Below are 288,358 nucleotides of genomic sequence, written 5' to 3' on the forward strand. Positions count from 1 at the left end.
GGTCCGATGTTGTGGTGGGGTTTGTATGCATGAGTGAGGAGCTTGAAGGTTATTCTTCTTTCGATGTGGAGCCAGTGCAGATTGCGGAGGTGTTGTGTGATGTGGTCTTGATGGGGATGTCAGGATCAGTCTGTCTTCTGCGTTTTGGATTGTCTGGAGTTTGTGAAGTAGTTTCTTGTTGATTCTGGTGTGGAGAGCGTTGCTGTAGTCCAGTCTGCTACTGATGAAGGCATGCGTGATGTTTTTCTGGATTTGAGTGGGATCCATCTGAAAGTCTTTCTGAGAATGTGGATGCTGTTGAAGCAGGCCAAGGACACGGTGTTGATCTGGTGGTTCATCGTGAGCGATGAGTCTATTGTGATGCCGAGGTTTTGTGCATGGTCTGTGGGGAATGGGGGAGATTTCCGAGAGAAAGGGGCCACCAGGTGTCGTCCAATGTGGAGGGGGTGGAGCCAAGGATGACGACTTCTGTTTTCTCTGAGTTGAGTTTCAGGCACCTCTTCTTCATCCAGGTGGCAACGGCTTTCATCCATTCTTGGAAGATGTGCCTGGTGATGTTGGTTTCTTTGGTGAGGGAGAGGATGAACTGGGGGTCGTCGGCATAGGAGATGATGTTAAGCCTGTGGTTTTTGATGATGGTTGCGAGGGGGGCCATGTAGATGATGAAGAGGGTGGGGCTGGGGGAGGATCCCTGGGACACTCCGCATCTGGTCTCTGTTGGTTCTGAGAGGTAGGGTGGGAGTCTGACTTGCTGAGTTCTGCCTGTTAGAAATTAGCAATTCCAGCCAAGTGCCTTTCCGTGGATACCGGTGTCGTGGAGTCTGGAGGCTAGTGTGCAGTGGGAGACGGTGTCGAAGGTGGCCGAGAGGTTCAGGAGGATGTGGGCTGCAGTTTGGCCTTGGTCGAGGAGGGAGCAGATGCCAGTGAGTAGGGCGATCTCAGTGGTGTGGTTGCTACGGAATCCGGATTGGGAGATGTCCAGGACGTTGCTGGCTTTGATTAAGTTAGCCAGCTGGGTGTTGACGGCCTTTTCCATTACCTTGGCTGCAAAAGGGAGCAGAGAGATGGGCCTGAAGTCCTTGAGGTCCGTCGGGTCTGCTGTGGGTTTTTTCAGGAGGGAGTTGACTTCAGTGTGTTTCCAGTCATCAGGAATGTGGCAGTTTCGAGGGAGCAGTTCATCATCCAGCGTAGTTCGGGTGTGATGGCCGTGGCAGCTCAGTGGAGTATGGCCAGGTATGGCCGAGTCCCCTTCCATCAGGTTGACCGCCACCTCCTGTCCAGAGACCACAGGCTATTTCACCCATCTCCCCCTTTCCCCCAAGGCACGGGTAATAAATCAACATCCACACAGATCTTGGAATAGGGGTCGGATAACCCGGCCATATTTAAATAAAATTGAAAAAATCATATTTAAAAATGTTGGGTATTTCTTAATACGCAGAAAAACAACACATATTCATAACTTTATACATTTCCATATCCAACGTATTTACACTTCTTTATGGCTAACCTTAACACGTATCTAATACATATCCATACCTAACATAAAACTGAGATATGACCAATTTGTTTTCTGGGTATCCCGGATGAACCTATGTGCAGGGTCATGACTGGTCCCAAATACTTGCTAGGTCCCCCTTCTTACCGGAGCGACCTTGCGCAGGAGGCCCGGTTGCCCATCAGATTCCTTCCCTCAGTCACCCCCTACACCCTCCAATACTACTTCCAAGGGACTGCTGTTATGCCAACTTGGCGCCCATACTCCTGTGCGGGGATTGGCCCAAAGGCCTGCCGGAAGTGGAACCCTTTAGCCTACCGTCCGTAAACGCATCCTGGAGTGTGATGAGAGAACACTGTCCCCCCCCCCCCCACCCCCAGCGTCCCCATTATCAATGGGATGCCTACTGAAAGATGGAAAAAATTGACCGATCAATCATGACCTTACCGTAGACCAAGGATACTTAAACGTAAATTACGACAAAGCAAAATGACGTCACCCTGTAATATAAAATATACCGATATGACTAATTTGGCAAAACATTGCAATACCTGGAAAGAAAAAAACAGCAAAATTCAAATCTGCAAGAGAAACCATTAAAAAAAAGCCTACACATGAACATTTACTGAAATTGCTGCCTCAGGGGATGGTGGGTGGGTAAACAAAAAGAGAAAGGGGTTAAAATGGACCTCTGTCACGTGGGCAGAGGTGTGCAGAATTTCCAGCAGAACGGCGAGGAAGATACCATGCTGCTGCTCCACGCTCCTTTTTAAAAGGGAGGGGGAAGCCCAGAACCAGTTCCAACAGGTCCCGCCAGGATCCGGGACCTGTTCTTCCTAAATTGCCCCAGAAGCGCTTGTAAGCTTCGGGCATTCTTGCCAGCAACCATTTACCAACTGGGGTAGGGGGGGCGGGCGCCGGCCGCCTCTTCGCCTGTGCAAACCCCCGCCCCCCACCCACAGGAGAAGCCTCCCAGGGACTGGCACAAACCGCCATATTTGCAGCGTGCCCGAGTTCCTGGTGGCGCCTATTGGGATGTGGGGGGGGGGGGGGCAGGGATCAGAGGGTGCTCCGGAGTGGACGCTCTTCATGGTCTTCAAGGTGTCTTCAGTCATGAGCGGGGTCCAAGTGAGCGGGGTCTGGTGGGTGACTTCGCTGGGGGTAGGAGCTGGGGTGGTGTGGAAGTCTTGGTTGTTGAAGTTGTCGTAGATCATCTTAATCTTGAGGTGAAGGAAGGTGCTGAGTCTGTTTCGGAGTCTTGGGAGGATGGGACGTCTGTTGTTTTGCTGCAGGGTTTGATAAATTCCTTGATGATGGAAAAGAGTTCTTTGGAGTTGTGGGCGTTGGTGAGGATTCTGTCTCGGAGTGGGAATGCACACCTTGGGAAGAGAAGGCAGAGTACAGCACTGAGCCCTTACCTACAGCTCCTAAGAGCCTAGAGGATGGAGGGCACTGTCATGGAGTGGTACAACCGTACAAGGAACATTACAGGCTACTACCTATAACTATTAAGTGTAGTGCACAGCTGTGTTGAGGAGAGGGGTGGCAGAGCACAGTGTGTAGTGCATGCCGTGTTGAAGGGAGGGGTGACAGAGCACAGTGTGCAGTGCATGCCATGTTGAGGGGAAGAGTGGCAGAGCACAGTGTGTAGTGCACAGCCATGTTGAGGGGAGGGGTGGCAGAGCACAGTGTGTAGTTCATGCCGTGTTGAGGGGAGGGGTGGCAGAGCACAGTGCAGAAGAGGTTTGGGGCACAGCTCGCCGGGCATCCTACAGTTCCCTTTTCCAAGTACTGGGGGCCCAATTCACTAAACACTTAGGCCTTTTTGGTCTAAACTTAAACCAGACGTCTAAGTTTACGACTTTGGGAAGTCACAAAGTGCATTTATCAGTAGTGTAACAGTTAGCGCACCAGCGTTTACCGCTGGCACGCCCTGGCAATTCCCCGCTCCTGGCGGCCGGCGTGAGCGCGTACATAAAGAAAGATGGGCGGAGCTGCAACGGCAGTCCGTGCCTTGCATCCACATAGCGTGTGAGTGTATTTATTTTCGGTGCGCAGCGAGGCCTCAGCCCGCAGCCATCGGTGGGAGGGTGGCCCCCTCAAATATGCTACACTGGCGACGAGGAGCGGAAGCTACTCACACCTGCTCCTGCCCGGCTGAGCAGCACCTCCATAAGCTGAGGCCACGTGGGCATTACTGGCAGACTGAAGTCCCTGTCAGGCAACACCTTAGTGATACCTACTGTGCCTCAACTTCATATCAGACAGCTGCTAAAGGGCAGCAGAACATGGCAACCCCTGTCGTGCTCCTGCATCCACCAGTCAAGGCGATCGGCACCACGCAGGCTTGGTGAGTCTTGCACAGTGCAGAGAAGGCCCCACAAGCATGCCTCGTCCCAGGCCAGCCCGACTATGTGCCACTTGACCAAGTGCACGCAGGCACACGCTACACCCAGTGTCCTCGCACGACACCACCTGGTGCATCAAGGCCCACTACTAGTGTGCCACCTCTCTGTGCACACGCCTACCACCATGGGGGATCAGGACAGCGCTGCCCAGGTCCCCGCACCAGCACCCTTGCACCACCCCCCCTCGGGTGTCTTACCTCCATTCAGTGAGTCTGCAGACCCCACCACGGCAGCACCAAGGTGGCAGACCCACCTTGGCCGCCTGGAGAACTATTTCATCACCACAGGGGAAAAAGATGGGGCAGTGAAATGCTTGCTGCTGCTCCATTATGCAGGGAAAGAGATCTGTCTGCTATTTAGGCAGTGATACATATCACATAAAGTAAGAAAAAATATTACAAGTATATACAACATGTACAATCTGAACGTGTCGAGCCGGGTCCTGTGGTGAGTTGCGAAACGTGTCCTATGGACCCGGCTCAACATTCTGCTTGTACACGTTTCGCAACTCGTGATGGCCTTATGGCAAGTAATTAAGTTACTTTGTACCACAGCCCGAATCGGGTTGCCCTAAACAAGGGAACATAGTCCGGTGAGTTTGTAATTGACTAGCGGACCAGCTTTATTACCCACTTACACCCGATTGAAACAATTGGATTTACCTTGCCATCTGGCTAAGACGTGGCGCCATGCGTACATGCCACAGATTGATTCTAACCGACTACAATTGAATTGACATCTGCCTTGGAATACCTGCATCCGTGTGCACTCTGTTTCTAATATGTCCCCAGCACTCCCATCCTGAAGAGACCCCGTATCCCAAGAGAGTCGAAACGTCGTCGACTGCATAAAGAGAGAACCCATAAAAAATACTTATACAATCCGATGTATCATAAACTCTAAAGGCTCCGATTCCCTAATGACTGTGATAGTGCAGCCAGAAGGCAATGAGATCACCATCGACATCCACGTCATAAACCAGAAAGTGGACACACTGCTCAGCCGCCATGCGGCTGAAGACCTAGGGCTGGTGATGTTTGTCAGGAGGGTACAGGCAGACCAGATGGAAGAGTTACTGAGCCAGTTTGGAGACCTTTTCAAAGGACTAGGGAAGATAAAAAGAGCCCCCATCCGACTACACATAGAACCGGCCGTCTCACCAACGGCCCTAAGACACCGGAGGATCCCTTTTCATCTCCGACCACTGGTAGAGGAAGAATTACAAAAGCTCGAAGACCAAGGGGTCATAGAGAAAGTGTCAGGACCTACACCGTGGGTATCACCCATGGTAATCGCAGAAAAGCCTTTTCAACCAGAGAAGATCAGACTCTGCATTGACATGCGCCTCCCAAAGAAGGCCATTCAGCGTGACCATCACATAACGCTGACTATGGACGACATAGTGGCCAATCTTATGGGATCCAGATGGTTCTCGAAGCTGAATCTGAACACGGGCTATCACCAACTAGCCCTCGCTAAAGACAGTCGATACATAACCACGTTCAGTACACACCTAGGCCTCTGGAGGTACAAGCGGCTGAACTCCGGCATATCCTCTGCTGCCGAAATATTCCAAAATGCCGTCAAGGAGAACCTGGTTGGGCTACCTAGCGTCCTAAATGTGAATGATGATATCCTCATCCACTTGAAGACAGCGGAAGAACATTACCAGCACGTGAGAGCCACCCTGAAGAGACTCCTGGACCATGGAGTCACCCTACACAAAGAAAAGTGCCTGCTGTCCCAACAAAGGATAGAGTTCTTCGGCTAAACGTTTACTCAAGAGGGCATATAGGTAAATCCACAGAAGTCCCAAGCCATCGAGACCGCATCTCCCCCCCCTTACCGTGACGGAAGTACGCAGTTTCCTAGGAATGGCCACGTACTGTGACCGCTTCATTCCGGACCTAGCTACACTTGCGTAACCCCTCCGAAATCTCACTCGGGCTGATGCCATGTGGCAGTGGGGCCCAGCCGAAGAGACAGCGTTTCAAGTTGTTAAGAGGGCACTCCTCGACCACACCACGCTGGTGTACTTTGACCCCGTGAAGAGGACAGAAATCCTTGGAGACGCCAGCCCCGTAGGCCTAGGGACAGTTCTCACCCAAGAACAGGAGCCCGGCCGATGGGCGGCCCTAGCGTATGCCAGCAAAGCACTATCTCCAACAGAGAAACAATACTCTCAAATTGAGAGAGAAGCCCTAGCTTTCCGGTGGGGCTGCAGGCACTTCCATTTATACATTTGCGGACACCCGTTCACCGTTGTCACGGATCACCAACCTCTGGTGCCACTATTCAGATGGTCAGCACCTCACCCGCCGCCACGAATTAAAAGGTGGGCCATCGAGCTCCAACACTATGACATGGACGTGATCTACCGGCCCGACGCCAGGAACCCAGCCAACTTCCTATAAAGGCACCCAGACACAAACGGGGAAGGAAGTGAAGAACCCAGCAGTGAAGACAACAAGGCACACCTAGACATGATCGCAGCACTGACGTGCCCTCGAGCACTGACGTTCAAAGAGGTATCCAACACAGCTGAGCACGACCCAGTCATGATCAAAGTGCGGGACACTATCCAAGAAGGGCTGTGGCGTCAATTCCTACAATCAGCAAACACATGGTCGGGCCCAGGTAAGGAAAACCTGATGAATATGTGGAGGGTCAGGAACGAGCTAAGCCTCACCCGAGGCATTCTTCTCCGAGGACCCCGAATCGTCATCCCGGCATCCCTGCAGCTACGGGCAACACAACCCGCCCATGAAGGGCATCAAGGAGGGGAAAAAATGAAGGCCCGCATTAGGGAAAAGGTCTGGTTCCCAGGGATGGATGCCCGGGTAGAAGAGACTGTCCGAAAATGCCCATCCTGCCAAATAACGAGCGGGCCCGAGAGACCAGCGCCCATCCACACAGAGGAACACGGCCAAAGCCCATGGGAAAAGGTGAGCGTGGACTTTGGGAGCTTCCCTGATGGGCATGTCACGCTAGCCCTCATCAACGATAGCTACTCCAAGTACCCAGTGGTAGAAGCTGTGAACTCAACAGCCTTCATGCACATTGGCCCTGCCCTGGAGAAGATGTTCAGAATGTTTGGATGTCCGGAGGAGCTCCACAGCGACAATGGTCCCCCGTTCCAAGGACATGAGCTCCGCGAGTTCATGCACCACCATGGCATCCGGCACCAGCACATCACCCCGCAGTGGCCCCAAGCCAACGGGGAGATTGAATGTCTCATGAGAACGATAAACAAGACTCTTCGCATTGCAGTGGCGGACCAAAGCGATCCAGAACAAGAGCTGCAGAGATTCCTGAGGGAGTTTCGGAGCACACCGCACTGCTCAACGCGCCAAGCACCCTGGGCGCTAATGTTCAACGGCCCCCGACGGGATGGGCATCCCACTGGTCCAGGGTGGTCTCCCCCTCCATTTGATGAAGAGTGTTCCCTCAGGAGGAGAGAGAAGCGCAATAACACCGCTAGCCAATCTTGGAGAGTGGTATCCCGCCAACTACAGCAAGGAGACACCACCATCATGAAGGACCGGAGGCCTGGGGGAAAGTTCCAGACTCAGTACGAGCAGGGGTACTGGACAGGGATGAACCGACAAGGAACCCTGGTGACTGTCGAGAAAGAGGGAGAAACAGTGACTCGCAACATCTCGTGGTTGCAACAAGTGGACAGGCCTACTCCTCTTACTGACATCATGAACCACACTGGGGAGACGGAGGTCAGCCAGGGGGAGCTCCAAGGTCTACTCCTCCCACTGACATCATGAACCACGCTGGGGAGACGGAGGTCAGCCAGGGGGAGCTCCAAGGTCTACTCCTCCCACTGACATCATGAACCACGCTGGGGAGACGGAGGTCAGCCAGGGGGAGCTCCAAGGTCTACTCCTCCCACTGACATCATGAACCACGCTGGGGAGACGGAGGTCAGCCAGGGGGAGCTGCAAGGTCTACTCCTCCCACTGACATCACGAACCACGCTGGGGAGACGGAGGTCAGCCAGGGGGAGCTCCAAGGTCTACTCCTCCCACTGACATCATGAACCACGCTGGGGAGACGGAGGTCAGCCAGGGGGAGCTCCAAGGTCTACTCCTCCCACTGACATCATGAACCACGCTGGGGAGACGGAGGTCAGCCAGGGGGAGCTCCAAGGTCTACTCCTCCCACTGACATCATGAACCACGCTGGGGAGACGGAGGTCAGCCAGGGGGAGCTCCAAGGTCTACTCCTCCCACTGACATCATGAACCACGCTGGGGAGACGGAGGTCAGCCAGGGGGAGCTGCAAGGTCTACTCCTCCCACCGACATCACGAACCACGCTGGGGAGACGGAGGTCAGCCAGGGGGAGCTCCAAGTGGCTGCCGACCACCATCCAGAAGCGACCCCCTTGCCGGCAAGTCCAGAGGCCGCCCATGAAACTCCCGACCTGCTTCCAGCACCCAGCACCCTGGTCCCTGCCTCAACCACCGGCCGGGGCCCTTCCAGGAATGCCCTGAGAGAGAATCCTCCGCCAAGCACCCGCCTGAGGGACTTTGCCTGTCAAGTAAGTGAACTCTGAGAGTCTTCCAGTCAAGGACTGAATTAAGATGGGATGTCACAGTTGGCGCACCAGTTCCCCACCCCTACGCTCACGTCTGCCGGCGTGAGCGCGTACATAAATAAAGATGGGCGGAGCTGCTACGGCAGTCCACGCCTTGCATCCACACAGCGAGAGTGTATATATTTTCGGCGCACAGCGAGGCCTCAGCGCGCAGCCATCGGCGGGTGGGTGGCCCCCCCACATATGCTACAAGTAGCATCTTTCTGTCCCCACTCGGCCGTAGATTCGTCGTGAGTGTGGACGTAAAGATACTACTCACAAAAGCCCTTTGAGAATTCCCTAAGTCGTAAACTTAGACGTTTGGTCTGAGTTTAGGCCAAACGTCTAGGTTTGCCTTGATGAATCGGCCCTGGGTCTCCACTGCTCTCGAGGCTGACCTGACGAGGGATAAAAGGCGGAGCCGGAGTAGAACACACTTTTGCTTGGTTTAAATTCGGCCTGAAGAGTGAAATCGGTTTATGTTCTCACGGGACTAAAAGGGAAACCGTGGAAAACCCAGCGCGGTCCATGCTGGGGCGAAACACGGCCATAAATATGTGTATGTTTTATCCGTTTAATTGTTTCCTAAATGCAATTTATGTTGGACGTTTTAATAAATGCAGTAGTTACATTTGAAAATTATGCTTTGCATCGTATAAACCGTGCGATAAAATGTAGAATAACAAATAATAACAACAGCAATAAAGGTGCAGAGCAGCTGGCGGCGCGTGACCCCGGCGCGAGGAGCTGCTGCTGGGTGGCCGCGTGGGCCCTTCCTCTAAAGGGTGACGATGGCAAGGACTCGGTAACAGAGGAGCAAGGTAAAGGGGAGGAGGATGAGGGTAAAGAGAAATAGGAGGAGAGTAAAGGGACAAAGGAAGAGGGTAAAGGGGCGGAGGAGGGTGAAGAGGATCGAAGGTGTAAAGAAACAGATCAAAAGGGTAAAGAGACAGAGAAGGGTAAAGAGACAGAGGAAAAGGGCGAAAAGTCGGAGATGGATAGTAAAGGGGCAGAGGAAGAGGTTAAAGGGGCAACGGAAGCGGGTAAGAGGGGAGAAGAGGTGGGTGAAGAGTTAAAGGGCAGAGTGGGGAGGGTGGAAAACAGCTGGACTGCGCATTCTGGCACGAGGTACTGGGACCAGAGTCTGACATTAATAATGCAGACCCCTCTCGGTGGATTCCGGGGGGAGCGGGGGGCTGGGGTGTGTGTCTGTGTCTGTGTGTGTCGGTGGATTTCGGGTGTGTGTGTCTCCTTATGGGTGGGTATGTGTCGGAGTATATGTGTGTGTCCTTCTGTGTGGGGGTATGTGTCTGTGTGTGTCCCTGTGTGTGTATATCTGAGTGTTTCTGTCTGTATGTGTGTCTGTGTGTGTGTGGGGGGGGGTGTCTTTGTGGGTATGTGTTGGCGTGTGTGCGTCATTCTCTTTGTGTGTGTGTGTGTGTGTGTGTGTGTAAAAATGTGGGATATTATCACAAAATGTAACGACCTTGCTACTTATCTATCTATCTATCTATCTATCTATCTATCTATCTATCTATCTATCTATCTATCTATCTATCTATCTATCGATCGATCGATCTATGTATCTATCTATCTATCTATCGATCGATCCATGTATCTATCTATCTATCTATCTATCTATCGATCTATCTATCCATCTACCCTTATATCTGTCTATAAGTCTCCGAATCTTGAGAACCTTTCATCGCTGTAACAGAATATGGTTTAACAGGTCACAAAGCTAGAATAAATTCCCATAAAAACACTAAGTTCCTTTATTTCGGATACAAAACAATCCATAAAAATGCACAGAAAAGCTGAATTCGATACTCCACGCTCTAACAAACATAAACATACATTGTATTGAAAAGCTTTGGTGTGCTAATAACAACATAAACCTCTCTCGCTGAGTCACAATGTGACGCAAAGCTCCCTTCAAGGATGCACCGTTATGCAGATATAGCACATGCCTTCCTCGGGCACCGAGTCACGATGTGACGCAAAGGTTGTGTCACAAGCTCCCTTCAAGGATGCACCGTTATGCAGATATAGCACATGCCTTCCTCGGGCACCGAGTCACGATGTGACGCAAAGGTTGTGTCACAAGCTCCCTTCAAGGATGCACCGTTATGCAGATATAGCACATGCCTTCCTCGGGCACCGAGTCACGATGTGACGCAAAGGTTGTGTCACAAGCTCCCTTCAAGGATGCACCGTTATGCAGATATAGCACATGCCTTCCTCGGGCACCGAGTCACGATGTGACGCAAAGGTTGTGTCACAAGCTCCCTTCAAGGATGCACCGTTATGCAGATATAGCACATGCCTTCCTCGGGCACCGAGTCACGATGTGACGCAAAGGTTGTGTCACAAGCTCCCTTCAAGGATGCACCGTTATGCAGATATAGCACATGCCTTCCTCGGGCACCGAGTCACGATGTGACGCAAAGGTTGTGTCACAAGCTCCCTTCAAGGATGCACCGTTCTGCAGATATAGCACATGCCTTCCTCGGGCACCGAGTCACGATGTGACGCAAAGGTTGTGTCACAAGCTCCCTTCAAGGATGCACCGTTCTGCAGATATAGCACATGCCTTCCTCGGGCACCGAGTCACGATGTGACGCAAAGGTTGCGTCACAAGCTTCCACCAAGGATGCACCGTTATGCAGATATAACACACGCCTTCCATCCTCGGGACAGGCACCCTCGAGTCTAAAATGTGAACACACGACCATTCATTGTCTGAATGAAAAAGCGCCCAGTGTGGTGAGGTCCAGGAGGGAATGCGCAGGATCTGTTAGGAACTGAGCGTCACAACGAGGTGTCCGTGACGTGTCTGCGGGGTGCTGGCCAAGGGGTGCCTAAGAGGGGGTCTGGTGACGTGCCTACGGGGTGCTGGCCAAGGGGTGCCTAAGAGGGTCCGGTGACGTGTCTGAGGGGTGATGGCCGACGTGTCTGAGGGGTGATGGCCAAGGGTGCCTAAGAGGGTCCGGTGACGTGTCCGCGGGGTGCTAAACGAGGGGTGCCAAAGAGGGTACTGAGGGGTGCCAACGCAGATCCCCAGACTTGGCAGCATGGTGGTGACAGGGGGTACCAAAGAGATGCCTACGGATGGCAAAGAGCAAACCCGAGCGGTGCTTTTCCACCGAGTCATCATCATGGAGCAGGGTGAGGGGCAAGGGGTTGGGGGGGGGGGGGTGGTCTATAGATATGCGGGTGTATTTGATAAATTGATATTAACAGCAAATACACCGCAATGAATTTAGCACGGGCTGTCCTTTGTTAACATACATTAGGTGCAACGTCAAACTGGTCTCTATCTAATGATCTGGGGGAAGGGGATGGGGGGGTGCAGACGCGTGCACGCACAAACACATAAATATAGATGGCGAGAGAATGGAGTTATACACACGCACTCACAGACACACACATATATATGATATATATGTAGGATGTTCTACACACACGTGAACATACGAACACTCGCATGTGTAGAGGAAGGGAGAGGGTGTTATACACACAGACGCACACACATATGATGTAATTGTAAATACATTTGTGTATACAGGGTGTAATACGCACACGAACACACACATATATATGTGATATATATGTAAAGGGAGAGAGAGACAGGGTGTTATACGCACACTAACACATGGCACAGACACAAACACACATGTATAACTATAAGTTTGTATGATATGTACGAAGGGAGAGACGGCGTTGTGCAGACACGCGCACAAGTTAAATTACATGATATTATTAACGAATACATTGGATTGGTTTTAGCCAACATACACCAGTTGCAACGTCAAACTGGTCTCTAAATATCTGTCTATCGAAAGAAAGGGAGAGAGAGTTATCCGCACACGCACGCACAAACACGCACACACAGATATATACAGATATGCAACGAACGCCCTTTTTTCATACTATGATTTTCATGTTCATAAATTCGAAGTGAAATATGCCGCAAAGGCTCGGCCTCGGGGCATCTGATGTCTTCTGACCGCGCTCAACATGTATGGAAAGAAACTGAAAAAATAAAAGATAACATTCCCAGAAAAGATATGGAAAATAAAATTTCGAATGCGCAGAATTACACAGTCCACGCGCTAGCTGTGCCTAAAATACAACGTAACAAAGAGCATCGCTTCCAAACAGAGTCATAATTTAATATATAATTTAATATATGCGCCCCAGTCTGTGTGCAGAGTGCGGTTTCAGCTGCTTACACAGCGCTTAAACAGAAGAACATGATGTGCAGCGCTAACACGACTGTGCACGGATATGAATTGGCGCTCGATGGTTGCTGCTCTCGGGTGTGCGTAGGTGTTACACACGCCGTGTTTAAGAAGGGAATGCTGATGTTGAAGCGGACCTGCAGGGGAAGATTCATTTAGAGGGGTTCCAAATAGTGACCTCATCACTGACGACCTACACCCCCTTCCAATGCGTCTTGCGCTCTGCCCACACTCATGACTGTTGGCAGCATCTATAGGGGGAGAAGCCATGGCACCCGGCAGATATAGATTCAAATGTCCAGGATGCTATGTAGCGCCGAAGATGAATGTTTCATATTTCTAAGTCCACCGAGTCTTAGCACTTACGGTTACACAGAGATAATCTGCCGACGTTCACAGTGGTTAAAATGAGAAGCCGGGATCTGAGATTCGGTTCCACAGCCATCGGGTGGTGCATAGCGCACTGAGGCCAGCCGAGTCCAGGATGTCCGCTGACAGCGCACCGTGAGGTACCCCGAGCGCATTGATGCTCGGATGGGCTAACTTAGCGCCTCGAGGGCCGGTTGATGCCATAGCATTGCTTTCTCCCGCTAGAGCAGCTCGGTCCTCGCCAGACACGATGGCATATAGTCAGATATTCATCTGGGAGATTAAAGGTTCAGTTTAGAGCCCTACTCATGCCTGCCTAGCACGATTAACGCTGCAAATCTTAGGACTTGCAGGACGAGGTTCTAATCCTGGCTCCAGCAAGTGTTCCTAAAAGTGTGATTCTGGACACATCAGCCCTGAGACTGTAAATATGTGCAACAAATATAGTTTAGTGTAACGCAGCTGAATCTGCGATTTGGTCTCAGGGACCCCACTGTTCAGGAACAGAAACTAGTGTTCGAGGTGGCCCCAATGTCATGGAGACAGTGCTCGCTACAAAGCGCCCCGAGCTTCCTTCAGCTTGGTGTGCGCTACATGAAGCACCTTCAGAGAAGCAGGTCTCTTATTTGGAGTGTGGTCCAATCACTCCCTTTGGATGCGCTAAGACAACACACCCAGCATCGTGCGGTTTTCCACACCCCCTTCCCCCCTCACCTGGACCGTTTTGACTTGAAGAAGCCGAGGGCGATGTCACCCATTAGGGCTCCTGGCATCAACCAGGCGGGATCAACCCTACTTGTACCTCTTATAAACGTATTCATGTATTCATTTAACCTTTAAAGCGCTCTGATACCTCCGGGTCCAGCTCGCGCTATATAAAGCTCAATACTAAATACATAAATAAGGAGGCGTTTCGGGTTTATAAGGCGTTAATCTTTAGAGCCAAGCGCCAAGAGGTGGTGTTCTCCGCTTTGGGCACTAGATGTTCTCGCTCTTTCGTCCTCCCACTCCCTGTCACAAAAAATGCAATGACCCATGTTTTCATCATCGACCTTACATCAAAGATGGAGAAACGCCTCACCGCCCCAAATGGAAGATGAAATTCGTGTGTAATAAGTTAGATATTGCGAGTGTCCTGGTGCCGGAGATGCTAAAATCGGGGTGCCAGCAAAAACATTGTGCTGAAACCCCTCCCCAAAACCCCCATCTTCGACACTCACCAGCTTTGACTTTAAGTTGGAGATCTTTGTAAAAACCGACCGCTTCTCCGTGCCCATTCGCCTTTACAGGGCCTCTCTGTAGACCCTAAACTTCACATAGGCACCAGAGCGCCAGTAGACTCACTGCACACGGCGGAGTTATAGGGCACACGGGGCTGCTAAATGAACGTGTTCCGTTCATTTAATCTCCAGGGTCCTTTGCAGGCATGCTGCCAGGGCCGTGGAGCTGCACGGGGCCCGGCTGAAATTAAGCCGGTGCTACTTATATCGCCGTGGTTTGCAATTGAATGGCCTGGTCTCTCGAAAATCTCTCCGGCTTCCTTCGCTGCCCTGCGCGTGAGTTTATTCCTATGACAATATTTAAAACCAAGCCTCTAAGGCGACAGTGTCTCGGGTCCCCCAAGATGCGTCTCTGCGATGCACCCCGTAGCTCTGAACCCTGGTAAAATAAACCAAATAACAAGATGAATTATGCACTTTTTTTACACCCCCAATGAAGGTGCATTTGCTATTTCATTATAGTATTATTGTTGATTTCTTAGAGACTTTTTTTTAGATCAACCCTGGCTCTGGCCTGGTTACTTATTTATAGCCAATATTCAAGATTACGTGCAAAGCATCCATGACATGCGAACAATCTCTGTTTAATTACAAGAACCGTACACGAAAGAGTTAGTGAGATAAATAAACAAATACATTCTGAAAAGCTCAGACCAACAAAACGTGGCCTTATCATTCGGCGGAACAATGCAGATTGGAAAGTGAGTGATACATTGTTTCATTTTGAAATGCCGCGCTATCCTTTTCGGATCTGCAGCCAGGAAATTGCAGTGTATTCGTGCCCGGGCCTGGTGAGCAGGCGGCCCTCGCACCCCGGCCTATCTCCCCTTCTTCCTGACATCTCCACGTCCCTGCTATCGGCGACCATCGCCAGGTGCAAGGGGGGCAGCGCGGCTTTATGGAAGAAAACGACAAGCTGGGCGGGTGGGGGCACTCTCCCGCTGCCATGTGTACCCCCGCCCGTGACAAAAGACATGGCTGGCCCATCAGTTAAAACAATGTCCTTTATCATCGCATTAAAAAAGCGCCTCGAAAATCGGACAAGTTGCAGATAAGCGCATACTTCGCCTTCACGAATCCAGAAATCTTGATTTTGTATTTAAAATATTCTTTTGAGCTCTTCACACAATGACAGTGTGCTCACAGCTGAGCTGATGGCGGATAATTCACGCACGACTGCCTGAAACAAGCAACCGCGGCCCCCGCATTCTTACATGTTGATTTTAGATTACTTTACAGGCGTGGGGAGCGAGAGAGGGTGAAAGTGGTCAATAAGTAATTCGTCATTAAAAATGCAAACACTCCACAAATTGAAGGCCATCTAAAAAGCGACAATAAATGCGAATTGAATTGAATGTAATCATATATCGTACGAGTTATATTTATATATAAGAATTCTTAGAAATGTGGGGGAGATAGTTAATCAAAGATTTATTTTTCTGTTATAATAATAATAATAGAAATGCAATGTATGGAATACCAAATGCAATAAAGGAAACATTAAAATGCAAGACGTACAGACTAAATAGAAACGCATGATATACATCAAAAATACATACCCATCTCTCGCAGGTGTCCAGAAGCAGTTGGAGACCTATACAGAAAAAAATATATAATTTAGAACGTTCGTAAGGTTAACCAGAAATGACTCCAAACATCCAAACAACCTTTTTTTTTTTTTTTTTTTTTGCCCAGGAAGACTGGACCGGGCCGAGATATTTGTTGAAAATATTGGTTCAAGTGTGCAGTTCTCTGACTACGTTTTGTTCTCAGACACATGCCACTGGTGCAGTATTTTTAGGAGGGAGGCAGCCGGCACTGCGCTGTCACGACAGTCTGGAGTCAGATCGGTGCTGTTGGTCGCCCCCGCACCCTTATCTCTTAATCAGCACCCCCGAATATACCTGGCGCCTCTATGGGGTCCGGAGCTCCTGGAAACCTCGCGGCACTACTTGACGGAACGCGTCACTCGCTGCGGAGGGATCCGCCTGAGTTCAAATGTCATCGAGTTTTGGAGGAGGGCGGAGTGAGGAGAAGGGGAGGGTGTATCCCTCCGCCAGGCTCCTGCTCTGAGCTGGAGGGCTCTTCCATGGCACATTCACTCCTCGGCTGCTCTCTGGGAACCCCGCAGCCCCGCCGGCCCTGGATGTGCCCCTCCGACCAAGGCTCGCAGCCCACCCCCTGGAGCCGGCAGCGCGGAGGGACCTGGCACTGCTCGGGGCCCCCAGGCAGGTGGAGGCGCGTCCGGCCCGGTGACCCGCCGGCCTCCAGGCGCTGTGGGATCTGCCCCTGACATTCGGATCCGAAGGCAGCTTCACCCCGCCGCCCCCCATGTGTGATGGACATTGCCCCAGCCCCTGAGTCTCTGGAGAGGTGCTTCCCCAGGCGGCAGTCCGAGGGCAGCAAGATGCTGGAGGGCATTAAACTGGAGGACCACCCGCTGCGCTCCGGAGCCGCCACACTGGGGGTCTTACTGGGTAAGTGACGGCACCCACCCCCGTACCCCCGGACCCCGCAGCCGCCTTCGCCGATCCACTGGCGCGCCGGCTGCAAACTTTCCAAACTTCCAGCCATGCACGCGCGCGCCCGGGTGCAGTGACACGGGACAGTTGTAAACTTATAGCCATGTATTCAAAGATTACGGGGCGACCTTTGATGGGCAGAGTCCTGCAGCCCTGCATCTTTACACCCCCCACCTCCGCACTGCTGCAGCCGAAACTTTGTAAACTTTCAGTGCATGCGCACGTGTGACCTGAGACAGGACACGATTGTAAACTATCCATTTAATCAAAGACTACGGTGTGACCTGTGAGGGTCAGCGTCCTGCAGCCGTGGAACTTTAACCCCCCCCCCCCCCCCCGCAAACGCTGCAGCAACAACCTTTGTAGACATTCAATGCGTGAAGATGGCACTGCTTCTGTACCTAGCATCATTTTTATGTGACATGGTGTATAGACAAAGTCAAAACTGCCCCTCCCCAGCTCGCAGCAGCCAGTGCACAGCACCTAAGGAGACCCCTCCCCGGCCCTATGCCCTGCTGCAGCCGAAGGCTCTAGAAACATTCACTCTGTGCACGGGTTCATGGGATATTGTCACCCTTCACTCATTTCACCAAAGAGAAAAACGTGAGCTGTCACCCGCTGTCTACAATGACTGAAGCCGGAGTCCAGCGCTTTGAAGCGCCCCCACATCACCCCACCCCGGCCCTGTGCAGCGTCCCTCAGAGAGAACACTTTATAAACGGTGAAAGCACGCACGTGTGCACGCGGGTGCATTTTATATGCACTAGACGTGTGACCTTTCACTCACTTTATTAAAGATTGGAGTGAAAAGTGACGTCTCACTGTCCGAGCTGCCTGCAGCCGGGTCCAGCACTTTATAGCGCCACCACCCCTTATCCGTGCTTTAATGAACTATTAATGCGCTCGTGAACTAGAGCGCATCTGTAACAGCTACTATTGCAAACGTCCTATCACGTAATTAAAGAGAAAGTGTAAACGTTCAACGTCACATTCTCCGTTCACTGTAGTGTACGCCCCCCCCCCCCCTCCACAGGGTGCTTGCACTATCGTGCCCAAACAAACCACCTCACAAACTGGTGGTGCGTGCCGCTCTGACATGGTATCGTCCAGTCGAGTGTCAATAAAGTTAGGCTGACAGTTTCCCCTTCTTTAGATGCACAGTATTGCAGCTGGCATGCATTTCCCCCCCCCCCCCCCCCCCAGAATCAGCTGAAAAGCACCTCACGGAACGTGTCTCATAAGGTGACTGCAGTTTGCATTTGTCCTTGGTGCATCAGGGAGAGGAGGGGAGGGGCGAGTTTTATTTGCATTAATGGTCCAAGAGACAGGTGGACGCGGAGTGAGAAAAAACCAAAACCGAAGGAGAAGATTGGAGGGCCAGGAAGTGGCATTTCAAAGCGCCGCTCACACTACAGTGTGCATTTTCATGAGCCGCGAAGCCAGTGGCGGGGAAAGGCTCGTTCCTACGGTGCACCCTGTGGGTACAGTGCACTGCATCTCCGTGTGCCGTTCTTTAGGGTGCGCTCTGTGTTCAGGGCTGCACCTTCCCCGGTGATCGTGTAATAGAGGGGAGTGGTACACCTAAACTTGCTCAGGATCACACATTTATGAGTAGCGTTGAAGCCGAGATTACAAACAGAAAGGTTAAGGTCTGCGTTCGGCAATTTCACCACAGGAACCCATATAATCCATTTTAAATTAAAAAAAATATCAAAATTGTTATACGCAGAACGTGCATTTTAACGTTTTAAGGTGCAACAGACAAGAGTATTTGGAACTGTTAGTTACATAGAAAGCGCGACCAAGACTTTAGAATTTCATTCTGCAATCGATATGAACACTGCGTATTTTTATAAAGTACTTAATTTTGGGATTGGACCAATTTCTAAGCGCTTTTGTCTCTGCTTTTAGCGAATTAAACAACTAGGCCATAGGGCTAAGGTGCTGTCTGCCAAGGATCACGCTATGCACCTAAGAGGGGATGCTGGGATTAGAGGAAATGTGTACTTGTTCCATCGTGGCCAATGTGGTTACTGGACTCACCCTTCATTTAATTCATTTCTTTTAGCGGCTGTTCTCGCCCTACAATATTGTTGTTCTCCGTGCATTTACCTCCGTTTCACATTTTAATAACGCTCCTAAAATACAGCTTCAATATTTGTTATAGAATTATTGCCTGTGCCCTGAGGTTTCCAAGGGTTCCCGAGTTTGATAGATGGGAGGACGGGACGTAAGTTGAGGCGTGATGTGCCCAGGATCACACAATGTATGTCACCGGAGCAGCCGTGATTCTAGTTCTGTGTGGCACACTGGTTGTAGGCTGGGCAGGGGCGTCAGTGGTGGGCCAGGGGCAGGTGGGCATGGGTTGAGCCGCCAGCGCAGGATGCCCATGTGTGCCCGCTTCTCGTCTCATCCATCTGCCTGTTTGCTGTCTCCCAGGGTCCGACTGCCAGAATCCAGCCGTCTGCGAGGGTTGCCAGAGGCCCATCTCGGACCGTTTTCTGATGAGGGTGAACGAGTCGTCCTGGCACGAGGAGTGTTTGCAGTGTGCAGTGTGTCAACAGCCCCTCAGCACCAGCTGCTACTTCCGGGACCGAAAACTCTACTGCAAACAGGACTACCAACAGTAAGGAGCATGCCCCCTCCCCCTTCATTGGTAGCGCTGGCATCAGCCGTAGCCCCATGCCAGCTGCCTGCGCCCGTGCCCACTGTGCCAGAGCTGTGCCGCTGCGCTCTGAACGCCTTCCAGCGTCCACTGCCCACAACACAACCCGCATCACCAGTCATTTATTACACACGGGGCATTCACGACACTTCTGCAACCCGCGCCTCCTTGTGGGTGTGCTTGGAGGTCCCGGTATATTCACTTGTATAGCGCCTAATGCGTTCGCGATGTGCTTTAGCGCTTTACCTCTTGGAGATAGACATTCGTGAAGCAGCCCCTTGCAATAATCTGGAGTTTGCCCATCACGCCTGCTTAAATTGTGGGGTGCAAAATTCACAGCAGTGCATGGCGAGTGTATATGTACCTAGAAGGGTAGCTGTATGCATGCGGTTAGGTTGAGTACGTATACGTTTAAGTTTTGTACACACGGCTACTAGCTAGTGTACATACGGATAGGTTGTGAACGTTTACGGTTAGGTTGTGTATGTATGTAGTTACGTTGTGTACATGCGTTTAGGTTGTGTACGTTTACGGCGAGCTTGTGTACATATTGCTAGCTACTGTACATACGGATAGGTTGTGAACGTTTACGGTTAGGTTGTGTATGTATATATTTAGCTTTGTATATACGGCTAGGTTGTGTACGTATACTGTTAGGTTGTGCACATGCGGGTAGGTTGTGTTCTAGTAGTGAAGGTACTTTTGCTGCAGTCTTGTCAATATAAATATATTTGAAAAATAACGCAGCACTTTCCATATTTCGCCTGCGAGTTGTGTGGAGTACGTGAAGTGTTGTCATCCGCTCACAGAGTGATTGATGATGAAATGTTCGGCGATTTTACTTTACTCAAAGGAAATGTAAAGTTCACAAGTGAATGTGAGCCAGGGAGACACTGGTCGGGCCTGTCTGTGCGGAGCGCACCTTCAGTCGCGCCGACTTCAGTCGGGGCCAAGACTTGTACGGGCCTCTCTCTGCGGGTGTGTTAAACGCCCTCCCCCCCCCCTCTTTCCAACGTGTGTTTGTTCCCCACGTTGTAAGCCACACCAATACGCGTGCAATATATTTTCAATTTTAATATCAGCACTTTATTCTTTGTTATTTAGAAGAAGTTCTGGAAAAATGCAATTGTCTGTCCTCGTGCATGCATATTAAAGCGCGTGTGTATGTGTCTGTGTGCGTGTCTGTGTAGAGAATATTTAAACTTTTACAACGCAACGTTGCACTACGCAGCAGATAGGACAAAGTAGTCCCGTTATGTAAAGTAATTGATATGAATGCCAGTCCGCTGTGTCCTACAAATGCACCAGGGCCGGCCGTCCTCCCTTGACCCCACGGAGCGGGCTCGAAGAAGGCACCGAGGCGTAACTTCCACCCAGATTCCTTTCGGCGGCGAGGCCTAGATACGCCGCCATTAGGCCGGATCACTCTGTACTTCTAAGGTTGGCACCGCCCACCCCAATGCACATATATACACATCACGTGTGCATGCTGGTAGACTGTGGGGCGAGGCGCTGCTCCCACCCGGGCACCAAGCGCTAGATGGACATATTATAAGTGCCCGGGGAGGGTTGCCAACGGTGGGGGGCAGGGGGTACCACAGACCTTAATACTCGGGCAGAGCCCGGCCGCAGTAGTACCCCCGAGAGTGAACACAATAGCAAGGCTTTGTTGTTAGTGGGGAAGGTGCACACAGGACAGGACACATAGGACAGTGCACAGAGGTGGTGCATTCAGGGCAGTGCACGCAGGACCTTGCACACAGGAAGGTACACCGGACGTTGCACACAGGAACGTGCACTCATGACGTTTCACACGTGCCAGTGCACACAGGACAGTAAACACAGGAGAGTGCACACTGGCCGGCTGGTGTGCAGCGCGTGCATGCATGCGAGCTAGGTGTATCACGTCTGACCTTGACTGAGGAAGAGGAGGTGTACAGTGAGAACTGCGCCAAGGTTGTGTGTCTTACACTGAATAACCTTGTTGTCAAGATAAAACATTCTGGCTTTTAATGTGCTAATTACTGACTCACTTCTAAGAGGGAGTGAAAGAAACTGCTCAGTCTGCTGTTGCCAGAAATGTAGAGACTAAAACGGTGCCCCCCATACTCCCCCCCCCCCTCCTCCACCTACACAGACACACACAACGGAAAGGTGGGGCACGCTTACAAAAGTAAAAATAGCAGCGATTAAAATGTGTGGGCACGGAAAACTCTCCATATAAAAGCGACATTGTGTGTGTGTGTGTGGTGGGGGAGGGGGGGTCTGTTTGATGTCAGTCACCCCAAACGCGTTCTCCTGTCCCACTTTGAAACTGTCTGTGGATGACATTAATTTATAAGCAGGCGATGTTCAGACACATTTACCTGTTTTTCAGAGGATAGAGGCACTGTGTTTATAGTACTGTTTTGAGGCACGTAAGATAGCAAAATTAACAAATATATACCTTCGTCACGCGCTTCAGATATTTGCGTTATTCTAAACCATTAGTTTATAGCAATGCTTGTCCGGTGCCGCGGACAATGTATTTTCTGACACGAATAGATCGTGAAATGCAAGGTCGTTTTTAGTAAGAGCGCAGCTAGTCAGTGAAATTTTTATTTTGCTTCCGAATTAATGAACAGACTAATAACTGTGCTATTGTTAAGCGCTCAATTCGACCTATTTAGTTTTACGAGCTTGGTTTATCTTCTTCCACTGCACCAAATCCTGGACCGTATTTCCATAACTCTTCCTGCATTCAGTTTGAATTACTTTGGAAACGTTCATTTCGAGGAACTTGCAAAACCTGAAAAACATCGAAACATTTTTAATTCTCTTAAGAAAAAATGTCCATATTTTGAATAGACGGGGGGGGGGGCATTATTTGATTCTAGTTTCCTACGTGTTCACGACTCATTTATTTTTCTCTCGAGTCGATTTATGGCGTTAGTGCTGGAGCGATTATGAGTTTTGTTTTTGTCCTTTGATAAATGAACTCGTCTCGAAGAAAGAATGAAACAGCGCATATATAACTCTAGTTCGAAGTATTAGAAACCGCCGATAGTTCACCAAAGGTTTATTATAACAATGCTGTGTTCGGGACCCCACACCCACCCGGGTTACATTGCATCTTTCATTTCCTTTCCTTCACGCTGTGTGTATTCTCGGCGAGCACGTCTGTGCGCGTGTTGTGTGTTCGCCCTGTGGTGTCCAGGGCCGGCCGGCCCTGCTGCGACCAGAGGCGCTCAGACCCCGCTTTCAAATAAGCGGTATCCATCTTTATTACATTATAAATAATATTCCTGCATTTATCCCGTGCTCTCACGTCAGATATCGCTGGAGAAATGTTGCTTTTATATATGTCGTTACCTGGTTTCCAGTTCGGACAATCGTCCTCGGTTCAAATGTGAATTGAATGTATGTTTGCGACCCTCACTACGGCGCTATGCGTCGCGCCTCAAGCTGTCCGGGAAGGGGGCAGACGTGTTTCGGAGCTCAAAATGTCTTGGGGGCTTGAAAGAATGCATCAGGTGTTTGTGTGTCGTGTGAACCATCTCCGATCTGAGAGAGGGGGTAGGGTGGAGGGGGCTCGGAGGGTGTTTGAGCTGCTATACCCCAGCCCTTCCAGCATTGGTCAAATCGCCTCTCTAGTGTGCAAGCAGGACGCACAGAACCCAACCCGGGATAGCGCCCACCGGCTCCCAGCCCTCCAATTAAACTCATTCTAGAAACAACACTACAAATAGATGTGGGGGGCTTTGTTGACTTTTTTTTTATTGGGCCCTTCATTTACTTATTTTTCTATCCTTCCCCGTCGCGGGAGACATCCGTCGGTCTGTCCATCATTTCATTGATCGGTACTCCCGTCAGCCAGTCTGCTGGGCACGTGTGCACGCACACTATAGGTTTACACAAACGCACACCTTGTTTATCTGTGAGTGTGTGCACCAGGTACATTGCCGGTCGTGAGATTGCACCATTCCTCCGCGAGAAGGCACGTGCTCACTTTCGCTTCAGTTTGTGCACCTCTCGCCAGGGACCGACACACAGTGGGCGGGGCGAAGTCATTCCTGCTTCTCTGACCCCCTCGTCGCCACCGATAGATACCTCTTTGGGTCCAACTTTGGTGGCATTGCTGAAGTTCTGAGGGATGGGGGTGGAGGGCAGGTGGGCTTTCACAGGGCCAGCTTTTTGCCCCGACCGACAGTAGTGCCACCTTCTTCGGGTTTAGGGTAGGGGGCACACACGAGGCGGGCGTTAGCTCTGGAGGAAGCCCATGGGCGCTCTCTACCCTGGGCAGCAGCGTTTTTGTAGGTCGAGGTCTCTGCATTGGCACGCCAGCAGTGCCCCTTTGACCTCGGGCAGACACCGCCTGCCCTCGGTTTATTTGATGACCCCGGTACAGAGGTGCACGTCCATGAGTTGTATCTGAAGGGTGAAAAGCAGGGCACTCGCGTGCCCTCTGCACACTGGCACACAGAGAGCGGGGGCGAAGTTACACTGGAGGCTCATATCGGGCGCAGAGTTCTGAACGCTACCCAGACGCCGCCCGAGCGTGTGCGTTTATATGAGAGGGGAGAGGGTTGTTAGCCGCATAGCGCCTGCTCTCTTTGCTTCTCGCCTCTGTGAGCTCCCGCGACAGATTTACGCCCGCCCTGCCTCTCACACGCACGCACAGTACAGTTAGGTCGCGCGCATAGCATTAATCAACAAAATCTCGGCTTGACTTCTTCCACAATTACTCCAACGGCTCCCAAGGCGCTACATTCGCTCTTCAAACATGTTGTCCGTCAACTCAGGCAAAACAGCGATTTGTAAACGAGCCGCTGTGTCTTTCCTCGTGGCTCTGGTCGCGGTGATTACTAGCAGAGCCGCCGCAACTCTTTTGTAAATATTATCACACAAATTAAATATATTTCTAACATAACAACGATCAGCAGGTCTAAAACGAAGTTTAACTCTCCGTATCCCGCCTCATCCTCCACGAATTCAGATGTGTATGAAGATAACAGTGATAATTTTAATCAAGTTATGGCCTTTGTCTTATTATGCGCCTCACGCTTACGCACTCTGAGCAAAGGCTTTCTTAGAATACACTTTTTTTGTCCTCTATTTACATATATCGAATGTAATCTAATCCGTAAAATAAATGAAGGATGTATAAAAGCGAGCTCGGTCTTTTTTGTAAAATAAATGAAGGATGTACAAAAGCGAGCTCGGTCTTTTTTGTAAAATAAATGAAGGATGTATTAAAGCGAGCTCGGTCCTTTTTGTAAAATAAATGAAGGATGCTTTAAAGCGAGCTCAGTCTTTGGGTACATGTTTGACCCATGAGTGAAGTTGGGGGCGGATTTTGTTTTGGGGAGTCGGGGGGCATTCAGAAGGGGATTCTGAGCACCAGGCCGCACCAGTTTCTCTCTTGGGTGGAGTCAGTTAACTCTGCTATCTGCCGCCCGTCTGACCCAGGCCAGTGGGCACCGCGTCGTCCCTGCCGAATGCACACTTCACGGCTGTCACTACAATTTAGTGCCCTTTTTGTGCGCCGAGGGGCGTGGACGTGGGCGCTTCAATCGCGGGGCACAAAGGGGCTCGGCCAGGAGTCTAGTAAGGAACAAAGGCGAACAACTGCGGCTCTTCGTCGGCCACTGGGGGCCATTCATCAGGCCCGGGGCAGCCGGTGGCTCCGCATAGCTGGGGCTGCCCACCGTCTCCGAGGAGACAGGCGACCACCGCTGCCACCTCACGCTGGGCACGGCTGAGCCTCCACGGCCCCTGTGGCACGTCTAGGGGGTGGGTGGCGCATGCTCGGACATATACCCCCTCTTTACCGGCAACGGTTTACCGTGTCATTTTTTTTTGGGGGGGGGGGGGGGGGGGGAATGTCCCATTGACCAGCCCGTACTTACCCAACCAGTTCTGAGGTCTGACCCACCACACCCGGAAACTGGGGTCTTGAAGGGGGACCCTGTGAGCCGTCACGAGCAGCAAACACAGTGTTGTGTGCGGTGCGCGCGCGCGCACTCTTCTCTGTATATAGATTAAATTCACGCGTTTTATAATGTATATCTCATGTATAAAATATGTATATATAAAAATAATAACATATATGATATATATAATGAAAACAAACTGTTTTTATGTTACTCAAATATATATGCTCCGAAACAATACGCAGACAGATATATACAGAAATATATACACACCCGCGAAAATATGTATCTATGTGTGCTTTCAATTATAGAAATGCACAAACCTACAAATATTATATGAGAATAAATAGGAAAATATATACTTACGTATATACAATTCTACTCAATAAGTTATCCTGGTTTATATAGACTTTTAACGTTGTTTTGCAACAGGATGAGGAGTTTGTTTTGCATAAGTGCCCGTGCAGTGTGTAAATATTTGGAACAGTTCAAAGCGGTGTGGTGTTTTATGAGGACTGGTTCCGGTTCCTCGGAAAGAGGCCTAGCTCTGTGTGTAAGTGACGGCGCGGAGATGCCCACCCTGGCACCAGAGTGTCACACCCCGCGTTCCCCGGGCTCAGCCCGAGGGTGGCAGCGGCGGACTCTAAAGGAAGCGCACGAGTGCAAATCACAGCGCTCGCAGCCGAAACCACCAGTAAAAAGCGCCTTTACTCCGTAATTTAGCGCCTCCCCATCGGATCAATGGCCCCCACATATCTGCGCCCCTGGTGTGTGACGAGTCGAAGGTGACCCGCTGGATCCCTGCCCTGATCGGTCGCTTCTGCGCTGGCATGCACATACGTGCAGAGCAGATGCAAGCACGCATGCGCAGAACGGACACCTCATTACACCCAGTACTGTCACCTCAGCCTGGCACGTTAGTGAAATGGAGATTTGTTTGTGCGTGCACACGTGAGTGCGTGCGTGCACCTGCGAGTTTCTGTATGTCTTCATGCGTGTATTTGTGTGCAGATGTGTCTGTGAGTGTGGGTGACTCTAGGTGTGTGTTTTGCGTGAGTAGGTTTATATGCTTGCTCTTGTGTCCGTGTGCATGACCCTGTCTGTGTGTACGTTTCTGCGAGTGTGTGCTTGTGGGCCTCTGTCTGTGTTTGTGTATCACTGTGTGTGATTCTACCGGCGTGTTTGCGTGTCAGTGTGGATGGATACGCCTACTCTCGCGTCTGTGTGTATGACACGGTGTGCGTGTGCCGCGGTGTACATCCATGGGGCCGTGTGTCTATATAGTTGTCTTGTTATTGTGTGCGTCTGTGTGTGAGTGTGCGTCTGCCTTAACTTTCTATATGGGCCTGTGTGCGGTTCATCTTTCACGAAATTCAATTCTTTCTTCAGCGGACACAGCCCCCTTTCAATGTATTAATCTGAAATAGTGCAGCGTTTTTTTCCATGTTTCCACGTGGTAACTTAATTGTGTTCTGTATATACTTACCGTGAGAAAGAGCTCCGGTTTAGTAACTGCAATCGGGAAAGAGATGAATTTTACAAAGAAGTACATTTTTCATCCATTCAAAACTAGCAATACACGGCCCGAGTCCTTCTACGTGACATTATAGACATACAGGGCACATGTTATATTTTCTGTCTTTAATTCCCCGTTCATCATGCAGTTCAGATTTATATATTAAGTTTGAATAACGAAAATCACTGCTTATGTTCAATAAATATAGTCCTGTAATATTGGATTTTGGGGTCCTTGGGACCAAGAAGGCATGTGGCATGATATGGTTGGTTCTGTGAGAAGAATATTTATTCTACATGCTATAGGTGTCTTATCACCAGAATACAACATGTAACCAAATATACGCATTTATAATTTACAGTGTTGGTGTCCTCTGTGCAGTCATCTTTCAGGGCAAATTTCCATATTGAAAAGACATTTTTGAGTCGCTTATATTTTTTGTCTTTGACATTATGAGGTAGGGGAGGACGAAATTATATGGCAGAGTTTACTGAATTATAGGGCAAGAAAAGGCAAACTGTGCGGCATTATTCAACGCATTTGAATCAGTTTTTCTTCACTATTTTGTAATTAGTATGCATGTTAACAGTATATGGGCAGAGGCATCACCACATTATTATGATTAACATCAAGTTAACATCTAAACTGGGAAGGCAGTAACTGAGAGGATAACCCCCTCTATTGTGAAAACAGGCCTGCTCTAGAGCTGCGAAATGTGGTAGCGTTTGGGGTAACTTTTCATCTCATTTGATTTTGTTTGAGCAAGAGATATTTTTTTGTGAAAGTCTGAAAATTATGCAGAAGATGATGTATTATGCAGCAAGTGCGGCAGCTGGGTAATTATGTGGAAAATCCTGCAGCTGCAGAATCACATTAGTCCTGTGGCCCTACTTCTATAATGCCGCCCCATGGATGAGTCAGAGTAAACATGTCATTTCCACAGCATATGCGGCGAAGGCCTGGCATGCAAAGCTCCATGTACTTCTCTGTAAGGGAAAATGCTGAAAGGGTGGGTCGAAAAGATGTGTTTTACATTTTAGATCCCATAGCAAATGTTGCTCACATTTATATAAAAATCGACTAAAATATAATTATGGCAAACCTGGCATTAATCTAGAATTGTATTAAAAAAAGTGTGCTATTAGGGTCTAGGGTACATCTGCCCTGTAGCTCTTCCAGAAATTAAAGTTACAAAAAGGGCTTGGGTGGGCTTGAAATGGTAATTGGTCATTCAGAAATTAAACAAATCTTTCCTATTCACGTTTGAATTTTTCTTGACGTGATTGAAACAAGAAGGGCATCCATTTTTATCGGCCATCTTGCAAACCACAATGGCAAAGTTGTAAATATAGCATTGTGGGGGGAAAAAACCAAAGAGCAAAGCCAGGGCACTTTGAGGGGTACTAGACCCACGTGAGTGCCAGGGGCCACCAAAGAGGGGTGGGAAGTGAGAGTAAAACCAGAAAAAAAATCCATGGCAAAATTGTGAATTTAATAAAAAACGTGATCATACATCTGCCATTTTGTGTTTGTGAAAAAAAGCAGCATTTTCCCAAACTCTCAAATTTCAGAAAAATACAATATTTTGAAATTTGCATTTTTAATGGTGGCTTCAGAGTCTGCCCAAAGGCTACTTACTGTCTGTATAAAATATAACCTCCGCTGTGCAGAGCTGAGTGGAGAGCGGGCCGGTCAGTGCAGAGTGGTATGACAGACATACATTCAGAGTAAAAACAATGACATCTGCCAGTTGTGGTATGCAATGCACGGCATACGTCACGCCCTATGCCATGTGTTGCTGCTGGTGGACACACATTTTTTCCACATGCCTTCAGTGAAGGGATGTACTGAACATGGCTTGAGTTCTGATCTGCCCTTTGACCTACATACCATAACTGGAAAATGTCATTGATTTTTAAGGTTTATATTTGCTGAACCACAACTGTTCTACAATTGTAGTTTTCACTGTATGTATTTTTTGCACCAAGTTCACACTCACTGTCATCTATGGAGATATGTAATGCACCTTCGAAAAGCAGGCATTTCATCATCACAATAATAGCCCCCTAACCATTGTGCGCCGCTTTTCTGTTGTCCATTGTTTAATCAACGTTCTATGCAGGAAAGGTAAACAAAGCCTGGACATTGTCATTCCTGCCAGTGTCCACGGTTGGTTGCACCGTGCAACGAGCAGGTTCAGCAGCTTCTCACCTTCATAGACAGGATGCATTTTAACAGAGCAAAGGGTATTTCAGTGAAATTCTATATTCTTTGCTACATAACAGTATTTTCGACATCTTTTTTTTACAGATGACTAAACGGCAGAGCCCACAGCTTCAATGAATATTGTTAGAAAAAAGCTCCTTTTTAAATAACTGCCTCAAAATAAACTCGTAATAAAACTATATATAGATCGGTTAACATGTAACATGATCCTGTATTAATATTTGGGGTTCTGGTGCCTTTTTTAAATCACTGTGCCTTTGTCCCATGTGTTTGATGTCACCAAATCCCCTTGATGGCGATATGGCACCATATTGCATAGTTACACATTATGTACTTTGCTGCATAATTTAGATAACCTCACATAATTCTTGAGTGACACTGGTAAAGCGTTTCAGAGAGGTTTGGGTTTGTCTTTAGGATGAAATCTGCATTTCACAGGGATCAAAGTAATATTTCACGTATTTCACACCACTCAATGGAGTGTGAATTTTTACCCCAATACCTTTAAACATGTTTTAAATATATAATTATATGTGTGTGTGTATATATATATATATATATATATATATATATATATATATATATATATATATATTCATAGGGACCTCTTTAAGTATTGTTTTAATATCACTAGCCTTTAAAACACAAGGTTCCCATTTGTTAAAATAATTAATTCATAGGTAATCAAATGCTACCCATTAAATATATGAAATAATTCACTAGTATCAAGCAGTTCCTGTCAATTACAGGTTTTAAAAGCATCCCTAGGTGTCCATTAAGAAATGACAGGTGAGTTGTATGTTGTGCCCTGATAAACATCTACACAACATGTTTCCCCATTTTAAGTTACATCCTACAGAACTCCCTTACATTACTGGGGGATGAAAGCACAGCTCTGAATCAAGGCGTGGGGAGGAGTTCGACCTATGCATATATTTCATGTGCTAGGACTTCGAGTCCATACACATAAAGGAACTCCATGGGTATATTTGTCAACGACGGGCACGCCCCTCTAGGCGCTGTTCAAATACTACTGATGTCTTTGACGCAACGAGGTAGCTTTAGTGTACCTTCCTCTGGTTGAACGTCAGAATTTACACCCTTTGGGGAATTCACTTGAAGAAGCACCCGTATGAATACCAGTGCTCGGACGTCCTCCAATCAGAGGTGAGATGGTGGGAGGAGGCTGTAGGTAAAGGACAGCATGACTTGGCCAAGAGATGTAACTGAACAAGAGAGGCCTGCAGACAGAGAAACAGAAGATAAACTCTGGCAAATTGAGGGTTGGATGTAGGTCGTGTGGTAGCGACGTGGGGTTCCTAGCGTGAGTCTATGTTCTGAGGATATCCTAGGTCCTAGAGGCTTTCTACTTGAAAAAAGATCTCTTGCATTTCACCAAAAACAAATTAGTCTTTAAACAGGCTCATTCTGAAAGCGTAGAACAATGAACCATGGGTTGCCTTGTGAAGATTGACATGGATACGCCATGTATCTTCAACCATCACCAATTGGCAATGTGTAACATTTATTTTAAGAGAAAAAGTCTCAGTCTACAAAAACTAGATTTAGGAAAAAGTCCAGCTTGAATAACACTATACATGGCATCTATGTGTGAAAAAGAGAACTGTATTTTTGACAAACTAAATTCTCCGAGGGAGATATACCCGTCTATTCATTATTGAATCTTCTAAGGCTATTCACAAAGCAAACTTTCCCATATTTTTGTTTGAGGAATTATTCAGAATGTTATTATCAAGACAATGCTGCTAAAGTGTACGGAGGGGACTCTGCAGGGCTGTGGGCGTCTGATGTAAGGTGGCGTCCTTGGCGTACAGTCGATGTTGAGTTTAGTCAATCACATGTGAGCGTCCCTCATAGGCCTCACAAGCTTTGAGTAAGTCTGGGCAGGGTTGCATTCATCTTTTCAATTTTTTACTCATGAATATGTTTTCATTGAGAGGACTTTGTTATGGACACACACCATATCCCAAGGTTTGAGGTTCATTTGAAGCGGAACAATAGGACCAGATGGAATTCTCCAGACTGAGAGTTCATTCCATAATCTGCTCTTATTACCCTGGTCTAATGCCAGGAGATGATCCATATACAAGAGGTGACGATGATGAAGGACAGCCTTCATCAATCTGATACTCACCACAACAAGAGTTCTAAGAAGCAGTGGGTGGAATTGTCAAAACTATGTAGAATGTCCCACAAATTCAGTGAAATTATGCATCATTACTAGGAATTGGGGTTGGGGATTTCAATTACGCCAGTGTAATTAGTGGGATTTCAGGAATTTTGTGTTACGCGTGTTACATGAAATTCCAGAACTTATGCCGTATCGCGTAATTACGCTGCAGTTCGCTGCAAAATTACAGCGTGAGAGCGCAGAAGCAACTTGAAGGGCCAGAACGTGAGCGGCTGTTGTTCACAGCAGGTTTGTTTTTGTACTACTTGTTACTGAGAAATGCATCCTCCTGTGGTGAAAAAATGTCACAACGGCACTTCTATCTCTAAATGTAGCACTAAATGATGGATTTGCACTTTGCATATTAACATGACATTTTTCATAATTTCTCAAAAAGTTGCACAATAACACAAAAGCAAATGAGGAGAATTTCTCACACTCCTAGTTATAATGGGAAAGGCCAGCTTCATCACTTTGCACTTTTTTAGCGTGAAGAGCGTTTTCATGGCCTTTTTTGGGTCTAGGATGCATTTTACGCTAAAAAACAGCGCAAAGGGGATGTGTGATGCAAACAACAGCTGCTCGCGTTCTGTTCGTTTGAACTGCTCTGCTGTGCCTGCAGTAGGATTTTCACTCAAACTAAGTCTCAATTCCAAGATGTAGCGTGAGGGTGTAATGTCAGGCATTCTGCGCAGCGGTCATAGTCGTAATGTGAAATGCCAGAAATTAAGTAAGATTACACCAGCATAACTGAAATCTCGTCCAGGCCTCATTAAGCCGTGTTCCATGACCCTGGTTGAGGTGTTTTTGAAAGACCTTCAGACTTTCTGGTCAGGGAGGTAATAATACCGTCAGCCATCTTATTTCTTGTGGACTAAAAACATTTTAGCAAAGGTTTGTTGCACTAAATCTACAAGAAGAATTAATCAAATCCATCCAGTATTTCTATTGTTGCTCTCTGCAGTGGGGGGTTATCACCCTAACCCTCTTCGTGTATCAGGGATTGACCAGTGAAGGTGAGGGTCTGGATTGGAAGGGGCGTGGTCATTGGCCACGATGGGAAGGGGCCTTAAAGGGGCCACCCAGTGTAGAGAAGAAACCGTTCTCTTTGTCTGGCCCTATAACACAGACAAACATCCACTACAAGAATCCCAGAACGGTGCTTTGCCTGATGGGGTCTCTTTGGGCTTTGTGGCATCTTGTGAGGAGTTCCCTGATTGGATGCTGTGATAGGACGTATGCTGCTAAGTAATTCTTCTGTTGCTTGCCATGCCCTTGAAGTGGTATGGCTATTTTTGCTTAATAATACATTTAATACGCTTTATGTTTCTCTGCTACTTTATTCTTGAAATGTTCTCTGTGTGCTTCAAAATATCTCTGTCTACTTTTGAAATGATTTTCTTACAATTTGTACTGACTGAAAAAAAAGACAATTTCTCCAATGAACAAAAGTGCTTCAGCTAAGCTGCTTTTTAGATAATTTGTAAAAACCCAACCTTATGTCTGTCACCCTTACAAATGTTTTGTGCCAAGTAGTGGCCTGTTGAGGTATTGGTTTCCATCTAGCCAGGAGTTACACGTAAAATCTGGTTTCCGCTATATCAGAGTTTCTCAATCTAAGGGACTTTGTCCTTATGGGTCTCACCTGAGTTAGATTGGGGTCATGGAAGCATAAATGAAGAGACAATTAAATTCAATGCACAGAGGAAAACAATCACATATTGAGTAATATATTATTGTTCACTATACGTTTCTATTAGGCCTGGGCCAAAATTCCGTTCCGTTCGCGGAAATTGCGATAATTTGGCATTTTCGCTTTCGCGGAAAGCGCGAAAATGTCAAAATTTCCGCATTCCACAGCTTAGCGATAATTTGTTTCTTGCTTGTGCTGTAAAATAATACATTCTCGCGTGTGCGCGATCGCCTTACCTGAATCCCCGCGTTCGCCGACAAGTTTACCCGATCCGGTCGCGTTCTCCACAAGATGTTGGATTGTTGGTAGCCATTTGCGCTGTCTCGCGACAGTTCGCGCCCGCAGTAACGTCATGCGTCGCGCGATCACGTCTTTCTTCTCAAGATCATGCACAGCGAGACAAGTGAAAACAAGATGGCCGCACCCGCGAGCAACCGCATGGGTAAGTTGGCGAGCCGCGACCACACAGAAAATACCGCGAACGGGCGGGAAAAAAACGTCCGCATCTTCGCGATATTTCCGCGTGTTTGCGGAGATTATTAACATTTTCGCAATAATTTGCGAAAGTGAATTTCGCAAATTCCGCCCACCCCTAGTTTCTATGACATTCTCACCCAGGTCGGTCATGCCATTGTTGTGTGGTAGTATGGAGCCCGAGCAGCTGTTGTTATTTGCTGTGCAAGAAAATATATTTATAGAAATACATATTCCAGAAGGCTTAATGGTCCTGGATATTTCTGTGGCTCAGTATGTAAATGCGAAAAGAACTGTGGTGGTGAACTTCCATAACAGATAGGTAGATAGATATATATACATGTGTGTGTGTGTATATATATATATATATATATATATATATATATATACGACCCATGACCAAGGTGCGGCTGCACTGAAACGTCTCGGGCATTTGCTTGCCACATGTTTAAATAAATGACGCTTTATGGATTTGGGCTCGAGCTTCCTTTATGTTTATCGACTAAAGTGCTTTGGATAAATATATATATATATATTCCTGGGATTCCTTCGCCTCTCTTGTGAAGTTTCTCAGCGGAAATCATGGCGAAAGTCACGGCACCACAGCAAGGTATTAGTTTTCAAATATAATTTATTTCCACACCATTGTGCAAAGTGAGCAAATTAGGACGGCCTACGCGTTTCGGCTACAACTAGCCTTCTACTGGACCATATATATATAATATGAAGTGGTGTAATTCTAAAATTCGAAACCCATAGCATGTCAGCCCTGTAGGTCTCCATCCATTCTGCACCCCAGTTAGCTTTCAGCCTTAAGGCGCTTTCTGTCCTGAGAGGTCAGATAGGTGGGAGGCACGGGCGGGGACACGGGGCTTTGCCACCCTGGCGTGGGTCTTAACGCTAGGCCTAGTCTGTAACCTAGCCCCCTACATTTCAGCATGCCCCCGCTAGTTAATTATTCGAGCAACTTCTACAACTCGTGAGTGTGTGAAAATGTACATGGCGCCTAGGGGTGGAATTCTCAGCGCTGTGGTAATGGTGCACTCTCTGCTGGCATCGGTCCGGGCACGGGGCTCACACCTCTCTGTTCAGCGTCAATATTTGCCCTGCGGCTCCTTCCAAAGGAACATGGCCGTTGCTTCGTGCCAGGCACGGTATTTTTACTGCACTTGTTGGGGGTGCACGAGCTGGCACTGGCTTGCCCCCGCACTTCACAGACCTGTGACAGGCCACCTCTGTGAGCCCCACATACCACCCAGAGGTGGAGACATTACTGAGTGTAACTCACGACACACTGAGCGCTACACATAGGCTGTTGTGTTTTAGGGGGTGAGTGATTGGACCCCATCAATAATCTGGTCAGTTTCTGTGTTATTTACTCAGAGGACCCCGTGGTGGACAGTGGTACCCGTAGTGGACCCTCAGCCGTGCATGCACCTGTGCGCGTGCGTTAGCCGCTTGCAAACCCTACTACTGCCTACGGAAAGTTACCACACACTAGTCAGTTTCCTCGGCTTGACATAATGCGCATAAATTACCTTTTTTTTAGTTGTTAGGTGAAAATACAAATGTTTGTTCTAACCCTGACTCAAGAACACGCCCGCACGTATATACCAAACCATTTGCATTAAATTAATTAACGGTAATTTTGTTCACATTAGCTTTTCATTTGCGGTTAGTTACTACCGGTGAAGCAATCTGCGCAGGCGCACCACACCGGCTCCGCATTTCAGCCGGAGAATGGCACCCACAAGCGAATTATTTATTATTGAAAGTAGAGAAAAGTATTGCTTACATTTGAAAGTCCGTATTTCATATGCTGATTAAATCTAAACGAAGCGTGAAAATGTAAAATTGTAGCCAGTGATAGGCAATGTATTTCACTGTAGCAAACATTTCTAAACAGGAGCATCTTTTAAAAATAGGTGTGGCTATTTTTAATGAAAGCATACGTTCACATATTTCAAGCTGTACCATCAGTTCCTGTGCCCATATTTGTTTGTAAGAAATAGGCAATCACACAGCTTAGCGACTGGAGAAACAACTTAAAACAACCATTGGCAAAGCCAATAGGCCAGGTGTTGGCTGGCACGATTTTGGCTTAGTCAATGCTTGTTTTATTTATTCTAAAACGTAATAGTCGCGTGAGCTGCCAGGCCCTAGCCAATATGTAAACAAAATGTTTTTAAAACAAAAATATGTTTGGTCTCAAATAGCACATATTGCCATGGCAGTTCTTAGCATGATGGAAGGAAACTACTTTGTGTGTGGCTGTGTTCATTGTGATAGAGCGGAATGACGTCACTCACAGTGAAGTTAGCTAATGGCTGAAGTGGGTTGCTTCCTTTCAGCATGCTCTTTACTGTGATGGGCAGAAGAAACATGTGAATGACACAACAACATACTAGTGAATAAAGAGGGGTGGCTGAGAGCCAGCATACCTATCTACCTACTTACCTACCTACCTACCAACCAACCTTCTATCTATAACAATATGATGGGGCTAATACTCAATTATAAACTATATGAAGACTTCTCAGTGGGCACCTGTGATACTGTGGCATCAAAAAAAGCCAGGGCATTTATTAAAGTTAGAATATTAAATAGCTGAATTGGAAAGACATAGGCCGGATATAAATCCCAGATTGAGCCAAGAAGAGCAGGGCAGCTGGTTCTCATGGTGGCACCTACAGGTTCTTGACACCATTGCTTGAAATCCAGTTATAGAGTGTGGACTTCATAAGTGGGTCCTAAAGAAAGGATTACACTTAGAACTATCCATTTCTTAATATTACACCCCAGTGGTAGTGGAATAATGCAGTGGACTGAAGCAAGGGGAGTTTATTGTCAAGGCAAACACGGGAATTGCCAACACCGCTTCTGAGTACGGCAAGTCATTCCGGAGCAGCGATGGGCAACCAAAGATGGCTGGCATTTCTAAGGCGTGCCTAGAGGTTGGTGTGTGTTATGACGGAACTGGATGGTATGAGGATGGCCTTCATTAGGGTTGTGCAAAGTTTATATTTTATGAGCCCAGTCTTGCAAAGTTCACAATTATTGGCCAATCATTCATTTGTGGAGTTTCTCGCTTTTGGGGTGCAACACACTCACATAGTTTTCTCTTGCGAGTGTTTGTTGGCATCAGTAACTTACAGGCATTTTGTATGCAAATGCATATATTGTCTAACTTTAGGGGGGCCAAACACCTTGGATTTGCTAATAAAGTATTTGGGCCCGATTCACAGAACTAACTTAAGACAAAATCCTAAACTTACTACCATTTTGGTATTCACAAAAGGCACTTACTCATTTTGGTATTCACAGAAGGCACTTACTTATTTCGGTGTTCACAGAAGTTAGGAGTCCTAACTTTAGGACTCCTAAATGCCTTCTGTTAATACCGAAAGTCTTAAAGTTAGGATTTTTCTCAGTTTAGGAGTCCTAAAGTTAGGAGTCCTAACTTTACTACTCCTAAACTGAGAAAAATCCTAATTTTAAGGCTTTCGGTATTCACAGAAGGCATTTAGGAGTCCTAAAGTTAGGAGTCCTAACTATACTACTACTAAACTGAGAAAAATCCTAATTTTAAGACTTTCGGTATCCACAGAAGGCATTTAGGAGTCCTAAAGTTAAGACTCCTAACTTCTGTGAATACCGAAATGAGTAAGTGCCTTCTGTGAATACCAAAATGAGTAAGTGCCTTCTGTGAATACCAAAATGGTAGTAAGTTGAGGATTTTGTCTTAAGTTAGTTCTGTGAATCGGGCCCTTAGGTTTCCCCTTGTCTGTGCTTTCATGTCTTTGCTTTCTGTTGGCAAGGGCTGTCAATGAAGTCGTTCTATCCACCGTGAACGATGAAACATTGCAGTCCTAATTCTATGTTTATGGAACATCACAATTTTTTGTTTTCATTATCTTGTAATGCTATTTAGCTTTCTCTCATGAGTACTCTACACCACTTTGGATGCAGTGCATACCTCGTTTAGTTATTTTATCACAAGTACTTTGAAACCGGGTCATGCAGGTGACTCAAAAGCATTTTATATACACATACAAACCCTGCTTAGCTTTTCCTTGTGAATGCTCTGAAACCATGTCACATCAGTAAGTTACAAGCGCTTTGTACAGGAGTGTGTACCTTGCTTTCATTTTCCTCGCAAGTGGCTCAACACATAACCCTCACAGGAGGCCAGAATTTCACGCAATAGCTGATCTTGTGTCTAACTTTGTGACCGTCTCTATGTTTTTATAGTTCTTTTATTAAAAACTCAAATTTTGCCCCAGAAATCGACAAGAGACCCTCTGCGTGGAGGATAGGGGCGGGTTCATTACCCCATGACGTGAAGGGCAGAGCTCAAGTTCTTCACTGAATGCAGCCTTAAGTTTAAATCGATTTCTCTCAGCTCATTGAGTGATTCAGTTCCATTGTTAAACTTGTCAACAAAATGCATGGTTTTGTCATGAATTATGCGTTTGCAGTACATTTGTGCCATGAACGGTGGATAATTATGCCAAGTGGTGTAATGTTGAAAATTTCGCATAGCAAGCGTAAAGCAAAATTTCTGATATTAGACAAATTAAGACAATGTCTTTAAACTTCACTGAGGCCTTATTATAAGTATATCTGGTAACACAAATGTACAGGCAAAGCGTTCAAGTTGGTCATCTGTTTTATTGTATTTTGCAACACTCTTGAACAGTTGCTCATGTCCACAGACTAACTCTGAACAGAAGTAATTTCACATAAAAAATGACATTTACATGCTATCTGGATTTCCTTAATTAATGTAAAGGACTGTGTTATTAAAATTTCAATCCAATATTTGCATCCTGCTTGATAATTGTTAATTTAATTAAAGCATTTGTTTTGTTTGTTTAGTTTATGTTCGCACTTCCTGACAAATTGTTTGACATTTAGTATGCCTCACCCAAGTAATTCTTAATTTAGTTGTGGAAAATTCAGATACTGTTAAAGCACTCCTCTTTTTGGCAGAGGTATTAACAGTGAGTGAGGGGGAAGGAATTGAAGTGAGTACCAAGGGAAGAGGATCATATGTAAACAAGAGAATGCAAAACAAACAAGCATTGGCTTAGCCAATAGGTCTCGCCTTTGGGGCCTCATAAGTGTTTAGCCATGTAACAGTTGATGTTGTTGCACCAAGGATATTGTGCTGCATAACTAAACACTGATAAGGTCCCAAAGGCGAGACCTATTGGCTATGCCAATGCTTGTTTTTCCTGCAACTGTGTGATATCGGCTCCTCACCAGGACACCGTATGATTGGAGCTGATATCGTGTGTCATACGGTGGCACTGTGTGAGTTGGCAGCAGGGCTGGACTGGGAGCGCAAACCAGCCCTGGCATTTATGTCGGACCTGCCCCTTCGGGTGGAGAGGTTTGGGAGGTGCTTGTGGGAAACACTGTTGCGCTTTTGTTACAGGGGGCAGATATTGCAGCACTACTGCAAAACCGGCCCCCAGTATCAACAACAGCCTCCACCTTTCCGGCACACCAGGAAAACACCCGGTGCCCGCTACACCCAGTCTGGCCCTGGTTGGCAGATATTGTATTGTATTGCATTCTAATTGCATTTTTATAGCGTTTACTACCCCTCGAAGCACTTTTTCGTCGAGTAGCACGCTATTCCAGAACCCATAAAGGATTAGTGGTGAATTAGTATAGTGAAATATGAAAGTAAATATGACCCCTGCCAAGTTTCCCAGGTCCATACATGGTGCGCTGCTCCAGTCTAGGTTTTATCTCTAAATTCTGGGACTTGAAGGCTTGTTTACTCTATTATAAACGTGGACTACAAGTCCCAGAATTCAAAGAAAAAAACCTGGAGTGGAGCAGCACATCATGCATGGACCTGAGAAACTTGGAAGCTATGCTGGATCTATTGGGAGTGACTTTCCTAATCGTGTTAATTTTTACAATAATAGTTTCCATAATTTTTTTGATAAATAAAAAACAAATAAAAAACAAACATTCCAGATCAGATACGAGTATTCAGGTGTCTTTGGACGTAAAGAAAAGGGGGTCTCTCGTTATGTAAAAAAAAGGGAAAAGGCACACAGCCAAAGAAGAAACAAACTTTCTCACGAGGTTGTCCATTATCTAAAAGAAATGTAAATGTTAGCAATTAACCAGCAAATCCAAAGGCAGAGGACGCAGCGCAGCTCGGCTCAATGCAATAAAAAATACTAGCAAAGCCAGCATTATTTTGGTGGGCCACAGGAAAGGACAGCGCACTAATTCGTTACTGATTTCAATACCGGGAGGCTGCCAATTCAGACTTTCCTCTGTAACATCGACAAAGAAAAAGGACTTAAACCCTTGTCTACCGTACACACAAAAAAAAATTCATTGAGTGGTCAAACAACCTTGTTAAATCGTCATATTTGCCCACACCTAATAAGGCTGCTCTTCATTCCAATTGAATTTGCTATGTCTGCTGTGGCAGTTCTAGTAGCAGTGACGCATTTCCATGACAGCGGCGGAGCACTCAGTTAGCGTCTGGCCTACAGTGTGATCAGTTCCTGTGGCCTGTGCCCGGGTGCTGATCCTGGAGCAGAAAAGATGCCGGGCAGCATGGAGGACCCCAGAAAACGCTTCATTCTTTGCACCGTTCGTAACTACTTCGGTCTTTAAGGAAGCGAGGAGGAGGCTGTGGAGGCACTAGCCACACACGTGGAGATGGACCGCTTTTTGGACGATGGTAAAAAAATCCTGCTGAGTGTACAACGACAGCCGAGGGGTGAGCTGAGCCTCGACAACAAGGTACGGAGTTTAATTCATCTTGCATCGGTCAGGTGCAGGCTAGGTAATCCACTGTACATCCTGTAACCCCAAGTATCTACCCTGACTGCTCTGTAACGTACAGGATCTTCCGATGTACAGAATTTCCTCACCAACACTGCAGCAGAGCACTAGGGCGAGGGAACCGAGTTAAGCAGCCTGGCCATCGAGTCGCAGGAGTACCTGTTGGTCGCTTTCTTTTGATGCGGAGATAAGTGTAGTCCATATAGATAAGCCTTTGATGGAAACAACATGAATTTAGATGGTTGCTTTCCGCACCGACGTGTTCAACATCAACAAGCATTGGCCGCGCAGCAGTGAAAGCAACGTGGCCGCGCAGCCGTGAAAGCGATCGCGCTAAGAAGCAGCGCGAGTGTTCCTGCCCCGAAACAAATGAACAACAAGGGGTGGGGGAGTGCACAGAATAGAAGAGACGCCCTGGGAATGCTTCCGAACACGCGTGCACGCGAAGCAGCAGCTGTTTGCTCTTTTTGGAAGCACATACTCGTGCTTGTGCGTGCCCCTGCGTGCTCCCGCAAGGTGGATGCCGCCACAAGCACAAGTATGTGCTTCGAAAAAGAGCAGAACAACGGCTAAAGGTCCTCCTACGCAGCGCATGCACGCTGCATAGGCGAGACCTAAAAAGTAGAAGGAAGGAACTTGCAGCTAACATCCTTGTCAATGAAAAGTACCAACATGTAGAGGAAAACATGTTGAATTTTTGTACTACAATTGAGAATTTTAAATGTCTAAACTCTAACTTTTCCTCACTTCTTAACCCTAGCTATAACCTAATGGTAACCTTTACTAGCCCAACGAAAGCACCTTCACTTACACATCCTGTACTCTAACCCTAAACCAGCCCCTAAAGTTAACTTAACATTGACCCAATCCCTTACACTATCTCTAACTCTTACTACAGGCCTAATCTTGCCGTACAAGATCCGTAACAGCAGACCTTTATCCAGCCATGTCTTAACTATTCCCAAACACATTGTCTTTACTGTTTCAACTTTGCGTGTACTCTACTTTTTGCTATCCAATTATTCACTTTTATACTTTCTGTCTCTACTTCTAATTTTGCCTTTTCTAATTCAGTGTTTTGTTGCTGCAAACCAGCTTTGAATATTCTACAACATGCTGTACAGACCAGCAGTCTTGTAGAGTGTTGTAATTTGGATGGAGCAGGAGGGGAGCCCTTCCTTCATGAGGCAGATACATTTACTCGCACGCTTCCTCCTACATTTGAAATAAGTCTAGGACCATCTTGTAATTCACGAAGGGTTTCAGAACTCCTTCTGGGAGTCTGTGAAAGTCATAGATTCCCAAGAGTTTTTAAAAAGTCATTGTGAATTCAATGGCACTCACATTTGATACTATGTTAGCCTTATAAATCTACACAGGGCATGATTAACGTGCAATTCTTGCACTGAAATGCATCTGCACTTTTAAACTTTTTTATTCTCCGCAGGGTAATATTTTTCACTGTGCAGAAGCCCTTTCCTTTAAACTCCCACCTATTTTGGAGTTGCCCCCTCTTTCTTCATATCACGAACGCCTCTAGACCTGCAGTTCATCTAGTTTTACATGTTTTCTCGACCAAAAATTCTCTCTCTCTCTTTCCCCCCCACCCTCTTCCTGTCCTTCCCACTCACCCCCTCCATTCCTTTCAGGAAACTCACATCCAGATGAAATGATATCTCAGTGGTGCGATATTACTTGTGAGTAAATGGGTGAATGGCATGGTGAGTGAGGCTCTATGCAGACACAGCGTGAATTTACACTCATACATGTAGGTATTTAAGCACTTGAACTAGACTTGGCGCACAGAAAGCTTTGTGAATTGACTCCACTCAGACTGGCAGCCTGAACCAAGGCTCTCATTCTACAAAGCTTGAAAAATTCCCTGCACTAGAGCAGATACACTTACGTACCTCCTGCCGCCCCCCCACATAGGAGCAAATTTGTGCTCACGCCTCCCAAATTGTATTGTATTTGATGGTAATTGCATTTATATAGCGCTTACTACCCCTGCGAGGCATTGCTGCACTTTTTTTCCGGCGAGTAGCACGCTAGTCCGGAACCCATAAAGGATTAGTGTTGAATTAGTATAGTGAAATATGAAAGTAATTTGAGTGGTGGATAGGTTAGTCAGTTATTTGGATTCAGAGGATAGCGGAGGGATAGAAGAGGGAAAAAAAGGTTTGTATTTATATAGCGCTTGTTATCCCTGATGGGGCGTTCAAGTGCTTTTTTGGCGAGTAGCACGCTACTCCGGATAGTGATTCCCATGCAGCAGAACGCTAATCTTGATTGATTTTCGAATGAAAGAGGAGGATTCTCTGCTCATTGTTTGGCTTCTCTTATTGAACACGTGATGGTTTTTGATTTAATTGTAAAACTCATCAAAAACGTTTCGTCGAAACATTCCAACAAGCGTGTCTGGTGGTTTTTAGTAAGGGTGTGCAAAGTTGAGAAGACACTTGACTTGCAATTTAGCAAAAAAAAATGTTTGTTTAAAATTTTTATTAATGTTTTCAAATTAATTAACAGCAACAATGCAGTTAATACAATGAGAAGGTGAGATCAATAATATGAAAAACAACAGCATTTCTGGAGTTTACAACCAATGAATATGACAAGTTATCTTTACAATTTTGAGATCTTTACGAAGTGCAAAGCTCTTGAAATATTTTTTTTAAGTGAGGGTCAGAATCAGTGGTTCTCTGTTGCTTACGGGATCCTTCGGATGCTCAGGGCAGGACAGTTCAGCGCGCTGACTGAAAACCCTTGACGGCCTTCCATTGGCTCCAGTCTCAGCCGTCACTACTTGTGGGCGAAGTCTCAAGATCGCACCTACTAAACTACCCCCACCACCATCCAACCGTCTTTGCCTCCTACCACCACCATCTGAGCGAACTACCACCAGTGCCCCCACCTGCACAATGGCCACGTCTCGCTTCTTACCATAATAGGGTGGGGATGCAAGAGATGCTGTGGCTGACAGGCTATGGTATGGTATGGTATGGCATGGTCTGGTATGGTATGTTCTGTTCTGTTTATGTTATGTTATGGTATGGTATGGTATGGTATGTTCTGTTCTGTTTATGGTATGGTATAGTATGTTCTGTTCAGTTCTGTTATGTTATGTTATGGTATGGTATCTTATGTTATCATAATTATGCTTGTAGAGCGCACAGTCACCCAGAGATTTCTCATTTTGCGGCACAGGATGCCCCACCCACAGGAGATTCTAGAATAGAACTTTCACTGCTCCAGCGTGGGTGGACGGATGTGACCACATCTCAGGAGAAGTCCTGAAACCTGTGCTTTACATCACTGAAGTGAAGTCTATACATGGCTTTGCGGGTATGGTCAAAACCTTTGCCCACTGGTATTCAGAAATCAATCAATCAATCAATCAGGGAATTGTGAAGCGCGCTACTCACCCGTGAGGGTCCCAAGGTGCTCAAGAAATGGAAAGTGCCAGTTCACACTTAGCTCCACTTTTCTACCGCTGGCAGGTAACTAATCTCAGTTGGGTTTCTGTGTATCCTGTGGCTGTCCCTCACTGTGAATCACCACAAGATGCATTCTTATCAGAGTGAATCTTCTCCGCAGTGAATCTCCTCTGCACAGGCTTTTGCCTACACAATGTACATGATTTAGAGAATGCATTCCTGGCGTCCATTTTACTTTTCATGTTACAATTTGCCCCATTCCCTTCACTCTTCCACTGTATTTTTCTCCCTCTACAAAGAAAGTCAAGCGCTGGCTGCAAACAGTGTCACTCTTATCCGAGCAGCAGGGTTTCATCACCTTGGTCTTGGGGGAGCTTCTCCGGTCCCGTCCGGCTGGAAACACGTCGATCCATTTACAGTTCCGCTAGAGAGGGCGGGCTGCGCTCATCTCATTGGCGTCCTCACGCCCTGAAAGGTTCATTCAGGAAGCGGAGGGAAGTTAAGTGGCAACCATTCGCCATTTCATCAGCCGGGCCTGACGCTCATTCATGTCCGAAATGCCTTGTGTCTTTCGACGCCAAAACTAACACCGTCTTCCTCCATGAAAGGCCTGCGCCTTCTTTCTCTCTTTTTCTTTGCAAAGCATGTTTATTTGTGAATAATATCACTTTAAGCAGCTCTCTCATGGCCTCCAGCCTCCCAAAGAATCCATCGTCTTTCACAAAAACCCTTCCAAGTGTGTGTACATTTTCCCGGAGGTGTCATTGATGTGTTAGTGAACGGTTATGTGTTTGTTTTCACTGCGCCAGCTGCTTGGCTTAACTATTTACAAGGGCCCACTGTGCTGGGAATGACTACTCTTCAGATCTCAAAGCCTGGTTGACAGCACTACCTACTCTTGCTAGTAGGCGCTCCCAGCATTCTGTGCTTTGGGGGTTCACATGGCACCTCCGTTTACGCAAAAGGTTGTTTTTTGTCCGACCCACAAGCCACTGACAGTCAGACAAAAAGGAATGAGTACCGTAACACCCAGCCACAACCACAAGCACCCATGGACAGGAACACACACATGCACAGACAAACACACACACACATGCACTGATGCAGCCGCGCACACACAGGCCCACAAACAAAAAGGTCACACCTACACACACACACACACGTGCACACGAACACGTACACAGACGCTCATGGGCAGCTCACATGCAGATCACACACGTGTGCACACACATACAACTGCTTGCACACAAAAAATATACGCTTACACACACACAAAACATGCACGTTGGAGCCTGTACACAATAGCCACAACACTGAGCGTTTTCCTCATTGCTCAGCTGGTCCAATTTTTGTGTTGTTACTTTTTTTCAGAATGACTTTATGTCGTAGGCTGTAATGTTTATTATTGGTCCAGCAGATGGGGTCTGTAGTTGATTTACCGCTGCATCTATTGCTGTTCCTGTGGCTGCTTGGTGTAGGGCCTTTCATCACCACTGCCATGGTGCCATCTTCCAGCCTTCAACGTACACAGGTCTATGGTAGAAAAGCGAGTCAAAACCTACTTTTTCCAGCATTGGTACTAAAAAAAGGCAAACTTTCCTTCGCGGAAGTGTATTCACGGTACATGATCTGTATGTTGTAACCAACAATGCATTCCGTTTAACTTCACTGAAACCATGAGTTTGAAGATTGCATGACACACCACCTGAAACACTGTGCCACCTTTGTCTTTTTTTGTCCATCAACGAAAATTCAGCGCTGTAAATTTTATCAGGCAGAAAGTTAGCACTATAATTCTTACTGGGCAGAAATTTAGCACTATCAATCTTATCAGGCAGAAATTTAGCACTATATTTCTTACTGGGTAGAAATGTAGCACTATAAATCTTATTAGGCAGAAATGTAGCATTGTAATTCTTATGGGGCAGACATTTAGCTCTATAATTCTTATTGCCAGAAATGTAGCATTAGGATTCTTATTAGGCAGAACTTTAACTCTATAATTCTTATTAGGCAGAAATATTCCACTATAATTCTTATTAGGCAGAACTGTAGCACTATAATTCTTAATAGGCAGACATTTTGCAGTATAATTGTTATTGGGCAGAAATTTTGGGCTATTATTCTCAATGGGCCAATCTTTAGCACTAATATTCTTACTGGGCAGAAATGTAGCACTATAATTCTTTTAAAGGCAGAAATGTAGCACTACTATTCTTACTGGGCAGACATTTTGCACAATAATTCTTATTAGGCAGAACGTTTGCACTATTATTCTTATTGGGCCGACTGTGACATTGAGACATGCGACCCACCAAATTCCTGACAATCAGCAATTTTAAAAAAAAGATTGTAGTACAAGCTAATTGAAAGTAGTTCCTTTTTTTCTCAGTTAAGTTAGTAGTTCTATGAGGGAGGGTTCTGTGACTTATGAAGTGTAGGGTGGGCCTTGGCTATCAAATACTGGGACCAAATAATAGTTGGATCAAAAACCGCAGTAGACGCTTTGGGCATCAGTGGGCTCGACGCAAACGCTGCAGACGCATGTGTGTGCCAAGATGCCCACGTCCATAGGCCACTCTTGCTGAGTCCGCCCCCGCGTCCCTGGCATTGGCATCACAGTAATGAAACGGCTCCTTGCAGATACACGGCTTGATGTGTCCAAGGTGATTTTCCATAACTACAGCACAATCCTGCGCCACACAGAGAGACTACACAGTGCAGTGTGCACGTTGTCTCTCTTGGCAAATACACTGACCCGTGATCCGTAGGTGGGACAGCACTCATTTTATGAATTTATTTTATACTTCTGTAATAGGCCCAGGGTGGCAGGTTTAGGGCCATATTTTCAGTATTAATCCTATATATTTGAGTTCTTGTTAGATTCATTCTATGTAAATTTATCTTCCGTTCATATCCAGGACATCTTATAGAGATCCGGCCCTCCTGGCTGTAGATTGAACACCCCTTATGCCAATAGTAGGACCCAAACCCTCCCAAACCCTCCATACCTTAACCCAGCAGAGAAAACTGCAGAAGGAGTCCCGGGAGGAGCTGGTGAGCCCCCCAAGCAGCGCCCAGGCATTCGCGATTGTGAGTTCGGTTTTTTACTCCACCCCTCTATTAGCGGCTTCACCCCAATCCTTTTTACCTCAATTTTTCTATCTTTATTTGTCAAAACTTGCAAATCTGTAAAGAGATTCCAAGTTTAGTGGGGATGACCTTGAAAAAGTATGAACATGTCGGTGCCAAAAGATGTGCAGACAGTTTCGCATCGGTGCACCACACGGGTGTGTAAAGCTAAACAGTTCAGGGTTAATGTTACTTTTTAAAACTTTCAGCAATCACCAAGCCGAAGTTTTTATTAAAAAGTGAGTGACCAAGGTAACCTTAGTGACAGCGGAAACAGCCCCCATCCCACCCAGGGTGGGAGCCTGTGCTCTGCAGCCACTTTCCTACTTTACGTCATTTTTACGCATAATCACAGACCGCGTCTGACTATGTAGACACCGATGATGCAAGATATGAGTCTGTTATCACCCATCTTCATCAATTGTTTGTCAGATTATACTGTTTCAGCTAGAGCTGCACCTACAGATCATTCCCTGAATATTTAAAACTGTTCCCCCCTGTGCATACAACGACTTTACGGCACACTCAGGGCATAACTGCCCGTATCTCCTGTGAATGAGATTTAGATCTTCAAGCCACCGGCATGATGGAGAAACTGGATTGTGGCATAATATATGGCCATGACCAGTTGTGCCAGTACACACATAAGATACCCCAAAGAAGAAGGCCTTGAGAGAGGACGCGAGGATGCTCATGGCTTCCCGCCGGGTCCCATCTCTTCTATAAATTTGCCTTCAAGTGACGCATGGAGATCAGTGGATGGGTTGCTGTCCATTCACTTTTGAAGGGACTTTCCTAAGCAGTGGCTTTAATCGGAGAGAGTTTTATGGATTTGAGGAGTCTGAGGGAGCACATTCTGACCTCGCATCGTAGTCTAAAAGAACTTCTGTGGGAGCAAAGTCCGACAGAAATGAGGATCTAACATCTTTTGAACTAATACTGTTGTGGAAGATGGTTGACAGGGAAAGCGACCATGCCAACTCTTAACTTTGAGGTCTTTGAGGGCACCAGCGCATCTGGCCTCGGTGCTTTGCTTTTATTGAAGCCAGGGCTGATGATACTGGAAATTTGAAAGTACTCACAATACTATAGGCTGTGGAGGAAGCGTAACCGTGGTGCAGCCTAGATGTAGGAGGCGGTCCTTCATTGCACGGAATGCTGCTGGTGCCTGCTAGGCATGGCCTACATGAAGGTGACAGAGGAACCCTTTGTTCCAAGCACAGCCTCACTTTGGGCCAAGAGGCCTGCTTTGATTTCAGAAGCTGTTATTTCACAAGATGTCTATCTCTTGAAGATCAAGTTTCAAACAAAAGCAGGGAGGGGCCGAGGTGCATTATCCAGAATGAAAGACCGCACCTGGCCCCCGACCTCAAAGCAACCTTTGCCTCAAAACGTGGGAAGGGTCATCCTCAAAGCTATTGCTTTCGTGTGCAGGATAAAGGCATGCTTTACAACTAAACCCAGGGCTGTATCAATGGTTGATCCAACAAACAGAAGGAGGTGTCTTTGGGAAGCATTGTGGTATGCAACACTGCCGTAGCGCCTAGAGGGCTTGTGAGCACCACCAGGAGCTGAAAGGGGCACAGTTTAGGGCATCATAGAGAGTTAGGGGGCAGCTTCAGGGTGTCCGATCCCTCATACATCTAGATTGTGCTCTTATCCGAGAGATGAGGTCCCGTAATCAGGAACACTGATTAGTCTGAGAGCACTGGTCCCCAAAGTCCTCAGCTTGGGGTGCATTAGAGACTTCCCGCTCGTCGGCAGTAGTGTAACAGTGAGCAGACATTCGCGAGTGGCAGCATTTATATGGGAGGATAACGGTCACTCCTCTCGCTGCACAGGTGTATCAATGGAAGGTACAGCGATGTCAACATGATGGACAGAAAATCTGTTTCCTTCCATGGGCTGAAGAGCTCATTTAGCAAAACGTGCCCAAGGACTTAAGACATGGGGCACAGAAGTGTTTCCCACAAAACCTTGCCATTAAACGCAAATATAGAACTTTAGCAGATATGGTGTCATCAGTCTTTGCAAACGCATGCCACCTATTTGCTCACCTTAATGCAATTGCACGCTTTCATTTTTATCCTACGGTTTGTTTTTCAGTTTTTAGTAGGACCTTTTATTTGGGTTGTGTTGAACTATGTTGTTTGATGTCAGAGTCTTCTATAGTTGCCTACCCACATCATCGAGTTTTATTTTTCCATTTTCACTTAGTGGCTTTGTGTGTTTAGGAGCTTAATGTGTCGTTTTTCCGCACTTATTGTATAGCCGGCTAAGAATGACTGGAGTCATGTTAAATGGACCAATGAACAGAAGGGTGAAAAGAATTCCTTCAACAATTAAAAGTAACTTTTTGTTGGAAAAGGGATTTCACTGTTTTTCATCCACTAATGAGATTATGTCAGGAACACAAGTACCTAGACGAAGGCGGATTGACAGGTTCCCCTAGGTTTATCAGAGAGTGTGACACTAAACCGCGCTGTCTTTTGTCCCATCGAGTGAGCTGACGGAAACCTGCCTTACTAATCCCTTTATTCATGCCAGCCTTAGGAAGGAATCTCAGCCCGCTTGGCATCTTACAACCGTCTCACTCCCACCCTTCAGTCCCTGGAGGAGGAGCACGCCGGCACCAGATCACCTCCCGCTCCCTCGATAATCGGTCTAGGAAAAAAAATGCCTGCAGTTCCGTTATGGGGCAGAACATCCCGACAATATGTATTTTTTCCTGCTTTTATTTGTTTGAAAACAAAATGCTGTATTGTACCCTACACTCCATATTTCACACTGAGCTGCACCGCATATGTGGGTGATCTTCCCGCGCCTGTTGGAAAAATTAAACATCGCAAGTGGATGGAAGTATGAAAAGCAATAGCTTTAGGATGCAAAACACATGCCCCATTGCTGCTATAAAAAATAAAGAGATGAAAAATGTAGAAAATGATATATCGGTCAAAAATATAAAGAAAACAGATCAGATCAAATTTCCTATGCAGTTTTATTGTTAAGTGTTCATAGTTTCTTGGCTTAGAATTCCAGTCTTGAAGGTAGAAGGGCCGCAGTACTTATTACACACACAGGCCCGTATCTCCTTCCACATAGCCCCACTTGTAGATTCCAAGCCCTGTTTCTCCTCTCGGTTGTGGAATTTGCTTTGTCCGCAGCCCAGTGGTAGCCCATTCCAAACTATGGTTCCCTGGGGCGCTCTATTTACTTGTCCAACTGTTTGGAAATCTCTTAGCCTGGCCTGAAACCAATCTTATTACTTTCACCAGCCCAGCAAATTTTTCTTTCTCCGTTTTCCTGACTTCTTTTCAGCCTGCACTAATATTCGTGCAGCAGGTGGGCCCAACTCCCTTTCAGTTCAGCCTCTCGGATTTAATCGCGCCCTGATGAACTGGGGCTTTTTCCGGGATACCTTGGGAATGTACATGTATTTTAAAAGCTCTTTCATAGACAAGAAGATTAGTTATGTGTTTGAGAGGGTTGCACAACTGTGAGAAAGAATGAGACATAGGATTGTTGTACGTCTTACAGATACTTCCGTATTTTTAAAGAACTGTGGTGTTCATATATTGAAAAGAAAAACTATACATAAAAGGAATGTATATTGGGAAGCTTTAAAAAGCAAAGGAGTGAAGTTTAAGAAAGGCAAGTGACAAGGGAAGTAAAAAAAAAGGAGGTCATATAAGTATATATACATATAAAAACAAACCCACTTGTAACAGTTTCACACAGGCAGTGTACTTAATATATATATATATACATATATATGTATATATATATACATATATGTATATATATATACTTGTGTGTGAGTATATATATATATTTATGTATGTATGCATGCGTATATATATATATATATTCATTGTATCGAGTGTATATGGACATATTTTTATATATATATGCTTATATAATATGTACACACACATCTATCTATCTATCTATCTATCTATCTATCTATCTATCTATCTATCTATCTATCTATCTATCTATTTTTATTTTATTTATTTTATTTTGAGAGTTTTATATAGCTCTGGCTAGGCCCGGATGTATCAGAGCGCTTTACATAAGGTTCCACAGAAATTACAAAATTACATCAGTTACACATTACTATATTAGTTACTAGAAAAACATTTCAAGAGAGTCGAAGACAAAATAAATGGAGCTTAGAAGGGGAAGGGTGTGGGGTAAAGGGGTAGGAGGTAGATAGGATGGAGAGACAAAGGAGAGTCTGCCCAAAGTCCGGCTGGGTAGGTGACGGCCGAGGGGGAAGTCAACAGCCCATCTCCTCTTTAGCTATTGGGTAGCTCCACCGGGCATCAGCCAAACAGCTAGGTCTCAATGGAAAAAACACTTTAAAGAGCAAAGGGGAGGGATAAATGGAGCGTAAAGGAGAAAGGGGGTGGAGTAAAGGGGTAGGAGGGAGAATACAAAAGAGAGCCGAAGTACGTTTTGTCCAAAGACCGGCTGGGTAGGTGACGGCTGAAGGGGTAGTCTACAGCCCATCTCCTCTTTAGCTATCAAGTAACTCCACCGGGCTTCGCTCAAAAAGCTAGGTCTCCATGGTCAAAGGTAGGTTAACAGATTTCGTATCCTGATGTGATGGGGTCAGGGGCAGCCATTTTGGGGTCAGACGCAGAGTGATGTTCATGCCCCTTGTTGTTGGAGATAAGCCAGTTACAGGATTGGGTTTATGAGCAATAATGAGCTTCCCGGGTGGTGAAGGGGATGGCACTTCAGTTAGAATTGGCTGCCACTGTCCCTCCTATAGCTACATCAGCAGGGGCGCCATGTTGGAGTCAGGCGCAGCCGGGGATCATTAAGTCACCACTGATACTGAGACTGGGTCCCTATGCTCCTTAGGAGCTGTGCACTGCAAGGCGCTCCAATGATGTGTGGAGCGGGAGATTCTCCTCTAGTGCTGAACTGCTGATGTGTAAGGGGACCCAGTGGTCCCAAAAGGCCTGGCGTCCACCGCGGGCGCCATGTTAGAGTCAGGAACAGCTGAATTTAATTCCTCCCCAGGGTAAACTAAGTAGTGCTATCGGGGCTTTAAGGGTGTCTCAGCCAGCAAGGGAAGCCCTCTGCAGCACCTCCCGCTGCCACTAGATGTCCGATTCCTCTCCGCCTCGCCTCTGCTCGCCTCACCAGTTTGCTCCACACTGCCAGGAAATGGCAGCCGCCGCGTCCTCAGCCTCACGCCACATTCACTCCCGCGATTTCCTCGCTCTGCCCAAGGCTTATTTATGGTGCTCTGTGAGCACTCTTTCCCTATTAGGTCTCGAATGGTGGCTTGCTGCAGTACAGGCTTCTGCTTATTACACAGGAAGTGTTACTCTTTAGCAATCGCAGCGCGCCATTCTTTATTTCAGCACAGCGCCGCTTTCACTATCTATCTATCTATCTATCTATCTATCTATCTATCTATCTATCTATCTATCTATCTATCTATCTATCTATCTATCTATCTATCTATCTATCTATCTATCTATCTATCTATCTATCTATCTGTGGCAATAGCAGACTTCTTTTGAAGCTACTGTAGTAATGGACACAGATTCATACATTGGTTATTAGGGCATAAGTCAGATTCCAGTTTAGTGCTCAGCCTCGGCTATATCTCACTGTCATCATAACCTCGCTTTACTTTCGGCATTTTGTGTTAATATCATTGTTGGAATTTTCAGCGATTACACCATTATGCCACGTTGTGCAGCTGAGACATTGTTCGGATAAAATCCTTATGTGGGAGCACGGAATAATGCGAACAAACCTGCTATTCTGTCATCGCAAAATCTGTCCTTGTGCCAAAAATGGACCTGAAGACCCATTTTGGTCTAACTAGTAATATAAAATGCTAAAGCCAACATTTTACAACGTAATGGTTTATTTTGAGCAACTTTTGGGGTATTTGATGTAATTTTCACAAAAGAAACCACATGAGTTTGATCCAGATTAATTTATTAGCTGGGTTCGAACTGGGGTGGCATGGTGAGCAAAAGAATGAGGGATGTAACCCTGATCAGTGACTGGGGTGAGTGTTTGAAAAGTTTCATCACTCCGTCCATCATCTTGTTGTGTTCCTATGTTCACCCTAAGTTGGCAGGGTATGCCCAGATGTGGGTCCCTTGCTCGCTGTGCCACTGGATTCAAGCTAGCCTGGCTGATTGGGGGTGTTGCCCTGAAACCGGTCCCCGGATGCCTGTTTCTGGTCCACGGACCTGGCCTGGTAGTTTGGGCGGGATTGTTCCCATGGGGAGCGGGGTCAAGACTGATTTGCATGTGGCTGGGTCCGAACTGGGGTTGCATAGTGATAACAAGAACGATGGATTTGACCCACATCTGTTCGTAGGGTGAGTGTTTGAAAGGTTTCAGCGCTCCGTCCATTACCTTGTGTTCCCAGATTCATTTATTACCACATATCCCAACTGACGGGAGGAACCTGCTACTGTCTGACAGTTTGCTTGTTACATCATCTCACAGAGCAGCTCTCCTAATAGTCACAGAGTCTCTTCAGTGCAATTTTACTTTATTGTATCAATGTAACCCCTTGCATCCTGCTTTTAGTTTAATATTCTTTTTTGAACAAGTGCAAATTAAAAAGTCTGAATTTAAACCATCTGTGCGGATGCTCAGAATGTTATATGCTGTTACCATTGTTAAAGGAGGGGAGGGTCAGTTTGATCCACTCAAGGTTTCACCTCTTGTGAGTTATGGCCTCTTTTCATCAGAAGAAGAGGTCAAACCAGTGAGTCCACCTCTGGTCCAAGCATGGGAAAGGGCAATTTTACGCAGACTCTCGGGGGTGTTTACTGAGAGCAGTTGTTGCTACTCACTACTTCTGACACCGGGATGTAGAAATGCCCCAGATGTTGCAAGCAGCTGAGGTCATTTAAGGAGAGCACAATTAGAGCACGCATATTAAGGAGAGATAAAGGCGTAGGTTACATACGAAACCATCCCTATGTGTTAAGAGTCTGTGCAGTGACGATGCAACGTTTATACACTTACGTGACCTTGTCCAATCTATTTTTGGAACTCACATCTCCAGCTGTTACAAACTTAAACTTTTAGACATTTTTCAGCTATGAACCTCTCTCTTAGTCTGGAAAGGTAGCTCAGCGAGTTAAACACATGCTACTGTCAGCTTGTGAGACCTGAAAGCAATATGTTCAATGCCTTTCAGAACTCACTCACTATGTGAGTGAATATCGAGTGAGCTTTTCATTCTTCAGAGGTGGATGACTCGAGTGTGATTCAATTGGGTAATCTCAATGTAACTTATTTCATTCAGAAACATCAAACACAGTATTATGAGGCAGTATGTAAAAAGCATCTTAATATTATTGCATGAATGAATGAACGTGGTCCATCAGTTGACAACAGGCTTCCCTTCAAAACTGTACAAGATCACACAAGGGGCTTTGACCATTTTTCATCCTTGCAAATCATCTTGCCTGTTGCCACAGCTCAACAAACACCATTGGTATACTGTTATATTGGCATCCTCATATAATACAAATATTATCACCCAGTAAACCTCAACCCTGAGATAGACCCTGAAGAATCCATCTTCGACGAAGATCGTAAGGCGCTGAGCGTTAATGTGGGCTAACGCTACATGTCTTTTGGATATGTCAGTGTAGGGCTTATATATTTACAGGTATATTGGTGTATTATGGTATGTCCGACTCTCACTGGGCACAACTACACAACTTTTGTCTTCCGATCACTAACAGACAGTATCACTTATAAAGCACTGGAAAAGTTCTGGTGCTGACATCTTGCTGGGGGACTGAGTTAGAGGGAGCTCAGTGCCTCTGTGCAGGCGGAATTTACCCGGATACAGTCAAGAGGAATGTGTGTTTTGGACGGGGAATGTCAGACACTTTATACATTTGGGCTTCCATTCAAGCCATCTTTGACTTGTTGACCTCTGTGGCACAACTTCCCACCCACAATTTCCCCCCCACACGTCTTGCTTTGCTGGATTGTAAGCTAGTGATGAGGTATTACTGGTGGTTTGTACGTGTCTGAGCAACAATCATAAGTGAAAGGGTAACACACCACTTAACTAGCACAACGGCCGAGTCACACAATTGTTTAGAAAGTGAGATTTCAGACTTTTTGAAATTCTGAAAAATAAACAGGGCTGCATACTGAATTGGACACGTCATAGATTTTCACTAGTACTTCCACTTCACTAGACTTACTTCTGCTGCTTGTGTGCATGACTAGTAATCTACAGGAGTACAGATGATACAACTGTACATTAGTACCTTTCATGTTTTCCATTTAATCCAGCAGAAAACATTTTCCAAGTGAAATGATTCCTTCCTCTGAGACCTCAAGACATATTGGTGTATCTGGTGCCCTGTTCCTGCCGGTTTGCACACTTATGTTTTTAGAGTAAATCTCACTGTGCATGTTGGGTGTGAAAAGCTCTGTAAAAGTATTGAATACCCATAGAAGTTTGATTGCACATTCTCCGTAGCGCCCTGAAAACTCATAGAAGTTTGATTGCACATTCTCCGTAGCGCCCTGAAAACTCATAGAAGTTTGATTGCACATTCTCCGTAGTGCCCTGAATACTCATAGAAGTTTGATTGCACATTCTCCATAGCGCCCTGAATACTCATAGAATTTTGATTGCACATTCTCTGTAGCGCCCTGAATACCCATAGAAGCTTGATTGCACATTCTCCGTAGCGCCCTGAATGCCCATAGAAATTTGATTGCACATCCTCCGTAGCGCCCTGAATGCCCTAGAAGTTTGATTGCACATTCTCCGTAGCGCCCTGAATACCCATAGAAGTTTGATTGCACATTCTCCGTACCGCCCTGAATGCCCATAGAAGTTTGATTGCACATTCTCCGTAGCGCCCTGAATGCCCATAGAAATTTAATTGCACATTCTCCGTAGCGCCCTGAATACCCATAGAAGTTTGATTGCACATTCTACGTACCGCCCTGAATGCCCATAGAAGTTTGATTGCACATTCTCCGTAGCGCCCTGAATACCCATAGAAGCTTGATTGCACATTCTCCGTACCGCCCTGAATACCCATAGAAGTTTGTTTGCACATTCTCCGTAGCGCCCTGAATACCCATAGAAGCTTGATTGCACATTCTCCGTAGCGCCCTGAATACCCATAGAAGCTTGATTGCACATTCTCCGTAGCGCCCTGAATACCCATAGAAGTTTGATTGCACATTCTCCGTACCGCCCTGAATGCCCATAGAAGTTTGATTGCACATTCTCCGTACCGCCCTGAATACCCATAGAAGTTTGATTGCACATTCTCCGTACCGCCCTGAATGCCCATAGAAGTTTGATTGCACATTCTCCGTACCGCCCTGAATACCCATAGAAGTTTGATTGCGCATTCTCCGTACCGCCCTGAATACCCATAGAAGCTTGATTGCACATTCTCCGTAGCGCCCTGAATGCCCATAGAAATTTGATTGCACATCCTCCGTAGCGCCCTGAATGCCCTAGAAATTTGATTGCACATTCTCCGTAGCGCCCTGAATACCCATAGAAGTTTGATTGCACATTCTCCGTACCGCCCTGAATGCCCATAGAAGTTTGATTGCACATTCTCCGTAGCGCCCTGAATGCCCATAGAAATTTAATTGCACATTCTCCGTAGCGCCCTGAATACCCATAGAAGTTTGATTGCACATTCTCCGTACCGCCCTGAATGCCCATAGAAGTTTGATTGCACATTCTCCGTAGCGCCCTGAATACCCATAGAAGCTTGATTGCACATTCTCCGTACCGCCCTGAATACCCATAGAAGTTTGATTGCACATTCTCCGTAGCGCCCTGAGTACCCATAGAAGCTTGATTGCACATTCTCCGTAGCGCCCTGAATACCCATAGAAGCTTGATTGCACATTCTCCGTAGCGCCCTGAATACCCATAGAAGTTTGATTGCACATTCTCCGTACCGCCCTGAATGTCCATAGAAGTTTGATTGCACATTCTCCGTACCGCCCTGAATACCCATAGAAGTTTGATTGCACATTCTCCGTACCGCCCTGAATGCCCATAGAAGTTTGATTGCACATTCTCCGTACCGCCCTGAATACCCATAGAAGTTTGATTGCGCATTCTCCGTACCGCCCTGAATACCCATAGAAGTTTGATTGCACATTCTCCGTAGCGCCCTGAATACCCATAGAAGTTTGATTGCGCATTCTCTGTAGCGCCCTGAATACCCATGGAAGCTTGATTGCGCATTCTCCGTACCGCCCTGAATGCCCATAGAAGTTTGATTGCGCATTCTCCGTAGCGCCCTGAATACCCATAGAAGCTTGATTGCGCATTCTCCATAGTGCCCTGAATACCCATAGAAGCTTGATTGCACATTCTCCGTAGCGCCCTGAATACCCATAGAAGCTTGATTGCACATTCTCCGTAGCGCCCTAAATACCCATAGAAGCTTGATTGCACATTCTCCGTAGCACCCTGAATGCTGACACCTTCTACTTGCATGACTCACTTCGCGTCTGGTTGCAGAAATGTCCACAGGTGCCTATGGTTGTGATCTGTGACTCGTATGCGAGCTAACATGTTTCAAATCTACATGTATGCGATCTACATTTATGAGATCTCAGCTAAGATCGTGGACTTAAACTGAAGCAGGAATATAATTTAATGCCACAAACACTCCGGGTCCGATTCACAAAGGTAAAATGAGACGAAAGTCTAAATTTACGACTTTCGGTATTCACAAGGGCATTTACTACTCATGAATGCCCTTTGTGAATACGAAAGTCGTAAAGTTCAACTTTTGGTAATCACAGAGGACATTTATGAGTAGTAAATGTCATTTGTGAATACCAAAAGTCGTAGAGTTAGACTTTTGTCTGGGTTCACTTTTGTGAATTGGGCCCTCTGTGTTTGTATCATAAATGCCATTTCTGGTCCAACCCATATATGTCCTCAAAACGGATATTCCTGAATGATATTGGAATGAGTACACACACAATCTAGAGTAACTTCAAAGCACTCTTTAGTTGATCATATGGAGAAGAGGGGAGGAGAGGACTACTCTTTTGCTGATCATTTGGAGAAGGGAAGAGAAGGGGAGGGGAGAGGGAGGAGAGGGGAGGGGGTAGAGGAGAGGAGAGAAGAGGAGAGAAGCTCTTTTGTGGGAAGGGAAGGGAAGGAAAGGGAAGCACTCTTTTGTGGGAAGGAAAGGGAAGCACTCTTTTGCTGATCATTTGGAGAAGGGAAGAGAAGGGGAGGGGAGAGGGAGGAGAGGGGAGGGGGTAGAGGAGAGGAGAGAAGAGGAGAGAAGCTCTTTTGTGGGAAGGGAAGGGAAGGAAAGGGAAGCACTCTTTTGTGGGAAGGAAAGGGAAGCACTCTTTTGCTGATCATTTGGAGAAGGGAAGAGAAGGGGAGGGGAGAGGGAGGAGAGGGGAGGGGGTAGAGGAGAGGAGAGAAGAGGAGAGAAGCTCTTTTGTGGGAAGGGAAGGGAAGGGAAGGAAAGGGAAGCACTCTTTTGTGGGAAGGAAAGGGAAGCACTCTTTTGCTGATCATTTGGAGAAGGGAAGAGAAGGGGAGGGGAGAGGGAGGAGAGGGGAGGGGGTAGAGAAGAGGAGAGAAGAGGAGAGAAGCTCTTTTGTGGGAAGGGAAGGAAAGGGAAGCACTCTTTTGTGGGAAGGAAAGGGAAGCACTCTTTTGCTGATCATTTGGAGAAGGGAAGAGAAGGGGAGGGGAGAGGGAGGAGAGGGGAGGGGGTAGAGGAGAGGAGAGAAGAGGAGAGAAGCTCTTTTGTGGGAAGGGAAGGAAAGGGAAGCACTCTTTTGTGGGAAGGAAAGGGAAGCACTCTTTTGCTGATCATTTGGAGAAGGGAAGAGAAGGGAATCACCCCTTCGAGAGAAGAGAAGAGAAGAGAGGGGAGGAGAGGGGAGAGGGAGGAGAGGGGAGAGGGAAGAGGAGAGGAGAGAAGAGGAGAGAAGCTCTTTTGTGGGAAGGGAAGGAAAGGGAAGCACTCTTTTGCTGATCATTTGGAGAAGGGGAAAGAAGGGATTCACCCTTTGGAGAGAAGAGAAGAGAAGAGAAGAGAAGAGAAGAGAAGAGAAGAGAAGAGAAGAGAAGAGAAGGGAGGGGAGGGGAGGGGAAAGGGAGGAGAGGTGAGAAGGGAGAGGAGAGGAGAGAAGCTCTTTTGTGGGAAGGGAAGGAAAGGGAAGCACTCTTTTGCTGATCATTTGGAGAAGGGGAAAGAAGGGATTCACCCTTTGGAGAGACGAGAAAAGAAGAGAAGAGAAGAGAAGAGAAGAGAGGGGAGGGGAGGGGAAAGGGAGGAGAGGGGAGAGAGGAGAGGAGAGGAGAGAAGCTCTTTTGTGGGAAGGGAAGGAAAGGGAAGCACTCTTTTGCTGATCATTTGGAGAAGGGGAAAGAAGGGATTCACCCTTTGGAGAGAAGAGAAGAGAAGAGAAGAGAAGAGAAGAGAAGAGAAGAGAAGAGAAGAGAAGAGAAGAGAAGAGAAGCATTCTTTTGTGGGAAGGGAAGGGAAGCGCTCTTTCGTTGATCATTTGGATACTGACCTTGGAACAAGTGAAGAAATAACTTTTTGATCCTGTAGGCCAGGCTTCGGGAAGGTGTATCACTTAAGAGATCGTTGGGGGATGGTGACTTTTTAAAGGTAAAAAACCTCTACTTCCGGTCCATGGCACCTTCTAATGTGTTAATAAGACCCATGTTTTCCCCACGCCCTCTATGGTTTGATCACTGGGGTGTCCAGCATTAATCCAGATCTGTGCCACGTTCTCATGCTAACCATTGAGTATAAACATGAGTATCACATAGAATAAATGAAAATGCATCTCATGAGAGTATCTGGAACATGTGGCATGGGACGGGTCCTTGTGGTCCAACGTTGGACATCTTCCAATGGCTGCTTATCTAATTCCTTTATCGCTGCCTCCAAGCGGTCCCCAGGGGCACCTTGGCCATGCTCGGTGGTCAGAAACTATACTGACTACGTCTGTGAGTTTTCCTGGCACCTGCATTCATTCGCAGCCTCACTCACTCCTCAGAAATCCCAATCCTTCATCCACTTCTGAAATTAGTTCTCACTCTAGGCAGGAGTTCTTTTTGCTTTATTTTTTTTTACCTTGAATTGAAATAGTGCTCAGTCCTTAGGGCTTGGGGGAAATCTACTTCTTCAGACCCCTTAGAAGCCAGGAGTGATTACTAGATTAGAAAAGTGTTTCATCGGCATGGATTTTCAGAGAATACTGGGGAAAATGTTCACATTCGATAGTCAGATGTTGTATAAGTTAAATCTTGTGATGTTTAACAGTTCAAAACTTCCACATTTAGCCTAAAAGTGAGCTGCCTTTGTTTTTAGGATGAGACTTACCTTATTCCCAAGCACTTAACTTAAATACACATATGTTACAGGTCTTAATCGTGCAAGGTGTCAAAACAAATTTATCGCTTTCTCTGCTGTGAAAATTTTGTTTTGCAAACAGAGCCCACATCTACAGTTAACCTGGTTTAGGCTTTCTGTTTGTGTAGCCCAAGGGATCTGCGTCTGTGTTATTGCAAGGAACATAAACCTTGGTGGGAAAAATCTTCAGGGATTCCATTTCAGAGCCTCTGAGCCCTGGCTCCAGCCCCCACTAGAAGCTGAGATGATTTGTGTGCAGGGGTCTGTGACCCAGAGAAGCCTCAAGCTGAATGGTAGGAAAACAATGAGCTTCAGGAGGCAGTGGCTGGAGCAGGGTGGACCCGAGGAAGACCGTACAGATGTTTCAGCTCAGCTGGGGACGATGACAGCATCCTCCACCGGCCATGTACTTGGATTTTTCGCTCTCTGCTCCAACTGATGTGTGGGTTGTGTGAGGCATCCATGTCCTACAACCTCTTAAGGTTTTCTCAACGCTCTTAAAGTAACATCCCTTGTCAGCTACATGGGTTTTTACGAAAAAAACAGGGGGGGGGGGGTGGATGAGGAATATGAAATTAAATGAATATGAAAGTTTATCAACTTTCCAAAACTTCATTGGGGGATTTTAATTTTGCCTAGTTTTAGTTTTTTGTAATACTAGCAATGTGCAAAATTCGCATAGTTTGCTTTTGTGCAAGTATACGAGATTTTAGAAAAATATGTGACTTAGGCATAATTATGCACAATGCACATCGGCATTCGTCGTCATATTTTGGCCTCACCCATATTTGGTACTCACCCATTTTTGATGGGAGTATTCATTTTGTTGGAAATAAATTAGCACTAAAAAACAGACAAGCGCTGCAGCCAGCAGCCACTAGCGCTCTGGCTAATTGCGTTGTTCTCCAAATTTTTGCTGTGATGGCATATGAATATGCGATGTGGCACAATATAATAATTTCAGGAATTTTGCGTTATCAGTGCAACGTCAAAATACTCAAATCACAGAAGATTATGCTGGCACAATGGAAATTTCGCATGGGCCAATCTATTTAATACACAGGAACAATTTTAGAAAATCTTTACTGAAGCTTCATGTGAGCACTGAACATTCTTTCCACGTGTAGAGGACTCAAAGTGCACTGATGGTGACGCCACCTCATCTCCCGGGTACTCACATCCCCTGACTACAGGGGATGTCATCGCCAGGGGTGCTCTGCCATGTCTTTCCCTGAACGAGAAATGCCTTCCAATGTTCACCAAGTGATCTCCAAAGCAACCACAAAGGTACCTTTATCACATGTTCATAGTTCTATCTTTGCTGTGCACACTGCTTGCCCTTTGATTGCCCTTGTTTGCCAGTAAGTAAACCTATTATTCAGAACTGAACAACAGGGATGCGTGTTTGGAATGCTGGTTGACCAGTCATCCATAGTTTCTACTGGTGAACTCGTTTATGGCATCTGTGGGGAAACCTCCACTTGAGCCTTGAAAGCACCTATCTGTTTATTATAAATCAATCAATCAATCAATCAATCAATATAAACTTTATTCGGATAAAAGTACATATCCATAAAAGTACAAAAACATAAAATCAATTACGACATCCATTAGAATTAAAAAAGCACTTATCGGTTTATTATGACGTCTCCTAGTTTTGATCATATTTATTGTAACCTTGGGTTTTTTTTTAGCACGAACTGTGTAATGTAATGCCTTATGCGACCTATTGCAGATGAACCATTTGTACTTGGTCAACTGGAATTACCACCAGAAAACGTGCCTGATATCATTCAGCGTGTGCAGATGGTAAATAGGCCTCCTGATGAAGGCGCAATCCGAGCATCTTGTGTAGCCCTCTTGTAATAAAACATGCCAAGTTGCTGTATTCTGAACAGACTCTATTTTGCTATAAAAGGTTTAGCAGAAGGTACGACAGATGTGTACTCCACTGGGTACATAAATATTCACATGGGGTGAGCGGAACTCACACAGTTTCACTCTGTGGAATTCTGTGGAGTTTCATAAAAGCCCAGTGGCCCAATGATCCTAGGGGGACCCCACAAGGGTCTGATACTGCTGGTGAGGTAGAATTGATTAGTTTGGTTAGGTGAGATCGTTGATTTAGGTATGAGGCAAAACACTGAAGGACAGTACCGTTGATGCCTGTACGCTGCGAGAGGGTGTTTAGTGGAATGTTGTGTTTGACAGTATCGAAGGCAGCAGAGAGGTCCAGGAGGATGAAGAGGCAGGCCTGCCCATCATCTAAGGATCTGTGCAAGCCGTCAGTGATGTTCAGGATAACAGTTTCCTGAGGTCAGATTGGATGGTGACGTATAGGTTGCATTTTTCGATGTGGTCGTTGAGTTGTGAGAGCAAACATTTTTCAATACTTTTGGCAAGGAGAAGGAGGTTGGTTATAGGTCTGTAATTGTTAAGGTCGTTCCGGTGGTATAATGTTAAATACAGCGCATCCCTGCCTCTGCCGTTTTGTGCAGCGCAGCCAGGTGGCTTGCTGCATGAAACTTTTATAAATTTGTCCCTAAATAACTACACACAGATGTCTTTGAAAAACGTAAATTCCAGGTGTACTGTTTGTCCTCTGTGCACACTCCAGTAAATGCTCGAAAGGGTGCACACTGCACATGAATACAACGATGGAAGAGGTTAAAAACACATTCCTTTCTTGTAATTGCTTTTTTGAACACAGATGGTATTTTCCCTCATGGAGATACTCCCAGTTGTGCGCCTCCATGCACGACGGCAGTGTACTCAACGTTCCCAAGCGAGTCTGGGGCACTTTAACGGGATGTCAAACATACAACACATTTTCACACAGAGGACATGATGCAAAGATCTTCCTTCTAAGACTAGGCATCATTTAATCCTAGAAATTTAGGTAGACAGGGAGCATAAATTATTCCTTCCTACAGCAATATTTAGATTAATTAGACCCTTTATATCAAATAAAACTATTTTTTACAGCTGGTGGTAATCCTGGAAATCTCCCATGGATAACAAACTGTCTTGGACCTACTTGTGCCATGCAGGGTTGGATTGATATACAAAGGGGCTGCAGTCTGATGCAAACAGTAGTTATAATATTAATAGCTTTTCTTGGACACAACAGTTCTTGCTGTGCTTCTAAGCTCTGCAAATGCCGTGTTTCACTGTATATTGACAGGATTTCAAAGACTGTCTGTCTCCCTATCATCCAAGGTTTCCTGAAAGTGTTGCATAGCGGCCTTTAGAGTGACATTGTGTGAGTGGTTTAATCATAACTTTGGGTGGCATAGTGGCACACGCTGGCCAGCTGCAGCAGAATGCTGTATCTCTGTGGGTGTTCTCCGTGTGGCAGAGTCCACCGTCCTGACAGAATTGTCTGTGAATGTGTTGAGTTCATTGCTTTCCTGCCCTTGTGCGCCTGTGTGACACTTGTGGAAGGCACCCCTTCGAGGGCATACCTTTGTGCCTGGCTGCTTGTCTCACCTCAGGTTACCTACCACAGCCCTGCCTTCTCCTCTGCCAGGGAGTGCACGGAATCAGTCAAACTACAAGAGACCCTTTATGCCAGGGTGCGTGAAATCTTGCCAGCCTGCCGCCATGCGTGTCCCGGCCCTATTGAGTTGCAAGATTCTGCCCCGAGAACAAGGCAAACATGTTCGGCAGAGGGTCTTGAAAAGTTGATGCAGGCGGGGGTAACTCGATCGTGTCCGCGAGAAGCCTGTCACAGGGCGCACTGGGACTGGGGGTAAAGAGGAGGGAAGGTGAAAACAGTGGGGTGAACAAACCGGCCCAGATGGAGAACGCCTCCTCCTGGTACTCGCTCCATCCTAGGCTCATTTTTTCCTAAACAAAATGTTCTCTCAGTTGGTTTTTCTAAGTTGTGTATTGACTGGGGTATTTTACTGAAAATCTCTCTGAACTCTAGAAATTATTGATCAACACGTATGTTCCTTATGTCCAGCAATATTTTCACAAGCCATTGTCACACTTTGAACCTGGTGCAAAAACTTTTGGGTACTTCTGACCGGTGCAAGGTTTGTTTACTCTGCTCTGTATTACACAAATCTAAAAATATAGCACATTGGGTTTGGCCTGTTTTTGCATCAGTGGAATGTTTCTTTGGTGTATTCCCTGGTCTTCAAAACATATGCCACTGAGGAAATATGCTAGTTGTAACTTTAATTCTAAATGCTATCTTTGCTCGAACCCTCTACTAAGCGTTCAGGCTCCACCAGCCGTGTGCAGACTTCCTTTCAGCCCTCACTGGGGCTTTGAATGTTCCCTCAGTGCTCACCTTACCTGCTGCTTTTATACACTCTCAAATCATGGAGTGGGGTCCTTTGAAGGCAGGACCTCCACCCACGTGCCCCTGAAATCTCTGTATTTAGTGCCACCTATGAAGAAGTGTGCTTTCCAGTGACTCACCTTTCACAAAATGGACTCGATAGTCGATATACTTACATGGAACTTTGTCAAAATCACTGATCTACGGAATGAAATTCCAAGATCTTGAGTCACACCGGCAGGATCAGAGGACATTATGGCTCCCAGATCACAGCAACTGTCAATCCGCCTGTGTGTTGGACTGACCGCAGCGAGACCTTCTGATGCTTAGGTGGGAAAGTGGACATGTTAGGGGCAAGTGGCTCTGTGGCACAAAAGGAGTGGCATAGGTTGTTACCACCCTGAAAAACCCCTTGGAGGGTTGGACAACTGGCCATTTGGTGTCAAGCGACACCCTCTGGACCCTTTGAAGAGTTTTGGCCTGGTAGGACCTTGAGCCACCCAGGTGCCATGGTCTGGTTATGGCCGGGCATGTCTGGGCGAGGCAGACACAAATAAAGTGCAATGCTTTGCTGTCACTCTCCAAAGTACAAGCGGCACAAGATTGTGCGTGATGCGTCAGTGGTTTGTGGGGCGGTCGCACAACACAGTTAGGCAATAGGAGACATCAGATCCCTGAATATAGCAGCCATCTTGCCTGGATACTTACCTTCAGATGAAAAGGCCGCCCTGCTCTCTGGGCAGAGGATTTCTTTACCCTGACACCATAAAAGGGCACAGTTCACCAAGACATTGATGCTCTCTTTAAAGTACAGCACGCGCATCTCCACATCTTTAGGGGCATTGCGGTAGAAGCGGCATTGCAGCACTTTGACTCGACACTTTCATATGTTCATTGAAGACCCTCCTTCGAAGTGATGCTGAGCGAGCAGTGTGGACCAGCCCGTTCCCTCCTTCAAAGTGATGCTGAGGGAGCAGTGTGGACCAGCCCGTTCCCTGCTTCGAAGTGATGCTGAGGGAGCAGTGTGGACCAGCCCGTTCCCTGCTTCGAAGTGATGCTGAGGGAGCAGTGTGGACCAGCCCGTTCCCTCCTTCGAAGTGATGCTGAGGGAGCAGTGTGGACCAGCCTGTTCCCTCCTTCGAAGTAATGCTGAGGGAGCAGTGTGGACCAGCCCGTTCCCTCCTTCGAAGTGATGCTGAGGGAGCAGTGTGGACCAGCCCGTTCCCTCCTTCGTAGTGATGCTGAGGGAGCAGTGTGGATCAGCCCGTTCCCTCCTTCGAAGTGATGCTGAGGGAGCAGTGTGGACCAGCCCGTTCCCTCCTTCGAAGTGATGCTGAGGGAGCAGTGTGGACCAGCCCATTCCCTCCTTCGAAGTGATGCTGAGGGAGCAGTGTGGACCAGCCCGTTCCCTCCTTCGTAGTGATGCTGAGGGAGCAGTGTGGACCAGCCCGTTCCCTGCTTCGAAGTGATGCTTAGGAGCAGTGTGGACCAGCCCGTTCCCTCCTTCGAAGTGATGCTGAGGGAGCAGTGTGGACCAGCCCTCTGGAGCCAGATGCCTCGTGGGCCACAAGCGAATCCAAAACCCATCTGCCCTCCAGATGACACACAAGGCCTGGATACATAGATTTTGGATGCGTTACCTCAGTCAAAAGTATTGGCTAATCTTCACAAACGTTGCAGATATATTTTTAGAAGGGAAGTAATGCAGAGATCAGTGGGAGGAGAGTTTGTCCCATATGTCATGAGTAAGTATAACTTGAACATGCAGCGCTATGAGCTCACGGCAGTCATCCTGACACTAGATCCTGGCAACTATTTTCCTTACAGCAGATCAAATACTCAAAAAAGGCACAGCTTAGAAAGAGCACCAAGATGTCTCCAGCCCATTGGCAATAGCCAGGCAATGGAATGTACTGGAAAAGCAGAAAAGGCGATAGGTGGAATGCCTGAATTAACCTCTTCCGCTGGTTAGACGTGGGAACTGCATTGTAAATTTTGCAAGTTGTTGCAAACTCCTAATACATTTGTAAAAATCTCAGCCGCTGGTAATTACTCAGGCTGCATGCCAGGTGAATGTTCTTTTGCCCACCATGCCACCTCAGACAAGAACAAGCCATAGGCTGGTTCTGGCAGTTTTGGTTAGACGCTTCCTATTGGAGGAGAACCACCGCTGATTTGGCTGAGTCTAATCTGAGGTGGTACGGTGGGCAAAAAAAGGATGGACCAGTGACTTAGATTAATTCAAGCATTTTAAATTTTGTTGTAAGTATGCCTTTAAAAGTCAATGGTGGATTAAACCATCACAACTGGAGTATTAAAGCAATGCCATTTACATATTTAGAAGTTCAGCAGATTTATAAAAAATCAATTTCTGTACTCCTCTTTATTACACCGTTGGAATTGAAATATTTCCCTTAACTTTCTTTGTAGAGCCATCCTGCAGCGTTGGCAGAGATGCTGCTGAAAGAGATGCAGACTGAAAGGACCAATCATACAGACTGAAACCTGATTAGGCCTGGGCAGAGTTTGATGAGTCCCTCTATGCAGAACTCCACAAAGTGACAAAAACTCTGCCAAGCTGCGCGGAGTTCCGTGAGCAGGAGCGTGCGTTGCCTCATTCCGTTTGCATTGATTTTGAACCCCGGGTGATTGTCCCGCACTGTAAAATCAGTGCAAATGGCACCAGGTGCTGCGCAAGAGGGCGCAGCTTCTTTCTGCCACTCGAGAAGAAGTTCTACTCGAGCGGCAGCTTCCTCAACGCGAACAGAAGGTTTCTCATTGCGAGTGGTAGCGACCATCCGCAACCACGGGCCTTGAGAAATCTCGATGAAAAACAGTCTAGCTTTGGACATTCCTCGCGGGTGAGCGCGAGCGAGGAAAAAACTCTGCAAGCTCCATGGAGCATGGAGTGCGAAAAGCTCCGCAAATTCTGCGATCGAGCGGAGTTCACCGCCCAAACCTATACTTGATGTGACTTGTTCATTACTTTCTCACTCTTCCATATAAAAGAGTATATTTATTTACAAACATCATGGACTGTTAAGATTCTTATGTTCTGCTTTGTTAGGACACAGAATTGCTCTATCCAAAAACATTTAAGGAACCAAAGATCTTTGACAGCTCCTGTCACAGTTTTGTCATTCAAGAAAAACCTTTAGGGGCAGATATACTAAATTAAAGCTCAAGTGGGAGAAGGCAGAGCAGGATATATTTTTTCAAATCGCCTGCCGCTGCCCTCTGCCCCTGTGCACAAACAGTCCAGCACCACACACACACCTTTACACCACAGTGCAAAGGTGTGTGTGTGCTGCCAAGTGTATGTTTTGTACTCAAAGTAAACCCTCCCCAAACAAAATACTGTATGTAGACAAAGTTTAAAACTTTGCACACATTGCCTAGGTGCTGCTTGGTCCAGCTCATATTCAATATGGGAAATGTTAGGTGACCCATTTCTCTTCAGATTCATGCCTGAATCAAAGAGGCATTTTTATACCCATAGCTCAGTCTAACAAATTCCGTAGATAGGGCTTTGTGTCAAAAACCACGGGTGGTTGCGATGGAATGCCCAGGTACAACCCACGGAATGCCTCCTTGTTGCAAAGTATTGCAAAGCAACACAAAGCGCTATTTGCATTAGAAAAGGGCAATTTTTAAAGTAAATACTCTGTCCAGACTTTGCACCGCTCTGCACCACTGTTCGTTTCTCTGGTGGTGCAAACTCTTGATAAATCTGGCACTTATTATTTTTAAAAGAGAGCAGCCTCCAGTAGAATTCTAAAATTCACATTTTTGATCTTAATATATGAATAACAGTGTTCTATCTGCTGTATTTTTCCACAGCAGAGATCTAACAAGAAGCTAATTACCGGCATTTGAAGGATTGTTTTGCTGTCGAAGCATGGTTCTAATCCTTATTAGCCTTCTCCAAAGTCATGCATGAAATATGACATTGGCTGCACACTCTCCCGCATATGTTTCTCCTTTTCAGTCTATTTTTCAAGCTCTCTTCATCCCTTTTGCCGGTCATTATTTGAATGTTGGCCTAATGTGTACCATAGCCTTTAAATGATCCTGCGCAAAGCGAATACGGGGGACACATCATTTTCCTCCTTATCACCAATTGTATGTGATTATTCCCTTTAAACGAATTCCCCATGCTGTTCTCATTCTAAACCCAGTATGTTTACTTTTGCCTGGGCTTTCAATGAAGTTAGGACGTTTCTCTTTCGTAACCCAGTAGTATATAAATAAAATAGCTGTTACAATCGTAGTATTACTTTGATAGCAGATTTGATTAATTCCCTCTCCATCTCCTCGCCAGAGCCTTGTGCGCCCCCACATTTTCAGCATTCGACACGTGTGGACTTTAGGCCCCAAGCCTTTTCGCTCATCTGCTCTGCTGCACATTGCACAAGGTCACAAAGGGAATTTGATCGTGTGCAGGATGACATGCCTGTTTGCAAAAGATGTATCCCAGAATTCCATAGTCAGAAATATTGCCTGACCGAAGTAGAGTATACGCACTCCCATGTGTGAGTCTAGATTTCCTCTTATTAACTCCAAGGCAGCCATAGATTTCTAAATGATATTTAGGACACAATATTTATGCCAGACGATATTCTGTCTACATCCTTCTGGAATGACACTGTTTGCAAAGAGTCTTATGCATGCGCACTGTGTGCCTATGGAGAGACTGCACTTGTGGGCATGCCAGGGGTACAGGCGTAGGTTCCAGTGCTTTTATCTTTGTCAGTGAGAGATGTTGCACTGTACCCCCGGCCCACTTCTCGCACTCCTTTAGTAGTGCTGGCCAATCACGGGGATTCTGCACGGAAAGGCACAATGCTGGCACAGGGACAGAACTGCCCTCTGTCCTGCATTGCAGACCACATTGTGCCCCAGTCATGTCATACATGAGCAAGGGGGTACAGATTAAGAGCATCGGCCCCTCGCACAGGTGTAGGAATATAAATCTACGATTTTTTTGTTTTGCGGTTTTACTTAGCGCAAACTCAACCCAAAGGTATTGGAGAGCTTTACATGAGCCCCAGTTACGTTACACAAGGGCACATTAATTTTTTGGTAGGCACAGGAAGATTAAGTGATTTGCCCAGAATCCCAGGATGTTGAGTCAACACCGAGGCTTGAACATGGCTTGCAAGCTCCAAAGTCGGCAACTCTGGCCGTTACGCCACACCCTCTCTCCTAATTGATGCGTACAGGTCTAGTGGGTTAGTGTAGGGGCCTATGTTTGACCTCATGGACACAGGTTCGAATCCAGGCGGGTCCACTCAGCCTTTCACCTTTCTGAGGTCGATAAAATGACTACCATAGAGTTGGGGAACAATAAAAATCTGTTATTCAGCGCCTTGATACCCTTGGGTGATATATGTGCTTTACAAATACACGTTATGTTATATTATGTTACGCCCTTTCAGGCTTGTGTCTGACAGACCTTGTATTTTGAGGGAACCTTTCTGACATCAGCAGGTACCCACAGTCATGCTCCCTGGAATCGTGAGAGCTGGTGCACAACAGTGCATTTATGAGTTTAGGGTGTCTCTCGCGCTTCTGCTCCTCGAGGGTGTTCACTTGCATACTAGTTTCAAGCTCTGCGAGGCCTCCCACTGCTCCCCAGGAATGCACCGCCCAGGCGACCCTCTCCTACCACCCCAGTCACCCAAGGAATATTTCATTTTCTGCACGGCGTGGATCTCTCTAGCCCCGCCCCATTCCTATGCTGGGTCCTCTGCACGAGCACAGATCACGTCATTAGATAAACATTGAGAGTGACACCAGCAAAAAACACGAGGCGCAACGGAAATAAAAAGCAGAACGTGGCAATTTGAGGACAAGGTAGCAACATTCCCCAAAGCCAAAGAAGCTGAAGAGAGGAGCAGGGTAGGGGGGCCCTGGCTGCGCCCCTGTCTGGCAGCACATGTCTGAGATATCAAACAGTATCTCTCTGAAGCTGCGAGCGCTTTGAAGCCAGCGGAGGGAGGGCTGTTTGAAATGTGTCACTTTGAACTGCGCTGGGGCGTCCCGGGGAGATGGCCTGAGCCTCTCCTCGCACAGCCACTCGCCGGGGTACGGTTCCAGCCGGCCGGGTCGCGGAGCCAGGGCCGGGCGTCCCCACTGTGAGATGTCAGGCTGATCAGCGAACACTGAAACATACAAGACAAGATCAAGGCACTACTGTCTTCAGGCAACCGCTGCAGGACTGAAGGACAACACCAAAGACGGGCTGCATAAATCAGCACTGCTGTGGGGCGTGCAAGCCTTCCCTCTGTGGGCTGCATAAACCAGCACTGCTGTGGGGCGTGCAAGCCTTCCCTCTATGGGTGCATAAACCAGCACTGCTATGGGGCATGCAAGCCTTCCCTCTGTGGGCTGCCTGAAGCATCACTGCTGTGGGGCGTGCAAGCCTTCCCTCTGTGGCTATCTAAAGCAGCACTGCTGTTGGGCGTGCAAGCCTTCCCTCTGTGGGCTGCATAAACCAGCACTGCTGTGGGGCGTGCAAGCCTTCCCTCTATGAGCTGCATAAACCAGCACTGCTGTGGGGCGTGCAAGCCTTCCCTCTGTGGGCTGCATTAACCAGCACTGCTGTGGGGCGTGCAAGCCTTCCCTCTGTGGCTATCTAAACCAGCACTGCTGTGGGGTGTGCAAGCCTTCCCTCTGTGGGCTGCAATAACTAGCACTGCTGTGGGGCGTGCAAGCCTTCCCTCTGTGGGCTGCATAAACCAGCACTGCTGTGGGGCGCGCAAGCCTTCCCTCTGTGGGCTGCATAAACCAGCACTGCTGTGGGGCGTGCAAGCCTTCCCTCTGTTGGCTGCAATAACTAGCACCGCTGTGGGGCGTGCAAGCCTTCCCTCTGTGGCTACCTAAACCAGCACTGCTGTGGGGCGTGCAAGCCTTCCCTCTGTTGGCTGCAATAACTAGCACTGCTGTGGGGCGTACAAGCCTTCCCTCTGTGTCTGCCTAAACCAGCACTGCTGTGGGGCGTGCAAGCCTTCCCTCTGTGTCTGCCTAAACCAGCACTGCTGAGGGGCATGCAAGCCTTCCCTCTGTGGGCTGCATAAACCAGCACTGCTGTGGGGCGTGCAAGCCTTCCCTCTGTGGCTACCTAAACCAGCACTGCTGTGGGGCGTGCAAGCCTTCCCTCTGTGTCTGCCTAAACCAGCACTGCTCTGGGGCGTGCAAGCCTTCCCTCTATGGGCTGCCTAACCCAGCACTGCTGTGGGGCGTGCAAGCCTTCCCTCTGTGTCTGCCTAAACCAGCACTGCTGTGGGGCGTGCAAGCCTTCCCTCTGTGGGCTGCATTAACCAGCACTGCTGTGGGGCGCGCAAGCCTTCCCTCTGTGGGCTGCATAAACCAGCACTGCTGTGGGGCGTGCAAGCCTTCCCTCTGTGGACTGCATAAACCAGCACTGCAGTGGGGCGTGCAAGCCATCCCTCAGTGGCTGCATAAACCAGCACTGCTGTGGGGCGTGCAAGCCTTCCCTCTGTGGGCTGCATAAACCAGCACTGCTCTGGGGCGTGCAAGCCATTCCTCTGTGTCTGCCTAAACCAGCACTGCTGTGGGGCGTGCAAGCCTTCCCTCTATGTCTGCCTAAACCAGCACTGCTGTGGAGGCGTGCAAGCCATCCCTCTGTGGCTACCTAAACCAGCACTACTGTGGGACGTGCAAGCCTTCCCTCTGTGGGCTGCATAAACCAGCACTGCTGTGGGGCGTGCAAGCCTTCCCTCTGTGTCTGCCTAAACCAGCACTGCTGTGGAGGCGTGCAAGCCATCCCTCTGTGGCTACCTAAACCAGCACTGCTGTGGGGCGTGCAAGCCTTCCCTCTGTGGCTGCCTAAACCAGCACTGCTGTGGGGCATGCAAGCCTTCCCTTTGTGGGCCGCATGAACCAGCACTGCTGTGGGGCGTGCAGACCTTCCCTCTCTGGGCTGCCTAAACCAGCACTGCTGTGGGGCGTGCAAACCATCCCTCTGTGGCTGCCTAAACCAGCACTGCTGTGGGGCGTGCAAGCCGTCCCTCTGTGACTGCCTAAACCAGCACTGCTGTGGGGAGTGCAAGCCTTCCCTCTGTGGCTGCCTGAACCAGCACTGCTGTGGGGCGTGCAAGCCATCCCTCAGTGGCTGCATAAACCAGCACTGCTGTGGGGCATGCGAGCCTTCCCTCTGTGGCTACCTGAACCAGCACTGCAGTGGGGCGTGCAAGCCATCCCTCAGTGGCTGCATAAACCAGCACTGCTGTGGGGCGTGCAAGCCTTCCCTCTGTGGGCTGCCTAAACCAGCACTGCTGTGGGGCGTGCAAGCCCTCCCTCTGTGGCTGCCTGAACCAGCACTGCTGTGGGGCGTGCAAGCCATCCCTCAGTGGCTGCATAAACCAGCACTGCTGTGGGGCGTGCAAGCTGTCCCTCTGTGTCTGCCTAAACCAGCACTGCTGTGGGGCGTGCAAGCCGTCCCTCTGTGGCTGCCTAAACCAGCACTGCTGTGGGGCGTGTGAGCCTTCCCTCTGTGGGCTGCATGAACCAGCACTGCTGTGGGGCATGCAATCCTTCCCTCTGTGGCTGCCTTAACCAGTCCTGCTGTGGGGCGTGCAAGCCTTCGGTCTGTGGGCTGCCTAACCCAGCACTGCTGTGGGGCGTGCAAGCCATCCCTCTGTTGCTGCCTAAATCAGCCCAGCTGCTGGGCATGTAAGCCTTCCCTCTGTGGGCTGCATGAACCAGCACTGCTGTGGGGCATGCAAGCCTTCCCTCTGTGGGCTGCCTAAACCAGCACTGCTATGGGGCATGCAAGCCTTCTGTCTTTGGGCTGCATGAACCAGCACTTCAGTGGGGCGTGCAGGCCTTCCCTCTGCGGTCTGCATGAACCAGCACTTCGGTGGGGCGTGCAGGCCATCCCTCTGCGGGCTGCATGAACCAGCACTTCGTGGGGCGTGCAAGCCTTCCCCCTGTTGGCTGCATAAACCAGCACTACTGTGTGGCGTGCAAGCCTTCCGTCTTTGGGCTGCATTAACCATCACTCCTGTGGGGCGTGCAAGCCTTCCTCTTTGGGCTGCCTAAACCACTACTGCTGTGGGGCGTGCATTCCTTCCCTCTGTGGCTGCCTTAACCAGTCCTGCTGTGGGGCGTGCAAGCCTTCGGTCTGTGGGCTGCCTAACCCAGCCCTGATGTGGGGCGTGCAAGCCTTCCCTCTGTGGGCTGCAATAACTAGCACTGCTGTGGGGTGTGCAAGCCTTCGGTCTGTGGGCTGCAATAGCTAGCACTGCTGTGGGGCGTGCGAGCCTTCCCTCTGTGGGCTGCATAAACCAGCACTGCTGGGGGCGTGCAAGCCTTCCCTCTGTGGGCTGCCTAAACCAGCACTGCTGTGGGGCGTGCAAGCCTTCCCTCTATGGGCTGCATAAACCAGCACTGCTGTGGGGCGCGCAAGCCTTCCCTCTGTGGGCTGCCTAAACCAGCACTGCTGTGGGGTGTGCAAGCCTTCCCTCTGTGTCTGCCTAAACCAGCACTGCTGTGGGGCGTGCAAGCCTTCCCTCTGTTGGCTGCCTAAAGCAGCACTGCTGTGGGGCGTGCAAGCCTTCCCTCTGTGGGCTGCATAAACCAGCACTGCTGTAGGGCGTGCAAGCCTTCCCTCTGTGGGCAGCATGAACCAGCACTGCTGTGGGGCGTGCAAACCTTCCCTCTGTGGGCTGCCTAAACCAGCACTGCTGTGGGGCGTGCAAGCCTTCCCTCTATGGGCTGCATAAACCAGCACTGCTGTGGGGCGTGCAAGCCTTCCCTCTGTGTCTGCCTAAACCAGCACTGCTGTGGCGCGTGCAAGCCTTCCCTCTGTGGGCTGCATAAACCAGCACTGCTGTGGGGCGTGCAAGCCTTCCCTCTGTGTCTGCCTAAACCAGCACTGCTGTGGGGCGTGCAAGCCTTCCCTCTGTGGGCTGCATAAACCAGCACTGCTGTGGGGCGTGCAAGCCTTCCCTCTGTGGGCTGCCTAAACCAGCACCGCTGTGGGACGTGCAAGCCTTCCCTCTGTGGGCTGCATAAACCAGCACTGCTGTGGGGCGTGCAAGCCTTCCCTCTGTGTCTGCCTAAACCAGCACTGCTGTGGGGCGTGCAAGCCTTCCCTCTGTGGGCTGCATAAACCAGCACTGCTGTGGGGCATGCAAGCCTTCCCTCTGTGGGCTGCATAAACCAGCACTGCTGTGGGGCGTGCAAGCCTTCCCTCTGTGGGCTGCATAAACCAGCACTTCTGTGGGGCATGCAGACCTTCTCTCTATTGCACAAACCAACACTGCTGTGGAGCGTACAGGCCTTCTCTCTGCTGCACAAACCAGCACTGCTGTGGGACGTGCAGACCTTCTCTCTGCTGCACAAACCAGCACTGCTGTGGGGCGTGCAGTCCTTCTCTCTGCTGCACAAACCAGCACTGCTGTGGGGCGTGCAGTCCTTCCCTGGATGGACTGGGTATTGCACTGCAGGGGGCGTGAAAGCATTTCATGGACGGTCCGCAATGCCAACACTGCTTTGGGGCCTGCAAACCTTCCCTGGATTGGCTGCAAAAATTGCTTTTCGACCTTCATTATCTTACTTTTTGTGTTAATTTTATTTAAAAAAAATGTTTCCATTAATTTATCTTTGATGGGGGTTAATATTTCTAAGCTCTGAGAGGTACCGGCATGTGCATTAGGGGAGTGTGAGGCGGCGATGTTTTGCAGTCAGGACTTTCTCTAATTCTTGCAAAGACCAAATTGCCACCAGTAGTTAACGAACTTTTCCGAATGTTGAGTTTTATTTTAAAAGGGAACCGCTTGTGCCACGGTTCAGTTGTTTGACTTCTGCAAGGAGCACAGTTTTATGTTTGGCTCGTGAACCAAGACTAGGGTGGCCTGCAGGTCACAACAAGAACTCTGCAGTGTGAGCTCAACCCACTGTGCTAACTTCTCCCTCAATGGAACTTGGCTGTCCTGCAGACGAATCTGAGAATAGGTTTGATGGTTTCGTTTCCCAACTAGCCGCAGGACCCCAGTCTGGTAATGATGCTGTGGGGCTGTGGGGCAGACAAGCTTTGCCTCTGTGGAAAAGTCTACAATTCTGGTAAAGTTAGTGGAGTTTTCTGAAATAAAATGAGGATTTGCCAAGAGCTGGATCATTGCTGAACCCAGCAATTTGTAATTTTCTAGAAAAGAAATCACACACTGCTTCCTCACTCTTCCACATATGTGTAGCAGAACAGATAGAAAGGAGATATTTTTGCAAAATGATGTTGCATATTTTTGTAGGACCTAGAAGTACCTGTAACTATCTGTTTTGACCTGCTCAAGAGACAGGAGTCGGGGTGACCATACCCCAATCTTTCTACTGGCCACCGCTCTGCATCATCACTGTCTTTCTCCTGGAAACGTCACTCAGTGATTTCAGGGGTTCAAGCGCTCGCTCGAAGGAGGCCGGGCCTCTCTGTGTTCAGACCCATTCTGGCTACCCTACTCTATCAGTCCCTCAGAACCAGGCCCTACACTCTGCCACCCTCCAGTAGACCTCCTTCGGCCTGACAACCCTGGCTTGTGGTCTTCACCCCAAATCACGAATAGAGACAAGGAATGTAGCTCAGTGGGTTAGTGCACCCCATCTTTGGTCTGAGGTCATCTGAAATGGCCAGCTCAGACTGTCACCCTTCCAAGATTGAAACAATTAGTAACAAAAAGATAGTTAGTAATAACAGCTGCTACTGTAGTGCAAACATAAGCCAAAGTTTGGGTGCTGTATTAGTGAAAAAATATATTATATATTTCAAATTCAAGATCCACCTTCGAAAGCCAGGTAGCACCCATGTGGTTCATCTAAGTAATGAATTTTAACAATTTCATCTTTGTGGCTTTAGTGATTGACGCCTCCTCCGTGGAATAAATCTAGCGCTTCTTTGAAAATTAATGTTAAATAATGGCCCGGCTGAGCACGTTCGGCTGGCGACACATTGTGTCAGTACATTTGGGTGTGACCTCTTTTGCATGTTCCCTACAGTAATCCAGGTATTTTAATCTCTTTTCCAATTGTGCCTCCTAACACAGATTTATATTGTATAACCTAAACACACAATAAAACGTCCAGTACAAAGGTGTAAGAAACTGAGACATTAACAGTGTTGCCATGTACGCTTTCTCATTTACTGTACATTGAATATAAAGAAAGTACAATACAATTCTAAAGTCAGCAGAAAACCTTTAGAAACGTATTTAATCCATGTATTGACTGAGAGCTAGGGATACATGGAGTAGAGGGTAAAGAGGAAGACAGAGAGATCACCATGTAGAGATTTGAAGAAAAAGATACTTGGAAGGGTGTTGGCATGTATGGTTGGGTGGATGGGTGGATGGATGGATGGATGGATGGATGATGTGTGTGCAGCGCTCACGTCTCCTCTCATGAATGCATTTCGTTCCTGTTGGTCAGGACTCTGGTACCCAAGATGGGCTCCAAAACATTGTAATACATAATTACATAGACAGCTATATATATGTGGACCCTTCACTACGTTTTTTAAATTTTAACTTCCTCTATGGGTGCGCAGGGATTAGGGTGTTAGGTCAACTTTTAAGAAAAGACTTCTTAAAAAATTGTTTTTTTGCTATTTGTTTTCGATCTGCCCCTTTAAATATGTGGCAAGGACGCTTTTAAAGAGACACCCTTTTCTGTGGCCATCAAAAATGCTTGTCCAGGGCTAACATTTGCCTCTTGATTTCATCAATGGCTTATCAAAACCACGATGCGCCATATCTAAGTTCCCAAAACTTCGTAAAACAATTTTGAAAATGAGTGAAACGTGGTCGCGAGGACCCCTATCCCCCCAGAGCAGATTTCAGGAGAGAAATGAGTCCAGTTCCTCGCTGTTCACAGGTTCAGAAGTCAGAGCTGGTTCCAATTAGGAAGTGAGGCCTAAGAGATAAACAATTCCTGTGGTCTTAGGGCTGGGAGGGGGGCCGGCTTCTGATGGTGCCCCCGTCTGTTTGATCTGTCTCATCCTCCCTGTGCACACTTAGGAGGAGCCGGAAGTCTCTGTTCCTGCCCGTCTGTCAAGTCACACTCAGGTCATTATGTGGCAGCTTTCACCATGGTCTTAATTATCTATTGTGGTGGTGAATATTAGATTGCTGATTAATATAATGTAGACACTTCATCCTAGCAGGATTGTGCTAAACTTGAGGTGCAAAGATGGGGGGTGGGGGCTGCTCCAGATCAGGAGACTCAAAACTCACGCTAGATGCCAGTTCAGAAGCTTGCGTTGAGCAGCAAGCGCCCAAAGGTAGGGCTTTGCAGAGATGCGAAGTTCAGTGCTTTGCAACCATGTTAATTTTTTTCACTTGGCACTTCGCTAAAGTGCAAAGCAGATTAATTAAATAAAAAATGGTGTTAAAATAGAGCCCTGTGTGATCGCAGGGAGACGTTTCAGTTGATGCTCTGGACACCCAGCCGCCCTTCCTCAGGGTTGCCACCAATGCGCGTTTTAAATCCCTGGTGCTCAGTTCCATTGCCCACCTGCAGGAAGTCCCGCCCCCTAGAGTGGGATATACAGCGAATGAAATAAAGGCTTGGGCAACAGAGGCAAAATGCTTCCTTGGCCGGTAAAGGCTGCCAACCGCCCTACTGCAGCCCCGTTGCAGCTTTCCTTTCTCTGGCCTTGCTCCCTGGCTGCTTTCCCCACACACTGGAAGCCTCATGACATAAAGCGGGATTTCCAGTGGGTGGGGAGAGCCAAAAAAGTTGGAAAATAACTTTGCCTCATGGAATTCAGGAGACCTGAGCCTGCCATCACGGTGGTCCCAGGCTTTGTCAGACTTTGTACACAAAGACTTCCGGGTGTCACGTGTGTCTGGTAGCAAGAGGCCTGAGGAGAGAAGCAGTCAACAGGAGAGATTAGAATGGACCGAAAATAATTGATGATTCCCCTATAATGTAGGGGGATGGAATGAATATACGCTATGTCTCCTATAAATAGAATGGGGTGTGTGTGTAACGTTAGTACAGCTCATAAAAACCTGCAGCGTTCAAAGGAATGAAAATGTCCGCTTTGTGACGTCATGCTTACGTTTCAGTAGATAACGTTGCGCCCTTTTTTCAAAGATCCACACTCGGCGTTGGAAGGCTGTAAAGTGACCCGGAAGAGAATGTGTTGGCACTTTACCAAACACGTAAAGGAACACTGGCCGCGGGGTAGACGCCCACTCACTGGGGTTGGCTACCTTGCGTCGGCGTGGATCCTCGGAGGGGAGGCCCTCGTGCAGCCTTAAGACAGTCCGCGCTCTTTACAACTGGAGCGCCTGCCACAGTGCCACAGACAACCGACGCCTGCCCCGAATCTGAGCCCAAAATACTTTGTACAGCCCCCGTATGGTGAGTGGGCCCCCACTCACCGAGGGGCTGCTAAAGGCGGATCATGTAACTGGCCCTAGTTTCATGTCACTACGCCTGAGCTCCTGCAGTGTTATGGACCATGGGCCCACTGACAGCCACATGTCGTGAAAGTAGTCCCCTAAACACGAGGCCCACCCGAGGGCCGGCTGTGGGTGTCTCAAAGGGGTGTGGTTTACTGGAGGTAAGTCACACACCGGTGGCGTGCCGCTGAGTGTAGCATTCTGCCCACGGCCCACCTTTATCCGCCCACCTTTGATAACGTGAGGATGAGGTGGATGGAAAGAGTGGACATGGAGCTGAGGTGCAGATGACCACCAGGGGCCCACACATTGGGACTTTGAGAGTCTGGCAGACACAAGTGGAGGGGGTAAGGTCTGGACATTTGTACAGGACAGTGACGAATGCAGGCGGATGGATCAGACAAGAGTGACAAGTGAGAATAGTACATATGGTGCAGCCGTAGAGTTCAGCGCTCTCTGGAAATATCAAAATTGCAATCAATAATAGTCCACATATGTTTATATATCTTTCTTTCTAAATTAAGGGTATGTAGTTTTGTATAAAAATAAACAAATATTTGAACCTCTTATTTGTATGCATTAATATTGCAGATAGCAAGGGACACTAGAATTGTATGGTTCTGTGGACACAGTGTTGTCTGCAGAATTAAAGATTTGCCACAGTTGCCATATAATTCATGATCTGCTCCATAATTTGCACATTTCAACAAGAAAAAAAAAATTCTCACAAGGATCAAAAGTTATCAAAAGAGCACTACATGTGGTGTCGCGCAGTGGCACACCCTCTGCCAAGGTTAACTGGACACCGTACAGTTGCCACTTACTATCAGTGTTACACTGGTACTGATGCGGCACCTTCACTTAGTCACTGTTGATAGACAATGGACCAGTGAGCCATGGATCCCTCCCCTCAATAGACTCCCAAAAAGATGCACACAACCTAAATAATCCTTTTTTGGAAGGTATGGGCCATATTTATTTACAAAACATTAGTCTATGACAAAACCGACAGGAGAATCTAACATTGACATAAGACTTGACAAATCAGCTTCATCGTTTCATTGGGATCCGCTCCTGCTCTGTTCCCGTCGTATTCGAACAGCCAAATACAGCGGCCGATCCTCTTCCTATCTTGGTCGGCATCATTGGAATAAACTACCTCTACACACCGGTGCCTGTCTTGACTTTGCCCATTTCCAAAAACTTCTCAAAACTTGGCTTTTCTCATTTCTCCTATCCTCCTTTCCCTCTCTTTACTTGGTCTGCGCTCCAGCGCTCAGATACCCCTTCGTGGGTGATTCGCTGCGCTATATTAAGTGTGGGTAACATAACATATTTTTCACAGATTCAATTGTTTGGATTGGTTGCATGCTGAGAAAGTTTCTTAAGTTCTTTCGCACGATGCACAAGTCACTATGGTCAGGGCATTGATTCTCTCTAGGATGGACTATGCCAATGTTCTGTACTTGGGTCTTCCTGAATATCTGGTCCATTGTCTACAAGTGATGCAGAACATGGTGTCCCGCCTACTATACAAAACTCCTAAGTACACATCGGTGTCTCTATTATGGGAGAAACTGCACTGGCTGCCGGACCGGCAACGCATAATGTACACGGCACTGACATCGACACATCAAGAGAGGATGGAGGAATGTAGACCCGGGAGGTCCCTGCGTTCCAGTAGTGCTGGTTCAATCTTAGTCCTTAGATTTAAAAAACAACGCAGAGGAGGCTCCGCTTCTACATGTAAAGCCGCCAGTACGTGGAATCAGCTGCCCGGATCCTGAATCCTCAGGACCTGAGATCCTGAGGATTCAACATTTAGGAAAGAACTGGAAATGTTTCTATTCAAACTTTCGTGATTGTAAGGCTCCTGCTGTTCCTTGTTTCTTTTCCGTCTCTAGTTGCCTACAGTGCTGGGACATACTTTTGAGTAGCTGTGCGCTATAGAAGAACCGCTCATTCATTCATTCATGAATTATATGTACATGTGGCAGGAGCCATTCAAGGCCAGCATTGCTCCAGACCAGCTCATTTCAGTTATTTATTGGGCAAACATAAACACTTGAACACTCGGCAGGTCTAACACACTTGCACAGACAGCCCTTGAAATTATACACTAAGATGATAAACACGTTATGGTGTTTGAGTGCTTGAACCCATTGCAGACACCCACATTTTAGGGTCGATCTCGGATATCCATCACTAGACTCCCTGTCCTGTACCTGGCCCCCCTTTTTGCTCCATGGGTCTCTCAGGTTGAGGACATAGCAGGTCATAGGCATAGGGTTCATATTGCACAAGAGAAGAGGAAGCCAGAAGTTGAAACCACTCAAACACTTATGTGGAAATAAGGCTCCCTCTCCAGCACAGCCTGATTATGTTTTTTAGATTTGTGGTGGGGGGGGCTGCGATGCCATGTTGGTTAAAATAACAAAAGAGTGAAATAAAGGTGTCATAGAATGTGCCGCATTAGGCTGCAAAAATTTGCGTTTTTATGCAATTTAGTCGACTGCCGCATAATTTGGTCTTTCATCGGCACATAATTCCACTGGCTGTAGGTTTAGAGTATTCAACTGTAATGAGCAAATTAGATGTTTAACTTAGTCTTTAATTGTTCAGAATTACCTGTCGCATGGGACATTAAAACACCTCGCTTTCCCCTTCAAGCAATAGGATTGCCCCAGAAATAGTTTAAAAGTAAGATATAAACTGCAAAAGTGCCTGGCTTCAGCGTTTGGTTTGCATGTTAGCCAGCTCTGTAAGGTACCATATATCAGTAGCAGGAGTGTACGCTCTTAATTAAAGTAAATTACCTGGTGGCTCGCGAGCAGGCCATGAGCTATAACAGTAGATTTAAAGTCCATTCATTTTAATATCGAGCTCATTATTGTTTGAGAAAATCAATGTTTATTCGGACTGGGAGCCTTTCTCCTAGTTTGACTATTCGTCTTTCACTTGTCTTTTTTTTATATATATTCTTCCGCTCTTAAGTTATAAAGTGGGTCTAGTCTTTTCCAAACCTTTTCTTACGGATACCGAGGAAACGTGGGCATTGCTTTCAGAAGAAGAGTTTACCGATATTATATTTCTAATTACTTTCGAAAAACAGATCTTGTTTTGTCTGTGGAGAAATACATTTAACATGTCTAAAGCAGCCAATCAACATCAAAGAGTATTCTAATTGGCAGACGATGTTGTACAACTTGAATTCATCCTCTCTGCCAGTAATAACCCACTTCTGTCAGCGATGACCCCAAGTGGGCCTTAAGGGTCCATATGTACCTTTATCATTCAGCGGTCATTGGCCCGAACCCTTGTCCCTTAGAATCCAATACCAAATGGAATGTCAAGTACTGGTGGTGGTACCAGTATGCTGGTGCAGGTGTTATACTATGGTCTTTTGTGTGTACTGGTAAGACCTGACTGATCCCAGCAAGAACCCAGCGCCTGGATACCCCTGCGGGTGATTAGCCACGCGCTACCAATCCGAGTTGATTGACTGATTGGCAGGAGGGACTTGGAGTACTGACTTTGGAACCGCTAGCCCTTCGTTGTTAGATGCTGCAGTGGTGATGTGGTTTGGTATGCGATTGACTCGTGTAGGGATGCCCATACGGATTGACTGTGTGCGTATCATCACATTTCACGCAGACGTGAACCAAATCATGGAATGCGCACGGGAAGGAGGCAGCACTGCTACCCCATGGTTTTAAATGTGCTGGTTTGCCCCCATCTCAAGTGTGGTCCTGTTGGGCTTTGCTTAGTGCGGTGACATTCTACAGAACCCCGTAAATCCATGATGGAACAAGGGACCACCCGCACCCATGGTGCTCACAGGTGTCCTTGTAAACTTCAGCTTTCTTCATTGTCTATGTCTCACTGCCGGTGTCTTCCAAGACAAACCATGCCTTGGAACGCCCCTTCCCACCACAGGCTGGAGTTACTATTGCAGACTTCTCTGCACTAGTAGTGAATAAAAACACAGGTTACGCATGCCAAGAATCCCTTTGTGAACCTCTGGTAGGGTTAAGCGCCTGGAATACCTCTATGAATTACTGGCGTTGTATCTGCGAGAAATGCTTTGACTAAACTCTCATCTGTGTGGTACACACACTTATCCAACTTTCGGTAGGTCTTTAGACTGTACTAAAATATTACAGATATATATGTAAAAGTAGGAAAATACTGCAGCAGGTCCGCAAGACTCATTTCTCAATACTAGAACATTTGTTGAATTTTGTATGATTTGATTACTTTCTAGTCACGCCCATGAACAGGGCGTTGTGAAATTGATGGGCGTCCCTTCTCAGCACCGAACACTGTGGACCAACTGTCTTTGTGTGGGACGGGCAGGACAGGAGACTGAGGTGGCGCGAGACAGAATAGGTCATTTAAATGAAGGGAAAAATGGATCCGAGGAGAGTGGTGCAGACAGTTCCGGATGACCAAATAGGCAAAGTAGACACCGGCCTATGGGCCCCACTCCAATTAGGGTCCCAGCAACAACAGATCAAAATAATATTGATTTGATCCTGAAAGAAAATTACAATCAAGCTCTCTTAAATATTGTTTCCAAAATATTGAAAAAAATGAATCAACTCAAAGAAACGAAAACTTTACATTATAAACACCCTATAGAGAAAATATAGTATTAATGTAATGTACCCATTAACAACTTAAAGTACAGAAACCGGAGACATCAGATCCACATAACAGTTTGTCTCTTAAAAATGAATCTTCTGGCAGCTGTCAGTTTGTTTAAAAATCCGGTGAATTGGGTATTAGGAGATAATTTGCCGGGGGCGGGGGGGGGGCTGAAATTTCGATTGCCTAGGGGCTTCCACAGGGTTCAATCCGGCACTGGGACGTCCAAGGGCTGGAAATCCAAAAGGGGAGACTTCACTCAGACCATGGGTAGGTTAGCTGCCTTGAGGAGCTTTCAGTTCACCAGTTCCAAAGGGTTTCTACTGAGCCAGCTGGTGGCAAATACGGGTTTAAAAACTGTCCTTTATATGTACAAACTGCAGATAAATGAAGAAAAATCCTTTTGGTTAAATTAAAAGAACAGATGAATCTGAGGACAAAAAAGACCAATAACAAATTCAGGGATGCTGTTCTCATCCCTTTTTACCTCCTCTCATCCTCCACAGCGCCTTGCAGCAGACTTGGTGTGGAGTAAAGCGCTAAACAAATCATCAACCCATAACTTGACCATTGCATGCTCACTAATTCAGTGCAAGTAAGAGTCTATGATGGTAGCATTTTTCAGACTGAAAAAAATATTTTTCAAGAGCAAAACAAATGACACGTGACCTACTGGTGAAATAAGATATCCAGTTGAGGGTTGCAGAAAATAGAACTTCGCCCTTGGCATAAATATGGGGGCTTGGATTGCGTTTGAATTTTCCGACAGTCCAATTAAATGAAAAAGATGTTATTTCTGTTCAAGAAATAATTTGGCCGATGGCTCAGACTGTAAAGTATCTGTTAATATGTGTATGTTTTATGTATGTGCCTCATGAGTGTATGTGTGTGTATGCACTTGTGTGTACCATTATGTGAGTGAGAGTATGCACGTATGTGTGTGTGTGATAATGCATGAGTGAGTGTGTGAGGGTGAATGTGTGGCTATGTATGTGGTATGTTGTGAGTGTGAATGTGTGTGTGAGGGGGTAGTGTCTTTATGCATGATTGGATACACGTTACGTTCATGTTGGGGTGTGTTGTGTAGGTGTGTTATGCGTTCTTAGTGAATATGCAGGTCTTTATATGTGCCTGTGTATGCACTCAAATTACTTTCATATTTCACCATACTAATTCAGCACTAATCGTTTATGAGTTTCCGGAGTGGCGTGCTTCAACACCTCATCAGGGGTAACAAGCGCTATATAAATACTAACCTTGTTTTTTTTTCCCTCTTCTATCCTTCTGCTATCCTTTCGAATCCAAATAACTGACTAACCTATCCACCACTTAAAATGTACTTGCATGTTTCACTATACTAATTCAACACTAATCCTCTATGGGTCCCGGAGTAGCGTGCTACTCGCCGAAAAAGCGCTTTCGCCGCCTCATCAGGGGTAGTAAGCGCTATATAAATGCAATTACAATACAATTACAATTAGTGTGTGTCTTCTGTGTGAGTTGAGTATGTGTGTGTACGTTTTATGTGTGCTGCTGGAGTTTTTGTGTGTGGCATTTTATGAATGTATTTGTTTGAGGAGAATATGTGGATGTATGTGGTGTGTTGTGAGTCTGTGAAGGTGTGTTTGGGGATGCATGTGTATGCATGATTGGGTTATGTCGTACTTGTAGGTGTCTACTATGTATGTGTTTTCTTTTCTGTGCTTTGATTGGCTGCGTGAGCAATTTTATTTGTGCTATGTGTGTGTGTAGCCTGTGTATATGTGTGTGTGTTTTATGTATGATAAATGTGTGACTTTTTGAGCGTGTGTGTGTGTGCGTGTATTTTTTTGTGTGTAACATATTATATTGTGATCAGTGCTTTAAATAGAAATATAGAAGTGCAGGTACTTACATTTTAGAGCACCTGTTTGCTCCTGAGAAGTGCTGGTACTCTCCTAATAAATGCATTGCAGCTGTGCTGAGAAGTGCAGGTACTCTCACTTTCAAATTAAAGAAGTGCAGGTACTCAGTACAGAGAGTACTTGCCCGTCTAAAGCACTGTATTGTGTGTTGAGTGAGTGTGTGTGATGAGTAGATGTGGAGTGCAGATGCTCTGAGTGTCTGGTGCGCGTGGAGTGTGTGTATGATTTTCTGTGCACTGTGTGCTGTGTGAGTGTGTGTGGTTGTGGAGTGCTGGTGCTTTGAGTGTGTGCATGGAGTGTGTGTGTAGGATTTTCTGTATGTTTTATGTGCACTGTGTGTTGAGTGAGTACGTGCGGTTGTGGAGTGCCGGTGCCTTGAGTGTGTGCATGGGATGTGTGTGTATGATTTTCTGTGTGTTTTATGTGCACTGTGTGTTAAGTGAGTGCCTGCTGTTGTGGAGTGCCGGTGTTTTGAGTGTGTGGGCGCTTGTGTGAGTGCTTAGGCTCAGAAAAGGAAGCGTAGACAATAACTCAGAGATGTCTTGTGGTGGCTGACAGCCCGGCCAAGTGATTGCCGGCAGAGTTTGGCAGTTTTTAATCATTTTATCTCCGCTCTCCGGCTCTCGGGGGAGAGCGCCAGTGTTTAGCAGTCTGCTCGGGAAGACCTCGGGGCGAGCTGCCGAGGCGGTGGCTCTGAGCTGCGATTATTAGCTGTGCTCTTAGGGGCACTCTGGGACCGTCCCCAAGGGGGTGGTGTGAAAAATTAACACCAGCTTAGAGCAGCCGTGCACCAGCAAGACGTGTAACTGTAATTACTGCATTGATATCCCCCCACACAATAACCCTGTCATCACTCATTTGCATAAAGTTTCTCTATTCCAAGTGGGGGGAGTTCTGTGCGGGTGGGGAGAGCGGCTCAGAGGAGAGAGACTGCATAATGCAACTATATGTGCCCTCATTTCAGGCTATGGGCCTGATATCGAGTGGGGGAGGGGGGAAGGGTCCTAATGTGTAAACAGCTGAACTGCCAAGAGAGAGGGCAGGCAATGCGTTTTCATAGGAAAGGGGAGAAGATGTGGCATAACGATCAGACCTGTCAAATTTGGAGGTAGCCTACCAGGTTCAGGTCTCGGCGTCGGATCAACATCCTGTGATTCTGGGCAAATCTTGACAGACAGATTACTCCTTCACAACGGTGACGAATATCCGGTCTGCTGAAATATAAATCCCATGGCTATAACAGGATTCATGTTTCGGTGGATGGGCGATCCGTCACCGTTGTGACGGAGTAACCCATCCGCCGAGATCTAAATTCCATGCTTCCCACAAATGAATGTGTCCTTGTGTAATGTAACTGGTTTGTGCTATATAAAACTGCAACAACAAAAAAAGAAGAAATTGTCTTACTCCTGTTTCCGGGACACATTTACTGCTGGCTTGTGATTCAGAAATAACTCCAAATGTATTCCTGTTAGTTAGAAGGAGAACGTTGGCGCATCCAATGAGCAACCAACTACATCTATAGCGTGCTACTCGCCGATGAAGCGCTTCAACGCCTCGTCAGGGTTAGTAAGCGCTATATAAATGCAATTACAATGCAATACAATATGTAGATACATGCAAATTCACCAGTTCTATAGCTGCGCTTGCGTACATGCGTTGGGTTAGTGCATTTGCACCAGTGAATTGTGCTTTTTTTTCTCTGTGGGGAAAACATGTTTCCTGTTGTGAAACCCCTTTGCCTAAACAGACGCCAATATTGATGGTGTCCCCTTGCATCCTAAAAATGCATTTACTACTACCTTTCACAAGCAGGGCGGCCACTTGACTAGTATTTTACCGGCTTGGCCATCATTTTACAGTAACAAAGTAGGGAAAGACAGTGAAATCCGATAATTTTTCATTTTGAAATATAAACCTAAAACAAAAGACACATAAATAAATAATTTAAAAAGTATTTGGAAGCTCATTAAATTATTTATAAATGATTATTAAAGAAAAAGAAGGGTGACTGGCGTGCTGCATACATTGCTAAGGTTTTGACCCAGATTATTTTTCACCAACCATCTTTTGGCGGTTCAGACATTACAAAAGGTAAACAAATGACAGGTATTTCTTTCTAAAATAAATAAATAAAAAGGTGGCAACCGTATTTGCAGGAGTAAAACCCAATGCCATGTTAGAGAAGTAATGCACGAGTGAAAGCACTACCCCCCACAAGTCCTCAAAAGACTTGCCTCCACAGTTCCCCGGCTAACGTAGACCTGGATAAGACAGGAACTGTACATTATTTGCCAAGTACCAAGTACCCTGGTATGCCACTTGTTTTTAGTGGCGTTGTGTCACAGCAATTACTGCCTGTGGGGACGCGCCTGTACATATTGCATGGTTGCCTGTGCTGTCACCCATTATTGTCTTACCATTTAGAAGTTTCCAGGCTCAGTTTAAGCGGCGACTCACAGATAATCCGTTTATAAAGGCGTAGGATCCATGGATGAGCAGAAACCTCAGGCCCCAAACCTCCATGTTTAAAAAAAAAAAACGCCCAAACTCTGCCTGATTACAGCAAAGTTACATCACCTCTGTCAAATCATAAAAAAATAACCAAACTCTGGCTGTTCATAGTAAAGGAACCTAGACTCTGGCTGATCATAGCAAAACAACCCAGACTCCAGTTGAACATAATAAAAGAACCCAGACTCTGTTCATAGTAAAACAACACAGACTCTGGATGAGCATAGTAAAACAACCCAGGCTCTGGCTCAGCATAGTAAAACAACCCAGACTCTGTCTGACCATAGAAAAGAACTCAGACTCTGGCTGAGCATAATGAAACAACCCAGACTCTGGCTGAGCATAGCTAAACAACCCAGACTCTGGCTGACTTTAGAAAAGAACCCAGACTCTGGGTGAGCATAGTAAAACAACCCAGACTCTGGTTGTTGAGCATAGTAAAACAACCCAGACTCTGGCTGAGCATAGTAAAACAATCCAGACTCTGGCTGAGTATAGTAAAACTACCCAGACTCAGGCTGATCATAGTAAAACAACCCAGGCTCTGGCTGAGCATAGAAAAGAACCCAGACTCTGGCTGATCATAGTAAAGCAACCCAGACTCTGGCTGAGCATAGTAAAACTACCCAGACTCTGGCTGAGCATAGAAAAGAACCCAGACTCTGGCCGAGCATAGTATAACATCCCAGACTCTGGCTGATCACAGTAAAACAACCCAGACTCTGTCTGACCATAGAAAAGAACCCAGAAGCTGGCTGAGCATCGTAAAACAACCCAGACTCTGGCTGAGTATAGTAAAACTACCCAAACTCAGGCTGATCATGGTAAAACAACCCAGACTCTGGCTGAGCATAGAAAAGAACTCAGACTCTGGATGAGCATAGTAAAACAACCCAGACTCTGGCTGAGTATAGTATAACAACCCAGACTCTGGCTGAGCATAGTAAAACAACCCAGACTCTGGCTGAGCATAGTAAAACAACCCAGACTCTGGCTGAGCATAGTAAAACAATCCAGACTCTGGCTGAGCATAGAAAAGAACCCAGACTCAGGCTAAGCATAGAAAAGAACCCAGACTCAGGCTGATCATAGTAAAACAACCCAGACTCTGGCTGAGCAAAGAAAACAACCCAGACTCTGGCTGAGCATAGAAAAGAACCCTGACTTTGGCTGGTCACCTCATAACAAGTAATCCTGACTATGGCTGATCATAGCAAATACCACAAGTATGGAAGATTATAATAGAAAAAGAACACAGGGGTCTGATTCACAAACGGCCTCCGCACTCGTGGTGGAGGTCCCGTAGTCGTGGGTAGCCTCCGCACTCGGGCCACAAGAGCAGACAGTGGCGTAGCTAGGCCTTTTGCCACCCATACCAGTACCAGAGTTTGCCGCCCCGCAGCGGACGTGAAAGCGCAGGGGGGGCACGGTGATGGGCGATTCCTATGTTGGCTGCACCGTGACAGCTTCAGGTAAGAGTGGGGGGGGGGGCAGGCCAGCACCCCCAAAACTCACCCCCCTTGCTACGCCACTGAGTGCAGAGACTCCCACACGAGTGAGCAGGCAGGCTCTTCGTGAATCAGGTCCACGGTGACTGGCAACGAGTCTGAACCTGGAATGACAAACATACGGTTTATCCCAGATCTAGATCAAGGGGGTTCAACGCTTGAACATAAGAGCTGAAGTCATCCCAGGGTTCACAGATATGCAAATAGAATAGATATATTTACACAAAAGACATCTAAACGAGAATTGTGAACCTATTCATTGTTTATACTTAAACCTTGTGTTACTGGAGAGCTCCGGCTCCACACTTAAGAGTGCACATGCCATGTGCAAGTTTTAGGAAAGAGCACAGATATTGTTTGAAGATATAAACCAAATATGGAATTTCATTGCAATGATCTTATTACATAAATGCATATATGAATTTATGGCACATTTTACTCTTAGCTTTTCAAATGATAGAAATGCACCAGCAGACCCCACTGCTGAGAGCAACGGTGCAAGTGGGAGCGAACTAGAAACATATGTATATGCACCGCACCATCAGATTTCATTTAATTTCTCGATCTGTTGGGCCGCCTAGTTGCGGCACTTGTGTGGTCTGTGAGTGCACAGCACTTTACTCCCCAACATTGTGGGCATGTTGGACATCATAGCATTCTTTCACCGACTGAAGTAAAGTTCCATGAGATTAAATAAAAGTGATCTGGAAATGGAATGTATGTAGTGCTTAGATCTTGTTCACTCCAGTGTGCAGGGTTCAGAGTAGATACCAAACCAAGGAGCCGCTGAAGGACCTGCGGTGACGAGGGCGATATTCAACAGAGCTCCTGAGTGACCAAAGACTGCTCGCCGTCACTCAGTTTTGGGTCTACAAGGACTGCTCTTCTCTCTAGAAGAGGTAACTTAGGTGCAGATCTGTCGACACTGGATTCCTGTCTGAAACTGAAGTTCACATACTTCCTCCTTCCCAATCTTCCAACCACTAAGGGATTTTCTGTGTATGACCTGCTAAATCACCAAGAGATCGGATTGGAACTTCAGAAATGCAGCTCGCTTTCACCTTCACCTTTCATGCCAACACTGGGCTCTTGATCGGAGTTAGGCATTTCCTTATCCGAAGTGTACATTTGCTTGTTTTTATTTATGTTTTCTAGCACTCTATGGGATGCTTGAAAGTTGGGAGGTGTAGAGTGGCAGTGTGGATGTGTACACACAGATAACAGCGTGAATGTAACAAAGGGCGGAGTGTGTCAGTTCCCTGAGGAGAGGACGCAGAAGACATGTCAGAAGCGGCGATTCTTCAGTTATGCCTTGAGTTTGAGAAAGATGGCTTCAGGGCAGCGGGGTGGAGCAAACCAGCTCCAGCCGGAAGGGCCTTGTGTCTGGAGTGGGGCATTTGTCTCTTGCCCATGGACATCTCCAGTAGCATTGAGTACCAGGGCTGTCTGGCCCAAGTAAGGGCCGCTAGGATGGGGCTCAAGGACACCTGCCTCTTCTTCCTCACCACGTGATGGATGAATTAGGAATAAGGGGAAAGTCAGGCCAGCCAGCCTTACACTTCTGGTTAGTAAGGCACAAGTAGTCCGGAGAGGTACTGTGCTTAGGGTACAATGTGTTGGCTTTCTCCACCCCTGGGCAGTGCTGCCTGCAATTAAACGGAAGCGTGTGGATCTTAAAAATCTAGAACCAAAAACACCACCGACCTGTCTAGTGAGTGTGTCCAGAACATTAATATCATTGTAGTGTCTCTTTAATCTATTCAGTGCCCATGACGAGATAGTCTCGTCATGGAGCGCGGTTGCGCTGTGCCCATGACGAGACTATCTCGTCATGAACCCCGCCTGCTAATGAAAGGCCCGGCACAGGGCGGGGAAAGGGCGGGGCACTGAAGAGGTTAAGCATCACATTATTATCTTGCTAGCTCAGCTAAAATATGACATATCTGAAGTGAAATATCCCATGATCGCCCTTGCGACAGCGTTCGACTCGGCTGGAAAAAATAGATCATCACTTCTATTTTACAGAAACCTCTTAAATACTCATAACACAAACATTTGTGCTAATTAGGGAGGATGTTTGTCCTCTTACAGTATGGGTGTTGTGCTTGTTTTCAAATGATGGCTTTTCTGTTTACCTTTTTTACTGATGCAGCCAGACCTCGGCTGTGGTTGTCGCTGATGAATTTTTTGGACGGAATCTCCATCGAGATGAAATATAACTGTTCAGCAGGCTTACCCATGAATGCTGCTCATCTTTTGATGCAGAAAAAGTCACATTTTTATTAGAAAACTACGCTTTAATTACCCAATTAAAGTCTCTGCCATCAACAATCCCTGGGGCAACCGCTAATAACACATCTAGCGGAACAATAGTAATCATGTTTGAGATGCAAAGTAATTATTGGCGAGATGTTTACTAGACAGATCCAGGACACATCCTGCTTGTGCATCCCCTGGCATTGGGGATTACAAAGGTCTGCGGGGCAAGAGTAACGCATATTACTGTCACAGTGCAGAAAAAACCCCAGTTCTGCCGCAGGAGGCGCCGGGGGAGGGACGGGATGCGCGCTCAATAGTCAAATTTCAGTCGCTGAATATTTAATGAAGCCTGCAGTGTTTATTTGGTTTGCCTGTCGATTTTTATCGTTCTGTCAATAGCTTCTCATATGTGGCGTTCGGATGATCTTTAGCAGCTCGTCCCGCAGGAGCCGAGGCGATAAACGCAATTATGGATTTTATACTGCGATGTGTTTGATATTTCCACTGATCTAATTTGCAGTCTGGTAGTTTATTGTTTGGCATTTTAAGCGGCGTTCGAGAGCTATGGCAAATTTGATTTCCGTTTATAATTCGGGGTAACCTCATTAAGGCTCGGCACATGTTGGCATAGATCTTAGATGAACAAAGCATGCTTGCACCAATGTCCAAAGAAGAGATATTCATCTTGTAAATGGTTTGTTAAATGAAATAGATTCATGGGCGGCTTTTGAATATGCATATAGTAATGATTGTGTGAATGTTTGTGATGAAACATTTTTAAATCTAAATTTTTTTAGGAGCAAATGTGCATAACACTGCATTTCACACCATGCCCTATTCCACTGATGCTTGGAAACCTTGGCAACAGACAATCCTAAAGGCTACTTGGAAAAAAAGGTATTTCAGAAATGTTTTGCACTGGGCTGATTGATAGGGGTTAGATTTTCTTATCATTTTGATATCTGTGTCTTCAAATTTCTTCCATACCTCACACTCAAGGATGTTAGTACCAACAAATTTCAATTCAGAATCACACAGGATTCTCTGGTTGTTGCTTGTGGGTATTGTTTTACACTCCCACAACATTTTTATTGTGCGCTGACTCAGGAGTTATAAAAGACTTTTGAAATTGCTCAATAAAATCTTTAATTAGACACCAAGTCAGAAACAATTTAATCTGCTGGGTCTGCCTAATGAACAGCATTCGCTGATGAGCGGCGTGAGATGTATTTCGAAAGTGGCTTTTGTCAGTGGCGCACCTTTGCACACAGAGCAGCATACACAATACATTCTATCACACACAATTCTGATGACTCCAAGCCATTTCTCGGGGTTTGCCTTGATGTTTTTCCTTGAATTCTAATTGTCTATAAATTGTGTTTGTTCTCTGAATTTGGATTCGAACTCCATAAATCCAGGAGTCTTAGGTGATGATATTGCAACACATGGGGCCCGATTCACAGAATTTACTTAAGACAAAATCCTAAACTTACTACTTTTGGTATTCACAGAATGCACTTACTACTTTTGGGGCCTCATGTAGGAAGCCAAATACCGGTCGGTAACGGCCGACTTTCGGTAATTATACCGTTACCGACCGGTATTTTGGCCATTGGTATGTAGGGGGACAAACTTTGCTTTCGGAATTTACCGAATCGGTCAAATTACCGATTCGGTAATAATACCGAATCGGTAATGTTACCGAATCTGTAACTTTTCCGAATCGGTAATTTTACCGATTCGGTAAATTCCGAAAGCAAAATCGAGATGTAGGGGGAGTGTGTGTGTGTGTTTAAGAGTCGGTATTTACCACCAACTTATAGTTGGTGGTAAATAATGAATGTATGTGTAAATGCATTTTTACGCGCGTAGCAGTGTGCAATGTGGCATACATACATGCCCTTAGGGCATGTATGTGTGCCACATGTGCACACATGGCCGAATCAGGGGTGCAACAGGGTGTCAATGTGACACCCTGCCACCCTTGTATGTTTTCCCCCCATTACCGAATCGGTATTTACCGATTCGGTAATGAGGCATACCTTCCCATCAATGGGAAGGTATGCCTCATTACCGAATCGGTAAATACCGATTCGGTAATTACCGACTAGTAACGATTCGGTAAAAAATACCGACTCATTACCTACATACCAGTTACCACTTCTAAAATACCGATTCGGTATCGTTCGGTATTTTAGAAGTGGTAACTGGTATGCTACCTACATGAGGCCCTTGGTATTCACAGAATGGATTTACGACTACTAACTTTACGTCCGCACTCGGGTCGGAAATTCCGGCGCGGAGGCGGAGCTTCCGGCCCGGAGGTGGGGATTCCGCCCCGGAGGTGGGGATTCCGGCCAGTGGCAGAGATTTAGCCATGGCCGAAATCTCCACCTTCGGGCCGGAAGCTCCGCCTCTGGGCCGGAAGCACCGCCTCCGGGCCGGAATTTCCGGCCCGAGTGCGGACGTAAAGTTAGTAGTCGTAAATCCATTCTGTGAATACCAAAAGTAGTAAGTTTAGGATTTTGTCTTAAGTTAATTCTGTGAATCGGGCCCTTGTTGTCTTATTGTGTTCCCCTGTGCAGTCCCTTCCTGCAGTAAGATGAGATGGTGGATCCGGGCTCACCCAGGCAAGCCCAGGGAAGGTCTTCCTGCAGGGACACCTTGGCCCAGTGAGGGCTCCTCTCTGTGAAAGTTTAGCATTAACCCTATCTTTCAACAGAGGTGTGAGCGGAAAGCCAGTTAGGGTAATAAATCTTTCCAAGTGCCAGAGAGTGCGCATTCCTTGTGGTTTGAAGTCGGAGATCCTGTGTAGATAAAAGGCAGAGGGCTTGTTCGTGGAGTTAACAGTTCAGAAAACGTTGATGAAAATGAACAATTTTGAGACCCGACAGCAATAAATCCACTGAGTAATAGATACTTTTAAAAAGATACAAACATGCATTCCATACATTAACTGGTGCACTTTATGTTGTGTTCACATAAATCACCCGACAGGCAATGTAAAGGACGGCTGCAGATGGTGTCTTCCTAAATGGGGGTTCATTATATATAGGTGTTTATTTCCTATTAATCGGCATCCTTACAGCATAGCAATTATGCAAATGTGAATTTTTTCTACTTTAACTAAACGATGCGCCTCTACGCACAGTATTTGTAGGGCGCACATTAGAGGTCGTGGGTGCAGGTTATTGAAAGATATACATTACTGTACATTTCTCTGAGTTTATAATAACTGAACGCGCATTTAAGTGAGCATATTGTCAATTGTGTATGAGTTAAGGTGCATTTTAATCCATTGTGAAGTGGGACAGGTACAACGTGGTTCTTGCATCACTTATACTACACTTGAACTAGTGCATGCTATGCACACCAGTATAGTGAATTGTTCACATCTCTAGGTGTCTAACATAAAGTGGGCCTTTAACGTCCACAAAAAATCATTACATGGAAACATTAAAAAACCTGTAGCGTGTTTCTCTTTCTTCTCAAGAACGCTACCAGTCCAGGCATGTGTTTGCGAAAAGATGGTGGGGCTGCGGAGCTGGATGTCATTTGTGGTAGGCCCACCACTATGGATGCATGAGTCGATGACAGCTCTTACCTCTGGTCCACACGTGGGCGGGGTGACAGGTGTGGGGGGGCAGAAGACTACTTCAGTAGAGTGGACGTATTGTGTGCCCACCCCGCCCCTTAACGCTAGACACCAGACACTACAGTCCTGGCTTGGGTCTTCCTTTCTTCTTGGCTGCCCCTTGTCTGGACAGTCTGAAGATGGGTCTCCTCTTAATGGGTGGTCCAGGGAGGGTTGTGGTTTTGTGACAGTTCTGATACAGACAGTGACAGAACTGGACTTCCCTGCCAAGCCGATGTCATCGCTGAAACCTGTTCTGAGATGCTTTGGCCACCAGAGAACAGGTTGCCCCTAAAAGAGTATTTATAAAAAGTACAGAAAACACAGTATCAAGGCAAAAAAGATTAAATGGATTCACTCATTCAGTGAGACTTGGCACAAATCTAGGAGGGGCACAAGCCCTTCTTCACCACTGAGAACGACAGCTTTCGTCCAAAGAATCTGGTCGTTGTCAAAGAAACGCAAAATTTTCTGGAAATCCGACGTAACCCCCCCTGAAGAAGTGCTAAGGATGGAAAGGAAGACGACAGCCTCTGCGGAAGGAATGCCAGGGCCGGGGAGTCCGCGGCAGAGCGCCACTAATGACACACGGCTTGGACTCCCCGCACTTGGGGGATGATGGATGACTGCTCCTCACACAACCCTCTGCCAGCAGCCTCCTCTGCTTCTTGAGAATTTGTCAAGACGTTAAGTGGACAACCGCAATCAGCAGTGAAATGAGACCTGTGTAATCTGATGTTCCACTTAGAAAAGCAAACATTACTCCCGCCACCTCATGGAAGTCTGAGCCAGTCCACGCTGGAAGGGCCCTCGAGCTGCAGGACATCCAGTCTGCACAGCTATCAGGGGACATGCGTGCTCGAATGTAACCAACCACAGATATTACGGTGCATCGAGCGTGTCTACATTCACACATACGTCTACATATTTATGTATATGTCTATCCACACACACACATATAGATAGATATATGTATATACATATATATATCTATCTATGTGTGTGTTTGTACATACATACATATATATTACATTCATATATACATATAATTCCACGTACACACACATATATGTGTGTGCGTGTGATTGTACATATATATATTTACATTCTAATCTATACATACAAATACATATATATGTGTATATATATATATATATCTGTATCTAGATAGATAGATAGATAGATAGATAGATAGATAGATAGATAGATAGAGAGATAGATAGATAGATAGATAGATAGATAGATAGATAGATAGATAGATAGAGAGATAGATAGATAGATAGATAGATAGATAGATAGATAGATAGATAGATAGATAGATAGATAGATAGATAGATAGATAGATAGATTGATTTTCTGGTGTGTGCAATAGGTAACTGCAGCACATACATTACTATTGTTGTGACTTCTTGGAAATTCGTGATTTATGAATACAAGAACAAAACCACAGATCCCAAGCAGGTAACACTGTGTGGTTCATGGTATAAATTGTGGTTACACCCAAGAATTAATTTCTAATCTCTAATGATAATAATGCAGTGACGATTGAATACATACATAAATATATTTATAGGCAGAGAGGTATCTTCCTCTGCTACTTTGTGACTTAATAGCTAAACTACCAAATTTGTGATACAAAAATCCAACACACTTGAAGTTTGGTGGCTAAGTTCTTTACCCAACTTTAGCAGAGACAACCTAAAAACATGATTCTGCAATCCTTTTTTTCACCTACAAGACAGGTTTTACAAAGTTTGACAATATATATAGCCTTTAAGTTTGCATAATGATAAATCTTTACAGTCAACATTTCTATTTTGCGCACTTCTCGTGTGTATAGACGGATAGTCGGAGACAGACAGACCGACAAATAAACAATATCTTTATATAGATATACCTACAACCAGATGTCTAAATTGGATTTATATTCAGAAGGGCCTTTCCCTAAGTTAATGCTCTGCGCCTGTGAGATAGGGAAAAAGTTGACAAACAGCGCAAACAGCACGTGGTAATATATTCAGCAGGTTTTGAAAGCGGCTTTGAAGGCGGAGACCGTAATAGGTTTTTTACAAGTGTGTAATTTAACCTGTCCCCACCTGATCCACTTCAGCAGAATACTTGGGATGGTTGGGGGGATTATCGGCTGTAATTGAATGCCCTGCATAGCATTGAAAAACACAAAAGCCGCCTCCCAAGAGCCTCTGGCCTCATTAGGACCACAACATAAGATGTTCACTGCTTTCATGCACTGGACAAGATTCCATGGACCACGGCTTGAGGCGAGTGCCAAGAAGCCGAGGTTTGAGCTGCAAGGAGCTCAGGTAGGGATATCATTAATAAGGGAAAGTAAAGTCTAGCTCCAGCCTGGGTCTTTTTCTTTTATCAAAAGACAGCACACTACCTGTTTTGTTTGTTGACTTTGGGATTGATCGGAATTGAGGCTGAAGAAATGTAACTTTCACCAATAAAGTTTTGAGAAGCTCAAACTTCACAAAACTTCACATGCAGTTGATACCTCATCAAACAAAGGTTTTGCATTAAAAATCCTGCAAAATCCTTTGTTTGCACAAAAATTCTCCCACTGCAAGTCCAAGTGAACGTAGGAATGGAATGTCACTCCATAACTGACCTATTGGCGGGTGCCTCTCCTGAGACACTAACTCACAAGCGGGGAGGGGGACAATTCTCATACTTTTTTAGACACATATGTGAGAACTAGTTACACACAAAATTATATGCGATCATAAAATGCATTTTCAAATGTGGAAAGCCCACATATAGGCGGAATTTCCATCATCTTAATTTAGGGATAGGGTTTTGAACTGTGGGCCATCTTGCAGCAGTAGGCGAACACATACAAACTCACAATTGTGTTGACTCACATACACACAAATGTATTCTTGTGAAAGCCAGAAGTAAGTGCTTTTCACAGATGTAAGATGGAATGGGAAACACCCATATCGGTGCATAAAAGTGCAGGACAATTGGTGTCCCCATAAGGAAAATATTTTCACAGTTGACAAAACATATATATATATATATATGTTTTGTGGATCTATAAGACTTTGATATCATTTGCTGTTGCAGTTTTTCAAATTAGTGGTATTTCTGCATGAGTGCGGTTTGTGTATTCGAGTGCGCCTCCAAAATCAATGACTGTTGTAGGTTACCAGCCTAACCACTAGTCCGTAACTAATGCTTGCACGCACTATTTGTACACCACTGAGTTCCAGTGTTCTAGGCCTGGTCAAGAGCAGCGTTATCCGTGTTGTCACCTTAATGTAATCAACAAAATAATAAATACACATAGATAGACATACATAGATGGGCATTGAGTCAGCCACCTACCACCGCTGTTTTGTTCAGCTGTCGCTCACATTTTGCTTCCGCCCACCACAGCATACCTCATATGGCAATGGCTCCACCCACTTCAGCTATTGGCTCTCTTGCACTGTGAGTGAAACTGTTTTACCTACTCAAAGTGCACACCCAAATAAGAAGTAGTTCGCTTTATTGTCAGTGCTGTTGGGCCTACACTTTGCCAATGCAATTTTCTTTCCATTCTTAATCCTTTTTTCCTTTTTAGTCTTCCTTGTGTATTTAAATTATGTCTTCAGATTAAAACAATTCGAATCCGATACAGCCTTATCTTTATACCAGTAAGAATCATTTTACTGTGATGTGCCCTAGGAAACACCAACACTCTTCTGTTAAAACTATTTGCAATGGTTTATATTATTCAAATTAAAATACATATTTGCAAGCATGTGGCCGTCATATTTAAGCAGGGGCATGTTTTGTTTTTACTACTTCTTTTTACTTTTGTAACTTATGTTTGGATCAAAATTAAAAGCTGTCTCTCCTCCCCCTTGCCCATGCCAGCTCTTGGTTTCGCGAGTGTGGGTTCGATGTTTGGTGTCTCTTGGCTGTTGGCCTCTGCGGCCTGGGCCCCTGAGATTTACTGGGACATTGGCCTTAAAGAGACATAAAGAGAGCGCCAATCGCCTTCCTGTCTTTAAAATGCTGCATGCTGCAAGTGACGTACGTTGCGTTTTAATGGCGGTAAATACAAAATTGTTTGGCATGAATGGTGCACAAGCAAGGGGCTATTGTGTAAAGTCAACATTAAAAACCAGCAATTGTAATTCCATAGCAGCACATTACCTCGTGGGACATACAGGCTTTTATGGCATTATAGTTTCTCCAATAGGGTTTGTGTGCCTCCCACACATGCATGTCCTGCATGAGACCAGCCTACATCTGCACAAACCCACACCACACAACCACTTTTGAACCTGGTATAAAGACATTTGTGCAATGTTGTCATGCAAATGTACTCTGTAATTAATACTGTGTATTTGCAACTCAGTAATGTAGTATTTAAGTTGTGTAAGTAAGAGATGGATATGTGTAACTTCATTGAAACAGAAAAGTAATTTTTCAGAAACTTTGATAACAGAGTGCGCCTAGAAGCATTGTGCACGTGAATTGCTCCAGATGTTATTTTGCAACCAGTAGATCCATAGAATTGGTTTATTGAGGACGGTTCTTTTAATACCTTTAATAAAAACGTACATCACTATTCCTTTATAAATGTAAATATTAAAATAGTGGGGGTTAAAAATTATTGTACGAAATATGTTTCAGTCCTAAACAATTGCACACGCACACAGACACACAGAAACACAGACACACACACAGACACACAGTGGCTAACTCTCTCTTCTGCTCTCTCGCCCACTCGCATACTGGTTCTCTTTCTCACACACACACACATATGCGCTCCCTTTCTCTCCCAATCATATTTGTCACTCACATACACTCTCTCTTTCACACACACACAGATTTGTTGCAGAATAAAAAGCTGTTCCTCATTCCTAATGCAGGACTTTTAAATGGGAAACAAGTGAGCTTATTCACAAATGTTAAGCCTGTCATAAACAAATGCTTACAACAGAATGTACCTTTTTTAAAATTACACAGGAATCCAAAAATTGAATCTTTGCAGGTGTAAACGCATTTACAAGTGCGCATGTCTCCGCCCCGAGTGTAGAGAAATCAACACTTGTAAATCGCACTCAAGAGTTAGGATGGGACATTTAAAGGTGTGACTTGCTTGTAAAGCCAGGGACCCCCCCTGCCCCCCCCCCAAAGATGTACACTTGGGACATTCCCGCGCAGTGATCCGACCCTTTCCACCCTGGAAATGGTCAGAGCTTTACTCAGCAAAGGGCTGGATTAACTCCCCTTCGATCATGGGGAAGACAAGGGGTCACTCCCTCATTTGGTTGGGTGTAGGTAAGAGCTTTCTCCAAGGTAAAAAACAAAACCTTTGAGAGATAAAGGGCAAGAGTGTGTGTTTGTGGCGCTGACTCCATTCCTGCTGTGCAGACTTCTGCACCAAGGGAACTCTTTACAGGGGATAGGAACCCTTGGGAATCATCACATGGCATTCCCAAAGTACGCATGGAAAGGGTTTTCCAGGTATACATCTGGGATCATTAGTGAATTTCCAAAAATAGTAAATCTCGCCCGCTCATAGACGTAACTCTACTGTTGAAGTTTTTCTGCTTTTTTCATTGATTAAGCCATAGATGTGTATTTTAAAATGTGGAAATTATTCTTTCTAACCATTGCTTCCTTTGCTGTTGGTATAAAGTGTAAATTAAAAGAACGTTGGCCTAACAGACCCTCTTCAGGTGTGACACAACAGTAGCGGGGGGGGAGGTCTTATTGTGGTACATCTCAGCTGCCGCCACGCGTCGGGGTACATAAGTAGGCAGTTTGTGCAACATCCGGTGCATCAGCTAGTCCTTGCTTCTTCCTGTTCGGAGTATTGACATGGTTACATGCGAATGACGTCCCAACATGCCGCTTATGTGGGGCACTGAGCGTAATAATCAGTTGGCTCTTCAGTCCTCCCATAGTCATAGGTGTAATCATTCACCTCGCAGATTCTAAGGCAGATGTGCTAAAGAAAGAATCTTCAATAAAATGCAGCTCCACCATAGATAAGCGGGGGAAGGTGTAATAAAAGGTGCGCTGAGAAATGTGAGTGGCACAACACTCAATAAAAATGAAACCTACAGACGCACCCCAAACATCTCTGTGGTTCCCCTTCTAGCTGCATCTGGTCATTCACCCCCCACTGCCTGAGTTCCAGGTAGTGAATGAATGCTTCGAAGAGTGACTGAATCCTATGATGATGTAAGAGGATCGCGCATTAGGTTTGCAGCATCGCCTGCTATCACTCCATAGAGGCAAAGCACCGTGTAGGGTGCGCTGTTTAAACGTTATAATCATTGGGCCAGCCCACTCCTGCTCTCCGAAGCAGCGGAGGAGATTTAGGGATAGACAAAGGGATAGACCATGTTTTTTCCTGAAAAGAGATAATATAAAAAAAAAAAGTTATGTTGAAAAGGATGTTTGCTTCTTTTTTCCCATAATGTAATTAAAACCCAACCTGGAAGCACCACAAATGTTAATGTTTATTAATTAATAAATGATAAAAAATATATTCATAGCATAACATATTGTTCAGATCTGTGGTACCTCCAAGAGGCCTGACAGGTGAACCACTGGTACATACATTTTCTTAAATCTAACTTACGTATTCTGCCTCATAATAGCTCAGTGACTAGCCGATTCTGTGATGGAACGGAGACTTTGCTATTAATAAAAAATAAAAATGTAAATATAACAATTCTAAAAAGGAGATATCTGTCTACAAAGGAAGATAATCACCAGAGCGAATATATTAAAATATGTTTACAAATAGAAAGATTTATAAACAAAAATATAGTTGTTCGCTTAAGAAAATGCACATTTATTTCTACAAAAGTTTCCTATGAAAGAAAGTAGTCTCAAGAATTCATATGGTTAATGATTTGTGCTTGTGTTGCGTTTTTACTCGATTGCAAGATGTACAACGGCTATAGCTTAATGACATCAATGAAAATATGTCAGTAACGCATATATGTGTTTCAGGCAGCGCTTAATTTGAGCAGGTGGTTTCCAGTGCTGAACACCAGCACTTAATTGTCAGCACCGGCACTTATGACCGCTGCCACATGGGGACACTATTTGTGCAATTAAAAGATGAGCAGAACAACAGTTGTTTATTATTTCAATATACATTAAAAGCAACTTATACCAGCCACCCAAGCCATTCTTATAGCTTTGGGGGGCTCGAACAGTCCGCAATGTCACACTTATAGCATTGTGATGGTTAGCAGCAGTTGTGTAGGTACTGTCATTGGCAGCGCTGGTGGTGCAAGCTGCGGTGGCCTCCTGACGAGGGCCTTGGCACTTATGATTTTTTACAAATTAAGCACTGGTGTCAGAGCTCCTGGTGTGTTGATCAGTGCAAGTGATGTCAATGCTAGTGGTGAGGTATATCTGAGTTGCTGAGCGTGGTGGAGATGATTCGGTCCCTTGCAAAAATGAGCTAATCCTTGCTTGACGGACACTCGTGCCAAGCGGACAGAATCAAAGACCCTGAAAAGGACAAGCCGTGAACCTGATACTCCACCACTGGCCTGGTAGTCACGACAAATGTACGTTTTGTAACCAAAGCGCTTTCAGGTTTGAGTAACACAGTCTCTCCCTTCTCTCTTGCACCCCTACCCTGTCTGCGGCTTCCTCATTCATGAGCCTATGGGACTGGACAGTGAAAAAACAAGTCCTACAAAGGTCTTGCAGTAGACCAAGAATGCAGAGTCAGCAGGGCAGGAAGGATGGGGACATCTCCCAACGCGCCAGGCGGGAGACCAGGCCTTCGCTCTGCTCAACTCTAGTCTTAGAGCTGAATCGTGTGGGAGGCCTGCTGGGTTGGTACTGTGCAATAATGAAGGGAGTAATGCGGAGGTCTTGAGCGGGAACTAACCAAAACAAAAGTCAGCAACCAAGAAAATTTTGGGGCCTGCATACCTTGCGCAGGAAAACATGGAGGATCCCTAAAAAACACAAAACCTAATTAAGCGGGAGCAAATTGTGAGGTTTTGTTGACACCGCATCATCATTTTTAGCCCCACGTGTCTACGGGTCTGGTGTCTGTCAGATCAACTCCCAGCAGCCGAAAATGATCCCATGAGGCAATTGAAACACAGATTGTTTTCTTTCTCCGCTTAGAAATTAGCGGATGGCGGGAATTTTGCTCTAAGTTCTTTTCACGCTATTTGCATCCGTAGCTGCCTGTTTTTCCTCCAGGATGGGTTAAGGCCAGGGCCGGGCGAGATGAAGATGCCAGCCATACCTATTTTAAAGGCAAGCGTGATGCTTCATGGCCCATAGAGGGATAATTACAGAGTCGAGCATCACAGATTCCGCGGCCCACCGTCCCTGGAGCGCACTTAGGAAAGCCGCCTATGTCATGGAGCCAATTTAGGTAATGATCCTGATAGAGATAAACGGAATTGTGTATTACAGGTAATTGGGCCTGCAAAGACCCAAATGACATGGAGGAACACACAGATTTACGAAACCTAGAAGCCGCCTTATGAAAAGATGGCCGTGACTTCCAGTCGCGTAGCCGCACGCGCTACGGAACCTTTGGGCGTCATTCGGCTATTTTCAAATATGTGTTTTTCTTTAAACTCTACGTTCCGCCCACACATATTTCAGAAAGATTGGCCGGCTGGCTGTTGTCCAGTTCTGCTGATTTCCCAGTAGGGGATTACTTTATGTAGAATTACATTTTTGGCATGTATGAGCTGTGCCTATTGGAGGCATTGGGGTGAGGGTGGGCGAGAAGAGGTCCTCATTCCGGCTTTGATGAGGTTACTGGAGAGTTTGGAAAGACTTAACGTTCAATGTGTAAAATCATAGAGTGGACAGAGATAGGGAGAGAGGGGAGAGAGAGAGAAGGAGAAAAAGAGAGAGAAAGAGAGAGAGAGAGAGAGAGAGAGAGAGAGAGAGAGAGAGATGAGGAGCGAATGAGAGAAGAAGAGAGAGAGAGAGAGAGAGAGAGAGAGAGAGAAGGAGAGGGAGAGAAGGAGAGGGAGAGAAGGAGAGAGACAGAGGAGAGAGAGAGACTTTCTCTCATGGATGGCTTTGGGCTCCCTGATAGCAGATTCATATAAAGACCTCTCCTTTAGGGTGCAGCCTGCATCCCCTCTCCAAAGGCAGCGATGACTTGCTGAGTAGATTACCTCTTGGGAGATAAATTGAAATCCATCAGTTCGGAGCGGGGCATCTCGTCTGGCCGATTAGTTCCTGACAAGACTAAGTTGGGTACCAGTAGGCCGCTATCCATCACCAGATGACGCAAATCCCTGATTATCTCTTAATTGCCGCCCATAGCCCGGACTGGCCTCTCCCCAGCCTCCTCCGACCAGCCCAGATTAGGTTGCACTGAGATGAGAGCTGTGGGGGGGCATGGGCGAAGGTGTGAACTTCCCCGGGTCACACCATTAATGCCTGCATCTTGTTGCTGCTGGGCGGGTTTATGTCTGTCTATGAAGACGGATTGGCCGAGGGGGAAGGGGGGTTGGAGGGTGGTAAGAGATAAGGGGGATCTGCTGGTGTTCTGTGCACGACAACTAAGCAAACGAAAAGCGGAGGTCTGGAGTTGAGTGTTGTAATGCACGAGACACAGGTGGTGGACGGACGACCCGTACTCACAAAGCGTGAATCTACACTTGTGAATCCATTTGCACTAGTATTGTGTAATAGCAAGTGAAAGAATATATGCTGATATTGAAAAGAAGGACTACGAGAAAGGGGTTGTCCTGGAAAGTGTGTGCACACCACAAACTTGGGCGTCTGTGCGTATTTATAAACGTATTCTCCGCCCATGCGCACCAGGGTACCAAAGATTTACTCTATTCGGGGCAGAAGTAAGTTTGTTTTCAGGCAGGGAATGGACAGAGGACCTCCCCAAAACGTTTAGGGGTGCAGAGGAAAGAGTTTCCACATGCGAAAAAGTGTTTCCCCATAAGCAAAATAGAAAAAGAAATGTGTATTTTTGAATTTTCATATAAGCTCATACACATGTGCTCATTTACTAATGTGAACATTGAATTCTCTGAACATTTCCAGGCATATTCTCCGGAAAGGCCTCGATTTCCCAGAGAAACTCGTGGAAACATGTTTGAATTCCATACATGGGCACATGTATTCCAACTGTAGGAAGTAAAAACAGGGGTACATTTCTGATCCTTTTTTTAAATAGGGTCCTGGGTTTTAATTATTTTGGGTCATCAAGGCGTAATAGCATGCACGTCATCTCTTTACCCTGCAGGAGGATGTATGAGTGGTTGACGTAGCCCCACCATAGGATGCGTGTGCCCGATCCCACATGAACCCTTTGGCTAGGCTGAAGGACAGTTAAACAGCGCAGATGGCATCGATGCTTTGAAAGGTAGAGGCATGCAGCCTAGGTCATGCCACACCTGGTGGAGCGGAACAGAGGACATGGCATGACATATAAGTGAGTGTCTATTTGCAAAGATGAATGGGAAGGGGGGTGCAGGGCTAGACAGGACACCAAAATCAAACTTCAAAAGAGCTCAAACCAGCCATATGCTGTATGGACCATGATTTGTAGGTGGCCGCTAGCTCATGGTTCACTTGTTTGTCCTTCCAGCTCTGAAAGCATTCCCCTCCCCTTCAGTCCACCTGGAAAATGCCAGTGTGGCAGATTGAACAGTTTGGGCCAGGTCAGGTGACATGTTTCATAAAAGCTTCTTTATGTTTGACATGTACTGGTGCTTGACTCATGCATGGCAGACATATTCTATTCTGTAGATACTCTTAGGGCCTTTTCTTCGGCCTCCTTAGCCATTGGTTTCTTTGGCTGAGAAAACTTCAATCATTGGCTTGACATTTTGTCACTCACATCTTGGATCAGCCTACATGAGAGTTTTTGTCTCACCTTCTTCCTATTGGCTGTTTGCTTGTATCCTTCTGCCTCTATTCAAATGCGTGGGGGAATATTTTACATCTGAAAAGGGCGCTGTCATCACGCATGACTTCATAGCCAAGAACACTTTGCATTCTGGGAAATTTAGCTTTGCTTTTCCTGCTAAAGGACTGAACCTGCAAGTCCCAACATGCAAGGTGCTGTTTAAAGTGCCAAGCTCGGTGAAGAATGTCACATATGGCTTGGCGCCTTTTGGCAGGTACTGAATTGGTTTGGAATTTTATGAGATTGTTTCACGTTTTGGTTGACGAAATCAAAGTCTCTCGTAAGATTCCAGAACATTATTAAATGTTGCAATGTTGCGAAAAAATGGGAAAATCAGTTTGAACTATTTTTCATAGTAGGAAATCAAGCAAATGTTGTTTCAACCAAGAAAGATATGAACCAAACAGATATTGTGCCATTTGTATCTCATTTTATCTAATTTTCAAATGTAAAAGATAGGACTAAGCTTTATTCTAAATCAGTTATGACCAGGACCACTGGAATTATGAGGAAGGGAAGGACCAAGTTATGCAGTAGAATTAATTAAATGAAGCAGCAAGAAAAGGTCAATTATGCGGCATATTGAGCCACATTTTGTAATAGTATTACTTTCATTTCCTCATTACTTTGTCATTTACTTTGAGAAGGGCTTTCCACTGTGCAGCAACCTGAATGCCATGGTTTTGATCCGTTTGAATTAAAAACACATTGTTATTAAAAACTGCAGATTACAAAGGAGCTCATCGATTATGTGGTAAATGCGGCAAATCCATAATTATGTGGAAAACACAAAAGAAGCAAAATCCCATAATTCCAGTGGCCATGTTCATGATAATTTAATTACTTATGTTTCAAAATAAGGGCAAAATAATCTAGTTTTTCTTCAGAATATCTAATAAGAGGAAAGTATTTAATCAAGTGTTTAATACAGAAATGGAAACATGCCCTTCGTGTCATCCTTTCACTTCCCCAAGGCCACAATTTACCCCTCGCTCCACACAAGCAGGACAGCCTCTACTTACTCTCCTTCTTGTCCTCCTCCCACTTTTCTGTGCCCTCCAATCACCCTACTCCAGACAAGCCAGAGGGCACCTACTGCCTGCCCTTTTCGTCCTCTTTCTGCTTCGCCAAGCACTCAGTAGAGAGTCTAAAAGTGTGTAGACCAAACAGCGGCAGTGCGGCTGTGGGTTAGCAGGTTGTAGACAGTGTGAGCCTGGTGGCCCTTCTAAGCTCTCAGGCAGTAGATATCAGTGGAATGAGGTGGGATCCACAGCTTGTTTTACATTGCTTTGTGAGGAAAAGCAGGATTCTTCATGAAATCTAAACAGTTTATACTGAATACACATATCTTTAGTGAGCCTGGGTGGAGTTTGCAGAGTTCCGCAAAGCGGCCGAGTGCATTATTGTGCGCCGTTTGAGCTGATTTTTAGCTCCAGGGGTTTGTCCTGCGATAGGAAAATCAGCACGAACAGCACCATGAGCGGCGCAAGAGGGCGTCGCTTCTTTCTGCCGGTCAAGTAGATTTTATACTCGAGCAGCAGCTTCCTCGACGCAAACGGACAGTTTCACAACACAAGCGGTCACAACCATCAGTGCCCGCCCGCGATGAGAAATCTCGCTAGGAGTTAGTTTATACGTTGGATTTTCCTCGCTCCTGCGTGCCAACATAATGTTGGCGAGTTCAAGCAAGAAAAAAACTCTGCTACGCTTAGCAAAGCGGAGTTTATTTCAAAACTTCGTGTGCTCTGCGGAGTGCGGCAAACTCCACAAACGGAGCGGAGTTCACCACCCAGGCCTAATCTTTGGGTAGGTTTGGTGACACATCATCAGTTGATATATTCTTTGGCACAGCCCTAAACTTCACTTGATCAAAGAGTTACCGGTTTAAATTCTTTTTAGAATGCCAGCGGTCTCTGGAGCACTTGATGCTCAGAAACGTAATCAGATATGATGCCCATCTTAGCCCCTATGCCATTCATTGGCCTGGCTTCAACTTTACGAGGCAAGTGTTGAGCCTCGTGTGACCTTCTGTGGCATACAACTTCTTCAGGCCACCGTCTTCATGATACCCTCACTGATAATGCCACTCCTCACTTGGGTGTTTATCGTTCATTCATCTACCCCTCTCCTGGGAATGGGCGCTTCACATACTGAACTTGATCCATCACAAAGACCAACAATGCATCATTTAGCTGATGCCAGAGTAACCCCGAGAGCCCTGGGTGGAGTTAGCTAATGGTTACTCTTTGTTAAGACTTCCAGTGGAATATGATATTGGCACACCATGAATATACAAATGTGTGAGTGTTTCTGTTTGTGTGTGGTTGTTTGTGTGGTTGACTGGGTGTGATTTTGTATGGTAATATGCTTATGATTGTGTGTAATGTTAATCAAGTAATCAATCAATCAATGATTTGTAGAGCGCTGCTTATCACCTGTGAGGGTGTCCATGTGCTGGGGGCGGAGGGGGTTGCTGATGGGGGTTGTCAGTCGAGCACCCAGTTTTTTGTCCATCTCTGAACTTCTGTCGGGTGGGTGCAGTCCAGCGGTGGAGTGGGAGGCCATTCCAGGTCTTGGGGGACAGGTAGGAGAAGGGGCGTCCGCAGATTCTGCTTTTGTGGAAGCGGGGCATGTGGGCGAGGGAGAGGCAGGCAGAGCGTAGTTGTCTGCCAGCTTGGTGGAAGCTCAGTCTGTGGTTAAGGTAGGCTGCTCCTTTGTTGTGCAGGGCCTTGTAGACATGGGCAGTAGTTTGAACTGCCGCCTTTTTTGGACGAGGAGCCAGTGGAGCTCTCTGAGGGGGGGTGATGTGGGCTCTTCTCGGGAGGTCGGGGATGAGCCTGGCTGCAGCATCTTGGATGGTTTGCAGTCTGCTCAGTAATTGTGAGGTGATGCCCACATATGGTTGTGTTTGTATTTCATTGGTTTTGTGTGGTTGTGTGTGTAGTTGTGTGTTGTGAGATTTCATATGTTTGTGTGTGTGGTTCTTTTTGTGTGTCTATGTGTGCATGTTTGTTTGGTTGTGTGTGTGTGTGGTTGTGACTGTTTATGAATATATGTGTTTATGCATGTGTGGATGTATTTGAGTGACTATGGTTGTGTACGCTGGTGTATATAAATGTCAGTGTGTATGTATGCCTGTCTATGTGTGTATGGTTGTGTGCTGGTATTCCCCATTGCCTAAGTGTGAGTGAACAAAGTATTCTGGCACTCAGTGAGAGTGTACTTGAGTATACTTGTGCATTGCAGTGTGATAGGAGAATAGTATTGGAGCCTTTGACTGCTTCGTTGGTGGAGCACGAGGAAGCACACGTCACTGCATCTTTCATGATCACGTTCATGCTTTTATAAATAGGTGGACCTTTGCTATAAACACCATATCCAGTTTTTAAAGAGCTAAAGGAAATGGCTGTCGTTCCCAAGCGTATTTTTCACCGCGTCTTTGTTTCGGATCTGGTGCCAAAACCACCAAGGCCCCGTGTTGCGCCGGCTCCATCTGAACCCCATGGCTGTCGCTGGGCCCTCTGGTCTCCGGCAGTGTGGGCGCGTGCTGGGTGTGCTTGCTTTTCTGTAATATATGGTGCACGGCGTCTATCCATCTCCCTTCGCTTTCCGCCAGCAGTGTCACGCGAGATGGATACATCAACACAGACAGATAACTCAAAGTTAAGCATCTCAGCTGGACACCCTTACATTGCAAGCACTGGATAGGGTTTCAGGGCGCTTGTTTACCTTGTCGCGGAGGAGGTTGTGTGCTGCAGAATATGGCTCTGAGCATGGAAACCAAAATTATCTGCCACTCGGATGGTACATTCCTTCTTGTTGCAACACCACCATGTGAAGCACGACGTTTCTGAAATGTGCTTTCCTCACCCACCCTGCGAGCCTGCAGTTTGCATACCAGTCTAGCTAGAGCCACACTGTCAAGCTGGTAGAAGCTCACTGACACAAGCATGCACCACTGTAACCCCAGAGACACCTCTCACTACAGTGTGCATATGGAAACAGCAAAGAGGCACAGTGAACACCACTGACTATACAGCTAAAGCAACCACATAAACCAGACTCTGTCTACGGCACAATCCTCAAAACCGTGGTGTGGTACGCAAACTAAACTGGTGCTACGAGGCCAAGCTACTAGCAGAGTGGGTGCTATACAAATTACTCAAACATCAGCTAGTAAAACACAAGACGGAGCAAAAGCTGCCTCCAGGGCTAAGGGCTTTGTTTGGGTGACGGCTGGTTGTGGTGGTAACGACACCCAGGTTACTGCTTTCAGCACGCTTGGACTGCTTCCCAACACCATTGGATCAGCCAATCTAAAAAGTGGTCAAAAGACCCCTTGACCCTTTGTTCATTTTAAAATCTGGGAGCTTGCTCCTGTTGTCCAGCACCATGATATGTGCAAGCTGGAGATACACAACATACAAGGGGCCTTATGTTTATGGCTGAAAATACCTTTGTGACTAGGGTCCATCATGTTTCTCGCGTAAGGTTGCTGCAAAGTAGTTCCACATCCTCGGAGAAGAAATGAGATGCTTTGCCCAGCCTCAGGACTTCCAAGAGGATCTCAGGTGCTTAGATGGTGTCTATTTAGGGATACTGGCAGCAGAGAAGAACAGCAACGTCAGTCACATCTGCCAATTTAGGGCTCCCCACATTCCCAAGAATAGGGTGTTGGAGTCCCACAATTAACCTTTGTAGCGACCGTATGAGGGATGTGCTTTAACATTATTTCTGGAAATTACATGTACAGTGTTCAAAAGCTGGACATTTCACATGAAGATGAAAAGGAAAAAAGATGATTTTGAACAGATTTTGCTGTCCTGTCACAACATGAAGGTCCTCAAATAAAATGTTCTCCACTGCTCAAATGTGAAAGATAAAAATTACCTTAAGGAAAAAAGTCCTTTTTTGCATTTCTCATTGGCTAAGCATCATAATTGTGCAAAACCGGTTTGCTAATTTCTATTTACAAACTGTATTCGTGAACCTGGAGTTATTTGTTAAAAACACAAATTGATCTAGAAGCAATAGACATACCAAATATTTTTGTGGTGTTTTCCCTATCTGTTTCCTTGATTTTTAGCCTGCTAGGAAAATGTGTATTTAATATAGACTAGTGCAAAATCAGATTTCTCCACTTGCTATTATGCAATTTTCTAAAACTGTGCAAAACGTATTTACTCGGGGTTTTTAGTCTGAAGTTTATATAACATGTACCAGAGAGCTGATGGAACACTTTGGACAAGATGTACAAAGGATTTTAGCATTCGTAAACCCTCTGATTCGGTAAATTGCAGGGCTTGTGAATGGTAAAATCCTGTTTCAAGTGTGATAAGCCCATTTAACTGTTCAAAAAAGTTTTTCAGATCTTTAAATGGGTTAAGAAACCGAAACAAATCGGTATTTGGAAGGGCGGATTTAGGGCATCGCTTCCAAATACCCATTTCTTAAGGTATGTATCTATGTTCTACAACCAAAATCCTCTCACAAAATATTAATATTTTACAGACTACACAAAGGTAGTGCTAACCTATTCGCAAATGAAAAGGTGTCCCAAACATTTTTAGGAGTAGGTAGTGGACAATGGGACCACTGGAACAAGTTTATGAAACTTTCCAATTTTTTTCCAAACATATCCTGTTTTTCTTTAAGAAAAAGAAGCTTCATTTAAAAAAAAATGCTTGCTTTATTTAAAAGCAATCACAGAATGGTAGTCTTCTGACCCAGGCAGGCCACCACCCTTGTGATGGGTACGAATTATAGTGAGTCGTAATTTGCTTCCTATTTCATTAATATGCATGGGATTTTGACCCACTGCGGTTGGTATTTTTTGGAACTGACCTATTAGTACTTAGGTCGGTTCTTAAAACTCTTTACTGGTCGCAAATTGTTATCAGAATTTTTTATGACGTGTTAGTACATATATGCCCCTTAGTTCTTTTGCACAAAAATGTCAAAGCAGTTGAAAGGAAGTTTAAGAAGCTGGCGCTGTAGGTAAATGTGGTCCAGAAATAGAATATCATTGTCCGTTTTTTGTGTTTCATCAGCATAAAAGGCGTAACATGAGTCGCAGGAGCTGTCATCGCTCGGAAAGGTTTCTTGGCGCACATAATGCTGGCATTGACCAGACGGTGCCCGTGGAATGCGGCGCTCGCGCCCATTGCCTCGCGCTGCCCCACGTCACGTCGTAACGTGGTGCAGCGCGCGGATTATTCCAGGTCAAACGCTTGCTGCCTCTGACTTTACAAGGTGCGACCTGACATTGCCCGATACAGGGACCTGCGGCCTGGCGGCCTCCCCACCACTTAACAACGAAATGGCGTAATGCACATTTTTAGTGCTTATTTTTCAGTTTTGAGACCAAACAGTCACTGACAGGATTGTGTTGCCAAACAATGAGCAGCTGAGCCCGACTTTGAACACTGGGTGGAACCGCCCCCTCCCTTTCTGTGTGGTGTGCGCCACTCCTAAGAGGCAGGCAGAGTTTGTGAGTGAATAAAGCCTGGGTCCTTCGGAGCACACGATACTGACCGGCCTCTAGGCGCTGCCACCTTTGTCGCACTAACCAGAGGAGTTAAGAGTTCATCTTTGCACCACAGCGCCACGTCCCACAAACAGTCATTTGTGGCGCAGGATGAGTAAGAGAACATTCATATAGGTAATGGACTATCTGCGAAATACACCTGAATGAAATGTGCATAATTCCGTTTGCAGAAATCATATGAAATGTCCAAAAAGTTTCGTTTTAGCAAAATTAAGCGATATGCTGGGCCGGCAGTTTGCAGTATTTTTAGTGCGAAAGGCATCCTCGTGTCTACTTGAGCACAAGGATGCATGTCTCACCAACAAAAAGTGCAAAGTGACATATGACACGGTCAAGAGCCTCTCGTGTTCTCTTCATTTGCCTTCCTCACGTGCTGCTGCCATAGTCTTGCTTTACCTGAATGACATATTCTTGCTTTACCCGAATGACGTGTCACTTTGGCGACGTGGCCTACGTGCGCAATCTCAGACATTTTGCATTAATAAACGTAACATGAAATGCCAGAAATTGCCTGCCATTACACTGGCGTACACAACATTTAGCCCCGGCCTACTTTGAACGCATTTAACGTCATCAGACCAAAGTGTCACAAATAGAATTAAACGCAGGTGTGAGTGTGATCCTGTATTTCTGGATGAATGTGTTCCATAAAACACTCCGGAGCCCTCTCCTTCTTGCTACACTTGCTCCTTCTTCTTCTTTCTTTCCGACCTCTCTTCTCTTCTTCTTGCTTCTCCCTTAACAGCTAAAGTCTGTGTTTTTATTAGTTTTATGGAAACCTTTTTTGTTCCTGATTGACGGTTTTCATTATAGTGTAAGCATCTTTTGTTAAGCACTTTGGTGCACAATCATGTAGAGCCCATGGAATAAAAATGGCTGCCCTTGGGAGGGTGGTGCGTTGTGTTGGCGGGCCTCCGCGCGCTTGGCTGGATGATCGTCGTTGACTGTAGACATGTTTGGGCGTGGTAGATGAAAGACAGTGCTCCGTGGGTGCTACTGACGTCATGATTCCGTAAGGACGCGACAACAGTGAGGTAAGACAGACAACACTGGTCCAGCTCTCCCAACAGAGTAAACCTGAAGTTCCCGCCTCCGTTGCACACACACAAAAAATGGAGTCACTATGTGGCGTGAAGTCAGCGCGGGCCTCAGACAGTCTAGATTCTGCTGCCCCAGGCTATTCTCCCATACAGACAATTCTTAATTAGACTGGAAAAGTACAGTCCCATCCGACAACTCAAAGGCCACAAAAAAGAGCACCTCGAGCGCTCTTCGTGAAATACATGGGTGATTGGCACGCTTCAAATGTACCGGATATTTTATTTTTCTGCAAACACAGGGCTCCATTGAGTCACGCGAATGGTCGCCGATGCCGCGGGACGGGCTTTGGCAAGTCCCCTTGGGGACCTTACATTTTGGGAGAAAGTCAAGCATTGACTTTCCTCAGCAGGAGTGTGGGAGGTGGTGTTCCTTTGAAATGAGAACAGCAACCACAGAGCGAGGGAGGTTTTTCTGGGTTTGGCTCCCCGGGACAGGCCGCCGAAACACTGCTGGCTCCAACAAACCTACGCTGATTGGCCCATCAGAGAGGGCTCCCGCCTCAAAGCCCTGCCTGCACTAGACAAGTGTTGGTGTAGAGACAGATGTGGGAAGTTAGGAATATTTTATCTTGCAAATGAATATTTTTGGCAAAAACTATGAAAAATGTGCAAAGTTTGTGGAGTTCCACATCAGTTGGACCTTTGCTTGAAAAGGAGAACTTCCCCAAGTATCTTGTGCATGAGTGTAACTTGTCATGAGTCACTCATGTTGAATATCTAAGCAAAACTTCACAAGCATCGCTTGCACGCCGACACAACACAGATTCAGAGCACTTTCAAGGAAAAACTACGCATGATATACTTATGAATAAAAAATGCTTGTTATCCCCATAACACGGTCAGTGGCAGTTTGCATTGTTTGCTTTACTCCAGCTCAGGTGCTAAGGTGTTGTATATGAGGTCCCTGGTCTGAGAACCTTTCGGCACAAAATAGATTCATGATAGCTACAAAAGGGGGAAACAGGGGTGGGATTACCCTCACTTGTGAGGAAAAGCTAAGCAGGGTTTACACTTGCAAAAAACTCACAATTAGTCGATGCCATCTAGCACTTGCGAAGCAAAACCATGCAAAGGAGGAGGTGTGAGAAAAACATGAAACAGTGTGTACTATTTTTCTTCCAATAACTGAGGATACTGTAAAACTATGCCTCCACACTAATGACCTGTCACTAAGTGTGAAAGGGCACAGGAAGTCACCTCTGGTACCCTTGCATTTGGTTCATCTATGTCCATTGCTAGACAATCTACACCTGTCACCACATACAGGAAGTCACCTCTGGTACCCTTGCATTTGGTTAATCTATGTCCATTGCTAGACAATCTACACCTGTCCACACGTACAGGAAGTCACCTCTGGTACCCTTGCATTTGGTTCATCTATGTCCATTGCTAGACAATCTACACCTGTCACCACGTACAGGAAGTCACCTCTGGTACCCTTGCATTTGGTTCCTCTATGTCCATTGCTAGACAATCTACACCTGTCACCACGTACAGGAAGTCACCTCTGGTACCCTTGCATTTGGTTCCTCTATGTCCATTGCTAGACAATCTACACCTGTCACCACGTACAGGAAGTCACCTCTGGTACCCTTGCATTTGGTTCATCTATGTCCATTGATAGACAATCTACACCTGTCACCACGTACAGGAAGTCACCTCTGGTACCCTTGCATTTGGTTCATCTATGTCCATTGCTAGACAATCTACACCTGTCCACACGTACAGGAAGTCACCTCTGGTACCCTTGCATCTGGTTCATCTATGTCCATTGCTAGACAATCTACACCTGTCCACACGTACAGGAAGTCACCTCTGGTACCCTTGCATTTGGTTCATCTATGTCCATTGATAGACAATCTACACCTGTCCACACGTACAGGAAGTCCCCGCTGGTACCCTTGCATTTGGTTCATCTATGTCCATTGCTAGACAATCTACACCTGTCCACACGTACAGGAAGTCACCTCTGGTACCCTTGCATTTGGTTCCTCTATGTCCATTGCTAGACAATCTACACCTGTCCACACGTACAGGAAGTCACCTCTGGTACCCTTGCATTTGGTTCCTCTATGTCCATTGCTAGACAATCTACACCTGTCACCACGTACAGGAAGTCACCTCTGGTACCCTTGCATTTGGTTCCTCTATGTCCATTGCTAGACAATCTACACCTGTCCACACGTACAGGAAGTCACCTCTGGTACCCTTGCATTTGGTTCCTCTATGTCCATTGCTAGACAATCTACACCTGTCCACACGTACAGGAAGTCACCTCTGGTACCCTTGCATTTGGTTCATCTATGTCCATTGCTAGACAATCTACACCTGTCACCACGTACAGGAAGTCACCTCTGGTACCCTTGCATTTGGTTCATCTATGTCCATTGCTAGACAATCTACACCTGTCACCAAGTACAGGAAGTCACCTCTGGTACCCTTGCATTTGGTTCCTCTATGTCCATTGCTAGACAATCTACACCTGTCCACACGTACAGGAAGTCACCTCTGGTACCCTTGCATTTGGTTCATCTATGTCCATTGCTAGACAATCTACACCTGTCACCACGTACAGGAAGTCACCTCTGGTACCCTTGCATTTGGTTCCTCTATGTCCATTGCTAGACAATCTACACCTGTCACCACGTACAGGAAGTCACCTCTGGTACCCTTGCATTTGGTTCATCTATGTCCATTGCTAGACAATCTACACCTGTCCACACGTACAGGAAGTCACCTCTGGTACCCTTGCATTTGGTTCATCTATATCCATTGCTAGACAATCTACACCTGTCACCACGTACAGGAAGTCACCTCTGGTACCCTTGCATTTGGTTCCTCTATGTCCATTGCTAGACAATCTACACCTGTCACCACGTACAGGAAGTCACCTCTGGTACCCTTGCATTTGGTTCCTCTATGTCCATTGCTAGACAATCTACACCTGTCCACACGTAAAGGAAGTCACCTCTGGTACCCTTGCATTTGGTTCCTCTATGTCCATTGCTAGACAATCTACACCTGTCACCACGTACAGGAAGTCACCTCTGGTACCCTTGCATTTGGTTCCTCTATGTCCATTGCTAGACAATCTACACCTGTCACCACGTACAGGAAGTCACCTCTGGTACCCTTGCATTTGGTTCCTCTATGTCCATTGCTAGACAATCTACACCTGTCACCACGTACAGGAAGTCACCTCTGGTACCCTTGCATTTGGTTCATCTATGTCCATTGCTAGACAATCTACACCTGTCACCACGTACAGGAAGTCACCTCTGGTACCCTTGCATTTGGTTCATCTATGTCCATTGCTAGACAATCTACACCTGTCACCACGTACAGGAAGTCACTTCTGGTACCCTTGCATTTGGTTCATCTATGTCCATTGCTAGACAATCTACACCTGTCACCATGTACAGGAAGTCACCTCTGGTACCCTTGCATTTGGTTCATCTATGTCCATTGCTAGACAATCTACACCTGTCCACACGTACAGGAAGTCACCTCTGGTACCCTTGCATTTGGTTCATCTATATCCATTGCTAGACAATCTACACCTGTCACCACGTACAGGAAGTCACCTCTGGTACCCTTGCATTTGGTTCATCTATGTCCATTGCTAGACAATCTACACCTGTCCACACGTACAGGAAGTCACCTCTGGTACCCTTGCATTTGGTTCATCTATGTCCATTGCTAGACAATCTACACCTGTCACCACGTACAGGAAGTCACCTCTGGTACCCTTGCATTTGGTTCATCTATGTCCATTGCTAGACAATCTACACCTGTCCACACGTACAGGAAGTCACCTCTGGTACCCTTACATTTGGTTCATCTATGTCCATTGCTAGACAATCTACACCTGTCCACACGTACAGGAAGTCACCTCTGGTACCCTTGCATTTGGTTCATCTATGTCCATTGCTAGACAATCTACACCTGTCCACACGTACAGGAAGTCACCTCTGGTACCCTTACATTTGGTTCATCTATGTCCATTGCTAGACAATCTACACCTGTCACCACATACAGGAAGTCACCTCTGGTACCCTTGCATTTGGTTCATCTATGTCCATTGCTAGACAATCTACACCTGTCCACACGTACAGGAAGTCACCTCTGGTACCCTTGCATTTGGTTCATCTATGTCCATTGCTAGACAATCTACACCTGTCCACACGTACAGGAAGTCACCTCTGGTACCCTTGCATTTGGTTCATCTATGTCCATTGCTAGACAATCTACACCTGTCCACACGTACAGGAAGTCACCTCTGGTACCCTTGCATTTGGTTCCTCTATGTCCATTGCTAGACAATCTACACCTGTCACCAAGTACAGGAAGTCACCTCTGGTACCCTTGCATTTGGTTCCTCTATGTCCATTGCTAGACAATCTACACCTGTCCACACGTACAGGAAGTCACCTCTGGTACCCTTGCATTTGGTTCCTCTATGTCCATTGCTAGACAATCTACACCTGTCACCACGTACAGGAAGTCACCTCTGGTACCCTTGCATTTGGTTCCTCTATGTCCATTGCTAGACAATCTACACCTGTCACCACGTACAGGAAGTCACCTCTGGTACCCTTGCATTTGGTTCCTCTATGTCCATTGCTAGACAATCTACACCTGTCACCACGTACAGGAAGTCACCTCTGGTACCCTTGCATTTGGTTCCTCTATGTCCATTGCTAGACAATCTACACCTGTCACCACGTACAGGAAGTCACCTCTGGTACCCTTGCATTTGGTTCCTCTATGTCCATTGCTAGACAATCTACACCTGTCACCACGTACAGGAAGTCACCTTTGGTACCCTTGCATTTGGTTCCTCTATGTCCATTGCTAGACAATCTACACCTGTCACCACGTACAGGAAGTCACCTCTGGTACCCTTGCATTTGGTTCATCTATGTCCATTGCTAGACAATCTACACCTGTCACCACGTACAGGAAGTCACCTCTGGTACCCTTGCATTTGGTTCATCTATGTCCATTGCTAGACAATCTACACCTGTCACCACGTACAGGAAGTCACTTCTGGTACCCTTGCATTTGGTTCATCTATGTCCATTGCTAGACAATCTACACCTGTCACCACGTACAGGAAGTCACCTCTGGTACCCTTGCATTTGGTTCATCTATGTCCATTGCTAGACAATCTACACCTGTCCACACGTACAGGAAGTCACCTCTGGTACCCTTGCATTTGGTTCATCTATATCCATTGCTAGACAATCTACACCTGTCACCACGTACAGGAAGTCACCTCTGGTACCCTTGCATTTGGTTCATCTATGTCCATTGCTAGACAATCTACACCTGTCCACACGTACAGGAAGTCACCTCTGGTACCCTTGCATTTGGTTCATCTATGTCCATTGCTAGACAATCTACACCTGTCACCACGTACAGGAAGTCACCTCTGGTACCCTTGCATTTGGTTCATCTATGTCCATTGCTAGACAATCTACACCTGTCCACACGTACAGGAAGTCACCTCTGGTACCCTTACATTTGGTTCATCTATGTCCATTGCTAGACAATCTACACCTGTCCACACGTACAGGAAGTCACCTCTGGTACCCTTGCATTTGGTTCATCTATGTCCATTGCTAGACAATCTACACCTGTCCACACGTACAGGAAGTCACCTCTGGTACCCTTACATTTGGTTCATCTATGTCCATTGCTAGACAATCTACACCTGTCACCACATACAGGAAGTCACCTCTGGTACCCTTGCATTTGGTTCATCTATGTCCATTGCTAGACAATCTACACCTGTCCACACGTACAGGAAGTCACCTCTGGTACCCTTGCATTTGGTTCATCTATGTCCATTGCTAGACAATCTACACCTGTCCACACGTACAGGAAGTCACCTCTGGTACCCGTGCATTTGGTTCATCTATGTCCATTGCTAGACAATCTACACCTGTCCACACGTACAGGAAGTCACCTCTGGTACCCTTACATTTGGTTCATCTATGTCCATTGCTAGACAATCTACACCTGTCCACACGTACAGGAAGTCACCTCTGGTACCCTTGCATTTGGTTCATCTATGTCCATTGCTAGACAATCTACACCTGTCACCACATACAGGAAGTCACCTCTGGTACCCTTGCATTTGGTTCATCTATGTCCATTGCTAGACAATCTACACCTGTCCACACGTACAGGAAGTCACCTCTGGTACCCTTGCATTTGGTTCATCTATGTCCATTGCTAGACAATCTACACCTGTCCACACGTACAGGAAGTCACCTCTGGTACCCTTGCATTTGGTTCATCTATGTCCATTGCTAGACAATCTACACCTGTCCACACGTACAGGAAGTCACCTCTGGTACCCTTGCATTTGGTTCATCTATGTCCATTGCTAGACAATCTACACCTGTCCACACGTACAGGAAGTCACCTCTGGTACCCTTGCATTTGGTTCATCTATGTCCATTGCTAGACAATCTACACCTGTCCACACAAATTGCACAGTTTCCTATTTTGAATTGAAGCACTTGACAATTGTTTTTTAATTGCAGACATGTGCAGTGCAAACAAATGCGTTGTACTGTATGGCACAATAGTTAGTGTTGTGTGATGGAACCACACATGCGATTACCACGCAGGCCTTTAAAATGCGGCGGTTACTACGTGGTACTGTTACTACAAGTTACCTTTTTCACGCAGGATGTTACAACAAATATGCCTGTACCACGCATGCCTTTGCAACAAATTTTGTTGTAAAAGCATGAATGGTAAAGGCATATGTGTGGTAAAGGTTACGTTTGGTAACGGTACCTGCGTTGCAACTGCCTGCACCTATCATGCCCCTCCCTCACCCCAAACCCTAAAAGCGGCCCGAATCCAGCCCTGAACCCTAAGATTTGCACCCGCTGCGGCCCCTCCCCAGCCTCCAGATGTAAATCTTCTTCCTTGCCCCTAAGCCATATACACCACTCCTTCCCACTCCCCCGCACCTGAAAACCATGCCACCCTCAGCCCTGAGCCCTAAAACCTGTCCCTAGCCGTGAAAACTACCCGGCCCTGTGCCTGAAAACGTGCACCTGTGTTGAGCCCTAAAATCCGAACCCCAATCCTGAAAACTACCCCGGCCCCAGCCCTGAGCTGGCCTCCACAAACCCACTGCTGATCCCAATCTTGGACCTGAGCCCTAAAACACCCTTGTGTGGTGCTCGTCCGCCAGCAGCATCCCCAGCCATGAGTCCTAAAACCTGGCTCCAGCCCTCAGAACTACCCCGACCCCAGCCCTGATCAGTAAACTTGCACCTGCCCTAAAGCCCGTCCCCCATTCCCCATCCCTGAAAACTACTCACCAAGCGGTGTCCCGGTCCCTTTGATTTCCTGGTGACTTTTACGTCATACACCTCCCAACCCCACCCATGCTCTCCGTAGGCGGTTCTGTGCAGAGTCTAGAGTGGTAACTACCTTCACCATGCATATGCCTTTACTACATTTACAATAAAAATCGTTGTGAAGGCATGCTTGGTAAGGCATAGTCGCCATAAAATCATGCATGGTAAAGGCTATGCGCGGTAGGGTAGTCGCGTTGTAAGGCGGCTAGAGCGGTCGACCTCGAAGCTGGAGAACCGGGTTCGAGTCTCGGCAGGGAGATTAAGTGAACTATTGCCCAGAGTTACATGATGCTGAGCTGAGGTGCCCCTGGCACCGGGGGTCGAACCGTGAGCCCGTGCTCTGGAGTCAGCCTGCCCAGAGTCACATGATGCTGAGCTACGGTGCCGCTGGCGCCGGGGATTGAACCGTGACCCTGCGCTTCGGAGTCAGTCACTCAGGCTACCGAGCCACACCCCTCCCTACTTCAGTGTAAGCTGCCCCAGGACTCTGCACTGGTCTCCTGCCCCCTCCTGGAGACTCAGTGTATGACAGGACTGAGAGCAAGCCCAGCATTACCAGACTCCTTTCCTTAAGCTCTAAGTAGGCCCTGCAGACCTGATAATTGCGGTGGCCTTGTTTTTATAGCCTGTTTTATAGACTGTGTTGGAGCTGCAAACTCGCTCCTAATCATTTTAAATACTCGTTTCTCTGCAAACAACCCCTGTTTACACAATCATTAGAGCACTTATTTCAGACCGGTTCTTTTCCAGCGAGCTTTCCTTCCTCGCTCTCTCCCTGTAACTCCAGGGGTAGCATTTTCAGGGGCGAAGGATCCCTTTTTATCAAGGGCTTGTTTTCTGAGGTCACTGATCCTCGTGTTTTATGAGATGTATTGTTTCATATTTGGAGAAAAATGGCCCAGCTTGAGCTGAAATCTCTTCCAGCTGTCCTCCTTTTCAACAGCCTGCTTTTCGAGCTGCACTAATCAGTTCACAATGCTGGAAGATGCATCCAAATTTTTCTTTCTTTTGCTTCACTGTGTGTTGGGGACTTGAACAACCTTGAACTTTCAGATGTTTTTTATTAATTTATTTTGAGGTTTTGTGTAGCGCAGACCATGGCGCAGAACAGTAACCTCTAGAGACAGAGTAAACATAACCTTAAATTCAGCTGGCAACAAAGGCTGTACATAGGGCTTTAAGTGGGATGAAAAAACTGGGAGGTCTGTCAAAGGGGCGTGGCCAGTGTAGTTAAGGGCGTGGCTTAAAACACCTTAAACTAAAAATCTGTGCTTAGCATAGCGTGCCGCCCGACTTGTGTGTTGCTGTTTCTGTCATTGAATCCAGATATATGATACAACAAGTAACATCATACCTACAACAAAGCAGGGCAATTGGATTTGTCAATGCTTGTTAGATGCATAAGATAAATAAGCAGCAACTATGGCTTATATATAATATTGAAAAAGCTTTCACTTGAATCCCTGTGATACCATGATACGGTTGCTGCACCCGAGTTTAAAAAAGAGAAGAGAAATCCAGATATAAAATGACTCTCGTTAAAGGATTTCCCTTGCTCTACAAAGCTCACCCGGCATGACGTCATGCCGTAACTTCTCCAGTAGTGAGAAGTGAGCAGTGTGAGCAATGCACATCGATGTGCCTGCGGTCACTGCAATCTGGGGAAAACGGACCGCCTGTGCCACGGCACAAAACAGAGCCCGATAGAGACCCGTTTTGGGGCCCCTTGTAAAAAACTGCTGGTGCTCAGACCCGGTGAGACCCCGCCCACTTAAAGCCCTGGCTGTACATATAGTGCCATTTCAAAGATGGGGAGAAAAAAAGAAAAAATATATTGACGTGGGCTAATTCGCTACCTCTACAGGGGGGTACATAGTGCTGAAAATATGTCCCAAGGTTCTCCCCCAGAATGGGGTGAGCCGCTGGAATGGAGGGTGCGGCAGGATGGTGAGTCAGCAGGCAGGCCGCCCCATTGATTGGGCCGCCACCTTGCATCCAGTGCCCGGCCTGCCTTGGGTGTGCTCGCGATGGCTGACGGTGATAAGGAAGGGATGGTCCAATTATAAACGGGTGGAAGGCAGAGCCCAGTCTCTCTGTGCCAGCCTTGATGCCATCTCAAGACCCCGTGACCCTCAACCTCTCCAGAGGCTGAGAAGAGGGATTTCTTCTTATCCCACCCATATGTCTCTTTGTCAAAGGTATTTAAAGTGGGGATTATGGCGCCATGGTATGGTCAATGTTGTTTTTCTTTTGCCAGGTTATGGGACATGCTCTGTGATTGGTCTGTTTCTAGGTGATGATTATTGTCTTTTATCGTGTTTGAGCGGCGTGAGCTCACGGTTGGCCATAACACTTCTGGTCACCGTGGTTTTTCACAAGTAATACACCACATAGAATACCATGGACCACAAAGGGTGTGTTTGGAGTATTTTAAACCGTTTACTGAAGGTTGCGTAAGTCGGTTTCATGGCCCTACTGGACTCTCCTTTCTGGGGGTTGCTCATATTTTGGGGGCCGTTTGGGGTGGTGGAAGATGAGGCCTGTGCCAGATAACAAATGCTATGGCCCGGTTGTCCAGTCTATCTGTCCAGTGAATGGTGAGGGTCTTGCCATTGGAATTTCTCTGGGAGACTTTTCCTCAAGTGTATGAAATCGAACCTGGTTTTGCAGAAGAGTGGACCTTTTTGCTCCAGTGGATGGGGTTTTCTCACAGGGTTTAACACATGAGACTTGGGGTAGTGCCTACTTTCAGGCCTAGAAGGGTTACGGTTGCCAGGGGTACCAGTGGAGGAGGCAAAGCATGAGTTCACCAAAAACGTTTTGATGCATCAGGAGGTACCAGATAGTAGGTAATTTGATGTCTAACTTACTATGGATTGGTTCGAAAAGATTTTTAAAACATTTACAAATAAATGTCCATATGGGTCATGTTTTGACTTTATGTCTTTGAACAAATACAGCCTGAGAAATTATCCTCTAACCCATGCATACTCGTCAACATTTGCCCAGTGGCCACAAAGTACGGTCTGTGGTGTGTCCGAGGGCCGCACTGATGCCATCAGGGTGGCAGTAGGGAGTCTGGGTGGGTCAGGGATTGTGTAAGGAGGTCTGAAAAAAAATTCAATAATCGGGCAAGCATTTCTTTGCAGTTTAAGAAATGCTTGCCTGTTTATTTAAGATTTTTTCTGAATATTAGTGTTCAGCAATTGAACAGTAGTTTGTGCTGCTCTGTACCAGGGGGCCGCATGTAAAGGTCAAGAGGGGGGGCATGCGGCCCCAGGGCCGTACTTTGAGTATCACAGCTCTAACCAAAAGAACAAGGTGGGCCTCAGTCTGTCATTCATTGTCTTTTGGGGGGGAGTTGGTGGAGGCGGTACCAGTGTCTGAGGCACTCAATGTGTCCCCTCTATATTAAACATAGCCATTATTGCAAACTGTTTGAGAGGGTTTCCTGGTTACCTATGGGTGCAGGTGAAGGGACCCGCAAACCCACACAAACTTCAGCAAAGTCACCGATCTTCTCACATCGCAAACAGATGCAATGATCTACAACTCTGCAGGACATATATTTTGAGTGCATTAGCCCTATTCCCCAACCCCAGAAGCCCCCTCACCCCCCAACCAGACCAGATATCAGACTTGTTGAGAATTGTTGTTCCTGACTCCCTCTTAAGGGGGAGCATGGAGACACCACAGCCACTGTTCAGGGGTGCCATTTCTATCTCCAGCCGCTGGAAGTCCTGAAGGGGGTTTCTAGCGGCAGCGGGAAGAGAGGTGTGCGCTACCCCATAGAAGAATGATAGGTCGGTGCCGAGTGGTGCCCTCACTGCCTTGCGCAGCAACGGTAGAGTTGTTCGGCACGCCTGAGAAGAATGGAAAGTCGGTGCCGAGTGGTGCCCTCACTGCCTTGCGCAGCAACGGTAGAGTTGTTCGGCACGCCTGAGAAGAATGATAGGTCGGTGCCGAGTGGTGCCCTCACTGCCTTGCGCAGCAATGGTAGAGTTGTTCGGCACGCCTGAGAAGAATGGAAAGTCGGTGCCGAGTGGTGCCCTCACTGCCTTGCGCAGCAACGGTAGAGTTGTTCGGCACGCCTGAGAAGAATGGAAAGTCGGTGCCGAGTGGTGCCCTCACTGCCTTGCGCAGCAACGGAAGAGTTGTTCGGCACGCCTGAGAAGAATGATAGGTCGGTGCCGAGTGGTGCCCTCACTGCCTTGCGCAGCAATGGTAGAGTTGTTCGGCACGCCTGAGAAGAATGATAGGTCGGTGCCGAGTGGTGCCCTCACTGCCTTGCGCAGCAACGGTAGAGTTGTTCGGCACGCCTGAGAAGAATGATAAGTCGGTGCCGAGTGGTGCCCTCACTGCCTTGCGCAGCAACGGAAGAGTTGTTCGGCACGCCTGAGAAGAATGATAGGTCGGTGCCGAGTGGTGCCCTCACTGCCTTGCGCAGCAATGGTAGAGTTGTTCGGCACGCCTGAGAAGAATGATAGGTCGGTGCCGAGTGGTGCCCTCACTGCCTTGCGCAGCAACGGTAGAGTTGTTCGGCACGCCTGAGAAGAATGATAGGTCGGTGCCGAGTGGTGCCCTCACTGCCTTGCGCAGCAACGGTAGAGTTGTTCGGCACGCCTGAGAAGAATGGAATGTGAGTGGTGCACTCACTGCCCTGAGGAGAAATGGAGACATTCCCAGTCCAGGGCATGGTTCCTTTTTCGCTTGATTTTTTGCAAACTTTAACAATATTGAAACTAGGTAGATTAAAAAAATTGTGAAGTTGCGAGGTCCCAGGCTTTGCAACTACATGCACCCATAGACTCATAGGGTCGAGTCATTTGAGATATCAAAATTTAAAAAACCACTAGTGTCATTAAGAGTACATAATGTAACGAATCATCAAAGGTAGACATTGACAGAACGTAACTAAGGCTATATGAATTTGAACTTTCGGGAAAATAACTGATGCATATGGATGACCCACAAATAGCCTTTCGGGAAATTAACTGATTCAAATGAGTAAATTGTGAATTGTATGGATGATGTCAGAAGATCATATAGAACATTTCCTTAAATAATGGTGTCCCTGTTAGATAAGGCAAGAGAAAATATCTTAAAATTTCATTTGTGAGTGATTTCTCCCATAAAAAATATTTTGCTGCAAAAAGTTTCCACAAAGAGTTTTGACTTTGTGCAGGACATTTCCACTGCAGAAAAACTATTTTGGGGACAGCACATTTTGCATCATGTGTTTGTGAAATGTGTCACCTTTTGGAGAAGTTTGCCAGTGAGTTCTAATTTTCTTGGCCGTCATATGATTAGTTCCTTGGGATGTATTTAGTCCTCATCGGTTGTGAAAGAGAGCCTCGCACAGACAGGTTGTCCTTTGTCCTTCAGGTGCAACACCCACAGCACGCTGCACCACTGGTCAATTCTTCTGCAACACATGCCCTAAACCAGGGATCTGTGGTCAGGACCGGAAGAGCTGATGCTCCGCAGCGATGCAAACCATTGAGCCAAGAAACCTCTCCTCAGCATTTGTTCTGCTTGTTTTGAGAAGCTTTATGTTGTGATGCTATCAGCATTTGTACTGTGCATTTTCAGCATTTGTATAATGTTGTATTACTTTTGGAATCTGATGACTAAAGAATGTCACAACAGTTCTTCAAAGATTCAGTAATCTCATACAGCAAGACTCACCAAATGTACCTCGGTCATTGGTATGATTTCATGATATTTCTGGAAATTTGTTGAAAATTCAGAATCTCTGTTCCCATAAAGAAGGCCACATTATGAAACGGTCCAGAGAAAAGTGACACATCTGTAACGGAGTTAAGTGAAAAAAATATTTGAGGCAATTAATATCCATTAAAGGAGGAATATCCATTTAGAGGAAGAGGTGTGGCGCCGCGGCCAGGGCGACTGACTCGGGGATCACGGTTCGATCCCCGGCGCCGGCGGCAGATTAGCCCAGCACAATGTGACTCTGGGCAATAGCTTGCTTAATCTTCCCAACGGCCCCCAGCGCCTAGAAACCCTTACGGGTGATTGTTCGTGCTTTATATGAAGATGGGGGTCAGAGTTAAGGTTGTTTTAACGAGCAGGGTCAGACTCAAGGTAGCATGAAGCATGGAGTTAGGACTGGAGAGCGATGCCCTCTGGTGTGAACTAATGGAAATTGCTTTGCGAAGCCAACACGAGCCAACCTGCATACCAGAATTATCTGTGATTCCTGGTCTGCAAACAAACAATACGGGAATAAGAAGCAGGTCTGGAAAATAGTCTCAATCTGCCTCTGGGTTTATTCTGCAAACACTTAGGGCCCGATTACGAGTCTGGCGGTCCACGCACCGCCAGACTCATGGGTGCGGACATGGCAGTCTCCTGACCACCCATTACGAGTCGGGCAGTCAGACTGCCACAGCACACCGCAGCTGCCAGGGAACCACTGTTCTCTGGCGGTGTTGCGGCCGTCAGGAGGCTGCCATATGCTTGGCAGGACCGTGCATATTATGAGTTTCCTCTCCACCAGCGGTGTCATAGAGGTTCCTCCTTCATGAACAACGTGCCAGAGAGGAAACAAACGGGGCCCTGCAGTGCCCCCTGTACCTCCTTCACATGTGGATGCACACAGGGGTCCCAACATTTGCCCCCCACCCTGTGTACATGCTCACAAGTTCCTGCACACCATGGACTTTTCAGTCCGTGGCGTGTAGGAACCGTTTTTGTCGTTCCCAGTGCTGTGCCCATTTTCAGGGCATCGCTGGGCAAACATAAAAAAAAGTGCGCCAGCCATGAGGAAACTCCTAATCTGGCGGGTGGTCTGACCACGGCTTTGGCCTTGCGGCGGCGGGGCGGACCCGGCAATGCACCGCCAAAGTCGTAGTCAGGCCCTTAGTGTTAAGAAATAGCAGAAATCTTGGATAATGCACTTTATAAAGAATTTATTATCATTATCACTATTGTTGTTCTTTTGTTGCTATTGACAGTGATGATTGTGATGATGACGATGATAATAATAATAATAGCAATTATTATTATTGTTATGATTATTACAACAGCCAGAAAACCAACAACAACCATAACAACAACTATAACAATAAAAATAATAACAATAACAACTACAGCCAGAACGACACCAACAATAATAATAGTGTTGTTGATAGCAGTGATGATGATGATGATAATAATAATACTAGCCAGAACAACATGAATAATAATAATAATAATAATAATAGTGTTGTTGATAGCAGTGATGATGATGATGATAATAATAATACTAGCCAGAACAACATGAATAATAATAATAATAATAATAATAGTGGTGATAACAATAATGATAATGATAATAATAGTTATAGTGATGATAATAAGAATAACAAAAACAACAACAATAATAATAACAGCCAGAGCATCAAAAATACTACTACTACTACAACTACTAAGAATAATACCAATACTAATAATTATCATCATAATAATCATAACATTAACGCTATAAATAAAGTTAATAACAGTAAGAATTCCTGTATTATGATCGTCTTTATGATAGGGAATCGTATTTTGCCGTAGAGTTTCAGCGCAGTGCACCATTGCTCCTAAGGTTGGTTCGAAGCTTATCCTCATTCAGGGCCATGATATTTACTCGAGGATTATTCGGAGAGGAGGGCTGGGTTCCTTTTTACTAAGTTCACAAGAGAGGGCTCTCTCCTCCTCAGTGTACAATGCATGGGACCCAGCAAAGGGGCCACCCATAAGGACTCACCAGGCTCAGTACACCAATAGATTCAAAGGCTCACAGGACTGTAGCCCTGCATCTCCCAATACTTAACATCGGTTGACATTGACAAATCTATCCGAAATTAGATCCAGTAAAGTTCACTTGCTCTCTCCTTCCTCGAATTGGAAGAAAGATGCAATTCAAAAGTATTTTTGACCAAGCTGGAAGTGCGCAGTCCGTCATATGGGCATTGATGGTCATATCGGAGAATCTACCACCTTCTGCCCAGTGCGAGTCTGGATTCCGTCAGTTACTCTTCGTGTAGGACTTGAAGATCTGTGAATCCTGATGTACTACTTTCATTCTACAATTTGGAAACAAACTAGACAGTCAGTGTTTGGTGCACATAATTCCATGTACTAATCATCGTAATTTAGAAGCCTAAAATGAGTCTAAAACTAGATTGGCTTCTATGCTGGGAGGGCGGAAGCTTTGGGCAGTGAGGTGTTTGTCAGTGTCGTATATGCAGTGGTCCATCACACAACGATAAATTACATGTTAGAATAAAAAGATGGATTTTATATTGTTTGCACCAGAGTATCTAGGAATAAGCACTTGAGCAAGCCCACCCCATGGCAAACATCACCAGGTATAACAGATACTGAATTCTCACAGTGACCGGTGAGTTCAGGCAAGACTGGCCTCATGGCGCAAGATTGTGTTCCAGTCCTCCACCACCTAAGTGAGAGTCTGGTGGAGCAGTTAATGCATGTTCATTGGTCCTGCTCTAGAAGCATAGAGATGTGCTGTCTCCACAGTGATGGGCAAATTTAACTTGGTGGCTCTTAAAAGGACCATTTTCTGAGCTCAGGCACAAAGGTCAAACTTGATTTTCCAGCTTGTGCATCTGAGTATGTGCTTATACTGCCCATGTGCTCATGCTGCAGAGCTGACGTGCTGTGTCAGGTCCATGTGGGAAGACTTAGAAACTGCAATGCATATGTGTTGTACACCTTTAGTCATGTCAGGTACAGTATGGGCTGCCTCCCCTTGATCAAAAGGTCACTGGCTGAGACCCACGGGAAACCTGCAACGTTAATAGTACATCTGTGCATTAGCACAGTATACAATTGTTCCTGCACAGTAGGAACTGTGGGCTCCAAATTGTTTAGTGAACTCGGTTTGAGATGCCTCAGCTCACAAGGAGTGTCAGTGGGGAACCAATTGTGGAAACTTAGAACCTTACTATTCAAAGTAGTGTCATTACCATTAAGTGAAGCTCCCTGCCCAAGAGATACATTTTAATAACAAAAGATAATTTCTGCTTCTAATAGGCAATTTAGAATGTAACAGAATATGATATATTTAAGAGGGAAACAAATAAAAATGATGGCACACGTCCTTCTGTACTGCCTTCCATGGCCCTGATATGCAGGTAGTCATTAACGGCAAGAGCCAGCCTAAATTACTTCTGCTGCTCGGGGTCCAGAGAGGTGCTTTTAGGATGTACTGGTGCTTGCACAATTAACAATGCAACACTTATCTTTTACTGGCCACGGAGGACAAGCTAACAGTCTGTGTGCCTTAAAGAGCAGCTGAGACACAAAGACACAAAACAGGACCCGGCGCCTGTAAATAAGCTCTCAGGTGTGTGTCATAGGAGTATGCAGGTACATTTTGAGGGCAATTTGTTTTATGTTTCAATATTTTTATTGTTTTTTCTAATATAAAACTGACAGTCTTAAAACACTGCTTTTCAAACACAGGAACCTAATTACAGGCTGACAGCCGTTTAAATGCACTTGGAAAGACATGAGAGAGTTTATGAACAAGATTAGTAATTATTCCTCAGGTGCGCTCTCCGGCTTGGAGCTAGCAGGAGGTTGTTATAAGGGCATCTGAGCACGCACTAGTAAAATAGTTACAAAAAAATAATTTGTACAGCTTGGTTCACAATGCCTTCACTTTTTGCAAATTTATTTTTTATGATGTTTGTTTTTGAATTTCTGTGCACTCAAAGCCCTTGAAACGTTCAGCAAATCAAACTTTTTTCATGTTCTTTTTCATTATATTGGGAACTTGATTCATTTTTTGTGTGCAAAATCTGTTTCATTTAATACTTTTATGGTACGTTGAGGAATTAGAGGCGTGCCCCTGCAAAGCATGACATGGGCTTACCCATGGGCGTAGATTTCAGTGGTGCAGCAGGTGCAGTGGCACCGGGGCCCAGGTATTTCACATTTTAAACAGTTGCCTTGGAGCCCATTCCTTGTACTTCATTTACGTCACCCATGAATCTAGCCTAATTGGATAACTGGCAGTTCATTTGGTTGTTTGGATGTTCAAGGTAAACAACGTTTACCATAAAACTTTTTGCCCGCAGGAAATCACAACACGGTCGTTACAACGACCGCGTTGTGATGCCGCATACCATTAGTTACTCCGCAAGTCGGAACAACGACTAGCGGGGGGGATTGGATTTAAAATCCAACGCCTTCCCTACTGTCCGCACAGACTGGAGTTGGAATAGTAAATTATACTATTCCAACATCCAGCGCCATCCCCTCCGCAAGTCGTTGTTACGACTTGCGGAGTAATGGTATGCGGTATCACAACGCGGTCGTTGTAACGACCGCGTTGTGATTCCCTGCGGACAAAAAGAGTGCGGGAGAACGACACACATTCGTTTACATAGTTCAGAGATTTTTAGATTGTTAAAAGCTTCCATTGTAACAGGAGTCTGGGGGACGGCAAAAAATATAGCCAAATAACTGAGTGAACTTTTGTAGAGTGATGTGTCTTTTGCGTATTTACGAATGGTATTCGATGCAGCGTGGATCTATCGCCAAGGAGAGTGCAGGGCCTTGTGAGATAACATTTTTATTGTAGCAGAGGACTCTCAGGCTCACGACGCATTGTGAGTTTGAGAAAAGGTTACAGAATGCGGATTAGGGTGAGAAGAGGGCCGGAGGTGGTGAGGCTCGGTGGTGGTAAGATATAACTGGCACAAATCACACAAAGTTTACGTGGATTTTTACATCACACTTTTTTACAGTGCAGACATTTTTTGTTTTACATATATTTTTAATTACAGACACAGGGAAATCACAAACTCCCTCAATGTGTTGCTTCTGGTTTCCTGAAATATAATTTATCTGCATAATACTGAAGTGAAAAAGCTTCACCCTAATTTCTATTATACAATGCGGTACCCAGGATATCTGAATGCTGTTTACATGCACGCCTAGTGCATCCTCGATGCAGAGCCTTTCAAGTTTTGCTTGCACAGTGCTTGCGCTGTGCCCCCAAAATCTCTTGTAAACAAAAAAAAAATCTTAAAAGGGGCTTAGAACCCGCCCATTACATACCTTTACTTACCATTGGTTGTCTTCCACATTTCCCTGGTTTCCTTGTTTCCTATTGGTTAGTGCCTCATCTCTGGCTTCCTTATGGGTTTTTGTTTCCATCCCTGCCATGGAGCATTCTTTTTAAACATCCCCCACTGTTGTTCTCTTTAGTCCACCTCACAGAGCTATTTGCTTCTGTTTATATTTTTAAAAAGATGTTGCACAGCTGCACATGCTGCTGTGCAACATAGCTTAACCCCTTCAGTGCCCATGACGAGCTGGACTCGTCATGGGCCGCGGTGGCGCTGTGCCCATGACGAGTCCAGCTCGTCATAGACCCCGCCCGCTAATGCAACGGCCGGCACTGGGCGGGGAAAGGGGCGGGCACTGAAGGGGTTAAAGTAAAAATAAAACTGCGTTATGACGCTGTCAAAGTTGGCTGCGCCATAGGGCTGTGTTTTTATTTACTTTGAGCCATGCTACATTGCAGCCCGTGCTCCTGTGCCACCTCTTTAAAAAACATTGACAAGGCAGATAGGTCTAGTATTGGCAAACCTATTGGCTCTGCCAATGCTTGCTAAAGATTTGCTGGTACAGGAGAGTCATTTTGGGTCTGGGTAGTCCTTCCTATAAATTTATAATCCTATAAACATGCAAGTGCCTTACAGGTAACAAAGAGTGGAAAATTGGAATTGTGTATTTTTGTGCAATCCCTGTTCAATATAACACAGTCCAATGATATCATGTTCATAAAGGAAAGTATGGTCAAGGGCAAAAACAAGGATTAAAATAGGAAGTGCGGAAAATAAATGCATAAGATCATGTTTAACAGTCATGAGCTTATGTAAAGTGGTGTTGAGAATACCCAGTATGTCTCAATGTTGACAGAAATGCCTACATTGGACATATAAGTACAAAACATATTATGTAAACTTTAGCACTGGTGAAAATAGAGACCATCTTCGTTTTGTTTCATTTGCGCTGTTTGTACAGTTGGGGATGGAGAAATTTGATTTCCCACAAATTAAGCACAGAGCATCTTCTGTTATACTTTGCATCGGTGCAAATAGGGAAGAAAGTAATATTGTGTCTGCAGTTTTTGACAAAAGAATGAATTGAGCGAAAGTATTCCTCTCCAGTGCGTGATCTTTAAAGCTCAAAACCATTTGTTCCAAATCTAAACCTCTTCAGTGAACTGAAACTGAAACTGGTTTAATGCTCCTAATTTTGGTGTGGGTCAAGTTTATTCAACCCTGAAACTTCTCTCAGCACTTCTCCGAGCTGTTTCCGTTCACTAATCCGCCATCACACGTTTGGATGGAGCAGAAATCTAGTTTTGTCACGTGACCTTTTTGGGACGGCAGATTTAGGGCTTGGCCTCCCCAGTAGACCCATGACTTTAAATTTGAAACAGTCCGACCTGCTAAGGCCTTGGCTCGTGCGGCCGCCTCGAGATGCTGTGGTGTTCCAGGGCTCAAACTAGCATCATTTCTTATTGTGCAAGAGGCTAAAATAGTGAAAAATCCCCTTGTTTCAGACTGGCTGCAAAAGTTTTGAAAAATGCATTTGCTCTGTCCAAACCCCACCTAAAATACCCTCGGATTAGGCTATGTGCTTTAAATTGTTTCAGTGCTGGTGCTAAAGATGTGACGTCAATGACCTGAAGTATTGAATTATGTAATCCTCAGCAATTAATGAATTAAAACTTGTGGCTTGAAAGATTTTGGGTGGACGTTGCTCCAAATAACGCATTTTTCTCCGCCAGTCTGACTCCGTGGCGCACATAGCCTGAATCTGTAGGTACGCGGTGGGGTAAATATCTATAATCTCTTGGTTCTGTGATCACAAAGGATTGACTTTTTGGTACAAGAGGGGTTTGAATAATTTGCCTTACTTCAGCGGTCACACTAGCAGTGGGCACAAAGCCCGTCAAACGCCCTGTGCTTGCCGGGTCATCGGTTCGACCCGTCAATGAGATCTGGGATCCACTAATGAGATATAATTCATTAGCTGTGGAGATGAGATCAGGAATCAGGGGCTGTGAATCCTAACATGGTTTGTGTTGGGTCATCAATCACTCCTGTAAGTAACCAGCTTAATGTCAAGCGTATGCATGCGCCTGCATTATTACCTTGTCATAACTCGTTAGGGTTCGCGGGCCGGCACCAGCCAACACCAGAGTTGGTTTTTATCGCATTACCACGTCCTTATGTGTCAGCCACTTTGCTTAAGATAAATGTGGCCCAAATAATCAGGTTTCGAAGAGGAGCTGTGAAAAATCACATCGCGTGCTATTAATTGACGTTCATTCTTCAAACAAATCCGAGCCGCTTCATTGGGTGCTGATTTTAAGGTTGACTTGCCCAAAGTTTGATATTTTCATTTCTGATGTAGGAGTCTTTCTAATGATTATTAGCTCTTTGTTGCCACAATCTCACACATTTTGACAGTACCATTTTATGGGCCTTATTAAGAGATTGGAGGAGGCATGCTCTGCAAAACATGGTGTACGTGCTGCCCACTGCATTACAAGTCTGAAAGGATTGTCCTATTCACCAACCTCCAATGAAGGCCATGTGTCTTTAATGAGATCTCGGAGTGTGTTGGTGATTGACATGTTTCGGGGTTCACTTATCAAACACTCATTCATAAAGGAGTGTATTCAAGATGCCAAGACTCCCCAGTTTCCTCGTTTTCTTATTTTTGATCCATGACCTCTGGACTGTTGCTGGCTAACACCACACTGAGGGCATCAGACTTCTTATTCTGGCACTAAATATTTCTGTACCTTCTTCTAAAATATTAAAATTATGAGGCATTACTTACTTCACGTCACATCCTCCTTCTACCCAAGTAAGCGAATATCTAACCCCCCCTTTCTTGCCTTCACCCGCGGATTTTTAGTGACAGTTCCTTTTCAAAGCATGATATATGACTGGATACACATATCTGCACCTGTATCTCACAATACTCAAAGAAAGGGCAATATTGTGTTTTTTTATTCTGTATGAATTTGATGCTTAATTTAGTCTGTGACGTCACGGATGAAATTAAGAATCATGTTGATCTTGGCTACATTGATTTCCTGATGTGAAAGAGGTCTGTCACGGTGATCGCCTTCGTACGCGCACTCATTTAATCTTTCCCGCAAGAAACAATCCTTAATGGTGGACCTTGGACTCTGCGACCGACAGTATTATGGTAGGTTCTGTTCCATTGCCTTTCTTCGAGTACTCCTAGTGTGCATTGCATAGTGCCGGACCACACCACACAAGGGCCTATCCTGCCCAGTGCTACGTGTCTGTGACTTGTATCTTCTCTCTTCCCTCTCCCCATGACTTACCGCTGGCACTCCAGTTTGCTGTTAAGTCATTGGAAAATTATTCAAAGGGTCCCCAGTGGCCCTCAGTTACAAAATATATTGATTCAGGCCCTTGGAAATGAATATTTCACCTGATAAAATACTGACAGAACATTTCAAGACACCATTGTTAAGGTGAAAAGTAAATATACCACTCAGCCTAACATGAAGAAGTTGATAGAAAAGTGTATGAGACCTAAAATGATATATGGAATATACTTACAGTGGTTTTCAGTCAGCCCACTCCAGCCATTATTCTGTTGTTAAGCCATTCACATTTTTCTTCTACCCACTACAGCTTACAGCCTGGGACATTGGGTCAGCCCACTTCAGCTATTGGCTTACTTCACTGCCAGTGAAGCCTTCTCGTTTTCACAAAGAGCACGTTCACATAAAGTAGTTTCCTTCATCACCAGGGACTACTTTGACAAAGAGCGTTTTGTGAGCCCAAAATAACAGTTTTGCTTTTAGCCAATGTTTATTTTTTATATTGGCCCATGCTGCACTCCTCCTTAACCCCTTCCCCGCTCATGACGGAACCACTCCGTCATGAGCCACGGTTGCGCTGTGCTCATGACGGAGTGGTTCCGTCATGCTGTGGCCGTTGGCGGCCACTCCGCCCACGCGGCGCTAATTCCCCGCCTGTGCGGGCGATTAGCGCAGTGGGCGGAGACGTGACGGAACCACTCCGTCATGAGCACAGCTCAACCGTGGCTCGTGATGGAGTGGTTCCGTCAAGAGCACAGCGCCACCGCACCTGCCCCCAAACCCCCTCAGCGCCGCGGCGGAATTCCTGCCACGGCGAAGGGGTTAAAATAAAGTGCTACAAAAACCGTAACAAAACTAGGATTGAGCAAGCCAAAAGGCCGACAGCCAACGCCAGATCAATTGGCTTTGCCAGTTCTTGTTACCATTTCTGTTGATTTTCGGAAATACAATGAAATTGTGCCATTTTACCATCCACAACAATCTGGCAGTAATCTACAGTGGTACCAAGAGAACTCCATAGGGCGCGTAACAATGTTTTTTAAAGCTACGGCCCATCTTTGCTGCCAGGGTCTACATTCAGCAGGACCAGCATGCAGTTTTGTGGTCGCCATTTCTAGGTCTTAAAGCTACATTGACCTCTCAGTTGGAAATGAGGGCTTAAATGTTTATACATTTGGTTTGTAAGTCAACATGTTTACTGAATGTTATGCTGTGCTCTATTGCGGTGGAGATGTCACAGCGCCGGCACGCAGAAGATGCTGGACCTTCTATGATGCAACAAACAACTAATATCTGTTGCCTCTATTGAGCGAAGCAACCTCATGTGGTTTTGCTCCTTGGAGAATATTTGTATCATAAATCAAGAAGAAGATACTGCCACTCCACTTCATTTATGGAAAGGGTGCCCAATACTGGACAAGAGGTGCTTGAAGATGGACCTTCACTGGTGCCTTCTCTGCTGTAAGGTTAGTCCATTGGGCACCCTGCAGCGGGTCCCACAACAGAGGCCGGAGAAGAAAGTGTGGATACAGAGATCCGCAGGGCTCTTCAACGCTTGCAGATCAGGCAAAAGAAGTCGAAGTTCTGTGTCGGAAGAGAAGAACGTTTCCCGGTCACAGCCCACCACAGGAACGGGGTTCGTCGGTACCACAAGCATCCACGCTTGGAGGTACCACCTTCGAGGCTAGTCCATAGCACAGGCATCGTGACTGGATTTGTAATGGTCATAAAGCTGCTTCCTAATGTTGGCCTTCCAACGATATGGAGGAGTTAGGTACATGGATTTGACTCTCGCTCCATATCGAGCCTACCTCTTCCGCACTGCAATGGTGGTCTGAACGGGAAGGCCCAGACCAACTCTTTCACAAAATCGTTTTTGAGGTGGTTTTGACTCATTCCTAAATTAGGTGTGGCCTATTCATGACTTTTGGAAAGTAAGTATTCATAAAATAAAACTTTGCATTTCTTTTCGAAAAAGTACCAATGTCCCAGAGGCAGATGTGGCGTCACCAATGGTGGCGAAATGACATGAGAATTGTTGTAGGACATGATATTTTTGTAGCCTAAGTGACACCGCTGCTTCTAAGAACTTGTGGGTCTAAGAATAGGATTTCACAACCCACAAAAGAATTATTATTCTGTATACTGACCACTTTATTACACATATTTCAGGTGATCGTTGGATTGTTGAATGAAGTCTAGTAGAATCATGGTCTGCTTGAAAGAGGCCTCTTAGAGTTCACGGTTTGAACATAGCTGGCCGGCTCAGCTTTTCGTCTAATTTCAGACTGCGATAAGCTGAGTGGCATAGAATATTATAATCATAGTACATCCCTTACTTTAATGACTGTAACTCTTTGATGCAGACCCTCACCCTGGAATATGCCCACCACGCTACTATTGACAGAGTTGCCATTATGGATGAGCAGCAAAGTAGCTGCTTGTCAAAACAAGAGGCTTGAGGTCCAATCTCGGCTTCTCCACACTATCAAAATGTGTGCTCCTGGCATCTCGCGTGTGTCCTGAGTCACAATGAAACGTTAGAAAGTTTAGAATCTGGGAATTGTCAATCTTTTTCTATGATTAGTGCATACTTCCTCCTTCGTGGATTCATAGAAATCCCTATCCATGGCAATTTATTTCTGATTCAAGACTACTTTTAACCCTAATGTACAACCACAGGAAAGCTAACCCATCCGCGGGCAAGTAACTCTCAAAAGGAAATGCAACAGAAATATGCCGTAGCCCAATGAACTTGGTTTTTGGTCTTTTTTTTCTGCACAGCGAAAATATTTTCACTTTGGAGAAACCCTTCTATGTCACTCTCAAAAATTCATGGAAGGGTCTGAGGGAGTGTTGCACCCCATTCACATGCTTATTGCAGCCTTGTTTTGGAATATGCATGTGTGTGTAGGAGGGAAGCGCCACTGAGATACTTGTGAATATCCACAAAGTGATGTCTTCCCGGGTGATCACAGCTTCCCCAATGTCCCCTCCAATCCCCACCTGGAAGCACACATCCCCTACATTTTACAGAGTCCCAAACTTTATCGGCAGATATAATGTAGTAAGTAGATTGTGGGTGACCAGAAAACGTTGAGTTTGGGGTCTTTATTCTACCTTCATCATTGTCCCCCTGACTCTTTAAATTGTGAAAACTTCCAAACAGAGTTTCACCGTTGCATTGCGGTCATCTGGCTGCCTGGCATCACGCTTCAAGTCTTGCTTTTTTATTGGACAGCGCTCAGGATTCTAGCGCCTGTGTCTTAGCTTGAAAAGTGGCTTGAAATGACACTGACCACAGGGCTGCCAAGAATGAACCAGGCAGCTTGGAGCAAATGAGCAACTGTGCGCTTAGTGACGATTTGACCATCTACGCACTAAATCCACAAACTCGAGTGTCCTGTGGTGCTGTGTAAATGATGGGTCTTTGACAGTGACGAGAGAGTGTATAATGCACACACTAACAGTATGATCTTGTGGTGCTTAAGAGCGGGCGTACTCTTTACTCCACTCTGTGGTAGTACCGCCACTTATGGGGCAGCTGAATAGAATGTCCGGTGGAAGTGTAGAGACATCACCCCTGTCTTTGTGATGATATTAAAAGGCTAATTCTGAGAGATGCCAAAATAGCTTCCAAGCCCTATCCAGTCATTAGCAAACAACACACATTTTGGAATCTAAAAGACAGACATCAAAACAGTAGGACTATCAGGAATCCAGAAAACAACCAGACAATACCCAACAGACATTTAAGAAAAAAATCTAACATGCAACCAGACATTGTCAAGCATAAGGACTTTCCAGAATCTAAAATCAATCAGTGATCACCGGGCGAAGCACACTGCGGAATCTGGGACCCAAATAAACTCTGTGCAACTAAGGGTCATTCCAGCATCCCGAACCCCAGGAGACGTCATCAAACAAATGGACATTGCAGAATCTAAAACCTAATCCGTGATCATCCCGCGAGCACAAGCGGAATCTGGAATTAAAATAAACATGAAACAAAGGTTCATTCCAGGATCTGAAATCCAACCAGGCATCAACAGACATTGCAGAATCTAAATCCCACCAGGCATCATTAGAGGATGGGACATCCCATAATCTAAAACCCAAGCACACCTCATTACCATATTTACACTCTAGAATCCCTTTGCAGTTGACAGATGATGGCAGACAGTGGGAAGAGAGGGGCATCTCTTTCTCTTTTCACCGGAGAGCCCCTTCCCTTGCTTCCTGCAGGAGCATGTGTCTTGGCGTCACAAAGTGAAGGTTGGAAGCACGCAGGGACACGCCGAGATGTATAGATTAAAGCCATTTGTGACCATACACATCTCCCTGCACAAAAGCCAAGGGTTGCTGGAGATTTCGGGTTTTTTTTCTTTTCAGTTGCAAATGGAAATGTCATGCTTTCTGTCAGTGAAGGGCGGAAAAATGGGCACACGGGGCGTGTTGATTGAATTTGTCCAAACTTCAGATACCGGACTACAATGCCACAAGGACATCTTTCTGAGAACAATAAAGGGACAGAAGAAAGGCTCAGAGTGACGTCTCATTTGCATTGATTTCTTTTGGGTTATTTCATGAGACTGCACGCTTCTTTTAGGAAAAGCCTCGACTATGGACTGTTTGAAACCAGCTTTTTGCTCTCAGAGGTTTCTATGAATCCATCAGTTCTCCAAGTAGCATTCACAACGCACATGCGGTTTTGTTAGGGCGCCGCCTTCCTGGGGATATGATCAATTATTAGTGTTAATGTTCCAGAGTTAATGTGCTAAAATAGTGCCACATGCTCCTTGTCAGTATCTCCCTGAATTGTATGGGCTCTCCTGGCATGGCAAGTTAAATAACAAAAGAACTGGCGCTCTCCGAGGAATCGTTTTTGATTAAATATTATGTGATTAAAAAGAAGCAAAAGGACACTGGCATTGGCCACAACCATCTAGGTTAAGTGGCCTCATAATTCTTATTTAGATATTACGTCGCCTGCAGTCAAACTGTAGGCGCGTCTGGACATTAGGGTAGAGCCATCGCCCGAAGCAACACGGTTGAGATGTCAACACGCGGTGGGCCCTGGTGGCAGGACAGCCGCCAATGCACCTGGGAACACATTTTCTCTGGGGGAGGAGATTTTATTCACCCCGAAGACATGTCAATTAAATAGCGGGTGACAGTCAGCTTGCGGCACATTTAGACCATATCACAGGGGGCCGCGGCCCTACTGAATGCATTACACAGAAACCTGCCCTCTGCACACATCTGACACCACAGGGGTTCTCTTTGCAAGGGGGGGGCTTTGACCTAACCCCACAGGCACATTGCATGGTGCCCTAGGCAGCGAGGCGCTGGTGGCTCGGGGACCTCCCCGCGCCTGTCATCAGAACGCCCCCACCAGAAGTCCCCCCTAAACGTTCACTGTCGGCCCCATCCTTCACCCCACTGTGCGCAAAACAGCTGGTCTGCAAGGGAAATGAGGCCATGAATCAACAAAGCGCCTTTGTGGAGGCGGAACATTTCTGATAAATTGTCGCTTTAGAAACATTGGCTATACTTGTCGCGCGCCGCGCCATGCAGACGCGCAAGCTGCAGGTCCCCCGATTGGAATAATGGATCTTGGGGTACCACAAAGCAGATCCCACAAGCGCATTCTCCAGCAACCAATGTATATCTGAGACTTCCATCCCTTGGACGTGTGGCTGGGCTCATGGGTGTACTTTGGGGGACTTGGCGTATTTGTGGTGCTGATGCTAGGGAGCAGGCAGGGGCAGATCCACGTTTTGGGGCCCGTGCCCTCCCCTGTACACTGTCAGGTCGAGTGCAGTATTTGGCATCATTCTGGACTCTAAAGCTTTATCTATTAATTTAAAAAAAAAAAAAAAAAACTTTCCCTTTCATGCGTCCTGCGAAACACTTCAGATAGCGGCGCCTACGCTCCTATTTCATGGGCCATCATTAGAGTGCTTTTTGGGAACGCAGCATGCGAGTTCTTTTCAGTTCTTAAAGTTATGAGGCGGCATTTGCCCAAGAAGGCATCTGTGGTGAAACTCCGAAGAAAGCGCTTGGCGGCTTGGTTCTATTTGTGATACACGAGATGAAACCGGCAGAGGCTTCAAAACCATAAAACACTAACACAGACTCCTTATACAGTGCATGTTAGAGATGCAATAATGTGGCCTTTAGATAATGCATGGTATTGTGCAGAGTGGCCCTCACCTTTTCAACCTCGGGGCCACGGCAGGCCTTGCTCTTCCCATATTTATGCCCCACAGTCCTCGCCTCCTTTCTTGTAAATATCTTTATTTATGCCATGTCATGTCGTTTTTGCAAAAGGCATCGTCAAAGGTAAAAAAGAAATGAGAAATACTAAAGGCTGAATCGTCCCTTTATGGCTATGGGTTAGAACTAGTGAACAGCCAGTTCTCGCACAGATCTCTGAAGCGCAGGTGCTAAACCCAGCAAGCTATCTCACATACAAACCTGCAGGCCTTCTTACAGAAGAACCCCAGGTGTGCGGGGGAATGCCATGGACTTATCAGGTGGACAGTATATAAGAGTGTGGAGGTAGGGTTCATGACATGTTCTTCAGGCAGAGTTCTGCTGCACTTAGAGAAGCAAACAGGTCCCTGTTGAGGGAAATGGAGAGAGGCGATTGGACCTGGCGCAAGAAAGGAGCACGGGTTCTTTGTTATTGCTTTTGTCATTGTTTCACTCCAGTGGGAACACTGGAGCAAAATGAACTTACTCTCTGATTTGATATTTTACATACAAAAGAGTGGAGTAAATAAATTTGCTTCAGCTCCCTAAACTGAAAGTAAACAAAGGGTAAGTCAAAATCCTTACGTAAGAATGTACCATGTACTTTTTCTGTTTCATGGTCTTCCTGAAACATCTGCCCAGGTAGAAAAAAACATGTATTTAATATGAAGGTGTGAAAAGAGTATTTTCTCCTTTCCCTGTCGCGCCAGCATCTGAAAGGGTGCGGAGGGCCTTTGTTACATGCTCGCTGCAGCATCTGAAAGGGTGCAGAGGGCCTTTGTTAAATGCTCGCTCCAGCATCTGACAGGGTGCGGAGGGCCTTTGTTACATGCTTGTTCCAGCATCTGACAGGGTGCGAAGGGACTTTGTTACATGCTCGCTCCAGCATCTGATAGGGTGCGGAGAGCCTTTGTTACATGCTCGCTCCAGCATCTGAAAGGGTGCGGAGGGACTTTGTTACATGCTCGCTCCAGCATATAAAAGGGTGCAGAGGGCCTTTGTTACATGGTGCAGAGGGCCTTTGTTACATGCTCGCTCCAGGATCTGAAAGGGTGCGGAGGGCCTTTGTTACATGCTGCTCCAGCATCTGAACGGGTGCGGAGGGTCTTTGTTACATGGTGCAGAGGGCCTTTGTTACATGCTCGCTCCAACATCTGAAAGGGTGCGGAGGGCCTTTGTTACATGCTTATTCCAGCATCTGACAGGGTGCGGAGGGCCTTTGTTACATGCTCGCTCCTGCATCTGAAAGGGTGAGGAGGGCCTTTGTTACATGCTCGCTCCAGCATCTGAAAGGGTGCAGAGAGGGCCCTTGTTACATGCTCGCTCCAGCACCTGAAAGGGTGCAGAGGGGGCCTTTGTTACATGCTCGCTCCAGCATCTGAAAGGGTGCAGAGGGCCTTTGTTACATGCTCGCTCCAGCACCTGAAAGGATGCAGAGGGCCTTCCTTACATGCTCGCTCTGGCATATGAAAGGGTGCAGAGGGCCTTTGTTACATGTTTACTCCGGGATCTGAAGGGTGCAGAGGGCCTTTGTTACATGCTCGCTACGGCATCAGGAAGGTTGCAGAGGGGGCCATTATTACATGCTCTCTCCGGCATCTGAAAGGGTGAAAGGGACGGCCTTTGTTACGTGCTCGCTCCAGCACCTGAAAGGATGCAGAGGGCCTTTGTTACATGCTCACTCCGGCATCTGAAAGGGTGCAGAGGGCCTTTGTTACATGCTCGCCCCAGCATCTGAAAGGGTGCAGAGGGCCTTTGTTACATGCTCGCTCCGGCTTCTGAAAGGGTGCAGAGGGCCTTTGTTACATGCTCGCTCCGGCTTCTGAAAGGGTGCAGAGGGCCTTTGTTACATGCTCGCTCCGGCATCTGAAAGGGCGCAGAGGGCCTTTGTTACATGCTTGCTCCAGGATCTGAAAGGGTGCAGCGGGCCTTTGTTACATGCTTGCTCCAGGATCTGAAAGGGTGCAGCAGGTCTTTGTCACATGCTCGCTCCGGCTTCTGAAAGGGTGCAGAGGGTCTTTGTTACCTGCTCGCTCCGGCTTCTGAAAGGGTGCAGAGGGCCTTTGATAAATGCTCGCTCCGGCATCTGAAAGGGTGCAGAGGGCCTTTGTTACATGCTTGCTCCAGGATATGAATGGGTGCAGAGGGCCTTTGTCACATGCTCGCTCCGGCTTCTGAGAAGGGTGCAGAGGGCCTTTGTTACATGCTCGCTCCGGCTTCTGAAAGGGTGCAGAGGGCCTTTGTTACATGCTCGCTCCAGCACCTGACGGGTGCAGAGGGGGCCTTTGTTACATGCTCGCTCCAGGATCTGACATGCTCGCTCCAGGATCTGAATGGGTCCAGAGAGGGCCTTTGTTACATGCTTGCTCCAGAATCTGAAAGGTTGCAGAGGGGGACTTTGTTACATGCTCGCTCCAGGATCTGAAAGGGTGCAGAGGGCCTTTGTTACATGCTCGCTCCAGGATCTGAATGGGTGCAGAGGGCCTTTGTTACATGCTCGCCCCGGCATCTGAAAGGGTGCAGAGGGTCTTTGTTATATGCTCGCTCCGGCTTCTGAAAGGATGCAGACGGTCTTTGTTACATGCTCGCTCCAGGATCTGAATGGGTGCAGAGGGCCTTTGTTACATGCTCGCTCCGGCATCTGAAAGGGTGCAGAGGGTCTTTGTTACATGCTCGCTCCGGCTTCTGAAAGGGTGCAGAGGGCCTTTGTTACATGCTCGCTCCAGCACCTGACGGGTGCAGAGGGGGCCTTTGTTACATGCTCGCTCCAGGATCTGACATGCTCGCTCCAGGATCTGAATGGGTCCAGAGAGGGCCTTTGTTACATGCTTGCTCCAGAATCTGAAAGGTTGCAGAGGGGGACTTTGTTACATGCTCGCTCCAGGATCTGAAAGGGTGCAGAGGGCCTTTGTTACATGCTCGCTCCAGGATCTGAATGGGTGCAGAGGGCCTTTGTTACATGCTCGCCCCGGCATCTGAAAGGGTGCAGAGGGTCTTTGTTATATGCTCGCTCCGGCTTCTGAAAGGGTGCAGAGGGCCTTTGTTACATGCTCGCTCCGGCATCTGAAAAGGTGCAGAGGGCCTTTGTTAGATGCTTGCTCCGGCATCTGAAAGGGTGCAGAGGGCCTTTGTTACATGCTTGCTCCGGTGCAGTGTTCATGTATTCTGCCCTCACCGACTCCTTCCAGGCCATTCTGATCAAAACCAAACCTGCTAAGGTTTCCGCGCATTGATAGCGCCGCGGGCAGTGCACTTAAGTATGCGCACAGGCACTTGTTACACCTTGAAAACCAGATGATGTATTACCTTTTAAACCCAGGGTAAGAGGCAGGGAAACCCAATCCGAAAACTGACAGTCGAGAAACGCATCTCTGCGGAATTTCGTGGAACCAGTTCCTCGCAGCACAGTTGTGCGCGTCTTCACACAAGGAGGCAGCGGCGCTACAGAACCTCAGCGCCGAGGCTGCCAGATTTCTTGGGGCAAAATACATACTTGAAGGCGCTGAACCGAGCAGACGTGGGTAAGCCAAGCTGGGAGGAAGTCTGTCGTCCTGTGCAAGGAGGCGCACCTTTAGCAACAGAGAATCAAAGACATGCTCTGCGTGTTGTGGCAGGCGCGGTGCGTTTCAGCACAAGTGTGTTTATTGTCACATTTATTGTGATTCTGGGCTTTCATAGCTCCTCTTCTAAAATTGTCTAGACAGCGATGTGCCGCGGGAGGGAGAGACGCCGACTATTTTCCGTTCACCTCAGTTTTTCACACTGAAACACAGTGTAGTTATGCCGTGAATATAATCCCCTCTAGAACTCGGGTGCCAATGTTTGTTTAGAGCTTTCTTCCAAGAGAATGAGTCACAACAAACAACGGACTAGGCCCGGAAGCCTGGCTGGAAAGCGGGCTTCCTCCTCGCGCTCCTGGGCGGCCTCTAGGGTCTTTCTTCTAACTCTCAGAGATTGACAGCCCTCGGGAGGGCAGGTACCTGGCCTGCATAGAGTCCCCTGGTGATGTCTCTAGTGCAGACATTGGTGGGATGGGTCAGGAGCTGGAGTCGGCGCAGAATGTTCCAGAATCTGTTCCAGAGTCACGCACACGTTTGCATGTTCATGATTACATGTTGGAGAAACACCGAGGCTTTGCCCCTACTTCTGGCGTCACTGTGCACACTCTCGGATTCATTTGCTTCATTCTTAATTATTCAACATAATTGTACTCGTATTTCTTCTCCTTTGTTTGACGTGTGATGCTCTGTTACTTTTGAATAATTCTACGTATTATTTCAATGACAATACCGTGGCATTTTATGTGGAGGGGAACCGTGGGACCCGGATGGCACTTCTTAGCCTTTCCACCTACAGGATTTCCATTTTCTTTTCAAATTCCAGTGTTAGATGAAGACACTGAAGTGTTACGCTGGGACCTACCTAACATTAGCGCATTACAAAGACTATGCAGAAAGTCAAACCACCTTTGTCATGTATGAGGGGCGTGAGGTGGGTGGTCTAGTTATTAACCTTAGCAGGAAAAGTATATTGGACATGATATCAACGTGGTACACTGCCCAGCTCTGGCCATTGCTTTCTGCTACCCTCCGACCCAAGGGCCATGCCTGCCTCTGGCCATTTCATCCTGTCACTCTCTGATACATGGACCATGCCCAGCTCTGGCCATTTCTTTCATCCTGTCACTCTCTGATACAAGACCATGCCCAGCTCTGGCCATATTATCCTGTCACTCTCAGATACAAGACCATGCCCAGCTCTGGCCATTTTATCCTGTCATTCTCAGATACAAGACCATGCCCAGCTCTGGCCATTTATCCTGTCACTCTGATACAAGACCATGCCCAGCTCTGGCCATTTCATCCTGTCACTCTCTGATACAAGGACCATGCCCAGCTCTGGCCATTTCATCCTGTCACTCTCTGGTACAAGACCATGCCCAGCTCTGGCCATTTTATCCTGTCAGTCTACGATCCAATGGCTGTGACTGTCTCTGTCAATTTCATCCTGTCAGTCTATGATCTCTGGAACATGTCCGGCTATGCCCATTTCATCCTGTCAGTCTATGATTCAATGACCAAGCCCTCATCCAGACATTTCATCCTGTCAGTCTACTACCTGATGGCAATGCCCGGTTCTTGCCATTTCATCCTCTCAGTCTACGATCAGTGGAACATGCCCGGCTCTGGCCATTTCATCCTGTCAGTCTATGATTCAATGACCATGCCCGCTTTGGCTGTTTCATCTGTCCTGTCAGTCTACGATCCGAGGACCATGTCCGGCTCTGGCCATTTCATCCTGTCAATCTACGATTGTAATTGTAATTGTAAAATCACTTATATAGCGCATGGCTACCCGTAGGCATCCCAGCGCTCTTGGCAAACAGTAACCCTGGGCTGATACGATCTGCATAACTACTACGAGCTAGTTTCTAGGGAATAAAAAGGTTTTAAGTTTCTTCCTGAACTGAAGGAAGGTCTGTTCCTGCCTCAGATTACATGGGAGGGCATTCCATTCTCTTGCTGCTTGCAGAGAGAAGAGCCGACCGCCCGATCCGAGGGCCATGCCTGGCTCTGGCCGTTTAATCCGTTCTGTCAATCTACGATCTGAGGACCATGACTGGCTCTGGCCATTTAATCCGTTCTGTCAGTCTACGATCCGAGGGCCATGCCTGGCTCTGGCCATTTAATCCGTTCTGTCAATCTACGATCTGAGGGCCATGACTGGCTCTGGCCATTTAATACGTTCTGTCAGTCTACGATCCGAGGGCCATGACTGGCTCTGGCCATTTAATCCGTTCTGTCAGTCTACGATCCGAGGGCCATGCCTGGCTATGGCCATTTAATCCGTTCTGTCAGTCTACGATCCGAGGGCCATGCCTGGCTCTGACCATGACCATACCTGGCTCTGGCCATTTAATCCGTTCTGTCAGTCTACGATCTGAGGACCATGCCTGGCTCTGGCCATTTAATCCGTTCTGTCAGTCTACGATCTGAGGACCATGCCTGGCTCTGTCCATTTAATCCGTTCTGTCAGCCTATGATCTGAGGACTATGCCCGGCTCTGGCCGTTTCATCCTGTCAATCTACGATCCGAAGGCCATGCCTGGCTCTTGCCATTTAATCTGTTCTGTCAATCTACGATCTGAGGACCATGACTGGCTCTGGCCATTTAATCCGTTCTGTCAGTCTACGATCCGAGGGCCATGCCTGGCTCTGGCCATTTAATCCGTTCTGTCAATCTACGATCTGAGGACCATGACTGGCTCTGGCCATTTAATCCGTTCTGTCAGTCTACGATCCGAGGACCATGACTGGCTCTGGCCATTTAATCTGTTCTGTCAGTCTATGATCTGAGGACCATGACTGGCTCTGGCCATTTAATCCGTTCTGTCAGTCTACGATCTGAGGACCATGACTGGCTCTGGCCATTTAATCCGTTCTGTCAGTCTACGATCCGAGGGCCATGCCTGGCTCTGGCCATTTAATCCGTTCTGTCAGTCTACGATCCGAGGGCCATGCCTGGCTCTGGCCATTTAATCCGTTCTGTCAGTCTACGATCCGAGGGCCATGCCTGGCTCTGGCCATTTAATCCGTTCTGTCAGTCTACGATCCGAGGACCATGACTGGCTCTTGCCATGTAATCTGTTCTGTCAGTCTACGATCCGAGGACCATGACTGGCTCTGGCCATTTAATCTGTTCTGTCAGTCTACGATCCGAGGACCATGACTGGCTCTGGCCATTTAATCCGTTCTGTCAGTCTACGATCCGAGGACCATGACTGGCTCTGGCCATTTAATCCGTTCTGTCAGTCTACGATCCGAGGACCATGCCTGGCTCTGGCCATTTCATCCGTTCTGTCAGTCTACGATCCGAGGGCCATGCCTGGCTCTGGCCATTTAATCCGTTCTGTCAGTCTACGATCCGAGGGCCATGCCTGGCTCTGGCCATTTAATCCGTTCTGTCAATCTACGATCTGAGGGCCATGACTGGCTCTGGCCATTTAATACGTTCTGTCAGTCTACGATCCGAGGGCCATGACTGGCTCTGGCCATTTAATCCGTTCTGTCAGTCTACGATCCGAGGGCCATGCCTGGCTATGGCCATTTAATCCGTTCTGTCAGTCTACGATCCGAGGGCCATGCCTGGCTCTGACCATGACCATGCCTGGCTCTGGCCATTTAATCCGTTCTGTCAGTCTACGATCTGAGGACCATGCCTGGCTCTGGCCATTTAATCCGTTCTGTCAGTCTACGATCTGAGGACCATGCCTGGCTCTGTCCATTTAATCCGTTCAGTCAGCCTATGATCTGAGGACTATGCCCGGCTCTGGCCGTTTCATCCTGTCAATCTACGATCCGAAGGCCATGCCTGGATCTTGCCATTTAATCTGTTCTGTCAATCTACGATCTGAGGACCATGACTGGCTCTGGCCATTTAATCCGTTCTGTCAGTCTACGATCCGAGGGACATGCCTGGCTCTGGCCATTTAATCCATTCTGTCAATCTACGATCTGAGGACCATGACTGGCTCTGGCCATTTAATCCGTTCTGTCAGTCTACGATCCGAGGACCATGACTGGCTCTGGCCATTTAATCTGTTCTGTCAGTCTATGATCTGAGGACCATGACTGGCTCTGGCCATTTAATCCGTTCTGTCAGTCTACGATCTGAGGACCATGACTGGCTCTGGCCATTTAATCCGTTCTGTCAGTCTACGATCCGAGGGCCATCACTGGCTCTGGCCATTTAATCCGTTCTGTCAGTCTACGATCCGAGGGCCATGCCTGGCTCTGGCCATTTAATCCGTTCTGTCAGTCTACGATCCGAGGGCCATGCCTGGCTCTGGCCATTTAATCCGTTCTGTCAGTCTACGATCCGAGGGCCATGCCTGGCTCTGGCCATTTAATCCGTTCTGTCAGTCTACGATCCGAGGACCATGCCTGGTTCTGGCCATTTAATCTGTTCTGTCAGTCTACGATCCGAGGACCATGACTGGCTCTGGCCATTTAATCTGTTCTGTCAGTCTACGATCCGAGGACCATGACTGGCTCTGGCCATTTAATCCGTTCTGTCAGTCTACGATCCGAGGACCATGACTGGCTCTGGCCATTTAATCCGTTCTGTCAGTCTACGATCCGAGGACCATGCCTGGCTCTGGCCATTTAATCCGTTCTGTCAGTCTACGATCCGAGGGCCATGCCTGGCTATGGCCATTTAATCCGTTCTGTCAGTCTACGATCCGAGGGCCATGCCTGGCTCTGACCATGACCATGCCTGGCTCTGGCCATTTAATCCGTTCTGTCAGTCTACGATCTGAGGACCATGCCTGGCTCTGGCCATTTAATCCGTTCTGTCAGTCTACGATCTGAGGACCATGCCTGGCTCTGTCCATTTAATCCGTTCTGTCAGCCTATGATCTGAGGACTATGCCCGGCTCTGGCCGTTTCATCCTGTCAATCTACGATCCGAAGGCCATGCCTGGCTCTTGCCATTTAATCTGTTCTGTCAATCTACGATCTGAGGACCATGACTGGCTCTGGCCATTTAATCCGTTCTGTCAGTCTACGATCCGAGGGCCATGCCTGGCTCTGGCCATTTAATCCGTTCTGTCAATCTACGATCTGAGGACCATGACTGGCTCTGGCCATTTAATCCGTTCTGTCAGTCTACGATCCGAGGACCATGACTGGCTCTGGCCATTTAATCTGTTCTGTCTGTCTATGATCTGAGGACCATGACTGGCTCTGGCCATTTAATCCGTTCTGTCAGTCTACGATCTGAGGACCATGACTGGCCATTTAATCCGTTCTGTCAGTCTACGATCCGAGGGCCATGACTGGCTCTGGCCATTTAATCCGTTCTGTCAGTCTACGATCCGAGGGCCATGCCTGGCTCTGGCCATTTAATCCGTTCTGTCAGTCTACGATCCGAGGACCATGCCTGGCTCTGGCCATTTAATCCGTTCTGTCAGTCTACGATCCGAGGACCATGCCTGGCTCTGGCCATTTAATCCGTTCTGTCAGTCTACGATCCGAGGACCATGACTGGCTCTGGCCATTTAATCTGTTCTGTCAGTCTACGATCCGAGGACCATGACTGGCTCTGGCCATTTAATCCGTTCTGTCAGTCTACGATCCGAGGACCATGACTGGCTCTGGCCATTTAATCCGTTCTGTCAATCTACGATCTGAGGACCATGACTGGCTCTGGCCATTTAATCCGTTCTGTCAGTCTACGATCCGAGGACCATGACTGGCTCTGGCCATTTAATCCGTTCTGTCAGTCTACCATCTGAGGACCATGCCTGGCCATTTAATCCGTTCTGTCAGTCTATGATCTGAGGACCATGCCCGGCTCTGGCCGTTTCATCCTGTCAATCTACGATCCGAAGGCCATGCCTGGCTCTGGCCATTTAATCCGTTCTGTCAGTCTACGATCTGAGGACCATGCCTGGCTCTTGCCATTTAATCCGTTCTGTCAGTCTACGATCTGAGGACGATGCCCAGCTCTGGCCAGCCCATCTTGTCAGTAAATGTTGCAAGGACCATACCTGGCACTGGTGATTTCCTACTGCCACATTATTTCTGCTTTTCCTTTTGATCCTTGCTGTAAGCATCAATTGAAGAAAGTCCTTAATAATATCACTCCTGACTGTCCTATGTAATTTTCGCTACTTTCTGGAATGGTAGGCGTGGCTTAAAATGTAGGCCTGCCCCCCTGTATTGAAAAAACCTACATCCGATCATACCATCCTGTCAAATCATCAGCCCAGTTGGTTGCTCCCTTTACTTGGCAAACGGAAGGAATCGGTGATTAATGATGAACTCATGGACTAGAACAGCGTCATTTTATGCACCCAACAGGGCCAAGAGCCGAGCCGGAGCCAGGCTTTCGGCTCGAGCCTGGCTTGAGCTTTCTGAGGCTGGCCCACCTCTAGATTAAAGGCAGACCTATTGATGTTCAAAATATTGTTTATCTGCATATGTAGGGCACTCCAATATTCAAAATGCTAATCTTAATTAAAATATTTTGAAAAGGCGCTCCAGAGAAAAAACAAAACATTTAATCTGCAATGATTCTGTGTACTTTTGAAGTATAAAATAGTCCTTCGCACACTGCAATTTGTGCACTGCACAAGAGGTGGAACGATACACCGAACAGCCAATAGCAAGAGGTGAGTCAGAAATACTTTCTCTGAAGTGCAGATCAATATCAGTAACTGCAAAGGAGGCTTCTAGAAAGAGGACAGGCTACATGTGGTCAACAGGACGATTAATTAAAATAAAACACGGATACCAACATGCTCACAGTTCATGTGGTTTCGAAAATGTATTTGGATTTTGCCAATGGGGGTAGGTGGTCGGAATTACTGAAGTGGTGTTACAGCATGCCCGGGGCAGGCTCTCGCTTTTCTAATTCTCAGTTGGTATAATTTAGCGCTCCACTTAACTCGCTTTGGAGAAAGACATCATGGATAACTTACACATTGTTGGTGAGTGGCTAACTGGACACAGTGGGGACTGAAGAATGGGGGGAAACTGGGAATAGCCCCCTTTCACTCTCTGTGGAAATACTCAATCGGTGGAATTACACTGGGTGACCCCATTGACTAAAGCAAAGTATTAGAAACGGAAATGAGGAATAAAATCCTCTTGGAAAACCCAACATGTGATGCTGTGGTTATCAGAAAAAAACTATCACCGCGTTTCAGAAGTCGTGGCGTGTTCATGCACTGACACAATCAGTGTGTTACAGAAGTCATGACGTGTTCATGCACTGACACAATCAGTGTGTTACAGAAGTCATGGCATGTTCATGCACTGACACAATCAGTGTGTTACAGAAGTCATGGCGTGTTCATGCACTGACACATTCAGTGTGTTACAGAAGTCATGACGTGTTCATGCACTGACACAATCAGTGTGTTACAGAAGTCATGGCATGTTCATGCACTGACACAATCAGTGTGTTACAGAAGTCATGGTGTGTTCATGCACTGACACATTCATTGTGTTACAGAAGTCGTGGCGTGTTCATGCACTGACACATTCAGTGTGTTACAGAAGTCGTGGCGTGTTCATGCACTGACACAATCAGTGTGTTACAGAAGTCATGGCGTGTTCATGCACTGACACATTCATTGTGTTACAGAAGTCGTGGCGTGTTCATGCACGGACACATTCAGTGTGTTACAGAAGTCGTGGCGTGTTCATGCACTGACACAATCAGTGTGTTACAGAAGTCGTGGCGTGTTCATGCACTGACACAATCAGTGTGTTACAGAAGTCGTGGCGTGTTCATGCACTGACACAATCAGTGTGTTACAGAAGTCGTGGCGTGTTCATGCACTGACACAATCAGTGTGTTACAGAAGTCATGGCGTGTTCATGCACTGACACAAGCAGTGTGTTACAGAAGTCGTGGCGTGTTCATGCACTGACACAATCAGTGTGTTTCAGAAGTCATGGCGTGTTCATGCACTGACACAAGCAGTGTGTTACAGAAGTCATGGCGTGTTCATGCACTGACACAATCAGTGTGTTTCAGAAGTCATGGCGTGTTCATGCACTGACACAAGCAGTGTGTTACAGAAGTCATGGTGTGTTCATGCACTGACACATTCAGTGTGTTACAGAAGTCATGGCGTGTTCATGCACTGACACAAGCAGTGTGTTGTCCAACGTTTATAAAAGAGTCACCCACAAGGAGGTGTGGAGCTTAATTGCATTTCTTTGCTGTTCAGGAATGTTTGGAACATTCTACAAACACCAGGCACTCTGCTGTGGGTGCTTAATTTAGGGTTAGACTTTCTCTAATAAGGGATCTATTTCAGAACAATAAATCCTAAAGGAAGCATGCCTGCCATTTTTGCTGTTTTTAAGTAACGTAAATCCCCTAATTTTCTCTGTTATTTCGTGAACGTGCAAAGAATCTGGTAACCGCACATCCATAATACGCATTATCACTCGGTGCAAGCGCCCAAGGCTGGCTCCAAGCGGAGGGCCTGGTGAGTTTCTATGGTGACAGCTACACATTCCGGACCAGCTCTTCAAAATGAAAGCCATATTTGTTTTGCTGGTGCAACTTTGTAGCACAAAAGGCTGCTTTTTGCATAACACCTGCTAATCTCTGCTTGGTTTATTTGAACGCCTTCATGCTGATCGTTAATTCAAATATTTTTTTCTTTGCATGCTAATCTTGCTGTAATCCGTGGTGTTTTGACTTTCATGTGTCGTCAATGAAAAGAGAGTTCTTTAGAAAGGGCCCAGTCTTCGAGCCGATTGCATCTTGAGCAGGGTAAACATTCCAGGGAGCCAGCCTTTAGTTTATAAGAGCCGCCATCTTGTAACCGTGAAATATGTCTGAACAGAACAAGCATTTGCAATGCAATAGGTCTCGCATTATTAAAGTTTGAGCTATTGGTGTTGAATTGGTGTTGCATTATTTAGCAATGCCAATAACTCAAACTTTAATGAATTGCTGTGGCTACTACTTTCCACAGAAGTCTTCAAGGCGCTGTTTTTCATGGAGGTCACCATCGAAAAACTATGATTTGTATAGCAGGTCTCGAAAACCAACAAAGTAAAAAAAGAAAAATACCCGTTGGAAGCCCAAGATTTTCTTTGGAACTTATGTCCAAGGCCATGTTGCAGTTTCCATATGTAAAGTCGCATGCCTAAATATTTACACATTCAGAAATGTAGAAAGGTATTTTTCTGAATTAGAAATTGTAACATTTGTAAAAATAATTCTCTATGGGGAAAATAGTTTTGTCTGTGAAAAGTCAGCGTTCCGATCCTCCATTTTTTGGGGGATGGGGCAGGAGGTTGCGAGGGAGATTTGCTGAAATTTCTCGTGCTAAAAACAGATTTACTATTGCCCCTTTGTGAAAACCCACCAAAGCGTACATTTGTTGGTGTTTCCAGAATTTCCAGAATCTGAGAGATTTACTCATACTTACAATAACGCTTCACTGTGTAATATTAGGTGTAAGGAAATCCATGTCAGAGTGCAAATCTAGGTTTTTGAATAATAAAGTTGAATTTACATTCATTAAAGAAGATTATTTGGGCATTTAAGTGTCTGGCGTTGGGCAGATCTCTCCAGCCACAGTTTGGGCTCAGCCAGGATCACTGTGTGGCCAGTGTCTCTGGCTGTACCGGGCTCGTGCACAGAAAGGTGCACTGCTCTGGAACCGGCACCATTTCAAGAGTTAGTGTAATTTCAGCCTGGTGCCAGCCACACTCCCCTGTCTTTTGGGGTGTGGCGCCCCCTTGCTTGTCCCTCCATTTGTTCAGTTACTGGAGTGTAAACCAGTGTGTGCTGCACGGCTGGTGCACATTCCGAGGGAGCCGTGGTGTGCTGCAAGTTTGTGTGAGTTTGATGCTATTTCGCTGTACACTTGTCAGGGGGTGGTAGGCATTGGTTAAGGGGTCAGTTCATGAAGTTGGGGCGCGGGGTCACCTGCACCTGCCTTAGAGCGCTCTGTAAGGTGGAGAATGTGGCGTAACGGCCAGAGCAGCCTACTTTGGCGCTGCATAGCCAAGCTCGAGTCCTGGCGTCGGCTCAACATCCTTTGATTCTGGGAAAATCAAAAAATCTTTCGGTGCCTACAGAACACGAATTTGTCCTTGTGTAATGTGACTGGTGCTCATTTAAAGTGCCTCAATGGGTTCGGGTCGAGGTAGCACTATATAAAACTGCAAAAAAAGCAGGTGTCATCAGTTTGCCTGGCATCAACAGAGTGCATGTCAGTAAAGGTGTCAGCGCTGTGCAGGCTTTTGGACCTCGGCGTCCCTCTGCCCCCCCCAACCCCGTCCCGCCACTCCCGAGAATTGTACCGCCCCTGGGGTCGGTTGTGCCCTGCACGCCGTTGGTACCGAATCAATTGATGTCCCTGTTTCCCTGTCCCATGGCCGTATCGTTGAGCCATCAGATGGTGCTGTGCCCCCTGCGGTGGCCGGTGCTCCTGCAGATCCGCCATGCGTGCAGTGTCCTGTTCTGTGTCGTGTGCCACTGCCATCTGGGCACTGGATGAGATGCCCTGTACTTTGCAGTGCCATGGTCCTCTGCGGCAAATGCTGTTGGTACAGCGTCCTGTCCCTGCAGCCTCTACTCGGTGCAGTGTCCTCGGTGCAGTGGCACGGGCAGTGCCCTGCTCTTCGTGTCATCGGTGCAGTTCACGTGGCCCTGCACTTTTGCCATGGATGCAGTGTATTTGGACCCTGCAGCCTGTGGCATTGTTAGTCTTGCACCAGATGTCTTTGGTGCAGTGCCCTTTGACACTGCATCGGTGACTTCACTGCAGCGCCCTGCTCCTCTGCAGCCAGTGCCATTGCTGCAGGGTCCTTTGTCCCGCAGCCACTGCCATCGCTGCAGTTACCTGCGTCCCGGACCTGTGCCACCGGTGCAGTGCCCTGTGTTACGCAGCCTCTGCCATCGCTGCAGTGTTTTGTGTCTCACAGCCTCTGCCATCGCTGCAGTGTCCTGTGTCTCGCAGCCTCTGCCATCGCTGCAGTGTCCTGCAATAGAATGCAGGAAAGGCTTTATGGCAGAGGGGCTCCGGTACGAAGAAATAAGTGAACAAGCAGTGTAGCGTACATTTCAAAACGAGTGGTGCGTACGCGCGTGCCACAGCAGACATGTGCTTTCAATTATCGCGCCCGTGTCTGGGAATGATAATTGAAAGTACATGACGGCCGGTGCTCGTAACAGACACCAATAGGCCGTGGGCTGAGCTATGCGCCCGCCTTTGGCCAATTGCGTGCAGTCTTTCATTAAAAGATGCACGCAAAGGCCAATAGCATTGCCCAAAAGGAATCGCACACGCACGAGCGTGTGCGATTCCAGGCTCCGTTTTGGAACCCTCTACAAAAGGACTCGTGCTGCGCACTGCATCGCTAGGCGCGAGACCTAAAAATGGGGAACAGGCACGTTGGTCAGCCTTAAAAAAAATCGCATTTTTAATGTTATTTAACCATACAATGGCTAAAAAGGTTTTGCCAGATGATTTTGGAAATTTCATATTGAAATACAAAAAATCATTTCATTGGGATCAGAGATTTAGAGGTCAATAAATGTAATTCCCTCAGAACGCAAATTCGATGGATAATGTAAAAGCTTCACTCAAATTTAGTCCATAGATTTTGATCTTATGTGCAAATGTCAGATTTAGAAGATTCCTCCAATATTTATGCTTGTTGCTTCTGCCCAACTGATAAAAATAACAATCTGTCCAATACTTGAACCAACTACAAGCAACCTTGCCAGTTACACCCTTCAGAAGCATGCCAGGCAACCTGCAACTCTTTACAGAGTGTCTTGAACGTTTTTTGATACATTTATGAAGCAGATTTCAAAATACGTGAGCAACTCTTTGTTTTGTGCATGTCTGAGCCACCAAATGATATTACTGCTTGATAGTATAAATTAAGATAATATATTGTCAGTAAATACAAAGAGGATTACAATATGTTCAAATTCAGAGATGAAACAAAAAAGGAGACAGAAGAGGATATAGTGTGAGAGGATTCATTATAATGGTTTCGAAATAACTTGCTTTTTTTGTATGCTTTGATAGGTCACCCAAAGTGGGACCTGTACACACTTTGCGACAGGAACCAAGCTACCTGGCTGCTGAGCCCATAACAAGGGCAAGACCAGTCCCAGGCTGCTTGTGAGCCGGTTCAGGGAGGACCTGGCCTGGCAGTCCGAGCTGGACTGTTTCAATTTGAGCAGAGTGAAGACTGATCTGCATATGGCTGGGTCCAAACTGAGGTGGCATGGTGAGCAAAATAATGATGATTGGGATGCGGCCTGAGTAATTACCAGTGATTGAGATTAAAGGAGCAAGCTGGACCCGGCTGATGTGCACATAACAAGGGCGAAACCAGTCCCGGGTTGCTTGTGTTCTGGTTCAGGGAGGACCTGGGATGGAAGTTGGAGCTGGACTGTTCCCATTGGAGCACGGCCATTACTGATTTTCGTATGGCGGGTCTAAACTGAGGTGACACGGTGTGCAAAATACCTATGGACTGGGATGCAGCCTGAGTAATAACCAGTGGTTGAGATTAATTCAAGCTTTCCATCCATCACTTTTTGTATACTTCAATATACCAAAGACAATAGGCGGGCAATAGTCTGTTTCCAACTGATGACCGAGAGGTGGAAGTCTGACTAAAAGAGTGATGGCCAGGGCCGGACTGGCCGTAGCGGGCACCGGGCATTTCCCCATTGGGTCGCCAGGGTGGGGGCCGGTTTCGGGGCCCTGGGGGCCACTTTTGTTACAGGACGTGTTTGCAGCATAGCTGCAATATCGGCCCTCGTAACAAAATCGGCCGAAACTGGCCCTAGCAAACAGCTGGTTTTGGTCCCCAGTCCGACCCTGGTGACGTCTGCTGAGTTTTTCAGCATCCATGGAAACCAGAGTGGACACATGAATAAATGTATACTACCTACTCAGTGCAAAAACCTTCAGCATGATATCACTTAGAATGGATGAGCGAGTGTCTGAAAGAATTGAATAATGGAGAAAGGCATTAATGCATGAATTGTATCATGAATGAATGGATGCTAGATTGAATGGATGCACCCAGCATGAGTGAATGAGTGCACTGAATGAGTGCATTAATGCATGAATTGTATCATGAATGAATGGATGCTAGATTGAATGGATGCACCCAGCATGAGTGAATGAGTGCACTGATGCATGGATTAGGCACAATTGCTTCTGTTTCAAAATATTGAGGTCAATGTTATAGACTTGCACTGACATGTGTAACCAAATATAGATTTCCAATTTATAGTCAAGCAAAATTATAGTGCAGGAGTGCTGTAACAACATGAAAAGCCACAACACAATCTGCTGTAGTTTGCAGCATTTGTGTTTTTGGCGCAAAATACGTTCTAGCTCCAAGATGGACGCAATGATGCCTTTTCCTCTAAAATGATTTGCATTTTGCATAATTATGTGTCATTTCACATAATTTTCCAGTAATTTAGCATTTTTCTGAAATTTCACATAATTACGCAAAAGCAAACTACACAACTCTTGCACACCCCTAAGCATGCTCTCATCTCGTCAGTCCACATGCAAAGTGCACATTCTGCAGGGCTGTAAAGCAGCGTTACTGGTCATTGCCAACGTCAATCACCTAAAATAATTCAGCGAGGAGTGATCAAATGGCCATACTGAGAGGAGAGGCACTTGGAATTAATGGCACCCAGTGCGCAAAGTCAAGCAGGGCGCATATAATGAAACTAGGTAGAACCTTCTCCCCCAGAGAAGAACTATCTGGGTGTTGTCATGTTAACGAGACCGAGTTGAACTCCACCTGTGCTACTTTTTGATATCATAAGGTGAAAAAGATGTTTCACCATGAAAGGGAAGTTTTGAAATCCTCTAGGAAGGAAGTCTGTGCTCCGAGACACCCAATCCCTGGGCATCTCTTGTTCCATGTCAAGCAGAGCTCCAATCAGACTGCTCGAGGCTGTGAAGGTGCCACGTGCACTGCTGCATGTTGAGGCTGAAGGCAACTCAATGTTCTTGTTTTGAGCATTCGTATAGCGCCATCCCTCCGTTCATGTGGTCACCAAGCGCTTTCGGACTTCGGCCATCTATTACTGTTCTGACAGGCTCATTAACAATTCCTCTTCAGCGCCTTGATGCCCTTGTCGGCTGCTCAGCGCTATGAAAGCAATGAAAGTCAGTGAATGAAAATATGTACATTCGTACTTAAATACGTTTTGCAAGGTACAGAGCAGCATAACCTACGCAGTGAAGGAGCAGCCCGCGAGAGCTTTTGTATTCTGGAGTGATTTATGCCGGTATTCCATACAGCACGTGCTACGGGTTCCACGTGTCACTCAGATGTTATTGCGTTGCTATCTTTACAGCGTAGATAGGAATGATAACGCTGCTTGCATGAAAAACATCCAGCTAAGTCACAAAGCATTCAGCTGGTTTCTAGGAAGTGAAACTGCTCGCAGCAAGCAAGCCTGTGTCTGTACTTAGCCACAGCTGCAGGCCCCTTCCACTGGCTGAGAGCGGCCAGAAGTCAATTCTTGCTGCAAGCTGCGGGCCTCTATGCGCACTTTCACGACACAAGGCGTGTGCATCACGGGCAGGTCAAGCGGGAGTCTGCGAGCACTGCTTCAGCCATGATCCAGCGCTCAGAAGCCATGCAAATGGCATTCTGTGCGCTACCCAAATTGCAATCACATAACACATAACAGAGCAGTGTCAACTGGGAGTCTGTGAGCACTGCTTCAGCCATGATCCAGCGCTCCGAAGCCATGCTAATGCAACTCTGTGCGCTATACGAATGGCAATCCCGAACACATAACGGAGCAGTATCAACTGGGAGTCTGCGAGCACTGCTTCAGCCATGATCCAGCTCCCAGAAGCCATGCTAATGCAACTCTGTGCACTACACAAATGGCAATATAATAACGTTTGCAGGTGTCTGTCCTATTATGTTGCCGTCTGCTCCCGTAGTAGGTCTTGATAACTTATAAAACAAGTAAATCATGATGTATATGTGATATACACATGATGTTCTGTGGAATTGTAAGGTGGACGTAGCCTGCTAAGCTCATACAATCAATCAATCAATCAATTATCGGGTCTTGCAGAGTGCAGCCTGTCACCCTGGGGGTCTCCAGGCGCTGGAAGGGTTGTTGGCGCCTCGGTCCGAGAGCGATGGTGGGCGAAGAGTCAAGTCTTGAGCTGCGTTCTGAAGTCCTTCAGAGATCGGGAGGTTTACAGGTGTAGGGGGAGGTCATTCCAGGACTTGGCGGCAAGGTAGAGGGAACGGCCTCCACAGCGGCTACAACGGATGCAGGGGATGTCAGCGAAGTAGAGGGTCGGAGCTTGCTGGTCGGTTGATGGAATGTCAGATGGTTGTTGATGTAGGCGGGTCCGGATTTGTGGAGGGCTTTGAAGGTATGCATAGGGAGCTTGAAGAGGCATCTTTCCTGAATGGGGAGCCAGTGGAGTGCTGTGAGTTGATGGGTGATGCTGGTTCTTCTGGGGAGGTCGAGGATGAGTCTTGCCACCGAGTTCCGGATGGTTTGGAGGCAATTCAGGAGCTGTTTGGTGGTTCCGGCATAGAGTGCATTGCCGTAGTAGAGTCAGATGGAGCTGAGGGCTTGGGTGTCTGTCTTCTTGGTAGAGACGGCGATCCATCGGAAGGTCTTGCGGAGCATGCGGAGGGTGTGGAAGTAGGCAGAGGAGAAAATGTTGATCTTTTACTTTATCATAAGACGGGTACCCAGGATGATTCCGAGGTTGCTAGCATGGTCGGTGGGGTGGGCGCGAAACAGAGTGCGGTGGGGGGGAGGTGCTCCATGTGTTTTTCCAGTGGAAGGGCTTGTTCCTGAAGATGATGACTTCTGTTTTGGCCGAGTTGGGTTTTAGGCAGTTCGTCTTCATCCAGGTGGAAGTTCGCTCTTGTGATGTCGGCATCTTCTATGGGGGACTGGATGAGCTGAGTGTCGTCTGTGTAGGAGATGATGTTGAGTCCGTGGGTTCAGGCAATGTTTGCCAGTGGTGTCATGTGGGTGTTAAAGAGGGAGGGGATGAGGGAGGAGCCCTGGGGGATGACACATATGATGTCTTAGGGTGTGGAGGAGAAGTGTGGAAGGTGGACCCTCTGTTGACGACTGGAGAGGAAGGAGGTGAGCCAGTCAAGTGCGTTACCCTGGATACCGATGTGGTGGGGTCTGGCCACAAGGGTGTGGTGAGAGAAGGTGCTGAAGGCTGCTGATAGGTTGAGGAGGATGAGGGCGGCTGTTCCAAACAGGTCGAAGAGGCATCTGGTGGCGTGGCCCATATTATATATGCTGGGATGCGCTAACGGTGCCACCTCCGGTGTGCTCTTTCTAAGGAGGGGCCTCACTGATGCTTCTGGCCTCCTTCATATGCAGGGGTGGAGTCACTGTCTGCAACCGCCCTTAGGTGGATCCTCAGAGCTCTACACAAGGATCAGGTTGCAACTTACTGAGAAAACAGGGTGGTGGGTGAACCATTCCTGCTTGTTTCATTGCTCTCCCCAACTCTAACTCCAGGTGTAACTGCAAGTGTAACCAAGGCACATGCGCCGCAACCCACCCTGATACTGCTACTTTTACTACACACTGTCCGCTCGCAGCCAGCTGCCCCTCCAGAAAGCTCCTTCTGGCAGCGTTTGTTTCTATTTGGCAGATCACACCTGCCTCTGGGCGATAGAGAGCAGAGTTATCAGTTCATTGAGGCTCAGATAGGGTGGATTTCTTAGGTCGAGCCGATGCATGATGTATTGTTTACAATATAGGGCTTGGAGCCCTCCCATTGCCTACCATTCATTGGCTTCATTGTCACTCTTCTTTGCGGACTCCTAAATGGCCAGCGAGTGCCAAGCTTCACTTGCTTTTCCTTCTGTGGAGCACGGACCAAGCACAGATGATTCAACATAATTAGTGCTCGCCCACTGTTCGCAGTGTGATTGAGGTACTATTTCTTCTTCCCTGTCCCACGCTCCCTTGTGTGCGGTGCTTCTTTCACCTCTCACCCACCCTCTCACCGTGTTGCTGCCCCCTGTCTGGTTCCCTCATCTCCCTCATTTTGCTTTCCCCATACTCCCTCCTCCAGCTGTCCATTATTGCTGCTCTCTCCCGACCACAGCACCTCCCATGCATTGCTTTCCCCCTCCCGTTGTTACCTCTCCCACTCTCATCCTCTATGCCTCCCTTATGTGGCACCTCTAACCGTCCATAGTTGCTGCTACCTCACTCCTCATTCGCACCTCCTGATGTGGCTTGCCCACTCACAATTTTTTTTAACATCTTGCACAGCAGCGTGGGCTTAAAAAATGTGCTGTGATGCAGTCAATGCTGGGCATGTCATAGGATTTTATTTTCTTGACTTGAAGCCATGTTGCACAGCAGCTGAGGCTGCTGTGCAACATGCCTAAAACATTGACAAAGACAATAGATCACATATGGGCAAGACCTATTGGCTTTGCCAATGTTTGTTACATTTTAGTTGTATATTTACCATAGCAATGTGATGTATGTCTGAAACCAATCAGTGTGCAATGGCTCACTTGCATCTTTGATAGGTAAATAAATGCAGGATTTTATATAATCTGACATATTCAAACAGAACTGGAGCACACAGGGTTAACGGTATGCAGTCAATAGAATCTAATTTAACACTTGAGCTTCTCTTTGCACCGATTGTAATATGGCATCTGCTAAAAATTAGAAGTGATTTAACAAGTTAGGCTGTACTATGGTAATAATACTAAATGTAAGCCTTGCACTCTAGTACAACGCATGAATGCACGATACTTGATCACATTTTACACTCAGCAGATCTGCATATATGGTTAAAGGTATTTAGCAAGAACCCAGATAAATATGGTGACGTCCATTCATTGTCTTCTTAGCAGAATTGTGGCATGCAATCTGTGAGATAGTAAGTGTCAGTGCTGTGCTATGTCAATAGATTGAAATTTGGCCTTGCCAGTGCTTTATTAAATGTGTGAGTGGGTGCTTATTAGTAAGTACTACTGCTCTAAATAAGTCTTAGCAGGCCACATTTATTTTATCTGGCACTGCATAAAAAAGATTGATTTATACATTGGGATATTTTTGGTACCAACAAGAAGAAGCTCGATGGAGGGGGCATTGGCGGAAAGACGGACAGGTATGCCTGTATTGGGTGATGTAGGTACCAGGATGGTCCTGATGGCAAATGAAACCCAGTGCCGCTTAATGACAGCCGTGACCAAAAAGGACAGGTTTAATTCCCAATTGTTTTAATAGATTTATTAGTTTACGTTGTTGGGACACTTTTAGTGATGTTAGAAATCACAATAATTAAATTATAGTCATAAAGTTGTTCTTGCTAATAACATCATACACAGTAAAGCGATGCAAAGCAACAAAACTATACAGCAATGTTGAAAAAAAAGAAAAAGTACACTTGAAAACATTTCGAAGGCTCGGAATCCATTTTTGAACACGTAGATCGGAACATCAGTACAGAGCTGACAGCTTTCAGTAAGGGTCACAGAATCTTGAGACTTCCTCTGTATACTTGTTGGTTCTTTTTTCTCAGCATAGCAGACTGGACGGTTGAGCATCACTTTGCTTTTATTTGGTACATCTTCCATAAAACCTTGCCTTGATTGCATTTTTCCTTCTCTGCCCTTGCTGGCTTCCTACCAAGTCTGAAGTCCTGCGGACGCCATTTTGTTTTTGATGAGCCCACAGTCGCTGAAACGAAGGCCGCCGTGGGTCGATTTACGTATTCAGAATCATCCTGAACACAGGCTTAAGCAGAGCTTTGTTGAGTCAATAGACCCGACAGTAATCTCAGCCTGATTCCAACTAATGAAATCCTACGCAAACATCCCCCTCCGGGCCAATATTGGGCGGCACAAGGAAAACAGAGGGGACCAGACATGGCTTTTCTCCAGCTTGTGTTCCCCCCTTTTAATCCTGTGTCTTGTGAAAGATAGCAGCGGTCTTCAAATGAGGGGGGTCAGTCCTCTTGCCCTCAGCATCAAGCAGAGGAATTTTCCAATAATGAACAGCTGGGTCAGCAGCGGCACGAAAGCTGGTGCAATATCCTGTGGGCTTACGCGGCACAACAGAAGCGCCGCGGCCGCATCACGATGTACGCAGCAAGTGACCATCCTCGGGCATTAAGGGGCTACTTCAAAACTGCATATATTAGGCTCCTCCTTTTTTCCAGTGTTTATTAAGCAAGGCTGTACCATATGTGTAATTAACTGCTCATTGTGAGTGAGTGTGTAAACTCTGGCTGCGTAAGCCGGCTTGGCGATAATCCAGATTCTGCCCTTTCATGGGTTACCGAGCCAATGTCTTCTCCTAGAGCAATAGATTTGGGTCTAAACAGAGTTAATGATACACTGGTCACAGCTGTCCAATTCAATAATGTGCATGACATGCTCGCATAAATATGTGCTGCTCCACCAGCACGCATGCGTGCGCACACACACACATACGCAGAGACACGTATAGACACACATTTATGGATATATAAGTGTGTGAGTGTGAATGTAAATACTTGTTGCACATATTTATGGATGGATATATACATACATATATATATAAAGGAGCAAAGAACTCTGGGTATATCCCAAGTTTTTGTGGAGAGCAGCTCCTGTATAGAGCACCGTACATCACCAGCAACACTCTGAATTTGCTCACCTCAAAAGTCTGCTTTTCTATCAAAGTTTTTAAGTATAGGATTGGCATAGTGCCATCCATGCCGAGATAGTATATATATATATATTCACTGAAAAAACAAAGATTAAAAAGACGTTATAGTTAGTTGAAAATGTTGGCTAAAACATATTATTTTAAACAAACAAAATCCCCGAAATTCACCAGTTATAGTTATCTCAAGCAACTATATCTCGTGCCCTAAAGTAAATATGGCTCGCGCCCCGGCCATTCACAGTTGTCTTATCAATGATGTTATTAATGATGTCATTGCTAATGTTGCAGTTACATCATCAATGATGTCATAGAACAAGTCACAACGGATGTAATATGTGGGATAATTACCAGTGCATGGGCGCCACTGGGTACTTTTACTTAGGTCAGCTGTTCCATAGGAAAATCATTTTTTGTGTTGCTAATAAGTTTGGTACCGTTTGACAAATCTCCACAAAACCTTCCCAGCATTTTTTGACTAGTTTGTGCATGGAAAGTTTTGGGGTGATCTGACATATTCCCCTAACTATAACGTTACTTCAACCTGTATTTTTTCAGTAAAAAAAATATATATATATATGTACACATCTACGATATATCTAGATAGATAGATAAATTGTGTCGCATTACACTACATTATTTGGCTGTCCTTGCTGTATAAGTTAGTAAACACTGCCACATAATTTTATTCTAGCTGCCGGCATAATTCCAGTTGACCTGATCGATCTATCTATCTATCTATCTATCTATCTATCTATCTATCTATCTATCTATCTATCTATCTATCTATCTATCTATCTATCTATCTATCTATCTATCTATCTATCTATCTATCTATCTATCTATCTATCTATCTATCTATCTATCTATCTGTCTGTCTGTCTGTCTGTCTGTCTGTCTGTCTGTCTGTCTGTCTGTCTGTCTGTCTGTCTGTCTGTCTGTCTGTCTGTCTGTCTGTCTGTCTGTCTGTCTGTCTGTCTGTCTGTCTGTCTGTCTATCTATCTCTATCTACAGAGAGATTTACTACTGCAAATTTTGCTGCACTCTTCACAGAGAATTCTATAGCGGAATAGCAGAAAATGCATTTGCGCTTGGCAAAACCCCTTTTGTGACTTTCTGTCAGGTGTAAATGAGATATTTCTAGCCGTAAAATTACCTCGGCAGCCAAAACATATATTTGTGGGCAGTGCCCAAGGAGCAGAAGCAATGTATTCATCTGCTTTAGCCTTGCATCCGCCCCACTCCTGCTGCTCACTTATTGGAGAAGTAAAATACACACATGTCCTTCCATCGAATGTTCTGCTCATGGACTGAAGTGAAAAAGAATCCCTTTAATGATCTGACCCTTTAGATCACCATAAAGGAACAGTATCAACTTTGAGACTTTTTCAGTTTTGACGTTAGAGGAGGAGGAGGAACCACTGTGACCACCACTGTGCCTTCTCTGTCAACTTACACAATTTCCATTGATTTTTCCCGCCCAATATCCCACACTCTGCGAAAAAAGACCTTCATAGACATTGGTCTTTTATTTGTCAATAGAAAAATCCCTCCTTTCGGAATTTTGCTTTGAAAAATTAAATAAAACTGTGGCTGGCCTGATATGCCAAAATGGCTTGTGAGGCTTTGCCCACAGCTCACTAGCCATGTTGGCAGATGCATTTCTGTTGCATATTACCTGCAGAAAAATTGGGGAAATATTGGATGTGGCGGCCAAAGCTGTGTCGATGGCGGGGTACATTCACTACCGCGCCGGCAGCTTGGTGCCACCTATGCCCATCTTTTAAAGAGGCTCTTTTAATGTGTTGTGCCAATGTAGCTTCAGGCAGCAATGCTGCAAATGCACAAATACAGGCACGCTTGCTGCCCTAATGTACCCTCTGAATAGTTGTATTTTGATGACCTACAAGTGGTAACAAATCAAACAGATCTGAGCAGACAGCTGCTCATCTAAAAAGCAACCAAAAGAGGCTCCAGTCATCTGGAAACTTGTTCTTAGATTAGTTCTATCGGTAAGTCAGTTAATGTGTAGCTTGAATCAATTTAATTTCCGATAATAATTCTCAAGAGGTGAATGTAAGGTAGATTGATGTAAGGTAGAAACGTAAATGGTAAAGTCAGATTTAGATGTCGTTTCAATGTAGTTATTGCAGCAACTGCACAACGGGCCTTGCAGTCTTTCTTTGATGTCCATGCATTTAATGGTAATAAGTAGGCGCAGGGTGCCTGCTGATATAGGGAGAATCGTTTAGAATTCCCATTTTTAAACCTGATACGTTTATTAATGTATACATGATTCACCTTGTTTTTAAGTGGGAAGCTAAATGCCAGGTCAAGGAATCAGTAAACGTTTAATGAATTATTTTGCTGTTTCGTTTTTTTTTTATTAGATTCATTTCATACAATCAGCTTCAGAATGAGAAGGCTGAAGATCAGAAGGAGTGATAGATGTCCTGGGAAGGGGTTTGAAGAGTGTTTCCTCTCTTTGTGTTCGGTAGAGGGCAGTGTTTAGGGTCAGACAGGTTGGTCTGGGCATAATTCTAGCTCTTCTGTTTTGCTCAGAGACCTACTTCAAGTAGCCCTTGATTTCCATAAATGGCCCAATGTGGAAGAGGTGTGGTGCAGTGGCCAGGGTGACTGACTCTTGAGCACGGGGTTCACGGTTCAATCCCCAGCACCACGTGACACTGCGAAATAGCTCGCTTAATCTTCCCGAGGGCCCCCAGCGCCGGGGCACCTCTCCGGAGATAGCCGTGTACTTTACAGATGCTGGTATTTATTTCTGACCTAAAAAAAAGGTTAAAGGCTTGTTAATTTAAAGTATTGCACCACATCATTATATAAATATATAAAAATAGGTTTGTGCTATTTATTACAACTTCTTTGATTCACATGGTGCTAAAACATGGATTTCCTTAATTCCTCTTTCTTTCGTTTTCTCATTTGTGTTCCTAATAATTGTTGCCTTTCGGGGATGCTCTCATAAAAGTGCTGCGGTTGGCTTATGGAGACATTATTTGAGATGCGTGTTAGCATACCTTGTGGATGATGTTAGAATTTAAAATTTTTCCTTATAATATAAATATCATCAAATGCTTACATAACTACTTCTTAGAATATTACATGCAGAATATCACAGCGATATCCTTGATCCCCGTTCAACGTATATAAACTCACTAATGGACGTGCTCCATTGCACTTCTGCTCCGAAGTGGACGACACGCAGATCTGCGCCAAAGATGCGAGTCGCCCAAATCAATTTAACCCCATGTGTACCAGCTCACCAGCATCAAGCTTGAGTTGGACACACTCATTTATTCCTAAATGGTTCAAAAATGATGGTGATAGGCCCAGCGTGCCTCACCAAAAACATTGAAGACTATTGCCCCGCCCACTTTTTGGGAGTGAAACAGAATGCAGACCCCAGAATTTGCAAGTCCATGATGTGTTAAGAAGTTAATTCCACCAAGTCAAACTCTTGAGAAAGTTTCTCTCTTTCAGGCCCAATCAATGTGATTCTCCTGTTTTTGGGTCCAAGGCTCGCAATTTATGCGTAGTGGAGGAATTTCTCATGATCACACCAAAATCCATACGCAAAAATCATGGCCGCCAGCTATTCTCCATGGAGGCCCCTGGCTGTGTTTTTATACACTGCCTCGCTGTTCACTATACTTGTTTACCTATTCCTCCCTTTGTTCATACAATTTCACTAGTTGTAATGTATTAAATCTTGTTTGTGTAACCAGAAGACATTTATGTCTGCAGAGTGCTCATTACAAGTAAAATAAACATAAAAACAAATATCATAGCAGGTACTTACACTTTGTGACTCAGTGCCCATAATTTGCACCACCAAGGAAGGCAACACTCTCCTTCGGGAGATTCCTTAGTGACACATCACAAGCAATCAAAATCAACTCAACACAAGTCTCTACAAGGGCTGATAAGAATGGTGTCAATGTGGTTCAAGCATGTAGGGGGATTTGAAATTAGTGCTAAATCTTTAAGGATGTGTTGAACAAGATAACAAACATGTATAGTAAACCACATATTTGATTTGAACGCTATGCACAAACAACGACGAGTGACTGCCCTGAAAAGTGTCTGTGGACATACGATAAAAATAATACATAATCGTGCTCTAGTAATTGAAGCGTTATAAACAGTGACAGGGTCTGGAAACTGATCACAGCTCCCTCCATTGGAGACAAGCGCTTAAAGTCATTTGGCTAAAAAAATATAGTTTTTGCTAATCTAAAATGCAGAGAATATACATTTTACTGTGCGATAATCTTAGTTATCCACACGTTGATGAACCCCCTATCGCTGATATTTCATGGGTGTATGACTGTATATTGAGTTTGGCAATCTGGCCATACAATAATGTTGGATCCACTACATCGTCCTACCGACCGCTATTTGCTGGGGTGAGTAGTATAGCTTTACTATTTTAACTCCACACGTACTAACCTTGAGAGGTAAGTGGAAGTGGGCTTAAGAATAGCAAATATAGTTACCTTTATAATTTAGTGGTAGATCCATGTAGTGGATACGGTATTATTGCCGTGTGATATATAACGCATCCGATGTACTGATGTCCCTGTCACACTCATTGATAGTGCCTAAGATGATATGGTCTATGAATTCATCGTCATCATAAGAATGGTAAGAAGTGACCAATGTTTCATTGATCGGAATGAAAGGAGGAATGTCTTTGACCAATTACGGTGTAATAAGGAGGAATAAATTCAAATCCAACGATAAACCCATGAACCATAGAAAAGGAAGACACATTAGAAGCAACAGCTAAGGATGACACTTAGAAGAAGATTCATGGTTGTCGGGAGTAGGAAGAACAAGTGGGTAAGCAATTTCAGAGAGTCTAATGTTCAGCCAGAGGTATAGGGTTCATGAAGGGAGAAAATCCTTAGATTGGTAGCTACAATGCCAAAGGTCTGAAATTTTAATTAAATCTGTAAAAAGCAAGAAAAGCCAAAATGATATCACAAGCAACAAATCCTTGAAAGGTTTATGGCATTTCATAAAGAAAATTGTAGCTCAAGGAAATCCTAAATTGAAGACATCTTCAAACTGGCTTCACCTGACAAAGCTTTGGACAATATCAAATGTAAAGAATCAATACACCAGTGAGGTGTAATAAGTCTAAAAGATCCAATAACTTGTTCTAAGCAAAAGGGCCCCTAGTGATGATGGTTATATGGCAATCGATTGTAGGTCTTATTCGAAGATGCGATTCCTGTGTATGTTGCGAATTTTTAACAAGTATTTAGAAAAAGTGTTAGGCTCCATCATATCATGATACATAAGTTCTCCTTAATCAGGGAGAATTGATGCAAAATTTCCTCTTCCTTAATGGATCACAACATTATTGTTTGCGAGTCTGGGCCTTTTAGGTGGGTTTTTTTGGTACCAAATTTGTGAGTCAAGCGTATCATACAACCAAACTAAATGAGGAGTCTGTAAGGCAAACATCCACATTAGAATATTTGATTCACGTTTGTGACTATTGAATATATTTCGAATATATGTAATAAAGTAATGTTTTGATATGTGGCTACATTTGCTTCTGACGTTAGATAAGCAATGTGTTGCCTACGTAGCATGCCCATTCTCCAGACCTAGCTTACTCCTTGGTTTTAGGTTGAAAACTCTAAAGAGGAAGAAAGGCCACAGGTGGACTATGGGGTTGGTAGATGATCTCATGAAATGCGTGGTTTTTCACTGCTTCTTTACATACATAACATGGGCCCGGCTTGTACTACACCGGTCAACGCCCCTTAACTTCAGCAAATCCTGCCCTATGGTGATATTGTCCGATCATCTTAGGGCATCCATGGAGAGATCCTAAAATGATTCTCTCCATCAGTGTTGCTTATCCTCCATGTCTTATAGCGCAGCTCACCTTTAAAGTATAAAGGCGGAGCCAATGAGCTCGCTGGGCACCAGGTACCTTTGTCGCTGCTACCCACAGAGCTGCTACTGATAGAGTGACCGGGCGCACAACATCAAACCATCTTAGGTTATCTAGAAATGCCTTTACTTACTGCCCAGCCTATGCCCGGTTGGTGTGACAAAGGGTAGATTGTGGTTAGGTCATGCTACGGATAACCTCCGAACACGACACCTCTATAATGCGTCAAAGATTTCAAGTTATCCCCGGGCAGGCTAGAGAAGTTCTTTCAAGCCTTGTACTCTGGTCTTCTACATCAGGCAGTTCTGCCATTCTCATTACAAATGTATAATTACAAATGCCAGAGTGCAAAGAAAACCCAACACTGAAGGAGCGTCTTACGCCTGCACATTAAGGCATGTTACGGCACATTAAGGTCGCTACTGTACTCGTGCTTACAACCTGCAACAGGGCACCTTTGCAGGATGGTGCTATCAAAGGTTCTAATTCTTCTGTAAAAAGTTCGATGGACACGGGTGCATTGTGAGATGGAAAAGCCACACAATAGTAGCAAAACAGCTGCAACGTAAGGACCTTTTCTTGAGAAGCAAGCATGGATTAGGAATACATGAAGAGGCAGACAGGTGGGTCAATCAATCAATTCATCAGGGGTTTATATAGCAGGGCTACTCGCCTGTAAGGGTCTCAACACCCTGGATGAAGAGGCAGGAGTGTTCTCTGGAGTTAGAAAGACTTTTAGATAGATTAGTAACTCTGAAAAGAGACACCAAGGTTAGCAAGCGATGTATATGTGAAATTAGAATCCAATACAATATTCAGTGGACAGATACAGTGAGAGGGCTCTGTATGCACCGAGGTAGAGACAGTTGAGTTGACAAAAAAGCAGCAAGGCTGGAAAGGCCTCTGCTCAGCATCACACATCCCTGTGTGTGATCTGAAGCAAAGAAGTGCCTAGAAGAGAGGCGGAGGCCCCTCCAGCTCCTAACCTGACTTTCGCACCAGCCGCCACCAGCGCTAAAGCCAGCCCTGTACCCCTGGAACAGAAGTACACAAGTTCCCTTCAAACAATCGATGCATCCAGTCCCAGGAGCCCTCCTCTGGCCCGGGATAGCACCTCATTGCCACAAGCTTCATGCCTGCCAAAGCAGCCGAGGAACAGGCTGTTTCTTAAATCTCCCAGCTCCTCCCTATCTTCTTTCAGAACCCTTGAACTTGGACACAAAACTACAGCAACTTAGCAAAACACATTTCACGAAACCTGCCAACGTCTTCGCAGAGCTCTTAATTGTGCGCGCCTGCTTCCCGTCCATTGTCAAACAGAGTGGCCGATCATTTTTTATCTTGCATTTTATAGTTGTGTTCCAGGGCCCGCCATGGTGAAAAAAAGGCCAAGTCGGCAGTATTCCTACAAGCTCGTTCCTATGCCATACCACTGGTAACTTAAAACTGTTTGCATGAAACATGGAAAGCCCGTCCCCTGCGGCAGGCGTGACATCTTTACAGCACATGCTGGGCGAATGAAGGCACTGGGGTGGGGGGAGTCGAGGTGCTGTTCATGTAACTGATTGTAAATTTTTAGGCCCCGCTTTCCTAGGACTAACAGCCCAGTAGTTGGTCTTTGCGAGTCTCCCCCCATCCAAGTCAATTTAAATGAAGCTCACCAGATACAATGTATAAAGTGTTTCATGCGTACACACTCATGGCCCTGTGTAACTCTTGTTTCTTTAAGAAAGTCCAAGCGCTAGCTCATTTTAATCTCTTTCAGATGTTCTTTATTTTGAAAATGGTAACTTCCTTGGGACACGTGCTGCATTTAATTATGAATTTCAGAATTGTATTAATTGAGAAATGACTTGCTGTAAATGCGGTGGGCTGGTACAACATTTCACTTGCATGTGTTTTCTTGGTCAGAAAACCCTAAACATGCATGTTTGTTGTTTAAATGCTGTTTGATGAGTTTGGAATTTCAGCAAAGCCCTCGAACAACATTTTCCAAGTTCGTGGTTCCAAGAGGAAAGCAATCAGTCTGTTTTTTAATGTTTATAACAGGAAAAAGTCAATCATTCGGGTAACTTCTCTTTTTTTGATGGTTTCTTTATTTCTTGAGGGAGTTACCTATCATATGGCAACAATAAACGAAGTCAGTCTTTTATTTTTGTATTCATTTCTTTATAAATGATTTTATGAGTTCTCCACCCACCTGCAGAAGCAGTTTACTGTCATATTATGTCATGAGCACAATGGGCAGAACTTCCTGCAGCAGGAAATTGTTTGCTACCAATGGCATTCCTGGTGAACTGGTACATCACAAAAATGCATGATTCCAAAATGGCACAGGAGGAGAGCAGTGCTTAATTTGAGCTGGTGGTTTCTGGTGCTCGGTACCGCCACTTAATTGGATTCCGGTGCTCGGCACCGGCACTTAATTGTCAACAACACACCTATCACAGTCTGCTACATGGTGCCGCTGCTCATCTAATTTAGATATGAGTTTTGGGGACCGCGTAAAATCTGAGCAGTCGCACTTACAGGCTAAAGAGTTGTTTTGGTACCGTCATTGTCAGCGATGATGGGCAATGGGTGGTGCAAGCTGCAGTGGCCTCCTGGCCAGGGCCCTGGCACTTAAATATTTTACAAATTAAGCACTGTGTAGGCGTGACCTAAAAAACAGTGCAGGTTACAAGAACACTTATAGTTTCAGTATACAGGCATTCGCTGACTTTAGACCCACCCTTCGCCTTTTAAGTTGCATTTGAACCGTACAGGTAACATCGGCGTCTGAATACAGATGCCCAGCAGTGTTCTAAAGGCTGTGTCAGTGGTGCTTGGAGCGGAGTTAAAAGAGCTTTCATGGGATATGAGAAGCAGACAAAATATTCTGGGATTTCAGTGACCCGAAACCTTTTTTTATTACCTTTGTTCTTTCTTTAGCAAGCTCACCTGAATGAGTACAATTTGTTCAGCTTATAGGCCGCGAGGTGTGAGGGGCATTTCATCAGAAGTTCCGATCCCTCCGAATAGGGTAAGGGGCCACAGTTTCAGTAATTAGGATCATGAATAATGTAAGTGGAAATGTTGTGACTGATGCATTTCCAATTCTACTGGCCTTGCAGGGGTACTGATTAGGGATCAATTATACATAATACCTTGAGATGTTCTTGGGAGGCAAGCCCAACTCAACCCAAAACCATCGCACAACATAGGCTTGAGTGCCTCCATTCTTTGCCGATCACTCTACCAGCCGCGGACGGTAGTAGGAGTAACTGCAGGGCGGTGACGTTTGGAGGGGGAGGGGCAGGGTGGGGGGTAGTAACCTATGGATTACGGAGGTTTACAGGTAAGTTAACATATAAATTAATAAAACGAATTTCGTTGCCTGCACTGCATCGCATTTGGTGATGCAGTGCACGCAACGAAATTCGTTTTATTAATTTATATGTTAATTTACCTATAAACCTCCGTAATCCATAGTTTACTACCCCCCACCCTGCCCCTCCCCCTCCCCACGTCACCGCCCTGCAGTTACTCCTACTACCGACCGCGGCTGCACTCTACTGCCTTCTAGAATTAAATCCCTGAATCCAGTCATACTAGAGCACTAGCGGGACCAACTTATTCAAGCGAAAACATGCAACAGAAATAGAAACAGGACTAGGCCTGTGCAGAATTTAAATTTCGCCAGAGTAGTTGGTAGCATTTTGGTAATCCATCCTACTCTTTTACGCAGAGTTACAGATAATAACGTGATTCTTCCCACTCCCGTAATTAAGAGTAATTTGGGGGGGGAAAAATCCTACTGTGAGATCACATTTACTAAGCGGCTGCTCGCTCTTATATTGCATTAAGCACTATTTCTTAGCACAAATTGCATCTGTGCGTCCATTTTGGATGCAAGGGTGTATATTTCACAAAGACACTAGTGCTAAATTTCGGGAATAAATTGGGGGAAATCCTACCCCAAGTGCCCATTTAGTGAGCGCTGGTGGCTGCTCGCTATTCATGTTCTGTTGCATTTAGCACTATTTTTTAGCGTAAAATGCATCCTGGCGTCCATTTTGGATGCAAGGGGACATTTGTGTGCTAGGCAAATACTGTTCAATGCAGACTTACCCTTCATGCATAATCCTAGATAATGTCACGGAATTTTGAGTCATTCCCTGTGATTACGCTACACGGAATTATGCGAGTTTAGCCCACCCACAAAAAGGACCCCATCTGGGCAGTGACTATGGAAACAAAAGAAAGACTATCTCTGCAGAAATCCAACACGCACTGAGCATTCCCACCCGCTGCACGCAGCCGCAAAGCAGCTCTGAGGTGTGCCGCAGAGACCACGCAGAGTTTTACTTTACACTCTGGTTAGAGACGTCTTGATGGACAGAGGCCGACTTGGGGCAAGTTTCCCCTCTTCCCTCCTTACTCTGCCACCCTTTCTCTCCGAAAACCTGGACTTACATATTATTAACAAAAAAGGGTCGGTGCACTGATGGATCCAACATTTCTAAGTGTTGCAGATCGTCTACATCTTCTGGTCTCTCTAAATGTGGTATAATTCAAAAGGCCCCCCTTGCTCTGCTCCTATCTGCCCCTCTTATAATTTGCTCTCGGTATTTACAAATGTTGCTATGTTCGGGGGCCAGCCAATCACCAGCAGACATTGCATCAAAGCGCACATCCTTTGACACTTGCAAGTGTAAAGTTGCGGAATACATTTGACTGTTGATCCTTGTTGTCTCAGCAGCTCTTCCAAGCCCCTGGCCCCGCCCCTGCGGGGTTATTTCCAAACATTGGCAGCGTGCACGTGCAGAGCCCGCTAGAGTGTCATGTCTGCTGTGTCCTCCGCAGCAGCCGTCATGACACGCTGGCGCCCGATGACTCATTCCGCTTCGTCGGGTGGGCTGTGCCAAGAAGCCAGGATCGGGTGGGCTGTGCCAAGAAGCCAGGGGCTGGCCTGCTCTCAGCGCAGGGAGCCCGCCAAGGGGCCATACCGCCGGTACCTGGGAAACCTTTTAATAAGAGGCAGGGAGACAGAAAGAGCAGAGTGTGATCTGCGGGGAAGTACTGGGGCGGGGCGGAGGGAGGAAAACAGGATGCAACGCAGCCAGAGCACAAGGATCCCCGGGAAAATTACAACGCTGCTGCTAATATCTGGGCAAGAACTTAAGTGGGCAACTTGCATTTTATTTTATTTAAAGCAAGTAGCAATAGCAGAGATGTCACCAGTGGGATAAAAAGATAAAAGTAAACAAACTTCCCTGATGATTTGACCTGTCTTTTTTTTATTGTTTTTTTTCTTTCGAGATACACTTAGCAGCAGTATACAGTGCAAGGATATGTCTCCTATACATAGTATATGATTGCATTTTAAAAACGTGACAGTTGCACGCTAAAGCATGTTTTATAGTAAAAATGTTTAAAAAAATAAAAAACTGCATGATTTGACCTGTCTAAAAGTGTTATTCAATAGGGTTAGAACATGTTGATGCTTGCACAGTATGTATTGGCGTTTGTCGTTGGTGACAGGGATTTTAAGATGTTGCAAATCATTTCCGTTTCTATTCATTTTGTTGATTTGTAGTGCACTAACTAAAAACTATGATGTCTCTAGGTGATATAGATATAATATATGGCGTCTTTAGGTGACGTCATATATATATTATATGAAATTGCTCGACAGTTTTACGACGTAACCAACTTCTGCACTGCGCAAAGTCTGTGTTGTTTGTACAATTTGGGGGAAAAGATTGGCATTTTCTGGCAAAAATGTTTTTCACCTGGAGAATGTTCTCACACACATGGGGTAAGGGAAACGGCAAAAGGACGAGCATTTCTGGCAAAAAGGTTTACAGGAGGAGAATATAAACACTAAAAGTTTCTGGATGGGAGAATTCTCCTAGTAAACGATGCTTTATAAGGTATTTCCTCAGCAAAACTCTACTTTCAGATGTTTTTTCACCTAGTTATTAAAAACCTTAAAAAAACTGAAATAGTCAAGTTTCACAGCTTGTTATCCTTAGGGTTTCCTCAAGTTTTGAAAAAATGTCTGTGAAAAATTAGGGACAGATCCAAATGTGTGCCCACTCACAAGTGGGATAGTACTTAGACACAGGTGCGGAACAAAGCATAAAAATGAATAAAAAGCAAAGTGAAACAGAGGCAACATCAGCCTGTATGTAGAAAACGGGTAGAGCTTCCCTAAGATGAAACCGAAAACTACCACAGACCGGATATCGAAAATAGGTGCATCATTATGCGATCTTGTATATCGATGAAAAATGGTACTTTGTATTTTTTGGGTCGCAGTCCGAAATCATTGGCAGTCAGTGAAAACGATGCCTGCAGAATGTACTGCTTAGGAGAGGAATCAGCAGTCGCGGAGTGTCACGCTCACCACGACTGGCGCCCGGAATGTTTGCTGGATGTTCACAGAGTGTGATTAACTTTAATCCCATGTGTTATGTCCTTGGTGGACAATTGTTCTGTCACTCAGCCTTTGAGAACCAACCATTCAGATGCCCTTGGTGCGCTCTTCATTCGGCCGGCACCGCTCAGGCGGAGGATTTGGCGTGGCATTTGCTACACTTACACGGATCCCAGATGGTAATGCGTCTGCCCTGGAGCTCCTCTCATTTCCCAATATCCCTGGTGGCGTTTTTGCAAAATAGATAGTAAACAGACACCAGAAACCCCCTGGATAAGATAGGGGCTATGAAATATGCTGGCGATTACAGAATAAACCAATTGACAAATCCAGTTTCGAAATGAGGCAGGAAAATTGGATCTCTCTGGAGACATTCATCTGATATCATTTTTTAATTATTTAGTGTGAGTTTTCCAGAATGCGTCTAACACATTACCTGAATCCAAAAACACACAATGCCATTTTTGAAGGTACATCTTTCAAATCCTCACATGAAATATCTTTGTATCCCAGATACAAAGATCCTCCCTTCTGTTGGACCACGATCTGTTTTCGGTTGAAGCGGTTGTATGCTTTTTATGTACTTTAACATTCAAAATCCGCCCTCAGTTGGAGAAGACCACCTGTCCCCTTGCACAGGTTCTACGTACGGGACAGGTTGATTGTCCCCAACAGTGACAGAGAAGAGAGAACTTTCTATTTGGATTACATGGTGGACCCAATAGCAAGACAAGTAGCTCTTTGAAAAGCAGCTGCCACAAGTTCAGGAACTCAGTAATTACAAGAAAGTTCTACAGAGGATGATGGAGTGGGTGGGACCCTCCAGCACAACCGAGGAAGCTTTTGGAATTACTTTTCAAAATGCAATTGAGCTCTGTTCATCTCTGGTTACATTTGTGAATGACCAAAGAGGGATTGAAATAAAATTAAATTTACACATGTATCCCTTAGAATTCAATAAACCATATCTTATTACTCAGCTTTTGCCCTGTATTGTAGTACTTACCAATCGCATACTACATTTGAGTACTTTGTTTTGAAGGTGAATACATGGTTCTCTTACACCCACACACACACCTGTTCTTAAAACATAGGTTTCCCATACCTTCATGTCCCCTGAATATGCGTTATACTAAAAACCAAAGGAATTTATTCAAGCAGATTCAGTGAGAGATGTTGGAGGTGAAACTGAGGGGATCTGTTGGCACAGGACTGAAATAACCCCCCTTAGGTAGACTGTTGCATGAGTATGTGCAATTGGACCCGCTTTCTAACCAATTACTACGACATATTAACTCCTGTATTCTGCCCCTCAAAGTATTTTAAGCCTGAGTAAGGCTTTCTTTAAATTGAACAAGGTTTCGTCCTTCCCACTGACTGGGAGTCTCTTCCAGCCATCCTACACCCTTAGGGTAGGTGTCCTTTTACATTTTTTCTCTTCTTATTTGACCACTGCATTCTACCTTTTATTTAAGCTTGGGCAGAGCTGGCGTAGTGCCTCTACGCGGAGTTCCACGGAGTTGGAAAAAAACTCCGCTCCGCTCCCTCCCTAATTAATTCTAATTTTTTAAAAAAGGCACTTACCTGCTGTGGCTGCCTCCTTCTCACCATTGCCTCTCTCCTTCCCCGTCCTTGCAGTCCTTGCCTATTGGGAACTCCTATGTTGTACATCTTGTGCGTGCGCATGCGCACGCACAAGACGTACAACGTAGGGGTTTCCAATAGACACAGACGGCAAGGAGGAGGAAGGAGAGCGGCAATGGTGAGCAGGAGGCAGCCACAGCAGGTAAGTGCCTTTTTTAAGAATTATAATTAATTAGGGAGGGGCCGGCTAACTCCGCTACGCCATGGAGTCGGAGTTTTGCCTAAACTCTGCGTTCACAACAGAGCGCGGAGTGGGCAAAACTCTGTAAACTCTGCTGGTGGAGAGGAGTCACCCGCCCGAGGTTTACTCTTATTATGTTCCACGGCCAGACATAATTTCCGAGTGACATTTTAGCATGTTCAACTGGTGCTTGCCCACTGGAAGCGGTTGGTCATCATCTGTGCTTAATTTGTAAAAGGATAGGTGCGGGCCCATAGTTTTCTTCAGAAGCCTGTGGCCGGCCCTATCAAAGGACAGGCTGTGAAATATCAAGGCTGCCCTGTCTTGATTCCGCCTCCTTATTCCACCACCAGACACTTCCTGCCTCTTTATCTCACTCTTGCGGGCTCTTTTTCATACCTGCGCTCTCTGTCACTGTTTTTCCATAATTCTCTTCCACATTCTTTCCTCATTTTGAGTTTTTTGTCTCGCTTGCTCTGGATCAAAGTTTGTTGATGTAAAATAACTGCTTCTTCCGAAATATGAGTGCTGCCCCCCTCACCCCCCTGCAAGCCCAGGCTCAAATTTAGCCCTGGTCATTAGTCCATTTCCAAACATCTCTACTCTGTTTTCCTGTTTTGGCTTTGAAAACTGCTTAGAAACGATTGTGTGTCAAGCTGGACTTTGGCGCCCCCAGTGGCCTACATTGACTCCATTTTAGTTTTTGCAAAAGCGTGGCACTCTAAAATGGACAATACGCTCCTCTTGTCCAGCGCTAAAAATAATGGTATGAGTTGTAGGCTTGTCTGGCAGACAATTAATCCACCAACATGACGTCATCAATCATAGTCCAAGTTATGATGGCTGTATCCGGGGTTCTTCAATATTGGTGGAGGCTTCGCCATTACATATAGCTATGTCCATGATCGAAGAGTCTACTTTGGATGAAACCTCCTGTGGTGCAAATACACCAACGCCCACCTCTGCTGGTAGGATTTCTGCCATCAAATGTGGCATGTCCCACTGTAAAGGTGCACTGTCAGCGCTAACTTTTCTTATCTCCCTTGCATGGTGTTTTTTTTAATAAACCTATGAGCGGTATGTCATAAAAGTCCGCCAGCACTTCCATTGCATCATTTTATAGAGATTCCTGTCACGCATGGTGGAAGGCCAGTCATGCTAGTCATGCTAGTCATGCTAAGTTGTGCAGCTGCTCTGGAACCATTGTATTTATTTATCTGCAGCATTTTTATAGCACAGCGAGACCATGAGGTATTAACGCCATGTCAGGTGGTGTCCACTCAGATATCTCGGCAGAGTCATACCTTCTGGTCAGTAGATCGTCTCTGTTAACCGAGTCATAGAAAGAATTTATTTTCTTATGCAATATATAGTTGGCAATTAATTAATAGTGATTTGAGTTCCAAATGGATGTGCTAATATTTGGGATTGCACTTTATTAGTTGATTAGATGACCACGCCCATTACATATAACTCTTCTTGGGTTCTTTGTGGGACATATTGAGTTTGGCTGACAACTGAGGTGGCCAGGATGCCTACGAACACGTTCTCCATCTGCGCTGTGTCCTGCGCGGCACCGGTGCGGTAATCACGCGCTTGATCAATAAGCCGCGGAATCTACTGTGCAATCTATAGACTGCGGCAAAGATTTGTTGATCCCTCAAGTGAATCATGTCCGTGGATGGGGACTCAGTAATGACTGATCCTTTACCCGTGCTCTTCCTCCTAGAAGAGAGAGGTAGAAACAGCCTGTGTCAGCAGAAGTCTGGCCAGAAATACTTTAGATTCTGTGCTCGAAATGTAAGAAATGACTTCACAAACCCAAGAGAATTTTGCACTTTCAGTTTGGCTCGCCTCCAAAAACTCTGCTGTTGCTGCCTCACAGGCCCGGTCCTCTGGCTCTCTTCATATTTAAAGGGGCCATCCAATGAAACAAGAGCCCAGCTTTCTGTACCCCCCTCTTGTATCACCAACAGTTAAAAATAAACCATGCCCCAGTGTTTGATTATGGCTTGTGTGTTTTCGGTTCACGAATGCTCACGTTTTGATGATATCTATGTGTTTTTCAAGTCACAGATTGCCCCTATGTTTGATGATACAGGATTAGGTTTAGATTCCAGTACACCCATGGGTTGATGATGTCTGGTTTTATTTTAGATTCTGGAAAGCTCCGGCGATTGATGGTGCCTGTTTGTATTTTGGATTCCAGAATGCTCCAGTATGTGTTGATGCCAGATTGTATTTTAGGTTCCAGAATGCTGCGGTGTTTGATAATATTGAGTTGTATTTTAGATTCCAGAATGCACTGGTGTTTATTGGTGCATGTTTGGTTGTTAGATTCCAGAATGCTCTGGTGTTTATTGGTGCATGTTTGGTTGTTAGATTCCAGAATGCACTGGTGTTTATTGGTGCATGTTTGGTTGTTAGATTCCAGAATGCTCTGGTGTTTATTGGTGCATGTTTGGTTGTTAGATTCCAGAATGCACTGGTGTTTATTGGTGCATGTTTGGTTGTTAGATTCCAGAATGCACTGGTGTTTATTGGTGCATGTTTGGTTGTTAGATTCCAGAATGCTCTGGTGTTTATTGGTGCATGTTTGGTTGTTAGATTCCAGAGTGCTCTGGTGTTTATTGGTGCATGTTTGGTTGTTAGATTCCAGAATGCTCTGGTGTTTATTGGTGCATGTTTGGTTGTTAGATTCCAGAATGCTCTGGTGTTTATTGGTGCATGTTTGGTTGTTAGATTCCAGAATGCTCTGGTGTTTATTGGTGCATGTTTGGTTGTTAGATTCCAGAATGCTCTGGTGTTTATTGGTGCATGTTTGGTTGTTAGATTCCAGAATGCTCTGGTGTTTATTGGTGCATGTTTGGTTGTTAGATTCCAGAATGCTCTGGTGTTTATTGGTGCATGTTTGGTTGTTAGATTCCAGAATGCTCTGGTGTTTATTGGTGCATGTTTGGTTGTTAGATTCCAGAATGCTCTGGTGTTTATTGGTGCATGTTTGGTTGTTAGATTCCAGAATGCTCTGGTGTTTATTGGTGCATGTTTGGTTGTTAGATTCCAGAATGCTCTGGTGTTTATTGGTGCATGTTTGGTTGTTAGATTCCAGAATGCTCTGGTGTTTATTGGTGCATGTTTGGTTGTTAGATTCCAGAATGCTCTGATGTTTATTGGTGCATGTTTGGTTGTTAGATTCCAGAATGCATTGGTGTTTATTGGTGCATGTTTGGTTGTTAGATTCCAGAATGCTCTGGCATGTTTTGGTGCCTAGTTGTATTTTAGATTTCAGAATAATCCAGCATTTGATGGTGCCTGCTTGGGTTTTAGATTCTAGAATGTCCCGGGGTTGAATATGCTTGGTTGTATTTTAGATTCTGGAATGCTCCTGTGTTTGATGGTGCCTGGTTGTATTTTAAATTCTAGAATGCTCCAGCATGTGTTGATGCCAGATTGCATTTCAGGTTACAGAATGCTCCGGTGTGTGATGATGCCAGATTGTATTTTTCATTTCAGAATGCTCTGGTGTTTATTGGTGCACGTTTGGGTTTTATATTCCAGAATGCTTTGGTATGTGTTGGTGCCTAGTTGTATTTTAGATTTCTGAATACTCTGGTATTTGATTATGCCTGTTTGGGTTTTACATTCCAGAATGTCCCTGGGTTGAAGATGCCTGGCTTTATTTTAGATTCTTGAATGCTCTAGTATGTGTTGGCGCCTGGTTGTATTTTAGATGCCAAAATGCTCCAGTGTTTGTTTGTGCCAGGATGGCTTTTAGATTCCAAAATGTACCTGTGTTGGTGATGTCTATTTGGGTTTTAGATTCCAGAATTTTCCTGGGTTGAATATGACTGGTTTAATTTAGATTCTGAAATGCTCCGGTGTTTGTTCATGCCTGTTTGTATTTTTGACTCCCATGTTTGATGATGCCTGTTTGTATTTTTGACTCCCATGTTTGACGATGCCTGTTTTTATTTCCTGGAATGCTCCAGTATGTGTTGCTGCTTGGTTGTACTTTAGATTCCACAATGCCCCGATGTGTGTTGGTGACTGATTGGGTTTTAGTTCCAGAATGCTCCCATGTTTGATGATGTCTTGTTCCGTTTTACATTCTGGAATGTCCCTGGGTTGAAAATGCCAGGGTTTATTTTAGATTCCGGAAAGCTCTGGAATTTGCTGCCAGGCTGTACTTTAGATTCCACTTCCCAACTTGAAACAGCAAGCCCAGACAAGTATACAACTGTGTACTTGTGACGCAACTCCCCACACAACAATCACCCAAACAAAGAGTCCCAAATTGTGAGTCTTTTCGCTCAAACGGTGTGCATATCCAACGCTCCTGCCGTTTCCAAGGAGCAGTCTCCAAGACTAATGTCCAAATTCACACAAATGTGGAATGCACCACCGACACCAAGAAAGATTATGTCCATCCACTGTTGTTATTTTATAAATAGTTTCTTTATTCTTCGAATTCAATAAAAGAAAACAGCCAGACAGCCGATGCGTTTTGTCCAACTGGTGGGGACTTCATCAGGGCTGTGAAATACATAAAACATATATATTGTATAATACAACTTAAATATCCACAGACGGACATTGACACATGACAATATACAAATATTAACACTTAGGTGCCGATTCCGATCTGGGTCGGAAAGCACTCCGACCGAGCCGGATCCGGAGTGTATTCCGACCGAGCCGGAGTCCTGCAGTCTGACTGAGCGAGTACTATGCGGCTGTATGCTGCCAGAGTTCGGTCGGACTCCCATAGAAGTCAATGGGAGCTGGTCGTTCGACGCGTACATGGGCTCCCATTGACTGAATGGGTATGTCTCGCGCAAGGGGGCCCCCTACAGTGGGTATGCGTCGGTGCCATCCGCACCATACATGCCTGTGTTGGGGGGACCCTTGGGTCTCTCCCTGTGTCCGAGTCGTAGGACTGCGGGTGACAGAGGGTCCGACGCAAACCCCCAAAGGCAACCACCCGGACTTTTTGCGAGCCGGACACTCCGGCTCGCACAGGCTGTCCGACGCGTGCATCGTACTGGCTCGGTCGTAAATCGCATCCATTGCACGCCGCGGTTAGCTTCCGACCGAGACGTACGGAGCGGTCCGGACTAGGAAACGACTCGGTCGGTGAATTTCACATAGCTCGCATCGTACTTGCTCGCTCGTACAGCTGTATGAGACGGGCGGAAAACACGCGTACGGCTCGTAGTTTTTCCGGCCGGATCGCATTCGGTGCCCTTCCAACCCGGATCGGAATCGGCCCCTTAAACGGGGCAACATACATACACACATGAAGGTTCCTAAATGGAAGACATCACATTTAAAAAGCCAACATGACAGGCTCATATTAACAATTCACCTTTGAAGGAAGAGACAGAGAGTTGGTGATATAACATATAACATTAACGGAACGAGTGTTCACAGTATGATATCATTAAAGGGAGAATGAACAAGTTGAGGACACAGCAGAATAGAACAGAATGCTCCCATGTTTGATGTTCTCTTGTTGGGGTTTTGGATCTGGAATGCCCCTGTTTTTCTTCTTTTATGTTTTGGAATCATGCTCTTTGCTTCAGGATGTCTGACTGACCCTTCATTGCAATGACTTCTCTCACCGGTTTGCATTTCAGGAGGCCACTGGGATGATGTTGAGTTGAGTGTTAGGTTCCTGAATGCCCCTGGGTTGATAATTCATGTTCAGGATTTGCGACAAATTTTGATAAAACCCACTGGTCGGCCCCTTTCCAGTAAGCACCCGAGTGTGAGGTCCTTGGACACACTGCGGAAAGGCGGTCAACCTCACGAAGGAATACAGGGTGGACCTGTGAAATGCGCCAGGGACCTGTCAAGTCAGGCTATCAGCCAGGCATTCAAAAGCACAGCTGCATTTTGGGAGTTCAAAAACGACAATATGGTAACCCAGGCTGAGACCAGTGCAAAACATGATGGAAGGCTGAGGAATTATTGAGAAAAAATTAAGATTTTATGGGACCCATCTTCTGATCCACAGACTAGTATGCATTTGTGCAGCTGTACTGAGTGCAAGTAATTGTGGTGATATTGGCTGTAATGTGTATCGCACTACATGAGGCAATTGGTGCCTTATTTTCAGGAGGCCCATTTTTGGTGGTCGTAGCAATATTGATATTGATACCTCTCATCACTTCCGCATTCTCACTTCGGCCACGCTTTACTGGCGGAAACATTTGAAGATGCTGCAGTGCGCTGTGTGATTGGTCTGCCCTGGGGATTTCCGCATTTGCAGTAAAGCAGGTGGCTGCTGACACTAACCTAGTCCACGTTCCACATCACCGGCATGTTTTATATGACACCGATGTGTGCAGTAGAGCAAAGGTGGGTCTTTTACTGGGTTTTCTAATGATAGGGAGAGGGTCAGGTTACGTGTGAGAGAGGTAAGTGAGAACCTTCTGCAGCGCCGAGAAGCGCCACTTAGACCGCAGCGTTATTCACAGCCGTGTCTTGCCCTTCCCTCCCCTGGGAGCCTGCACTGCAAAGAAAAATGGAGGGGTCTGGGAAGAAAGCAGCCTACGTTTCCTCATTTAGTTTGTCCCACAATGCTGTTCACCAGGCCCTGGATCAGCTGTGCAGGAAACTCCTCTCCCCGGAAGTGGTGTTGCACGGAAGCTATCGTCCACCTGCGCCTGGTCTAGATGCACTGCTCCCCATGGTGAGGGCACGCGCTGCAGAAATCAATGTTGCCTACAGTAGGGCCTGCAATATGGAAGGATGTGTGATATCAAATATTGTAGAATGGTTCCAGACTTTACAGGAATATGTTTTCATATTCCACACAAAAATGATTCTATTGGGTGAATTGGGAACAATCGGTTTGGTGAAGCATTGGAAAGTTTTCCTAATTTGCCAATGCAGCATCTCCCCAATTGTATCTGGCCAGAGTGATCTGTGTTCCAGTCACAGGATGTCCCGCCCATGAAAGGCGGGGCATCCTGTGGCTAGAAATCAGTTGAGGACCAGGTGGTATGGTGGGAGATGAGGTACATGGGGGGAGTTGCTTATGCTTGATTTAGGACACTGAAGCTCTGACGACAGTGCAGGGAGGGCGTGGGTTGGCATATGTAACCTTGGCAGTATTGGGAAGTAGATAATTGGCAAAGTATGACCTGGAGAATGGGTATGAGAAAGGCTGGCATGCTGCTGATGAAGAAAGGCTCTGAAATTGTACACGTTCTCCTTCTTGCGTCCCTTTATCCATTTATTTATTTTTAAAACAGCCACATAGAGAGTGATACTGAAGCTGCCCTCCTTTAAAAAAAAAGTTGTACTTTTAAAATCTGTCTATCTATAATATATATGTATATATGTAGATATATACATATCGATACCTGTATCTATATATATATCTATATGTATCTCTATATGTATATATATACATATATATAATATATATATATATATATATATATTTTTTTTTTTTATTGCAAAGTTTGCAACTCAGCAGACTTTCCAGCATCGCACACCCCTGGGATAGGACCCACTTCAACTCCGGGGTATATTTATGAGCCCCTTGCTCCACCAGAGCTTCACTTTTTCTGATGCTCCAGTGGCGCAAACGACAAAATCATATTTATGAGGTCATGCAACGCCACTTTGCGTTGCTTTGAATTGCCTCATAGATATGGACAATGGCAAGGCAGCGTAATTGCTACTTCTCCTCGTTTTTTACTCTTTCCATGTGTGGTGCATTCTGCAGCACAGTAGAAAGGCTCCCAGGATTGTTTTTGTGGAAGAAGGTGCCCCTTCCTGCACAAAAACAGTCCTGCCAACAACACAGGCACGCTTGCACTCTATTGCGAGGATGCCTGCATTGGCGGTAGGCTGCTCACACAGCGCCTGCACAGGGGGAGAGGACAGGAATGCACCGTATTGGATAGATATAGTGCATTCTTGCCCTTTCACTTTGACTTAGTGCATGCAGCAGCGGGACTTGTTGCGCTGCCCTTTGCCAAAAACTCATAAATGAGGCCCTCCTTGTCAAAGGGAAACTTAAAGAGAAAACAATATTGTTAGTTTGAACCGCAGCAGTCACATTTTTAGGCCTCGCCTGACCCAGCGCATGCGCTGGTCTGGCGAGACTTATTGAGAGGGCTCCAAAAAGTGCTACCAGCCCAGCCTAGAGCTACAGTGCATGTGCGCGGGCGCACGCGACGCGTTTTACCGCGATTACTTTCACTTTCGGCCGCACGGCCGCTTTGATGTTTGATCGCGATCACTTTCACTTTCGCGGCCACATGGCCGCTTTGCATAGCCAATAGGTCTCGCTTTTGGGACCTTATAAGTATTTAGTTACGCAACTGCTGCATGGCTAAACACATAAGGTCCCAAAGGCGAGACCTATTGGCTATGCCAATGCTTGTTTAATCTGCTGTGAAATCCATATGCGTTTCTCCTGCTTCTCCAAAGAGGCCCACGCGCATGGATGTCAGTCAGTGCACGCGGGGGTCCTGCATGGAGGTATTGGGCACCCTATGCTCTATCTAGCCCTCTCGGACCTTGAGTTCCTGTTTCAATGTCCTTCGGATTTACGTAGGTTCTCGAAGTTGACGACAAAGCCGTCGCTCCTCTCATTCTAGTGTTCTGAGTCTCCCAAACAAACCGCCGGTGAGCAAACAGTACGGTGGCCCGTTTGTTTACGTTCTGAACAAACATGGCGTTCGACCAGGAAGCAGTGGCGTTTGAACAGGCCTGTGTTCCGCAGAACAGACACTGTATCACAAAGGCATAACATTTCCCCTCGACAGATTTCTCGTAAAGAGAAAGCGCCGCAGCTGAGACGCCAAACAAAAGTGCGCGCTTGAAAGGGAAGCCGGGCCCCGAGAGGCCGATCAGATGACAGATATTTTTTGTTGCAGAAAATAAACTGATTTGACGAGTTTCTGATGGGCAGAGAGGAGAGAAAGAGGAGGGGACGCGCCGTTGAAATGCTGAGGGCTTACATTGTGTGTCCTGTTAGCACTGAGCGGTTATCTGTGCGCAGATGCAGTCACTGTTTGCACAGCTGTATTGTTGCCAACTAAACAACTTCAGCTGATCGTTGTGTGGGACAGGAGTTACCAGGGAACTATGGAGATAAGATAGGTCGCTTCGCCAATGTCCGGGCGCTCTTTATAACTTTAAGTTCGCCACCAGAGCCTCGGCGCTCGCACATAACTGCCGGGAATTGGAAAATGAACATTTAATCAATTGCCTTTTTGGTTACCTGAAAATATTATGAAGGCATGCAGTAGGTGTTTGTGAGTGGCAGCCTCAAATCATGTCAGATATGTTTTCTATTGCTAGGTAGATGTTGTGAGACCAAGTGTAAGTTGCAAAATGTGTGCCAGGATCCGGCAACTCAGAGGTTCAGTTCAGTTGAAAATCCCCGTAAGGCGCAACTGTTTTAAGCAGTTTTACATCAGCGTGAATGCACACGCATATAACACAACAATATTTTGGTCCAGGCAACATATTTTGCACAGGTGCGGTGAAACTTTGTTCTGGTTGTGGAATACTTTGCACTGTTTCTGGACATTTTCCGCCAGTGGCGTGGCAGATTTTCAAGAACATTTCTACTGACGGCCAGTATAAAACCTATATTTGCGGAGGCTGACCTGTGCAAAACAACATTTTGTACTAGTTGGTGAGCGTCAACATTAGTTGAAGACAGTTTTAAAAGAGCCGCACACCAGTACACAACTGCCACTGTGAGTGCAATGTAAGTGATCTGGCCCAAGTGTTTTATGCAGTGCTCACTGTCATAGTGAAAAAAAAAAAATTATAGTGGAGAATGTAACTGAGATAACTAGTCCCAATCCGAAAGGGAGTCATTGCACCCACCGTAGAAGGATGAAGCGCTGAGTTGACCTGGTGTAATACAAATCGTGTACGTAGCATAATCATGTCAATGGGAAGCACATAACTGACTGAGGACGGGCCACCACAGAGGTCTACTTCTACGAAATTATTCCAGAATATCTGACTTTTTATTGCCACATGGAGGTTTGTGCATACCGCTTAAACAATATGAGGTCAATAAAAGATTGCCAAATTTGCACCAAGAATTTGCATTAATTCAAATCAAAACAATTGATAGCTTTTATTTGAAAACACAAACCTCAGCCAATCCTGTGTCAAGAGAGCCAATGGTGAGAAATGAAGATGTTGGCATAGTACCCCAGAATTTACCGCTTAATCTGGGCAGGTGGTTGGATTGTGGGCATTTGCACCCAGCCTTAGAATGTGTCAACCCAGGCATTCAGCAGCACCAGCAGATGGCTTGGAAGAAGAAATGTGGGCACCTGCAACTATTTTTTATACAATCTGAATAATGGCTAGTGGTTTGGCACCAGTGGTGTGTTAAAACCCAGGTCTTTATGATTAAGCAGCGTTTAATGGAGAGAGACTGAATGAGTTGCCCAAGGTCACGCAGTGTGTTGCTCGGGAAAGTGGGATTCTGAATAAGCCACAATTCCAAGACCTGTTGAAAAACCAACTGAAACATGTGTTGCTTCTTTATGATTGGAAACAACTTGTGTTAAGGTTTCGGCTGTATTGTTTAAGAAACACATAAACATTTCAATCTCCCAAAAATAAAGGTGCATTTGAGCCCTAGGATGCATAAGTAACTTTTTGCACCCCACCCGTGGCATGTAAGAGACTGGAAACATCCATCCGTGGCAAGGATGCAGGTGAGTAGCACTTGAGTGACAAGTAAGACGAGCGGCCATACCCAGCTGGGGCAGAGTATTACATACTAGAAGACCAAGAGGGTGTGCTGGCTGCAAGGAAGTCTTACCCGCTGGTGCAGCTGGGCTGCCATGTGCTGCATTTCTGCACCCTCCAGGTTATAGCCACAATCATAGATTAGACAACGATCTGCTAAAAAGCAAATTCATGAATGTCTACATACACTTTCCACTTATGGTAGGGCTGAGTCTGCGCATTGTTCTAACTTGAACCTTACTGTATTTGAGACAGTGCAATACACTCTTAACGGGTAAGGTGTAACCGATATCACTTAAATGGGTACTTTCTTGCACAAATCCCACCCATATGCAAAACCAGAGTCAGTGGCTGGGCCTCCTCCTTCATCGCTCCGGAGGCCTGGAACGACTCGCCGCTCTGACGCTGCACATCGGAGCCTCCTTCCCAATTCCTGAGTTTCAAAAGAAGCTGAAAACCTGGCCCTTGGAGCTAACCCTTCCTGCCTGCTCTAAACTCTCACCTGCTCAGCGCCAGGATACCCTCCTGGCAGTGGTTAATTTGTAAAATAAAAAGTGCCAGGGCTCTCCTCCGGAGGCAGTGCTAACAGGAGAAATGTGCTGGTGCAAACTGCCTCCTGACTAGAGCCCTGGTACTTATTATTCTGGAGAGGACTTGGCCTAAAGGCTGGAGGTGCCGGTTTCGTAGCTGGGGAACCGGGTTCGAGTCTCAGCGCGGCTCAACATTCTGTGGAAATTCATGTGCCTTCCAAATGAGTGTGTCCTTAACTGGTGCTATAAGCACTGGTGCTGAGGATTAGGTGCAGGTGCTGAGCACCAGAAAGCACCTGCTCAAATTAAGCACTGCCTCCTGGGTGATAGTGTGCTCTACAAATACATGTAAGATAACATAACATAACCCACTGATGGTGATATTTGCATCCTGACAGCACAGAGTGCCCCTGCTGAGATGTTTCCCCCGTGTCAATCTGAAGTTGCTAAGCAGGGCAAACAGTTGGCTGTGTGGCACTTCAAGGCAGCCATGCTTAATGCCGACTCGGTGCCAGGCACTCCAGACTGCAGTGCCCGCGAGAGCTGCTAGCTTTGGCATTAGGATGGGATTTTTTAAAGGCATGGGCTGATCCAAGGGGCTCCCCCCTCAGAGTGTGTTCTGAGGCTTACTGTAAAGAAAAGGGGGGGGGGGGTTGTCCTTTGTTTGAAGAACATTTTTTCTAGCCTTTGTGCAGAGCTGCTGGAGAGAGACAAAGCTTCATAATGGAAGCCCCAGGGAGAGCTTAAGCAAGTTAGACGTAACCGCATCCTCAGCGGTAGCGTGGCCGCACATCGCGGAGCAGTGTGCCAGTGTCCTCTGGGGAGGAGAATCAAACCATTGGACCTGGAAATACCACCTGAGCTGAGCATGTGAACACGTAACACTCATGCACATTAACATGTCTGTGTTTTCACTCACTGTTCATGACGAAACAATGGCAAGTCACCTGAAAATAGACTTTTTCAAGTTTTCAAGGGGTAGATGTAGAAAGGTAAATTACCCAGTCCTAGAATATTTGGACTTATGTCACCTCTTCTCTCCTATGTTCAGGATGAGCATAGAACGAGGACTCACTTTTGGTCGACTCGGGCCTTAGGGAGAGCCGAACAGTGAGAACCCTTCTCGTGGGTGGGCAGATGTCACATATTGTGTGTCGTCCAAATACAATGGGCACAACTTGCAATATTTGGGCGCCATCTTGGATGGCTCACACGCAGAGACACAGGCCATCTTATCTTTTCTTGCCATTCACTCTGCGACATGTGCTGTGGCTGACCAGCCATTGCAAAGCGCCTCTTAAAATATGCTCTTTAATGCTGGGATTCTCTCTTCTGTAACTCTGAAATATATGGCAAGCCTGAATAAAAAAAAAATACATTTGAAGAGGCCTTGCAATATACATTGCTATACATTACCACCAAGTAAATTGCAGGCAGCTGCTCATTTCTCACCTCATTTTTTCTAATGGGTGCAATTTATTGACGACGTTTACGAGTTACTTTATGTATTTGTGTTGTTCTAATCATGGGTTCAAGGAATAAAAATCCTTAATTATTGTGCAGAGAGGCCCTAACGGGTTAAAATAACATCTTCTTAATTGTCAGACAGGCTTCTGGCTATTAGTTTTGGCACATTCTTCAATAATCTGTTTTATTTTTACCTGCTGGGAGCTTAATTAAAAAACAAAGAGGCTCGATTTAAAGCCCATTACTATGCTAATTTTGTAAGAACTGGGCCAGTGATGAAGCAGCCTTTAAAAGCAGAGTTTAGTTTGCTCTGGGGAATGGGGAGGAGGCAGTTTTTATTTCGTTTCATTAGGTAGCCACAATTATTTATAAACTAAATGGAAATGACGATATTAAACAGTGATAAAAAAAAATCCTCCATGTATTATTGAGCAGAGGAACTTTTTTTTTTTAATTTAGAGTGGGAATGGGCCTGGCTTTTATTACACTAACTTGCAGCCCATGCAGGATAAATGCAGTTGTGCCCGATACAAACATCCACAGAACAACTACCACGTTTGATTCCGTAGCTACAAGAAAGTCTATGCTTGCGGTTGTGGCCTTTCCACCTTTTCATGTAGGGATTCTGACATATCCCCTCAAAAAAGAAACATTGTGAGAAAAAGGGTACAGTGACTGTCTGTGTGTTGCATGAACTAAAACCTGCGTGGGCAGAAACTGTGGTCAACATTTCGCATTAAAAGAGTATTGAATTTTGTTGCATTACATATCTCTTAATCATACTTTTTAAGGTACATCGCCCATGGAATGTGGCCACTTTTTGGCCTATTAAGACCATCTTTCGAATTTTTGTGGTGTTTGCAGGCATGCATATGAGCATATATGCTTTGTTTAGATTAATGTATGTGTGTATGTATGCACTGTATAGCTATGTATGTATGTATTTATTTATCGATTTTATTTATAATTTCTGCAACATACTAGACATATTGCCTAACAGCTACATTCTTGCGTCAGACTCCAGAGGTTCCTGGAGCTTGTATGTTTTCCAACAAGAATGTTCTTGGGATGGGCAAATGGCAGATGCATGGTCCACGAGACTCAATGTTCGGGTCTCTAAGGATGCCCTGTCAGAGGGGGACAGCAGCACACGATTCCGGCGAGGAGCCCGAAAGGTGTTAGTAGGATCTGTCTGATCGTCTGCAGCGTGTCAGGCTGGTTCGGCCCGCTCACTGGTGGAGTGCGGGTGGAATGGCTGTGTCTCCTGGTACATACTGTTATATGCATGGTGTGAATGGAGCGGTCGGGCAACAGAACAACGCTTGTAGTAGAGATGGAAGAGTGATTCAGGAATACACACAACAGGAGGAGAGGTGGATGAGCAACTCAAGAATATGGACCAGTTGAGGATGGTCTTTTCGCCTTGGGTGCAGGGGCTGGAGGAGTGAGAGCAGAGGCTCTCCTCGCTGGCGGGTGAGGTACTTCTTGAGAGAGGTCTACCTGAGCTGGAGAAAGAGCGAGCGGGCCTGGTGGGCGGCGGGATGCTGTTCCCTATCCTTCATGTCTTTTTTGAGCGGCCTTGTTTCCTGATGATGCATTTTTCAACTTCCACATATTGTTAATTGAACCTAATATACAGGATTTCCTAAGCACCATCTATAGAAATATTACCAAATTATACTCTCGAGCTTCAGTTCAGAAATAGCATAAGTATCTTCACCTGGGACAAGTTGTGCACATCCTTTGTCTGGCTGCATTTAAATGCCTTCGATGCAATGTCAAGTGCCTCGAGGACTGTACAAATCTTCACAAGACCGCTTTCACAATGATGATGCCCCTGCCCATGTCGGGTACAGCTGCATCCTTTTAGGATGGCAGTACATGACAGTCAAAGGGCTTGTCTGAACTGCCAACTGAGAAAAATTGTCTCTGACTTTGAGTTGCACTGTATCTTTTGGGAGCCGCCGGTCACGTGGACACGAGTGTGACATTTCCCACTGTGCAAGGGTTGAGAACTGAGGCTTCTAGTACAGCTTCTGAGAGGACCACGCGCACATGCCAAGTTTTAAGTTTGTTTCGCAGATGGCTTGTGCCCTCCCTCTCCTACACTGTTCCATTGCAGTGTCGTAGCTAGACCTGTGGCGGTCCCTGCATTTGCCGGCCTACGGCTGTGTGTAAGAGCGGGGTGAGGTCGCCGCCCCCAAAACTCGTGCCGCCCGGGCTGGACAATCCCCTCTACCTCTTTGCTATGCCACTGCCCTGATGAGGATATATGCTTAGATCCCAGTTAAGGAATCTGCTCTCTCAAAAAGTTTTCCGCCCCATGGTTCACTAGTGCAACAGAGTTCAGTGGGCATGTCTTCTGCCCTGCGCCCCAAGCCCAAGTGCTACCACAATGGCTTTAATGAACATCTTTGTGCTGTGTGTCTCGGAATGTCACATTTCTGCATCATGCAGCCAGGCCAACTCCGACCATGATGGTTCTGTGATATCTCCTCTTAGGTGTGTGATGTCCTATCACAGATTGAGCTCATGGTGCTGTGCTTGGCAGAGAGGATTTCTACGTGTGCCCTGTCCTAGCGGGATTCATGCCTGAATAAGATGAACAGAGAGACAGCTGTACGTCCTTGTGGATTACTTGTCAACCCTGTAATACAGTAGCAGCAATATGGGGCATTACTATCAATATACCAGAGCGCCTTGTTAGATTAATAAACCAGCCAATTCCTACTGATTGCTGTTATTTGGTCTGGGCTTTGAGAGCACAGCTGTCAAACTGACCCATTGCTGCAACATACATGGAGCAGGCTTTGGATCCGCCCCTTTCAACCATTGGCTTTCTTCGAACTTCATTTTTCAGTCATTGGCTGAAGTCGGCCCTCTAGAGTATTCATCTCTCACCTAATGCTGTTGGCTGTTCGTGTGTATCTTTTCGCCTCCAATCAAGTGCTTGCACTGAACTGCTTGAGGTCCTTCTTTACAGCTTTAAATCTATATCTGCTTCTGCTGGCTTCCTCCTGTGTGTCTTGACCTAATGTGCCAATGCGCCCAATGTGTTAGCACGTTAAACCTATTGGCTTTGCCAATGCTTGTTGTAGTAAGGCCCCCAATCTACTGCCATAACCACTTGACCACACTGAATTTGGCAGTGCTTAGGAGTGTGCAAACACTGCTATATAAAAGCAGATATTTTCATGCCATTAAAATACGACCTATTGTTGCGAATCAGTGCCCAGAAAAATTGAAATCGAGCAAAACCCAGCTCCAAAATTCTTCTTTTTCTGTGAAGAGTAATTTTGCCCTTTTAAATCTCTATATTTTTTACTTCTACTAAACCCTTTGGATTAATATTGAACTGTTGGCCTGCTTCCTGAGGCTAGAGCCCACGACAGATGCAAATTTGCCAGTTTACACCGCACATCCCATTTAACTCACGGAAAGGGACGTGTTCCATCATCTCACAGCAGGGGTGGCATGGAGGAAAGCTGCTGAAATGTGTTTGGCACCATCTTAGGGGCGAGCTGTCTAAATGCATGCATAATGCTCATAGCGAACTAGTGTACATCACAGTAGATTTATCGTTGCAATGATTCTACGCTAAAACGAGTTGCGGCTGAAACCAGATGCGCTAAAAAGATTATTTTGACTTATTTATGACATTGTCATCGTTTTACACTCCAGCATTGCCTGATATCTTTCAAAAAATGTATTTATCACCTGCAATCAAGGTAAAAACAACAGGGCTGGCGCACCACAAAAACAGCCTATGGCTGAGATTAATATGTTAAAGACACGTAAACATCAACTATTAGAAATAAAATGTGAGTGGCATTGACACATTTCAGAGAAGAGGACCCTAACACTTTATGCAAATGATGAATGACACTGTTGGGATGCTGGGGGAACAGAAAATTATAAAAAAAAATCAGGTGAATTTGAAGCAGCGAGTAACAGCACGGACTTTATATCTTGGTGGGTATGAAGCTTTGTTCTCGGAGTTCGGTAAGGTTTCCGCACTTCCCATTTTACCTCGTCTACATTGGTAACTGGGTGAAGTAGTTCTGCCCAACTTTGCTTGAGGATGAAGTTTCCTACATAAGAAAAGATTTTTGCAAGCTGTTTCCAGGCATTTTGCTGAATCTTTCTCCAAACCTACTTTTAATAGACCTTTCTTCCCTTTATGAGTTTCTTGTAAGGTGTGCAAGCAGAGTGAAGTTCGCAGTAATTCTGCTTTTTTAAAAACAGTTTCACAAAGTAACAGAAGAAAACGTGCACCCTCCCCTCCCTCACCCCAAGTCTTGTAGAGACCTACAAAGTGGTAAATCTAGTCAAGCAGTCAAGTGGCTTCTGGTGGATCCAGCGGTGGGCCATGCATTTACAGACATTGAACTCTATGTGCCGGCCGAAAGCAGAATAATGCTATATTAATGCTCTCAGACCACAATCAAAATCTGGGTCTTGTGTGAGCTTGATAGGAGAACCGCGTCACCAACAGTAAATGCTTGAGAAGCAAAGATAGGGCTGAAGACATGGCATTTGAACACTGGTAGCAGAAGCTAGTGTGATCACGGAAAAGGACCCATCTCCGACCCAATAAAGCAACATTGATTACAATGAAATGGCGCGAGGCTGGGGATCGAAGCTTTGAGATTGACCCATTTTCCATAAATTCACGTATTTCTCTAAAAGCAACAAATTCCCATTTCACAAAATGAATTATTTCGGAACGTGGAAGAAAAAAATCTGTGTTTTTCTAATGAATCAAATTGAGGGGAAATAATCTATTTGTGGATAGAAACATAATTTGCACAGAAAGAATTGTAATTGAATATTAGTCTTACAGAAAAACCCATTCAAACAAGCAGCTCATCAAATCAATAGGTGAAGGTTTTTCTCAAGCATGTGATTAATTCTTATTAATTCCAGGTGGTATTACGTGCATTGTAAGTGTGCCAGAAGAGGGAGAATGAATGCTTGAAGCAAAAAAGGTGGTATGTGGTTTACTACAGACGCATCTCCAACACAGCCCCTTAGCCCTCCATCCCTAAGACCTCCTCACTCACCTTCCTACCCCATCCCAGAGTAAGCAAGGGCTTCCTGCACACAGCTTCATACCTGCGCGCGACTGACAGGATGAAGCGTTCATCTAACAGCACTGTACTGCACTCAGGTGAACATCGATTAAGAAATCTTTGTAAAGCTCAATTTCACGGAATGTTCCTCCCTGCAATATATATTTTAGTTTCTGCCATCTAAAATTGATTTCGCATTTTTTATTTTCCCATGTTTAGTGTACCCCAGCTATATTGTTTTTGTTATATTGCATGGCAGTAATATCATATTTACTACATCCACTTCCACCATATTGTCACGATACGTAGATGTGGAATAGGAACAGGAAATATTTCGGTGTTATAGTGGTAGGCGATGGAGTGGATGCAATAAAACTGTAGGTCGATACTTTCGACCTCAATAAATGTTATACAACCTCATGTTTAATTCTTACTTTCTAATAGATCGATGTCTGAGCTAATTACAAAATAGCATTTGTTTTAAAATATCTCCTGAACATTTCTCATCGGCAAAGCAACTCCTGAAATCGCGAACTAAACCAAGAAAATACAAATTATGATTATTAAAAAAATCCCAGTTTATTTTTTAAGTTACCACCAGGGAAATACAAAATGCAGATTTTCACTTGCAAAGGTTTGAGACGTTCTGTAATTTTGCACCGAATGCAGAGCTTATAAAATTTTGTAAAACTTCACTCGCTGGTAACAATTCTAGAAAAAAAAGTTGTGATAGAAAAGTTTTCCTGCCAAAACTTTCGGTGCAAAAACTGTTTATAGTTTGTGCCTAAGCCATGGTAACCTGCAGTGACTCACGAGGCAGACTTTTAGTACAGCACGGTACTCTCAGGGCAGCCAAAAACTGTAAGGCTTCAGATGAACTGCTAGTGACGTCCTGCTGTCATGTAAATGTACCCCGGCACCTTGGTGACCCCAATACACCTTAGAATGATTCTTCGAGGGCTGCAGGCCGACTGATTCCTCAGCCATCCCCTCGCCAATGGCATTTATTTACATCTGGCTTCAGCTGGCCGCCTCCTCGACTCCCAGCTGCTGAAACGCAGCTTAAGTTCCCAATGACTCAGACTTGCTGCTTTGAAGCGCTAAAAGGCGCCGGGGCTGCGGCGCCCAACCAGGCGCTCAGAAGAGCATCGCGAAGCACTTTGTGCTCTCAGTTTAACTGCTTTTATCCCTTCCCGCGGCTGGGGCACGCATTACCAGCGTGGCAGAAGCGGGGAGGGTCGCATCTTCAGTGGGGACTCACAGCCCACCTGCGGGGACAGCTCCGGGGTCTTGTCACACTTTAACGTGCTCATAATCCGCTCAAAGGGGCGAGCTCGCGCGCAGCCTGAGGGGAGAGGGGGAGGAGGGACACTTAGGAGCATCCCGCGTGATCTGTGAAGCTCCTGACCCGGAAGTACGTCATCAGGGATCTTTAGAGTTAGGAGCACGGGGCCTGCATAAATGAATACAACTAAATAACCCGTTTCCATTAAAATTAGTAAAAAATAAACACAACTTTGCTTCCATTGGTCTTCATGGGTGTAAAAGGGATATCTCGCTCCATATTATGTAAATGAGTCCATTGTGACAGCCTCTACAGAAGCACCTGTAAAGTGCATGCACCTTGCACAGTAGGGTGTAAATTATGTGCATCAATTTGTTGTCTAAGTGCACCCTGGTGACGTGTGCTTGTAGAGTACGACCCTCTGCCTAATCTCCCAAAGTGGGGGTGTTAATAGCTACCCATTCACAAGAGGCCGGGCACCCGGCGATGGGGGTCCCAGGTGCAAAAGAGCGCACAATGAACCCACCCGAGACTGAACGGGGGGTCTCAGGGGCAGGAGACCGCATACTGAATCTACCGAAGGCGGAACAGGGGTCCGAGGAGTAAGAGACCGCACAATGAACCCACCGAGACTGAACGGGGGGTCCCAGAAGCAAGAGACCACCCAGTGAAGCTACCGGAGACTGAGAGGGGGTCCCAGGAGCAAGAGACCGCACAGTGAACCCACCTGAGACTCAGCTGGGGTCCCTGAAGCAAGAGACCACAAAATGACCCGACACAAGACTGAGTGGGGGTACCAATAGCAAGAGACGACACAGTGATCCGACTCGAGACCGAGTGGGGGTACCAGGAGCTAGAGACCACCAATGACCCGACCCGAGACCGAGTGGGGGTACTAAGAGCTGGAGACCACCAATGACCCGACCCGAGACCGAGTGGGGGTACCAGTAGCTAGAGACCACCAATGACCCGACCCGAGACTGAGTGGGGGTACCAGTAGCAAGAGACCACAGAGTGATCCGACTCGAGACCGAGTGGGGGTACCAGTAGCTAGAGACCACCAATGACCGACCCGAGACCGAGTGGGGGTACTAGGAGCTGGAGACCACCAATGACCCGACCCGAGACCGAGTGGGGGTACCAGGAGCAAGACACCACACAGTGACCCGACCCGAGACTGAGTGGGGGTACCAGGTGCAAGAGACCCAACTAAAAAGCGACCTAAGACTTAGGGCCAGATGCACGACCCTATTTTGCATGCGCTAACGGGTTTGCGACCCGTTTGCGCATGCAAAATATGAAAGGGCTATGTACAAATCCTAAAGAGCGAGTAGCAATTCATTTGCGACTTGCTGTTTAGGAGTTGCAAGTCGCTATTAGGAAGGGGCGTTCCCTTCCTAATGGCGACCCCAATTCCATGTATGAATGTTTTGCAACCGAAATTGCGGTCGAAAAACACTTGCAAATTACCACCCTTTTCAAGAGGATGGTAATGCACTCGCAAAAGGGAAGGGGTCCCCAACGGACCCCATCCCCTTTGCAAATCCAGGGGGAGATATTTTTTAGGGGCAGGCAGTTGTCCCAGGTACCACTGCCTGCCCCTACAAAAGGAAACAAAAACGTTTTTTTTTTTTTTTTTTTTAATGCATCCTGTTTTCCTTTAAGGAAAATGGGCTGCATTTTTTTTTAAAAACCTGCTTTATTTAAAAGCAGTCCCAGACATGGAGGTCTGCTGAGCCCAGCAGGCCACCATCCCTTGGAGGGCCTGCCATTCCCAATGGGGTTGCACATTGCGAGTGGCTCATTAATTTTCATGAGCCTCGCATCTTGCGACCCCATTGGAAATCGCCAACAGTGTCTGAAACACTGTTGTACATTCATTTTTGCGAGTTGCAAATTGCGAGTCGCAATTTGGTGCAATTTGCGACTCGCAAAAATGAATGGTCGTACATCTAGCCCTTAGACTGTATTTGGTTTTGAGAATTATTCTCAAACTTTACTATTACTTCAACACAAAGTGAAAACTGAACACAACCATTAGCAATACGCGCATAAAACAGATTTTGAGTGAACAACATTAAGTATGGTGCAGGCTAGACATTAAAATACCTATCACAGAACCCCCCCACATACCTCGTATCCTCTAGCAGAAGACCATCTTTGCGGGCCTCTGTCCCTGCCCTTGCCACTGCCCTCACCGTCGGGGCCAGTTCCCACTGCCAACACCACCAGTAGGGGGTGCACATCAAAGCAGATTGAGCGGGGGCCCTCAGCTTGTCTGAGTCCCCCCTCCTCTAAGCATGGAGATGGGGGCCTCCACCTCTTGTCCAATGAAGTCAGTGACTCCATCCTCCCATCCGGCGTCTCTACAAGGTCTGTGGACTTCATGGCGTATCAGTCCCAGAGCTCCCCAGGTGCAGCCACAGTGTTCACCACAGGTGGCAGGGGAAGACCCCCTTCAAACAGTGGTGTATCTAGGAGGCGGAGGGGGGCGGTCCGCCCAGGGCCGAAATATTTTTGGGGCGGCGGGAGTCATGTCTGATGACTACCGCCATCCCCCGCCCCAGAGAACAAGCCTTTGTTGGCTGCCGCCACCCCCCGAACAAGTCGGCCATCAGCCGCCACCCCTGCTCTTACCTGCAGAGATATCTTTGGAACAATATTCCTTTCACCACCTGTCTATCCTTCTCCGGCCATGTCCGTGTTCTGGCTGTCTCTATTTGCCGTTCCCTTCCTCTCCAAGGTAGTCCTCTAAGGGGGCAGCAGCTGAAATTCACACAGAACAACTTGGGCCACTAACATGCAGTGCTTAATTTGAGCTGGTGGTTGCAGGTGCTCAGCACTGGCACTTTATTGTGAACGCCTGTACTTATGAGAGTCTGCCACATGATGGCACTGTTTGAAGTGCACAGCAACAGTCTTTTATTGAATGAATGTGCATTAAAATGGCTATAACCTGGCCCCCAAGCCATTATTATAACTTTGAGGACCGGAAATAGTCTGAACTGTCACACTTAGAGGAATGTGATGCTTGGTAGTTGTATTGGTACTGAGACTGGCAGCCCTGGCAATGGCATTGGGTAGTGCAAGCTGCAGTGGCCCGAAGAGGGTCCCGGCTCTTATTTTTTCACAAATTAAGCACTGCTATCCTGCCCTCCGTTTATTTATTTATAGAGTTTTATGTAGCACGAACTAGGCCTGAGAAATCAGGTATCAGAGCGCTTTAAATGTAAGACTCTGTTAAAGACTTCCTCACAGTTGAGAATTTAGCATCACCTTTATTGCTGCCACGTGACCACATTTACAATTTTTCAGGTATGAGACCGGGTACCAGGAGTCCTAGGCACCCCCAAAGTTCCAAAGGCCAAATGGTTCCATCGGCTTCATCCTGAACCAAGGGTGCGCGTGAAAATCATTTACCAAACCACAGCAGCCTTGATCGCCCAGCTCTGGAGTAAGCGCTGAGGACTTTCTGCACAGCTTCTGGGAGCTAACATTTACATCTGTGGGCAGATGTGACAAACATTGCATTTACGGTATGGGTTGTTTTGTGGTGAAGTTCTACTTTATAGGGCTTTGGTGGGAAAATCTGCCCTTTTCCATGTTGCACAGCCACCATGTTGATTAAAAGGATTACCCACGCCTGTAAAGGGGAGCGCTTCTGTATACATTACCTTTTTGCATCTTTCCAACGCGAGAGTGCGAGTCACCTGCGAGGAAGCACTTTGCAAGGTATGCATTTGTGTACAAAAAGATGAGACAGCAGCACTTTAAGCAGAATATTGACACATTATTCAGAGGCCTACAGACAGGCCAAGGAAAGGGAACTTTGCAAAACTGTCCAAACTCTTAATTTAAAGGGACAGGACTCACATTCGAACGCGAGGGCTCTGATCCCAGCATCAGTCCTACAGTGAGCCTTTCTTTAATAGGGATTGGCGATTATTTTGGGGACACTGGCGACCATTATTGGTGGAATTGTGGCCTCGCAGCAGGATTTGTGGCTCGCGAAGCCTCCAGTTGAGCTGCCCCGCATCACAAACTGTACAAATACGATGCGAGACTTTCATGGACATTGAAAGAAAGTAAACAGCCACCCTGCGTGCCCTGGGCTCGGCCTCCATCTTTGCTGATCCGTTCAGGTGGATTGACTTACCTTTCAGCGTGGCCCACAGGGACTTACAGGGTTTAGGCAGATGCTTGTGAGAAAGTGTAAAACCAACACACACGCCCGGGGTGAAAGGCACTCAGGCTGCCCTAAGAGGGCCGGCTTATCACTAAAAGTGTGGATACAGGTGTGAGGAGGTCAGAGGCCTGGAGATCTCGAGTGCAAACACAGATGCGCAGATAGCGTCCCACAATAGGGCCGCACAGGCCCCGCCCACGTCACTTGTCAGACACTGGCTGGGGCGAGACTGACTGCCACCCCAGGCATACGGTGGGCTTCCAAAGAGACTCCACAGTCTAATGGAGTCTCTTTTTGGAAAAAGTGCCGGTCATTCTTATACGAATTCCCAACCGCATCTCTTGTTTCACACAAGAAATCACTTCCGTGTGGACTTTATTTGTCATGTTATTGTATTTTGTTGATGCTGTGCTACAAGCATGGTTATTTATTGCAATGTTTCCTTTTAGCACCACTGTTTGACTCACACACTTGAAATGTTGAGCTTTCGGTGCTCTCAGCTCCTACGCCCCTGGCCACAAACTTACAAAAGAAAAAAAAGGCTGGTTTCTCAGTAGAGATTTGCATCTAAAAAATAAAAGACTGGTGGGTTAATGCACCTGCAGTAGGAAATTGTCTATAAACTGCAGGCAACAGGATGGAACCATGGCAAGTCCTACTCATGTCTTCTAAGGGTGCTGTGATGAGTGCCTTTATTTGGGTGACAATACAAGTCATGATTGATTGATCATTATGGCTAATAATCTAATAACCTACCGATAGATTATGGGGGTTTAAACCCACAGAGTTTATACAATTTCAGAAAAGCTAGGACTCTCCCTATGTAAGTGTTTTGAGAATACTGGACATTTTTGTGTTAAAATTTAGAAAAATCCATGTTTTAAAATATATAATTAAAGGACATCCAAAAAGAAAACAAGTTAACAGAGCGGGCACCGTTTTAATTGAAATGTAAACTGCAGATGCCGTCGGTTTATTCTATGTCACATATTAATATTGACTAGCAGTGCTGTCCATTGATGTACAGCACTCTGAAGTCATCAGATGCCGTCACACAGAAATCTATACAACTAACTAATCGATATAATAATTACAGAGATCTAGAGTTTATCATAAGTTGAATTGCTAGGCTTTTATTCTATGATAGATGTTATTATTAGCCAATGCCATGGTATTCCTTTCACCAAACTCAAACCGATGAAAGGCGGAGTCATTTAGGATTATCACTTGTACTTTAAGGTTACACATAGATATCTGCCACCTGAGCTGCCTTACTGGCTGGTTGCCCCAGCAGCGTGGGGGTAAAGAAAGATGTGCCACAGGGTAGTGCGAAGGCACCTACATTTACTTGTGATTGGAAGGGTGGATTGAAGCAACACAAATACGGGCAATTAAAGGAGACATCCAGTGAAGAGTGATATAACCCAGATGTCCTTGTTCCATCCTGCAGCACTGCCAGTCACCCCCAACATGGCGGCCATCTTGTTCCTTTATCTGATCATGTTTTGTTGGGTTGTGAGGCTTGTTAGGACATAGCTCCCTGGCTGTCCACTTTAGTGCTCAATTGAGCAGATTGGTGATCACTTTATGGCATAGCTACACGAGTCAGATTGACTGCAGTGTCTAACCCATATAATGTTGAAACTGAGATATTCATATAAAAGTTAGGAAGAGGGGATGTCTGACATCATGGCCAATGCATCCCAACTTGCATGCATCTTTCCGCATGTCGCATGGACAGCGGTCATGCTCAAATGGCGAATTGAGAGTTAAATTGCTATCTTTGAGTTCTGAACTTGGAAAGGTATTAAAGTGGGATTAGCCCTCGGCACAATTCAGCTCTTGTACCATTCAGGGCTTTGCTTCCACCCCTGGTGGATTGTACCATGCGGCGGGGTTCTGAGTGACTGCGGCTCTATAGAAAGGAGGCGGCATCAATCTGCAGCCCGGCGCTCTCCGCTAATCCTTCTTGTTCCCTGAAGAAGGATTTGCTTTGGCGGCCAAAGACCTTTCCTGCTCCTCGGGAAGGCTGTCGTGGCCGTCCCGGAGAGGCGTGGTTGCTATAGCAGGGGGAGTCACGCCTGGGTATTCTCTCAATCCCCCTGGAGAATGGGCCCCGAAAAGAGCGGAGGGCGAGTAAAACGGGGGATTAAATGGCGCAACAAAGGCAGACAGGAAGATAGGGGTAGGACACACAGGAATTACAGACCAAAAATAATGCAAGGTGACAAAAAGAGGAAATGGAAAAATAATAGGCGACACTCTGTCTAAAAGGAGAAATTGCTACAATGGAGCTGCCTAAATGGAAGAGGCCGGCGACGGTGCCGCCGGGAAGTGAGATGCAGTCCTGTGGACACCTTGCTCTTTCTTCTATTTCCATAGCTTTTCATGGCCAACCACTGGCTGGCTAATTGACTTTTAAATAACCGTTCAAAGCTATAAGACTTCCTGTTTCCCGGGCACCAGTATTTTGCATCTCTTGTCTGTCCTCCTATAGTGCCCTGATTCTTTTTTTAAAAATATTCCAGCTTTCAAAGTGTTTAATTAACTCTTTGCTTTGGCTCTTACCTTTTAATTTTTTCCAACTAACCATTTATTATATTCAATTTTACGAACAAAAAGGATAATTCAATAACTGTTAAACAATCACATTGCTTTAATGATCGATTCCATTCACAGAACACTCATAGACACGGTCTATCTATGTCTGTGGCTCTTGGTCTGTTTGACTATAGCTACAGGTGCATGTCTGCAGCCGTGGGTGCATGTCTGCAGCCATGGGTAAATGTCTGCAGCCAGGAGAGCGTGTCTACAGCCAGGAGTGCATGTCTGCCACCATGGGCACATGTCTAAAACCAGGAGTACATGTGGGTGCATGTCCACAGCCATGTGCATGTTTGGAGCCATGGGTGCATGTCCCCAGCTGCGGGTGCATGTTCACAGCTGTGGGTGCATGTCTATGGCCAAGGGTTCATGTCTGCAGCCATGAGTGCATGTCTATCGCCAAGGGTGCATGTCTACAGCCAGGAGTGCATGTCTGCAGCCGTGGGTGCATGTCTGCTGCCAAGGGTGCATGTCTGGAGCCATGGGTGCATGTTTACAGCTGTGGGTACATGTCTGCAGCCGTGGGTGCATGTCTGCAGCCAAGGGTGCATGTCTGGAGCCATGGGTGCATGTTTACAGCTGTGGGTACATGTCTGCAGCCGTGGGTGCATGTCTGTGGCCAAGGGTGCATGTCTGCAGTCGTGGGTGCATGTCTGGAGTCATGGGTGCATGTCCACAGCTGTAGGCGCATGTCTGCAGCCGTGGGTACAAGTCCACATCCAAAGGGTTCATGTCTGGAGTAATGGGTGCATGTCCACAGCTGTGGGTGCAAGTCTGCAGCCATGGGTGCAAGTCCACAGCCAGGGGGCATGCCTGCAGCCGTGGGTGCATGTCTACAGCCAGGGGGCATGTGTGGAGCCATGGGTGCATGTCCATCACCAAGGGTGCATGTCTGCAGCCGTGGGTGCATGTGTGGAGCCATGGGTGCATGTCCATCACCAAGGGTGCATGTCTGCAGCCGTGGGTGCATGTTTATGGCCAAGGGTGCATATCTGCAGTCGTGGGTGCATGTCTGAAGTTATGGGTGCATGTCCACAGCCAAGGGTGCATGTCTGGAGCCTTGGGTGCATGTCCACAACCAAGGGTGCATGTCTGGAGCCATGGGTGCATGTTCACAGCTGCAGCCGTGGGTGCATGTCCACAGCCATAGGGTGCATGTCTTTAGCTAGAAGTGTATGTCTACAGCCAGGAGTGCATGGCTGCAGGTGTGGGTGCATTTCTATGGCCAAGGGTGCATGTCTGTAGTAATGGGTGCATGCCCACAGCCATGGGTGCATGTCTATCTCCAAGGGTGCATGTCTGCAGCCGTGGGTGCATGTTTATGGTTAAGGGTGCATGTCTGCAGTCGTGGGTGCATGTCCACAGCTGTGGGTGCATGTCTGCAGCTGTGGGTGCATGTCTGGAGCCAAAGGTGCATGTCTGGAGCCATGGGTGCATGTTCACAGCTGTGGGTGCATGTCTGCAGCTGTGGGTGCATGTCCACAGCCATAGGGTGCATGTCTACAGCCAGGAGTGCATGTCTGCAGCCATGGGTGCATGTCTAACGCCAAGGGTGCATGTCTGCAGCCAGGAGTGCATGTCTACAGCCAGGAGTGCATGTCTGCAGTCGTGGGTGCATGTCTGGAGTCATGGGTGCATGTTCACAGCTGTGGTGCATGTCTATGGCCAAGGGTGCATGTCCACAGCTGTGGGTGCATGTCTGCAGCTGTGGGTGCATGTCCACAGCCATAGGGTGCATGTCTGCATCCATAGTTGCATGTCTGGAGCCATAGGTACATGTCTGCAGCTGAGGGTTCATAACTGCATCCATAGGTGCATGTCTTGAGCCATGGGAGCATATCTGCAGAAATGGATGCATGTCTGGAGCCACAGCCATGGCTGCATGTCTACATCCAAGGGTGCATGTCTGGTGCCAAGGATGCATGTCTGGAGCCCTGGTGCATGTCTGGAGCCATGGGTGAATGTTTGAAGCCAAAGGAGCAATGGGTGCGGCGCATGCGTGCAGCCATGGGTGCATGTCAGAATGTCATCTGTGCAGAAGAACATCTCTGCCTAAGTACTCAGTGCCTCATAAATAGTATTTTTAATATATGCACAGCACCATGCATATACCTGCACAGGTACATGCAGGGAGACACCCCCACATTTTGAACTATATCATGTTACAAGTGTGCAGTAGGACAGCCCTGCCTATGCACTCAGAGCTTCATAAATAGTATTTTCAAAATATGCCTGGTACCATGCGTATACCCATACAAGTACACGCATAGAGACACACCCACATTATGAACTAAATCATGTTATAAGTGTGCAGAAGGGCAGCTCTGCCTAAGTACTCAGTGCCTCATAAATAGTATTTTTAATGTATGTGCAGCCCCAGGCCTATACCCGCACATGTACAAGTACAGACACACACCCACATTATGAACTGAATCATGTTACAAGTGTGCAGAAGGACAGCCCTGCCTATGCACTCAGTATAGTATTTTTATTATCTGTCCAGTGTTCCACGTCTGTTGGTTTTTAACCACGGCCTGCCAACAAACTTTAAAAAAAATCATTTTAATATCTGCATGGCAACGCACATTTGAACATAGACATGTATGTGTGCATGCACACACATTAGGATTTATTTAATAGTATTACAACTTGATTATTGGTTGTTAACCCGCACCTGCACACACATTGCCATTCTGTTCTTTGACTCAAGATGTCTATGAATGCACGTCTACATAGGCTTGCCCATAAGCACACAAACACACACATACACACGCACAGTCTGAGGCATAGCATAACATTACATGTTTGCTTGTCTGCAAGTACTGCATGCACATACATGCTTCATTACTACTCCTTTTAACTCTTGCCTTTATATAAAAATAGAACAGAATATACACACAGTTACGTGTGCAGCACACACACACACCAGACACACTCAACTATACACAAAGTTACACGTTTGAAGGAAGTGAAGGACAGTGTGCATGCACAGTCTATTAAAGATAATCATTTTTATGCCTTTATAATGAAACACATTAGCGAAAATACATGTCAATGTGCATGCACGAGGTACACAAATACACATGCACGCACCCGCACGTGCACAAAGCCTCGTATCACTGACAATGCAGTGTGTATAATGGGCTGCACTTGCTACATGTTATAAGTGGGGCTGAGCGTGAAATTCCACTCCACGAGCAGAGTTTGCAGAGTTCTTCCCGCTCCGTGTAGCACCGAGAGTTTTGTCCTAACTGGCACTTACTAACATTGAGTTGGTGAACATAAGCGGGAAAAATCTTACTCAAGACCACATCTCGGCGAGATTTCTTGCGGCTGGTCACTGCCGCTTAAGTTGAGAAACCTTCCATTCGCGTTGAGGAATCTGCCCCCGAGTGGAGCTTCTGCAGCACCCTCTTGTGCTGCGTGTGGTGCCACTCGTGCTGATGGTAGAGTGCGGGACAAACACCCAACACTAAAAATCGGTGCGAACGGTGCAATGTAACGCACGCTGCTGCTTGTTGAACTCTGGGTAGCGTGGCGGAGTGATTTTTGGCCACACGGAATCGCCCAGGCCTATAAGCTTGTTTTATTCATAAACCCTCAGTTCTTAAGCATGTAGACTGCAGTACTTCTGTGGGGTCGTGCATACGAATGAATACGAATCCGTATTTGTAAAGCGCGAGCTACTCACCCTTACGGGTCTCAAAGCGCTGGGGACCGTCGTGGAAATTAAGTCACATGGTGCTGAGCTAAGCTGCCGCCGGAGCCAGGATCGAACCGTGAACCCTGTGCTACGAAGTGAGCTGCCCTGGCCGCGGCACCACACCTCTCCACACCCTGTAATATGTATTCTGCACACTCCTCTTGTATTAATAATGAATAAGACTTTCAAATTTCTGTTTTTACTGTTTTTTACAGATAAATACAGACAGAAAACAATGTGTTTCCTGTCTGTATTTATTTTCAAAAGCGGAAAAAATGAGCAAAATTGTGATTCATGTGGGTGATTCTCCATGCTATCTTCGCAATTTCCAGGAGAGTAGCTGAGCAGATAGCATGGGAAGTTAAAAACAGGTTGAGATTTCCCTAAATACAGGCATACGTTAACATATATTTGTATTATAATTAGGGCTCCCGGTTTTATGGTATTTAATTTTTTGACATTTCCGTCTGTATTTATCCATATTTATTTTTTACTAATTTTATCTGTATTTATCCATATTTATGTTGTGTTTTGTGGAGAAATTAAGCTGAAATTAGTATATTTCCACATTTATTTAACCGATAAATATGCACTCATGCTTCAATGCCTGTCAGGTTTTAATGCTATGAACATCCGCAGAAGATAAATCAATGCACTTATATGAAAATATGATCAATTTCAGTGTCAACCTTGTGCATATCTGCTGCTGTTAAATCCTCTTTACTAAAATTCCTTTCTTTTTTAACCCCTTACCTATCAATCCATGCAGCTATTGGCCTGGCAGTCATGGCAGACAGTATTTAGAATTACTCCAAAAGCAACCCAATTTCCGTTTTTATCCACATTTAAAAATAAATACAGACAAGAAAATAAATGTTTTCTGTCTGTATTTATGTGTAAAAATCAGTAAAAACGGAAAACAGGGAGCCTTAATTATAATGGTGATATTTACATGTGGGTGTAGTGTTTTGCTATATTTGTCTGTTTAATTTGCTAAAACGGGTCAGGCACAAAAGTTAGAGCACCTTTTTATCAGGTAAATAAATGTGGAAATATACCATTTTATTTCGTAATTTATTCTCAAAACAAAAAATAAATATGGATAAATACCAATAAGGCTGCCAACAAATAAATGTGGATAAAATACAGATAGAAATGTTACAAATATAAATACCATAAAACCGGGAGCCCTAATAATAGAGTATTCAGATGAATTTAGAGGGCCTGCCAGTTTTCCCCTGATGCAGAGACATTAGCCCTCATGACTAACACATCTTTTCTCCCCCATCACTCACATACCCCGTAGCACGGCGGTCTTGTGGAATGCCACGGGTGTAACATAACTCCGGCATGCAGGAAAAGTTATTAAGCTGTTGGCTGGCACAAACCATTTTCTCTTTCTACAAGTGTGTCACTGGCAGTAATAAATGTTCTTTCATTTACTGGGTCACTGCCAACAGAGCCACCCGTCAGCAGTGTCGTGCGCGCCATGCTGCAGCGGTGCACCTTCCTGCATGCTTTAGCAAAATCCTTGTGAACATGTCACCAGGTTATGAATACACTGCTCACTGGTGTAATCAGAGAATTCCCAACCCTGAGGGCATGCCCACAACTGTGGCGTGGATGTGCTCCCCAAAGTGCTAAGAGGACAAATAATTGGCGAATGTGCGCTACGTAAAAAGAATGTGAAATGACACCATGGGCAGGTATTGCTGAGTCCCCACCCCTACACCCTGATTTGGCAGCACTCCGCAGACGATCCCCCCCCAGATTCTCCACCAGCAGCATCCTCCCCGTGGCATAGATCTCACGCAAGTACCGTCAGTACTTTTTGGGTTGGGAGTCATACCAACACATCGTGTGTATTTATTTACCCATAACACATCATAGAAATTAGCATTTTACATTAATACGCAGAAACCCCCATAACACTCCGTACAGTATTATTTTCATATTCCTGCATGGCTAACCTTAACAGAGACTCTAATATATAGTCATTCCTAACCATAAACTATACATTGTCCCTACATATCCTGCATTGAGCCCACAAGTAAGATCATGACTCGTCCAACTATCCGTGAGGTGCCCCTGGAGTGGTCTTGCGCAAGAGGCCCGGCTGCCCAAAAGGTTACCTACCTCAGGCACCCCATATGCCCTCAAATACCACTCTCAAGGGTCTGTGCTGCTGGCTTTGTGCCCTCCTTCCTGTGCGGGGATTGGCAGTAAAGACCTGCTGGAAGCGTGCACTCCCCCACCCCCTGCACCCTCTACCTGACTTGCCATGAGCACCCCCTGGAGGGCCCTGAGAGACCGCTGTCTCCCACCTGTCCCCATTACCAAGGGGGATGCCTTCTAAGGACCGTAAATGCCCCATCAATTATGACCTTACCGCAGACCAAGGATACCATCATGAAATATGACACGTGCTGATCACTGCATGAAAAGAGGTTAGTCATGAATGAGAGTGTAACCAACAGTAGAACACCCAGTGACACTGCAACAGGAACCAAACATTCACCCACAACAATCTGCTGCCTCAGTGGATGGCGGGCTGGACAAAAAAGGCAGTTCAAATCCAAGCCCCGATGGGGCACCTGGCAGCGTGTTTACGTCGGAGTGGTGTGCAGTGAAAGAGACTGCTTTGCTGCTCCGCCGTCCCTTTTAAAGGGGCGGGGTCCAGAGCAGACTGGTTCTCCCCGACCCAGAAGTGCTTAGTGCACTTCTGGGTTCCCGTGCCGGACTGACCAATGCCCGCACGAGTTGTAGGCTGGTGCCGGCAGGGTCGCTCATTTGTTCTGTTTTCAATCACCGAATCCTACATCAGACTCTCTTCCTTTCTCCTCCCTACCTTGTGAAGTGATGAGAAGTTGCAGCAAAGTGGTGAAAGCACTTTACATGAAATCCAAATTAATTTAAACCAATGCATTTGAATAAATCAACATGGACGACTGAAGGGATAATATCTTATAATTACCTTTTTATGTGCTTTGAGTCAAAATCTACGAGACCTTGGGCATATGTACTAGCGCATTATCCCACGAACACAGAATTGTAAAACACTTTGATCCAATAAGGAATTTTAGGACATGCTCTCTTGATGAGCGTAGAAGGAATGATAGGACAAAAGATCTAATCCCGTTTATGACGTCATAATAGGTCTCATCCACTGAAGTATGGCGCGCTATGCCTCATCCAGTGAACAACATCATGACAGATCTCTTCGTTTAATGACGTCATATTCGGGTTCCCCCAGTGAATGATAACATCATAGGTCCCATAACAGAACAGACTCTTAATTAAGCCTGCATTACATAAATGCTGTTCGTTGTGATTTTCAGCGCCAGGTGTTTGTCCATGCTGTGCAATCATTGCAAATGGCACCATGCACAGCTCAAGCGGGCGCTGTCCTTTCGGCCGTTGGAGTAGATTTTCTACTCAAGCTGTAGCTTTCTCAGCGCAAGCAGTCGAGAGCATACCCGACCACTTGCAATGAGAAATCTGACCACCCGTGCTGAGAAATCTCACCAGGAGGTTGATTTTCCATGCTCGTGCTCACCAACTTGATGTTGACGATCGCGAACGAGTAAAACATCGCCGGGAGGTGAATTTTACTTGCTTGCACTCGTCAACTTGATGTTGGCGAGCGCGAGCGAGGAAAAAGACTCTGCTCCGCGTAGTGGTATTTTCCAGAACTCCTTGAGCTCCGCGTAATGCGGAGTGTGGAAAACTCCACAAATTCCATGAGCGGAGCAGAGTTCACCACCCAGACTTACTCTTAATGGGTCTCTTTTTATTTTTTATGTCATTATAAGTCTTACATAGGGAATGATGTGATAATAGATTTCACCCTGTAAATGATGTCCTATTATATCTTATCCAGCGAATGAAGTCACAGTAGGTTCTATCCAATGAATGGTTGATGTAAATGGAGCCAGATGGTGACTCCGAGCACAGATAACGTGGACAGCTACAGCTTTAATATAGATTTATTGCAGAATAATGCAAGTCCTTCTCTACACAGAACTAAGAGCGTGTGTGTCCATGTTCATCATTGGCTGCCTTGCAGTGCTCACAGCTCCTGGTGGCTTACAACTAGTAATAGTAAAAGTTAGGCAGACTCCACGTTGCAGAGTCTCTCTCCAACAGCATCTCCAGACAAAGTTTGCACCATTGAGGGAGAACATTAACTTCAGTTCCCTGGGCTCAATTTTTTTAATCAATATTTTTTTAATTGCAAACATGAGCCTTGGAATTCTGTCGGAGCCCATAACTTTTATGACAGCTACCCGCGCTCCAGAAGAGATTAGAGGGAAATTGCTGCCGTAATCTGCCCAGGGCCGTGGTGGTGCCGTAAAGCGCCGCGCGGAAGAACCATCAGATTCCCAAAGGTGGACTGCCGCGGAGCCATATCAGTGGCTTCCTAAATGAAAAATTGTTTTAATTCAGAAGCGAGGAGCTATAATTTGATTCTCCATAAATTTCTCCATCAGTGCATAGCAGCGAAAGGCGGCCATAATGCGGAAATATGTGACAGAGTTAATGGACGTGCGTGGAGAGCGGTCCATTCGGCGGAGGGAACTGGATGCTTTGGCGTAAGATCTGCTGACTAGAAGCACCAGGGAGCAGCCACTGTGTCCCAGGGCATTTACACCGACACTGACTATTGAAAGTTGTCCATTTACACCTTCTGTCGGGACCAGGCCCTCCATTCTATGTAGTTATGCTCTTATATGACGTATACCTTCTCTTCGTCCCCTGCTTGGTCCCTACATTTTCATTTCTGAGATTTAGAAACGTTTCCTATTCCCATAAAATCGCTCTTTAGTGTCAGTCTGAGTACAGTATATGGGGAGCTTCAGCATAGCCCGCCCTGATCTCTATAAATTATTCAATATCTAAACCCGAGTGGCACAGCAAGGCAGGACATCTGAGTAGACCTGGGCTAAAATTTCGTTCCGTTTGCGGAAATTGCGATAATTTGACATTTTCGCGTTCCGCGGAAAGCGCGAAAATGTCAAAATTTCCACATTCCACAGCTTTGCGATAATTTGGTTCTTGCTCGCACTGTAAAATAATACATTCTCGCACGCGCACGATCGCCTTACCTGAATCCCTGCATTCGTCGACAAGTGTTCTTTATCCGGTCGCATTCTCCATGAGATGTTGTATTGTTTTTAGCCATTTGCGCTGTCTCGCGACAGTTCACGCCCGCAGTGACGTCATGCGTCGCGCGATCACGTCTTTCTTCTCGCGATCATGCACCGCGAGACAACTGAAAACAAGATGGCCGCGCCCGCGAGCAACCGCATGGGTAAGTTGGCGAGCCGCAACCATGCAGAAAATCTCGCGAACATGCGCATCTTCGCGATATTTCCGCGTGTTTGCGATAATTTTTTACATTTTCGCGATAATTTGCGAAAGTGGATTTCGCAAATTCCGCCCACCCCTACACCTGAGCCAGTTGAGTGCAATTGTGAGTGAATTAATATGACGCTGTCTTACATGTACCCACGACAAAATGATTTTCTCGTATTGTGTACTCCATTTTTAAGCATGAAGTAAGAATAAGAGAAAATATGATATTAAGGGAAGAATAAATAAAAAACGGAGTTACACACAGGAATACATTTTGCTTCTATCAATTACTTAAAACATCTTTTGCTGTTGAGCGGTTACTTATACATATAAAAAAATTAAATCTGATATCATTTGAAATAGCCGGCGTCGGGATGGGACAGCACCGTAAGCCTGCACCCTTGCGCTTTTCCCACACAGAGGATCTCTGATGTATTTTTGACTTTTTTTCTGCACCAGCACACACAACAATCACGTGTATATTCTGAAGACCTCTTTTTAGTTAGTGACATTGAGACCCTGAGCACGCCCATGTGGCCTGGAGGGCACACGGTGCATGCCCCTCTTGCTGATTGTGACTACCGACAGCTCGCTGGAGTACTTACAACTCACAGACGTGGCAGCATGTATGTGCTAGTAGTGGGAATTACCTTTTACCTGTGTCTGCAAGTGGGTGAGCGGCCTACTGGCCATTCCTTGGTAAAGTACTACCCAGTGTCATGTAACTGAGTCTTTCATTACATCCAGCGTGGTTGTGGTGTGTGTACGTACTACGGGCGTGTGGTAGCGTGAGTAGTTGTACATGGATCCTGGAATCCATCTTCCGTAGCCGTTAGAGACATTCTGCACAAAATGGAGGCGGAGGCAGCCATTAGAGACATGCTGCACAAAATGAAGGCAGAGGCAGCCATTAGAGACATGCTGCACAAAATGGAGGCAGAGGCGGCCATTAGAGACATGCTGCACAAAATGGAGGCGGAGGCAGCCATTAGAGACATGCTGCACAAAATGGAGGCGGAGGCAGCCATGAGAGACATGCTGCACAAAATGGAGGCGGAGGCAGCCATGAGAGACATGCTGCACAAAATGAAGGCGGAGGCAGCCATGAGAGACATGCTGCACAAAATGGAGGTGGAGGCCGTCATTAGAGACAAGCTGCACAAAATGGAGGTGGAGGCAGCCTACCAGACAAGCATGGTGTACTGCTTTTGTGGGAGGGGTGGAGATATTTGGCTGAGGTCATGTTCTGCCTTTTGTCCTTTCAACCCCCGCCATTAGGTGAAAGTAATGTAGGGAGGCAGAGAGAGTGGTTTATTTAGATGTACAAAGCAGGCCATTTGGCAGGGCGTGTCCATTAAACTCCACCTCCGAAAGGAGGAGGGGGTTGACATGTTCCTGGTGGGAAGACTGTCTGTCCGTTGTTTCCATACAGACATGTTTTCAAGGTGTTGTAACTGTAACCCACCTCGGATTCTACAATAACATACAACAGTAAATGGAAGAGTAAACACATCTATCCATTCAAAAGTGGGCTTGTGATAGTTCCATTTGTAGGCAGCTTTTTAATGATAAAAATACAGATCCATAGCCTTCAGAGAAATAAACGTTTGTAAGTTAAAGTCTGAAGAGGGGTATGTTCGGAACTTCCATTGGTGCAACGACACCCCCTAGAACACTGGCACCAGCAGCACCAGTAGGGACATCATCACATGGTGACCGGCCTCTAGAAGTGAATTCACTATACTTGCTGCTGGGGCTTCCTTCCAGCCACAGAAATACATTTCATCCTTTGTGAATCCCAGCTCTCCTCAAAATCATTAATTTCCATGTAGATCTGACTGCCCACAAATGCAAAGGGAATATAGGTTCAAGGAGTCGGCAGATAGGGAATCCAGAAAATATGGTTTGGGACTTGTGTCTCATTTCTGAAAAAACAAATCTGTTCAGTATCAGACTAAAATCAATTGCATCACGTTTATCACACTACGCATGCCATCGAGGGATCTGTTCACTTTATTCTAATATAAATGACCAGAGGTGAATTGCTAGATATTTTTTGTTTATTTTTATATGGTGCCTTCTGGCTACTTATGAGCACACCTACGTTTGTAGATCCATGCTCTGTGACATTGCTACAAGGGTGATGGTGAAGATGGCGATCAAGCCCCTGGTCTGCATGATCTGGTGTTCCAAGTGAGCTGTTGGATAACCGAGTCATCCAACCATCAGGTACAAGAAGAGAGGATGTCATTGGACAGATCTGAAAATGCATCCTCTCTCTAAGTCAGTTCTGATGATTGGCTAATCCTGTTGGGAGCTCAAGGATCAGGTGATCCTCAGTCAAGACCCTTAATGGAGCGATGTCCTAGTGAGTGTCTCTCAAACAGTTTGTCTGTGTTTGGAGTAAGGAAGTAAACTAAACATAAGGGATATGTTAACAATTACTCTCAGCGGAAGACCGTCTGATGAGAAATGGACTATATATCTGCCTCGGCATAACAAGTCAAATTCTAAGCAGTAACACATATTGGGTTCCGGGTCGATGATGCCACAGCTGATGAGACCTGACATCTCATTGTTCATTGGATAAACCAACTCAAAGCCGAGAGCCTCTGCTCCCAAGCAGCCTTGTGATACATAAGTGCATGCACTTTGTAGGGTGGGAATGTTCTCCAGCGAGCTCGGCTCTACAACATCCAGAGGTCTGTAACCCAGAAAGGCTGCCATGGCTTGAACCTACAGCTCACAGGTTAACGTGTTCAGGCTGAAGGGTGTGAGAGCGCAGTGACTGAAGCAACTGAAATGAGTACGAATGTATAATGACCTTATTCTAATCCAGTCCTAGTCTCCCACCCCCGCCCTGAGGTACATTTGCAGAAGCGGTGTTTCCCTGAGTGAGTAGTTTGAGATTACGCTGTGACTTACAACACAAGCCATGAGCATCAAACTGAGCTGGACCGGTCTGTAGACAATTGGGGCATTTCCTGGGCGGTCTGTGGCTCTGAAAGGGATATGGTAGACAGTCTTATATCATACTGTTGGCTTGCCTTAACCTTACCGGCCTTTCCGGGCACACACCTGTCAGAAATGTTTGCAGTTTTAATATTGGCCTGTCCATCTCCAGCAGCGGTGAAGTCGCACAATTCAAGAAGGACCCAGAGATTAAAGACGTCCCCTCATACATCTATCATATTATCTCTAGGGAGGAAGACATTGATGGGTGCGGCAGCGATAAAAGGTGGGCACATTCTATTGCCTTACCAAGCTGCACTAAAGTCACCACCTTTTAGTGGGAAAATAAGCGGTCTAGAAAGGACTTGGGGGGCATATCAGCAATAACCGGCGATAATTATCACTAAGAGCACTTAGCGCTAGGATAATTATCGCCGGCTATCGCTGGATTCTATCGTGGAGATAGCGTGCTATCAGCAACACATATCTCCAAAGCGATAGAAATCCAAGCGTTAGCTACAAAACAGTGCGATTATCGCTGGAAAACCGGCGATAATCACACTGCGACAGGCGATACCTTGCTGATAGGGCAGGGTGGATTTAGCCATGTAATCCACCTCCCAGTGGATTACATGGGTCAGATTAAAAACAGGCGTACAGAACCTGCATTAAGCGCGGTTAGCGCTTCTTTTATTATCGCTAAGCAGGTTAGCGATTTCCTTGTTAATTGGAGAAATGTCGTTTAGCAACATTCTCCACGTAACTTTGGCAAGGTACGCCCACTTTGCATCTCAAAGCTGAGCATTAGGGGAAAGGGAGCTAAGGCAAGGATTCATGCGATAGCGTAACCTTGCTGATAAGGCGATAAAATTATCACCGCTTTTTGTCCGAAAACGGACGCAAAAGCGGCTATAATTTTATTGCGCCGCCTTGATGCTATGCCCCTGAACACAGAAGAAAACACGGTCACCTGCTCCAGGTGAAATTTGCAGAATTTCCACTTATCAGGATGCAAAGGTGGTGACCGGGGTCATCAGCGGCTGTTGCCCACAGCAACAAGCGTTGGGTAGTAACCAGCCTCACCGTGGTTCGTAGGCACGGCCCAGCAGGCGGCAGCCAGCCTCTGCCCGGACCCGTCTTTTTATACCACCCTGCTTCTGTTTGACCAGCCCATCGGAGCGCGCTTAATGCGGACGGCAAATTCTGCATCACACATGGAAAGCTTTCGACCAATTATAAATCAGCTATAATAAAACAATTACAACGTGTTTGCCTTTAAAATGAAGGAAATGAAGAGCCCAGGTTAGTGGGCCGCAAGGTAAAGGGAAGACAGCAGCGGAAATGATGGAAGCAAACAGTAGAGCCACCGATGCCCAGGAACGGAGCAGGGACGATAACTTTGCGAGGGTTTGCACAAACACGACGCAAATTAAACGCCAGATGGTTCGGGCCCTTGACAGGAAGCGGCGGCCGATTGTACAACTCTGACTGTGTGCATTAAAATTACATATTGAACCTAGCTTCCCGCTGTGTGGCCTCTCCCTGACTCTAAATGATGGCGCATTCTGATTAATTTGGAACCAGGGGACGTCGTAAATAAAAGTAAGCAGACGGAGCAGGTACAATCTGCTGGAGTGTCTTGCTCATGTGAGAGGTGGTGGAGTGCACGGGGTTTGCTGCGCACTGAAGTTTCGCACTCAGGCTAAAGAAGGTGCCAGCGGATTGCAGCTGTTACTGATGTTTGCAAAACATGGCTTCAAGCGCAGACATCGGATTGACCTTTCAAATGTGAAAAATTAGGAAAGGTTCGAGACAAAACCAGCGTGGTTCATTTCTTATTAAGTAAACGACTAACGCAGTTCAAAATCACGATTTTCATACCTAAATGGAAAAGTCTAAACCTTTCCGACATGTATCACAGATTGGCGCAAAAAAGGTTAGCGGAAGACATTTTAATGGGGCGGGGTTTGAACTGAAAGGGTTCCCGAGGCCCCGCCCACCGATATGAAACCTACATTCCGGGCCAGCGGAAGCAGCCACCGCATGGGGAGCTGGGCCCGTCCCAGCTTATCTCCAAGCATTGAGGGGCAGTGAACCGCGCGGGGCCCCGCTGCCAGCTTCTAACAGATGAACTGATGCCGCCCAGAGGAGTCAAATGCCTCCGCACCAGCTCGGCTAAGCCTCAAATTCTTCAAACGTGCCCCGTCCCAACAACACCTTCCAGACAAAGGGCCCCGGCTTAACTCAACTGAGCCGGACAGCTTTAAGGAGCTAAGTGGAAACAACTTTTTTAACAGCCTGCTAACTCCTTTGCCGTGGACTCACGCCCCTCCACTGTTCAAAAGGTCCTCCCGGTGGGACCGGGGCCACGGGTCTGCACAGCGGCGTCAGGTGTGCACAAGGGGTTACATTTCCACATTGTTATGGCTGTGAAGGCTGCTGAAATCTGAAACACATTCAATTACAGTTTACAGCCCAGCATCACTTTGGTATTTCCATTGGTGGGACCCTCTTTCCCACCACCTCGTCCCCACCAGTGGCGTCTGTCTGTCAGACAGTGTTCCAGGGCCTTGCTGTACTTAAAAGTGTGTTTGTATATTTCTGGTTGGGTCCGGGACCCTTCCTGTTAATGACAGGGGGGGGGGGGGAGGGGGTTCTGGCATCTGTCAGTGCTTTAAATGGGGCGGTACTGTCTGGTACATAGTACCAGCAATTCTTTATTTTGAGCGAGAGAGTACCGGCACTTCTCCAGAGAAATGTAATACTTTTAATTGGAGAGTACCGGCACTTCTCAGAAACAAGCAGGCACTCTAGTACAGAGTACCTGCACTTCTATTTTTCCATTTCAAGCACTGTGTAAGAGTGCACCCCTCTGTCTTTTAATGACAGTCAGTGTATGGCCTACTGCATGTCCATAGCCCGTGCTGTTAACAACAATGGGTTCTGGCTGTCCGCGTGTCCACAGCCCCCGCTGTTAACATCGATGGGGTCTGACCTTCTGTGTGTCCACACCCGTGCTGTTAACAACAATGGCTTCTGGCCGTCGGCGTGTCCACAGCCCGTGCTGTTAACAACGATGGGTTCTGGCCTTCCACGTGTCCACAGCCCGTACTGTTAACAACGATGGGTTCTGGCCGTCCGCGTGTCCACAGCCCGTGCTGTTAACATCGATGGGGTCAGGCCTTCCGCATGTCCACAGCCCGTGCTGTTAACAACGATGGGTTCTGGCCTTCCGCGTGTCCACAGCCCGTGCTGTTAACAACGATGGGTTGTAGTCTTCCGCATGTCAACAGCTCATGCTGTTAACAACGATGGGTTCTGGCTGTCCGCGTGTCCACAGCCCGTTCTGTTAACAACGATGGGTTTTGGCCGTCCGTGTGTCCACAGTCCGTGCTGTTAACAACAATGGGTTCTGGCCATCCGCGTGTCCACGGCCCGTGCTGTTAACAGCAGTGGACGCTGTCTAGGGCCCTTGTCTTAAACCAAGCATTGTGGAGAACATCTGTCCTCTCGTACTCAATATATGGTCTTCTGCCTTGTCACGTCCCTTGCTGTGAACAGTAGTGGACGCTGCCTAGAGCCCTGGCCGTAAACCAAGCGTTGTAATGAACATCTGTTCTCTTGCGCTCAATATCTGGCCTTCTGCGTATCCACAGCCCGTGCTGTTAACAACGATGGGTTCTGGCCTTCTGCGTGTCCACAGCCCATTCTGTTAACAGCAGTGGACGCTGCCTAGAGCCCTGGCCGTAAACCAAGCGTTGGAATGAACATCTGTCCTCTCGCTCTCAGTATCTGGTCTTCTGCCTTGTCACACTCCTTGCTGTGAACAGCAGTGGATGCTCCCAAGGGCCCGTGCCTTAAACAAGTGCAGTAATAAACATCTGTCCTCTCAATATCTGTCCCTCTGCCTTGTCCACAACCCTTGCTGTTGACAGCAGCGAGTTTCTGGCCTTCTGACAGTGTCTGGAGTTCATTCTGCCCTTTTGACAGTGTCTAGGGCTTCTGTAAACACCAGTGGTGTTCTGGCCTTCTGACAGTGACTAGGGTTTATTCTGGCCTTCTGACAGTGACTAGGGTTGCTGTTAACAGCTGTGGGGTTCTGGCATTCTGATGTGCCCAAGGTTGCTGTTAGCTGCAGGGTTCTGGCCTTCTGACAGTGTCTAGGGTTTATTCTGGCCTTCTGACAGTGTCTAGGGTTGCTGGTAACAGCAGTGGGGTTCTGGCCTTCTGACAGTGTAGCTTTTTGACCGATGCCCGGTGGAGCTACCTGATAGCTAAAGAGGAGATGGGCAGTGAACTACCCCTTCAGCCGTCACCTACCCAGCCGGTCTTTGGATAGAACTTACTTCGTCTCTCCACTGTGGTCTCCCTCCTACCCCTTTACTCCACCCCCTTTCTCCTCTACGCTCCATTTATCCCTCCTCTTTGCTCTTTAATTGTTTTCCCATTGAGACCTAGCTGTTTGGCTGATGCCCGGTGGAGCTACCTGATAGCTAAAGAGGAGATGGGCTGTGGACTTGCCCCTCGCCCGTCACCTACCCAGCCGGACTTTGGGCAGACTCTCCTTCGTCTCTCCATCCTATTTACCTCCTACCCCTTACCCCACCCCCTTACCCTTCTAAGCTAAATTTATTTAGTCTTCTACACTCTTGAAATGTTTTTCTAGTAACTGATGTAACGTGCAACTGATGTAATTTTGTAATTTCTGTGGAACCTTATGTAAAGCGCTCTGATACCTCCGGGTCTAGCCAACACTATATAAAACTCTCAAAATAAATAAAATAAAATAAATAAATAAATACAGTTGCTAACAACAGTGGAGTTCTGACCTTCTGACGGTGTCTAGGGTTGGTTCTGGCCTTCTGACAGTGTCTAAGGTTGCTGTTTACAGCATTGGGTTTCTGATCATCTGACAGTGTCTAGGGTTGATTCTGGTCTTCTGACAGCCTCTAGGGTTGCTGTTAACAGCAGTAGGGTCCTGGCGTTCTGACAGTGTCTAGGGGTGCTGTTAAGAGCTGTGGGGTTCTGGCCATCTGACTGTGTCTAGGGTTGATTCTGGCCTTCTGATAGTGTCTAACGGTACTGTTAACAGTAGTAGGGTGTGGCATTCTGACAGTGTCTAGGGTTGATTCTGGCCTTCTGACAGTGTCCAGGGGTCCTGTTGACAGCTGTGGGATTCTGGCCTTCTGACAGTGTCTAGGGTTGCTGTTAACAGCAGTAGGGTCCTGGCGTTCTGACAGTGTCTAGGGTTGCTGTTAACAGCTGTGGGTTTCTGGCCTTCTGAAGTGCCCAAGGTTGCTGTTAGCTGCGGGGTTCTGGTCTTCTGACAGTGTCTAGGGCTGCTGTTAACAGCAATAGGGTCCTGGCGTTCTGACAGTGTCTAGGGGTGCTGTTAAGAGCTGTGGGGTTCTGGCCTTCTGACAGTGTCTAGGGTTGATTCTGGTCTTCTGACAGTGTCTAGGGCTGCTGTTAACAGCAATAGGGTCCTGGCGTTCTGACAGTGTCTAGGGGTGCTGTTAAGAGCTGTGGGGTTCTGGCCATCTGACTGTGTCTAGGGTTGATTCTGGCCTTCTGACAGTGTCCAGGGATCCTGTTGACAGCTGTGGGATTCTGGCCTTCTGACAGTGTCTAGGGTTGCTGTTAACAGCAGTAGGGTCCTGGCGTTCTGACAGTGTCTAGGGGTGCTGTTAAGAGCTGTGGGGTTCTGGCCATCTGACTGTGTCTAGGGTTGATTCTGGCCTTCTGACAGTGTCCAGGGATCCTGTTGACAGCTGTGGGATTCTGGCCTTCTGACAGTGTCTAGGGTTGCTGTTAACAGCAGTAGGGTCCTGGCGTTCTGACAGTGTCTAGGGGTGCTGTTAAGAGCTGTGGGGTTCTGGCCATCTGACTGTGTCTAGGGTTGATTCTGGCCTTCTGACAGCCTCTAGGGTTGCTGCTAACAGCAGTAGGGTCCTGGCGTTCTGACAGTGTCTAGGGGTGCTGTTAAGAGCTGTGGGGTTCTGGCCATCTGACTGTGTCTAGGGTTGATTCTGGCCTTCTGACAGTGTCTAACGGTACTGTTAACAGTAGTAGGGTTGTGGCATTCTGACAGTGTCTAGGGTTGATTCTGGCCTTCTGACAGTGTCCAGGGATTCTGTTGACAGCTGTGGGATTCTGGTCTTCTGACAGTGTCTAGGGCTGCTGTTAACAGCAATAGGGTCCTGGTGTTCTGACAGTGTCTAGGTTTGCTGTTAACAGCTGTGGGTTTCTGGCCTTCTGACGGGCCCAAGGTTGCTATTAGCTGCGGGGTTCTGGCCTTCTGACAGTGTCTAGGGTTGGTCTGGCCTTCTGACAGTGTCTAGGGTTGATTCTGGCCTTCTGACAGTGTCTAAAGCTGCCGTTAGGTGCTGAAATTTGTTGTGCGTCACCTGGGTTCTTGGGACCCTGCTGTGAATGAATGCTGGACTGCTGAAGAGTGACCACAGCATTGGGGTTACCTGTGGAAGAGTGCTCTCCCTGCGCCTCTGACATTTCTGGTACCCAACTTATAGGTTTTCACATCTTCATGAATTCTGCTTGCAGCAGGCTTTACCTCCCTCCTTAGCAGACAGCATTAGACCCCCTCCCTGCTTCATGTGGATGAGAGAAGCTGTTAGCTGCTAGGAGGAACCAAGAGCCAGGAGTAGATCGACAAGACCTTGACAATGTAGCGTTGGTCACAACTAGAGGTGGCCAAAACTGCATAACTTTGTCGATCTGAGAATGACGAGTCTTTTTAGCAGATATTTGCAAGAAAACTGTAGGCATGGCACACCCTCGAGTTCAAAAGCATATGTCATACACATTCAGTGTAATGTAAACACTTTCTAGACTCTTCCCTCTTCTGTCCCTCCACTATCCTTTTCAATCCAACCATGGTGCAGAGCCAAACAAATGTAACACATGCTACGCATAGACCAACAATTATAACACGTGGCAGGGAGAGCCTAACAAATAAAACACATGGTATACAGAGCCCAACCATTATAACATGACAAGCGTTGCCCAGCAATCATCACAAAATACATATAGCCAAGCGATTGGGGTTTATGCCAGACTACACCTGCATATAAGACAACCTCTTGACATAATCTGTAATATTTTGGTGAATACATGTTGAGTTGAATATTCACCAGGTGTCTTTTTTATTTAAAAAAAAATAAAAAATACACAGAGAGGATAGTATGGGGTCTTAGGGAACGATTTTATAGACCAGCGCGTAGGTAATCCCCAAATCTAACATGAAAATACAAACAAATCCGCGGGTCTGTCATGCCTACTCAAGGAATGAAAGAAGAATGCACAAGTAACCTCAACTATGTTCCGGGGATATCCTTTATAAAGGACGGAGTCCCATCATGCCCGTGGATGCACTGGGATTTGCAACCAAGAGGAGATCCCAGATGATGAAGCATCGTCTTTTTAATTTAACCAGGACGTTTAAATCATGCACAAATCTCCCTGCAGCCATGTTTTACCTGATGAGTACAGTAACCAATAGCTTGATGACTTTTTTTCACAACTATGAGATTTAGCTGCCAAGAGAGCTATTTCTAGAGCGCTTTGAGCTGATCCAACCATTTCTAGGAGCTGATTGTTTATTGTGCCTGTATTGGTACAAGCAGGAGACCTGGGGGTAGTACACTGTGCTTCTTCTGTTGACGCTTCAAGAACTCCGGCTATGTTTTGTTCTTAATTAGGCATGGATTACCATTTCCTTGTGTCCACACTATGCGGAAGTGACTCACAAGCGACTCCGCTGTTACCAAGATTCCCTTCTACAGCCTCAGACAGATAAAAAAATGATGGCGAGAGAAGTCTGTGCCTTTCATAGGTAGGGTGACCAGGCATTGAAAACCAAAAACCAGGGCGTTACATAGAAGTAGGGCTAGAATTTCTCATCAACCTGGGGCACACAATGACCTAACTGACAAGACTACCCACAAGCAAAGGGGCCCTGTTGGAAAATGTGCTTAAATTAGTCGGGATTGATGGTGAAACATTGGGACTGTCCTGGCAACTTCAGGACACCTGGTCGCCCTATTTGTAGGTCTACGAAGCGGTGATGGTGTGGGCTGTTATTATTATTAATACTTATCCTCTGAGGGACTGTCCGTGCTTGGTGTTTTAGGGCTGTTCAGATTGGCTGCTCTGCTGTCAGTCTGATTGGCTGCTGTGCAGCCAATGAGACTGATCTAGACACTGGGTGATACTATGTCTGCTGGGGCAAGAAGGAAGCAACTGGGGATGCACTGCATTCGAGAAGTTGCAGTTCACTTGCTGCCCCCCCCCCCGCCCCTTGAATCTGAAACTGTCTCCGAAGCTTGCACATTAAAAATAAAAATAAATCCTATTTCCGAGTCTGAGGGTTTTGTACACTTGCAGATCCTTACACAACTTCTGAAGTTGGTTCGAATAGTAGAACAATAGCCTAAAATGCATATTTGTCTATTCATAAGACCCCCATAAATGCACGCGCCCCTGTGGCCATTCCTCCATATTCAGGTCCAGTTGAATCGTCCCACTGGGACTGCTGAGCCATTAGTACAACAGGAAGTAAAATATCATCCTTTCTACTCCTTGCGGCGAGCAGCCAACCATTACTTAGATACGTGTCCCACTTTTGGACTAAACCATGCTGTGCACGCAGACAATCGTTGGTCTGTTCCACGAATGAATGCACGCCACTGTCGAACAGGCAAAGACACTGGTGTATTGTGGTGCCCCTTGCATCACACCTACAGATACATTTCCAAAAACTGTTTGCTATAGAAACAAATAGTTCACACACATTACAAATGGGTCAACAAAAGCTTCATGGATGGCTCTGTGGTAGAAAACCTCGCCCACCACCCTAATCCGAAGTGAACTAATGGTGGACTCCAGGAAGTCCCTGTTCCAGTTGTGTCCAGTCTCCACAGTTCACCCCAAAACCAATGATGACCCTTTGTGGCGCAAAGATGTGGGCTACTTTTCCCCGCGCCTCCTCCGTCCTGTTCATGCATCTAGGTTGCATGACAAGTTAAGCAACTTCACTCACGCCCTCTCCAGGAAGCCTTCTTAGTGTACGCCCACTTCAGGAAGTTTGTATTACATTTCGCAAGTATCCTGAATAGCCTACAGTTGTGAAGTTTCAATAAATGTGGAAATAAAAACCTGCAAATATGACATAACATAACACAACCAGCCTGACAGGAATTCAATAAGCAAATGTACTTAGGACACTGTCAAAAAACAATACTACATTTTGCTGAAGAGTTTTCTAACAAAACAGTTTCAGAGGGAAAATTCTTGTACTAAAAAAGCTGTTGTTGGAATTCCTCACTGCTGTAAAATCCATCAATTTTTGAAGTTTTATAAAAATGTGAACTTTTCACAACTCTGCCGGCACTAATCTAGCCCTATGTCAGTATGGTTACAAGGTTTATTGGTTTTCTGATGCTGTGTGTATATTAGCACTTTACTGTGCCAACTCTCGTTATGTTGGTGTTATTTCCTGCACCTGTTGCGTGGTTGCCAAACACGCCCTTTAATGGGATGCAAGAGGGTAAAAGGTGTCAGGTCAGTCCACAAACTTCCGGAAACCCATATACTGGGAAGTAATAATTCTGTAAATTGCTCTCACTATGACCACATTGATAATGAGTGGGTGGCAATCACAACAACTGGTAGAAAGTTGGCAAACCCTCCAAGGGCCACTCAATGCTGTGAATGGAGGTCTTGTCTTTCGCAATGTACTTCGCAGGCACTGAGAAAGGTTCACTCACTCTCGGCTCTTCTCTTTCCAGGCTCTTCGCAGCAAAGTGCAGTGGCTGTATGGAAAAAATAGCGCCAACGGAGTTCGTGATGCGAGCCCTGGAAAGCGTCTACCACTTAAGCTGCTTCTGCTGCTGCGTCTGCGAGCGACAACTGAGAAAAGGCGATGAGTTTGTGCTGAAAGAAGGACAGTTGCTGTGCAAAAGTGACTATGAGAAGGAGAAAGATCTTCTCAGCTCCGTCAGCCCCGACGATTCCGACTCAGGTAATAATGCGCCTTGTAATGCACAACATTGGTGGCGAGGACGTTGGTTGAGGCCTTCCTACCTTCTCAATGGTAGAATTGTGATATTAGAGCCAGTTCCGATGTCACTTCCACTGAGATGCACACAAGTGAAGCATTTCCAAGGCACACAACTAGGTAAGTGCTGAGATGAACATGAAAAATATCCTTTTTTAGGGGGACACTACATCACCCAGAGGGCAATGCATTGATTTCCTGTCTCCTAGTCGAGGGCTATCATTTTTCAAAGTTGGCTTTGCGGATGGTGCACACCGTGTGTTCCTTCTTGGTAGAAATATAATCTTCGCATTCTGTATGTATGGAAAGGAAAAGTTTTCACCACCGCAGGCTTGTGCTTTATTCTGCCTCGTCCATATAATAGTTCCCTACCCTCTTCAGTGTGGCCTGTCACGTGATGTGAGAAACAGAGTCAGGCAGTGAGATGTTTGCTGCACCATACAAGGGTGGAGAAAAGAAAAACCATCTAAGTCCACTGGGCCAACCTTAACTCCCCATTGTGTCTTCTGCTTGACAGCTTCTAGCATAAAGGGTGTTCTGTGAAAACCATCACCACCAGGTGGGCGTAGCGGGGTGAGGCATTTCAGAACCCTGCTGCCTGTACTGGGAATGGCCCTGCTCCCTTGGAAGGGGCTGTCACTTTACATAGATGCTAGTGTTTGTGCTCTGTGGTACTGCCCCTGTGGTCTCATGTGGCAAATGTCTAACATGTCTACTTCTTGTTTTGCTTTTGTTGAGCCTCAGGTCTTTTGACTCGACTGGTATCATCCCCTAGTGGTAACACCGCCTATCGACATATTAATACCTCAGGGTGCATTTTGTTCTGGTATGGCATGACCTCTTAATAAAGATTTCTGGAATTTGAAATAGGGAATCACATGATAAATGGGCACTTTTTACCCTGCTTCAAAACTCAGACCATGGAGGTCCTATTTGTATTGGTTAGTACAGATGTCCAGTGATCAATGCAGCTACATGTACGCTCAGTGCTAATATGGCACCATTCATTTTTGGTGTGCCTAGGCATGGTACTCCAAACATGGCCCAGTAGCATGATGGCACATAGCCGTATTATATAGCTTGAACCTCTCCACGGTCAGACTAGGCCCGGGCACCATAAATGACAGCGCTCCTCGTTTGTGAACAGACAGCTAAAATAGTGGCTGACGTTTGCACATCAGGGCAGTGTTGAACTTGTAAGGACACGCTCTGCAGGTGTTTTGCAGGGTTTGGGAGGCTGAATGTGAAGTGGATGTGGTCTCACGGCTAGACTGCCGACTTTGGAGCTGAGAAACCAAGGTTCGAGCTTCGGGGTTGACTCCACATCCAGTGATTCTGGGCAAATCCACTTAATCTCCCCGTGCCTAGCAAAAAAAATGAATGTGTCCCTGTGTAACGTCACTGGTGCTCATGTAAAGCGCTCCAATACTTTCGGGTCGAGTTTGCGCTATAAAAATCTGCAACAAAAAATACATTTGAGCTTCTTGTAGGGAATGGTTATGGTAATACCAGAGAAGTCAACAGTAAAAGGCCCCCAAGACCATAAAACAGACCTACAAACAGCCCAAAAAACCATCATTACGATGACCTGCGATTCCAGTCCTTCGGGCTCTGCCTGCTTGTGCTATAGGCCAGTCCCAACCTGAACCTCTGTGTTATCAAGTGCATTGTTAAGCACTTTGCCACCCTTCTGCTGCAGTCTGTGGTGTACAAATATAAATATAACAATAATAATTTCAAAAGCAACAACAATAATACAAATAAGAAGAAGTTGAGTTGAGATACAATCATCCTAGCGACACGTTGCCGCTGTGCGGCGGGTGATGTGCTCATCTCCTGGTTGCTGTCACTAGAATTCTGGCTCATTCGGTGTACGCCATGTCCTAGGTGAACCTTTCTGTGAGTGAGGGAGTGAGTGTTCCATGCAGACAGGGCGCTCCAGCTCCCGCAGAGGGGTGTAACACCAGGGCCATGTGCACATCTGCTCACTGCTGTTGACATGAACCGAAGAAGGTGGAAACAGCTCACACATCATCAGTGCTGTGCAGGAGGAGTGCTCTGCCGTGCTTTATGTCATCCTCTGATTCTGCAGCAGCTACATGCATGTCGTTAATGTCTACTTTCTGTACTTCTAGACGAAACCCGAACAATGGGCGTCCCTTATTTAATGCACTGAAAAAAAGAGCTGCGTTGAAGTTATAAAGGGATTGTGTGCAATCAACGAGCGCTGCTTTCATAAAACGCCTTGTACTGCAATATTTCTAAAAATAGAACCAGGACTTGAAATACTACATGGTCAGAACGGAAGTGAATGTTTCCAGTTTCCACATTCTTCGAGCTATGCACAGGACAGAAGATGGGGCGGGTGGAAGGCGCAGATCAGAAATTTACTAGGAACAATTTGGAAAACGACATTTACAGCTAGATGGAGGCTGGATCTGGTTTCTGGACCAAGAGAGATCAGATAGGAAGCAGAGTGGGGCACGCGCCCTTGGGAGGGATCTGCCTTGCACCTTTACTCACAAGTTGGCAGGGCCAACAACACCCTTTCAGCCTTGTGAGCTGGATAACTAGGGTCACATCCTCTGACCAGTAAGAATGTTTGTTGTGCAAGAGAAGCTTACCTTTGTGGGTCAACTGGTTAAAGTGATGCACAGCTCGAATATCCTGCTGCCGTGAAACCTGCTGCTCCTGAGGGTCGGCTGCCCTGTAGGTGTGCACCAGATGTCACCACAACCTGTAGCGTGGCTCGCTCTTGTGCAACAGGACAGAGAGGGAGTGGTGCTGTTCTGGCACAAGGCATCCTTCAGCTGTTGGGCTCCCCTGGTGCATCGGAGCGCCAGTCTCCGAGTCCTACTGGTTTCGAAGCGGAATCCCTGGAGTTCTATGTGGGCTTGTGCTGGTGACCAGACCAGACACGGGGAGGGTGCACAGGGCCAGGGCTGTGTGCAGAGAGCTCCGGCCCTGCTAAACTCCAAGAGGAATGGGCTGTGCAAGACAGACTGGGGCAGGACTCCCTGGCCAGCGCGCTGGGCCTCTTTAAAAGGCAAAACTCACACCCTCCTCAAACCTTTGTTCTTTAACTGCAGAGTTCTCCACAACATTTGAAACAGAATTAAGAAGTGACAGTTAAATCACACGTGTTTCCTTCCAGCATGAAACCAAATTTAAGGCACAGACAAATTAAGCAATCCCTGACAAAAAAAAAAATACATTTTAGAAATGTATAATACGTGAGCATAGATTCTGTGTAGGTGATAAAAAAAATGATTTTTATTTATAAAAAAAGAATGGGTATGTAATTGCATATGTTTCCCTTATTTCTTCAAATGAAGAACACAGACTTGGCAAACATGAGAATAGAAACTGTTTTTTGCTCTCCGAGCTAGGCTTCTTTCTACAACTGTGAAGCATCAGCCCTCACCTTGCAGACTTCAGCTCTGACACGCCGCTGTCTCTGGGAGCAGCCGGCTGCGGTTCCCGGTCCATAACACCGCTCCATTGTCTTTCTGGGCCAGATGTTATGGCTACACGTGCTACAGTATGTTTGCAATAGAGACCGCCGCCATATTGAATTACATCTGATGCCACGGGTCCCGGATGTCATGTCCAACATGGTCGTTCACACAAATGCGTGTGTCACGTGACCCTTCTGCAAGAAGATCAAGGCAAGAAGAGATCTACTGAAATGTATTTCTGTAAACGAATCCGTCGATACTAGAATTATTTTCATCTCCTTCGAATAAAACAAAGTTTATAGTGCCATCAATGTTTACTTATTATTTAAATGTACCCTTTTTTAGGAAATTGCGAACTATCGCATGTTTATTGGTCTATTTAGTAGTCATTTATTTTGTCTTTTTTAACTTGGTAGATGTAAAGCTTTCTCGTTGAAAAACACAATTTTCTCAAAATCTTATTTTTGCAGACTAAAGTTATAAATAGCAAATGACCACTAAAACCTAACACTGCAGTTTGTGTATGGAATGAGACATAGGTTCGAGCACGCCCATGCACATATCAGTAGGACCCTGTAATTGAAGGCGAGAGTGGGTCTTCGGACACTCTATTCTAAACAAGTAACGTGGTTGGATAGAAAGGACAAGTACCATTTCTAGGCAAATGAAATAGAAAGGGCACATTTCAAACCCACTTTATGACAATAAAGTAGGGACTGGACAGTGCAAACAATGGGATGTGCATTTGTATTGGCAGTAGTAAGACTCCAGTTCAGGAAGTGGTTTGATTTTCTTCTTAAACTCTTTACCCATTTCCTGTCTATGGAAACTGTTTGAGAGATTTGAAAATAAATGTTTTTTTTTAAAAAAAAGGATTATTGTTACTTGTGGAATATGATGATGTGTTTTATTGTGCAGGTTCCTCAAATACATTTTTCATCACCATTGTACCCATGCTACAACAATGTTTAACCATTTTATAAAAGTGAGAATTTATAACTGATTGAGCCAATATGCAATGTGACATCACCACAGTCTTCTCAGCCCTCACTGGCCCTGACCCTAAGTGTCTGAAACCTTTATCTAAAACACTGTACTGAAATTCTGCAAAGATTAATCGCTCTTTGTACTTTATAATTATACGTATAATATTTTATATAATTCTTTATATAATATAGTTTTTAAATCTCACCTTATACAAAATCACCGCCTTGAGGAAACCATTAGTTTCTCACCTTCATCTAACTATCCTGCATATTTAAAATTACCCTTTGGTTGAAATTGGCCTCCAATAAACAATGTTTTAATGATGTTCTGCTGAAATTGTATCACCAGTTAAGAGCGACGACGAGGACGGCGACATCAAGCCCTGCAAAGGACAGCCCACCCCAGGAAAAGGCAGCGATGATGGGAAGGACCCAAGAAGACCCAAGCGGCCTAGAACAATCCTCACAACACAACAGAGGCGGGCCTTCAAAGCGTCCTTCGAGGTTTCCTCCAAACCCTGCAGGAAGGTAAGCTACCCTACGAGAAGTTCCAAGCTAATGCACAATCGATGGACTATATCAATCTAGTGCCATCACATTTCTGCGGAAAACAAATGTATTTTTAAAAATGTGAAGATATAATTTGCAACATATACTGAAAAATGAAAAATTATGCCACATTTTATGCAATACCAGGCATAGTGTTATTGCACTTAGGTTTTTGAAAAATGCAGTTTATAAATTTTTATTTAAGTTATTTGAAATCATGTAGACCTCCTCCAAAGAAGCAGTATGGCTGATATTTTTTTTATAAACCTTTGATCCGTATGTAAGCTTTCTAAACGTGTCAGAACTTCAAAGCTTTGTTACCGGGTATGAGACGAACCGCGATGCACTTAAAAACTGTTTCAGATATTAAATGTATGTATTTATTGGTTTCTACAGAGCACTGCATGCTTTTGTGAATCTCTTTCAGAGAACTTCCTAAAACACGTTAAATGTTACATGATTAGAAAATGGCGGGTTTTAAAGTTTCACGAATGCTTGGAAGTATCGCGACTCTGTTTATACGTTTCGGAGTAAGAGCACTGTGGCTGTTAGGCCTGCACCAGTAAAGTCTTGTTGAATCAGTGGAAGCTGGACCTGCCTACTGTTACCCAGCACAGACTGGATTTAGTAATGATCAAAAATCATTGTTTTTTTAATTTAAATTGTATGGCCCAGCGTTTTGTGTAGTGTTTAATTTGTGAATCAATGGGCCGTGGGCAGCAAAATCCGGGGGTGGTGAGTACCAAGGCTGTGTAGTCTTGATTCTACCTCATGGCTCTTTCATCCACCCCCAGACCCTCGCTGCCCCTTTATCTTACTCTTGCAGGTTCTTTTTCATCCCCGCTTTCTCCGTTTGTCACTGTTTTACTGTCTTTCTTTTCCTTCTTCTTTTGCCCTTTGGTGTTTTCCTCTCTCGCGCTCTAGGTGAAAACCTGATAAGAAAAAATAAGCGCTAGTCCGAAAAACAGTGCCTGGTGAGACCCACGTCTAACCTCCGGCTCAAATTAAGCACTGTCTTTGTGTAAAGAACAGACTCTGGAATTCAATCGTTTCACTATAAGCAGCCATAGGGGAAATTCTTGCGGTTAAGATGGAATTGCGTCATATCTTAAGCTGTCCCCAAATTCAATATCTACAAACCGAGGCTTCATGCTAACTATTTGGGAGAAATTAAGCGTCCCATTATTGTGGATGATAAAATATGTGTTTTAAAAGAATTAATATGCTGTGGAAAGAATTTACAGGTGAATCACAGATAAAACAATGCACTTTCCATCACTGTGTTCATCTGAGCTACACATGGTGAGAAAGAATCAGATACATCTACCTTGGGGGGGTTCGAATCAGAGTCAAACTAAAGTAATGAGTTGGCACAACTGACTCGAGGCATGGTGGCACTCCATGATGGATGCTGATTTGTCAAAATACCAGATGACTGAAGTGCAATTACACACCCTAGATCACTAACTCATTTCCCCACTCTTACCCCCAAATATTTTTCTATTTGCTGCTGAGGGAGTGAGAGGAAATTCCAGAAGGTAAAGGAGGCTCTAGTAAGCCCTGTTACATTTCCCACCACTGCGTTGTGCAGGTACCCTGAGGCAAGAGGTAGCAACGACAGCGCCAGGGTGCCAAAAGGCGAGCCAGAGATAGCAGCCAGCGGCTACGCCCTAATTCCCGTACACACTATGTGAGGTATCTCTTTAGAAGCCCCTCTTTGTTTATGCTGCTGCAGAACTGCTACATTGAACTGCATGGCTACTAGATGTTGGTGGTGCTTGGGTCCCCACACTTGGGGCATCTAAACAACTCTTAATGTGGCATGTAAAAAAGAAGGGCCCTGGTGAGATGCTAGTATCATCTGCAACACTCGTCATTTCTCTTTTACTGTCATTGAGGCGTTGCCAGGTGCCTGTAGTCAGCTTTTGGGTACCCATCATGCATCTGTAAGGCTGGGAATGGAGACAAGTTTCACGTATAAACAAACCAGAATCCATTCATATCATGTGCTAGTCTGTAATTAATCCAGGTTCAAAACAACAGAAAATCACAGTTTTGGAAAGAGAAACCCAAACAGTTCATTTACATCCAAACCTAGAGATTTTCCTTTTGCCTCATCGCTTCCTTCGGTTTAAGTAAATCGTTCCACCAGACGTAACCTTATAAAAAAAATACATGTTTTTCCCTGATGCTAGACTCCTGCCCTACATATGGGAAATGTTCACAGACCCCACTCTAATTTTTACTTGACAACAATGGTTTCCAGCTTAAACGTATAAAATTAATATTTAAAAAAGTAAAAAAAATGTAAAATTGAAGTGTTTTGTGGCAACAGGAGTTCTCAATTTCTCCTTATTTTTAAACACAGGTCAGAGAGACATTAGCAGCGGAAACCGGGCTCAGTGTACGCGTTGTTCAAGTTTGGTTTCAGAACCAGAGAGCGAAGGTAAGTGTGAATCCAGCAAACTGGGTTACATTTATTTGTCAGATTCAGCACCCACCCGTCTTTCTGCTAGCACTTTAAGAGAGAGCTGTATGTTACAACATTAAATACGGTACAATACATACATTACCATATGTGTCCATGCATGTTGTCATGTGATGTGTAGGGTTCTGAAGAATTTGTGGGGGATTTTTGTGAATTTAGCTCATCTTCGATGGTGGAAGAAAATGTCTGGAAAAAACAATAGTTTAGTGAAATCATGTTCTAAAAGATTCTGCACCAGTGTTGTCTAAACACCACAAAGTTTGTAAAGTTCATGAAGTTGCCACAGTTTTAACAAAACGTTGAAAAGTAGGCGGCAGCAGGAATTGCTGAACTGTGCACCCTGGATGTGAGATTTTCAATTTTACAATTTTTAAAATTAATATCCCCCGCCATTCTTCATTTGCCCCTCCCCATCGCATTCTTATTAAACACACACTTATTATTTCACGCACTATTTTCAAATGTACTGCTCCAAGATTGGCTTCCCCATCTTGGCATGGTAAATTAAAAAAAAGCAAAATGGTCAGCAAAACATGACGTGTGTGTTCATGTGTGGTGGTATTCATGCATCAGTCCATTACGTAATGTCATGACAAACACGCGTGAATGTGTGATAATGCAGGCATGCGTATATATCATCACACTTTTGTTTTGTTGCCGATGAAGTTCAGCATTACCAATAACCATTTTTTTGCTGAATAGCGTTAGCAAAAACCATTGGCAAAGTCAATAGGTCTGCATTGGCAAAGCAAAAAGGAGAGATTACGTTGACCTTGCCAATGATCGTATAAATGTATTATTTTAGAAATATTTGTTGAAGAACTTTAGGATTGTATACACAAAAACATCTTCACATAATACTGGACACAGTAGAACAGAAACATATATCTCCTGTCCAAGTTCATTATTCTCAACAAATGTTTTTTCCTGATACAGAAGAAGCAATGGGTGTGACAAAATTATATGTTGTAAAACAAGGGGAAATGGTGCAATTTAAAGCATTTAGTGTCCTTTTAATTTGCCTCAATAGGTTGCATTTTGGAAAAAAAATAGCAGTATGTTTGTGTTCTTTTAAAACACCATAGCCCACAATTATTTTATAAACTGAAATAAATTTAAAAATATTATGGAGTAATTTTCAGTTTCTTCATAAAACCAATAAACAACATATTGTAGAAAATACAGTACAACAATATCCCATTGCTAGGCCGTTCAAAAACCGATGTACTAAAAAGGGAGAAAAAGGTCAATGTAAGGAACTTGGTGCTTTTTAAAAAAAAATTTGTCAGAAAATATTTGGTTTCATAGATAGTTGTAACAGAGATGTGGTGGTCCATGCAAACAAACATGAAAATATCCTTTTCAAATAAAAGGGTAGAAAGTAAAAGCTTCACACCATTACCTACCTCCAGATACAAGCCCAACATAAAATAAAGGCATAAGCAGAAGGTGTAGTTACGCTAATTGTCATGAAAGTTGAGAAGAACATTGACATGAACGTTTTTTGGTCTGGCCTAGAAACAGCGTTATCTGTCTTGTCAGCCTCATGTAATCAGAAAAAAAATCTAAAATAAAAATGACATGCATGTAAACATATATATAGAGGAGCATTGGGTCATCCGCCCTCATCTATTTTGCCTCCACCCAGTGCAGTGTACAAAAAGGGGTGATGGGGCACCCCACGTCAGCCATTGGCTGTCTTGCACTGTAAGTGATGGGATTTTCCTGATCACATGAACACATCTGCTTAAAAAATAAGTGCATATTATGTCCAAGACTTTTGGGCTCCAAAAGAATCTTATTTTCCTGTGATAAAATTTAAAAAGGGTGCCATTGCACCTTAATATATGGAAAGCAATGAAGAGACACTGTTTCTGCAGGTTATTCCTTATATAAATGCAAACATGTGGTAATATCAGGCTCACCAGAGACAGTAGAACGATTTTAGGAAGTGCGTTAACACTGCAAAGAAATAAATGCTCGAAGTGAAGGCCGTTCACCATTCACCATCATTATATCATTACAAAAACTCAAAAATATGGTTTATTTACAAAAGACGGATGCATGACATTCTTAACATGTTTATTTTTAAAACACGCAATCAGCTTTTCTAGACGAGCTTTAATTCACATGATCAACAATGTCACCAATCTGCATGAAACCTGCCAAGAAGATTCTAGAGATTGACATGTGAGAAAAACAAACTCATCCGGAGTTTCACGCAGACAGTTCTTGTATTGTCCTCTGGGTCTCATCAGAAGATTTGTGGTAAAGAGTGGGCAGTAATTCAGTTTATATATAATTGTTATTTCGAGAGGAAAAGGCAGTGGCAGGGAGCAGGCCAGGACTCAAGTGAGGCTGCAAGATTTTATCTGGTAAAGCTATAGCTCGCCTCCAGCTGGCCCAGGCTTCCATCTTCACTCGTTGAGCGCCAAACCTTGCTAGCTATGGCTCTCGGATGATCTGCATTTCAAAGTTGACTGGTTTCCAAGGAACTGAGCTGTAACCGGCCTGGAACACTTGTCTAACAGGCTTAAAGTTTAGATTGTTACGGTGATCTGCATGCAACATTTTAATGCATTGATGGTTTGTGCTGCTTAAGAATGTGGGTGCCCGCTCGCGGTCTGAGATCCCCATCGGCCGCAGTGAATGCTGCGGACAATGTTTTTGTTTAATCTTGAGATTTCTCAGTAATAGATCAAATTGGATAATGGCCTTCTTGTTGAACTCCTATTCAAGTTAGCCCTTTCTCTGAGTCAAGGAAGGAAATAAAAGCCCTGGTTGTGTCCATATTTAGTATCCAATAATCGCCCCTGTGATTCACACACACCGTTTCTTGACAACTTTGTGAATACATCTTCTGATATGTGTTCTATCATATCGCGATAGAGCCACAGATGCAACACGTGCAGTGCTTCTGAAGTTATTGTGTTTCAGCAAATTGAACTTTGATAAATCTGACAAACAAATTTCCTTCCTATCCAGATGAAGAAATTGGCTCGACGGCACCAACAACAACAAGAACAGCAAAACTCCCAGAGGCTGGGGCAAGGTACGGTACAGCACATCTATAGTCAGGGAGCAGATGTGGACAGCGGATGCCCTTGTTGTGAGCGAGTGTGAGCCATATTTACTGCACACCCTATTGTCGTATTGACTTCAGAGGGCCTGGAAGACCCAATTCTTCGTCTTGTGTCTGTAGTTCCATTGGAGACGTGGCACCCGCCATATTGAGAAGTAAAGTGTGTATAGATTGTCCATGCAGATGTGGAGTTAGGAATAGTAAATCTACTCCTCCCTCTATGCACGTACCTTTTGATACTTTGGTTCTTGATTTGTTGGCGGTGGTACTAAGATATCTCAATATTCCTTACTCGATATCCCAGGCCACAATCATATGGTACAGCCATATCCCAAGTGTTATTACTTGTTTCCAGGGATGAAAGTTATTGAAGTGGATGTGCATACAAAGACATTCACAAACCCATGATTTCTCAACCAATTGCACACAACTAAATACTTCTTTGTAGATTTGAAATGTTTAGTTGTCAATGAAATAATCTCTTGAAATGGTGAGAAATCAAAAATATAAAGAAATAAATGTGCCAATCCAAACAAATGTTGACTCTGCTTTTCGTTTGAAGTCAGCAGCTCTTCTCCTTTCTTATTTTATAAAGTGGGAAGAATTGGAGAAATGTTGTTCATATTTGGTTCTGGGTTGGTGTCCAAGCCGTTGCTCTGATTACAAGATATTCAAAGCAAAAATGCACTTTATGGTGGAAAACAGCAATTAGCCGAGAACTGGGTTGACATTAAGTTCTTGTTGGTACAGCATACTGATTGATTTCTAAAAAGGACAAGTGACATAGGTGCATATCAATATCCATTAATATAAGACAAGATCGATTGGTTTACAATAATGTATGGTACATGGAGGATCCAAAGATGCAAGAAGAAAAGACGCTTGTATTAAGTTCTCAAGCCGACCAATAGATATGTTGCAGATGCGTATGGTTGCAGCGCTCTGCCTGCGGGCCATGTAGTGAGGTAACACATTTTACGTACGATTGCCAGACATGTGCATTGACAGACAGATGACAGATTCAATATACTGCCCATTGAAGTATGTGAACTTTGGCCTGAGCTCCAGCTGATTTGTAGGATCCTGTAGCCGTGTTATGAATACCCAATGATGAATGTCTATTACAGTCGCTGGTGAAAAGGCAAACATACTCTTATCACCTCAGTCTGACAGCGTTTCTTAGATTCGATAACTTTCACTGCGTTGATACGCTACTGTAAGGAATATTCATTCCAGCTGCTGCACACGGTTCTTCATCCTGTGTTTTGGGTTAGGCTGTTAGAGTAATCTCAGGAGGCGTCACTTTGCATTACAACTCGCTTGGATAACAAGATGGCGGCTTCCACCTTTCGGATGCCAAAAATGCTAACGTAGCTTGTGCTTTGTCTTACAGAAGTAATGTCCAATCGAATGGAAGGGATCATGACTTCGTACACTCCCCTCTCCGCACCGCAGCAGCAGATTGTAGCTATGGACCAGAACAGTTACAGCACAGATCCATTTCAACAGGGGCTTACCCCTCCTCAAATGCCAGGTGACCACATGAATCCTTATGGTAAGCCTTGCCGCCCGCTATCACAGATTTAGACACGCCACATCCTTTTGGTATTCAAGCCAACAAGCAATGGTATCATTCAAGGCTTCACCGCATTTAAGATCAGAGTCCAATCACTAACATGTTTCCCAACCACCTCTGTGTCGGTATGCGTCAGTCTGCAGTAGCCTTGTTAGCAGGCAATCACTTGTACTTGATTTTTAAGGGATCAGGCAACCTTCAGGGCTGGGGCTCACAGGAGGCGAGCTAAAACTATGACCTTGTGAGGCCCCCGTAAGGTGACATCCAGTTACTGTAAAGGGCCTGGACTAGGCCTGATAAAATGGTTGGAGCTTTTTAAAAATGACCTGTACCATTCCTGACCTACCTCGCCTCTTGCTTGGAAGTCTATATCTCACTTCCATGTAAGAATGGAGTAGATGATATTTCCTCTCATTCCATTCCATCAAACGATTTTCTCTTTTACCTACACTACTCCTGAACATTTTGAGTGTGTTCAGCTTTGAGATTTTATATGTCTTGGTGGTAATTCTCATTTTAATGATAATTCAAATAATTAGTTTTTTATGTATCACTTTATAATACACTTTCGTGGTTTGTAAGTTCTATAAACAACAGCACTTGCAATTACTGAGAACGAAGCCCCCTTTTTTACTGCTCCACCGTCTTAATGAGTGCCATTCACACTAATTAAAAAAAAACTACACTCTAACTCACCTTGACCTACACAATGATTTTTATTTTTTCATATATCTGTCCAATTCCTGAATACATTTTGGTAAATGACAGACTGGCATATATTTAGCATGAATCAATCCAGTTTTATATTCAGAACGAATTGTTCATAATGAAAATAAAGAGCAGTCTGAAATAAGATGTTACAATAGTGAGCAGAGAGGTGTTGTCCCTTTTGTAAGTCTGTACTGAAGAAAGGAAGGAGTCGCTACCCAGACTGCCTCAAAGTGTTGCTGCTCACCAGCAATAGTTGACATTCCCCCTTGCCCCCCACCCCTGCAAGCTCCCAACATTGAAATGTTCTAATAAGTTATAGACACCTACTAGAGTTTTCACAAGTTCTCAATTTATGTAAGTCTATTTAACAATCCTGTTATTAATTTGTGTAATTAACAATATTGCAAAAAATGTTTTGCCTTACATAATAAACCAATAACCAGTGACTCTGGCCTCCATTTTGATGACTAGTCCTTTTAGTCGTACAGGTGGACACTGGGTGATGTGCAACTCATTTTTGTACTTGGCCGCCTGCTGTTCTTCAGCAGCTTTCCAAAATTGTGACAAATGATGTTAATATATTTATTATTTCCCTCTGCTTAGTTTGAAAACAAACGTAATTTTAAAAATCATTTCTTTTGCAGGAAACGACTCCATTTTCCATGACATTGACAGTGATACCTCCTTAACGAGTCTCAGCGACTGTTTTCTTGCCTCGTCTGAAGTCAACTCCATGCAGGCGAGAGTAGGAAATCCTATTGACAGGCTCTATTCCATGCAGAGCTCGTATTTTGCTTCATGAAGGCAAGGGGAGAGCCTTCACCGACTGCATCGCAGCAAACACTAGACTTACAGGATGGACTCTACAGCCATAAGTTGCGATCCGCACCCTCGTTCTTCCTCCATCAGGACTTGCGCCATGTCGAAAACACTCCGGAAAGTGGACTGGAAGAATGTGAAAGGGCCAATGGTGGAAAAGGCCTCTGCCAGCAGGACCACGGAGAAGCAAGCAACCTCAAGGCTGGAATGGAAAAAAGTGATCCTTTTTTAAGAAAAAAAAAAGTAGAACTCACCTTGTACAAAAATCAGTATTTGTATATGACTATGCACCATTTAGACCCATTTCCTTAGGATGTTTAATATTTAAAGAGTCACTGATACTTATATCAGTTGACTAGAAGGCGGAAAATGTTGGGGAAAGACATTTTTGACCCCGCTGCATGATTCATCACACCGTTGTGAAACACTTTCCATTTGAACTGTGAGAAGTTAATGTACATGTGATGTCCGGCATTCATTTTCTTTATACACTTTTTTCAACCTAAAGATAGATCAATCCATACTAGACGATAGCCCTTATATTGTATGCTATGTAGGATTTGGTTAACACTACAAACCATGGAAATGGCAGCGGACTTGGATGGTCACGCCAGCTCGGAGAAGACCGCATGTTCTGGACTGAAGCGTTTAGATTAGGGGTCTGAAAACACTCCAAAAGGTGCGTCAAAGAAAGAAAAAAAATCTTTATTTAATGACCTGTAAAAAAATAAATAAAACATTTGTTTGCAACTAACTCCAGACTGTAACTGTCGCCCCATGTGGTTTTCATTGCAAGTTGTTTATTTAGGTTTTCGTCCTCACAGAAATGTGTAAAGTTACCAAAGGTGGATTTCAAACAATGTCTTACTTTGTTGCAGACATTTTTCACTTCACTGCTAAAGTAATTTTGCTAGGATATCTCAAGTACCAGAACTCCCAAAAATATGTTATATTTGTTCATCAAACTGATGTGGTGAGAAACAGAGCTGTTAGTTTAGACATGCTGTTCTGTCTGCCAATTTCTTACTAGATGTTATCTTGAAAGATAGACAAATCAGGAAGTGCTTTGGTGGGTGTTTCTCTCATTCAATTATTTTTTTCACTCCTTTAAGTTTCTTGCTTAGGATGAATCTTACAATTTCAAAATTGATGGGCACGCAAAACAACTGTTTATCTCTGAGTTTGACTGGTAGTTTAAGTTACCTTTCTACGTAGGAGTTTTACTTAGTTTTTATGTGTAATTTATGTTGACCCAGAGTCTGAGGCGTGCTAATCTGATGGGAAGTGCAACAAAACCACTACAAGGCAAGTCTTCTTCACTTTGTGGCCAAAACCCATAAATAGCGATGCGTGAAGAACACGCCTTGCAACAGTATTTTGCCCATAATTACAGGTTAGAAGCTGTCTACGTATTGTATGCTCATGTTTTGAAAGTAAAACAAGAAATAGGCGTGAAAAGACATAACAATTTAGCAGACTCATTTTTTTTCTTACTGCATGGGTGTTCGTGTCTTTAAGATCCTCACCGTACAGACAAGAAATTGCATTTATATTAAAATTTCAACAGGAGACCTCATTTTCATACATAACTTAACCATTCTCTAAAGAAGTGACAATTATACCATGCCAGGATTAATTCACAGTATGTTGCATATGTGATCTGTTGTCAGGTGAATACATTTTCCTCAGAGTCCTGGGCTAGGGAGAGTTGGAGACAATAAGTGACAAACTGACACATATTTTGATTACCTTTGTGACACTGATTTCATGAATGTGTTACATGTGTGTGTAAAGGTATTTTGTGGATGATGCCGACAGGCAGGTCGTTGTGGTCATGGGATCGAGAAAAAAAGGCATTATCAGCAGTAGTTTCATTTCCACTAAAGCACATACTAAAGCCAGTAAAAGAAGGAAAGCGACCAAGGTTCCCTCACTGGAAGCTCTGGATGAAAGTGACTCAGTTCTACCCCATTTCTCATTGTTAATGTTTGCTCTATTATTTAATCTCTAAATGTGTCAAAAATGCTGCTTTGTCTATTTCAGTGGATCACATCACAAAACTGCCATGTGAGTTCCTTGTCCTAAAATGAATCTGTCCAAATACTGATGGAGGAAGAATGGGCATTCAACACAAATTCCCTTACAGAAACTTCACATCTAGATCATAACTAAATTAAACCCAAATCTTGTTTATGACCCTACAGGTTGTACAGCCCAAGCACCAAACCCTTCCCTCCCACCTTTGTCTCACATCCCTCCAATATTCTTGCATTCTCCTTCCAATGCTCAGTTCTCCACATTTAACTTCTTTTTGAGCCTTTAGCCTTCTGGCGCAGTTTAAGTCTAATCACAGCTCAGTATTGCTTGGTTGTATAATACTTCCAGTGCTAGAGAAAAAACAAAAATTAGCAATCGTCTCTATGTTTTTTATTGTTTAGTCTGAGTTTTAAAGTTATGGTTCTCAAATTTAGGACTTTCTGATGTCTAAGCCTGTTATTAATCCCAAAGCAGCTCAAGAAGTATCATGTCCCAATAAGTTTGCTTGTGTCTTCTTGAATCCAGCATGAGGTTCCTTCACTTGTCATTTTCTTGATCTCCAAGCAGAAGCACATGGTTCCTAAACCCATGTGGTCATTTAATAACTGTACAAGTTCTCTAAGAACTCAAAAAGAAGCCATGCTTTGACTGGCCCTTGGGACTTGCTGCAATGCACTCTAAAATGAGTGTGCATCTGCTAACTCAAAAAGATTTGTCCTTGAGCAGATCTCTAGCTGTGCAACAGATTTTCAAGATTCTCATCTGCAAAACAAAACATTGTGCAGATCATCCCTCAAGTGTGTCCTTAGCACCTTTGGTGGTGCTTCTGCATAAATCAATTTGAAGAAGGCCATTCGAGGCTTAGCCTATCCCGTACAGAATGGGGCATTTCATAAGATGAACAGCGCCTTGTGTGTCTATTGGCGTAATCTCTGCCATCTGTACTGTGGCTACAAACATACCTTACAACTTCTACCACCGAGAGGGGCTTAGCACTCCCTAACGCTACTATTTGAGCCCTCAGGAAACAGCTTACTTACCTCATAGCAGACCTTTGCAGTTGTATACAACAATAACACCGAGAAGCAACCCACTACTACACTATACAGTACTCTCATTCATTAAAAATATTGTAACATCAACAGCCAGGCCCATCCAACCCCCCCCCCCCCCCACCCCCTTCTTTAGAGAAGGACTGTAGTGTCTTCAGGAGAGTGGTACAGGGCCAATGAATATCCAAAGAAGCTTAAGAGAAGACACAAGTCAGCTTCATAAAATAAGCTATTGTAAGTGCTGTCCAGAGCCATCCCTTTATGTGTTGCATGTTTAAAGGCACTGATGCCTTACACATGGATGCAGGGTTTTTGACAAGCAAATAAAAATCACAACCAGCTGGAATTTACGTTTGTGGTTTTCTGTGATTGATCATTGTTTGTGTACACATTCTTAACACAAGTGTACTTTTTTAATAATCGAGATGGACCAGGTTCAGAGGGACAAGATTCATATTTGATTCCAATATAACCACTTATTGTGAAAAATGTGTTTATTTTAGATCGATTACTAATTTATTAAATGCAGTTATTCTGAAAATGTGTTATGGATCCGGCTACTCTGTTTTCTATGTAGAAAACCCCTGCATCACGCTGCATCGGAGCCCACATTTACATTAATAATGCCCCTTTGAATATGAAATAAAAGTGTGCATACCAGTCCTTGTCTGTTATTGAAAATGAGTGTAATTCTGTACTTCACATTATATAGCGCTCTGTCCCATGAGAGATCCCAGAGTAAACTAAGTTAAACATCCTCCCAGGTTGATGCACTTACAAAGTGCAATTAGCAGTCCTAGGGTGGAACCTGTGACTGCTGACACAAGACCTGGTGAGGAAATATGCAAGAACAGTATCATGTCAGTATGAATATAGGTCAAGCACTTCTACTTATTGGATTGGGACTTCTCTCAGAGAAACATTGACACCTTATACTCCTAGCTGTATACAAAAATGAAGTTTGTGGAAGTGAAAGACTTGTCTCCCAGGATCACAGTGCTATTCTGAAAGGCCATCACATACTTGCTAATCATGCATTGATGGGTCTAATTGAACGAAGGGCCTTGTGAAGGTGGTGCACAGCTATGAAGAAGACCTTTCTGATGCCATTCCAAAGAACATCAATAAGCCTCACTGGGGCCCATCTTGTGTCCCCCTTCCCCACATGCCGTAGCATTGACGATCTAACAGAGTGTCCAGCTTGGCATTTGTTATTGCTTTCAATGGCTATTATTCTTGTCCCAAAAAAAGACACCTATATGTATTTGAAAACTCTAATATTGACAACCTCCCTGTGGCACTCTGCAGCACCTCGGTCCCCAATGCGTCAGTCCTCCTCCCTTCCTGACACATCCCTGCGGCAAGCCTTCACTCTTCAGCAAATTGTCATCATTACAAAGTTATTTATGGTCTACTGAGGTATAAGTATCACTACTGGCAGACTGTTGATGCTGCTGGATTATTATTTGCCCTAGGAAAACCCCTTTTAAATATATTTCATTACACCTTATTTCTTATTGCATTATACCTGGTATTGGTGTTAGTTGGTGGTCAGGAATTCCAGGCAAGCTTGTGTTCAAGGAAGCTTATTTTAAGATCTAAGAGGAATGATACTTATTTCCAAACCCCATGTAGTGACCTTAAAATGGTGGCATTTGCACTTTAGCTGTATAGCGAGTTCTGATGTGAATTGGATCAGAAGGAGAAATCCAGGGAAGCTTGCGGATGGCCCACGTATGAGCCTGTGTAGTCGTTTTAATGAAATCATATAGACCCTCTCTCAGAAGTCAAGAAATTGATGAACCCAACGATGGTGACATAAGTAAAGACAGGAGCAGTGCTAGTATGCATGCTGTCACGCATAATGTAGGTGTGATGGGTTTATTGTGCTCTTTGAACTCAACCATTTGTGCTTCAGTGATCTTACAGTTTCTTAAAAACTTCTAAAGTGCCACGTTTACTCAATATGAAAAATATTAATGAAAGTTTTAAGTATGCGGTTGAGCCAGGGCTGCTGTTTATTACGACTCAGTAGCACGCCTTGATAACAGACTAGTAAATGAACGGTCGGTCTTTTTTAGGGTAGGACATTCGGGTTAACTTCTAAGTATACTCTAGTTGGGTTATCCTGGTTGGAGCTCCTGTTGACGATCATTTATGACCAGCCAGCACTCCCCGTTACCTGTGAAGAGATCCTGCTTAGTGGATCAGAGTCCAATTAGAGGTTGTGCTAACCACACATATATTGTTTAATTTGCTATGGACTATAAAATTAAATATTGAAATTAGCCTGATTCCATGTAATTCAACAACAAACAAAATACATGCCCTACTGTACGTGCAATAGTAGTCAAGGCAATAGCATGCTAATAACCGCCTGGGGTTTAGGGGATTCATTCGGTGCTGGAATCACTAGAGTTGTGTCTGGCCAAGTGTTGTGTGTGTTTGTTTTACAGTTATCAGTGGTAGTGCAAAATCGCAAATATGGCAGTACCCATCGCTCTTAAGTAACAAAGCCTCATGCGAGTTGCACAACAGTCTGCCTCATTGATCAGTGAAGTAAATGTGATATTACACTAAATATTGATACATTTTTTGTTTATTCGGAATCTTGGAAATAGTAAAACTATAGCGTTCAATCTCTACTGAAGAACATTAATTCACATAGTGCGTGTTTGGCATTGACATTTGTACAAAGTGAAGGGATTAAAAAACACGGCACCCTTCCAATTTATCACACCCTTAATTATCTTAGCTTCCATTAGTCAGAACCGGGACATTCTGACAATTGTACATGACAACCACGCCTGGATACCCTCACCGGTGACAAGCAGCACTCTGCAAATCCAACTTACATTACTTTACATCACAACCAATGGGACACCTACGAAAGCAGTTCCTCCGCCTGATTTTCTTCTCAGACAATAAGATTTTTTAGATTGAAAATCCATAGTTTATGCAGTTTATTGTCTAATTTCTTCGATAGGCAGTGCGCTGATTAAACGTAAAACAAAACAAAATGTGATGTACAACTGCCACTCAAATATCTGTTCAACAGCCTCGAGAGCAGCTTCAAAACCCCTCAATTATGCACACAGAAAATGCTTTTAAAACAGTTAAAGTGTTCCCCAAAATCCAAACTATGGTCTCATAAAAATATTTTTTATTCTTTTTAATGCATAAAACCACACAGCATTCAACTGTATTCATCTTGCATCTTTAATAGACATGTCCCAGTTAAAAAAAAATAATCAACGTAACCATAAGAAACTATTTAATATAAAAAAGCATAAAAAGTATTATGGTCCAATTTTGTCATCATATAATACATCATACCACCAATATTGTTTTATCGCACTGTGATAAACTTAACCCTTTAGGCTTGTTTTCATCCTAGTTTAACATTCTTAAGCCTCTTGTTGGCCGAAATCTGTAATTCCTGACAATGACACTCTTCTTGTGACATCTGGGAGATAATTCACATGTATGGTATCATACCCATGTACTACTGGTTTATAATGTACTTAATTTTTTGTGTAAAACCAATCAAACAAACATGATGTTACATGTCTATGATGCCTTTTCTGGATGGAAAGAAATACATTTATTGACTTTTTGGTATTATAGAATTACTGGGGTTTGAGACCACTGTAAGAGCCTCTGAATGTATAGGCATTATTGTCATAATATCTTTTTTGTTTTGAAAAAACAAAACAAAAAAAACACTGTATGCTATACCAAATGTCTTTTTTCATGGGATGTTATCCATAGTGGTCCAGATATGCCGCACAGCTGTCTTTCTTCTTCACTACATATTTAAGTGTTGCCTGTTCAGTTTCCTCTGGCAGAAACATCCAATTAAAAACGTCAACCAGAGTTCATTAAAAAAGATTGACACTCTAGTGACATTGTGATTCATCCCAGAGGAGGGAGATTATTGCAGTTTTAACTCAAGATCCATCGAAAAAAATGATGAAGTCACCTTTGACCTCTTTGATTTCAGGCAGACTCCTGCATTCTCAGGGGACATGTTAGTCATCAAGGGAAAGCTGCTTTTAAGAGGCTTCACCACAGCAATAACTTGTAAGAAGCAGAGGAGATAATCTCCAGCAAGAGAGAAATGTGAGCATCTGGGCAACTCATTCACACAGCAAATTATGATTGCTCTACTGGGAGTTTGAGGGGGTGGGATCTGTTTATTTAAGGTTATTTAGCAATGATAGCTCACTTTAAGAAGTGAGGCTCCCAAAGAATGAGGGCTTCCAATGGGTCGGAGACACCTCTTCACCCATGGTACTGGGGCATGGATGATGGGTACTGTTAATGCAGAAAAAGTACATTTGAACTGCTAGGATTAGTTTAATAACTTGGAAAATCATGACTGATATCTGAAATAATATCATGCTTTTCACGGGGGTGCTACACGGAAGTGATAGAAGATTGACATCTTTGGTGTCAACAAATGCTTTAGGAAGACACTATATATCCAAATTTTAACCCATTGATAATACTCTGTATATTTACAGATTTAAGTATTAACAATTGGCACAGTTCTTCCATGTGGTGCCTTGGTCAAATGAAAACTTACAAAAAATGTTTGTCACATTGATTTGGCACAAAAATAATATCAAGAAGTAAATTATTTGTAAAAATGAGTTACTGTATTATATTTTAACATTTAGTATAGTAAGGAAATTAAACTATTTATCTTTCCATTTGCCATCAAAATTAATTTCAAATCAATTATAGCTAATGTTTGATAACATTAAGATATAAATAAAAAAAAGGAAAAGAACATATATTCACTTTTCAAAATCTAAGTCAGAAAGTAATACCTAAAGAAAATAAAATCATATCATATATAAATTAAAGTAAGAGGTTTTGAATGCCAATATTTAAGGTCTCTGGGTGGAACACCGAACAATAAATAAACTATCTGGGTGGAGCAGTGAGCTAAGATTTAGAATCTCAGAGTGGAGCAGTGAGCCACATATCTGTAAAATATTCTGACAGTATGTTACAGAAATGTACTCTGAAAAGAGGAATTATATTTGTATTGTGGGTAAAAATGCATCTATTAAAAAGTGCTCAAGAAGAATCCACTACTAGGAGAAGGTACAGATTGCAACATTCCTAAAATCAATGATTTTGATGATATTATTCAAAGAGATGTAATGATTGGAAATAGTGGCACCACAAAGTGCTTCTCGCATATACTGTAAACTTAGAAAAAGCTACAAAAAGCATGTCACAATATTCAAGTTATAAATCGATTATAGCACACTTTGGGTCTACTTAATTTTGCAAAGGCCAGCTTTTCACCCTTGCAAGTGGAAAGCAAAGCCCACAATTAATAGTGAAAAATAAAAAACAATTTCCAGACGTTGAGCAAGTTTCTGGGTAGATGAGTCATATCAAGTGCGTTGGGTCACTGCAAAATTCTTAGCAGGGGAAACATTCTCCTCTTTGTCTTTCTGGTAACAGTCTCAGAGCAATGTTGTAATTTCTGCTGTGTTCTGCACAAAAGTACATGCACTTCTCTTGATTGTGTTATAGCAGATGTGGAACAACCCTCACACGTTTTGCAAAATACCTTTGAAAATGAACATCCTGTTGTAGTCATCTGTGCTAGCACCTCTTGTATATTTATACATATATCTGTATTTATGTTACTAAAAATAGTATTTTGTCGATGTCTCCAAACATTTAAAAATGAAACTTGTCAACAATGTGTTAATGCCCTCAGACTGAATCATTTATGTTTCTTGTTAGAGTGTGTACTCCTCCACAAATTGTGTTGATAAAAAGTCTACCATGCCATATCTAGATTGTCTATATTTAATTCAATGTTATTATTAAATTATTTATTAGTATTTTTAAAATTTCTGGTCATTACACTTTTTTGGCACAGTCAACTGCAGGAAAATGTGAATTTGAGTATATAGTGCTTCCTTACACAGTAACAATATTACACTTCAGTATGTTTGTAAATAAAAACCACCTTTAAGCTGAATTGACCTTTCCTCTTTTGACAATTATTTCCTTATGATGGGGCACAAGCCAGCTTAGAGTGGGCCCTGATTGCTGATCCATAAATTTGCTACTTTGGAAAACTGTTAAAAACCTTGTTGCAGTGTTTCCTCTCGCCCAGCACACATACTTTCACTTATCTGTAAATTTGAGATTGTTGTGTAACAAGCTATCACAGTATCAGTTTCGTGGCAGTCTGGCTTGTGGATCAGGAGGGATACAACGATGACGAGTTTGCCGGAGTAGGTTAGAGCCTTAACCGGTGTCTTCGGTGATTGAGTTATTCCATTGCATCCGTTTGTTACATTAGTGGTCGTTCATCTGTGGGCGTGACTTTTGTTGGTGCAAAGGGTGGTCCAGGGGAATTGGTGTATGATGCTGGCCAAAAAACACAGCTGTTCATATTTTCAATATTGATTGTAAAACAATATTAGCAGTGGTGCTCTTGAGAGAGTCCAAAAAACAATTTATGCTGAAGGGATGGTCAAAAGTAATTCAAAACCTACAACACCAAAGAGAAAGATGGATCACAGACTATCTAAACTGGGAGTATTCTTCTTCATCATTTTGGGTGGTGGAGCTCATGGTCCTTGCAGGAACTGTATTATGTGATAAACTGTAGGCCATCTTTACAGTAATCTTTGGAGACCCTGTGGTGCCAGTGGTGAGAGTTTGAGTTGTCATCTTTGTAATGATGGGAACAACTGATGGCATCTTGCTTTTAATAGAAAGCAGATCCTCTCTGATTGGCTGAAAGAAGATATGCCACACAGATGGAACAGTGTTTCGGGTCCAGGCAGGGTCGGCCAGTGAAGCAAAGAAGGACCTGCCACTTCTAACCTTATAGAAAACCTACTTCTTACCAGTACTGAAAAATAGAGGTAAAGACACATTAGAAAAAATTATTTGGTTATGTACATTAGCATAAAATGGAACCACTGCATGGAAAATGGGTTGGGGTTAATTGACAATAGGTCATGGAGTGATAATATAGCCCACAAACATGCTGAAGCTTTTTTCTCTTTCAACTTCCTCAGAACATATGAAATAGACTTATAGGTGTCTAAAGCATTGTCTAGGACTATCCAAAATTCACATAATTTGCTTTTGCATAATTATGTGCAATTTCAAGAAAATTATACAAAATAATTACTTGAAATGCAAATGCATTATATATTTTAGTGCAAAATGTTTCCCTGTGTTAACGTTTGACACAAGGAAGCATTTTGTGCTAAAAATAAATAAAGCAAGGAACACAATTACAACTGACAACAGCTACTTGCGTGCTAATTGTTTGTGTTGTTCCAGAGCTCCCATGATAGAATTTTGAAGTGAGTTGTGGCATAATAATGTTACAGGATGTAATTTTGTTACTTTTGCATATCAGCTGTAAACAAAAATTTCCAAAATTACTGGAGTTATGCCTATGTGATTTAAATTTTGACTGGGCATAAGTGACTTCTCAAAAGTGCATTACTCTATTTAGAGACCAGTTCACACCCTACATTCATAACAGGAAGAGTGTGTTACATCAAACCAAAATGCAAAAAGTGCATCACAAGGTATGTAGGGTCAGAGTTACAACCATGTTCAGAAAATACTGATTGCAAATTGCCGCCACAATTTTTGTAACAAGTAAAGTTTTTTATGAACCAACCTATGCACTAATAGTTTGGTTCTTAAAAATCGGTAGTAGGCTGCTCTCTGACCTACTTCATGAATATTAATGAGGCAGGTCGCAAATTGTGACTCACTACAATTGAAGGCCGTCACGGGGATATTAGGCTGTTGGGGTCACCAGTCCACCATGTCTGGGATTGTTTTTAAATGCAGGAAACTATGGGCCTGATTCACAAAGGCAATCTGAGACGAAGGTCTAACTTTACAACTTTTGGTATTCACAGAGGTCATTTACTGGTCGCATCTCTTTGTCTGCAGTCGGGCTGGAATCTCTGGCTTGGGCTGTACTCTCCGCACCTGGGCCGTGCTCTCCGGCACGAGCCTTACTCTCCGGCTCAGGCGGATGAAGCGTAATCAATGGGCCAGAATGCAATTTTTAGGAACGTGTGATAAATTTTAGAGAAGGTCGTGAAAATCAGATTGGGCAGGGAAAAGGGTGTGGCCGGACACTACATCATAACCCCAAAAAGTTTGCCTCTTTGCATCATGGTACATGCAGTCCAGAATTTGCGCTCCCCTCAGTGTTGACTTTAGTGTCAACACCAGAGTCAAGATTGGATGGGAGCTCAAATTATGGACTGCATGTACCATGATGAAAAAAAGCAAACTTTTCTGGGATATGATGTAATGTCCGGCCACACCCTTTTTCCTGCCCAAACTGACTTTCAGAACCTCCTCTAACATTACATTCCTAATGTTCCTTTTTAAAAATTGCATTCCGGCCCAGTCGTGGAGAATGCCAGGAGCATTTTGGATTCAGGGGGATCGGTGGCTGTGATCCTCCTGGACCTTAGTGCGGCATTTGACACCGTAGACCATCAGGTGTTACTCCAGCGGCTGTCGGGGGTGGGGGTCTCCGGGTTGGCCCTGAAATGGCTTGCGTCCTTCTTAGAAGATCGGACGTTTGAGGTCTGGGAAGGCCACGAGAAGTCAACATCGGTTCCCCTCCAGTGTGGTGTGCCACAGGGCTCATCGCTGAGCCCCACACTATTTAATATCTATATGGCCCCACTGGAGAGTGTGGTACTGCCACTGGGTATCAAGATCATCAGCTATGCGGATGATACCCAGTTGGTGGTTGGGCTTCCCCAGCCGGCGAACCAACCCGACCTGCTGCACACATGTTTAGCCAGGGTCTTCACCTGGATGTGCAACTCAGCACTTAAACTTAACGGTTCAAAAACCGAACTGATGATGCTGGGGAACTCCCCTCCCTCCTTGTCCCCTAGTAGCTGGCCTAGCTGTCTGGGAGCGCCACCTACCCCAAAACAGGAGATTAAGAGCTTGGGGGTTTGGCTGGAGCAGGACCTATCCTTCAAGATACACGCAAAAAAGACCGCAGGCGTGTGTTTCGGCCTGCTCCGGTCAGCCCGGAAGATCCTACCCCTCCTCCCGATGGCCACTAGGAGGTTACTAATCCAGGGTCTCATCATTTCACGGCTGGACTACAGCAATGCGATGTTTCTGGGGGCTCCAGAATCAACTCTAAACAAATTGCAACAAGTGCAAAATGGTGCCGCCAGGCTTTTGACGGACCTTCCCAGGCGGCAGTCAGCCCGACCTGCGTTGAAGGCGCTCCACTGGCTCCCTGTGAGAGAGAGGGTGAAGTTTAAAGCACTCTGCATGGCTCACAAAATCTTGCAGGGAAAAGGGCCCCCTATCCTGCGGAGTATGGTCCAACCTTATAAGGCCTCTCGCGCCCTCCGCTCAGACCACCAACATCTCTTGCAAGTCGCGAAAGTAAAAAAAGCCAGGACTGGCGGTAGAAGATTTTCCGTCAACGTGGCAGCATTATGGAACTCCCTTCCGCATGCCCTTCGCTCCGAAACTGGCACCTTGCGATTTCGCAAACTTTTAAAGACTCATCTGTTCCCTGCTTAGTGCTCTGCTGGTTTGGTGTGTACTCTGGACGAGCGCTGGGATGCCCAAGGGTAACCACGCGCTATACAAGACTCAATAATAATAATAATAATAATAATAATTGATTACACGTCATCCGGCCCGAGCCGGAGTGTACGGCTCGAGGCGGAGAGTACAGCCCAGGTGCTGAGAATACAGCCCAAGTCAGAGATTCCGGCCCGACTTCGGACGTAAGGATACAACTCATAAATGACCTTTGTTTAATGCAGAACATTTTCCTTAAAGGAAACGTTGCTGCCTTTAAAAAGAAAAGATTTATTTTCAGTGAAAGTTTGCTCAAGCATTGGCAGTGGTCCCCTGTGCGTATGTAGTTGTGAGCGTCTCATCAGGGCTGTGCAATCACTGGGACGGTTGTTGTGACCTCACAGTGCGTGACAATGTCCAAGGTCCAGGTCATAACACAAAATTAAGTTCCCACCAGTGTAAGATAATTAACAGTACTTACACAGAGGTTGCCTTGCACCCCTGTTGGTGTGATGGCCAGGGTCAGGCTGGGATACAAAATAGGCCTGGGCTCCATAATAAAAGTGGCCCCCATTGGCAAACCAAATATCTAAGAAAGTGGCCAAGATTTGCAAATCAGGCTACTATTACACTTGGAAAGACACAATGTATGGGCATTTTGCAAGGTATGGGAGACAGCATGCATTTGTCTTTGCTGCAAGCAATGTTTGAGGTAATATCAGATAAAACATTAGGAAAAACGGCCGACCACACCATAAAACCGGCCCATAAACAGCCCCAAAAAATGTCCCACACACTGATCTGTCAGACCAGCCTATCGGGTACTGCCTGATTGCCCCATAGGCCAGTCCAATCCTGGCGATGCCCAGGAAAATCAGCCTGAGGGAGCTGACAAGCGGAAACAGCTGAATACGACCCGATTGGCCTTCAGTTATCTCTCTTCGGGCGGCTGCACAGGAGAATGAACCTCATTGTCAATCTTGAATGAGTGTCTCTCATCCTCTGCACAAGCAGTGCTTGCTCTTTGCTGCCAACCACACAATGTACATCAAAACAGAATGACCAAGATGTGAGCTCAAGTAAATCTCTGATTCAGTGAATGACATTGTTCTACTAGATGTGACTATCACACCCAGTGAGTGAGACTGTATTTCAAGGTGTGGGACACAAAACAAATGTGTCAGATTGGAACCCAGTGCATGGGAACTGCATCACAAGAATGAGGCAGTGTTTCAAGAAATCCACTTCACATCCAGTTGTTGGGAATGTGGTCGAAGACATAGGACTTATTGTTAATTAGTGAAATTGTGCACCAGGAAGTAACATTCACACACCCTTTAGTGAGATTGTGCTCCAGAGTGAAACTCACACCCATTTAGAGAAATTGTTGAGCAGCAAGAGACGAAAATTGCACATGGTGAGAAAGATTCTGCACCAAGGTGTGGGTTTAGCAGTGCACCAAATGAGCAAGGCTGTGTGTCTAGAAATTAGATTCACAACCAGTGAGTTCAAATTGTGATTCAGAATGTGAGGCTTACAACCAACTTATTCTATACAATCTGAGCCAAACTTTTATTTCTAGATCATATATGCATGAGTAGTTTTTGAGCTATGTAATAATGCACGTACAGAATGTATGTACAGAATGTATGTTTTAATAAATGAAAAGTTTTACAGGATTCAGAGTACTTTGAATGAGAAAATGTACATTTTTAGAAGCTTTCTGAAAGCAAGGCGATAGTTCTTTCCTCTCAAATGAGTGGGCAAGGCATTCTAGTGTTGTGAGGCTAACTATGAAAGGTGTGGCCACAGCTCTAACATAGTGGGACTTGTGGACTGCAGTTAGAAGTCAAACTGAGTCTTACATGGCCAAAGTGTGAGAGAGAGTACAAAAATATATGCAAAGAAGGAGGGATAAGATTTTTCAACTCTTGAAAAAATGAGAGGGACCCTTTGTGCACCAAAGGACTAGGGTTCAATCTAGAAAAATAACAATAGATCCTTTGGTTGAGAACTCCTACTCATTCACTCACCTAAATCACACACATCCACTCATGGGGGATACAGTACCAATTGAAAAAGCAGTGTGCCAGGACACAAGAAAAATATTGGAAATGTTATGTATCAATGTAGTAAAAGCATATAAAACAATTGTAGCAAATTAAAACCCAGTTAATCATACATAGTATATTTATTCTCAAAATAAAAAAAATCACACTATAAATAAACAAATGAACAAACTCAATAACAAAGACAATTAGACAAGAGTATTAAAAAGACACTACACTTTGTCATAAAGTGACCATATCCATATGAGGTAACGTTGGGGCTGCACCCTGATGTACAAAAGACAATCAATATCTAATGTGGCAGCCCACTGTGCGGATTATGGTTCTATTGCATCAACGAGTTTCGTTGGTATTATCTTGATTTAAACCATCTTTATCAAGAATAAAGATATTACTCTCTGATGATACAATTAAAAACATACAATTATTACACATAGACAATAACCAAAACTTTATGACAAACTGTAGTGTTTTTTTAATACTCTCGTCTAATTGTCTTTGTAATTGAGTTTGTTCATTTGTTTATTTATAGTGTGATGTTTTTAGATTTTGAACATAAATATACTATGTATGATTAACTGTTTTTTAATTTGCTAAATTGTTTTATTTGTATTTAATAAATTGATACATAACATTTCCAATATGTTTCTTGTGTACTGACACACTGCTTTTTCTATTGGTACTGTACCCTCAATGATTGAATGTGTGTGATTTAGGTGACTGAATGAGTAAGAGTGCTCTCAGTATTTGCCAACCAAAGGATATATTGTTCTTGTTTAAAGATTGGTCAACAACACTAGGCCCGATACACAAAGGTAAACTTAGATGCTTGGGCTAAACTTGGACCAATCATCTAAGTTTACGTTTTTGTGGATTCGCAAAGGACATTTACGAGTAGTATCTTTAAGTCCACAATCGGGGCGGATCTCTGTCACGAGTGGAGAATGGAAAAGTTTGATGGAACTTCCTATTATCATCACTGTCCTGTATTTCCTATCTGTTCCTTCTAAAGTGCTAAATAAACAAAGGTGTGCTTCTAAGATGTGTTTGCTTAGATGGCAGCCCTTCCCACCTCAGCAAAGAATTATCACAGTTGCACTGACAAAGACATCATAAGAGAATGTGCCTTTTTTATTGTCGGACTCCCCTTTAATAGCTGCAGTATGCCTACTATGTGTGCTCTCCTGATCCCCAAGCATCACAGGTTTCTGCAGTGTTGGAAAGGTGTGGAGGCGGGCCGGATTCCAGTTCCAGTTGGCTTGATTGATTAGGAACAAGGTTCTAGTCCAGTCCCAGCAGTTTCTCCCACCTGTGTCCCAGTGCAGTGACAGGGCCGGTCCTGGACGATAGACACCAGGGCTACCACAATCAGTGAGCAGCAGCTTGTAGGGGCTGATGGAGCCCTTTATCTCCCTGTCCAGGGGAGTAGGCTCCAATAGTGGCATAGATAATGTCCTTTCAGTCGAATGTTGTCATTCCTGAGGTGGGTCCCTCCAATGTTTACATTAGTAATTTAATCGGTCAAAACTTCTTGGATTACGTCATTTACATATTTGGGCTACATAGTTCATCTGGGGTGCATAGTTTACAGGCAATTATTAATAATAGGTCATCCCTGGACTTGGTGGAGGTGACAAAAATCCCACCGATTCCTATAAAGGAATAAACTCATATTTTAGAGTTTGTGTGTGTTTAACTTTTGGTCATTTCCATCTGAATTGATGAGGATGTGTGTCCTGTGGAAGTCTGATGTGTGCATGTAACCAAATTGGTAGCGACAGTAGTAACCATTTTTGCAGCACTCAATAACTTGCTTGTCACATAATTACACAAGTGTTGAACTATGTCAAAGCATAGAAATCTGTACTGAAAGTGTCCCCTCTAATACAAAACCTATGTTTGACATCAAGCACATACCCTTGCATTATGGTGCATTGGTGAAAGGAGGCCTAAAGTGTGCTAGTGCAGGGAGAGAGAAACACAGCATCATATCATACAATACATGGTGCTGTTCTGCTCTCTCTCTCTTTTACACAACTGGGGCTGCTGCACTGCTTTGCAAGAATTCTATGTACATTTGAGCCCTGGTTTTTGTTCATCTTGGTGGCAACGTGAAACTGTTTGAGATTTGTAAACTGTCATCCATAAGAGACAAATAAAACATGCAAGTACAGTTTTAATTTTGCAGTTATACTTGTCAATTTCCTTTGAAGCAGAGTGTATAATATTAATGGAAATTTACTTAAAGATCTTAGACATCAGACTGGCTGTCACAGAATGCACCCCTTCTGACTCTGCCCTGCTTGACTCTGACCCCTAGGTGTTCTGTTTTCTGAACCTCCCCTGATGTAAAGCTCCTAAGGTCTGACTCCATCTTGAGTAGACCTCAGCTCCATCTTAGGTAATGGGAGTCAGCATTTTTTCCAATTTTTGCTGAATCCTTGTCATGTGTGCCACTGACACAGATGTCATCTGACCTTATTGTTTCAAGAACTGTGAAAGTGTCATGTCATTCCGTAAATGACATAGATATAACACCTGATGCGGCATCGGCTTGGGATAAGTCAAGTCAAGTCAGGGACATCTGTATAGCGCAGCACACCACTCAACAAGTCTTATGGCGCTTGCAGATGGCTCTGATCAAGAAGGAATACTGACTTACTGGTCAAAGATATGCCACCTTGTCTCGCTGTATTTATTCTAAAGGGAGTGAGCAATGAATCAGTGCTGGATCTAAGCATCCTCTGAGGCTTATACCAATCAATCAATCAATCACTGCATTTGTAAAGCGCGCTACATACCCGAAAGGGTCTCAAGGCGCTGGGGAGGGGAGGGGGGGTGCTACTGGTCGAAGAGCCAGGTCTGGAGGAGTCTTCTGAAGGCCAGCAGGTCCTGGGTCTGTCGTAGGATGGTAGGGAGAGTGTTCCAGGTCTTGGCGGCGAAGTAGGAGAAGGATCTGCTGCCGGCGGTGGTTTTTCGGATGCGAGGGACTGTGGCGAGGGCGAGGTTGGCTGAGCGGAGGCTTCGGGGGGGGGGGGGGGTGTGGAAGCTGAGTCGGTTGTTGAGGTAGGTGGGTCTGGTGTTGTGTGGTGCACTGTGTGCGTGGATCAGGAGCTTGAAGGTGATCCTTTTGTTGACGGGGAGCCAGTGCAGGCCTCTCAGGTGGAGTGTGATGTGGCTGCAGCGGGGGACGGCGAGGATGAGTCGGGCCGAGGCGTTCTGGATGCGTTGGAGTCGTCTCAGGAGCTTGTTTGTAGTTCCTGAGTAGAGGGCATTCCCGTAGTCGAGTCTGTTGGTGATGAGGGCCTGGGAAACGGTTTTTCTCGTGTCGAGGGGGATCCATTTGAAGATCCTGCGGAGCATACGGAGGGTGTTGAAGCAGGACGCGGAGACGGCGTTGACTTGCCTGGTCATGGAGAGAGTGGAGTCGAGCATGACCCCCAGGTTGCGTGCGTGGTCCGTGGGTTCCGGGGCTGTGCCTAGTGACGTGGGCCACCAAGAGTCGTCCCAGGCTGATGGGGTGGGTCCGAGAATGAGGACCTCTGTCTTGTCTGAGTTCAGCTTCAGTCTGCTGTCCTTCATCCAGTCGGCTACGGCCTTCATTCCTCTGTGGAGGTTAGCTTTGGCGGTGTGGGGATCTTCGGTGAGGGATATGATCAGCTGGGTGTCGTCGGCGTAGGAGATGATGTTGAGGTTGTGTTGTCGTGCGACGTGGGCGAGGGGGGGCATGTAGATATTGAACAGCGTCGGGCTGAGGGAGGATCCCTGTGGGATGCCACAGATGATCTCGGTGGTTTTGGAGCGGAAGGGTGGGAGGCGGATGCTCTGGGTTCTGCCGGAGAGGAAGGATGTGGTCCAGGCCTTCCCTTGGATACCGGCGTCATGGAGGCATGCTGATAGGGTGCGGTGGCAGACCGTGTCAAAGGCTGCTGATAGGTCCAGGAGGATGAGGGCGGCTGTTTCTCCTTTGTCCATCAGGGTCCGGATGTCGTCAGTGGCGGCGATGAGGGCGGTCTCGGTGCTTTGGTTGCTGCAAAAACCGGATTGGGAAGGGTCCAGGATGTTGTTAACTTCGAGGTAGCGGGTCAGCTGTTTGTTGACAATCTTCTCGGTTACTTTTGCCGGGAAAGGGAGCAGGGAGATGGGCCGGAAGTTCTTGAGGTCCTTGGGGTCTGCCTTGGGCTTCTTCAAAAGGGCGTTGATCTCGGCGTGCTTCCAGCTTTCTGGGAAGGTTGCCGTCTCGAAGGAACAGTTGATTGTTTTCCGGAGGTGGGGCGCGATGGTTGCGCTGGCTTTGTTGAAGACGTGGTGAGGGTAGGAGTCCGATGGGGATCCGGAGTGGATGGAGTTCATGGTTTTGATGGTGTCTTCGTCGCTGACGCTGGACCAGACGGTCAGGCGACTAGTGCGAGTGGTAGTCGCAGGGGTGGTGGATTCGGTGGTGGGTGCGGGGGGTCGGAATTGAAGCTGTGGTGGATGTCGGTGATCTTGCGGTGGAAGAAGGTGGCCAGGGAGTCGCACAGGTCTTGAGATGGCGGGATGTCGTTGGTGTTGGAGCTGGGGTTGGAGAGTTCTTTCACGATGCTGAAGAGCTCTTTGGTGTTGTGTGCGTTGTTGTCTAGGCGGTCCTTGAAGGCGGTCTTCTTGGCGGTCCTGATGAGTTGGTGGTGTCTGCGGGTGGTGCTCTTGAGGGCTGTGTGGTTGTCTGGTGTTCGGTCGTGGAGCCATTTCTTCTCCAGCTTCCGACAGGTGTGCTTGGAGATCCGGAGGTCCTCGGTGAACCAGGCGGCTTTCTTGTTGGTGTGGTTGGTTGTAGAGGTCTTGAGAGGGGCGAGGGTGTTGGCGCAGTCGTTGATCCACTGTGTGAGGTTGGTCGCGGCGGTGTCTGGGTCGGTGGGGTCGTTGGGTGGTCTCAGGGCGAGGGCGATAGTCAGTTGGTTCTCGGTGACCTGCCCCCAGCAGCGGCGTGGTAGCTGTTGGGTGCGGTGGTGTGTGGTGGGTTTTCTGAAGGTGAAGTGGACGCATCTGTGGTCGGTCCAGTGTGGTTCGGTGGTGTGGTTGAAGGAGACGTGGGGGCTTGCGGAGAAGATGGGGTCGGGCGTGTGTCCAGCGGCGTGAGTAGGTGTCGTTACGAGCTGTTTGAGTCCGAGGTTGGTGAGGTTGTCGATCAGGGCGGTGGAGTTGGCGTCGTTGTTGTTCTCGAGGTGGAAGTTCAGGTCCCCGAGGAGGATGTAGTCCGTGGAAGTGACGGCGTGGGTGCTGATGAGGTCGGCGATGGTGTCACTGAACTGTGGGCGGGGTCCGGGAGGTCTGTAGATGAGAGTTCCTCTGAGGGTGGTGTTGGGGTCGGTTTGGATCTGGAAGTGTATGTGCTCGGCGGTGGTGAGGGTGTCATCGGTGTTCGTTGAGATTTTGATGGAGTCTTTGTGGATGATGGCGATTCCTCCTCCCACTCCGTTGGTGCGGTCTCTGCGGGAGATCTTGTAGCCCTGTGGGATGGCTATGGCGATGTCTGGTGCTGAGGTGGCGTTCAGCCAGGTCTCCGTCAGGGAGGCGACGTCGGGGGCGGTGGAGTCTAGGAGGTCCCAGAGTTCGATGGCGTGCTTGCGAGCAGAGCGGGTGTTGAGGAGGATGCAGCGGAGGTGGTTGGGTTCTCTGGCTAGTGGTGTGGAGGGTTGGATGCTGGTGAATCTGCAGTTCCGGCAGGTGAAAGGCCCCTGGGTGCGTTTCAGGGTGGCCCGGTAGCAGGGGTGGTCTCGTCTGGTGTTGAGTGCATGGAGGGTGCTTGCGTCGTAGTGCAGTCTGGCGTTGCGAGGGGTGCGGGGTCCAGGGGTTCTGGCGCTGGGTGCGGTCCAGGCACGGACGGGCACAGACGGGCTTGCCTTAGGCGCGCCTTTGGCACGCCGGCGGCGCGCCCTCTGTGCGTGGCCTCTGCTTGGCCGCTTCGCGGCCTCCATATGAGAGCAAAGGGAGGGAGGAGCAGCTGGGAGGTGGGAGTGGGGCGGCCAATGGGAGTGAAGGGGGCGGGGCCGCAGGGGCTCAGCGGCGGGGGAAAACCTGGGGAAAAAACGGCGGGAAAAGACGGCGGGAGAGGGACAACAGAGCACAAGGGTACAGAAAGCAAAACACAGGGGCACAGAATGAAAAAACAAAGTGGCACAGAAAGCCAAGCGCAGGGGTACAGAATAAAAAAGGGAGCGAGCAGTCAGGCGGCAAAAGCGGCAACGGAGGTTCAACCCACAGGGGGCTGCGTGGCGGATGGGGGGAGCGACCTGCCTGGTGACAGGGTCAAAGGTCGCTCTCTACCACCGCTTCGCGGCCTCCATATGAGGGCAGAGGGAGGGAGGAGCAGCTGGGAGGTGGGAGCGGGGCGGCCAATGGGAGTGAAGGGGGCGGGGCCGCAGAACTCAGCAGCAGGGGAAAACCCGGGGAAAAAACGGCAGGAAAAGACGGCGGGAGAGGGACAACAGAGCACAGGGGTACAGAAAGCAAAACACAGGGGCACAAAATGAAAAAACAAAGTGGCACAGAAAGCCAAGCGCAGGGGTACAGAATACAAAAGGGAGCGAGCAGCCAGGCGGCAAAAGCGGCAACGGAGGCTCAACCCACAGGGGGCTGTGTGGCGGATGGGGGGAGCGACCTGCCTGGTGTAGCTTTTTTTGTCCAATATCGTGGGCCTTTTCCATACAGATATTTGTGTGTTAAGCAAAGGATTTTAAAAAGAATTCTCTTTTTCACAGGAAGCCAGTGTAAGGCTTTAGGACAGGGGACAGAGGACGATCTGTTCGGAAGATTCAGGGCCAGTCTGGCTGCAGTATTTTGTAAAATCTGAAGTTTATTTAGAAGGTTTTCATTTATTGAGAGCAGAAGGGCATTACCATAATCCATTCTATTTATGATTAATCTCTGAATTAATAGTTTTCGTGCCTCAATGGGAATCCATTTGAAAACCTTCCGCAGAGTGCGCATTATACCAAAACAAGTGCTGGTAATATGATTTATTTGGCTTTTCATGGACAATTGATTGTCCATGTAGAAGCCAAGATTGCGAACCATCTCCTTGGGAGTTGGACAAGTGACCAGATCGGATGGCCACTAATCGGGTGTCCAACGTTCAGGTGCTTTACCAAAGAGCATAATCTCTGACTTAGTACAGTTCAATTGAAGATGGTTACATCTCATCCACCTATCAATGTGAGACATGCACTTTTTAAAACGTGACTTTGTTTCGATGGCATCTGGACCCAGTGTGATCAGGATTTGCGTGTCATCAGCATACGATATGACATCAAATCCATATTTTCTGATCACCGGGGCCAGTGGAGTCAAGTACAGATTAAAGAGAGTAGGGCTCAATATAGAGCCTTGTGGCACTCCCATCTTAACAGGTCTTGCGCATGAAAAGCTGTTGCCCATCTGAACAGTTGTTATACAGTCTGATAGATAGCTTTTGAACCATTTCAGGGCATTACCTCTGACACCAATCTCCCAAAGCCGTTGTTCTAAGATGCTGTGGGAGATGGTGTCAAATGCAGCCGACAGGTTGCGGAGGACGAGGATAACTGACTGGTGTTTATCCAATGCCCGTTTGATGTTATCGGCCACCTCGACCAAGGCTGTCTCGGTACTGTGTGCTGCCCTAAAACCGGACTGTGAAGGGTCTAGAAATCTGTGGCTCTCAAGGTGGTCTACAAGCTGTTGGTTGATGAGGGATTCCAACATCTTCTCCAGATAGGGGAGCAGAGAAATTGGACGGTAATTTAGAAGAAGTTTAGGATCGGCCGTAGCTTTCTTCAAAATTGGTCTCACTCGGGCTGCCTTCCATGCCGTAGGGAAAACTGCATCCGAGAGTGACTTGTTGAATAGGCCGGTTACACTGTCCAATAAAGCCGGTGCAATATTAGAAAATAATTTTGGAGGTACCGAATCAGTGGGGGAGCCTGATTTTATCTTCTGCATGGCGATTGAGACTAGCTTAGTATCACATTTGGCAAATTCGTCCAGAATATAAGGAGGATCAGAGGGAGTGCAAGGCTCGTCATCAGAGTGAATATTATTGCTATGTGATGAAAAAGATAAATGAATGGCTAAGATTTTTTCTTCGAAAAAATTGGGCAGGGAGTCAGCCCAAAGTTGAGAGTCAGGTATTGACGGCTGATTTCTGGGAGTTGTAAATTCCTTCAGGTTTTGGTAAAGTTCTTTGGAGGAGTTTTCAGCCTTATTAATCCTGTCTATAAGAAATGATTTTTTTGCCGCTTTTATTTCATTCATGTAGCCATGATGTAATTTTTTATATATTTCGCGGTCGGCCGGATTTGTACTTTTGCGCCATTTTCACTCCGCCGTGCGACACTCGAACTTTGTAGTTCTTAGTTGGTCTGTGAACCAGGGGGCGATTCTGATCTTGGTCTTAACCTGTCTAAGAGGAGTAGTTTTATCTAATACGGTTAAGATTGCCTCATCCAGGATATGTACTACTTGGTCTACACTCATATCTGAGCTAGTTTGATCAGGGCAGAAATGCTTTAAAAAAAGAGACAAGGTAACTTTACACCAGGGCCTACGCAATGTGAAATAATTTTCATGGTCATTTTTAATCAGAGTGATTGGAATAGAACATTTTAAAAGATAGTGATCAGTCCATAATAATGGAACTGGGGATTTTACAATAATTTCAGACAGGTTGGTGAAGAGAAGGTCAAGGGTGTGACCGGCACTATGTGTAGGTTCTACTACCAATTGGACAAGACCAAGAATGTTCATATTAGAAATTAACTTGTCAGTGTCAGAGTTGAATGGTAGTTCTGCATGGTAATTAAAATCTCCAATTAGGAGGAAATTATCTGATGCCAGTACGTGAGGGGCTAAGGTCTCTAATAGTTTCTCAGCAAAGTCCCCCTTAGGTCCTGGGGGGCGATAAATTAGGGCCCCTCTCCATGAGCCATTGGAAAGGCCATTTATCTTAAAAATACAAGTTTCTAAGTGGCTTTGGGCGAGATTTTCTAAAACAGTAATGTCTAGATCGCGGATAGAGGCTATTAACAAACCGCCACCTCTAATCTCTGTCCTGTCTAATCAAATTATCTTATATTGGCAGTGAATATGTCAGGAAAAGCATGTTCATGTAACCAAGTCTCCGTGACAAAACAAATCTCAGGGGCCTTTTGGTCTAACAGACTCCATATCTTAACAGAATGTTTGGTGATAGAGCGAGCATTAAAGTAGATGGCGCTTAGTTAGTGAGCAGCCTTAGACTTATTTGTGCAGTGAGATTTGGCATCTGTAGGTCCTGCTATACAAGACATTTCTGGGATACCAAGGATTTCTGCTACATATGCATCAGTCAGAGCAGTATTGGGGGTATTTAACTCTGTGAGTTCTTTCTTAGAGTATTTTAGGATTGTCATATTACCTCCGGGTTGTAGGGTATCCTCCAGCCCCTAAGAAACTGAGGTGACAATATCCAGCAATTCAGGGGTCCTGGCGGCTGGTGGCGGTCGGGCGCAGACGGGCTTACCTTCGGCGCACCGCCGGCACGCCGCTGTGCGCGTCCGCGCCCTTCCCCTGTTCAAATAGGAATGGCAAGGAGAAAGACTGGAGCACTATCTACCCCTTCCGGTGGAGCCGGAAGTGTGACTGCCGAAGCGACCCTCCGTTCAATCGGCACAAGCCGTGACGGACCGGAGTCTATGGCAGCTGACTAGGAGGCAAAGAAAGATCGGAGCAAGTGAGTGCGGCGCAAAGTAAATTTTATATTAAAACAATGGTTACATACATATTCAGTGATTAAAATTGAATTAGGCTTGCTGATCACCTGGACAATAAATAATGGATGGATAAGTGTTTAGTTATAATGTCAAGGCCAAATAAGAGCAAACACAGAAATATAACCAAAACAGTGTAGTCTGAATTGTTATCCATTTACCCTGAATGATCAGTAGGATATGTCTGGAACACACACCTTGAAGTAAATAATCTATGTCAGAAATTCCTTAACTTATGTCAGAAATTCCAGTCCTTGATAAGAGATAATAACAAAACACGACAGTGAAAAGTCTACCGAGACTTGCACCTATCCTGCTATCCCCAAGTTTTTTTATGATATTTGGGGATTATCCCAAGTACGCTTATGTGCACACAGTTCAAGCACCCACAATCAAGGTGTGGTCCTTAACTGGACTATGCAATTTCGAAAAAAGAGACAACCAGTGCACCAATACATATTTAAATATTAAGCAGTAGTGTAGAGTTCAAAATCAATATCAGAGATGTGTTATCCAAATCTTCTTCTTTATTCGCAAATTATTCAGACGTGACATGCGTTATGTAGTGAATAACAGCAAATGTGTTTAGGCCAGAACAGTGGACTTCTTCAGAGCATGCGCGAAGTGTTCATTCATGTGGTAACAAAGGTACCCAAATTTCCTCACAAATCGTTAGGAGAGGACATGTTGGTATTCATAAAAAAATTCAAGACACCAGACAATCGTAGAGATCATATTCAAAATGGTAGTGTATAATTGGTAAGATTGATCTATTAAAGGCAATTTTCAAGGTAAGTCCCAAATACATAGACCACGGGCATGTCACCCAACAGGTCGACATCCTGATTATCGCCGGTGTGACAATGGTTCCTTTCCCGTATCTCCACACGATACAAATTCATTTATTATAGTTATTTTAGACGGTCCGAGAAACAGGTTCACCCTGTTGCAATATATGCTTATAGGCAAAAGTGTCTATTTTTCTTTGTTCCATTTGTGAGTGTGATATTGCGAAGAGCAAAATAGGTTTGTTTCTTGTATCACAGGGCTCCAGATCCCAGTTTAGGGATTGTTAATACCCAAAAGCAATGATTCTACTTCAACAATATATAGGGTGGGGTTCTGGGAGACTGCAATAACCTGTCTTTCACATTCAGCGCTGGTGCATTGGACTAAGTTCATTCATGTCTCCCGTGGGTGGGAAAGCAAACCTTGCAAAGCTATGCCAGATTCATAGTTTATGCAACTATAACTTTAAATGTGACTCCTCTGTCTCCCAATTTGAGGGTTCCCAGAGATATTTTTTTCCAATTACAGCTCTGATTTTCTAGCTCTTTCATTATGGGCTGTGTTATATTTCTTTCTCCAGAATTCTCCTTTTTGATTAAGCTGATTTTTAGTGGCCATGCTTTCCTTACATACTTTTTATATTTTAAAGCGAGCTCATCCCACCCATTTATATCTACCTCAAAGTCACTGTACCTGCACTAATGATTATCTAAAATCAGGACAAAACCACAGTTTTGTCTTTTGTGTGGGATCTAGAAGAAACAAGGTTAATTCCTCACCTATATTAACTTGAACGATCTCCTCTGCGCAAATGCCGGTGTGCACAGAAAATAACGCAAGGACAGATTTCTCATCTAATTCTGTACCACGTTGTGCCTGAAACGGTGCATTGCTGGAGGGCTTGATGTGTTACCATAGTAAAAGGAAACATTCACACTCCGGCTTCAGATTAGAATGATGTAATCGCATCCTACTCATACTGCGCTGGACACATCAGAATGAGAATGCGGTACCGGTCGAATCAAATCTTGACATGTATATGCAACAACAAATTACATTGTATGTTCTATTCACAGTCGTATATGCATATCAACTCCGTACACAATAAATTTAGATGAGACACATTAAGTACTTTCCTTACTGTTGCACAGACTGGAGTGGGAATAGTAAATTTAATCCTTCCGAAGTCCAACGCTTTCCCTACTGTTGGACAGACGGAAGTAGGAATAGTAAATTTGACCTCTCTGAAGTCCAACACTTTTCCTACTGTTGTACATACTCGAGTGGGAATAGTAAATGTAACCCCTCCAAAATCCAACACTTTCCCTACAGTAATAGAGACTAGAGTGAAAATAGTAAATGTTATCCCTCCGAAGTCCAACGCTTTCTCTACTGTTGGACAGACTGGAATGGGAATAGTAAATTTAATCCCTCAGAAGTCCAACGCTTTTCCTAATCTTTATAGTATTTGCAGTAAATGGGCTCTATGTTCAGCACGCATAGAAGTTGCAAATCGTCATTTTTTTCATGATTGTTTATGTGCAGGGACACCTTCCTGCACATAAATAATCATGGTGATTTGCTGTTTCTATGTGTGCTGCACAATGCAGCACACATAGAAAAAGCAAAAAAGAGGAGAAATTAATAATTTCTCCTCATTTCGCCATGTTAACAACAGGTTATTTTTGGTTTTAATTCGGGCTCTGTCCTATACTTACTCCGCCGTTGTAAATAGGGGCAGCATCAAAATCAATGGGTGTTGCGGCAGAAAGCCCACCCAACACCTATTGCCCCCCTTCAAGCTAAGTGTAGCGTGAAAGGGGCCTTATTTAGAAGGCGGCGTTAAGCCACGCATGGCTTAATGCTGCCTTGTAAATAAGGTGAAGGGTTCATCGCCACAGGAATGTCACAAAAAGTGACGACCCTGTGGCGATAAGCTCTTTTAAATATGTCCCCTACTATCTTATATGTATGTCATGAAATCCCAGACTTTTCTGTAAGTGAAATTCTAATTTACATTTGTTCAAAGGATTTAATTATTCCAGTTTGAAACAAGTTGTCAAACAGAAGGCAGTCTCTAGCTGCCACAAGTTAAAGGGCCCCATGATGGAGGGGGGCATGAATACAGGGTTGAAGGGATGGGCATGAACGGAGAAGGGAGAATGTTTCCAAATGTACATATTTATTTAAGGTGTCCCAGATCTGTAGTGATGTAGGAGTGCTAAAGTATGCATGCACACCCATATTTCATCAGATACCGTAGGGCTCCAGTCTGTAATGCTTGTCAGCTGAGCCATTCTGTAGTAGATTTTTCTAGTCAGGGAAGCAACGCCTCCCCTCTCTTTCGGTTGATACATAGTTGATGCATAAAACATCCTTGGAAGTCCCCCTCTTCAAATGTACTTCCACATCACATATATAAAGTCAGTAAAGAAGCTCTCTGACATTACAATAGGCAGAGCCTAGACAAGATAAAGGAGAACTGCCATCTTGATGGAATTTATTCTGTCCACCTATGAGATTGACAGGGTTGCCCACCTTTGTCATTCCTCTTTTGAAGTAGACAGCATGGAAAGGTAATTAACTTTATAAAGATCTGTGGGGTTAGGTGTGATAAAAACTCCCAGATATTTAATATATTTTGTCGCCTAAAAAAGTGATGTATGGTCTCTGATGAAGTAAATGTCTGTTTGTGGGACGGTGAGGTTCAACATTTCTGCCATTTTTGTTCGTGTTTATCTTGAATTCTGAGACCTCTCCGTGTTCCTCCAGTAATTGTTGTAGACAGGAAGACAAATAGCTGGAGATGTTAGTGTTAAAACATATCATCACCAAACAGTATTTTTTTTGTATGCCATGGGCAAACCTCAGCCCCTGTACGTCCATATCTCCTCTGATCTTTGTATTGTGGGAGCAAATCAATAGAGGAGACAGGGGGCATCTTTGCGTGTTCTCCTACCTTGTGTCAAGGATCGCAAAATCCTTCCTTTTAATTTCATTTTGAAGGTTTTTGCTCTATAATCAGTAAGATTCATCGCAGTAAATGTGCGGCCAAAGCTGCCTTCAGCAGCACCTTTGTCACAAAATTCTACCCAGTTGAAGGCTTTCTCTGCCGTTAACGTCACTGGGACCACTGGTATTGCCTTTTTTCTCATCTTTTTGATGTAGTGGATCACTCTACCCAAATTGTCTTTGTTTTCTGGTTTTTAACGAATAACAACTATCTGGGTGAATCAAATCCGGGAGAATGTTTTTTAGTCTTGTGGCCAATATAGTCATATAGAATGTGATGCCTAGAACTGTTGGGTGCCCAAAGTTTAGGTTATTTTCCCTACTTATGGATAACTCCATTCCCTTGTGTTAAGGTATTAAACAATTTGGTCAGGCATGGAGTTAAAAGGCTTGAAAACCCGCAAACCCCTCTGGTGAAACCATAAGGCTCTGGAGTTTTATTTGTCTTTAACATCATTTTGGACTCTTCATCTGAGATAGGAACATTTAAATTGCCTCTCTGGTTTGCAGTTAAGATTGTTATCTAGGTATCACATTGACCCATCCCTAAAAGCAGGTCAGTTGTATAAAGAGTAGAATAGAAATTACAGAATGCTGATAGTTTGTACACTTCTCTAATTGCTATATCATCAGAGTCTAGCGAAATAGTCTTAACAAAACCTTTCTCTTGCTTTTGCAAGAGCTTTCTCCTGCTTTTGCCACTGAATATGGGCCCTGAATATGTTTTTCCCCTGAACATAGTCGGTGCCTATGGCTTTAAACTGTCCTCTTATCATTGCTACTGCTCCAAGTAGGCGGGGGGATGGAGTGTTTCTATATTCGTCTTTTTGCAACTCTCCCTTGAGACCTCTTAACATTGTCCAGAGCCTCAATACAGCTGCCTCAAAGTCCCACGTTGAAGGCATCCCACAGGCCTGCATACGACACTTCTCCAATGTCATTCTTATTAAAATAATCCAGAATTTGTGTGCGCAGTTCAATCTTCAAAACAGGGTAGCGTAGTAATGAACGATGGAGTATCCATCTTCTAATCTGATGACCTGATTACCAAGGTTGTGGTTCTAGAAATTAAGGCGCTGCTAATCAGCATGCAATTGACGGCCAAATTTGACCTATGGACATGCAAGAAGAAAGTATTTTCTAAATTATCCCTACGTTGTTCTCGTCAAACATCACGAAGACTAAGCTCCCCAATCGGGCATTTAAATTTTTAAGAAATGGCCTCCACCTGCAACGTGCCTACTCCTATTTTGTCTTTGTGTATGTCCCAGATTGCATTAACAGCTCATAAAAGGATGATGTGTTCTTCACCCAATCCTGCTGCTGAGTTCATAAACCTACAGAGGAAGAGGCCTTGGCCACAGGATGTCATGATTGTAAGTTTTGTTTTCTCCCTTAACCATAAAAATGCTCCTCTCCTTATCCTCTCTGGTAACTAAAGCAACACATGATGATGATGATGATAGAAAATTTATATTGCGCAAGACAATAACCCGCAGGTATCAAGGCGCCTAACAAAACAAAGATGGAAATGTACATCCTTACACATAGGCTCGCAAGAAGAGGCGAGTTTTAAGGGCACTTCGGAATATCTGTAGGGAGGGTAGGGACCTGAGATCCAAAGGAAGATCATTCCACCATTTAGGAGCCAGAGTGGAGAAAGCCCTGCCACCCCACTTGGCTCTTCGTATGCGGGGGACTGTCAGGAGCAGTTTCCTGGAGGAACGCAAGTCCCTTCCAGGAGTATAGTGGGAGATGATAGAACCAACTCCCGTGTCGCTGTTCTTTGCAATGGCTCTATAGGTCATGCATAAGACTTTGAACCGTACTCGGTGCTCTACCGGTAGCCAATGCAGCGCTTTCCTGGCCAGCGTGGCCGAGGAGCGTCTGGGAACATCCAGAACAAATCTGGCTTTGGCATTCTGGACTACCTGCAAGCGCTGTAGAAGGCTCCTATTTAGCCCCGCATACAGCGCATTACAGTAGTCCAGTCGTGAGCCGATGAGAGCGACTGCTACTTGCTTTCTGGACTGCTGAGAGAGATATTTCCTGATTCTTCGCAGGGTGTGAATTAAGCCCCAACAGGTGGAGATGGTTCTACTAACCTGTCCGCCCATATCCAGGGCAGGGTCTATCATCACCCCAAGATTCCTAGCAGATATCGTGGGGGAAGGGCACACTCCTAGCGAGTCAGGCCACCAGCTGGCTGACCAGATGTTCTCTTTCCCTCCATGGCAGCATCTAATGACATGAAGGAACAAGTCAACTCCATAATGTCTTGATTGTTTGGAAGAATAGAAAGAGTGTGGGTATTGTTTTTGCCAGTTCTCTTAAGATGGATTAATATTGGTAGCAATATTCACCCTTTCCTCCCAAATGTATTTCCATACTCTTGTCTTTTTATTAGGAGAGTTTAGTCCCTTGAGGTTCAGTGACAGTATCTTTACCATTTCAGGTTGTTTTAAAAGAATTCCCTATTTTGCGTCATAAACAGCATTAAGGTGCCTGTTAAGGCTTTTCTCCATACAATGCCGTCTAGGACCACTAAATCTGGACCACTAAAATGTCAGCAGTTTCACCATCGATGGTGGTATATAGGCACGTAGGCCATCCCGCAAGTCCCCCCATGGCCCAGATGGGAATCTATTATTCTCTCTTGCTCATAGATGGCGTCAAAGCAGTAGAATTCTAATTAAGTCCCGGAAACTCAAATTAACGGTTGAGTACCAGTGAAGAGTAAAAGTGAAATAGTAAATCCCTCCTCCCCTCAACCACTGAACTCCTAAATATTACTTATCTCCTCTGCTCGCATTTTTCATTGTTGTTCAATCCGTCATACTAGTCTCTTGTCCAAAGGTTTACTCCTCTTGAGCACTGAAGTCTGGGGGTTCGTCATTCCTCTCTTTCAGGAGAGGTGAATTAAGGTGAATTAATCCTACCCCATACCTTCAGTGCTTCCAATAATAGACTGGTCATCCAGTCTTCTACCTAGTATCTGTGCTGCTTCCACCAGTTTTGCCATCTTGTACAACTTGTTTGGAAACTCGAAAGCAATACCTAATGGGAAAAGCCAGCAATATCTACTTTTTACTTCCCGAATTCTATCAGTAAAAGGTTTTAATTGTTGTAGGCATGCCATGGTCAATGGAGCTACATCCTGGACGAGTGAACATTTGTAGACTTTGCATCTAACATGATCTCAATCATGGGCTGTACCCTCTCCTTGGTTTGTAAATCATCACATTTTGCTAATATGTCTCTCGGCCTCCAGACTTCACCCAGACATCTTTGACCAACTTTGTCTAACCTTATGCACATCTGATCACCTGTAATAGACTAGAGCCTCTACACAAAGGATTATAAGTATGACCAATCTCAGTTTTCCTGGAGGCTGTGTGTTCTTACATTCTCCTGTTGTATGCAATTCTCCAAGTCTTCCAGCTTCTTCAGGGTTTCCACTTGTTTTATATTTAGCTGTTCCGTAAGACTGGATAATCTCTCTGAGCTGATGGCTTTTACTTTCAGCTTTGACAACTCTACTTTCCGCAGCATCCGCATTGCATCGAAGTGTGTTGATTCTCTCATTCATGTCTGAGCACTTCTTTTGGCAGGTCCAGTTTAATTTTTCCCCGGAGCTCAGATTTGAAGGCCTGTGGGCTATTTATTAAGAGCCATGTCGCCTATTATGGCTGCGTCCTCAATTTACAAAATTTGGTTTAGTAGGGAAGAAGGCTTATTTATCTTCTTATAGGCCTCAAAACGATTATTTATTAACATTTGCCGATGGTTCTTTGGTGGCATCGGCTAGGGTTTTCCTTGTTAACTGTTAAGTTGGCATTGACTATTTTTGTCAGCAGTATTGTACTATGTGGGGTTAAAGGTATGTTTCTATAGGCCAAAGGCTCAATTTGTTGAAAGTAGGATCGGGGAGGATCCTACAGTAAGTCAAACAGCATCACTAGCTTTAGCTTCACGATGGGCCTCTCAGGCTGAGTATGCCTTCAGATTTTTTCTACAGATCAGCTAGAACTAAATGACTGTCCAATGCCCCATCATCTGTGTTAATTATGCTGTTTCCATCATGATAGTCTTAACTTTGAAAGTGTAGTCACATGAATTATACTATAGCAGTTGTGTTAATCTTAACTCTCAGAGTTTAATGTGGGGGAATCTACACTTTTGTGTCTTTACTAATGTTTTTCATGGCAACAATTAAGGGTTACTTCCTCCGTTAGTATCAGAACATTGTCTGCTACATGTTTTCTCTCCGCGATGCCTACCTTAAGCATTCTCCCATCCTCCCACATGTCTTTTGTGTTTCCTTGGTAGTCTGAATTCTGTGTCTCTTCTTTGCTCTCTGCTTCTGTCCGTGCTTAATTGCTCCCCGTTGAGCCGCAGCACCTCCAGCTTGGAGCTAGTAGCTCCAAGTTGCTGCTGCATATATAATATATACATGTTTCTCCAGAATCTCTATTTTTGGTCTTTTTGGGACCAGATGGGTGCCTTATGGAGTCGGATCCAAAGGAGGACCAACAGTGCACGGCCATCTAGGTCTGAGTCGTAGTCAGCCCCCATTTAATTATATTTTATAAGTACTCCATCAGTAATGCAAACTGGTGCTGTAAGGCCAGCAAATCATGGCAAATGTTGTTGTAAGCCTGCACAGCTGAGTCCACAAAACCAAATGGATCCCACCCAATTGGCATATGTGCTGGATGCTGAATATCATGGAAAACTACCTCAGTGCAGACGCGTGGCCATATAGTTGGAGTATCACTGCCAATGAAATAACCTTTTGGTGGTCCTTACACAAACAGAACCTCTGAGCATACTCTGGCATAAGTAATGACAACACCCATCATATCCCCCTCAGTTACAGACTTGGTCATCTACCTTCTGAAGTTGTATGTTTCAACTAGGGGTGCATGAACTTCACATAATTTGCTTTTGTGTAATCCATCATTTCACACTATATTTTAGCGTGCAATTCGACCTTGCTTTAATTTTCAAAACAAGGATGCATTTCGCATAAAAAGAATTGTGCAAAAAATGAAAAAGCACAATCAACAACAGCATTCAGTTGTTCCTGTGTGTTGCGGTTAATTTTTAACATGAATAATGCATTAAAAGTAAATTGTTACCATGAATTGCACCCAATTATGCAAAGTATTGCAATGGGGAATTTCACAACTTTTGAGCAAGAAGCATATTATGAAATTCCCCCATATTAAAGGCGTTTTTGTGTAAAAGTACTGGGTCTCAGACACCATCAACTCAGACATTACTTAACTTGTAACTAAGCTTTTTCCAGACGAACTGCAGTGCTGCCTAAAGGACTCAACTGGACTGCTTTTCTGGAATGACTGCTTTTCTAGTTGTTGCCCTGCTGCCTGCTGCTCTGATGAAGGAGAGCTGGATTCTGCCTTCTTTACAAGTGATCTCCAAGGGCTTGTTAGCACCACTTCCCCGGGGCTTAAACTAACATTGGAGTGGGGCTGCAGGCCCCACTCGTGGAGCCATGGATTTCCCTGGAGAACCGCTACCCCCCCAGGGCCTGCTCTTGCTACCTCCTGAGGTGCCCACCCTCGGGAGCTGGCTGTTTGCTTTCGCTTGGTGGGAGCTGACTGCCCCAGGGCCAGACATTTTAAGAATTGAGAGGAGGGCTGCTTAACGCCTTCCCTAAGTTAATTTTGGCCCCCGGGGACCACATCCTCCGAGGCTTGCTCCATTTTTCAATTTTTTTTATTTAAACGTGGGAGGGGACCCTCCCCCCAGGCGGATTTCGTCCACAGGACCCCATAACCCAGGGCCTGGCACAATACTGGGTGCTCTGGTTCCACCTAGTGTACCCAGTTTTTCATGTTGGGGAGCGCGGGGGAGCCAGAGGGAGCTGCTGAACATTCAGCTCTCTCTGTCCAAAAGCAATGCTGCTCTGCTTCAAATAAGCAAGTGCATTTTAGATGCTCTTGCTTACTTGAAGCAGAGCAGTGTTTGCTATGGTTTGGCGGGAGCAAGCCATAGCAAACTACAATGTCCCATGGGTGGGACCCTGGGATATTGTTGTATCCGGCCCTAGGGGTGGTGGTCCCCAGGGCCATGTTGGCTCCAGGAGGTGACATTTTCAGCAGGATGTGCTGATCCAGTGCAACTCCTGCCGAAAATTGTTAGGGTGGACTCACATTTAAATTCGAAAACATCTCCATGAGGAAAGGAGGGCAATCAACGGGATCCAATATTCAAATACGATTTGTACTAACATACAACAAAGAAGTGGAAGATATTAGATGAATATTGTAAGAAAATTAGAATGCACATTTTTTAAAATCCAGATATTGGTCCATTAGTAGATACAAGACCAAATATCAGATTCAGAAAAGCTCCTTCTCTTAAGAATAACGTTGGACTTCAACCTTTCTGCATTATGTTCTCGTCATAATATGGACAACTCTTATTATATTGTCATTCCCTTTGTCTGCCATGGTGTTTTGTTTACACTGTATATATTGTGTATACTTTGTACGTGTAACAATGTATGTGTGGTTGCATGTTTTTGCAAATATCTCTTTTAATAGAAAAAGTATTTTTCTTACTTTAAAGTAGCTTGTTGTGGATACCTTTTATGTTCTTTCTTTCTTTATTTTGTTTCTTTTCTTAATTGTTTATGCTGTTGTGAATGAACTGGTCCCCAAACCATTGTTGCTGAATTATTATTACTAGTGGGTCTGCAGCACTGATTGTGTCACCCACTTAAGTAGCTTGTTAGTGTGGGGAAGGGACTGGGCTCGCCTTTTAGACCTCTCTTTCAGATGATGGATGTGCATAGTAGGATTGTAGTAGTGTAAGGAGATGAGATATGAACTGAGTGGTCCTGTTGTAACAATAGATTTTATTTGAGATCAATATACCAGTCAAGATTGTTAGAATCACAGTCTGGCAGAAGGCACAGGGTGCTCTCTAGGGAACCTCAAACATTAGTGTCGGGCCCTCTTCCCTAGCGTTCTGGAAGCGACATGTCCCTCAGGGCAGGAAAGGTAAAAAAAGAAACCTAAAACAGACTATTAGCAAATGATGTTTTCTCAATGGTCTCCTGACTACAGTGCAACCGCCACCAATCAGGATGTGTATATGCGCAGAGGGTGATGAGGTTAGAGTCACCCTGGGGCAACCGCATGCTTCTTCTCCCCTTTTCCAAGTGTGTTTTCAGACACTCGTGGTGCCTCACCAGCCCCACAAAAAAGATCACACAGCCTCTGGCCACAACCTGTATCCAGGGCAATGGTGTTGTAACCTGGGGTGTCCGTGTCAATCTCCTGGCTGCCTGGCTGGATGGCTTTATACAGCAGTGCCGGTTCTTCCATAGTTTCCCCTCCGACCTTTCTTTGGAAGCCGACTGCTTCCTTCCGCCAATCTGGTCCCAAGGCAAATTTTGCTTGCATGGAAAACCATCTGTCTCTTCACCTTTCCATGCAGCTGTCTTCCTTCTGGGGGTTCAGACCTCTGTTTCTCCCTCGTTAATATCTTCCTGCTCCTGTTCTTTTCCCTCGTCGATTGTGTTGGATTCCGAGGCGTCCAGTTCTCGATACGATTCCCGCGACGCTCTACTGTTCTCTTCGCTCTCCCTTTGAATTTACGGGGGTGTGGCCACTCGTCCGCCTCCTTTCCAGGAAACACTGGAGCGCTACCGGCCTCGTGGGTATGGGCTAGAGTGTTGGCCATGATGGATTCCTGTTAGAACCCTCGTTCCTTATCACAAGGATGTGGAAATTGAGTGACCTCTCCTTTTAGACCTCTCTCTCAAATGATGGGTGTGCCTAGTAGGGTGTGTGGAGGGACTGGCCTCTCTGCTGAGACCTCTCTCTGTAATGATAGGTGTGCGTAGTAGGGTGTGGGGAGGGACTGGGCTCTCCTTTCAGAACTCTCTCTGAGGTGATGGGTGTGCATAGTAGGGTGTGTGGAGGGACTGGTCTTTCTGCTAAGGCCTTTCTCTGTACTGATGGGTGTGCATAGTAGGGTGCGTGGAAGGCCTGTCCTCTCCTTTCAGACCTCTCTCTCAGATGACGGGTGTGCCTTGTAGGTTGTGGGGAGGGAGTGCCCTCTCCTTTTTGACTTCTCTCACAGAAGACGGGCGTGAGTAGTAGGGTGTGTGGTTGGACTGACCTCTCTGCTGAGACCTCTCTCTGCAATGATAGGTGTGCGCAGTAGGGTGCGTGGAGGGACTCGCCTCTCTGCTGAGACCTCCCTTTGTAATAATAGGTGTGCATTGTAGGGTGTGTGGAGGGACTACGCTCTCTCTTCAAACCTCTTTCTCAGATGATGGGTGTGCATCGTAGGGTGTTTGGATGAGTCTTAACTCTTCTCACAACTGTTCTCAAACCAATGAGCATAAATAATAGAGTCTGATAAACACCATCTCCAGTAAGCTTCCTCCTACAGTTACAAGTGTGCATACTATAGTGTGTTCAAACTTCACCTACTCTTTCCTGCTTTTCACGATCCCCTTGACTCTCGTGAGAACTAACATTTAAAGAAAAAAAGAATTAACCTTCTAATCATCATCACAGTACTTATCTCTTACATACTTCCTTTAAAAAACGAGGACCAAAATATGCATTGCAGTGCATTGAGAACTCATGTACTCCTTTTTAAAATTCACTATCCCACGAGAGTCACACAAGAATGTAAAAATTCGTTAAAAGTCATATACATTTATTTTCTTCACAACAGTTATCCCTTAGACACCTCCTTTCTAAACGTAGGGGGACAGCATTCCTTTCTGCAACCCCCAATATAGTTTCTTTATTTCATTTCCACAACACCTCAAATTTTTCACAGTAAACAGTAATGGTGGCCATTTCAATTCTAACATTCCAACAGCCAGTCAATCAGAATACTCGCTCTTGCAAGACTTGCAGGATCCTCTTGCTCCCGCAAGAGCATGAAAGCTCACAGGAAAAATGGGCCTCTCGACCAATCATAGGGCTCCCTTTTTCATTTTGCTTTCTCGTGGGAGGCTTGCGGGCCTCTTGCGAGCCCATTTGCAAAAATATAAAATTATTTTGTCCCTTAATATTTCAAATATAATGGAACAGGCTTACATCAAAAAGCACAATCTGCAGACCAATATCTAGCTTCCTCTCGAATTTGATAAAACCTGTCTGAAAGTAGTCCATGGGAAATGCATGGAAGTTTTATGTTTTGAGATCCCCTTTTCTCCCTGCCCTTGCTGTATGGATCACTATGAAACTTTCGAGGAAGGAGCTGATGTAGAATAACTTTTTTTTTGGAAAGTTTTGTGAAGCTTCGTCAAATGGGGCCAAAGTTATAAGCAAACCAAAATATTTTGCATGTATGGAAAAACATGCCTAACTATAACTACCTGCTTCCTTGAAATTGGCAATGATCTATGTTGTGTTAACATCATTAACCCAAGCTTTACATTTGTTACACTTTGTGAACTCTTTCTGCTTTTTAAGCCACTGTTCCTTCCTTGTTACCACCTGACTTTTTACTAGCCTGTCCCTCATAGATTGTGACTTCCTGGAAGTAATCTATGGTTTCAGTCCCATCTCTTTACCATAATGGGGTTATTTCTAATGAGATACCAATGTTTTTGTAATACACCCCTTAACCCCTTGTGTGCCCATGACGAGCTGGACTCGTCATGGGCCGCGGTTGCGCTGTGCCCATGACGAGTCCAGCTCGTCATAAACCCCGCCCGCTAATGTAACGGCCGGCACAGGGCGGGGAAAGGGCGTGGCACACAAGGGGTTAATCTATCATGTTGGCTGTGACAAGGAAAGAGCAGTAGCTTAAACCCCATTACGAATTTCAACAAGGGTAGAGGATGTGGCATACCACTAGAGCGGTCGACCTCGAAGCTGGGGAACCAAAGTCAACAGGGAGGCTCAACCTCCCGTGATTCTGGGCAAATCACTTAATCTCCCCGTGCCTAACAAAAATGAATGTGTCTGTAAAGCAACTGGTGCTCATCTAAAGCGCTCTGATATCTTCGGGTCGAGTTTGTGCTATATAAAACTCCCAAAAATTAAAATAAACAAAAAGATCAAGATAAAAACAGCCTAAACTGAGAGACAGAGTTTGCAGTTTAAGCCTTGTTCTGCCCCAGTCCCAAAACAAAGGTAGGCAGCACTAAACTGCTGGTACATAAAAGAGTTCTTCAATATCTTTGAGTGATTAAAAACAAAAATGCTAATGATCAAATGGCACGCCACTCCAAATCATAAATGATCAGTAATTTCTGCTGATCAACTGTCCCAACTGGCTCTGGATTTCCAGGCTTTCATGGCCCCTACTCGGGGTGGTGCCGTCTTCACGGCTGGACTGCCGTTCAGTAAAATGTTCATCAATGTGTCCCCACTTCAAAGACGCACTCCACAGCAGATCTAGTAAAAGCAAAAGGCATTTTGAATCCAGAGATCTTTGTTTGCCTTACACGTTTCGAAGCACAGCTCCTTGATCACAGGCTGACTGGGTGCACGCACACATACTGAAAGGCACAACTTCTCAGCACATTTCAATTGACCTTTAGTAGGTTTCACAGGTGAGTTAACTGGTGTTCATGCTGGAATATGTAGTCCCTTTCAGACAGTGTTCTACCTCTTGTAGACTCTGCGCTGCAACAGTGAATCTGCATTTAGAAATTACCCTCCAGTGGGCCTCCAAATCATAAATGCTCAGTAATTTGTGCTGATCTACTGTCCTAACCAGCTCCGGATTTCTAGGCTTTCATGGCCCCAACTCGGTGCAGTCTTCACGGCTGGACTGCCGTTCAGTTAAATGTTCATCAATGTGTCTCCACTTCGAAGACGCACTCCACAGCAGATCTAGTAAAAGTAAAAGGCATTATTAATTCAGAGTTCTTTATTTGCCTTATGCGTTTCAGAGCACAGCTCCTTGATCACAGGCTGCCAGGGTGCACACAGACATACTGAAGGCACAACCTCTCAGTATATATATATATATATATATATATATATATATATATATATATATATATATATATATATATATCACACATTTGTAATCTCCAAAAAATCCGTAGAAACGAAGAATGGAAACCACGCAAATCCAGGTAAGGCACAAATGTTGTTAATTTATTATCAGCCGAGTTTCACCAATCTGACGCGTTTCGGGCATCCGCCCTTGCTCAGAGACAGTCAGTTGGATAAAATGTGCCCCTTAAATACTATAAGGTATTTCGTTGGTTACATTTTTTTCACTATTTTTTTACACCATGTGACTTTTAAAAAGTGAAGACACACTATTCAGAATTACATTAGTCTGTTTTCCAAACATATACATTTAAAACTTAAATGTATGTAAATAATTAAATAACAGGTTTAAATCCAAAATACCATAAAACATTCATCAAGTGCTCAATTGGTATCAAAACAAAGTTCTTATGCATATAATGCAAATGTTCCAAAAATGTATAACATGATGGTATCAATGTTCAATTGACTGTGCAAATAACGCAATAAAGTGCAAATATATCAGATTAAAATTCATCATATCAAAATGTGCAAATTACGCAAATATGTAAACACAGGAAGAAAATTGTGCAAATTATGCTAATTTTATGCCTAACCATACATGTTGTACTAAAATTTGTCTCATATACTGAAAGTATAATATATGTTATCAGAACACAGAATATAATGTGTGAAGCACTTGAAATGTTTGAATTTTAAAATCTTATAAACACAAACACTATAATTGAATTTAATGTTGATATTGATTTCTAAATCTGGACAGACACATCACTGAATCTAAGTCAAATACAAAAAAGTGAAAAAACATTTTTTTGTGTGTCCCTAATTTGTGCGATTAAGCACACATAGGAAAAGATAAAATGTAAAATAAAAGAAAAAGAGGAACAAATGGAAATTCATAATATCATTTTTACATGATATGTTATTTTTACGCGAAAGCGGTCATGGCAATACACTCTAAAATAAATCTGACCCAAAATTTGACATGTCTTAAAGAAACACATGCAGATCCTCCGTTGTATTAAGCCCATTGGGAAATCTGCTGTCTAATTTTAAAATGAATTCAGACTCTAATCTTCTGAGCATTTTATCCCGGTCACCCCCTCTCTTAGTTTTTGGAACCTAGGCGATAACAAAATAACTAAGGCATTGCAAATTATTGTTATGACAAACTTTAAAATGCCTTGCCACCGGATAAGACGCATCATTATTTACAATAGCACGTAAGTGCTGAAGAATTCTAACATGTACTGGTTGCCGGGTACTCCCTACATATCTAAGATCACAGGTACACGTTAATATATAGACAGCAAATTCAGTTTTGCAATTAAAAGATCCATGTATATTAAGCGGATCAGGGCTAAATGGTGTGCAATACTGGGTGGTGTTTTTTCCAAATTTGCACGCTCTGCATGTGGTACAGCGTTTAAATCCCGGCCGGGATTTCAACCACTCCTCTTGTTTTTGAAGCTCAGGAAAATCATGACAAACATGCGTTTTTAAAGAGGGCCCCTTCCGGTAAGTTATCGTTGGCCTATCCGGTAATCTGGGTTTTAAGACTAAATCAGTTTTCAAAATTGGCCAACGTTCTTGAATAATAGATCTGATTTGCCTTGCCTGTTTGCTATAGGTTGTAATGAGCCTGGGGGATTGGCTGATGTTAGTGGACTCACTATCTAAAGATGTATTAGATGTAGATGAAAATAGTGATTCCCGAGTTCTGGCTTCTGTTTTAAGAACTGCTTCCCTCAAGACTGATTCCTTATACCCCCTCTGTCGGAACCTTTCCAGTGCCTCCTTTGTACACATTTCGAGATCACTCGCATCACTACAAATCCGCTTGAGTCTCAATAATTCCCCAAATGGAATATTATCAATGATGTGTCTAGGATGCGCACTGCTGGCATGAAGAATATTGTTTCCAGCAGTGCTTTTCCGAAAGAGTTTAGTGGCCAAGTGATTATGGTGTATAAACACTTTAACATCTAAATTTCAGCTTCACACTTACTAATAGATGAAGTGAACTTGAGATTCTCCTGATTTATATTGATGGAAGTAACAAATTCAGTTGCACTGGCAAGATCACCACGCCATAAAATAAAAACATCATCTATAAAACGCAACCAAAGTGCCACATGTTTGTTGTCAATACCATAGTGTGTTTGCCTGAGGACATGCTCCTCCCACCAGCCTACATGTAAACATGCATAGCTAGGAGAGAAGCATGCCCCCATCGCAACACCACGTCGTTGGATGTAGATGTCATTACCAAATAAAAAATAATTGTTGTTGAGACACCAATTGGTAAGTTCAATCAATAATTTGTTATGATTATAACAATTAATGGGCCTTTTGCCCAGGAAAAATTCCAAAGCTCTGAGCCCAGATGCATGGTCAATACTTGTATAAAGCGACTCAATATCTAAGGTGATAAATAGCATATTGTCACTCCATCCAGCATTTTTTACCAATAAAGTCCCCAGTGTGTCTAATGTAAGTGTGAAGATCCTTCACCAAGTCCTGCAGGAAGTAGTCAATATATTCAGTCACATGCTCCGCTACTCCTGCAATGGCGGAAATAATTGGTCTCCCAGGCACTGGAACAACTTGCTTGTGGACCTTGGGTAGAAGATACAATTTGGGTAATAGGGGATGTTCAACATGCAAAAAATCTAATTCCTGTTTAGAGATCATGCCTTCTCTCTTCCATTTCCACAGTAGCTTTTTTAATATATATATATATATTATCTACTGGCGGTCGCCAGTAGATTGTTATAGTTAGGACCGTGTTTCCATAGGAAATCTAAAAATTCTATTTTGAATAACTTTGGCGCCGGTTGACGAATCCTCGCGAACTTTTCAAAACTAATGGGGCGCTACGTTCAACTCCTACCCTGAAAGTCTTGGGGTGATTCGTCAAGCGGGGGCCGAGAAAAAAGGGGGGTCCCAAAAGGCGTTTTCCCCATGCATTTTTCCATAGGACCTTTAGACACAGCTACAGCCCGAACGGCTGAACAGAATTACTTGAAATTTGGCAGAGAGGTAGCCATAAGGTCAAGGAAGTGCCTTTTGCAGGTCTGGTGTAAATCTGTTAAGTATTTCCTGAAAAAATAGCATTTAAAAGCATATCAATATCTATACGCACACAGGGTGCGCGCACCGTACGCGCACCGTGCGAGCACCCTAACGTGCGCGAGCGTAATTCTGATTGGTGGTTACATGTTAGTCAACGTTCGAATCGGTCGAAATCAGGAAGTGTCGGCCGCCATTTTGTTTGTTTTCAGTGCGAGAGTGAAAAAGGAAGGTGGCAAACGTGAAAAGGGGGCAGGGTAGAGAGTTCCTGACCCCCTAGCCTTTGTCAGGGGGTCCCTGAAGGACCCCGAAGGCAGAATTTTTTTTTTTTTTTTTAAATCGCGGGGGTGCGCGCACAGTGCGCGCACGGTGGAAGAAAAAAAAACATTTAATACGTAGTTTGTTGTAAAATAAATATATAACAAAAATAATAATACATAAATAAATTAGCATTTAAAAAACCGTACAAATTCACTGAAAAAACCATAGGTTTCACACACGTTATAGTTAGGAATTAGCATTTAAAAAACCTTGCAAATTCACTTAAAAAACCATAGGTTTCACACATGTTATAGTTCGGTGGATATTTCACTCGTAAAAAACCAATGAAATTCCCCCGTTATAGTTAGTTCAGATAACTATAGCTCGCGCGACCGCCACTCTATCACAAGGATGATGTCATCAGTGATGTCATGAGTGATGCCACTGACCATGTCATGAGTGATGTAATATGTGACGTCATGAGCAGTGGATTGCGGGCGCGCGAGTTATAGTTATCTGAACTAACTATAACGGGGGAATTTCATTGGTTTTTTACGAGTGAAATATCCACCTAACTATAACATGTGTGAAACCTATGGTTTTTTAACTGAATATATATATATATATACATATTTATATATATACCCAGATATACTGAAATGCAAATCAGATGTAAACACAGTTTGCTACACTATCCCAACAGACTCCTATGCAGAAGGTGGAAAATCAGGGGCAATTCCATACAAATATGCTCAAAGCTCCACTGTTGCAGCAAAACATGAGAAACAAGATGCCATATAATGCAGGACACAGCAGAATCAATTAAATCTCAGCAATGATTTCACCAGTTTCCATCAGATGTGACAAATTCACAATGACGGCTCCTAAAGGGGGAAGAAGATTGCATACTTGATGCCGTCCTAGAGGTAGGCCATCATACATAGATGTGGGGTGAGGTGAATGGCCACCCTGTATCATTTCTGATCGATACTTGTGCTACCCACTTCACGGTTCATTCTATGGAGGTTCCAAATACCACTCTTGTGGGAAAAAAGTCCATGTTGTAGCAATCACCAATAAACAGATTACATATTAGGTCGCAGATGTCCCATGTGCAGTCCTGTTAATTTACTTGCCAGGGATGTACTTTGCAAGATGAATTGATGATGGTGTTGCAATCAAAACACAAGATGAAGATTCAATATTTAAAATAAAATCACAAGAATTGAAAGTTGAGTTGTTTCCAGTTCTTACAAAGATGCCCTGCCTCTTGATTTAAGACATACTGTGAAAAAAGATGTATGGGATTTTACAGGGAAAGAAATAGGATTGATAAAAAGTGCAAAGCCAATTAGACTACAGATCAAACTGAACGCAGTTTACCCCAGAATTTGGCAATACAAACTTTCATGAAAGCAGAGGAGGGAATGAAGCCAGTCATAAAAAATGTTGGAGCATGGCATTTCACCAGAGATGCTTGCTGGTCCTTGCAACTCTCCTGTAATGGGCATTAACATCTGAGTGGTAAGTGGAGGATAGTATATGACTAAAGGACAATTAATAAAATTGTAGTCCCATGCCATCCGGTGCTACCAAGTCATGCTGTAATTTTGTGCCAGATTCCTACGGATGCAGAATCGCACACAGTGATGGACTTTGCGCCAAGCATTCTTTTCTGTCTCTCTGCATGCGAGCAGACAATATCTTTTCACATTTTGCTTCCAAAATGTGGTTTCGAATCCCACAAGGGTATGCAGAAAGTTCCCCAATCTTTAGACATATCATAAAGCCTGATTTGGAAAGTCTGAATCTGAATAAATGAATACAGGATTTTCTAAAGTGCATGGCTACTCCAGGTAGTGTACAGACGCTAACTTGTAACTCAGTGCTAGTGTGGTATAAAGATGACCTACTGTTAGCATCAAAGAAAAAAAAGAAGATTGCAAATTAGATACCATTGCACTCCTTAACCATCTTGCTGAAAATTGTCACTAAGTCTCACCCTCTGGATTGCTCTTGGAGGAATTTGAAAGCCATGAACTCTTGCTCTACTGTAGATCCTTGCCCCTCTAATTTATTTGCTTCAGGGGCTGGTCTTTTTAACCCTGTGGAAAACCTGATAGTTGTGACTCAATAGAGACTGCCATGGTTCCCAGTTCTTGGAAGCTGTCAAAAAATCTACCACTAGTGAAAAAGCCATTGGTGGATCCAACTATTCCAGCTAACTATAGGCCAATCTCCTTGCTGCCTGCTGTATGTAGAAGAACAGAAAAACATGTGAATAAACAGTGCTCCAGCTATCTGGAAAGTAATAATCTGCTACACCTTTGCCAGTCAGGTTTAAGACCTCATTATAGTACAGAGACGGTACTGGTAGAGGTCTTTGAACATATTAAAGGCATTCTTGATATTGGGGGAAATGCTGTACTGATTATGTTAGATCTGTCTGCAGCATTTGACACTGCTCTCCATTCCATGCTGCTGGATCGTCTCCAGGCCATTAGGGTAACAGGGCAGACCCTGGACTGGTCAGCAATATTTCTGACAAATAGGAGACAACATGTTGGGTTCCACCCTGTTAACCAGTCCATGGAAATTGTCTGTGGGAGTCCCCCAGGACTCTGCCCTACGCCCTACATTTTTTAACATCTATGTTAGCCCTCTGGCCCAACTAGCAAAAGACCTGGGAGCCAAAGTGATGTCCTATGCAGACGATACACAACTGCTAATTTCATGGGGCAAGAGAGAAGAGTTGATGGGCACACAGATTAAAACCTGTTTAACAGCTGTCTTCTAATAGTTAGCAACCTCTCAACTCAAATATAATGAAGAGAAAATGCATACTCTTTTCTTTGGTAACATTCCACCATATTTCTGGCTGACTTTTTGGCCTGACGATGCCTCTACCCCGGACATAGTTAAAAATCTGAGGATTAAATTTGATAACAACCTGTCCTTTTAGCCTCAAGTTAAAGCTTTGGTAGGTACCTGTTTCTGCATCATGTGGTCCCTAAAGAAGTGGCCTCCATGTGAATTAGATGAATGATGCTGTTAGACTGAAGAGAGTGAAACGAGGAATTAGACAAATTGTGTTGGATGTCTTAAAAGCTATGATTCCATCTATTGAAGTGGCGATGAATGATGTGTAGATTAGAATTAGAAGAATTAGAATTAGAAGATTATCTACGCTTGCATATCGCCTTGCTTCTAACACAGCGGATGCATTAACCTAGATACATAATGGAGTAATTGCTATGAATGCAATTATTATGCAGAACCGCCTTCCACTAGACATCATTTTTGGAAGGTGAGAGTGCTGCCTCTTCATCCCGGATAACAGTAAGCTTATTTATGCTTATGTAAATACCATAACTAATGTGTCTCATGAAGTGTAAACATTGGAAGAGTATGGCTTGTGGGAGTCAGTGGGTTCCTGGTTTGGTGAGTTTGGAAAGAGCATGAGGAAGGTTGGAGAGTGGTTTGTTGGTTTGGGAGGGGGCATTCAGAGGGTTATATTAATCCCTATACCTGTGTTAATTTGTGCAATCCTATTTCTTTTGTTCAATTTCTCTGAATTGATCATTAATAAGTTGGCTCTAAATTGTTAGTGTACAAAGAAGGAGACAACGTCTAAGAGGAAAAGGTATCACACAGAGATGGAAGAAGATGCAGACACCGAATCTATGAACAACTTAAGATGTTGGAAGAAGCGAGACGCAAGTGAAGGAATGCGATGCAGACTGTATAGTAAATAGTTTGGGGTTTTAGTGATTAATAAAATAATAATAAAATCATCAGAGGGGGAAAGTTGATTAAGCTTTTGTGTGTCTAAATCAGAAAGTGCATTATTAATAGAGGGCAGAGCAATTAATCCACACCTGACCTCACGTGTAGACTGTCATGTAATTATTGCAGGTGAAATTAATTTGCTAGATCTGTTAAAGTGTGTTTTCCTGGTTTATGCTAACTAGGCCTCAGCCACGCTTCAATGCTATCTTGTCCAACATGCATGTCACATCATCATGTTTATTCTCTGTATTTCTGCTGTGCATAGGTAAGCAAGTTGTGATTCATTTATTTCTGAATTACACTGTTCTTGAACAGGGCCTCAGGTTTTGTTGATACTTCACAAGAACATTCTGCTTGCACACAGTAGTGCATCCACTCACAATGATTCACTCTTGTTCATGGAATTAGTTTGTTCTGACACCTCTGAGTGATACTAGGTCAGAGGGGCTGAAGCAATATGTATGTAGTGGGTTAGTGTTAAGGTGCTAGGCTTATGTCGCGATTAATAATTTTGTAATCTGATTTCTTCAAAATGTAATTCTTGCTCACATTATAATGAGTTTGCAGTTCTAATGTTTACCTTTGGAGAAAATGGCTAAATAAAACCTTGAATATGGGTCTGAGCCAGAGAAGACTTTCCCTACATCTAGGAATGCTGCCCGATATGTTACCAACTTTGC

General features: G+C 45.5%; 1 protein-coding gene across 2 annotated transcripts; it reads left to right on the forward strand.

Moving 5' to 3' along the window:
• The first annotated feature begins 16,436 nt into the window (after positions 1-16,436).
• Positions 16,437-241,981, forward strand: LMX1B (LIM homeobox transcription factor 1 beta). 2 transcript variants are annotated; one of them, XM_085613815.1, is made up of 8 exons: positions 16,437-16,862; positions 19,347-19,533; positions 227,290-227,522; positions 232,352-232,530; positions 234,920-234,997; positions 238,025-238,091; positions 239,515-239,676; positions 241,053-241,981. In XM_085613815.1, exons 1-8 carry the CDS (start codon positions 16,724-16,726, stop codon positions 241,208-241,210), a joined length of 1,203 nt encoding a protein of 400 aa, XP_085469941.1. In that variant the 5' UTR covers positions 16,437-16,723; the 3' UTR covers positions 241,211-241,981. The 2 variants fall into 2 exon arrangements, with proteins under 2 accessions (XP_085469941.1, XP_085469942.1); XM_085613816.1 differs by having other exon boundaries at positions 239,515-239,655.
• The last annotated feature ends 46,377 nt before the right edge of the window (positions 241,982-288,358 follow it).

Source organism: Triturus cristatus, chromosome 1_2 (assembly GCF_964204655.1).
Source record: "Triturus cristatus chromosome 1_2, aTriCri1.1, whole genome shotgun sequence".
Classification (NCBI taxonomy): Eukaryota; Metazoa; Chordata; class Amphibia; order Caudata; family Salamandridae; genus Triturus; species Triturus cristatus.

Excerpts from the sequence above, each read along its gene's own strand:
- LMX1B (XM_085613815.1), top strand. The coding sequence starts at position 16,724 with ATGGACATTGCCCCAGCCCCTGAGTCTCTGGAGAGGTGCTTCCCCAGG. Across the intron at positions 227,523-232,351 it reads CCCCGACGATTCCGACTCAG|TTAAGAGCGACGACGAGGAC; the intron begins GTAATAATGCGC and ends TTGTATCACCAG. Across the intron at positions 234,998-238,024 it reads TTCAGAACCAGAGAGCGAAG|ATGAAGAAATTGGCTCGACG; the intron begins GTAAGTGTGAAT and ends CTTCCTATCCAG.